We start from the raw sequence: 221,847 nt of genomic DNA, 5'->3' as shown, positions 1-221,847 counted from the left end.
AAAAATTGCACTTTTGAATCCGCACTCAACAAAAAGGTGCCATTGCCCATTAGTGCCCATATAAAAACATTATCTCGCTTGAAAAATCGGAGGAAGCCACATATTTTCTTGAAGAATCGGAGGAGCTCATATTTGGATTTGCCGCCTAATCCCCTAGAATTAGGGTAGAAATTTTTGGGCTATGTAATTTTTTTTACTAGGTAATATGGCTGTCTAAATTTTTTTTAAAAAAATGTTAATAATGAAAAAGGAATAATGTGACATGGCATCCTATTAGGAGAGAGATAATTTTTTTTTTGTGTAAGTATATTTTGAGGAAAAGAAGTAAAGTTGGGTGATATTGTGGTCCTAAAACAAACATAAGTGATATTCCAAGGTAATTTTCCAAACATGGGTGATTATCCAGAGAAATTACTCTAGATATTTGTGTATACAAGTATGGCCAAGCAGGGGCGAGGAGTAAAACTTACACGCATCCCCAAAAGCTAGCTCAAAGGGAGGAGGATTGCCTAAGCCTTATAAGGAGTCCACCCATCTCATTAACCACCGATGTGAGACTTTTGTCATTCTTTAACACCCCACCTCACGCCCAGTGCTTAGCATCTGGTGCGTGGGCAATTTTTGATTTTGGGGCCTCCAACATCGGGTGAGACGGGCCCTGCTCTGATACCATGTTAAATTAGGTCTTAGACCTAACTCACACCCCAAAAACTAGCTCAAATCAATGGAGTTTCTCTTCTTTTTCAAAGCTTTTACAGTTTATTTCAAGTGTATACATCAATTAAATACATGCATGTCATGTGCTTAAATTTATAGTTCATTTTACTTAACTTCAATTAATTAACATGTGCTTTACTTTAAATCACATAATAATAAAAATTGTATTAGTTTGATGTATACACCCGATACAGATAAGTTTCCTAAATACAAAATAAGAAGTTGACTTAGTAATTTATGAATTTAAATTTCGTCTTAAAGTTTATGTTTTAAATTTTATCAAATCTTTTTCATAAAATTTTTGAATGCACCCTTTCTTGGTAAATTTTTTATGAATCTCAATTACGATTCATTAGTCAAACTTGGATAAAAAAATAAGTCTATTTCAAAAGAGATAACCAATTAATTAATCTCTTTTATATCATTTCGCTGATTATAGCTTCTTGATTTCGATAGTTAAAGTATTTAGCGCAGACTCAAAATAAAAGAAAGAACAAAAAAAATTCAATCTAAGTTATAAATTAGGGAAAAAAGTCGGAAATATATTCGAACTTTGATTGAAATTGTTGTTACGATAATGAACTTTGAAAAGGATCTTTTACCCTCTACATTATTTAATAGTGTATTTTAAAGGTATATATATGCCTATGTGGACATCATAAATATTGCATTATTATAAATAGTAATGTGTCCACGTGTGTATATATTTACCTTTGAAATACACTATTAAATAGTGCAGGGTAAAATATCCTTCATAAAATTTGGTATCGTAACAACAATTTCGTTTAAAGTTAAAATATTTTTCAGACTTTTTTCCCTGTAAATTAATTTAGATTAGTCCTATTTTTACTTCTTTATTGACTTTTTTTTTCTTTTCATAAAGAGATAAGATCAGTTGAATCAGCAACAGTTAATTAAGACGATCTGAGATCCAAAGCGAAAACCAAAATTAAAAATAAGACAAAAAAGGTGGGACCCATTTTGTTAGGCAACTGAAACGTGTCACGTAGCCTAACGTGCCATGTAAGTAATTTCACGGTGACTACCCTCTGCATTTTCTATATGCCTACTACTCTGTCATCCCCCACCTCGCCTCACTCTGCTTTTTCAACTGAAAAAAACTCTGTTTTTTTTTTCTTGCAGAAATTGAAGAGCAAAAACCGAAGGATCTGATATTTATTTTCTGGATTTTTGTATAGTTAATGGGGTGGTATGAGATCAGCTGACTGTAGAATTTTTATTTGTGAAAAAGTATGAGGATTATGAAAAACCCTAACATTTCTAGCTCGATTAAGGATGGAGATGTGAAGATGGAGGAGGAAGGAAGTGTAAAGAGGAGGGAAAGTGAAAAGCCACCAGAGGATGACTGTTGTCCTATTTGCTTTGGGAATTTCTCCATTCCTTGTAAAACAAACTGTGGTCACTGGTTTTGTGGTACATTTCTAACATCCTTTACTTACTAATACTACTATTACTACTACTGTTTGTTTTTCTTTTCAGAAAATCATTTTATCCATTTTTCCGTCTTTAGTTGAGTAAGGTGGAATGATATAGTAAAGTATATAAGTTATATGTAGATTATGATTTCCTTGTTCCTGGTTTTCCCTTGCTCCGCAGCTAGTTGCATATTGCAGCTGTGGTACTACAGATCAACACTGCGGCGATGCAAGTGTCCAATATGCTGCTGCCTCATAAGCAAATTGGTACCGGAGGCATCGTTACTTGTTCAACAGGAAGAGGATGTTGTCGAGCTACTTAAAAAGATTAGGCGGTACAATCACCTCTACATTAGTGGTGCTTATGGGATTTTTCTTGTAAGGCTGCTATCTTAGAAACTTCATTTCTGCAATGTGATTCTCAGTTGTGCATTTCTTATGTATACCTCTTACATCTTGAGCCTAACTCAACCCTAAAAGCTTGCTTAAGAGGTGAGATTGTCCAAGCCATATTAAAGAGACCACCCATCCCTTAAAGGGCTGGTGTGGGACTCTTCATGCCCATCTCACGCCCAGTAATTTTCATAAAACTCTATTATCATCTCCAGCCAAAGATTTATTGTTTTATAATAGTATCCTAACTAGCTAGTTCCCCTACTGTTTGTGAATGTCGCTTCATTCTTTTATAATATCAACCTCTCTTTGTTTCTTTCCCCTGTTGTATGAATTAATTGCATAATATGGTAGGAACTTGTGTAACATTACCCTAGTTAAGTGGATTTAATTAGATACAAGGAGGTCCTTAGAAATTCTGCTTGAAGTTGGTGCAGATTTAACTATTGTGAGTCGGCAGGAAGAGGTAATAAGCAGTCTGGAAGTGATACGAATAAAAGATTGTCACAGAGTCAACCTTTTAGTCTGATGCCCTTCTTTCTGATGTGGTAGAGTGGCATTTAGCAAAAGGGAGAGATCTGTGATGCGGATAACTCCTATAAACACTTTCTGGTCCCAACTCAAAAAGATATGTAGTACAAGTATGTTGAGTACAAGTGACGCATATCACAAGTATATCTTACCTCTGATGCAAGTTGTTTACTAGCATTGGTGAATAATGTAATCTTTGACTATAAGTTAATATTTGGGTGCTGCGGCCTTGCATTTTGTTCCTCATGAAAGATTGTCGCTGACCTTTCTTCTCAGCCAATTCTTCTATGTGATTTTATGCTTAATTAAATAACGGTAAAACACTATCTAATTTGTTTCGTGAGTGCACTGAGAAGATAATACTACCTGAGCAAAGATTTGAGGTCTTGGAGGAGCTAGCCCTTAAAAGTGAAGTTCTCTGAATGAAAGGACACTTGTGGAGGATTCTTTGATTTGGAAAGTCTCTCTGTGTTACCTTATCTTCTCATATTAATTCATAAGAGAAAAAAAGAATGAATAATATATATTAGAAACCTAGTTCTTATGGAAGTATAATTAGAAGAGCAAGTGTCATTAGTGTTTTTAAAAATAAAAATTGTGTGGGGTGGGTGGGGAGGATACTTGCTTACAGCTTATTTGTTGTCTTTTGAGTTTTGAGCCCTTTATTGCTACCACTGTGCCTATACAACCTAATGGAATTAAGGAAGTTTCACTCTTTATAGAAAGAACTCATTGGTGAAGTGAAGCAGATTGATTGATCTTATTGATTCATTTTAAAACTTCAGAATATATGTTCCTGATATGTCTGATTTATATTTTCTCTTTCTCTCTCCCGCAGAAGGTACTAGCACTGCCACTTTTAACTCGGAGAGTTCTCCGAGCACTGATGGACACTCTGATAGATCCTGATCAAGTTCGGTTAAACTATTACTTGATGCGCATTCTTGCAGTAAGTTTTTTAAAGAGTTAATTGGGAATCTTCCAATAACTTCTGGATTCTTGTTTCAACATTATGTGGGAAAGGATGCATAGTTATGTAAGTGCTGGAGGATCTAGAAAAGTGGCACATTTGAGTTGCCATGTGATCTCGTTGCTTTTTCTTATGATTATGATTTCTCAACAACCTTGCGTTATGAGAGAAAATGATCAATATTCTTTGGAAGTACTCTGTGCTGGGTGAAGCATGGATTCTCATGAAGTACCCTAGGACAATTTTGGTTAAATTCCTCTGTGAAGTTGTTAGTGACATGGAAAATCCGTGGAATATCGCGTACACTGGTAATCTAAGTACTGTACTATGCAAAACCAAAAGACCACTTATCTTATTGAGCATTCCTTTTTGTTTTATGATGTAATTATGCTATAAATCGTCTTTATTGTAAAGTTTGTTTTTCTGATTGTTTATGCTTTAGCTTCTTTCTTCACAATTGGTGCTCTTAAAGTAAATTCTTTATGTTTACTGCAGTTGTTCCTGAGTTGGATCTACTGTAGCTGCGAATTTCAGTTCATTCCTACTGGTATTCTACTTGTCATACTTTATTGAAGAACTAAATTTGTATGGCATGGCATGTATGTTAAGTTTTATGATTATTGCAGCCATTAGACACTGGAGAATTTCATCCTTTTGTAGGGGGCGCTGATTTTAGAATCATTTATACCATTAATATATGGTCATGACAATGCAACTTAATAGAGTAGTCTTTACTGATGAAACAAGAAAGTATATCTCGTAGAATGAGTTGTTTGTTTGGTTTATAGAGAACTGTTCTAATTCACTTCTAGGACTTCCCAGGTTTTGATTCTTCATGCAGCCATGGACAGGATGTTGCTGAATTTTGAACGTAAGCTGATAAATTACTTGTTTGTAGGAGGACTGGGAATCTGGAGGTTGTTTGACATCTGTGCTATTGCCACGGTGGCCATTTTCTATTTGGTTGGCCTATACCATAGATGGGTGCTTCGTCGTCGTGTGAGACAGTTGGCTGTTCTACCAATACATCCTGATTGAAAGCCTATGCCAGCTTACTGGGAAGTCCTTGCTGTGAATATATCTCAATGTTTGTTGCTCAAAAAAAGAGATCCCCTTGCAGAATATTTGGTTGTATGGGAGGTTATTTTAAACCATTTTCTTCTACTCATTTTGTAGGTAGCTAAGAGATCGTAATTCCTCCTCCCACTGATAGGTCATATATATTAGTCTTGAACTCTAATTAACAAAGTGCTTAGTGTGCTTTTGGTACATATTTGAACTTGGTAGGTACTAGAGTATCCCACCAATTAGTAATCCAAGATTGTCAAAGCTCGTAGTCAAGTGAAATCTTCGAGATTTCAGAAGTTTACAACATGATATGTGATTACCTGCTTATTGAGATTGGCACATCCATGGTTAAAGCATCAAGTCTGGGCTATTCTTATAAAATATGCTTTGTTGGATTTATTATTACTCATTTCCTAGTTGCTTAAATTAGCTCAAAAAGGTTGCTTGATTCTCCCCAAAGAAAAAAAGGAAAATGTGCCCTTTCATTATTGAAATAATACGGTAACCCCTTGGGTAATTTTGTTCCCTAGGCAAACTCATAAGTAAATTTTTTGAAATATTCTAGCACAATAATGCGAAAATAATCAAAGAATTTGAAGCTCATATACGGGGTGATTCGACATTTTTAAAGTTGAAATTACAGATCATTTTTACTACTATTTCTCTTAATTGAGATTAACTAAATATCTTTAACCTTAAGACATAACAAATTTTGAAAAACAAATACTAAATTACTTGGCTAATTGATTTTTAACTAGATAACTTAATGAATTACAGTAGTCTTTTTCTTTTTTTTTACGACAAGGGAAACCTACCGCCGTTATCCTTTGAGTGTGCACATGATAAAACCCCCGGTCTTATGCAATAGCTTGCAAATCATATAAGAGAGGTTACCCGCACTAGGCAAGTCCGGTGCGACGAGCTCGACCCAAAAGGCAAATCACTTGCTTTCGCAAGCAAGGAATTTCGAACTTGAGATCTCCAACATGGAAGTCCCAAGTCCAAACCATTGGGTCACCCGAAGGTAAAATTATAGTAGTCTTTGAATTTTAAAATGGGTGGAGAAGACATATAGCTTTGTGATTTATTTGTAGTAAAATTAAAAAAATAATTTACTTTATTTCTGATTTCTCTCACATTTTAAAAAAAATAATAATCTTGAAAGTTTTTTTTAAGACATATTATAAGCTTTTAAGCTGACGCATATGATAAATTTAAAAAAGGAAAAACGTAGAGTATTTGCAATGAACCGTAAAAATGACGTTTCCCGTGAAAGATGTAAAAACAAGAAAAGGATAAGACCAGAAAGGTGATGCTGGAAAGTGTGCGACTAGGATCAAAATTTCCGGCAGGTCATCAATATTTCCGCATATATAAAAACAAACTTTCTAAATAAAAAATTCTTCCATTTCCATTATTTCTGCTATCATGAAGTTCTTCCTCAATAGTATTCCTTTACGAAATCGTCGTCAAAACCCTAACCCAATCCCACCTTCTCCAGCTATGCCTTCTGACTTAGCTTCCGATTCCGGTGATGGACGACAGGAGGAAGCCGCCTCTTCCTCCTCCGCCGCCGTGATGAATTCGGACGAGGAAGATGTGGGATATAAGTCGCCTGAGGAGGAGGTGAGTACGACGTCGTTTTCAGGAACGGAGATAGAGGATGAGCAGGAAGGTAATCGTGAACCGACAGCAGAGGATGAGGACCGTCGGGAGTTGGATGGTGCATCTTCGAAGAGCCTTGTGGTTGTTGAGGCAGAGAATGCGTTTTTGAGGACGGAGAAGCCTCCTACTGATGATTGTTGTCCAATTTGCTTTGGAAATTTTGTCGTTCCTTGCCGAGGTCCCTGTGGCCACTGGTACTGCGGTAAAACATTTAGCTTATCTTAATGTCTCTGGTTCATTTCCATGTTTATTGCGGTTATTATTGTTGTAATAGATCAAGGATAAGATTTGTTTTCCATGAAATTGATTATGTGCTGCTATTTTTGGAAGGAATTGGGGCTATATGGAGCAGATGGATGTTCTTTGCTCTTCTCTGAAATTTCGTTACTACTAGGAAGAGCTAGTGGATAGTGGTCTTATCACACTACATTTAGATTTTGCAACTCGCCTTGGAAATTGACGGTGGAGAATGTGGAAGCACCACATAAAATTATATATATATAGTTGGATTAATTTGTTAAAAAAAGAAGAAAATATAGTTGGAAAGCCAGTTTAATACCATAATTATGTAGGTTCATTAGTAGGCTTTAAACGATGTGCAGCTCATGTCCGAGTCATTTTACTCTATCGCTCTTACCTTTTTCATTAGTTTGGTTGAAATCTGAAATACGTTAGGGTTAAATCCACTATTTTATTTGGAATCCCTTTTTCTGTCAATACCTAGGTTTAGATAGGAGAAGAAAATGATAATGTCATGCAAGTGTAGTTGGAAATTATCCTTCCTATGGCAATTTATTGATTAGGACAATATTTGAATCTCCTTGAGAATTGTTGAGATCTGTTATCTCATAATTTTGCTAATCCTGGTTTCCTATCCTCTTGGAGAGTGAGGTGTCAAGCTTCTCCTGTACTCTTATATATTTGACGTTAATTGTTTGAATGTCCGTAGAGAAAAAGTAATTGCATTCTCAACAAAAGCCATGTCTTGTCTAGTCGACCATCACAGTTATTTGTCTTGAAGTTGTTTCTATCAAGCTTTGCCTCAATACTTTTTTCTTTCAACACATTCTTTACAATTTGGTTTCTACATGTGCAGGAGGTTGCATTTTGCAGTATTGGAACTACGGTGCTGCACTTCAGCCTTGTAACTGCCCCATGTGTTCGAGGAAGCTTACTGATTTGACACCTGAGGCATCATTGTATAGTCAGCAGGATGCAGAAGTAATTGAGGTTTTGAAAAAAGTTCGAAAGTATAATCGCCTTTTTATAGGTGGCACTTATGGCCTCATGCTGGTGCGTTAGACTCGTATGTTATTCTATCATATGTTAGATTGCGTAGATGGGATTATCCTTTATATTTTAAGCACAGATTGAACCATCTGTTTGGACCTTGTGTCTCCTATGTTTTTAGTTAGGATTTATTTGTGCATCTTTGGTTCTTTCAAGCTCAAAGCAGAATATCTTCTTGTTTAATCCATTAATTTCGAGCTCAAGATCATGTGCTTTGAAAGAAAAGGTCATTAATATTCTTGAGATAACGTCTTGAATATGTAAGCTTCATGAATTCAGCAAGAAATTATACAAATTGTGAAATCAGACAATGTTTGTCGTATGAGTTGAATTGATCTGATTTGTGGTGACTGCTTACGGGTAGTCCTCTTGCCTTCCTACCTATGGTTTGTTAAACAAAGCTAGTTGAACCTAACAAGTATAATACACATATCGTGTGTCTTATATTTTGCGGGTTTGTTGCTTAAGCTATCCTCTTGCCTATCTATGGTTTGTAAAAATAATAAGTTAGTTGCACCTAATTTTTACATCAACCTAATAAATACATGCAATACATAACGTGTGTCTTTATTTAAATTGTTCTCTCTTGAATAATAGCAGAGAAATATTTTCAGTGGTTTCTAATCCTTCACTTTGTGAGACATAATTACTGGCTTACCATTAAGTAATAGCAGAGCACCACATTTTCTTTATTTTTGCCCTTCTCTTTCTATTTTCTGCAGAAGGTGCTTGGACTGCCCTTTTACGTGAAGAGAGTGTTTAATGAAATGATGAATCCTGACAGGCCTGGTGCTCATTTGAACAAATTGCGTATTTTTGCTGTAAGTTCGTCTTGACAGCTTAATGCAATGACTGCTACATTGCTACTTTAATCAGCTATCTGTAGTATTTGGTTTTATGGCTCTACAGCCTCAATATTCTCCCTCAATTAGTTCCAAAGCGAACAACAAATTCTCATTATTTATCAGTTTTCTGGCCTTAAATTGTTGTTAAGGTTTCTTTCTGATTTGCTATCTTTATCTACCTTGTCATTCTATTCTTTATTATTTTTAGTAACATCATTTCTTGAACTTATCCGCTGAAGCAGATAATTTCTTGCAGATGTTCCTGGGACTCCTTTACACATTCAGCCCCTTTGATTTTCTCAGAATAGGTACACACATCTGCTAGTTGAACTTGATGGGTGTAGATTTTGAAGAATAATAATTGGGCAATTTTGTTGTAAGATTGGTCTGTTAATACAAGTATATAAACTATGAATCTCTATGTTGCATTACAGGGACTGAAAGGTAAACAGAAACTGAGAAAATCCATTTTTTGGCTGTCTTCACTATTAGACCTCTATTTATTGCTGTGAGAGCTCTTCTTTTCTCACCCTTCCTGCATGCTGGAGTGCTATTGGGTAGTTTTGGTGGTGAAGAACTCAAGATGCATTTCTCTTTGCATTGACCTTTTTTTTATTGCCATCTCACTGCAGGCCGTCAAAATGTCATTGATGTGTTTGATTATTCTGCCATTGCACTATCCTCAGTGTTATATTTGGTTGGGCTGTATCTTCGACGAAGGCGTTTCCACCATGTTAGGGAAATGGCTGAGGCTGATTTTGCTGGTCATTGACAGCTGCCGGCTGGTGAAGCAGATATTTGTCGTCAACTCACTGTGGAGCTTGAAGATTTTGGATTTATAAGGATCTTCCTCTGCTTTTGTGGTTGTGCGCTTTTGCAGAGTTTGAGATGGTCTTGCCTTATGATGCAGTTCGCTTACATTTACCTGCCAGTCTGTATAGAATGTAGTGTTATGATGTATATACTCATTTAGTTGATCGCTTTTCCACTTCCGTCATATATTCTTGAATCTGAATGGAATATAGTCTCATTAGAAAACTACCGGCTTGTTGTACTAATGATGAGTCTATTACCTTACCTTGAACAAGACCTATTCTACAGGCTCTTGCTATTATGTTGTGTCCTTAAGTTTAAGGAGTTTGTCTTCTTGCCAACTTCTGTTTTCTTTATATTACTGCCGCTATCTTTTCAAGCTCTAGCTATATGCAAATTACCCCTTCGCCATTGTGGAGGGAGGGATCTGGTATCACTAGGGTTTATTTACTTCTTTGTGTGATCCATAGCTTGTAATGAGACGTTAAAGCTACTGAACATGATAGCAACTTTTTTACATTAACTGATCCTCATATTCTAATATACATTAACTAACATATGCCTACTGAAATAGCTTTAGAAAAAATCACGAAGAAAATCAAATGAGGAGAAAGGTGAAATACGATACACCGCCAGATGGAACAGAGGGTTGCACTAATATGTCCGAGTCAAACTTCATGCACACCTCGACATTACAACATCTGATGTTTTTGTATTAGTTGAAAAGGCAACACATAATAAGCAGAGTGAATGGATCATTCCAAATGTTATCTTCGGAGCATCTGTGAGAACACAGGAAGCTATGGAAGAATAACACCAATTTAATAACAGTTGGTGTTTCTGGATTAGGCTCCTGTTGTAGTAGTGCATCACAGATTCACAGTACAGATTTTTTCATCCAATCTGCATTCAAATTATTTCTCAAACTTAAAATGTATATACATACAAGCAAGCATAAGTTGACCCTTATTTCAGCAAATATCTACATTTTCTAGGTTTCCAGTCACATTACTACAGTAACAATAACCTTCAATCTAGGGTGACTGAGATTCACAGCTAGATAATACAGAATAATAACTACATGCCCTGATATATACAAAAGAATGTTAAATACCTTCACATATTATCTACTAACTGTGCATACCAAGGACCATGAACATTCACTGTCACATGTGCTGCCATAACCAATACAGAGGTGGCATCCGCAATCTCATCAATTAGAACAGTTGCTCCCACCTGCCGTAGAGCAGCTTCAGCCAATTCTCTTCCTTGTCTTCCAGTTCCCCCAAGTACAACTCCCCTTCCAGCCAAATATATTGCCCGGGCTACATGCACAAAAATAGCATCCCCAGCTTGCAGGCTCTTGGATAACATCCTTGCTATGATCTCCTTGATCTGCTGAAGCTTCATCTCATCAGTACCATTGTCGCCATGCTCCAAAGGTTTGACAAGTGTCGAGATGATCTCTTGAATACCAGCTTCATTGTTGGAGTCAAGGAGCTCAGAAAGAGCTTTGGCACTTCCTCGAACAATTTTATCCATATCTGCTGCACTTAATACCATTTGCATACTCTGAAGAACCTGTCTTTGGACTAGAATGCTGCAGAATCATAATCAAGTCAATAAGTAGATCATCAAAGGGCAAGTAAGATATCAAAATAAGAGCATTTCTCATGTCAGAACCTCTGTACTTTCCTTCCCAGAGAGGGAGAGGGGAATGATATAGAGTAACAGTTACCTGGTAGCTATTACGATGATCTTTTGGATTTTTGCCTGAGTAGCCCTTAGTCTAAAAAAGTTCAGCTGCAGAGTTTCAGGCAATCCTTCTTGCGTCAGACCAGATACTGCATTTACCAACTTTAACAATCCCAGCCTCACCAATAAATCAACCTTGTCACCCGTGCATTCTTGGCATTCATCTACAGCTTCTGAAAAGAAGAGACAGAGTCTAATAAGGTAAAAGATGCAGGAATTCTAGGCAGCTGAATGCTCCAAATTGATCTGATGCAGTTTGGAATTTAAAGAGGTAAAGCAAGGGGCTGACTCTGAGGTAACCAACCTGTAGAGGTCAAAGGTGAAGCATGGTTCTTATTCATTTTAACTGAAAAGCTTCCTCCAGTTCTAAGGGTGGCGGAAGGAAGGAAACGATCTTGTCCACTTGTCAGGCTGGATAGAGCCTCCTTGTGTTCATTAAATTCCTGGTCCATGGAATCTTTGACAGATAAAAGCCACTGCCATGTCAAGGGTAAGGTGGTCATAGCCATAGAAGGAAGACCATAACGCTTGGTGAAAGCTTTCCTCAAATAATCTAAAGCTCCAGGTCCCTTGAGAATTGGTTCCAAGATTCTAATCCTTGCCTTGCTTATTTCTTGTTTCAGCAGCTGCACAAAAAAAAGAGGGAATGTCAGACACCTTATACTGGGTTAAGAAAAATACTGAGATAGCAGAATTGGAAGCACAAAAATCCTCAAAGATATAGCTGACGGAAAATTTCTAGTCTATAGACTTGTTTGTTAAGCAATGTGGTACAACAATTATGTTTCAAGATCAATTCAAACACCAGAACACCCTGTATCAGAATAGAATATACTTGCATCCAAGACACTTTCTTTGGAATGTGAAATAGGTCCTATTCTAGACCTACATAAATGCTATAATTCTATCGTCTTACAGATGATTTGTGCTCCCCTGATTCTGCAGCATGCATAGAAAGAGATGGGAGGAAGAGGAGAGAAAGAGATACCAAGAAAATAAAACGTCTGTATATATCTATAGTACTACCAATATCAATCCCTGGTCCTCTAACGGTACTTTGAAACAATACTCTCTTGCTGAACTATCCACAAAGTTAGTCTATAGTCTATAGATGTGATGTTTAAACCAAGGAAAGAATGAAAGATGTTCAGAAATTTATTTACCTGCATCTCTTCCAGTACAAAACGCAAACCCCTAACTAGTGCCAGGATAAATGAATTCTCTGACCCATCCATACATATATCAGCTAGTTCTCCAAATAACTTTTGACAATTTGCTTTTAGCTCATCCTCCTTAGCTGGAGAGGATAGTTTCTGCAAAGTGACCAATGTGAAATCCATGATCTTGTGAAGATAATCCATGTCGAGTTTGCCTGAGATCAACAACTAAAAAAGGAAGGCAAATTGTTAGATGGATAAAGAACTTACTAGTATCATAAGGTAAAAAGAAGCAGACACATGACCTTAATGATCAGGGAGGTACCTGAGAGAGAATGTCTATATCTATAGCTTCACTAATCTCTTGTCTCCAGCTCTGAGGAGCCAAACTACAAAGTTCATCTCTTGCTTCTCTCATTAGATCAACAACTCGATTGTATCTATTTTCATCCTTTTTCATGGATTCCATGACACTATCCCAGAAAGCCTTCTCCATCGTTTCTCTAACTTTGTCCTGTAAGGTCATCAGGGCAGAACAAATCAATAAAAGTTTCTGCTGTCCCTTCCAAACCAAATGTGCTATGGTTTAGTAAATCAAGATGTAAGAATGCACCTACCTTAATACTATTATCGTATTTATCAGCAACTTTTGAAGACTCAGCAAATTCAAGACGCTGACCATGAAGTGACTCGTTCACAATTAATTCATTCTCCATTACCAATCCCTCATCAGTATGGGATGACTGCAAGCTGTTATTGGCAGAAGAACCGACTTTTGAAGGTAGTTCATCCCTAAATAAGGAGCGCACCACATGGTTTGGCTTCTGATCACTCACCTCAAGCAAATTCCCTCCTTTATTTGAACCCCCAAGAGAAGAAGAGGCACCTGCGAGAGCAATTGGGCTTGGAGATACTGACTGCATAATTGGAGAGCCCACAGGACTTCCATTTTCTTTAGCTTCAAAGTATTTGTTTCGTGCGTCAGAAATTGCATTATCCATCCGTTCAATACCAGCACCTCCACTAATATTAAGCACTTTTTCTCTTAGAAGTCTCTGATCTTCAATCACCTACATGACAGGAATGATGTCTCAAAAATTATGCTCGCTAAGAATGAATCTTTTTGATAGAAGCAACATTTTCTGAACCAAGAAAGCTAATATAAGGAATCTAAAGATACTGAAGGAATGACAACTTCTTCAAGCAAGAAAAAATAAAATCTAGGGGTTAAAAACCTGTTTCTGGATAGCCTTCAGATCATGAGTAAGAGCACCACCATCTCCTTCAGCAGTGATCCGGCATTTTTGAATCATGGAGAGTTCAAGCTGGCAAGCAGCTCTAACCAAATCCTCCTCTAAAGACTGGGCATCTTTAACCTTCCACACCACAAAGCTATTCAAGTAAGAGCACCATGCTGAATCAAACTCTGTGAGCTGCGACTTGAAGGTCCTGCGCCTTGCCAATCCGCAATCAGTATCCCCATCGGAAGTCTGGATGGAGCCATTCAATATTATCCTTGCCAGCAGTTCAAACTCTCTGACAAATTTTTCAGCAGATTTGGCCAGGGCAATCTCACGCTCCCCTTTACCACTGAACACTGCATCAGGGTGACCTAGAATCATATATGCACACAGCACGATTCGAACTGGATACCTCAACAACTTGACTGGAGTTTTGGCTGCTGGTAAGTTGGATACTGTTTTTTTTGCCCCACCACTGCGCAGAGATCTCCTTGGTGTAGCCTTCTTTTTGGGTGTAGCTACTCGGTTGAGAAGATGATCAATATCGCCCCAACCAATGGTACTTGTGGCACTGTCAACATCACGCAACAATTTGAAGCGAAGCTCAAGCCGATCGAGCAAGCCTTTCGCTCTCTGTAGTGTATTAGGTGATTCAATCTTCATTGCTAGCTGCTCAAATGGCATTACCTTAACTGCATTCTCGTTAATACTCAGCATAGTATAAGCTTTTGCAAGATGGAAGGTCGTCTTTCCCCGTGTAAGGAACTGCTTCCAACACCTGGAAAAGGATACTTACAAGATATCATCACCTCCGTACATCTTATCGACAGTATTTCATGCAACTACGAAAATGAGCTCAGTTATATCAAGACAATTTGCATAACGAAAGAGAGTTTGCTCCCTTACCTTGCTAATTTCCTTGAAAGCAGGTCAGCCTGGTCATGTATCTCGTCATAACTGTCACAAAAGGAATTATGTGCTTTACCTCTCTGCATCAAGTATTCTTCTCTTTGTCTCTTTGCCTGTTCATTGTCAGGTGGCAAAGTGACAGAAAGTGTCACATTATACAGAGGACATAATCATTAAAATTTATTTAACTTGAATCAAGTAAATATGTTGTTACCCTTTGCAGCTTGTCTTCTATTTTAATTTGCATTTCCCTTCTTTTGACCTCTTCCTGGTGAGAAATGGACTTCACAACATTCCGAACTTGCATGACTCTAGCACATGCCCTCCTCTTTTCAGCTTCTAGCAATCCCATCCTCTTCTTCTCAGCAGCTGCACGCTTTTGACAAATTGCGGCACGCACTCGCTCTTTATACTTGCTCTCACGAGCCATTCGGCGGAGTAATGATTGAGATGTCCTCTCCCTCAGTGTGGCCCTCCTTAGGCGATTAGCTTTTAGGAGAAGCATTCTGTTTACCTCAGCCTGCTGTACACGCAACTCAACCTTTGTACCCAGTTCAGCTCGTTCCTGTCTGAAGCGCATTTCTGCTCCAGTTTTAGCTGCCTGCCTCAACTCATCTAATTTTGCCAGACGCAACTTAGCCTGTGCTAGAATGCTCATCCTGCAAATAAAGAGAAATTAGAAGTCAAAATTAATGGAATGGCTTGCAAAGTCACACAGAATAAATTTTACTCATTGTATTGTGAAAGATTAATATTTAACAGCATGACATGAACAATCATACAGTTCACGAAGTCCATCCGTTCTTTAACTCTACTAGTCATAAAAATCAGGCAAACAATAGAGATTATGCGCATACATCAGATCAAAGTAACATTTTTCCCCTGGTTTTGCTTTTCATCTCTTTTTTTCTTTTCTTCAGGCAAGTGTACTTGAGTATGGGATGCGTTTGTGTTCCATTTGAAAGGATCTTCAATGTAGACCATATTGGTTAAATGCACTAGCAGAAGTGTATGAATTCCAGAAACAAGATTCTTTAGGTCAAGTAGTTTGCTTTAAAAGAAGAAGACTATTAGTACACATGGAGATATAAACAAGCTCAAGCAGATATTCTTTAACGATCAACAGAAAAGACAAAGCTTAAGTAGTGAACATCCACAGTGATTCAACCAAAAAAAAAAAATCTCAAAGCCGGTCGGAGAGGAGGGGATCATGAATGAAATACAGTGAACAATAAAAGAACAGGAAAATGATACTTTGAACGACTAGCAAACAAAGAGAACATAATTCTGTTACATGTCAGCCCCACAATTGCTATAATAACAAACTGAAAAAGGTTTATAGAGAAAGGCAAAAGACTACCAAACGTGATAATTTAGAGTGGTCTACATAATTATGATGAATCACATGGCTGACAATTCTATAGTTTTCAATGAGAACCCCTGAGCACTGTCAAAAGTGCCCCCTCTGTAAAACAAGGTAATATTAAAAAAATGTGTAGATGCACAAATACGTACAAGTAAGATTTCAGCAGAAAGTTTTACTCAGAACAAATATCACAATAAGTATAGATTCAGGGACAAAACTATACAAGAAAAAATATTTACCTTTTCTCCTCAGCAGCCTGAAGTTTAGCCTCAAGACGCTGTCCAAGATCTTCTCCATGAGTTGGAGACTGTGAGGGGCTTCTGGGCTTTGGTCTTGCTTTACTTGATAGATACTCATAGAATTTCTGCTCGATACCAAATTGCAAGCTTTAATTGAATGATTATCCAAATATATATCAAGAAATAGCATGACAGAAAAATCATTATGCAACTTTTTCATCTTTATGCTTCCTGCTAATGAAAAACCTTCTAGGACCCCAACAAATAAAGAAATTAACCAGGAATTAGCATATGAATTAACTAAAAAAAGTAGTTAAATATGTAAAGGCAAATAGGGAACATATATTAGTAAAATATAAAGGTAGCAGTGGAACTATGGATCATCAATATTGTATTTTGAAGAAAACATCTGAACGTAACTTTTTATTCACAACAGATACAGGATTGAGTTTTTAGTCGATTGCTTGATTGAATATATTTTATAAGAAGGGATGAACAAAAACCAGAAAATGGTCTTTTTCTTCGTCACCTAACAACAAACTGTAACACAAAGGAAAGAATCGCACACCTCTACCAAACACAACAAACAACCGTACGAACGAGAGGAAATTTTACAACAAAGGGAAAGCTATTTCACTACATAAAAAAATATATACTTGATCAAAACCAGGACTTTGAACAAAACTGATCCTACAAGTAATAAGAATATCTGAAAGCTAATCATCATGCACTTTACTAATAATTCCAAAAACAACAACGACATGTTCAAATTGGAAAATAAATCACTATAACAGTTAACTAAAAACATGGAAGTAGAAGCAAAAAGAGAATCAATTTTAATTCCGTGTAATTCCTTAAAATAGAAAGATAAAAAAATAATTATCGACTGTCTACAGCTTATCGGAAAAAGTTATAGACCTGTCGACGAAGATCGGCGCCACGAAGCTTAGCCTCAATTTCTTCAGCAGTAGGAGAAGAAGTTTTAGGCTCCGATAACTTTTGAAGAAGCCTAGGTGGAACCCTCGGCGGCGACCATATCGTTTCTCCGTCATCACTCGCCGGAATTTCAATCGCTATTCCACCTATCTTCCCTCTTTCCGGCGACTCCACTTCCATCTCTATTTCCCAAATAAAAATAAACAAATCAAATCTCCAAATAACCAAACGATCAAATCACTTCTCGAAACTTGAACTTTGATCTATGAATATTACAATAATTATTACAACGATGAATATTTAAACCTTTTTTTTAAAGAGAAATTGAAATTTGAATTTCTGGAAAAGTCCCGATGATTTTGTGAAGGAGAGAGAGAGAGAGAGTTTTTTTATTTTTTGTAAAATGTAATTTGGGAGCTTTTTGTTGATTTGCTTTTTCTATTTATAAAAAAGAAAAGCAAAATATAATGGAATCGCTTTTGTGTGTCAAATGTGTAAGTGCGTGTTAATTGTTAAATGAAGGAAAGGCGTGTTGGAATATTAGAGGATTTCTTATCCTGAAAGACTGACACGTCATTATTTTGTCCCACAACGGTACTCCGTCCTGAAGGTATGGGTCTTTCTTGGTATTTTACAGTTTTAACCCTCCTCGTTCATTTTTTAACGTTTTGCTCACGTCACTGCTTATGTTTCTACTTTACCGTATTTTCTTTTCTTTTTTTTTTCCATTTTTCATAGTAAGATTAATTCGAAGTCATTTGGGCATCATTCAAGAATGTAGCTTTTTATAAAGGATTTTTTTATATTAAAGATTCATAGTCAAGATTAGTTAAAAGAGTAGGGGTCATTTAGTGTGATAGATAAAGAAGATTTAATTCTGAGATAATTTTTGAGTGACCTTTAATATCATTATTCATGCAATATATTTATCCATTTATTACGTGAATACGCATTCAATCAACACATAAGTTCTACTTTACTGTTTCATTTTATTGAATTCTTATATTAATAATATTTTATTTAGTTTTAGTAAATAAAGATAAATTTATTGTTTGTTCTTAATATTAATTAATTAAATTTAAATAATTACATATATATTAGTATTTTAATTTAAATTTGCAAATATAGCTAATAATATGATTTTAGTAAAATAATTGCTTAATTAATAGTTTTTTTTACGGGAAGTGTTGGACAAAGTAAAATTAAACGGGGGAGAGTATGATCATATCGTATTTTAATCTGTTTTAAAAGGATATTAACGTCTTTATATATTCAGTATTTTTTTTAGATATTTTGATTTAATTATTCTTGACGACTTATTGGATACTTAATGCTAGTAAAATACTTTATTTATGGGTGATTAAGATGACCCAGCGAAAGTCTCATTAATATTTTGTTTTTAAAGTGAAGGCATAGTAATGGTATCTTTTATATAATAAAATAATAATAATAATAATAATAATAATAATACTTGGCTTATTATGATAGACTATTTTTTTAATTTTGAAATTCTATAGTCAGAGATAATTTATTTGCTGGATTTCCTGATTAATAGATAAATAATAATAAAATATGTCATCTATTTTTCTTTAATCATACGGATCAAAAAATCTTAAATATTTTCTAATTGAGATTGATATATATAATTAAATGAGATGACATTTTTTATATGTTTAATCTAATTACTTACTTAAAAGACAATTGAGAATACATACAAAAAAGATTAAAATTTAAACATATCTACTAAGAACACTTTATCATATATTCAGTTATTCAGTAAAGAAAATTATAATTTAAATATTTAAATAATTTTTTGATTACTTTAAAAAATTATATTAGAATAATTAGAAATATAATTTATCGATGTCATGACAAATGCATGTCTTACCAATAAAAATTGTGATAAAATGAAACTCCTTCAATCAAATGAATTCAAATCTCCAGACTACGGAGTCACCTTTTATGATTCTCCCATATGAATAACTAGACATCGGAGCCCGTGCTAGCACGGGCCCAATATGTATCATTTTTTGTTTCAATTTATGTGATAAAGACAAAATTAAAGAGTTAATCAAATTTTAATATTAATTTAAAATAGTTTAAATTTTAAATTATTGTTAACTATGGTAAAAAAAATTTTATGTCTTTTAACATTCTAAATTGCTAATTATTGTTGTATGATTTATAATATCTTTTACGCAATTTTGAAATAATAAAGGTTATTTCTTCTTTCTCAATTTATGTGGTACTAATAAAAATTCGAGATTCAATCAAATTTTTTTGTCTTTAAAATATTCTATTGTTAATTACTGTAAATTATTGTACTTTCTAAGTAATTTTCAAATAATATATATTATTTCATTTGCCCAATTTATGTGTCAGCGATAAAATTCGAAGAGTTAATCAGATCTTTGACATATTTTTATATCTTTTGAATATTTAAGTAAATAATTATTGTAATTTATAATATTTTATACAATTATTTAAAAAAAATTGAACAACAAACAAAACGAATTCATCATAGAAAAATTACCAAAGCATCCTTGAATACATCAATAATGAGTCCCACTTATTGTTTTAAAAAATATGCATATTGGGAGGATAATTTTGTCCAAAGTGGAAATAAAATAAGTATAAAGCATTAAAGTCTTTTAAAAATTTAAATTGCTAATTCATATTGTATGATTTGTAATACTTTTACGCCATTTTCAAATAATAGAGGTCATTTCTTTTTTTTTTTTTCAATTTATGTAGTACTAAAAATTTTTTGAGATTCAATCAATTTTTTTTGTCTTTGAAATATTTCTAGTTGTTAATTACTTTAATTTATAATACTTTCTAAGAAATTTTCAAATAATATATATTATTTCATTTGTCCCAATTTATGTGTCACCGGTAAAATTTGAAGAGTCAATCAGATCTTTTATATATTTGTATATCTTTTAAATATTTAAGTAATTAATTATCGTGATTCATAATATTTTATACAATTATTTAGTATAGTAAGATAAATTTAAAAGAAACAAACAAAATGAATTCATCATAGGAAATTACCAAAGCATCCTTCAATACATCAATAATGGGTCCGACTTTTTGTTTTTAAGAAATTGCACATTCGAAGGATATTTTTGTCCAAAGTGGAAATATTGTGTAAAAAATGCGTATTTATTGTGATTTTGAATGTTTTGTGGGGTAATAGGACGCACACAAAGTTAAGGTATCTTTTTGAAAATTTGGGACAACTTCAAGTATCACTTAATGTTTTTTCTGAAAATTTAATTTACTTTCATAAACTACGTGTCAGATCAATATCAGATTAACAAATTTAAAAGGAATGAGTAATAAATAGCTCATACAATGACATATTTATTATTTAAAAGAAGTACTCTTTTTGGTTGAAAGTTAACAAGATAATTACAATGTAACTAAATACTATAAAAATCTTTGTATTGTGGCTTATTATATATATAGATATAGATATATAGATAAGTGTGATTTGGTAAACGTCCTTTTCTTTAAATACTTTATTTATTTGCTTGTTTTAGTCTTTTCTTGTTCGAGATGAATTTGACCCATGTGATGAGTTTCTCCACTTTTTCCGCCTTTAGTTTTTACCTTCTAATTTTTGTTTGTTTCTTTCTTTTTTATTGTAAAATGTAATTTTATAATCATACTCCTTGCCTCAACATTTTTACAAAGTCAATGACCACATGTGAGAGGCTAGCTATATATATTGTAATTTTTATAGTTAAGGTGATATAATAATCTCACGTCCATTTTTACTTCATCACAATTTCTTTTTAAAATTTAAATAATAAGAACTTTAATTTGCTCAGTATTTTAAATATATATATTTATTTATTGTTAATGTATGAAAAATTATACGAGATAGGTTGGGAGTAGCTTTCGTACGGATAATAAAAGAAGTGAAATTGAGATAATTTGAACATGTGAAGAGGACATTCTTAGATACTTCACTGTAAAGGTGTGCGAGGTTAAATATAGTAAATATTGAATACAATGGGAGTTAGAGGTATAACAGAAATTCATCTTGTTAAGGACATCACATTAAAATATAGGAGATTGTGACAATTACAAATCAAAGTAAAAGGTTATATAGTAGCTCAGTTGATCTTTTTCTCGCTTTTAACTACTAAGCATATATAATATGATTATATATATACATTACACATTGATTATATATTTATATTTTACATCAATTAATTATTTTTTTATCTAAATAGTCGGATGAATGAGTATTTAGATTTGCTCTTATTCTTATATACAAAATAACTTTAATTTTGGATGAGGACCTTAGTCCTTATACATACTTTATATAAACTTTTATGTTATCTTTCTAACTTAGTGGTACGCTAGTGCTTGAACAACTTGTGTTTAATGTTTATTGTGTTAGTAAAGAAAGTCCCACTCCCAAAATAAATAAACGAACAAATAAAAGAAAAAGTTATTTAAGTACTACATTAAAGTATGGTGAGGACAGAAGGGTAATTTAGCCATCTCTAGTTTTCGGTTTTACTCTACGCCTCTTGGAAGCAACTTGAAAAATGTGACACTTCGCCGTAACGGGAAATGAAAACTTTCTCCTTTAGACTAACGGAAAACCCACGTCATCCAATCATCCCCACTCTCGCGAGTACAATTAAACTTGCTACACTCGCTTTTCCTTTTCTTTTGACAAAAACTCGCTCACCTTAACCACCGTGATCCCAAACCACATGGGGAACAAATTCAATACCTCACAACTTATTTGTTTTTCTGCATATTTTAGGATTAAATTTGTAATTATTCAATTTAAAGATAAATAAGGATCTTATCAGAAAAAAAATTAAATTAATCTCAATAATATCATTATTTTGTAAAGATAGAAACAATTCCTAAAAAATGAAAGAACCGGGACTAAACGATTACCCGGCGAGTTGGGCTGTTTTGAGCACGTGTACCAAAGCGACTTAAAGAGGAATTTGAACCATACTATAAAGTACTACTACTACTATAGGTTATTGTCAATTGGTGGGGCCTACAAAAGCAAATTGTTGGAAAAGCTAACGGTGGCCAAAGGAAAATGGGGACCATTATTAGTGGGGTCTACGTTAAGTGTCGATATCCTAGCGCGCTTTCTTCAATGTACGTGGCCATCTTTGCGTGTTATAAATACTATCCAATATCCATACAAATACACGCAATTAGAATATAGCATTTCTGTTTTGTTACATATCACATTCTCATTTATTATATAAAAAAAAATATTTTAAAAAATCTTTTATTATTGAACATTTGATTAATAATCAAGCAACCAATTAAACTTTATCTTAAATAAAATAATATTATTTTGAGTGATTTTATATATAGAGTCTGTGATAGTGTGAATTTAAATCTTATTCTTAGCTAGGTCTAGGCTGTGCCCAACTAGTAAGCTTGAATTACATCGTGTTTAATCACTTCTTTCACCTACCTCTGCATTTTGTAATTATCTATAGTCAACTTTCATACCGCCTCACTAGTGTATTTGTGCATCTCTTCACATGTTTGGACAATTTAACTCTTGTTTAACACACAATTTATCCTCCATCCAGGTCACTCCTATTTTTATCCCTTATATTCTATTTTCTAATTTTATCTCTCCTAGTATACTTATACATTCGCATCATCATATTCATTTCCATAATTTTTATCTCTTAAATGTAAAAGTTCTTGACTAATCAATATTTCTTCCATATACAACATTTTTGTTTAAATTTTAATCATCACTCTATAAAATTTGCTTTTAAATTTTAGTAGCACCTTTCAAGTACCCACAATGCTTTGTAATCAAGAAATCATTTAATGGTATAGTTGTTACAATTCGTGAAACAAAATTTAACGATGAATTAGGAAAGAAATACTGTTCTTTATTCAGTTTATATGTTTGCACGTATTGACTATTGACACCAATGTGCGTATATGCATGTGTCACCTGTCCATGGTTAATACTTCTTTCGGTTGTGATGATTTATTTTTTCCAGAATGAAACAACAAGAGCTTTAACAAATATTTTGTAATATATTTTTTAATTATATTGATATACAATAAATTATAATTTATAATGTTTTTCATATTATTTTTAATTTAAAATATTAAATTAATATAATATAATTTAACTTTCAAATTAATTAAATTAATTTTTGAAAAGACATGACAATTAAAAAGAAATAAATGACTAATGATTTACCAAAATTTAAGGCCAAATTAAAGCGGTGGGTATCTAGACAAAGTCAATTTTCACATGTGAGCAGTTAAACATGTTTTGAGTAAAATAAGATTTAAAGTTCAATTGCCCATTAACTCGCCATTAAAGTTGAGAAAAGTTGCTGAAAGTTGTGTGTTCCAACCAAAAATGACAAAACATAACATTTTAAATGGATATTTTTATTGTATATACTATACATTGACATGAGAATTTGCAACTTATAATTTCAAATATTTTCATAAGTTAATCTAGTTATTAGCTTCAAAAATTAGTTAAATTGACTTCAAAGTGAAAGTAAAATGGAGTAACATTAAAGTGAATTCAACATATATATTGTTCTTTCTAATGTAACATGTGTACAACATATAAAATTAGAAATATATATATATATATACTAAAGTACATTAATTTGTTTTAAATCTTGAATCCATCCTTATTTCTTAAAATAATCTTGAATCCATCCTTATTTAATCCATCCTTATTTCTTAAAATAATCTTGAATCCATCCTTATTTCTTAAAATAAAAAGAACTTAAGAGATCGAAAATTAATCAAATGAAGCATTTAATATGAACATTTTTTTTATGATCATCAATATCTAGGACCTAGCTTTTCCTTTCTAACATTTCTAAGTTGTACGTTTAAAAACAAATCACCGACAACCAATTGAAACTTCATTGCATGTGGAAGGTATAATTATTATTTTTAAAATCATGTTTCAAGTCTGATTGGTAATGACCACAATAATAATTACTTGAAGATTCAAATTGACGAATAAATTTACCCAAATTTCAATTTTTTTTAAAACTTTGAAATATCCTTGAAAATACATTCTTGAAGATTTTCTTAGAGTTTTCTAAAGATCTAAAATTGAGTTTAATAGGAAAAATTTGGCTTGTTCACTTCCATACGATATATGTATATGCTTAATTAATTTTGAATTGAGAGTAAAAAATATAATACTCTTTGACTTGAGTTAACAATTTTTTATTATGTTTCTCATATGCAATTTACTAATAAGTTTAAAAATAAAATAAAGACAACTTGGAAGTAATATATAAGTAATGCTCTTGCGAGAGAGATTCTTTGAGCATAACAATAGCAACAATATACAAGTGTATTATTTCTGATAGACTCTAAACCTTAAGTTTTCACAATAAGATTTAAATTAAAAATAAAATAAAAGTGAAACAATTTGAAAGCATGCCTAAAATGGGCACTTTGTCCAACTTCTTTATTAGGGTCACAATTCGGCCCATGAAACAAGGCCCAAACGAATCTGTCGTTGATAATCGTCTACATTCCAATTTCTTGGGAGTCTTTATTGAACACAAAGTAAAACCCGCAAGGTGAAGGATTTTGTTAAACTGACAGCCTGGTCACCGGCATCATAGGGCCAAATTTCGTCCAGGTACATCCCCTCGAATTTTTCCCCGTCTTCGTCAAAAAAACCCCACGAATTTCTATCACCCCTCTGTTTACCTTCTCTCTTTGTTTATACAAATATCATTCACAAAGCAACAAAAATCTTTGAACTATTTGGGTTTTCATCTGGACGATGCGATTCTACCGGAACTGCTATTCCGACTGTTGCCGCCGCCGCTGCTGCTTCTGCTCTTGTTACTGTTGTTGCTGTCCTTAATTTTCCGACGGGTTAGGGTTATATCTTTGTTTTCATTTGTGAATTGTTAGACTTTTGATTTGTTTGTTGCAAATTGTGATGGATTTGAGTCAATCTCAATCGAGTAATCTGTCGTTAGGGTTTATTACTCATGTGTCACCGGTGATGACCGCACCAAATCGGTCTCATATCGTCGATGATTCGATTGCTTTTCAGATCGATTCTAGGGTTAAGGACCAATCGTATCCGGTTACGCCGGTTCCACTTCAACTGATGGATAAACAAACGAAGGAGAATGGGAAGGAGGAGGGAGAGAGTGCGGATGAGGAGAGGGATGTCGAGGAGTTTCGAATTTTAGGGCATTCCATGTGTATTAAGCGGAAGAGAGATACTGATGCGACTTCGTCTTCTTCCTCTTCGAAGAGTTTTAGGGCTACGAGTTCTAATGAGAATTTGCTAGGGCTTGAATCGCGAAGAAATGCGGTTAGGGCTTGGGGTAATCAGGGTTTACAGGCAGCTGACCCGGATATATTTGAGATTATGGAGAAGGAGAAGCAGAGGCAGTACAAAGGGATTGAACTGATTGCTTCTGAAAATTTTGTATGCAAGGCTGTGATGGAGGCGTTAGGGAGCCATTTAACAAACAAGTATTCTGAAGGAGCACCGGGTGCAAGGTATTATGGTGGTAATCAGTTTATAGATGAAATTGAGACATTATGTTGTAAGCGTGCATTAACTGCTTTTGGACTTGACCCGGAGAATTGGGGTGTGAATGTGCAACCATATTCATGTACTTCAGCAAACTTTGCAGTTTATACAGGCTTATTACTACCTGGTGATCGTATAATGGGATTGGATACACCATCTGGTGGAAACACAAGTCACGGGTATTATCTTCCTAATGGGAGGAGAGTTTCAGGGGCTTCAATTTTCTTTGAGTCTCTGTCTTACAAGGTTGACCCCCAAACTGGGTATGTAGATTTTGATAAGCTCGAGGAAAGGGCTCTTGATTTCCGTCCCAAGATACTTATATGTGGGGGGAGTTCGTATCCCCGGGAATGGGATTATGCAAAGTTTAGACAGATTGCTGACAAATGTGGTGCGGTTTTGTTGTGTGATATGGCACAAATTAGTGGTCTCATTGCTGCAAAGGTAATCTTTCAAGCTTTCTGATCATTTTTTATGCTCATTCATTTCATTCATGCATCAGTTTAAATTTCTTCTTAATGACTGAAGTGCTTACTGCTGATGTTTTGTTTGAAAGCAAGAAGGATCAACCCAATAACATTTGCTTCTGTCCAGTTCCTTCCACGTATAGAAGCCTTTGGATTTTAGCTATTTAATTAGGCCAACTAACTAGAGTTTACTGATTCTTATATACCCCTTCAAAAAAAAAAACAGCGAGCTTACTGAAGCAAGTTTCCCTTATGGTACCTTTATTGGCATCACTTGCTTAAAGTGTAAGTTATCTGATTGAATTGTTTTTGCCCTTTTTAATTCATGATTAGTTTGTGGATTATTGTTCTAGCTATAGTGTCATTTTTTCATATGCTGTATGAGTTAATAGGCAATTTGACTGCAAAACGATCATGTGCCACTCAATTTTGAGGTCTTAAGATAATGCTTGCTTGTCGATTTCAGTATGTTACTATATGCCATTGAATTTATGTTTTTTTTTGTGTGGTGTGTGCGCGCGCGCATGTGTAAATATACCCTTGGGGGTATTGGTGTTGTCTCCAATTAAAGTAACTGAGCTATAATTATCCTTGTTACAGCTGTGAATTTTTGAATCCGTTACCACTCCGTCTGAAGGGATTTAGTGTGATAAAGGGTCAACTGATTTTTATTTTTGAGTTTGCTCCTGAGTTCACTTTGTTAGAATATTATATATATATATATATATTTGACTTTCTGGAGAAATAAAAGCTTTTACAGTTTGGTATAGTTTTTAATGGAAAGATAGGATGTCTAAGGGGGGAGTATTGCGGGAATCTGTAAGACATGTCACCCTTAGTCAATCTTGCTTCATGAGTAAATGTTTTGGTGTCATCTCATGCCTTAAGCCTCTGCCTGCTATTTGCTGTATGAATTATTTCCTCTCTAATCCTATCAGAGTTAATTTGTAATTTGTCCTTTTATTGCATTTGTAATCCACAAACTTGCTAATCTGTGGCATGGTTTTTGCTGCAGGAATGCGCGAGTCCGTTTGATTATTGTGATATAGTTACTTCAACAACTCACAAAAGTCTTCGAGGTCCCAGGGGAGGTATTATCTTTTATAGGAAAGGTTCAAAGCCAAGAAAGAGAGGTCTGCTCTTGAATCAAGGTGATGGCAGTGATAAGTATGATTTTGAGGAAAAGATAAACTTTGCTGTTTTTCCTGCACTGCAAGGAGGGCCACACAACAACCATATTGCTGCCCTCGCCATAGCATTGAAGCAAGTGGCTACTCCTGATTACAAGGCTTATATGCAACAAGTTAAGAGAAATGCTCAGGCGTTGGCAGCGGCTTTATTGAGAAGAAACTGCAGACTGGTTACTGGAGGGACTGACAATCACATGATATTGTGGGATCTAAGAAATCTTGGGTTAACAGGTAGAAATCTTTTCTGTTATACCTCTTGCCACAGTCTCTTTTGTTCATTGAGTTATGTCATTTGTCTCTGGTGAACATTTTTTTTTTTAAATAATGTAACTATTTTTATCTTTGGTGGAATACATTGATGAAATCTGCTTATTTCTTGTGGCTTATACCATAATTTTCCTCTCCCTGTCTATTTGGATATTTCTTTTAGGAATGAATTGGAAAATTAAGGGGCAGTGGAGTAGGATACTATCAATCAACTAAGCCTCCAGCATTAAATAGTTAGGTCAGCTATATGCTTGCTTTGTGATAGTTCCATTACAGTCGACTAAGATACTGCTGAAAACAAAAATAAGAAACCAGTCTAGTCTTTGTAAGGCAATTGACATTTCTGGTCATAGGCACTGGGTCATTATTCATCTCTTCTCCTGCTTCATTAAAAAAATCATCCATCTCTTCTTTTCATCCTAGTGAGGTAAATGAATTGCATTCTCTTCTTCGTTCATGTTTTATTCCTATCATTTACTGTCAATTCCTCTAGCGCCGGTTTCACACTTGACTTCTTTATCAGTTTTGCTACTGAATTGTACATTTCTTCTTCGATGAAGTTAGTAAATTCTATGACCTTGGGATCAACATTTATCCAAGTTTGGCCGTATATCTCATTAGGTTTGGTCTCAAGATTTCTTTAAAAGTCTGATGATTGTCAAGAGGCAATTAATCCGCCCAAATCTTACTTGTGGTGAGATGTCTTGGCTGCTTGTCATATATTGATTCCGTCCCGCTCAATTGAATGTCTTGTTTAAGTTTTGAGTTGATTACTAAAAGAACAGTCAAATTGTTGAGAAATGGAGATAGTGTGGGAGGCACCAGTTTTGTTTTTGTGCATTTCTTACTACTTGAGTGTTGTCCTATCTCTAGCATTATGAACAGAACATGGAGACATGTATTTTAAATTTGAGAGTTAGTTGATTGCAGTTAACATGGCAATAACATGAGATAAGGATCATGGACACCAATGTGCTAAAGATAAATAGTAGTAATTTTAGCTTATAATTGTTATTAAAAAATATTTGTAATCTTTGCAAATATTCTTTTGACATGAAAAGCATCTACAATTGTTAAATGGCATGTGAGGTGGGTTTTCCCAGAGAGTTAAGTCCCGGCATAGTTGCCGACACAGTCTGAAAGTAGAGTGTTTCTATGTATAAGAAAAAGCATTTACTATTGTTCAATGCCTGTGATGTAGGTATCAAGGAGAGTAAACTCCTAGCATAACCCAGCACAACTCAATATTATCAAAGACGAAAAGGTTTATAAGGTTTCCTTGTGTTTACCAGCAATGTGAAATTAAAAAAAACAACTTTTGTGAAGGCAGCGTGTAATATGAAAAGAAAAACTATGCCAATCACGTTAAAAATAATGTTGGATTTCTGACTTGTAAGCTATTTTCAAATTCATATTGGTGATTACTTGTGTTGTCAAATTTCTAATTTGTTGTTCCCAATTATTAATGTCCATCCATAAAATTTCTTGACAATCAATCTATCACTGTCATCTACAGTTATTTGTTTGAAGCGGGCCATAAATGTGGCGATGTGCCTAGAATCAGGCCTTTAACAACACTTGCTCAGCTAGGGTATTATAGGCATTGATTAATTTACTTGTACACTTCAAAAATAAACTGATCATCCCGTGCCAATTCTATTGCTTGTGATTCTGGGACAGGATGTTCCTATTTCAATATGATTAGAATTGCAGTTGCTGACTTGCTTTGCGGGTTTTGAATGTATTGGTGATGATCTTTGTACTTCTATGTTGCAGGTAAGAATTTTGAGAAGGTCTGCGAGTTGTGTCACATCACTCTCAACAAAGTAATGGTCTTTGATGATAATGGAAGTATTACTCCTGGAGGTGTGAGGATCGGTAAGTTTGGATATGGAGGCACATATATCAAATTTTAGGAGTTGAAAAGCTGTTTGCGTAATCAATTTTTCTTGTTCTGACTGCAGGGACCCCTGCTATGACATCACGAGGCTGTATAGAGAGTGATTTTGATACGATGGCAGATTTCCTCCTCAAGGCAGCACAGATTACAAATTCGATACAGAGAGAACATGGAAAGCTCGCTAAGGGTTTTCTGAAAGGCGTTGAGAACAATAAAGATGTTATCGAGTTACGAACACGTGTTGAAAATTTTGCATCCCTCTTTGCAATGCCTGGGTTTGAAGTATAGTCTAGCTGGAAATCTTGTTCTGGTGGAGGAATTCTTTCTTTATTTGTTGACCAACCTTTGTTGTGGATGGGGAGAACAGCGGTGCACCCAACTTGTGGTTAGTGATTGAGTAGGCTTATATGATGTGTTCACGTTTCCCTTGAGCTTAGCAAGCCTGGATTAACTTATGATATGCCACGATGGAGTGTTTTGCATCCTTACTATTGCCATGGTAAATTGAAGTAATGGTCTGTGTCAGTTTTTTTGTCAAGGGTTTTGGTAAATTAAATAGTGTTATGTCACACCAGGGGGACCTGATTCATTCTCCTATAGCTATTTTAAATACACTCATTTTGGGTCTCATTATTCTTGGCTGTATCTATATTATTATATCTTTAATATTCAACTTGTATATACTCTATAGTTCTCTCATTGAGGTTGAATGTACGTAAATCTGAGTAAAAAAGAAACGAAGGAAAATGAAAGGGAAGGTTTGAAATAATGGCTTAAATTTAAAGTCTAGTGTTGAGTGTTAATATCTTTAATTTATGTTGTTCCCCTTCCACTTTAAGTGTCTTGCTAGAGCTACTGTTGGAGTGCCTTAGATTAGCAGCAGTTTCAGTCTCTATTATAATCAGGTTCAGTACTTGTGGATTTATTGAAGAAAGAGCTGATAAGAGTAGAATATTTAGTAGGTGTTCAGGTCATTTGCCGCCTCTGAGAAGATTGCATTCTACTCAAGGTAACCTAATGCTAGGAATGGAGTTGGCACAGTTAAGATGCCAAAATATTAGAGTACATTTCGACCAGGTGTAGCAACTTTGTTTAAAGTGTGTCCAATAAGGTTATAGCAAGTGCATAAAGAAAGTTGTTTGGGGGTTGGAGATATTGGGAAAAGAAGTGAAAAGTTGTGAAACCAGAATCATGATTTGGATAGTTGAAAGGAACAAGTCTGAGTTGCAAGTTGTAAAGAAGAAAAAGAGGATAATAATTAGAGAAGAAAATTACATTTTTCACAGCCACAGGGAACAGATGACATGTCAGAGGTAGGATACAAGAAAATGAGTATAGACTCTGTTGACAGCAGCCACAGAGAGGTAGCTGCTTGTTTTCTACTAATCATCATTTATTCGACTATACTAATACTAGTAGTAACATAATAACAACAACAACAACAACAACCATCAATTACTATTACACATGCTACAATGTACTCTTCTCATTGTTTGCTTCCTTGAAAAAATAGACATCCTTTTCTGGGAATCAGACAAAAGCTTCCACAGTTAAAAGAAAGAAAAAGAGATGAATGCTAGCAGCCAGGAATCTCATGATCCTTCTCTTCCTCTGTCTCCGCCCACTTCTCCATTACTTTTTTCACAACTTGAATCATTAGTAATTTACTAATACAACTCATCAATGATTCTCAATAAAATTTCTACTATGTGAAATTCAATTATCACTCTTCGGTCAAGGAATTTTAAATATAGGGTTGTAACCAAAATTAAACTAAACGGACACCTCTTATGACCAAAATTAGCAAACTATTTTTCAGTACCTTTTGCGAGCTGTTTGTGCTATTTTCCTGTTTGAATTTGTACCAGTCATGTTAGCTGTCTCGTTTTTAAAAAGAAAATCGTTGAATTGCCTTATCAGAAAAGCTAAAAAGTACCTTTTTTTTTCTTTTCTTCCCAACATCAACTTTTAGGCTGTTAATAAATCAAAGATTTTTTTAACTTTTAAGATCCTTAATTAATCAAGGTTCTAAAACATCAAGTTTTAATGAGAATTAGACAAAACTTAATTGCATGAAAAAGGGGATTGTTGGCTGTGATTATAACCGACAAAGAAAGTTAAAAAGATGTATCTAATGTGTGTTATTAACATTATTAAGAAGCTGTCATTTTCTACAAAATAGTTGTGTCATGTGGGAAGGAAGCATCATTCCTTTTTATTTACTTTATATTTAGGTGGTATCACATTCTTTTCCAATTGACAGAAGAAGCATCTTCTAATTTCAGTAAACCTAAACCTAGCTAACCTGTCTATTATAAAAATTCAATTTTTTGTTTGTTTGTTAAGACAACACCTACTAAAACATAGTAGTATAATAAATTGTTCTTTCAACTCCTATGTTTCCTCAACACATCAAAATGTTGCCTTTGAACAAGTAATTTATTATGTTAGTTGGGATAATCATTTATGTATCTTCATCTTTGTATGGTTGGGGAATAAATAGCCTTTAAGGAGTCGAATTGTAATCATAATCATCATTGTAAATCAATGATGCCGGAGAGAGTGAGGGGAGGTGGGGGGTGGGGGTGGGGGTGGGGGTCTTTCATTTTCTTTTTTTTGGTAATTTATAAAGAGAGAGGACATTTTGGATGTAATGGTAAAATAATTGACATATTTATAGATACATGTCGATGGAGCTTATTAGAGATTCAACTAAACCTAATATTCTTGACACATGGCATAGTTACATACGTGAACTTGTTAAATATGCTCAATACTAAGAACACAACAAGTTTAAATTCTGAATTCGTCTTTGATCATAGAATGCCCCAACTCAAGTGAGGTCTAACCATAGTAACAAAATTCCTAGTTAAAGTGTAAGGACATGTAACAGGTCATAGGTGATATAACATTTATGTGTGGGGTATGAATTGGGAGTTAAATAAATACACAATATTCTAGATGTGATTAAAGTGTAAGTAGTATACATATATATGATAATTGTGATTCTTATCAATCTTCTTATGTTATTCCCACTGAAGTGACTGCTGGCATTTGTCAGTAAAACAAGAACAGACAATTCTTATCTTTGATGCAGTTATATTGATGATAAAAGAGAAGAATCTACATTTTGAGTGGATATTTCTTTTTATTTTTCATTGAAGCTATCTTTATCCAACATATTCTTCTTGTTTATAATGTCTACTTTTATTCAAAGGAAGAATCACATTCTGGTTTATTTTTTTTTTCCCTTGAGGATAATAATATTCATGCATTACTTGACAGAGAAAACTTCCTCCTAAAGTTTTTCAAGACTAAACTTTAGCTGCAAAATAGGGAAAATGACATTTTAAAGATGTAAAAAAAACTACCCCACTAAGTTATTGTTACATTTCTAGCATCTCCTAATTAAGGCACATATGTGTCTTTAAATTACCTATGAGTGCACAAGTCCAAAAGTTTCTTTCTTCCTTCAACTATTTCATCAAAGAAGTCATCAAGTTGGCCAATGATGCTTTCTGCCCCACATTTCAACATTCCAAAGCAATCTTTCAAATTTTCAATCTTATCATGGATATCAACTTGTGACAATACTACTCCACATTCTTTAGCTCTTTCTAGTTCAATTTTCAGCTCAGCCATGGCAACTCTTGCTCTCCGATACTCGAAAAGTAGGATCCCTGGGAGTTGTCCTTCAGCCTGATTCACCTCTGCTGCAACTCTTTGATACAATCTTGAAGTTGAAACCATAAAAGATGAACCAAAAACCATGTTCCCTTCATGACTACCATTTTGGTAAAAACTTGTTTGTGGCCAACAATATACAAGTCCACTTAGTAAAATAACCAAAAGCAATGAACTAACATTCTTCATTGCATAAAGCACTCCTCTGAACCCACTAAATCCATTGAATTTTGATCCTATCAGAACATTTTCGTCGAAATTCAATGATAAATCTTGCATTCTTGTTTCCATTAAGCTCTTGTTCTCTTCTTCAAGCCCTACTATTTCCCTCTGACATCGATTTATCGCTCGAATAACCTGCAATCAAGAAGAAATTAGAACTATTAAAGATGACAACTTTACGCGAAAAAATGATCGATATAAAACACACAACCTGGCGGGAAAGCAGGGGATTTAAAATGTGGTGATCATCAAGAGAAGAAGCAAAATTAGCACCAGCAGTGTAATAATTCTCCATGCTTGTGATTGCTGATTTAAGAACATGGCAAGCTTCCCAAAGCCTTGAACTTTCATCCATATACTCATCAAGCCATTTTTCTCCAACAGGCAAATGTAACTTTTGGACTAGTAATGTTAATTGGGAATGAAAAGACCTTAAAGATGACAAAACATGTTGAAGAAAATGAAAAGACATGAAGTTTTGAGATAGGAATAAGTGATCAAGATTGTCAAGTCCTCTAGTTAAGAAGTTGTAGAATCCATTAACAGAAGTTGTAGATGAAGAATGACTCATCATGAAGTTTTTTTTTTTTTTTTTCTCAAGAGAAGAAAAGGTGATGAATATATTTTTGAAGTGAGATAAGAGGAGTCTGTCTATATAGTGAAAAGGATTTGGTTGTTGGGTGCAATTATGTGTGTTTCCTACAGAGTGGAGGAGATGATTGGAGAATCTGCCATATTCATTATTTAAAGGAAGCAGAGAAATGCTGCAAAGGAGAAAAAGGCAAAGGAAAAATAAAAAAAGGGAGAATTTCTCAGTCCAAATGAAAAAAAAAAAAAAGTAAACATGATAAGTTCATGAGTTGGCCTAAGGCATTACACTTTCCTATTCATAAAGATTTAGTCTGCAGGACTTTTCAAGAATCAAGAATCAAAAAGGGGGTCTGCACATAAAAATGATAATTAGAGAGAAATCTTTAATTTTTCATTTTTCACTTTTTATTCTTAAATATGATTATTCATCACAAATTGACAAGTTTTGTGCTGGTTGTCACTCTATCACAACCCTCCTCCTTTATTTAGACTAAGAACTAGTAATCAGAGACGAAGCTAGAAGTTCAGATACAAATTAGGCTGAATTTAGTATAATTTGCTCAAACAATGTATTAGTTTTTAAGAAATTCATTATATATGTTCAATTATTACATTTAGAATCTAGTTATTACCACTTGAAGTCGTTGATATGAAGTCCATAACTCATAAAATTGAATTTACAGTTCCGCCTCTCATAACAATCAAAATAAGCTTATATAGGGGTAGTTAATATTTCTCAATGTGTTGATTACATAATATGAGCTTGAATGAAGAAATAAGATTTATATTGTCGATTTTATTGAGATTAAGATATAATTATTATTTGTTGTTGTATTATTAAATATATTATAGTAGCTCTTTATTCTATGAGGCCCTAGATTTCGTTTCCTTGGGCTGTAAAAGTTTGACTACTTTGACTGGGATACTTCTTATTCTTATGTCTTCTCATCCTTCAATTTTGATTTGGTTCAATCTTGGAATTGAGTGCTTCTTTTTCTCTTTCACCTTTTTCTCCATTTAATTTAATTGATAATTATTCTTTTGATAATTTATTTAGCTGTATGATGAGGAAGTTTAAGGAGATATTAATGATGAGGTCTTGGAGTTGAGATTATTATATTACAGATACTGGCCCCCTCATTTTTCACTTTTACAAGTTAAAATTATACTTTTTTGGGAAAGATTTTATGAAAAGCAATATATTGCTTCTAAGTTCAATATACACGAACTTGCCGCTAATATTAACTTGGGGTCCCCTCAATACTAAAAAAAACAAAACCCCCACCAGTATCATAACAAATTAAAAAGAAAAAAAGGATCGATATTTCTTTCACATGATGTCAGAATCAATATTCAATAAAATGTCAGTATAATTAGATTCAAACTTGTGAACTAATACTTGAGCCTCATTTGCTACTACAACTTCGCTTAGATCACATAGATTCAATAATATATCTTATTTACACGTTATAATTCGATGAAGGTGATTTAATTGAACCCCTTTGGACTATATAGCTCCCCACATCAAATGGTTTTCAAGGGAGTATTATTATTATTATTATTGCTTTTGGCAGAGCCCAAAACTTTCTTGTGCATCAATGATGTATAGTAGATGTGTATCATCAAAAGCAGGGATCCTGTTTTTGATATGGGGGGAATGAATATTCAAGAATGCATGCTTAGCTTGTTCCTACATTGAAATTTGGCAAATTTATAGGACTTGTACAATTTGTATTGGAATTGCAAAATGGAATTCCAGTTTCCAAATCCACTAAAAAATGTGGAGGCAACCATACACCTAGAAATTAATCTTTTTAACCTAAAAATTTGTCAACCTTCGACGTGCGATTTACCATAATGGCTTTAGTCGCGAGCGATTTTGAACTTTTGATTTTGCGGCTAAAAATTAATATAACTAGGCTTTTGAAAAATTTAATCAAGATCCATTTAATTTAAAAGGTAGCTATAAGGTTGTTATTTTTTTGGGGGGGTCCTAGAGAGGATGTTCCAGCAAACTTCGTACAATTCTTTAAAGGGTTAGAGATCGTTTCAGTTTTTAGTATGATAGGATATTTCATGGGAAGGATTGGACACCACATGAGTTTTGTAATGCTGAAAATTGGTGAACCTCAAAATCAATCAAATCCAATTGCAACTAAAGTGTAATGGTGAATGCACCCAGTGTTGGTCAATGAAGCCGACTGAAAATTACCTGGTCTCAACTTCAAATATTATTGGGCACAAAGCTAAAAACATTAAGCTTTGGTGGAAAAAGTTATCCGATATAGGTTTTGGTGCACGCAAATTGGTCTAGACACTATGATTACAAAACAAAAGAAGAGAGGGGAGGGTACACGTTAATTTGCTGGATTTATATAAGTAGGGTAATCTGTGAATAAATATTTTGACATTCACAGTTATATTTTCAAAACCATTTCCTATTTTCATTTGAATGATATAAAATTCATAATCAGTAGTTTGCTTACACTGATAAATGTGCATATTAAGATACGTGTCATCCTTCATTAATTTTGTATAAATATCAAGTGTGAATAAATTTTTCGTGATAAAAAGAAGTGAGGGGTATGATTTATGGTCAATTGTTTGTTTAAACCTGAACGAAGCCACCACCACAACCAATAACACTTTAATTTGGAGGGGACCAAAAGAGTTTTGAAAAAATATCTGTTAAAGTGGTGTCAATCAAAAATTCCAATTTGTAATCAATCAAATAGAAAGTAACTCTCTTCACCAATATAATATTATTTTTAGTAGAAAAAAAGAAAAGAATACATCTAATTATTTGACATAGGAACAACTGGAATAGTTAGCTTATTGTAATATGTCAATCAAGTTGAAATAGAAATAGTATAAAGTAGTGAAGTAGTAAAAGTTTATATTAGTTCCAAATACTACATTGAGAAAATTTCCATTTCTAAGAAAAGAAAGTCAATACCATTAGGATGAAACCAAATCTTAAGAGCCTACAAACTAGTAGTACTAATTTAAGGGGAAAGCTACCAAATATACCGTTCAATTAACTAGTTTACTAACATGACCGACATATTTACAATATATACATTATCAATGTATAGTATATATTTACACACAATTTATATACTTTGTATATATTTTTAAATTAGATAATCAAATGATTCAGGCCGTAACTATCCCTTACTTAACTTAGGTTAATGACTTTGAGGCACAAATGTCCGTTCCATTAAACAGGAACTTTGTTCCAACCTGTCTGATGACAGTTTTCTTTTGAAGAGGAACTATTGGAATCTTAAAATAGGTCCAACCATTGAATTTATTTGACATATGAATTTATCTAAACTTAATGATAAAGGTTCCTATTTTAACCATAGGTCCATAATTAATAACAGACAATTCGATGCACAAAATACTGCACAAAAACGACCACATTCCCAGTGAAATAAGAAGTGTATCAAGAGACAAACATCAACTACTAATTATTTTATGGTGAATTCATAACCTATAAGTCATAGGCACGGAGACAACTTTACTATTTCTCCCCGGGCCCCTTTATCCTAGCCATAACTAAATACAAAAATTGAAATCCTTCCTTTTTGCAATTTTGTGTTTTAGTATTAGACTAAATATAACTAGAAGTAAATATGACTAATAAATACTTTATTCATCTTACAACTAGACGTGTGGTCAATGGTTCAAAGCCTTCCAACCACACATTAGTGATCAGTGATGCGTTTTATTTTGGGTTCAATTCACAACTAGAAACAAAGGTTTTTCCTATCGTTAATGAAAAATTTTACATTATAAAATATAATTTTTTTCACTCATTTTCTATCGACCAAGCTCACTAGAAAAGCATATAGTTGGAAACATATTCTTACTAAAATATTTTGAAACTTCCTAATTTTCCAATGAGAAAACATCACTATTTTTTCTTTTCTCATTGATTCAATCAAAATATCGATAGGAATAGCCACTAAACACTTTCCAATAAGAAATTTCAATGGGAAAATCGTGATTTTTTAAATAAAAATGACTCAGATGAGGATACACGACTGTTTAGTTAACAGAAAATTGGTCTGAAAAGTTGTTTTCAAAATTATAAGTAGTACTCCTTCTAGGAATCTTGAAATTGTCCCCATAACGTCTTGTATTGTACTAGCTAGTACTCATATCTTCCGCATTGTATTATTATGGTATTTAATTCAACTTGTATATTAGTATTGAAGTAAAAAGAAAACTGACTGATCATCATTTCTTGCTATAACAATAAGTCCTTTGTTCTATTGTACTTTTTGCATTGGTAATGAGTCTATTCTCTCAACCTGTTTCTGATGCTTCTTGTCCTACTAAAAAACATATCCAGAGGATATAAATATACCCCTTAAGTACATATATGTCTACATCAGTTATTATGGATTCATGCGAATCCAATAGCTTTTGCCTAGATTCAGTATATGCATATGATCTGTTTACACTCCATTCTTTTCAAAAACTTCAATATGAGATTACAATGAATACATTATAATTATTATTATTATAAAAATTCATAAATTTCAAAACTCGAATAGATACATTTAACCTGTACAAGTTTTAGGTATGTAGTCTATTTGCTCTAGTTTGAAGTGTCAGCTATCAAGAAATCAACAAAATTGTAGTATTTTGTTTGTCAGTAGATAACATGGCCCATTAATTGGCTTTCTTGACTACTTCTCATAATAATGAGATGAATTCAGTTGATATATATGATCAGAGATTCTGACAGATACAATGAAAAATGGAAGTTTATAGCTGGCTGGTTCTCAAGTACTGCAATCATTGTCTTTTTTTATTTTTTATTTTCAATTTTTGTAAACATAAAATCAATCTTGATGGAGATAAGCAGCTACAATTGCATCCATCGTTCAAAATTTTTTTTGGAAAGAAATGACAGAGGCCAGAGCAACACTGCTGAAACCAATCAAATCAAGAAAACGTACAAAGGATATATAATTGGATAATGGACCAATCAAATAAATATGGTACGTACTATATATTCCATTCCGTCGCAATTTATTTGTCCTATTTTGACTTTGACTTGATACGAGTTAAAGAGTTCTTTTAAAAAAGGAGGATATATTCATTTTGAAATGAATTGAAAAATGAAAAATAAAACAAACAAATTGAAATCGAGAAAATACAATAGTAGGTCAACTAAATTGTTTGATGTAATTATTATGATGAATAACATGATTTCGAAGAGGTGAGCTTTTTATTCCATCCTCGTGTTCCATTCTTATCCATATACTATAACTATAGTACGTAGTTCATAAGAATCCTATTTACTTCAACGTGGTGTTATTTTTATTTTACAGGAGGATTTTTAATTAGCTTCTTCTAATTTTCTTAGATAAAAGAAAAGATTGACAATTTGTACAATAGAGGAATTTGGTGAACAATCTTGAGTGAATATATATATATATATATATATATATATATCATATGTAAATTTTGGAACTATTTAAAGGAGATTTGAGTTGGTTATGGTTAACAAAATTGATCTGCAATATATATTTTACTGTATTAACAATGTATATACATCTCTGATACATAATTATACATTATATATACACAATTATATAATATCAATACATTTGATATATCATATTCATATATTTCATATACATATGATCATTTTATTGAAAATAATTTTTATTGCTTATACATATTAGTAAGTAACCTTTATTTATAGGTACATAAATATTGTATAATAATATATAATGCAAAAATAGTCTTTAACTGGTTGGGCTTACCAGACCCAGTATGATCTGAAAATTTATGGCCCAACCAATTGACATTTAATGGATATCCACCAAGGCGAAAAGAAAAGATCTCCAAGTTTTGTGTAATTCAATAATTTTTTTTTTATGATAATGAAAATCCGCGGCGGCTAACTTTTGGGTAATTCAATATTTTTTTTTATGTTAATGAAATTCGCGGCCGCTATGCATAGGATAAAATTCCAGCTTCTATGCAAATTTTAAAAGGGAAAAATGGAGATCTCTATACATTTGACTTTGATTTATTAAGTGAGTACAAAGTTTAAAAAATAGAAAAAGATATTTAAGATTAAATTAAATAAATATAATATTTTTTGGGAACAAATCTAATTTATTTACATTTATTTTTTGTAGCCACGTTATGTAGAAATCTCTTTCATTGATAACGGAGTGTACCAGATGCGTGATAATTTTATTTTATTTTTAAAAAATGGGGCTGTTGATAGGTGAGACTATTAAAATCCAACATATACAGCAATAGTCAAACAATTAAATTTAACATTGAAAATGGGTGGTCAGTTCGTTGTGCTGAGCTTAGCTGTATTCTTCATCAGTTTCTCACAAGCAACATCAATAAAACCCTTAATTTTCATCGAAACCAATCATAGCGCCACTGCTGCTAGGAGTTGCTCATACACATTGACAATCAAAACAAGCTGTTCTTCACCTAAATACACCAGAGACAGAGTCAGTATTGCTTTTGGAGATGCTTATGGATTTGAGGTCTATGCGCCCAGGATAGATAATCCATCCTCAAGGACATTCGAGACCTGTTCTACGGATACTTTCCAGATCCGTGGCCCCTGTATTTATGAGATCTGCTACCTTTACTTGAAGAGAGTTGGATCCGACGGCTGGAAACCGGAGACCGTCAAGGTGTACGGTTCAGATCGTCCTGCTATTACCTTTAAATATAATAAGCTTCTTCCTAATGGAGTCTGGTATGGATTTAATCACTGCCGTAAGATCATGTAGCTGATCTGCCGTAGAATTCCACTATCCATGAAATTGATGTATTTAAAAGAAGATTTAATCTCTGTTTTGTTTGCTTCCAGAGATTAATTTATCGCCAAATAAAGGTATTTTTTTATTTCTTGCTGTTACAATTTTAGCCTTTAGCTTTTCTTTGCAGATGAACTTCATCAGATGTGTTGTATCCATAAATGGGGATTTTGATTCTCCCTATTATAATATCCTTCCCCGCATCTATGTAATAAATAAAAAAGAATATGTGTGTTTATGTTTTTTTTTTTTGTAGTAAGTAGGAATAACCAAATTTGATAACAATTTCCAACTGACCCTAATTTTAAGTTAGATCCGCATTTTCCTTTTTTCATCATCATAGTAATAATTGTCATCTTGGTCGTCGTTCGGTTGAGTTTGATTTTCAACACGACACATGACCTTCAAAGTATAGTAAGAATAAAAATGAGTTGTTTTTCTAACTAAAAAAATAGGCTCCGCATATAAAGCCTTCTTTTACTTGATATTTCATTTATATTTGTCAATAGTCCTGCTGTTACGCTTGAATTCAAAGAAATAAATTAAAAATTTATAGAGAGGAAGAGTTAAAAGGTTTAAAATCTGAGAGATACACCCGGGCTTCCTAATCGGACTTTTATGACCTAAATGAATTGGAAGATGTTCTATCACATAGTAAAAAAATTCCACGTGGAAGAATTATGAGACTCCAAATTGTTAGTGATTATACAATGTATAATTAATCAATTAAAAAAAAAATGTAGCTGTCTATATATTTGGACCCTTGATTAATTAATTACGTGTGTGGGCAATTCACTGACACATGTCTAGTGATTGGTGTTAAAAGAGCAATCATACATTGGGTGTGCATTGGTGGTTCAATTTTATTTGTTATACGTCTGATTTATTAATTTTATGTTTATAAATATGCTAAACTAATAAGTAATTAAATCAATATGATATTTTTTTTTGATCAGTTTACGATTTATCGATTTTAGTTCTTGACCTTCGATTTTTTATTTAACTAGTAAGAAAATGCTTATAAAATAAATATGACTTCTTGATTTGACGTGACAAAAAAATAATGTAACTTTATCGAACGCTCATAATATAGAAACAATAATAACTAACATGAAAAGGGTTATACAAGTGCAATACAAAGAGAAATTAAAAGGAATAGAGTTCTTACTTTAGATTTTAACGCTTGATATAATATGAAGTTGTGAACTCAAAGTAATTGTGAAGTGTGAATGGAAACTTAGAGGGAAAAGTAGTAACCAGTAAGGTACTGAAATTAATATTTAATATTTATGTATAAATTAATATAGTCTTAATGAGTTATCGATTTATCCAATAATCTAATACTAAAAATCAAAATCGAATCAATAATCCAATACTTTTTTTTAAAGAAAATCATTAAAGCCCCATTAACCCAATAATAGTAAATCAATAACATTTTTTCATTGAATTTATCGATCAATTTGATTTATGCACAACCCTAATTAATTAGGTAACATCCCTTGATTGGCATAAATTTATAAAAATAAAGAATTTTATTTGAATTCACGTGTAACTATAAATTATTTTATTATGATAAAAGAGAAATTTTAAAATTTAAATTATTTTCAATTAGAAAGTATAGTATTTGGTGGGCTAGAATTTCATACTACACTGTTCATCACTTTTTACTTGTCAAATTTTGATTCGACACACTTAGTAAGAAAATAATTATTAATATAAGGAAAAATTATATGAAATAACAAATTATTAATTCAAATTAGTTTATTTTAATTGTAATTTGCAGCAAACATCCCCTTTTTTTGTCAAATAATTCAATATGCAATTAGCCATTTTCGATATACAATTAGCCATTTTATACATTTCGGTATAAAATGTATAAAATGCGTTCGTGTTTGTATAAAGCGAGAAAAAAGTGTATATATAAATACATATATTTTCATCATATACACTTATAATAATACAAATACAGATCTTACTATACAAATTACAATGTATAAATGAATTTATACAAAATTGAACAATATTTGTATAAAATTGGATGTTTGTAGTGAATTATACAAATCAAAAGCTTCATAGCAAACATAAAATTTGCTATAGAGCGCAATTATGCAAACTATAGCTATAACATACAAATATGAATTTTATGTTTGCTATATGTGAAAGTTGTTCGGGAGTACTAAATTACATGGTTAAGCAAATATATAGTACTCCCTCCGTTCCATTTTATGTGGCAACATTTCCTTTTTGGTCAGTCCCAAAAAGAATGTCACATTTCCATATATGGCAAATATTTAAACATACAATTCCTCTTTTACCCTTATTGGTCCCACTTAATTTTAAAAATAATACTCTTTTTTTTTTTTTATAAAAGGTCATCTATTAATTAATTGAACCTGCAATTTCTCTTTCCTATAAAAACAATGTTGCAGCTTTTTGTTGTTTATGACTAGATACCATTCTTTACTCCATTTTTTTTCCTAAGCTTTTTGTACTCTTTCCAATTTGTAAATTTTTTTTGTCCACTCGTTCTTTCTAATGTTTCACCAAGAAAAAAAGATTTGCATTTTTACATTACATTGCTTTCTTATTTTATCACTAAAATTTTGGGGCTTTCACTTAGTAAGGTAATGATTTTAATGCAAAGTATTCTAACATGAATTTGATGATTATCTTAAATTACAATCTATTTAAGGAAAATCAAAAACTTCAAATTCAAACTAGATAGTGAACAATTCAATAATAATCATTTCGTAACATTGCTCTCAACTTACAATTTTAATTCAATATCAATGAAATTTGTTTTTAAGATTAAATTAGCAAAAAGGCACCCAAAAAAAGGTGACAATGCTACAAATAATTCATGCTACTTTGGATCCATCGTAATTTTTGTTATACTTTCATAACTAATATCCATAAGTACAAAAATTACATATGGTCACCATGATTGTAAACAATAGTAATGCTCCTAATATACTTGACAAAATATCATTTCAACTTTCACATATTAAAGGAGTGCAAAAATTACATGGATCACCTTGGATGTACACAATACTAGTACTTTCTCTACTTATAAAACATCATTTCAGTTTTCATTTGTTAAAATTTTCTATGTTCTTGCAAAATTATCAAAAGTGGATTTCAAAAAAGAAAATTTTGCCATACTAGTAATCCCTATCATTGTTGAAGTAGAGTTGAAACATGATTGACAATACCAATATCACAACAAAGTTGAAGTGGAAGATTGTCTTCTCTTTCTAATCTGTTTTTGTTCAAATGAGGCACTTTGTAGTTGTTGCCTCCATTATCTTTCATCACCTCAATCATACAAGATTGTAAAGTAAGAAATACATGGTTGAGTTGTTCAACCTTCATTTCATCAAAAGATCTTTCCACCGCTTCCACTAATTCATCAACATTTGAAGGAGCCTTTTGATATTGAAGAGATTGGATTGCTCTAAAAAATCCAAGGTCCAACGCATTTAAATCAGGGCTGTTAGGTGGTTGAAAACATAGTTTAATGTCGAATCCATCTTTTTGGGCAGCTTCAACAAATTCCAAATCATTGACACCAATATGTGGTCTTGCATTATCTTGTTGTATACAGATAGGAATGTTTGAATCCGAAGCTGGCCATTTTGATCTAATGGCAGGAAGAACTTTCTCAATCAAACAAGCCCTAGTGATATCTTTAGTTACTGATAGAATAGGTTTTGTTTCAAGAGTTCCTGCTGTTCGATTTTTGCTATTCCGCTTAGCTGGTTCCTTAACTACAAATGGAAAAATACCTATTTTTCCAGAAAATAGCTCAATTCCATTTTCATCAAATCGAGGACGAGCAACAACAGCCATAAACATAACTTTTGGAATAAAGTTTTTACTTTTGCAAGAGCGATATGGATCAGGCTCATGTTCTTCAGGAAGTAGGTAGTACCTTTCACTCTTTTTAGATAAAAAAAACCATTTCTCGTCAATGTGAACATAATTAAACATATTCACAAATTTCGGATTTGTCTGAATTGTGCTCTGATCAAGCATTGAAAAGCAAAATTCAAGTCGTACCTTCTTATTTTGTTCGGTTAGTTGAGGCTTAATGGAATTGGTATGTGTCCGAATAGTGCCATCTTTTATCCGCCGAAAGACAGTTGATTTTGCCATGTTCATCGCAAAAGCCAGAGATCGAATATTTGTTCGACGACAAAGTGGAATTTCTTTAACTTGATTAATGTCAACTTCCACCCGTTTTCTTCCAACTCTGCCTACAAGTTTCGAAGACACATCCAACGGTGTACCATTATCAACAGATGATTTACATTGCTTCCAAATGCGTGAAATAGTTCTTCTTGATTTGTTGAACAAAATACTAGCTTGTTTTAAAGATCCATATTTGAGTTTTCCTTCCTTGCTTTCTTTCAAAAGCCAATCTGCAATGGCTTGACGTTCTTCAAATTTTAATCGCTTGTTTTTAGTGGTTGGATCTTCCGGAAATACAACTATACTCATTTCTGGAGTATAAGCAAGAAACGAAAAAAAAGGAGATGAAAGAAAACAATACAATAGTCCTGCAAGAGAATTTTTTCAAAGGTAACAGAGGGAAAAAATGACATGAAAATATAAAAAACATCTCTCTTAATAGCATTTGCTGAAAAAATTCAAACAAAATTATGATTTCGCGCCATAAATTTAATGTGATTTTGGCGCCACAAATCTAAAAATAATTGGAATCAAGAAGAGGATTTTTTTTAAAAAAGAAAAACATGATTTGCANTGATTTCGCGCCATAAATTTAATGTGATTTTGGCGCCACAAATCTAAAAATAATTGGAATCAAGAAGAGGATTTTTTTTTAAAAAGAACAACATGATTTGCAAAAATGGGACGATCTTCTTCATAAGAGAAAGAGAAAAGAGAAAAGAGAAAATGAGTAATTTTTGGGAACATAAATCTGAAAAAGTCACTGTACTTTTATCTTTTTTGACTTTAGCCTTCACCAATATATAGGAGAGAGAAAATGAATGTACTTTTAAAAAAAAATTGGACTGCGTATATTTTGTTTTTAAATTTTAATATTATTATTTTTTAAAGGGTAATTTGGTAAACATTTAAAGTCTTTATCTATTTCTTAAACTCCGTGCCCGGTCAAATGTTGCCACATAAAATGGAACGGAGGGAGTAGTTATTAGTCATCATAACTATAATTTTAGTTAGTTACCATTCACAATCAACATTCAACTATAATTACGTGGGTTGGAGTTTCGAATTTGTATGATTCATACATGTGTATAATTTGAAACTTGTATAACTTTTGTATAATATAATTTTGTATAACTGTTTAAAGTTCTGATGTTTGTATAAATTTGTTATTTTGAGTTTATACAAAAACAACTCAATTATTCAAATATACCCGCGAATTATACAAACTCACCCACGAATTATACAAACAAGACAAGTAAAACTATGGCTACAACACGTAAATATACAAACTATAGCTATAAAACATAATTAAATTTACTATAATTGCTATTTACGAAATTTCCAAATTACGTATAGAGTTCAAATCCAGTGGAGTAGTAGTTTATAGAATGTAGGACTAAATTCATGTAGCTGATCTGCCGTAGAATTCCACTATCGATGAAATTTGTATTTTAATTGATGTATTTAAAAGATTTAATCTCTGTTTTGTTTGCTTCCAGAGATTAATATATCGCCAAATAAAGGTATTTTTGATTTCTCAGGTACCTTGCTGTTACAATTTTAGCCTTTAGCTTTTCTTTGCAGATGAACTTCATCAGATGTGTTGTATCCATAAATGGGATTTTGATTCTCCCTATTATAATTTCCTTCACCGCATCGACAACGTATTGTTTTTTTATGTAGCAAGTAGGAATAACCAAATTTGATAACAATTTCCAGCTGACCCTGATTTTATGTTAGATCCGCATTTTCCTTTTTTCATAGTAATGATTCTCATCTTGGTCGTCGTTCGGTTGAGTTTGTTTTTCGACACGACACATGACCTTCAAAGTAGTAACTAGTAAGAGTAAAAATGAGTTGTTTCTAACTAAAATAGGCCCCAAGGCCTAGCTCGAGTGGCAAAAAGATGAACGATTTGTGGCTTAGGTTGCAGGTTCAAGCCCCACACCATACAAAGCAAAATTCGATATTTAAGTGGAGAAGGATAGAGTAACCGGATCCATTATCCATCAAGTTCAGAAGGCTGTGATTGATCCAATAGTCCTGGTGTTACTCATGAATTCAAAGAAATAAATTACTCATAGAGAAGAAGAGCTAAAGGTTTAGAATCTGAGAAATACACCCGCCTATATTGATTTGGGCCTCCGAATAGGACTTGGCAGATGTTCTATCACATTAAAAAAAATTCCAGGTCGGAGAACTAATGAGGCTCCAAATTGTTAGTGATTATTCAATGTATAATTAATCAATTTAAAAAGAAAAAGAAAATGGAGCTGTCTATATATTTGGACCTTTGATTAATTAACTACGTGTGTGGGGAATTAACTGACACATATCTAGTGATTCGTGTTGAAAGAGTAATCATATGTTGGGTGTGGAAAAATTTTATGGTGGTTGAGGGACAAGTATGAGGTGGCATACAAAAGTTGTGTGGGGCCCCTTTTATAATTTGATAAATGGATTTCTGGTCCCATTTTCAAAAAAAAGGACCAAAGTTCCTTCTCTCTCTTACTTTTTAACTTTTTTCCATTATTTAACTTTTCAATTTCTTGTTTTTTTTACCATTATTTCAAATTTTACTATTTTTCCTTACCTTTAAATAATTTAAAAGTATGAAATTTAGCCTAATTCATCATACTCCTGACATTTAGTATTATTTTTCTATCCTATATTAATTATCTAAATTACTAAAAATAATTATTAAAATTGTTTATCAATTAACAAAATTAAACTATAATTTTTTTCATTACTCTAAAAATTAATTATTTTTGAAATTATAAACAAAATTTGTAAAATTGTAAAAAAAAAAAATATAAAGAGTAAATTAATAAATATCATTTTTATTAATAATTTCTTAAAGAAAGTGTAAAAAAGTAAAATAACTAATACGAAAACAAAAGGAGTATAAACTTAATTTTTTTCTTCTCAATTATTTCATAATTTTCTAATTTCATAAACACTTAAATGTATCAAATATTCTCCAACAAGAAAATATAATAGAAAGACCATCAGTAATCTTGACAAATAATTACATAAGTTTTTGTTACTATTTTCATGTAATCCAAATTCGAAAATCATCCATAAACTCCTACATACATACATACATACTTTAAAAATATTCTTTTATTATTATATTAACATGATAAGAATTGCAACTTGTAGTGTTTGTTAAAAAATATAACCTTCTCACTAAGTTGCAATTCAGCCAAAAAATATTATTAGTTGCAATTCTTATCATGTAATATAATAAAAAATATATTTTTTAGTTTGAATTTTGAGAGAAAAAATAATAAATTAATAGAGAGAGTAAATTGAAAAAAATCAATTAATTATATTTTGATTTTGTTGATTTACAAATAATTTTAAATAACTAATTATTTTTGTTCTTTAAATAATACAATTGATTTTGTACGAGGTTAAGAACACAAGTCTTAATTTAGATTTTTTAAAATACATAATTATTTTACTTTAAATCTAAATTAATATTAATATATTTATTTATATTTGATTTTTAACAAATGAATATTATGAATTAAATTAAAAATAATGATAATAAAATTACTAATTTTAGGACATTACTATTGTTTATTGAAGAATTGGAGAAATAATGCGAAAAAGAGATAATGAAATATTAATTTTAGGATATTATTATTTTTATTGTGTAATAAAATATATTTAATTTTTTACAAAATTACAAAGTACTCTACATAGAGGGGGTAAATAAAAGGTGGAGTGGAGGAGTGAGAAGAGAAATGAAAAAGTTATTTTGGGTAAATTACAATTTTGTTTATAATTTCAAAAATAATTAATTCAAATCATATTTTCTATATATCATTTATAAAATATATTATTTTAAATTTTTTTTTTATGAAATTAAGACATGGGATTTTAAAATACTAATTTCTTGTGGTTCCACTTTCTTCAATTCCTTAAAACTTTTCCAAAAAAATAAATTTAAATTTTTCGACACACCAACTTGGTTTTTTTTCAAATAAATGATGGCGTAAAAGATGATATTGTTTCTCAATTAACTAGAGGTTTTGAGTATGAAAAATTCTTGGTAAACAGTATATCACTTCGAACAAAGCTCTACATAATGCAAATCTTAAATTGTCGCGTTTTAATTCATATACCAAATTTCAAATAATAAAAAAAAAAACATCATACAAAAATAAAAAAAAATTATGTTAAGAGTTAACAAGTAGTAGAAAAAAATGCAAGAAAGTGTTTTGAAGAAAGAAAGAAAAAGTATAAAAAGAAAGAAGGTTAAAAATAGATGAGAAAAGGAAATGAAAGAAAGTGACATGTGGTCCCATAGCATACACTTGGCAGCCAAACAATCCCTCACACAACTGACAATACTTGCGCCTCGCGCAGGATAAAATTTTTCGTTGGGTGTGTATCAATTGGTTTGATTTTATGTGTTATCAGTTTGATTTATAATTTTTATGTTTATAAATATGTTAAATTAATAACTAAGTCAATAAGATATTTTTTATCTGTTTACAATTTATTGGTTTTGGTCCTTAATGATTTGCTTTTTTATTTAATCGATAAGAAAATATTTATAAAATAAATATGACTTCTTCAATGATTTGACGTGACAAGAAAATAATGTAACTTTACTGAACGCTCATAAAATAGAACAATAATAACTAGCATGAAAAGAGTTATACAAGTGCAACACAAAGAAATTAAGAGAAATATAGTTCTTACTTTAGATTTTAATGCTTTGTATAATATGAAGCTATGAACTCAAACTAATTATGAAGTGTGGATGGATACTTAAGAGGAAAAAGTAGTAACCAGTAAGGTACTGAAATTAATATTTATGTAAGACTAAAATAGTAAATTACTATAGTCTTAATGAGTTATCGGTTTACCCAATAACATAATACTAAAAATCAAAATTGATCGATAACCTAATAGTTTTTTGAATAAATCATTAAAAACCCATTAATCCAATAATAATAAATCAATAACATTTTTTATTGAGTTTATCGGTCAATTTGATTTATGCACAACCCTAATTAAGCACTAACATCCCTTGATTGGCATAAACTTTTAAAAACAAAAAGTTTTATTTGAATTCATGTATGACTATAAATTATTTTATTAAGTTAAAAGAGAAATTTTAAAATTCAAATTATTTCAATATTAAAATATAATATTTGGTGGGCTAGAATTTCATACTATATTCTTCGTCACATATTACTTATAAAATTTTGATTGGACAAACTTATTAAGAAAATAATAATTAATATAATAAGTTTATAATTTTATTTTTATTAATTGACAGAGTACCAAATATATTTATTCACTATATTTTTTCAAATACATTAATTCAATGTAAATAAATTGAGGGTAAATAGAAAAATTTTTATTCTTTCTTGATTTATCAAAATGACAAATAAAATGAGAATTTAAATTAAATTTTTTTTGATAAGTAAATAAGAGCGGAGAGAGTACTATTGTACATGATTAAGCAAATATATATTAGTTACTAGTCATCATAGCTATAATTTTAGTTAATTACCATTCGCAATCAATATTAAACATTGGTTGGAGTTTAAAATTTGTATAATTCACACGTTTGTATAATATAATTTGTTAACTTTTGTATAATATAATTTTGTATAACTGTTTAAAGTTTAAATGTTTATGTTTGTATAAATTTATTATTTTCAGTAAATACAAAAATAACTCAATTATTCAAACATACTCGCGAATTATACAAACTCACCCACGAATTATACAAACAAAACAACTTAAACTATAGCTACAACATAAATATACAAATTATAGCTATGAAACATAATTATATTTACAAAATTTTCAAATTACGTATAGAGTTCAAATCCAATATAGTAGTTTATAGAATGTAGGACCATTTTTTTTTTTTAAAAAGTTTATTTACTATTTTTAGTAGCCACGTTGCATAGAAATTTCTTTCGTTAATACGATACGCAATATGCGTAAAAAACAAAATGAAAAAAAGAAAAATGAGGTGGTGAGTACTGAGTGGTGGGTGAGGCTATTAAAGTTCATCAACAACATATTCAGCAATAATCAAACGATTATCAAAATTAGATGGTGATAATAAAAATGAGTGTTCACCTCTTTGCGCTCTTGGTCCTCAGCTTGGTTGCTTTCTTCTTCTGTCTCTCTGAAGCAACATCAATTACTTCAGCTTCAACAAAACCCCTAATTTTCATCGAAACCAATCAGAGCACCGCTACTGCTAGAAGCTGCTCATACACATTGACAATCAAAACAAGCTGTTCTTCACCTAAATACACCAGAGACAGAGTCAGTATTGCTTTTGGAGATTCTTATGGTTTTGAGGTCCACGCGCCGAAGTTAGATGATCCATCGTCGAAGATATTTGAAAGTTGTTCTACTGATACTTTCCAGATCCGTGGCCTCTGTATTTATGAGATCTGCTACCTAAACTTGAAGAGGGTTGGATCGGACGGCTGGAAACCGGAGAGCGTCAAAGTGTACGGTCCAGATCGTCCTGCTATTACCTTTAAGTATGATAAGTTTCTTCCTAACGGAGTCTGGTTTGGATTTAATCACTGTAAGAAACGCTCTCTCTAGGAGTCCGTTATGTATGAAATTTGCGTTTTGCAGATTTAATCCATGTATTTAAATGTGTTGTTTGGAGAATAAAATGTCATTATATGCAATGAACATTTGGTACGATAGCGTTAATGGAAGACAATGGTGAATGAAGAGGATAAAGTGTCGGATAATATTTTAAAAACAACTTCGGCATAATGCATTGAGTTGTGAATTAGTTCAATACAATTAAATGTGAATCAATAAATTTATGTCATATATTCAATTACAAAATTAATTATTTTGCATCAGATTCTTCAAAAGAAGAGATAATTTTAAGAAATCATAAACAAAATGATTAATTTGACTAATTTACTCTTTATATGAAATGATAAGAAAATTCCACCAAAACTTAAAGGTAAGTTCTACAGAGTGGTAGTTAGACCGGCCTTGTTGTATGGAGCGGAGTGTTGGCCAGTCAAGAACGCACATGTCCAAAAAATGCATGTTGCGGAGATGAGGATGTTGAGATGGACGTGTGGGCACACTAGGAGCGACAAGATTAGGAATGAGGTTATTCGGGAGAAGGTGGGAGTGGCCTCTGTGGTGGACAAGCTGAGGGAAGCGAGACTGAGATGGTTTGGACATGTGAAGAGACGGAGCGCAGACGCCCCAGTGAGGAGGTGCGAGGAAATGGTGGTAGAGGGTACGCGGAGGGGTAGAGGTAGGCCCAAGAAGTATTGGGAAGAGGTGATTAGACAAGACTTGGCTAGGCTTCACATTACCGAGGACATGACTCTAGATAAGAAGGAGTGGAGGTCGCGTATTAAGGTGGAAGGTTAGTAGGGTTAGCGTGTTGCCGTCCCTCGCGAGGGTATGGGCTGTTAGCGTTTGGAGTAGTCCTAGCTGTTTTGTTGTTTACTGCGTTTCACTTCTCTCATTACTTTCTTGATGTTATTGTATCATTTGTTGAGTATACACTATCTTTTGGATTGGTTGTTATGTTTTATATATAGCTCTCCTGTCACTTAGATTTGATGTTCTTGAGCTGAGGGTCTCTCGAAAACAGCCTCTCTACCTCCACGAGGTAGTGGTAAGGTTTGCGTACACCCTACCCTCCCCAGACCCCACCTAGTGGGATTCCACTGGGTATGTTGTTGTTGTACTCTTTATATGAATATTAAAATAATTTATGATATGATAAGACATATAAAAGTTATACGTACTTCAAAGTAGGTGAGATCAAGGTTACAAAAGAGTAATTAAGTATTTAATTAACTCTTTGGAAAGATAAATTCTAGGAACTTTAATTTTGTTTAAGTTTTCAAAGAGGAATTATGGAAACATTAAACATGATTTAGTACTCCTTCTGTCCCTAATTACTTGTCCACTTTTGAATTGACACACCTATTAAGAAAATAATTAATGACATAGTGAATTTACCATTTTACCCCTATTAATTATGAAGTGGATGAAAAGTTTTACATTTTTCAAAATAATTAGTGTCATTTAATTGAGGGTATAATAGGTAAAAAGAATTATAAAAGGAAAAGTGGACAAGTAATTAGGGACATATGGAGTATTAATTATAGGGGTAAAATGAGAAAAATTTAATTAATTTTATCCTGATTTAGTAAGTGATCAAGTTATTTGGGACAAGTATTTTTTACAAAGGTGATCAATAAATTTGGGACAAAGGAAATATTTATTAATTTAAAAAGTATTTTTGAGATCCGATGAAGATTAATTTTAATTACATCATTTAGGAATGAAGCCTTAAAGAATTTAATTGAACATTCTTGTAAAGATGACCTTTCATGAATTTGAGGTCATGATTAATAATTTCGATTACCGCAATAAAATGAGTGCCAATAACTTGTTAGGTTATGATCATGTTCAGACTTCTAGAGACTAGAATAAATTGGATACCATCAAAAAAACATGTTGATGATGAAGTTGAAGACGATACAATATGACGAAAGGGAGTTGCTTAGATGGTAAGCACCCCTCACTTCCAACCCGAAGGTTGTGAGTTCGAGTCACCAAGGGAGCAAAAGGGGTGGGAGCTCCTAGGGAGGGTAAAAAAAAAAAGAAAAAGAAAGAAAAAAGACGATACAATACCTTTGGAACCAATTATGAATAAGGAAATACTTATCGTGCCTGAAAAGTGAGGCAAAGATGCCAGATCCGGACACTGTTGAACCGAAAGAGATTGCTCAGGATGAGTGTTTGTGCAACAAAGCCGAGGAGGGTGTAGTCAAGGTGAGCTTAAGGAATGATATAAAAAAAAGAGAGGGAAAATATTCATATATAAGAAATATGAAGTAGAAGAACCTAAAACTTTTCACAATTTTTTTGGTGTAGTTCGAAAAGGGACACCGAAACTTTTGGACGCAATAAGATAAGTTATATAATACGTAAATAAATGGGGCCATATATATTTATATATGAGTCTTGTGAAAATATATTATTTTATCGAAATCAACATTTTTTCCACGAACCCAAGTTAGGACCGGAGAAAAATATTATCTTAGAGAGTTTATTAATTTACCGAATGTCAATTTAAAGAGGTTCTACGTTAAAAATATGTTTGACCCTTTTACATTTTCAAAAATTAAGAAAGCATAATTTCTTCTTTTTCCAAATTACCTTGCTACAATAAATTGTATGGGGTATCCTCTAGAAAGAACATTGATACAACTCCAGAAGATTTTCAGAATCTGATAATTGACATTTGAATGGAATGAATTAATACAAAGTTTTCCTTATCATCCTTTAACTTTTATTATGTGGATTGTGGGGTTAAATCATGTCAAGTGTGGGACTCAAATCTACTAAAGTAACACCAATAATATCAACCTTTTGATCCCGTCAGTAGATTTTCCACTGCAATAAGATCAGGCAAAAGTTTGAGTATACATCACAGCAATAAGTGTTCTATATGCAACACAAATAGGAAAGGACTGTATGTCCACTATACATTTTTCTTCTGAGTTCTTTAGTGATATATGCATCTGAACAGAAACTTTTAAGCGTCACTAATAGGTATTGCTACAAGCAGTTTGGACCTTCAACTATAAACAGCTTGTCATTATCTCTTATCACTTCAATTGAGTCAATTTCTGATCCTTCTTGATCCGTAACCGATGCATTTGTTGCATCAAATCCAAATTTCTGACCTGTACAACACGTAAATACATTAACACAACTACATCTCAGTTCCAAACATTAATAATGTTACCAATTCTTTTCATGTTTTAGCAGACATATGATGTTGTTAGATTTGAAAGATTATGAGCTATGTAGAAGTAAATTTACCTGCAATGATCTTGAGCACTGCAAGTGAATTTGGAAGCTTAATTAATTTACCAGGTTCACTGCAATGAGTTCTTCTCCTGATAACAGGATGGCCTCTGTATATGCTAACTCTAAAAGAAGACTGATCCCTAGTACTTTCCGTGTTGTGCTGCTTCTCTTGTTCGCGCCATTTTTGAGCAACTTCATCCATTGTGTCGGAGACCATAACTCTGTGTCCTACTTCGCGCTTTTGTAGCATGTCACTTAGGTTCATCGAAGAAAGCTTGTACTTTAACTTATCGTTTATCTCAGCTCCATTCATTAGAAGTAGCTTTACCATGTCTTCAAGATTTTCTTCCAATGCAACATGAATAGCAGTTGATCCATCGCGGTCCTTTGAGTCAACTTGTAATCCATGTTTTAGGAGTTCTTTCATCACTGTTAAGTCATTTTTTCTAGCTGCTGTGCATAAGAGGTCACCAGCTATGTAGGGATCTGAGACAGAAGCCCAATGGTACAACACATGAAATGTTGAATGGTGTTTTGCTGCTATAGCTTCCCACAACGCGGTGTGACCATTTACATCTGCTTTTTATGGTACAAATCGACACATTGATTAGCCAATTATCCCTGTCAAACATTCTAGCTTGCTGAAGTTTACAATAATATATATATCGAGGATGACTACCTCGGAGGTTTATGTTACATCCATGTCTAAGAAGCACCATGACACACTCTTCGTGCCCTTTCGATGCTGCAATGTGCTGATGCATCAGAAAGAGAAACATAATCATGTCATAAACTGTTTGAAAGAGAAAACAATGTTATTGGCATCACAAACATGTAAATAAAAACAAAGTCTTTCTTTTTCGAGTATAAATGTAGGCCACGAGGGGGACGTACCAGTGGGGTTCTTCCTTGGGCGTCTCCGATATCAGGATCTAATTTAGCCTTGAGAAGTTCTTCAAGGAAAGTAGCATTACCTGTACTAGCAACAGTTAGCAAGTTAACATACATGTTCGGATCACCATAATCTCCCCCCACTCCATGAAGTAAATCTCCAAGCCTTAAGCCTTTGAGCTTCTTGTGATGCTGCAATTACCATAACATTGGCAGAATATCAAGATTCAGCTCTAAATTGTCCAGAGGGAAAGGAATATCACAGGGTATTTTGCACTAACCTGAAGGAAGTTCTTGATCATAATGATATTATCTTCTTGTCTGGTTTTCATTGCTTCAATCAAATTACTAGTTCTTATCTTCAAGAGCTGTGAAAGTGTTTTGGTTCGATACGTGTAGCTCTGAGGCCTACAACAAAATGCTCCTACTTCTCCTATCATATCTCCAGATTTGAAAGTCCAAACAGTTGGCTCATTCTCCATTTCAGATTCAATCATTTCCACCTCCCCTGACACTATTATGTACAACTCGTCTGGCGATTCGTTCTGCATTATTACATCCTCTCTTGGAGGTATGTACTCAGCTTTCATATCTGCAACCTGCAGATTAATCAATTAGACACACAATTATACATGTATATAAAACCTTATTCAAACAATAGTGATATCTTACCAAAAGTAACAGAATTTCCCTTGTGACACCTTTGAAAAGATAAACTTTCTCCACTGTTGGTAAAAACAAATGGTGCCTGATGCTTTTGCAGATTGTCTTGGGAAGTTGTTCAATCAATTCCTGCTGGTTTAGACTCTCAGCCCTGAATCTTAAACACATATAAGCCAATATTTGGTCCTTTAATCTTGGAGGCAAGTGATTTCGACAAACGAAATTCGATGCTGCTTCAATGCTATTTCTCTGCAATATAACATAACAAAACACTTATTTAATGATCAAACATTTGTACACACTTGCAATGCAAAGAAAAGTAACAAAGCTTACGAATTCCATGGTGCGACGAGTTCCTTCAACAACTAAATTGGTCATATTACCAATTATATAAGCAGTGAGGCCAAGATTGAAGAGCATGTAGAAAATAATGAAGACCATTTCCAAAGTGTTGACAGCATGAAGGTCACCATAACCAACAGTAGTCATGGTGGTAATGGACCAATACAAAGCTGCAATGTACCTAATCACAAGACTTGTCTCCTTGTAATTTGGATTCATATTTCCTAACCATGTATCTCCTTGGTGTGGATATCTATCAGCTAGCAAATAGTATAGGCATCCAGCACAGTGCACTGTTAATAGTGTTACCTGTTACATACAATTAGAATTAGTCTTTCTTTACGAGTACAAATTTTTACATTATCAGGTCATCTAAAAGGACAAATGAAAGGTAACCATCAGTAAAAATGAGGTTAGTAACCTCATTTTTTTCAAGTTACCTGTTACAACAAGTTAGTTTTTTAATTACTTACAAATAGAAGTCTGGCACATCTGACCCAAAAGTAGCTGAATCTCATATCCTTTTCAAGTCTGCCAATAATAAAAAAGGAGTATAATTAATTTAATATTGATATGTCATTTGCCATCTAAATAAGAAAGAATTAGTAGTAAAAATGAGAAGCAGTGTACCTGGTAAAAAATTGTTTGACCCGGCGAAGACGCCAAAATCTGAGCATTCCTAAAACAGAGTAAGAAACACCAACTTGGTGTTTTCCAGTGAGCAACAATGCTAAAAGATCGAATGGTATGGTTGATGCCACATCCATTATAAACCATGTTGATAAGTATCTGTCAAAAATAATTCAATGTCTATTATATTATATTAAAAAATAATAATTTTATATATACAAAATATAATTTTCGATCCGGATATTAGCTATCCACTCACTTATAGAAAGACGAGACATAAGAAAGAAACTTATGTAATGACATGATCTTATTGTAACACGTTAGGTTGCTTACCTATTGTAAAAAAAACTTTTGCCTTTGGGAATTGATTGGCACAAGTCATATGGTTCATATTATTTTTTAGTGCCTGGAGATAGAATTCATTTGTTTATTTTTTGGTGCACCTTTCCACTTGTATAGCCAAAAGATTATTCCAGATTCTCATAGTGGAAACAAAAAGGGTGTTGTGAATTGTTTATTGGTAATTCTTTCTATAATTAATTATGTTGTGTGGGGAGAGGATCTAATGAAATTATAATATATAAAGTCAATTTGTCAGAGAATAAAAGGATTTATAGATTTTGATATATTCTGATGATCATTGCAGAACCAAATATTGGCAAATGAAGGCAGAGAAACAGAGGAGATTGTAGAAATAGCAGTATCCTAATTATCAAACGAATTAATAGTTCAGTATATTAATTTGCTCTGAATTTATATTTATTCGCTGTGATATAGAGTGATTAGATATAATAAGATATAAAGCGAATTGATAATTAGTAACTAGGTTAAACTTTTGAGGTTAAAATAAAGAACCAATTTTTTTCCCTAGTGGTTGAATTAACTTTAATTATTATTTTTCCTTGTCGGTGATAAGTAGTAACTAGGTTAAACTTTTGAGAAAAATGCATGAATGATTAAAAAGTTCTATGCATTATTGGTGTAAAAGTTATTTACACAAATCAAATACGCTTATAAGGTAATTAATTATATAAAAAAATTAAGCATCGAATTTAGCCTCTTCATGCAGGCCAGAGCTAGGCGGGGTTCTTGAATTCGGATGAACCCAGTAGCTTTTCCGTAGACTCTAGTACTAGAAAATTTAAGTAATAACTTGTGAACCCCTAACAAAACTAATTGACAGATCAATGATAAGGAAGACGAAGAAAATTTAGAACCCCCAAACTCTTAATACTGGCTCCGCCTCTGATCACATGTTCTATTATAATACTATAGAACAATTTGAATTTTGTGGATGTATATATGTTACGTACCTTATAGCAATTTTTCTCCTGTCACGTACAAGGAGTTGAGTTGTAGCATCAATATAGGCAACAAAGAAAGTTAAGAAGATATCAGCAGCAAAGAAGATATCAACAACGTTGTCTGTTATGTATAGAGTTGTGTTTGGATTTGAGTGCATGAATGCTATCTCAAATGGACATACCCATGCAGAATATGCCACCATTATTACCATTAAACTCTCCCAACACCTACAAATACACATATATATATTTACACAATATTCAGTCTACATGTAAAAATAAATAAATATAGGAATAACATAATCAGTGTAATTTCATAAAATGGAGTCTGAAAAGAATTAAGCACGTACACAATTTTACATCTATCTTGATAAGATAGAATGACTGTTTTTAGTAGATCCCCTCGACTCGAATAAAGAAATGCCCCCACGTCTATATGACATATATTACCCTATAGGACCATGGTTAATTATGCCTGACGTGATCTTTAAAATTGAATCATTTCTAGGCTCTAGCACCTAAAGTATTTATCGATTTTGATTTAAGAAATTAATTTTACCAAGTGGTATATATAGCTCTAGAAATTTCTATTTTTAGGAATGACAATCCATAAACAAAAGCTTCGAGTAGTTGGGACATACCATTTCTGATTCAGAAATTGCAAATAAGTGAAATTACACAAAATCTACAACTTTTCTTTTTCCTTTTTTTTTTTTCTTTCTTCTTAATTAGTTATATGAAACATATTGATATATATACTATATATGGCTAGAAATTATTTTTATCTACTTCATCAGTAGTGACTGTCAGTATATAGAAGTTAATTAAACTCTTTATTAATCCTACGAACCTGTATCTTGAATCCATAGGAGTGATGATAAATCCTTTCTCGTGAGTTTGATTTGTGTTGGAACCATTGGAACCAAGAGGAGGGAGAATGAGCTTGGACAAGTTCCGGAAACTAAGATCATCTATGGAAGTAGCTGAATTGCTACTCTCATGGCTATTATCATCTTGTACAACATGTTGCTCTTTCTTGCTATCTTCAACAATCATGTTTTTTGTGAAGTTATTGTATGAATGGTGGCTCATTTCCATATTAATGTTAACAAAGAGATATGTACCTATCCATATGAGCAAAAAAGCTAAAATGATAGTACAATTGTGGGGGGTTAATGATAAAGTTAGATGAATAATTGCAAGAGAGGAAGAGTACTATTTTGGTTGTAAATGGTGTACGTAGGAGAGCATACATAGAAGCTCATTAAATTGTGGTGTGTGTTATGAAATAATGGAATGTGGACCATATGTGGTCCAATAATATTTATGTCAAAAGTGACCTTTGAAAGATGCTTGTGTAAAATTGCACTACCTGCTAGCTAGTGACTAGTATGTTCTTAATTTGCTAGCTAGGAGGATTTAAAAGTTTCGAGGATTAAGATAGAAGGTTAGTAGGATTGAGAAGTATGATAAAAAGTTATTTTAATTACTAGCTATTTTTATTATTTTATTCTTTGATTATATTAATAGTATAATTTATTTATTTTTTTTGCCTCAGTTATTGTATCATTTTGTTATTGTTACTACTCTCTTCTACAATATTTTCAGCCTGATTTTTATCGCTACCATTTTTTCTTTTTATACTAAATTTTGATATATTTTACTTGAGTCAAAGATCTATTAGAAACAATCTCTTTATTTTACTGACTATATGTTTGTTGCTAGGCAGTGTGTTATTGATTGATTTTTATTTATGATAAGATCTTGAATAATAAATCAAGATGGTTGGAGAGATGTGATATTATGTCCTATATGTAAATTAGTGTATAGTGGAGGGCCCTCTTCAACAAACCTTTTTATTTCGAGAAATAGACCCAAATTTACTATAGTACTATTTAATAATAATTTTAGGCCAAACACATACACAGCCCCTCAAACTTGGTCCAATTTTTCATTTTGGCACTCCAACTTAGCCTTGTTCCATTTTAACCCTTGAACTCCATTTTTTCTGTTCCATTTTAACACGAAATACTATTTTTATGATTTCTTTATTTTATATATATTCTTCAAATGCAACTTCTTATTTTAAATCGACACGTGTCAGTTAATTTTAGTTAAAAAAATTAAAAATTAACAAAATATAATTCATTTTAAAAAATAATAATTTCTTTTTAAGAGTGTTATGTATTTTTGTGTGAAAAATAACCGACGAAATTGTGTTGGTAACATTTTTTAGTTGTGTTATTAGCAATGAACAAGAGTCTTTTTTTACTCGTATTGAAGATGAGTTTTTTTATTCGTATTGATTTATATTAAAAATTAAAAGTGAGTATTTGCGTTAAATTTAGATAGCCTAGATGATAAGAAAAAATAAATAAGTAGTGTTATTTAATTTAATTGAATGTTTAAGAAAGAAAATCAAAGAACTTTCGTCAATTTATTTTTATGCAAAAATATAGAGAAATCTCAAAAGATAATATTATTATTTGAAAATTTTTATATTCGTTTGCGAATGTTTAATTTTTTTATGAAAATTAACAGGCACACGTCTATTTTTTAAATTTTTTTGTTAATTTTTAATTTTTTTAACTAAAATTAATTGACACGTGTCGATTTAAAATAAGAAGTTGCATTTGAAGAATATATATAAAATAAAAAATCATAAAAATAGTATTTTGTGTTAAAATGGAACAGAAAAAATGGAGTTCAAGGGTTAAAATGGAACAAGTCTAAGTTGGAGTGCCAAAATGAAAAATGGGGCCAAATTTGAGGGGCTGTGTATGTGTTTGGCCATAATTTTATGAGCAAGATGCATTTCATGTTGACATGTAATGACTTTTTCATTGAACAAGACAAATATTAATGTATGTATGTTTAGATGAGATGAATTGATGGCTATATAGTGCTTACACTCACTGCTAGCTCCATGATTCTTCAAGGTCGCACTTACCAAGACAATACGTACCTTTTGAGTTTAGATTTTATATACCAAGGATATAAAAAATATTAGCACGAATTATTGAATACAATCAAACTCGTATATGGGCTTCAAGTTGTATAATTTTTTATATTATTGATTTTAATAACACATAATTACTTGACTGTAAGATTAGCATATTTGTATTTATGTATTTTTATATTAAAATTTTGATTTAGAATCGCGATCTTATAAGAATGTGCTAACCTCAAAAATCCGTCCTCAGTTCAGATTGCAAGCTGCAACTAGCTAGCTAGTCCTTTTCGTTGGATGCATGCTTTATAAAAAACTAACTTACCCCAAATAGTAATCTTAATATGTTAATTAAGTTATTTAATTAAATACATCCATGTTCAAGACTTTATGTTGTATAATTTATTCATAGGAAAAAAAGACTATTTTATTTTTCCTTTTTATTCTTTCTTTTGGGGTTGGGGAGGAGGGGCGGCCCATAGGGTAGGCATTTTACTAATTAAATGGCAGAAAAAAAATTAGGTATAATTTATAGTTTGGCTTTATGTTTACTTATGAATTAGACACGTTAGGTGCAATTAGTCTTCCAACTTGGATATGTTGTTATCAATAATATTGTATGATGTCTTTTCATTGTTTTTATATGTTTGTCTTGCATGTTTTAGACAAAAACAAACAAGGAATTTGCAGATTTTTAACTTCATTATTGTTCTTCTATGTCCATATAATTATCAAGTGGACAATTATTAATTTAAGAGTCCCTCACAAAACACATGATGTTTGAATTTGACTTCAATTGACCTAATTTGTAATCACCGGACACCTGTAACATTCTATTTCAAGACCTATTATGATTGAATTTTTTTGGTTATAAAGAGGACGGACAGTTCTAGAATTTAAAGTTTATGAATTTCTACGATGATTTCAATTTAAGATACGATAATTATAATCAAGTTTACAGTTAAATATTTATAGACATTCAATAATTTCTTCTTAACACATACTTAATTAGTGTATGAACAAAAATTAAGGTATATGTAGATTTGCCTTTTCTAGCAATATATGATAAAGTGAAGAACCTCGTAGCCAAAAAATGGAATAAACAGACAAATTTGTCAACCATCATAAGCCTAGAGGAGAAGAATGCCTAACAAATGAAAAATAAAGAAAATTATTAAACCAATGTTATACTCCCTCCGTCCCTTTTTAGTTGTCCACTTTAGAAATGACACACAGATTAAGGCAATAATGATTAGCACAGTGAAGTTACAATTTTACCCTTATGACAACTTTTCACTTCAAAATTACAATTACTTATTTGAATTCAAGTGAAATAAATTGGAGGGAAACAACATACACTTTTACAATTTTCAAGAAGTGTAAATAAGGGTATAATAGAAAAAAACTTGTTGTTCTTTCTTGATTTGTCAAAATGGACAACTAAATAGGGACAACTAAAAAAGGAAATATGGACAAGTAAATAGGGACGGAGGGAGTATATAATACTTTCTTGTCGCATCAAACTTGTCTAGTTCAGTTCACATTTTTTATATGATTTACGAGCTATTGCACATAAACAGATTTATCCAACAATCAAATTCCATGTATCAAAGGAAAATTATTGCAATAATCTCACAATCCATATATAAAAGGGACCATTACCCTTAGTATGAGTTTTTTGACTAATCCCCAAAGAAACTGGTGAATTGATGTGGTGTATTTTCATGCATAGTCTTAATCCCACAACCCCTCTTTACCCCACCCCCTCTGTCCCCTACCTTGATTTTGACATTATGAGTTAGCTTAATCCAAAAGGGTCATGTGAGCATTTCCCTAACCAATAGGTTACAACTATAATCGCGCATGTCACGCGTTTGAATTTCACTAATTCTTTTACCAAACACATTTTAATTATATTCTCAATACTGGGGTTAATTACATAAGAGAGAGAAAAAAAAATCTTAAAAGGCCATGGCCATGGATGAAAGACTTATATAATATGAACACATAATTAATTTCATAAAACTATTCAAGAATATTCATCACAGGGTTGCTATTTAATTTTTGTACCTTGCGAAAATAAGTATATGAAGAATGTCCCATATCAGAAAAAACAGTGAGACGTAACTGGGAAACTGATATGCACTCACAAGGCCTTTTAATTTATGAAGAAACGCAAACAAATTAAATTGTAATATTTAGGGGACCTTTTTTTTTTTTTCTTCATTCTTCTTTAGGAATGTGAAAGAATAAAAGTGCCGTATGAGATATAGAGAGTCTAGAGATTAGAAGAATTTTTTTTAGTGATGTACAATTTTACCAAAAATAAATAAAAAGTAGTCAAAGGGCTTTTTGATGTTGATGAAGGAAACTTGTAATAGCAAGAGGATGTATCACAAGAAAATAATTGAGTGTGTTTTGTCCGACGAGTCATTTTCATAATGTTTTCTGGTGTTGGTTGGTGAGTTAAAAAATATTTACATTATAGATTATAATGATAATATTAGCAAATGGGCTTGATAACAATTAGTTGTTTCATCTCATGTACTGTTTTTTTGTATCTTTTGAACAAATTGCAGTCAGCGGATAAAGTTATTATCCTAAAAGCATTTGTACATAACTTAAACAAACACTAGGAGGTGGGGGTGAAGATGAGGTATGTAGAGTGGAGACGACACAATTAGTGTGGATTCATTAAGGAAGTCATTTTCTTTTTTCTTTGGAGCTTGTTTTCCTAAAGAAAATATTTTCTGGAATATTAAACCAACCAAACATGGAAAAATTGAAAAATATGTTTTCGGGAATGACAAACACCCCCCCTACAGTCTCATTGTAACAACCTGATACATTCACAAGAAGCTTCTCAACAAAGGCCAAATATTAAAGTTTGTTCAAATACAGGCCACTGACATAGGTTGGGGAGGGATGGAGTAATTTAACTGCTTAAACCTTTCAAGTTATTGGAATGTAGGTGAGACCTCAATGTTACATATCAAAATTGAAGAATGTTCTAACTTTCAACAATAAAAGTTCTTGAAAGTTGTTTCCTGACTGCCCAATCTGTGGAGAGTTTCACATAATAAATCATATATATTACCAAGAATCTTCTGCAACTATCTATCCATATGACATGTCAAGTCTGCCTCTCCACTAAGGGCGGGGCAAATTGCAAAATTGGTTCGTAAACGGGCATTTAAAGCCTTAGCTAATTAATTTTTCTCAGTCTCGCTGCCTCAATCGAATATCTCAACAAACACTGCTCTTAGCCTTTTTACCATGGCAGCTGAGATGCACCAAAAAGTGAATCTATCCGATAAGAAGGGGTGTCTAAGCACCAGGAATACTTGCCTTGCATCAAATTCACAGTTCTGACTTGGATTCCTCATCTTCTAATGGAGTATCGCTAATGGTTTTTTGTGTTTCAGCAGGAGGTGCTGCCTGGTCTTGGGGATCAAAGTCTTCACCCAAGATCTTTGCAGTAACGCGTCTAGCTTCATAGTCAAGTTCTGGCCACTCTGCCACTATCCTCTTGGCGCCCTTCAAGATAAACAAGAAAAAAGTGGAGCTAATGATACAAAGGACAAACTGCAAGTAGAAGATGTTGGCTTATGGAATGAAATCATTAACACGGTGAGGCAGCTCAGTTATTACCTGGAGCTTGGGTTCTTTTGTCATGGGATTATTGCAGAGGTCTATTGTTTTTGCCTTGGGCTTTGTTGCATTACCACACCATGACTCACACCAAAGCCATTCTTGTGGGAGTGAAAAGATGGGTACAGTATGCTGAGCATAGTTTGGAAGATCCTGAGATACAAGGATTCTTGTCAGTATAAAAGTAAAGAGCAATATAATCATCATATTATGGAAACCTTAAAGCTTGGTGGCAATGTCTCAACCACTTATATTGAAATGTAGATGCAGAGAAATTTTATCAGGAAATTATATTGATTCTAAACTATGGAACTTTTTTCCTGAAATGCTTGGGAAGATTCCTAACTTTACCATAACATATGCATGGTGTAACTTGTCATTGACATAATTTATGCCAGGTCTACTTGGTTGTCGTAATACCAATTAATACATCCTGAATATAGCCACTGTAATCACTATGCAACAGCAAGAATTACTAGTTTTAAGTTGCTGGACGAAAAAATTCAAATGGAAAAAAGGCATCTTAGGATAATAATGTTTAACTATCTCCATTTATAAATAATAATTTCTATATTTTCTTAAGTTTTCTAATCTAAAATGAAGAAATTCAAAATGGAAAGATATCTGATTATAAAAGAATTATCTACTTCCAGTGCGTACACTAGCAGAAAGCACCAAGTAGAATGCAAAGACATTGTGTACCCTCAGAACCAACACATTATCGCTTGCTTCAAGTCAAAACAAAAAAAAGGAGATACTTATGATGAGCCAGTGTTGTAGAATGTTATGATGATTGCACATGAAAGCATTCACTTGCCTGATCCAGATTCGAAAGACTGTTTGGATCCTTGCTCAGGGTCTCATAAAACACTCGTAAATTATCTCCCGCGGCAGTCTCCCGGAATTTTAGCAGATCGACAACATATAGAGCACTGCAGATAGCATTCACCATGGCAGGCTTGTTCACTTTACAAATAACTACAATTATTATATATGTGATTAAACATATCAGAGGTAATGATACCTAATATGATATGGTCTTCCTCGTAAATGCTCCTTCCAGAAGCCCTATTCAATAAATACAAAGAACATTAGTGAACAGCTTAGTCAGTAAATGCAAAAGTTTGAACAGCTGATGAGTAGTTCCGTTCTCAGATAAAAGGACAATGAGTGAGCAGAAAGAGAAGTGGTAAAATAATAGAAAGAAATGCCGATACTTGTTTCCAAAAACGATAGCCATCCATCTCCCTGTTGTTATCACAGAAAGGTGTATATGCAAGGGGCCGTCCTTTCAAATCCATGTCATAAAGTTCTCCCATGTCAGTTCTTACAATTTGGTCTGCATCTACGAAGATAACCTGCACGATAACACATTACAGAAGTTCAATCGACTATAAGCTCACAACCAACAAAATACAAGATCTAGTAGGGATAATGTATTGAATTCAAAAAACAAATGGGGGGAAGGGAGGGGGGGAAGGGAGGGGGGGAATGAATACCTTCTCCAGCGCCAGGGGGAAAATGACATCAAGAAACAGAATTTTATATGCCCAAATGATTCTTTGCTTCTCCTTTTGTTTGTGCAACCATGTAGGCCATTTGTAGGTAATTAATTCATATTCAAAACCATATTCTCGAGCCATATGCGGGATTACATCCTAAAAGAACAAAGTATCTCATTAGTTCAACGTGTAAAATTTAAAGATTGAAACAAGCTGCTAAAAAGAATTAAGGTGAAGAATGCAAGTTAAGTTAGCAAACCTTGAACTGAGGAGACAGATAGTTTTTTATGAACCAGAACTTCACTGGCCGTTGAGTATTCTTCAGAACACTTAGTATCATAATTTTTAGGAAGCGTTCATATCTGCAATGTACATCTTAAAGCTATTAGATGCTGAAACTACAATAGAAGCAGAAAATTAGGGAGATCATATTAAAGTCTGACCTAAACTTCTTGGATAAGTAAAATATAAGTCTGACCAAAACTATACAACTGTCCATAAATTATCAGGAAAGTAGGTATGCCATATAACATTAGAAGTGAAAAATATATGAGAATAAACTAACATGGCAAAAAGATTTAGTTTCTTTCTTGGGTTCTTTTTCTTGTTAGAAATGAAAAAAGTAAAGCATTCAAAGAGACCACCTAAGGAGCATCAAAATGCAGGGTAAAAGAAAAAGATGAATCCAAATCAGAAAACTCACAAGTGTCCAGAAGCAACAGAGAATATGTTAATCGTCTTCCCATGACGACCACCGGTTACCTGCTCCTTTGATAAGGAAAAGAAATCATTTAACCAACACCATCACTTTCTCTACATAACTTCATGTGTATGATTACTATATTTGATGAGTGGAACTTGAGGAATTACCACTGGAGTGTTTTTACTCTTCTTTGATTGGTCACTGCCACCAATAAATCCAGAAGCCCATTTAAGTATATTAGAATTCCAACTGTTCTGGTTACCCTGCGAACAAGAAAATTAGAATTCCTACAGCTTATTAATTATTTCAGAATTACTGATCCATAATAAGTTCTTTTCTGTAAAGGGAAATGTTTTACAAAATAATAAAGGGAAATCATCACCTTTTTCTTCTCTTGTGAATGGCTATCATCATCAGCCGAAACCAACAGTTTCTCATGTTCCTTGCCTTTTTTCTTAACCACTTCCATGTGAACAAGTTTACCACGCAAATCATCTATAATAATCCGTTTTGACAAAGTTGTCTCCTGACCACCATCACCATCGTCTTTCAAAGCATAAAGCTCTGAGCTTCGACCAGGAGCAAGCTGCAGGTACCAAACTCCAGGAAATGCTTTCATTTGCCAATAACCCAAATTGGCCATGACAAGTGTGTCAACCAAGTGAGGTGTACTTTTAGTGCCTAGGATTAGCTGAAGGCCTCTAGGAGGCTCATGATCCTTCTCAGAGCAATGACCTGATCAAATAGTTTAGAAACTAGAACAATTAACTCATTTGCAGTGGAACTATGGCATTGTTCTTCTTTAGCCAATATCTGGGGTTACAATTAGGGAATTAGCTCATCTGCAGTCCATCCCATTATTCTTCTTTCGCCAATATCTCAGGTTACAAAAGTGATTACATCAAATAGAGGAGAACGAAGTACCTGTTAGGACTAGTGCTTCAAGTTCATACACTGCTTGTAGTGTCCTAGTCTCTCCTAGATTTTCAAGCAACATATTATCTAGGTCATGGCTGCAAGTTTAGGCAGATATCATCACTAAGTAGCCTGTGAAATATGCCATTAGTATAAGTTCCATAATCTTTTCAAATACTTACACAGCAACTACAGGCTCAACAAGCCATGGCTCAGGAACATCTAGATTCATAGTCAGCGTCTTAGAAGGTGGCATATTAGCAAAAAACGCTTTGGGACCATAAATGGTGTAATCTGTACTACTAAAGTCATCCTGTAAAATTAGCATAAATGAGACAGGGAGAACAATATGTCTGAAGGACTAATTCATCAAAAAAATTATGACTGAAGGACTTGCAAAGACAAGTTGTTCTGACATACCAGTGTTGGTATAACATATCTGTAGTAGTTCTTCAATGGAAGATCAACCAGTGAGCTCTGCAAGAAAAATGAAAATGAAAACTTCCTAAGCCTGAGGTTTATCGACAAAGCCATTACGTTGAGATCTTTATGATACAACAGAGGCAACATATCTCAAGACATGCAAACATCGTAGATGTTTCATTTGATTAATATAGAGGCAACATCTTAGGACATGGAAGTATTTTGGAGACAAAATGCAAATTATTCAAGATAAAACCAAACTTTTGATTGCTCATTTAGCCCGGCTAAATGAGCAACTCTCAGCATCCATTTCTGACTGTCAAGAGCAAGATAACCAGAGTACTAATATTTCATATTTGGAGGATCCTAATTACAAAAAGGAACATTTTTTTTTTTTGAAAGACCATCTTCTAATTCAGCCAACAACGACAACAACATACCCAGTGCAATCCCACAAGTGAGGTCGGGGGAGGGTAGGACGTACATAGACCTTGCCCTGAACTTTCAATTCAGCCATCTCTCACAATTCAAACTTTAACTGCTTATGAGTTTCAGTAGCTTCAAAACTGGGTTTCTTCTTCTCAAACACTAGCAAGGAGCAACTACCCGACTTCCTTCCCTTTCTAACCTCTGCATGGACATTCACCAAATACGTGGATGATATATGGAACAGTTTAGACTCTCTGTCTTTCGCTCCCTTCATTGATGAATAAATGAGAGATTTACATCAGCTAGCATGCACCTCAACTAATAATGAAAAGTAAATTCTTGCTGAAATGTTCCCTTTAACCATCATTATGTTGTCGAGCTTAAAGCATATCATTTGTTCTAATCTAGCACCCTACAAGTGATTATAAAACATTGCACTGATGTTGGCTAATTTTCCTTCTTCTCTGATGCCATGCATCTTTCAAGTGACCAAGTCCAAGGACTAACCTGTCTTCAGACCCTAAAATCCCATTAGTCCTACTATGAAATATCGATTCTATCAATCATCCCATTTCAGAATCAAGTCCCCCCCCCGAATAAGTAAGGTCCCGTGATTGCCCAAACCAGCTCCTAGCCCAGGACTCCCCCTAAGTGATAAACTGTAGAACACAGTACAGAGGCAGTTCCACTGCCAGTAGAAATCATGGGAAAGTGCAGAGTTCTAAATAAAGTAGTGACCATTTTCAATGGTTGTCATATACTACTCAAGGAAATCAACTCACCATGGGGTTGAGTACAAGCCTCATGCTTGGCCGAATGGACTTTGACACAAGCCGAAGAAGAGAAGACAACTTTTGACCAGATGAGCTCAAGGGGTCAATGACAGCATCAATATGAATGCTGGAATTTTCATTTTCCAAAACAACAGCACTGCAAGAAAACACATTAAGAACATTGATTTAATAAAACGGAAATCTCAAAACCAAAAAGAATTCATATAAACCAAAATTGTGCAACTTCTAATAGAGTGTTCTTCGTGTTTTCAGGGAAAAGGAGTCAACATGAAGTCCATGACTTATTTACATGAGAATATTTTTGTTTGACACACATAGATGCATGTTCACACCATGACTGAACTTCGAGCACATTTCACAGTTTTATGTACTCTCTAAGTTCAGATATTTTAAAATCCTTAAGAAAGCTCAACCTTAGGCAAGAGTAAACAACGAGAACCCAGCTGCGTCCTTCTCAGACCCCAAAGACGAGAGAAAAGTAAAGAAACTAGAATCTGGTCTTGATGCCACAAGTTAGAACAAGGAAGAAAGATAATATAGCCGCACGACAGTGAGGTGCTGCATCTTGGGTTAGTGAGAAGATAGAACTATTTATAACATGCCTACTTGAACAGAGAGGTATTTTCCCAAAGCAGCAACATATTTAAAGGTAGGAAAGATGACTGGTGACATAAAGGAATAATCTTACTACCCAGCAGCATCTCTTTCTTAAATATAGCACTCACGCGTGTATGAAGAATATATCCTAGTTTTACAAAATTAAGCTGAGGAATATCTTTCTGCCCAGTGTTTCCATTTCTTCCAGTCCCTACTTAAAATCTTTAACCAACCTTCTTGCTTCCTGTGATTTTAAATTGCAAGAAACATGCAGGGTGGACCACCACAATGAAAAGATGCTACCAAAGTCATATGTCATTGTAATTCAATGCTTTAAAGGGGAAGTTGGGACTCATCGCAGCACTTGCAATGGTGAGGAGACTCTAAAAGCAAATATCTCAAATGCCTTTGGCAGTTCCTCCCATGTGCTTTAGAACATTTCATTTCTTATACTAGTTCTTAAGCATTTGAAAATAACTTGAATAAAATGTTTGTTTGCATAAAACATTACACATTTTTGTTCAACAATTTATATTTTAGCAACTAGTGTATTTTATATCCATATGTTATAGATAGATTATTTTTAACTTTAAAAATTATTATCTTTAATTTTTCCATAAAAGAGTAATGTGAAAAGAGAACAAGCGGCAAAGGAAATGCTTATTGAATATAGAATTAATTACAGACAAGAAGTCTCTTTATATAAGAAATTGGAGTAACCTGTAACAAGAAAAACTTCACTAAGATGAGATTCCTGATTATTTTGATAAGAAAAAATGGCCAAAAATATCCCTGAACTATTTGAAATAAGTCAACTTTACCATATGTTGAAAGTAAAATCCACATCATCAATAAAAATTGTATTCACAAAATGGTGAATTTGACATGTGTTACCTGTATTTCGCAGACAGAAGTTCAAAGCGAGCACCTTCGGAATTTCGATCCCTCATAGCAATTGAAGATGAGACAGACATGATAATGTCACTGATGAATTTACTACATTATCACAAAAAAATTAGCACAATGAAGAAAATAGTAAGGAGAACTTAACATTGAAGAAATAAAAAAAAGCACCAATTAGCTTCTTAAGTAAAGATGACCCTTGGAAATTGCTAGTGTTAGAATAGGAATAGGTTTATACAATCCTATTATAATAGGAATAGGTTTATACAATTCTATTAGAATAGGAATAGGAAGAGAAATAGAAATAGGAATACTAAATAGCATCCTACTTGGTAAAAGATTGTATTCTAGGGTCTATAAATAGGGTCTCAATGTAATAATGTAGACACAACAACAATTCAATAATATTCTTTTCCTATATTTCTCACATGGTATCAGAGCTTGTACGATCTTGGTAAACAATCAAAGAGCTTCCACTGCCGGCAGGCGGCTATTATCCATATATGCCGCCCGTCCGGCCAATGACTATGTTAGCAAAAGTTGGGTCACCGTGTATCTTTCCTGGTGACTATTTTCTCATATCTAACACCGTGTCATCACTCCGGTGACTACTTTCTTATATCTAATTTGTGTAGCACCGTGCCATCATTCCGGTGACCACTTTTTCATATTTAATTTGTGTAGCACCGTGTCATCATTCCGGTGACTACTTTTTCATATTTAATTTGTGTAGCACTGTGCCATCATTCCGGTGACTACTTTTTCATATTTAATTTGTGTAGCACCGTGCGATCTTTCCGGTGACTACTTTTTCATATCTGGTTTGCGTAGCATCGTGCCATTTTTCTGGTGACTACTTTTCATATTTAATTTGTGTAGCACCTTGCCATCCTTCCGGTGACTACCTTTTTTTGCATATCTTATTTGCATAGCACCGTGCATCTCTCCGGACTACTTTTCATAATTAATTTGTGTAGTACCGTGGATTTTACCGAACTACTTTCTCGTATCTAAGTTGCATAGCATCATTTCTCTTTAGGGTTGTGCCATCATTCCAACCATACATGTATAATTTTTCTTTTTCAGTAGGGTTGTGCCATCATTCCGATCCTATCCATATTATTTCTCTTTTTCAATGGGGTCATTCCATCTTCGAACTATCCTAAATAATTTCTATTTTCTAGTTGGGTCGTGACATCATTCTGACCCTACCCATATAATTTTATTTCTTAGATTGTGACCACTTTCAGCCATCAAATCTAATACTCCGGCGTATGAGCATGTTCCGACCAATTTTTTGGTGACTTTGTTGTTTAATATCGACTCATCTATTGATTCCAACATGATCCATACACTTTATACTAGATTTTGAGCACTTTGTTGCTCAGGGGGAGTTTAGTAGCCTTGTATGTCGATTATATGAGTCACTCTATGGTCTGAAACAATCTTTGCAAGTTTGGTTTGGATAATTCAACACTGTAAGTTTATCACTCTGTGTTTTATAAGCATTATGCATCAAATTCAGTATTTCATGAGAAGACCAAGCACATTGAGATTGATTGTCAATTTTGTGAAGCCGAGTGATCAACTTGCAGATATCTCACCAAGCCCCTCATCGGAACTCGTGTTAATTACATTTGTAACAAGCTAGGTTACATGAATTGTATGCACTAGCTTGAGGGGGAGTGTTAGAATAAGAATAGGTTTATACAATCCTATTAGAATAAGAATAGATTTATACAATCCTATTAGAATAGGAATAGGTTTATACAATTCTATTAGAATAGGAATAGGAATAGGAATAAAAATAGAAATAGGAATACTAAATAGTATCCTACTTGGTATAGGATTGTATTCTAGGTCTATAAATAGGGTCTCAATGTAATAATGTAGACACAACAACAATTCAATAATATTCTTTTCCTATATTTCTCACAATTAGAATACTAACTAGGTCCATAAACCAAAGATCTATATTTATTTTATGCTGGAAGTTGGTCAAAACTTAAATAAAATTAATTATATTTTTTATGACAAGGGAACCCACAACCGCTACCTTTAGGTACGGACAACGTAAACCCTGCTCCTTCGCAATAGCTTGCAAACCACACATGAGAGGTGAACTACACTAGGCAAGTCTGATGTAGCGAGCTCGGACTAGAAGGTCAACCCTTGCTGTTGTAGGCAAGGGAATTCGAACTTGAGACCTCCATGATGGAAGTCCCACGTCAAACCTCTATAGAAATTACAATATCCCACCTTGTATAAAATTGACTAAAGAACGCCCAGTTTCCAGAAAGCAGCCATAGGAATGTGTCATCTAACAGTGGCATAAAGCTTTAAAAGACACCATTTCTGTGTTCAACTGTCGTTGATTGTGAGGCCATCATCTGAATTCTGGGGAACCCAGCTTTAAGAAGATGTTTGCAAAACTTTAAGACACTACTCATATCTGGTAGCTCCATTATGATTCCATATAGTATAGATATGCAAACATTAGAAGCATATTAAGGATGGAAACAGGGGTATCAAACTTGAAGAAACAACTTCCAAATTTTCCATATAAGCAGTTGTTCACAATTGGCAGTAGAGCAGAAAGCATAAAGGGAACACATAGAAGAACACAAATGCACAAACCTTGTTAGCGTATCAGGGTCAATGTTCTCCCATTGTACTTCTTCAATTATTTCCACTATATGCTTTATTCTTTGCTTAAATTCCAGAGACTCCAAAAGTTGCAAATCATGGCTCAAGAATGTTGTGTTGTCAGCCAGGCTAATCACCTATCAAAGTGGTCAAAGACCATTGAGTTGACACAGAACAATATAACGTTCATCAAAAACTGATAAAAAGAATGTCTCCTCAAAGCACACCAACACTCCAAAGATCATGACGATGGAATCTGAAAAATCAAAATAGTCTTGGAGGACAAAAATTCCATAAGACTCCGCATTTCAAACTAATGCAGTGGACACAAATCAAACTTACTCTCCCATTTGTAATAACTGCATTGGCACCATACTCCAAGCCAACTTCTCCAAACAAAAACTTCCCCACCTGTAAATGTATTAAAAATGAAGGATAAGGAGAGGCTATTCAGCAAGCATGCATCTAATCAATACCTTAGCCGCAGAGCACAAACGAAAATTATTACTCCCTCAGTCCCAATTTATATGACTCACTTCCTTTGTAGTTAGTCCCAAAAAGAATGACACATTTATATATTTAGTAACAATATAATTTTAAAATATGTATTTTACCCTTAATGAAATGATTTATAGCTATACAAACATCTCTGACTTATTTTGGAACACAAACTTCAAAAGTATTTCTTTCTTTCTTAAACTTCGAATCAAGTCAAACTACAACAGAGGGAGTACTTCATATTGGTATGATTGGTGTCTCTCTGAATGCTTTGACCATACAGTTCACAAATTGAAAAGGTAGTGTTGTTCTCTCATCTGAGAAACTGGGGTCTAATGATAAATGTTTGCTTAACAGGTAAAATACTTTAGCACTCTGGTTGATAGAAGGAGTTAGTTATTGAGATAGCTAACCCATAGAGTAGGTCGAGAGCATTCTACTGTGTTGTCCACACAATTATTAGGAAATGTTCCAAAGAATTTCAAGTGAGCACAGCTAAGATTAAAAAAAAAAAAAGCAGATCCAAATGGCATCCTAAGCATTTTGCAACTTCTAACCCATGGAATTAGTTCCCATATATCGGTCAGTTCCCATGTACTGGATGCTAGACGAAATATAAAATTCAAGGCCATGGATGAGTTGATCTTGATTTAACACAGCCTTCGTGAGTTGTTGAACAGACTAACTAAAGCCAGGAATAGTCGGGTACCTTCTTCAAGTGCATTTTCAACTTCTCATCAGAAAGTCCAGAGAGAGCAGACTTGAGTCCTTTTGAGGACAATCCATTTGAATTAGCCAGTTCAAAGACCTTATCCATAAATGCCTCACTGTTTTCAGTGCCCGCAGAAGATGCATGCATATATTCATGTTGGTAAAGCAAACAAATTTGGTCCAGGAACTGCAGAGCGCCTTTCTTGTGACTGCATGTCATCATTCAAAGCAAAATGAAGAAAGAAAAAAGTACAGTTTAATGAAGCCATTAGGAAAAAAAAGTACCCAAAGAAAAGAACCAAAAGAGTAAGTACAGACTTATATGATGAAGCTGTGATTTGGAAAACTTTCATGAAAAGAATGCTTGGTGAATGAGGATCCTGAATGGAGTTAAACAGCACTCCCAAGCGTCCAGTTGTGGTGCCCGCCATCTGCAGAAAATCCAAATACTTAATTCCCATAACCAAGAATATTAAGAAATAACAAATGATGAAGAATGCTGTGTGTGTGTAAATACACACCACACACACACACACACACACATATATATAGAGAGAGAGAGATGGAGAACTACCAGATAATGTATTCCTTCACGAAGCAATCTCATCCCTTTCTCTGATGCCATATTGACAGCAAGAAGATGAGTCACGGGCTTCAAATCATCTATTGCTGGAAAAGAAATTAAGACAACACAAATGAAAGAGATACTCAAACATGTTTCACATTAAACAATAGTGTTAGGCCGAGTATAGCTTACTTTCTGTAGAATGTAAGTAGCTGATTTCATTAAAAAATGAGTTGTCTGCTAGAATTAAAGCAGAGAGAGATACAAATCTCGGTTTGACTTTCCCTTCAGCTATAATCTATGTCAACGAAGAGACAACAATGTTCCCAGTTATTTCAGGCACTAAGCACAAAAGACAATGCAACATATTTTGGGAAAACAAAGAATTGTACCTGTGGGTTATAGCGCTGCACACCATTCTCTGATAGAAACTTATCCAGGATGTCTGTATGAGAGTTTATGTGCCCAAAATAAACGTGTTCTTGTATTTTAGGAAGCTCATCATTCATTGCATTCATAAGAGCATCCTGCCAGTAGAAGTTCCAGGTATATAAAATAATGTTACAGGACAGTCTCATCCACCTAGAAATAAACTTCAATAAACAGATAACCAACTGATATGGAGATTGAATTTTTTTTTTTTTTTTGATAACCGAGAAATCCGTCTGTGACCCGCCCTTTGGACCAATCACAGCCTTCTAAACTCGGTGGATAATGGGCCTGCCCCTCTACCCTTCTCCACTTAAATACCGGGCTTCGCTTTGCATGGTGTGGGGCTTGAACCTGCGACCTAAGCCACAAATCCTCCACCTTTTGCCACTTGATATGGAGATTGAATATTTCGGCTTGATATAGCTTATACAGCTTTTAGATCAATTAGTAACAGATAAAATTAGAAACAAATTTACATGAGTCACCAATTAGTATCTCATATATATCAGGTCTCCACGGAAAAACTCTATTTCCCTAAACCTTTCTCAAAAGCAAACTCCATATTATTGGAAATGTTGAGAATATAATTAACTAATGAAAAGTGTGCACTCTCTAACAGCTTAAGCTTTTAGATGAGATGGTCACACACTTCAACATGGTATTAGAGCAGGCCGAGGTCCTGGGATCGAATCTCACCGCCACCCAAATTAAAAAGAATTTTCATGTGCTTGGCCCATGAAAAAAATCAATCCCCCACGAGAGAGGGCGTGTTGAGAATATAATTAACTAATAAAAAGTGTGCTCACTCTTACAACTTAAGCTTTTAGATGAGATGGTCATACACTTCAACAGGAAACATATCTATCTTTGAGCAACTAAAGCACATGGAGAAAAGGCTAGTTCATGAGACCATGACATCCAAATAACAAATCTAATTTCCTAAAGAAATTACCCAACATAATCATTATCCTTTTACTAAATGCCATACTTGTCTAGGAGATTTTTCTTTTACCTTTCTCAGTGAATCAAACTTCAGAAAATGGTAAAAGTGGCAATTATTGAGACCATTTATGTAACTGGAAAATTAGTTGCACAACTATAAGTAGAGACCCAAACTTAAAGTTAAAAATGTCAGACACAGCCAAGTTTTCAATAATTTGAATCTGTGATCATAAATAGGGTTATACCTCAGTGGGCTCATGGACAAGCCCATTGAACAAGAGGCAACATTGTCTCTTAGCCAAACCTAGCTTAAACACAAACAGAGAGCTTTCCTCAGAGAGTTCTTTGAAAGTATGCTCCTTCTCCAGTTTCAGCAAGGTATCTTGAGGAGGAGTTTTAGCCTGAGGTCTACAAAAAGACACAAGCAGTAAATGTTTTGGAACACAAATTAAGAAAGGAACAATCTATCAATTCAAAAAATTAGCAATGAGAAGCCATTGTAATGCATGTAGCTCTCAACAAAACAAGCAGAAAAATGAACTGGACACTTGGAAAATGGTAGACTTACAGCAGTGTTTCCACAAATGCACCTTCAACATGGTGTACTTCAGGAGGATCTTCAGCAGCTGACTCTATTCGCAATTTGTTTACCTACATTTCTAGGTGAAACTGTTACTTAACTGTGTATATTTATATTACACCAAAAACACTACTGGAGCAACAGGAAAAACTCAAAGTAGAAGTAGTAAAAAATTTTCTAAATTTGAAAACCATACACCTCTTGACATGAATCACCACCATTTTTCCAGAAGAACAGAGCATCAAAAGGAAAAACTAAAGGAGCTAGCCCATAACTCCCCTTCATCAGACATGCTCCAGACATAAATGTTCTAAAATTTACACTAGCAAAGGCATTTTCCTATGAGGAGCAATGCTCTATAGATGTTGTGGGGGAAGCTCCATATTATCTATGAGAAGTATGTAAAAAGTAGAGAAGCCACCCGAAAATATGGATGTCTACAACAAAGAAAACCCAATCATCTACACTAGCAAAGGCATTGAGGTGAGGAAAGAAGAAGAATATGACTGAGTAGAATAAAAATACCTATGAGGCATGGCAAGTGGTGGAACTAGCTATACAACATTGCAGGTCATGAAAAAAGTTGCACACTAAAATCAGGTTTCCTTTGTTCTTGGATAAGTAAATACAAGTTTTTGTTCACAAAACCCAAAAGATTACTTCTGGAAACACAAAGAGACCGGTAACATGCAGAATTGCATATTAAAAGATAGTAATAGGCAATTACAGCTAAGACAAAATGGCTCCCCTCAAAGGCAAACAAGTGTTTTGCTTTGGGGTTTTTTATCAGACACTCCTTTATGCATCAACTTGTTAACCTTCAGGAGAAGCTATTCACGTACTAACATGGTAAGTACACATATGAAATCCCCTGCAAGCTAACATATTCATTAATAGGCAGTATACAGAATAGAAAGTATTGAAATCATACATTGCTCAGGAACTGGAAAGCCGTTGCAATTCCGCGGTTTTCCTTGATGTAGATGAAAAGACGAATAATCTGCAAAAAAAACAATACAGTTTTTCATCAGTTCATATGCATCAAGAACAAAATTAAAAATTCAAGGGAAATAAAACTGTAAATGAAACAAAAGAAAAACAGTGAAAAGAGTTCCTTTTTTTCAATATGTAATGAAAATTTTTGAGATCTTAGTACACCAGCTACATGTAAAAAGAGTTCTTATGACAAATCATGTTCTAAAAGAAAGTAATAATATCATCAAAAGCTCACATTTTGTAGCAAGTTGCCTCTATGACAAAAATCATGCATAAGGGTGCTAAGTTTACCAATATCAACGTCTTGATGCATGCGTTGTTATTTACCAATCAAAAAAAGAAAAACAACTAGATGCATGCATGTATACTCCAAGCTGTTAGAGACTTAGAGTAAGGTCCAATTAAATACTTATATAAGTTGCAAGCTATTTGAGCTTTTAATTACATGATACAAATCAGCATAGCTAGTAGTAGAATATTATTACTCCCTCCATTTCAAAATAAGTGAATTGTTGGAGTATTATACACCCTTCAAGAAAAGAATATTAAGACATTTTATTAGACATTATTTTCCATTTATAACCTTTTTAATTATTGCCAAATTACTCTTTAGAATGACTAAACATTATTTATAATTACCTCCAACACTTCAAACCAATTATAGATTCTTGTACTCATCACATAGGAAATCCAAATGAAGGGTAAAAATGAAAAAACATTCTAAAATTATTTTTGAACAATTAAGTTAATTTGAAATATAAAAAATGCTTCAACAATTCACTTATTTGAAATGGAGGGAGTAGTTCATATACCAAGTACCATATATAAGTATGTTGCAGAAAAAAATTTATGCAACAGCCAGTAATGTATGAAGATGGAAAAATTAGAGCGACCCTATTACTATTACATGGCTAGATACAATACTTATTAATTAATCAGGAAAACATTTCCAGTGAACTTCTGCGCCATATGTAGGGCAAATAAGGCATAGAAATCTATGCAAATGTACCCTGACTATACACCTGTTGATCTGAAACACCTTTCTTCATAACTAATCCACTCAACTTATGAACATTGAGCCACTTGGCTTATACCAAGAATGAAAAGCAACGAGTTAAAGGTCCAAATAATCTTATTCAACCAATACTTGTTATTATAACGAGATTTGAGTAATTACCAAACTGGAGAGTTCTTCCTGATTTGGACTATCCTTCTCCTTATAAGAAAGGGGAAGTTGACCACCACTTGATTCGATCTCCTCAATTAATTCGGCAGAGTATAATATCACTCCAAATCTAATTGGAATATGATTCTCAAACATTGAAACAATTGCGTCAATTGTCTGCAAATTGTAGGGAACTTGTTAAACCATATTCTTTTACCACTATCAATTGAATGACAACAAAACATAACCAACTATAAAACAAATGAGCACAAAAAAAAATTTTAGGTTCCCAAAATGATAAGCTTTACCTCAAGCCCACAAATGGAGGAAGGGTCCAAAACATAAACTGCATGGAAGATATTCTTCCGGATGTAACGCATTTGTCCAGGGTAGACTGGCATCAGGATCTAAAGCAAAAAGATGCAAAAAGTTAGAAAATAAAAGTTAATGAAGTGAGGACAAAGAGCCCAATCCAAGGATCAAAAAAACGAGGTACCTCGTTTAAATTACTCCGCCAACGTTTATACATCTCATCCACCTCCAAGTTATTGAGATAATGAACATGATCTGAGCGAAAATCAACACGGAATGTACTAGACTCAGAAGGGGGCAGTGCTGAAAGGAGCTTCCTCACAGTGCTGACAGGAATCTGAAATTCTCAAGCAACAATTACTGCATGAGCTTTTGCTTAACAAAACAGCCATGAAGAAATAAAACACCAAAGATGTTTGGGATATAAAAAATAATAAAGGTAGGACATAAGCATTGATGAAATGCACAACCTATAGGCAAAGGACAAGCGAAACTATAAGGTATGCAAAATTAAGCACCAAGAAACTTCATCTCACATGTTAAGTCCCATGTTTGAATGATCTATTTGCTACAACTTGCAATCATATACTTTTATGCACAACTGCTTAGGAAGTTCCAGTAATGTTCTACGTTCTTAGCATACTCTCCACGAGAAAAGAAGCTGAGGCAACTTCATATAATGGCCATCCTAGGTCGCTAGCTTTTGTAATTGAAATAATGAGCTAAACTTCACCCATAGTTAAGGTTCAAGCACTATAGACTTCTCTTCTAAATGACGGAATATACTCTATTAAACATATAAAGCATTTTAGTTTCCTTAGCAAGATGTTTCTGCAGCATATTCTGGGAATTCACCCCACCCCCGGTAAATCAGGTAATTACTCACTGGTTGCATCAGAAAAGAATCTCAGATAACCAAAAAAGATGTCAAAACCCAGGGCATCGGTATCAGGCATGCCCTTGAGAAGGTTCTAGAGCTTCGCACCTTCATTTTAGAGTATTGATCAGCTAATGATAACTCCTGATGGACCATGTCAACCAGCCTGGAAAACAAATTTCAGAAGTTCTTCAACTCAACCAAGAAGAAAAGGGGTGAGCTCCGCTTCTCACAGTGAAGCGCCTTGGTGATCATAAAGAAAAGTTTGACAAGTAAAATCAGATGCAAACTATAAAGTGAATCAGCAACGAAAAACATTTTTTGTCAAGTCAAAAAAGTTATCAATCTTAACCATATAACCAAACACTCAGAGAACCTTTGTTGAAGCACATACAATTACTAACAAAGGATGGTTCAACTGAATCCTCTCCCATCTCCTGAATTCTAAGTGTAGGCGTCTGGACATGAATTAGGTGATATTTGAGGGGGGGGGGTTTAGTATATGAAGTTGAGTTGAAAAAGGTATTTGAAAGTTGAAGTTGTGTTTGGGCATGCATTTCAAACTTGAAAAACTTTTATTTTCATATTGGAGAAAAATTGACACCAAAACAGGTTTTTGAAAGGAAAAAAATATTATGTCCAAACGGACCAAAATTTTGAACACATTCACATTTCTATTTTACTTCTCCTTATATCGAATAATATAATATAACAACAGATTCTATAGGAAATGAATTGCAGATGAAAAATAAATGGAGGGAGGCGGAAGAGAGGAAGATGGCCTAGAGGCAAGTGAAGGCATTACAGATAAAGGTCAATATCTTCAAAATTGACCAAGGCACCATTCAGGGCCATTAATGACTTTCCAGGTGGAATCATTCGCTGATTTGTAACAATTTCCTCTTTGATAGATTCATTGAGCTGCGTAAAATTAAAAAGCATATCAAACAATCAGATCCAAATATATGTTACATTAGTTATAAAAAAATTCACCACTAGAACACTACACATTCTAACTGAAAAACAGTTTACCTTCATCCGAGATAAAGAAGAGACAACACTAGGAAAATTTTGATTAATTTCTTGCATTGACTGCAAAGGATCAGCAGCATGAACTATCCTCTGTGCAGTTTGATGCCCTAAATCTGTTTATTTATATTTGGCATCACAAAGGGAGTAACATAAGATTAGCTTGATCAAAAAGAAGCTTTCATTTCTAATATTGATAAGTTCTAGGCTCATAATAGTAAAGGTTATCATCACCTTTTAACTCCCAGACATCAAGTGTATCAGAAACTGTTGATGATAGAAGATAATCCCTGAAAGCCATTATTTCAGATGTTAACTCCTGTTTACGCTCCTGCAGATACGGGAAGACAGAATCGGTTCTTCAATGACTAAAGCCTTGGCAGGGTGGATTGCACACAACTATTACAACCACCCAAAAGAATTTTTACTGGACTCTAAAAGCTAATCACACAAGGCATGAACCATAGTGTAGAATTTAAAAAAAAGAGTCTTATTTGCATCACAGCTATAGTGTTTGCATTTAGTCTGCCCTTCATTAATAACATTGTGCTTTCATGGGAGGAAGAGTGAAGTGTTAGATTTTTTTTGATAAAGTAAAAATTTCATTGAAAGAAGGGTAAAACATGCTAGAATACCAAAAAGTAGAAAACCTTAAAAAAATATACATGGTTTTCTACGAAAAACAACCAAACTTCTCTATGGGGCAAATTGTAGGATAAAGTACACGGTAGAGTCGACATGCAGTTTTTTTCTTGACAAAGTTGGTGGCTTAAGCTAATTTCAGCCATATTGAGAAGATCTCAGCAGTAAACGAACAGATCTCTATCCTCCATTGTTGTTCAAATAAGAATTCAAAAGGTGGTGGAAGATATAGAATGGTAAGGGAAGGGGGAGAAGAGAGAATGACGGAGAATTACTGTGTACTCTGACTTCTCATTCTGCATAGCTTCACCAAGTCAAGTCTAAGAGGGGGCATAAAAATACAATAAGACCACAAAGAGAGAAACTTTTGAGGAACTGAGTCAAACAGCCAGCACTTTACCAAACTTACCTTCACCAAAGGTGATCCGTCCACTCAAGCACACCACCGTGTTATTCTTTTACTTAAAGGGAGATATAAGCTCTGTGTCATTGTTATTATTGTTTGTCCTTCAGTGTATTATTATTTAAGTGGTCAAGTAAATAACATTAGGATGCATATTTTTCTTAAGATTTTAAGAGTTTCAAACTAGATGAACACTATATTCTCCACTAAATCATCTTAGTGGAAAAGGTGATAAATACTGGTACTCTTTCCTTTTATTTCACCTGTCAGCAAACACAGTTCATCCTTTCTTATCTACCCAGAACTTCTTTATGTAATCAATAAAGTTCGTCGACATTAATTTTTATTGGCAACATTGTTATTTCTTTTCTGAACAGTAGGTCCACAAAGCCATCTACAAGTACATGTACTGTGTAGCTTTAATCATATTCCTGTATGTGTTCCAAGGCAATAATTCCAATAGAAACTCAAGTTACCAGTTTCAAAAAAATAAAATCCAATAGAAACTCTGTTTAACTTCATTTATCCGTTTGAGATACGAAAAGTTAATAACACAAACCAGAATCCTAGAGAATATAAATCCCCTGACTTCTTGGCTAAGATCTTCAGTGTGAGGATCTTCAAGAGTGACCCCTGCAGCAATAGATAAAAGAAGCATGTACACTTAGTTTTATTTTATCAGGTACTAAAAGAAGCAAACGACATGGGAAAGAAAAATACTTGAGATACAATGTGAATAAAGCAGTAACTTTAAATGTGAGATCAGCACCACTATAACGTTAACTCCTAATTTTTCCAACGAGTTAAGTGGGGTGGTTCTAATAAAAAGGTTTTGCCTCACAGATACGAGTATATTTCATATCCTAAAATTCAGTATTTTGGAAAAATATTTTCACACAATCTGGAAACTAAAAGACAACCTGCTTTCTAACATACGTATAGTCACTATCTAAGAAAACTGGGAACAAATATACAAAAAAAATTGAGTCTCAGAGATTCATTGCAAGAACGAAGAATAAGACAAGTTCAGCCTTGATATCATAAAAATAAAGGAAATTTCTTTCTGTTGATTTTCTTTTGGGAAAATCATGAGATCTAAGGATCCAGTCACTTTATCCTTGATCCAAGCAATGTCAGCTCAACCATGGCAATTGGTAATGAAAAAGTGAAAAAGATCCAGAAACAAACTAGTGTCAGTCTTCCCATTTTAGAAAAACCAATGTTAACCTATAGGAAGTAGTAAAACGTCCTAAACTGGCAAAATTACATTCAACAATATGTTGGAGATTATCGCATCAATACCGCTGCTTGCATCAAGTAGCATGGTTCAGATGAATGCACAATAGAACTTACCTTTCTTTACAGTGCTGTCATCCATAGCCTTGTATTCCATATTTTTCAGAGCTAGTTCCACACCATAACCACCCAAGTTCAAGGAGTCTCTGGTACCAAGAGCTCCACAGGGGGTACTTTTTGATTCACATCCAGAAGGTAACACAGGTCTAACGACATAATAGATTTTCCCCTGTGATAGTTATTGGATAGTCAGCACTAGAACAAATTATAACTCTATTTTTGGTTTTAGTAATAGGAGAAAGAGTACAACAACAGAGATAGGGGCTATTTTCCCTGGTTGATTAAGAATCAAAACAAAGAGAAAGTAGAGAAAAGTACGACACCTTTTGGACATTTTCTTCAATGCCTCAAAAAATGGACAGAGATGACAAAATGAATATTTTTTCTTTCTCTCTCTAGTTGTAAGGAGATAACACTGAAACCCCCACCTGAACCCTTCAACCCCATCTTTGTAGCAAGCATTTTGTTAAGCAAAACTTACTGGAAACAAATTCAAATGTATCAATTGATTAAAATGAAAATAAAAGAAAAGTCATCATGAAGAACACCGAAAAAGCGTTGCAATGCTTCATTCATTGGCTGATTCCAAAAAAGTACGGGACTATAGACAGATGTACCCAGTGACCAATCAGGAATTGTTTTCACATTGTCTCAACTCCGGTCTTTCACAAAAGAACAAAGCATATAAAAGTAGACTGTCACTTTATTCAACAAAAGATTGTGTTCCTCCAACTTGAGGAGAAGTGTTAAGAATCTTTATATATGGCAGGAGTCCATACAATATGTACACTCCAGATGCACAGATTACAAAAGAAAGAAAATATCAGCTCCCAGAAAGGCAAAAAATAAGCTGTCGAAACAGCTAACAACAAAGATCTATTGAGATGATAAATTACAGGAAAGAATCAACACTAAGTACAGGAGAGAGATTAACCCAACCAAAAAGACTAATCAAACATCTTGCTTTAAGGGTAGGGATGAGAGTTGGAGTGCCATCAAAACATCTTTGCTCCTCTCTTTAAAATTTCTTACAAACACTAAAAATCTCCAATGGCTAGAGGGGATACAAGCAACTCATTCTTAAAATCCTATTTTTTGCTTCTTACGAGAAGCATATTGATGACCAAGAGCACCCACTAAGGCTCTACCTTACTTCCTCAACATCCCTTGATGTATTTAATTAATGCGAATGGAAACTATGTGAGATTACCTCTGATAAAGAAAAAAACACATCTTTTGTCATCTAATAAGTTTCTACACTATTTCAGGGTCTTTTCTCACTTAATTATATTGGAGGCTTAATTTTTTTGCTTCTCAAGGTGCAAACGGATGTATCATAGAAAATATGTTTCTTTTCTTTTAGATGAGAGCAGCGAAAAAAGAGATGTTAAATATTGAAGAGGATCCAAATATGAATAGCCATACTGATTTCATTCTGAAGGGCCAAGAGAAAAAATTAATAAGCACAACGGATGAGATAGCAAATAGAGGCAAGGTAGCTGACCTCTCTGGCAGCACTGGCCAAGGTATGATGAAATTGTTCGAAGCAATGGGTCCCCAGAGCACCATATAAGATAGCCACCGGATTTCCTACATTTGAATCTGGATGGACATGATCAAACTCAAAAATCTCGGGGTGCAATGTATCAAGAGATCTGCATACAAAAATATTTAGCCAATATCAAAGATCAGCAGAGCTCACATACATCCGGACATAATCAAGGACACCACCTTATATATGCTCCTTGAAGAGTAAAGAAAGTCAGCGACAGACTTACACTTCTTTGGGGTTCTGCAGCCACACTAGCAACTCAGCAACATCAAAAAATAGTCTCCCACCAGTGTCTACCCAACAACAGTTTCCTTCAGGACTTCTTGGGTTCTCACCAACAAGCAAAGGGTTAACCTTTTTGTTCTTTGCATTGTCACTTTGCTGAAATACTCCTTCATCAGGAGAGCTTGAGATGTCATCATCAGTAAGTGGAAAAGAAGAAAGAGATTCCTCTGCCAATTGACGATAAAGCACTATCCGAGGAGATGCTGATCGAAGAGTGAGAGAAAACTCAAACATGGCTATCAAAGATTCACTTAATAGAGACCTCCCATACTTTATTATTCTCTTCAAGCAATCTTTGGCAGTACGGCAGTCAGAATTTTCATCTGCAGAGTGAAGCCATAACTCGATAAAATCCCAAAAATGGTCCTTAGATTCCTTTGATAGCAACTCCCTGTCCATCATGAGCAGAACATCACAAAATGTAAAAGGAGAAGGCACGGTTTGCTCCTATTACAAGGAAACACGTGAGAAGACTAGTTGAGTACGTTTTGGCAAGAGAAGGAAACCTCAATGTGGTATATAACTACATATCTTCCCTATATTGTCCAATTCTGTTGGATGTCTCCAAATGGATATCCTTAATGTGTACATACATTTCTTTCATGAGCCTGAGAAAGCACTTGTTCAAGCAGGATAGAAGTAACCAAGATATTATACTTCACTGCATCCCTTATTCTTATAGTAAATTCCTCCTTTATTAATTACTCGAACATAACCCTGATTTTCTAGACATGTTTCTTTTACAATAAAATATTTCAATTGCTGCAAGCATCCAGTTTTTTTAACTTACCTACAGTGCGTAGCTTTTTTTCTGCAATTTATCCCCCAATCTGTTTCCTCCTTTTCTTTAAACATGTGATATCCTAAGATTAGAGTTTACAGTACTTTCCATGCAACAATGTCCTTAAACACTATCATAACTCAGGTCTCCAATGGCCGGACACTGTAAGAACTAAAGAACTCTACTTATCCAAGCTCCAAACTAGTGTGCTCAACCGAAAAGGAAATAACTTGTATATCAACATCCTTGATCCTACACTATCAACTCTACTTGGATTTCTATGCACATCACTCTAATACTTACTAAATATAAAAATATGTTACCCAGGTCCCTTCAGCTCAGTTAACAATACAGTGAGTGCTTCACAGTCTACATTAGGGTCCTTAGTTTCTTCACAAATCTTAAGTATTCTTTTAATAAAACGCACAAGAGCATTATTCTACATGATTTACTAAGAAATTTTGAAGAACTAGGTGAGTAGTTAGGATATCGAAAATCAAATAGAATTTCAATACATGGAATAGTTAAAGGATATATCAACATGAAGAACATGCTCATGAAAAGAGAAAAAAGACGAGACCTTGCAAAACTTGCATATATACAACGGCCCATTTGTCTGGTGAGAGGAGGGAACTGATCCTACATATAGACCATACTTAGCGGCCATATAAAATTCAAGTAAAACAATTTAAATATTATATTCATAAATCATTAGGTTATACAGTGGTGGTTGGTAGTGGTATTAGGCAATGGTGGCAGGTGTCATTGTTGTGTGATAGGAGCGGTGGTGGTGATGTTTGAAAATGATGGAGTTGGTGATGGTTGTGATGGTGGAGATGATTGGTCGTACCGGCCGATGGATTGGTGATGCTTGGCAATAGGTGGTAGTGGACTACTGGTTGGTTGTGATGGTGGATGTACTTGGTGGTAGTGACTAGCGGTGGTAGTGAAGGTAGTTGGCATGATGATTGTTGGGGTGGTAGTGACGAGGATGTTGATTTCCGTGGTTCTTCTCACATGTAGTTATTGAATGTATTGAGATGCATATTGGCTAACAGTTGTACTTCTCACCATTGCACTCTCTAGGTACTACTAGTCTTCAAATAAAATTTTCATTACAATTTCTCCCAGAAAAAAGATAAGTTTTTAAATCGCCAAGAGAAGCTGGCAGTTTCAAGGAAGTTTACTAGATGACTGTATGACTTGGTTTTTACTCTCTTACTATTATCCTTTCCCTAAACCATTTACTCAAGTATGAGGTTTCTGCTTTATGCCTTCTACAATTAGACATCACTCAACGGCATATGGGTAAAATGAAATTCCAGTATGAGATATGTTGGCATATATCATGTCTGAAATATGGGCTAGTATGCAAAGACAAGATCCATGATCATCACAGAACTTCCAAGGTAACAACTTAGAAAATAGTAGTTGCACAGATAAAAACAGAATTTCCAGAGAGAATAGCATTGTTCAGAGGATCTAAGAAGGCTCGTAGAAATAATAGGTTGGTTCAGCATTTTTTCATGTAACTAGTTTCTTGTTACAGTTGAAGGCTAGACATAGAACCCTTCCTAGAAGGTGGCTATGGATTTAGGTGCTCTATCGATGTAATGGCCCTTTTGTTCGTTAATGCTATTTACAGTTTACCAAAAAAAAAAAAACTAGAAAATCAGATATACCAATAGTCTGTAACGGAATTCAAAAGATTGTACAATTCTATGGAAGTGAAAGCCATTCTTGGAGAGATAACATAACAGCGGTGTTACCCTTCTTGATTTTCATGGGGATGCCAAGTTGAATATACTAATTTGTCTCTCCTTTATTCTCCAAAAGTGTTTCTATATACTAGTACAACTAAAACTTCATAACATCATGGAGATGCTGAACTCTCATAGAAACAGCAAAGTTTTCTTGACTGGAGGAAGAAGGATTACCAACAAGAAGACAAGGAGTAACAATAAAAGCACTTAAGTTACACAAAATACTGTCTTCCACTGAAAGTTTTAGGAATCCTAAACTCTAGAAAAAAACTATGTAATCTTTATTTACCAAGAATACGCAAGATTTGGAATCATACAGAGTGTACATTCGATAAGTTGGTCATTGACACTTGTCGCAAAAAGAAAAGTGCAAAAAGGCAACCAAAAGCAATACATACAACTTCTACTGCACTTCAATCCCAAAAAAAAGAAGTCAATCAAGAACATACCCGGCTTCCAAGAGTATAGGGGTACCAGACCATTTAGCCCTGAGAGCAACCTGAACATTCTTGGGTTTACTATTTGCCCCAGAAACTGAATACCCAGAAAGGCAAATAGAGAAAGCTACAGCGATCACAACCCAAAACCCAAATCTGAAACGAGTCCCCATTCTTGAATCTTGATGAATACAATGATGTTTCCGATTCATAAGAACTTTTAAGCCATTCAAGAAAATCCTACAATCAAGATTGAAACATTCCTAGTTAGAATTCTTGAACTGCAGATCAAGACTTTGTCCTAAATTAGTAGAGTGATAGGGCTCAGTGACCTGTGATCGGAAAGGGGAGACCCATTTATATAAGGCTTGACTTCTCGGTGTTGTTCGAATGGATCAAGGGTAGTTTAGGCAATGCCTAAATTCTACGCTGATTTTCTGATATGGCAAGTGTTCATTGGTCGGGCGCGATAATACATTTGTACTTTTATAGGCCAGAACAAATAGGATCATTTACTGAATTTACGAAAATAACCTTGTGGACATAATAATTTTTTCATCTTTATTTAAAACTAGTAAAATTACCCGCGCTTCACGTGGGAATTTATTATCATGGAATTTATAAAATAATATTTAAAACCAATCAGTCATTCAAACTAAAACACTATATTATCTTACATACAAGATTATGTGGCAACAAACATTAATAATGTAAAAGGAAAATGAAAATTATTGCATCTTATCATTTATGCTTAATAACATAAGCAGAAATTAATGATTGTAAAATTACATACCAGGATCTATAACATAAGCAATAGTGTCAATAAGCACTCAATAGGAGCAAAGTACATAAATATTTAATTGTGAAAAAGAAGAAGAGGAGGTTCAAATTTTTTGTTGTTTTAAATGAGAGAAAATCTCTCTATTTATAGACAGCAAATGGTAGTGTGAAAAAATGTTTATTGTGTCTTATCGGAAATGTTACAACTATTTGGTAAAGTTGCAACCCTTTGGAAAGGTCACAACCTTTCATAAAAGTCACAACTCTTCATAAAAGTCGCAACTCTTCATTAAAGTCACAACTTTTCATAAAAGAGTCGCAACTTTTCATAAAAGTCACAACTTTTTGTAAATTTCACAACTTCTCATGAAAAGGGAAGGCTAATTTTGTAAATAAATAAATTAAAAGGGAATTCTGGTTTGGGGTGGCGCCACGTAGGCGGGCCTAAGGTTCTCTTTTATATATATATATAAAAAGTCTGAAAAATACTTCAACTTTGGCCGAAATTGTTGTTACGATACCAAACTTTATGGAGGACCTTTTACCCCTGCACTATTTAATAGCGTATTTTAAAGGTATATATGTGTCCACATGGACACGTTACTACTTATAATTATGCAATATTTATGATGTCCACATGGACACATATATACCTTTAAAATATATTATTAAACAGTACAGGTAAAGGTCATTTCCAAAGTTCAGTATCGTAACAACAATTTTGCCCAAAGTTTGGATATATTTCCGATCTTTATCCCTTTAAAATTTTATTCTCATTTAATAAACTTGGGCAAAAAATAATATTGTGGTAACTTTCATAAGAGATCATAATTTTTTTTATGGAAAAGGGTAAAAAATACCCCTCAACTTTTGTTATTGGTTGACTATTCCCTTACCGTTAAAGTGAAGTTAGTTTTTCCCCTACCGTTACTAATTTCACCATATATACCCCTCATTTGACGGAAAGCCCCAAATCAACTTAAAAGACACTATAATACATTGTGTATCAGCCCTAGCCGTGCATCCCCTTTTTATTAGTTAGTGAGATTTTGTTCTATTATTTATCATATTGCAATTGAGCAGAGTCGAGGATCTATCAAAAATAATATTTGTACCTCTCAAAAGTAAGAATAAGATTTATGTTTATCATATCATTTCTAAACTTTACTCAAGATTATACTGAATATACTATTCATGTTATTTTATCAATCATATTATAGAAGAAGTAGAGAAAGAAGAGTTCAAACACTCTTTGCTACATATCCTTTCCTTTTCTTTTGAGTAGGTAGCTCCGGTAGATCTTTTTGGTCCAATGAAGCAAGATCAACAACTCTAGCACCTACAATACAAAAATAAGAAGGGACTAAAGGATGAAAACTTGATGTTTTTAATTATTTTTTAAAAATCTAAGGTAGCATTGTCTACGGAGAGCCTACCTCAAAACCAAGTCCACACTTTAAAACTGAATTGAAAACTGTCTCATATTAATCGTTCACTCTCTCCTTCACACACTTCTTGAGAAACTATAAATAAGAAGAGCACTTTTACTATTTCTTAAGAACATTTTTGGAACTTTTTAAACTTGTTCAGACTTTCAAAAAGAAAAAACCGATTGTGAGAGTAATATGGGATAAATTTGAATAATTCTATTGGTTTTGTAAATTAACAAATACATTCCTTCTTTTTGGTACAGAAAAACAATTAACTAATTTTTTGCATACTTTTTCCTATAACAGTTGCATGAAATATCATTATGGAATTAATAATACACATTACTTGTTGAGACCATCTGGAAGAAGAGCATTGGTGTTCAAGGCATGTCAACAAGAACAACTTATATGAGAACACATCACTTGTAGTTCTCTTGTGTGATCTTACTTGTTTCACAATAAGTCATCAGAGAATGGGGACACAGCAGAAAGTGCTAATTATTAAACTGAAACACACAGTTGAATGTTGATCTTTTAGTTTGGATATGGAATCAATGCTTCTACAATGTTTCACTAGCAGCCTTTTCCTCAAATCAAGAATAAATAGTTGCAAACAGAGTTCAGAGGGGCACAATATTGACCAATGAAACTCAATTCATGACTACTGGTTTTGAGTTACTTATAGTTGCATTGTTTTAACAATTTCTCATGACTAAACAAGCACGACGTCAACTTTTCCCCAAAAATGAAAACAATAGAAGAAAGAAGTACTTGTAAAATGTTGAATTCTACACATTACTTGCATTTGAACTATTAAGTCATGTACAAAACCCCAGCAGTTAGTCAGAGGAACACATGATATTAGCATAGTATAGTTGGTTGTGTATCCATAATTTAACTCATCCTTTACCGGGCATTAAACACTGTGTCTCCTTGGCAAGAAAACAGTATGGTAGGGAAATATTGTCTCGAGAACTTTGAAACATAAATAATATAGATATATGAATTTACAAACTGCAACATACATCACAGGCAACCATGGCCTTGAATGAAGCAAGCTAGATATATTACAGAGGAGTATCAGCTATTACTAATTTTTACAAGATCTGATTAACCTATTGAGAAACGAAAGCAAAAGAAACTCCGCAGTTTGCCTAAACAAAAGATTGTCAAAAGTTCTAGGCTGTTGGAAAGAATGAAAGAAAGAAGAAACTCTTACATCTGCCAAAGAAACTCTATGTCTTCCAAGGAATTGACAATCTAGTTGAACTCCATGTCCTCTTGGTTTGTTTAGCTGGACGGCAAGTAGATGGTGTTTTTGTTTTATTTCTACACTTAGGATTTCTAAGTATGTCCCTATTGACAGGAAACTGGAAACAACAGAACTCTCAGAGCTAATATTATTTGATCAAAAAAAATCCCAAGGCACTCGGTTCCCAGGTTCAACTCTAGCAGAAATTTCATTAGCTTTCTCCTAATCTCAATAAGTAAGAAAAGGATGTAATATGAGAAAACCTCATATTGTCACCTGAGCATGTCTCCAGCAGGCAGTCGCAAGCAACTCAAGGCTGGTGATATGCTGAATGTGTTACCACTAGCATTATAAAATGAAGGTTGTCCAAGAGGTGCTGGTCTGTCTGGAATTTCAGGAACCTCAATATCTCCTTCTAACATTTTCAGTGCATCCAATATAGTTGGCCTCAAGGCCACCATGACGTGAGCACATAATATTCCAACAAGGAGAAATCTCACCATTATAGCCCTTGGATTTGCACTTACTGAATCCTCAGTCTTTACTAAGATGGTATCCAAAACTTCATTTATCTTTCCAGCTTTTACCTTCGACCAAGCCCAATCGGTGATCAGAAAAGCACGAGGTGATCCTGAAGAGAAATCAAGGACCTTCCTTCCACACATTATTTCCAAAACAACCACCCCAAAGCTATAAACATCGCTCTTCTCAGTCAATTGCCCATAGAGAGCATATTCAGGAGCTAAGTAGCCATGTGTTCCTGCCACTCTGGTGGTAAGATGAGACTGTCCTTCTCTACTTTGCTTAACCAACCCAAAGTCAGCAACTCTTGCTCTCATATCTTCATCTAATAGGATATTAGTAGCTTTAATGTCCCTGTGATAAATTGCTGGCTTTACCCCATAATGCAGATAAGCTAGTCCTTTTGCCACATCCAAAATTATGTTTTTTCTCTGAGGCCAAGTCAACGGTTGCTTCAGTATTCCACCTTGATTTACAGCAAATAAATGATCCTCAAGATTCCCATTGGGCATGTAATCATAGACAAGGAATCTTTCACTCTCCCCACTTTCAATCCGATCTTCATCAGTCACACAACATCCCCTAAGTGATACAAGATTACGATGCTTCAAGTTACTAATAATGTCAACCTCATTGCAAAACTCGTCATTTCCTTGAAAATCAGATTCTATAATCTTTTTGACAGCAACATTAGTCCCATCTGCTAAAGTTCCTTTATAAACTACTCCAAATCCACCTCTCCCTATAAAATTCTTTTGGGAAAAACTATCTGTTGCCCTTTCAAGCTCCTGAAACTTGAACCAAACAGAAGTATTAGGCCTCATTCTTCGCCTAGACACCGTACTTTCCATTTCCACATCATCATTTTTCCTCCACCTTTTGTTCCACCAGATATACAATCCCAACACTAAAGACATGCATAATACTGCCATACCAGCTCCAGCCAACCCAAATATTAGCGCTAAATGTCGTTTGCTTGATGAACTATCCTTTTTCAAATCAATACTAAAAATACATGACATGGCACCAGTACTCTCAGGACCAAACTCATTGACAATACCAGCAGCATACAAAATAGTGAAGTAAAAACAATCAGTGGAATGAGATGCATTACCATCAATTGCAATCAACTGTTGCTGAACTCTAAAGCCAGCAGCTACACAACCATCACAGGCAGTTAAATCCTCAAGATCAGACCTACAACCAGAATTCAAAACAGTTGAATTCCCCAGCTTTCTATCCCAATCTTGGATGGTCTGAATTGAGGCACAAATGTATGGTGTATTGACAAACTGAATAGGGTCAAAACAGAAAGAGGTAAGATTTGAAGGCAAGGACAAAGAATTAAGCTTGGATTGGAATTCCTGGATGCAAGAAGCAGAAGTTTCCAAATTGGGTAGCTGGAAAAGAGAAGTTTCTTTAAGGTGTTGTGCCATAGCAACACCAAAGAGGGACAAAAGGTTCTGGCAGCACTGGCCTTTGCTTGATGTGGGAATAGCAGAACCATTGGAAAGCTGAGGAGTTGAATTTAGAACTTTGCAGTTAGAACTAGACCATGGGGCTCTCAGAACATACCCAAAATCTAAAGGACAAGTTGCAGAAAAGTTAGTGCTCTTTTGAGCTGATGAAATTGAAACTACCCAAGAAAATAGACAGAACAACAAACACACAATCCACAAATCACCCTTCATCCCTAACTTCTTTAGAAAGATAAGAGAAAAAAATGAGATTTTTTAATTCAAGAAACCATTTTTAATGGGGTTTTCTCTATGGTTCACCAAATTATGTGCCCAAAAAGTGTTTTTGATGATTGATGATCTATCTGTGGAGTCTTGTAGTTGAAGGGTTTGTGCCACTGGCAGAGTCAAAGTATAGGTTCATTATCTGTGTCTGAATCTTATGTAAGTTTTGTAAGGCGGCTGACTTTTATAAATTAACTGACCAAGAAGAATCAAATAGGAACGTGCATCAAGAAAAGATGGCAATTTGGGATAATAAAGAAATATTTAGGTGATTTCCTAAAGACATCAAAGTTTTGTACTTTATCCGTCTCATTTTATGTGACTGTTTTAATTTGACATAATATTTTAAATAAAAATAAACTTTTGAAATTTATGATCTTAAGCAATACTTAAGTATTTATATGACTGACAATCATTTAATTATGATAAAATTAAATTATTTCTAATTATATTATAATAATTTTTTTAAAACGAACTAAAACATTGATCACATGAAAATGGGACAGAGGAGTAAGAGATTTTCTAGTTATTTGCTAGAGCCTAGATGTCATAATTAAAATGAAAGGAAACAAGATCTTCTCCTATATTGTTGCAAAAAAATATCTTTTGTTACATTCACCTACTAATTTGGTTTTTGCATAGTAATCATTTTATGTGGTGTGTCTCAAAAACATATATATTACATTTCTACAATTGAAAATGATTTGACATCAAAACTCCCTAATTATCCTTAATAAAATAATTAATTGTCACACAAATAATGGTCATAGAGTTTTAGTTTACAAACTTTTAAAGTTTTTATTCATAAATTTTATTTCAAATCACATAATAACAACATATTCAATATAATTTATTTCAAATCAAATAATAACAACATATCCAATAAAATCTCACGGAATAACGAAACCTTACCACAATTTTTCCTTTTAAGACAAAAATGAATGTAATTTTTGGTTATGAAAATGCAAGGAAACGCACTGATTTTGTTTTATTCTCTCTACGTTTTCACTGCAACTGATCAGTCAGTCTTGACGTCTTGACTTTTATGCATTTGTCTTCCTTACCTCATCAAGACATCAACAGATTATTGAGAAAAAAGGCCCAAAATAATTAGAGTACTACGTAGGAGTACTAATTAAATTATATAATTAGGTAGTGGTCAATTTTTATGATACACATCAAAATGATAACCTCATAAAAAGTTCAAAACTTCAAAATTATACGATATGCTAAGAAATTTTAAGATTGAAAAAAAATCGACTAAAATCTCTTTTAAATATTATAATTTATTGTATTCTTTTACGTAATTTTTAAATAAATAAATTTTATTTCAAAAAATTTAATATTTGTATGTTTGAATTCACAATTAGAGTTTAGAAGGTCAAATCTTGAAATTGGATATGTCAAATAAATTGAGACTAAGAAAGTAACAAATTTGTTAAAACACATAAATTAAACTATATTAATATACCATCAATACATCGCTGTATATAACTACAAAAATAAATATTTTTTCAAGCCATTGTAAACCATGGCGAAATGGATCAATGAGATGAAATTGATTAAATTTAAAAATCTTCTTTGATTAAGTGCTGCCTACGAGTTTAATAGTTAGTTGTTATTATAACTTGTAACATTATATTAAGGAAGAATAAAAGTCATCAAAAGTTTTTAAGTTCACTTTCTAAATAGCTAGCTACTAGTGAAAACAATATCATATCCTTTATTCTGAAAGAATATACCTCACTCACTTCAGCCTTTTCTAAACTGAATTTCTATTAAGATAATCTCCTTGATAAAGATTTACCCTCCAATGCTATTTTTAAACAATAAAAAACTGCAAATAACCGCTCTCTCCCAATTTATGTGACACTGCTTTATCAACAAGTCGAGAAGTGGGAATGACAAAATCCCTGAGAGGGCTTAGCAGAATCACGTAACATCATATGATACTCTGAACCAAATGAAGGACAATGCCCAATAATTAATCAAATATCAACATGCAGATACTTATGGCAAGATTCTTCTATTACATCTGAAGATTTTTTCCACTCACCTGATTTCTATGGTAAAGCACTTAGCTTCCTGATTTCCTTTCTTCAGGACAACTGCGGACGGATGGGCCAGCAGTTGGCTATAATGACAAAGCAAAAATGTTAATGGCTCAAAAGATTTGGTAAGCAACTTTAAGGGGTCTTCAAGGACACTATCGTCTAGCTTTTGATAGAGCCATTAACGGGACAAAACACTCAAACCATAGAGCACATGTTACACCAAAGGTAAATTATGACATCACATATGCTACATTTGTTGATACAGAGTGCTGTCTATATTCAGCTCTAGGATGGAGGGATTTGACGAGCGAGAAAAGGCACTTCCACCACTGTACCCTCAACATCATCACCAATAATTACACTGTCTCCCTCAGAAGCAGCTTTCCTCTTAATATAGCCAAGTCCAAGGGATTGAGATGCTCGTTTACCAGTTGTGAAACTTGTCACCTTGCCAACCTGCCGAAGTTCATAGCACCATCATTCTGGCAATTCTTTCCAAATGGTCATTACTAGGATCATAAAGAAAAAATAATGGTGATCTGATTTCAGTAATGCACTTGACTAGATCTGTATGTCATGTATTGGCCGCAATTCATCACAATTATAGTAATCTTGGACGATTCCTCACAAGGCATTAATTTTGTTTGATGCATTTCATTTACAAGACAGAACAATGTCTAGGGCTAATGTGCCAAGGTACAATTTGTTACACTATAGCTATCACAATAGGGACTGAAACAATCAATTGGAAAATCAGAAAATCTCAAACCTTTTTCCCATTGACTGAGATAGTGCTACCAGGTTCCACAGGCGATGAGACACGTATTCCCCATAGTCTCTGCTTGATGCCATCGTAAGTTACAAGTCTAGAAATGGTTTCTTGACCCTTATAGCACCCTGGAATTTATTTTATCATATTTGATAAACCATAAACAGAAGGAAACATAACTATAGAAATAGGAGCTCCTGAACCTTTATTCAGAGAAACAGCATTCCACAGATTAGCCTCCAGAACATTAAACTCGTCTGTGAGCTCTTTACCAGGAGCTGGTCTTCCTGCATGAATTAAGACACAAATCTTTCTGCATCAATATTGGAAATCAAATCAGACAGGATGTTGATTGCTCGAAACTTGAGGACACAAACCTAAAGCATAACAGGTGGTCAGAACACACTGGAATCATGATCTCAACAGAAGATTTTACCTGGAATATTAACAATGAAAAGAGAAAAACCAAATCGTCTTTAATTACCTTGAAGAATCCTTAAAGTTTCCCATGCATTAGAACCCATTGGGATAGCACCATGACCTATAACAGCTTTCCAGACCGATTCAGCAGCAGCTGGAGACATCAGTAGTGAATAACCTTCTTCAGAGATGATATTTCCCACTCCCACAGTTATTGGCATTCCATTTACCTTCACATGTTAATTAATTTCATAAGAAAAAGTAAAATGTTAATCCTCCTATTTCTTGGAAAACTCAGGCACGACGATATGCTCAAGATACTGCAATTAATCTAACATATAGGACATGAGAGCAACTACACCAGCAGAAGCTAAACAGTAGAAAAGGTAACAAGTAAGCATTTCAGTGGTAAGAAAGGACATTAACTGCGGATATTGCAGACAAATGGCAGAGAAACTGTAAAATATTCTTTATTGAGAAGTTGAATTTGACAATACAAGAACAGACACAAATGCAGCACAAGGTTGACTAAAGAGGTTGCAATTGGAAATAACAACTAATTATGAATAGATAGATATTAATGTTTCTGAATAATGCAAGTGAGAATTTGGTGAATTGATGCATGAACTAAAAATGACAGAGGGCCCAACGAAATCTGAACATTTCAATGTGTTCAAACCATTGAAATGTCTCCTTTGAAAAAGAGAAAAGAACATTGGAAATCATTGTTCAAGTTTGGATTATTTGACACAATCTAATCACCATTTTATATTAAATCTTTTTATTATCAAACTACTTGTTTGGTTATGTTACAAAAGAATCAATAGTCAGAGCTATTACCAATCTTAAGTAATTCTTTTAATTGAATGCTCACTCCGATCCCTTTTTTGTGACTTATATTTAAATGGAATTTAAGAGAACAATGCTTCAATGACATATTATACTTTTGAAGGATTTATTATACCCAAAAGTTTAGTCATATAAGTTGGTGTACTGGTGGGAAGATGTGAAAAGGGCATGAAGAAGTCGCATTAAATACAAAACAATAGGAAGTAATATCATGATATGTTAATCCGATTTTTTATAATTGTTGGCCTTTGCAATTTGAGGAAAGAAGTTATATCTTGCACAGACTAAGATAGTAAGTAGATCAAACAATATGGGTTAGAAGGAGTATCAAATAATCTAAACCAAACAGGTGTTCATATTATTTTTTGATATATATAAGTATAACTTTAAATTGGGTGATTCAGTAAGAGATGAAGTTTGGTGAAAACTGAAACCTAAATAAAGAGAGAAAGTTAACATTGTCCAGAAGATGAATCAGAGAGGGAAGTATCCAATTACATTGTAATGCTTATGCGATCCATATGGTTGTCCAACTATGTCAGCAAGACTCAGAGCCTCCATTATCTGTGTGTAAGCCATTACATACAAAAGTTAGTTGTAGCTTTTAAGAGAAGTAAAAAGATAACAAATATTATCACCTTGTTTGATGATTCACTAGACACAGTTCTTACTTTGTTACTTGTAGGCCCTACTAGTACGAACAAGGACGTTTGCTCGGTAATATCTTGAATTTCAACTTTGTCTGCAAAGAATATGTACCTATGAATAGAAGTATGACATATTGTTAAATCAGCAGGTAAGTAATGTAAAACAACTGATTAGACCCCAAAAAACTATTCAAGCATAGGTAAGCAAGAGCGGCAGCAATCCAGAGCAAAAGCATGGCAGTTCCAGACATACTTCTTAAGCATATGAGTTATTATTTCCCTGGTCACTGGAGAGACCACCAATGTGATTGCCGTTTTCTGTGAAATATAATATCCACTTCAATAATAGTCTTATCATATGAAAGCTTAGGCACAAGAAACCAATTCTCAGTAAGGGTACTGTGAAGGATTACCATAACCCAGGCATGGGCAATATCGATGGTTCTAGCAGTTGGTGTCACAAAAACAGTGTCACATCCCTACAATTCCCAGGCATGAAATATAAAAGCAGAACATTAGTGGAGTTTGCTATTTTCATCAACCTAGAGTTGTGGAAACCGAGTCAATACCTGCCCCTCATGAAGAATTTCAAAGTTAGCAGTACTTTGGTTGTGAAGAAACTGAACCCTGTCTTCTCCACTAACTGTGTGAAATGAAAAGACAGAGATTGCTGAAATAACAACTATGAATAAGTAGCCGCCAAAACAATTCAAAGAAGCAGAAAAACTTATATCCAGTTAGTCCATAATACGTCACTAGCACTAGAGCAAGTGGTAAAAAGTAATTTTCACATCCATTATCCACATGACTCGCACTAGGAAATAAGCATACAACCACATTCCACAGAGTTGTTTAAGTAGGAAGAAATAACTATTTTATTAGAAGAATAATATGGATAATGGACTTACTTTAAGATACATTAAAAACTAACCTAACCTCTATTCCTCCACGTCAATAGATTATTCACAGATTAAACTTAGAGTTGTCTTAAAAAATAAAAACAGAATCATTTTCAGAATGAAAATGTGTGGATGGATTTACCTCTTATCCTGCCATAGTGTGAAAGATCCACAACCTAGATCAAATTGAATGATACCATCAGATCACACTTTGCAAGACTAAGCTGAACAGTATACAAGTTCCCTTACAAGGCCAGGCTCAATTCCAGATATCGCAGTAAATTATACAACATGTGATAGGAAAGTTGGACCATTAACACATCTTTTAATCAACAGATGAAATTTATATGACAGGGAAATTTTTAACAGGAAAAAAATAACTAAAATTACCAAGAAAACCTGAATCAAGCTAGATACACACCGCGACACCATTCTCAACAGCATCTAATGCCTCCTCGTCATTATCGAATGTTCCTATTACCCCATCTTCTGATACCTTTGCCCCAGCAATTGTCATAGTATCCTGCAGGAAGAAAAAGTTAAACAAGCCAACTCTAAGGAGACCAAGAATGAAAGCATGTAGAAACATCAGGTCAGTGACTCTCATCCTTCACTTGTTCATCAGGAAACATTTAGCAGACGTAACAACATGTCCTTCGTATATCCTCATTGTTCAGAAAAAAAGTCTTTTAAAGTCTAACTGCCTACTGAAGTGAGACATTCCAAGCAGGGGTGGATGGAGTGGAGGGGCATCCATAACCAACAAGCTTGTCTACCCCACCCCATTACATGGAGTATTTTTTTTTATTCTTCTTTCAGAAAGGAAAAAAAAAAATTCAAGCTTTAGGATTGATAATCCAACTAGTTCAATTAATTTTACCCAAGATGGTACATTGAACAGGAAAATTATAAGAAATCAGTCTTCTTCACACATGCTATAGCCAACTGACTTTCAAGATTAAGAATTATAAGAATTTGGAATTTATCAAATCCCAAAATCAAGAATCAAGAATTACCAACTAAGAATTTGGAATTTATCAAAGCCCACAATCAAGAATTACAAGTTGGATTACATGAGAATTTGGTATTTATCAAAGCCCAGAATGACGTTAACTTTCAAGAATCAAGAATTAGAAACTCAGAATACTAAGAAACAAGTTTAAGAATTTGGTACTTACGAGGAGGTCGTGGTCGATGGGAGGAGGAGAAAGATCGAATGGCAGCGCAGCAGAAGAAAAAGAAGAAGAAAGGCGTCGATTAATCTTCGCCGGCGACGCATCGTAGGGCCGGTAAGCTAGTGGAGTAACAACGGATGAAGAAGAAGATGAAGAAAAAAGAAGAGAAGGAAATAACAAGTTTGCAGAGTAGAGAGACGCCATCTCTCTTGGAATTTCACACCACCCACTTTCTTTTTATAGGTCCCTCCCATATTAGATAAATACTTATACTATCTCATAAAATAAAAAGTGTTCGTCTAATTAATAATACTCTTTTGTATTATATAGTTGATCATTATATTGAATATAGTTATTTTATATTAGTTGATCACTTTATTAAATCAAAAAAATATTAATTATTATTTTCTATATTACTCTTATAAATAATTCTTTTTTAAAATGTTCACATTTGTTTGTATACCCAAAAAAATTTTTTAAGGGGTAAATTAGAAAAATCATCTTCTTATTTATGATTCTTTAAGCATCATGCAAAATGAAATATGACAAAATGTTACTTTAAAAAGAAACACATTAAAATTTCAATAATAATATATTTTTTATTTTTGATACCACATTTACATACTCGATAAAATTTCACAAATAAAGTTTCATTATATAACATAATTTTGAACAATAATGCAGAGGTCGAAACGATAGAATTTCCACTACAAAGACAAAGAAAACTAGTAAATTAATTTCGTTAAACAATTAAGAAAATGAACAACATTATTTCGAGCTTTCTTTTCCTAAGCCATTCTCCTTTTTCTTGGTTAATTTTAAATTTTTTACTAGCTTACCTTCTCTTGTATTTTGGTTATTGTATGATAAAAAATTGCTTTCAACTTGATTTTAGTAGGTTATCGGTAACTTCGAACTTTTAATTTGAACTTGTTCAACAAGATCTAATGTATCAACAAATCCAGATTATTTTTTATCAAATATTTATATAATTTTATGACATTATATTTATACTATTAATTTTTTTGTCAAAAATGCAATTCCTTTCATGATGTTCATAGAAATTTTGAACTTTTATTTTTTATGATTAATTTAATTAAAATATACTAATTTAAAAAATATAAATTAATTATTTTTTATAATATTAATTAAGAACATATGTTTATCAATTACTAATATACATTTTAAAAGGCAACATATATCTTAAATATTAAATTTAATGTTATTTATAAAGGTCCTTATTTGTCTAATATAAAATTTTAATATCAAACAATTAATTTTTATTTTCTTAATTTTCAATATAACATTATGATAACACTTGTGCAACCAAACAACACACTTGTAAATACACTATGGCAAACATGTCATCTTAGTAAACCGATTATGTAATTATTAGATTGATAATTACTACCCTAATAATCACATCAATTCTAATTACTTAGACTTTCCCAATAGACTCTAAGAAACAAGTTGTATTAATTCAAGAATTAAAAAATAAATAAAAAATGAATGACAATATGACACAAAAAATTGAAAGGCTCCGATTTTTGTGTTTTACTTTTATTTCCTTGACAATTTTTTTTGCTTTTTAAAACTAAAGGTAGAAAAAGAAAAAAAAATAGTGTGTTTTACTGAAAAAATAAATAAAGGTTGGTGTAATTAAAATCTATTAATCCATGAGTATATACTCACAAAGGTTGGTGTATTTAAAATCTATGAATCAATGAGTATAGAATCTTTTGTAGAATAAAACTTGCATATTTTCTGTAGATCTACTTTCTCAGTGGATTGAACTAGGAAATTATTTGTATACGGGGTTTAATATACAAGACATGTTATATATTTATTAGCTTTCACACATAAATATAAAATTTGAGAATTCAACTAGAAAAATTCGACTCAATTATATATACAATTCATTATTATCCCCTTAATATGACTCATCTCTAATTTTTTTCATACCTATTATATTTAATATAATATTCTTAAAAAAACATAAAGCATTTAAGTAATATTATTATTGTAAAGATTAATTTGAATTAATAAGATGTTAGTAATGTATTTGTGATACAATATCTTAGATGTTGTTGTAAAAAACTTTATATATTAATATAAAACTTTAAGTAGAATAATCCAAAGTTCTAAAATATATCTATTAAGAAAATTATATATATACTTCTTTTTTCAATTTTAATATTTTCTAAGCGAGGATAAAATCATAAAATTCAACCTTTTCTATTTGTGATTCTCTAGATATGTGTAAGTAGTGTTAAAAAAAAAAAATCAAATAAAGTATATTTTAGCTAACAACTTAATTTTTATGCGAGATAACTCCAATTTATGTTATAGCATACAGAGGTTTAAATGTAAGTAGTGTTAAAAAATAGTTAATTAGATGAAGTGTATTTTAGCTAACAACTTAATTTTATATGAGATGACTATAATTTATGTTATAGCATATAGAGAGGTTTACTTTAAAAAAGAAATACATCATAATTTCAATATCAGTAAAAAAATATTTGTTATATAATGTGTAATAATAAACTCGATAAAATCTCATACGTAAAATTTGATTATATCATATAATTATGAACAATAACTCGAAGGCCAAAACTATAGATTTCCGCTACAAGATGCAAATACGTAGAAAACTAGTAAATTAATTTTGAAAAATAATTCAGTAAATGGACAACATTAACTTTCGAGTTTTTCTTTTCATAAGCCATTCTCTTTTCTTTTATGGTTTTTAAATATTTTCCTAGGTTCCCTTCTCCTGATTTTTTGACTATTGTAAAAAAAAGTGTTTAGATTGACTTAAAAGTTGGTCAAACTTGCTTTTAAGTAAGTTTTTTTTACTTTGTGTTTGACAAATATTAAAAATAACTTAAAATAAATCAAAATTGATTTAAAATAAGTTAGAAAGTGTTTGCCAAGCAAAAATGACTTAAAATAAGTCAAAAACCAAAAGTAAATCCCCCCTAATTTTTATTTTTTAACTTAAAAATCATTTCAATTTGACTTTATTTTTTACTTAAATGCTACTCCATCTATCCCTAATTACTTGTTCATTTTTTCTTTTATAATTGTCCCTAATTACTTGTCCATTTTGACAAATCAAGAAAAGACAATTTTTTTTTTATCTAATATACCCTCAATTAATCACTTTGAAAAAGGTAAAATTTCTTGAAAATCTTAATTTTTTAATTCATCCATTTCATAATTAATAGTGGTAAAATAATAAACTCACTATATCAATTATTATTTTCTTAATTGGTGTGTCAATTCAAAAGTATACAAATAATTAGGTACAGGGGAAGTACTTTTTTAAATGGATCCATATGGGTTGCTTTCAACTGATTTCTTGTCAGAGGCTGATTCAGACTTTCACTAAGAGATCCCAAAAGATAAAAATATAAAATTTGAGAATATATATATAGTTTAAGAAGTACCTTATATATTACTCTATATAATTTTTTAGTGAATGAGTTCGGATAAACCCTCAATACCCTCTAGATTCGCCTTTGCTTGTCAGTAGATCAAACCCATCAACAAACTTGGGCCTAATTAGCACATTCGGTCCAAAAGATTTAAAAACTTGACCTATAACTTGAACACATCCACTATAACAAAATTTTGTACTAAACAATAGCAAGTCATAAATTATACAGCAACCCCACCTTAAACATCAAAGAATTGTGGATATACACACTGAAGTTTTTCACCTATGTATAATAAACCTCACACAACATAACTTCCACCAGCCTTTTCTTTTCCTAGTTTCTTTCTTTGACACTTGGTAACAAATAAATAAAACAATCCAAAAATGGCTAACAAACCCCACCCCTTCTCCTCCATCACATCACCCTGAAAGTAGAAAGAAAAGACAACTCTTCTGTAGAATATGTCAAAATGGAAGATATTGCATCTCCATGGAAAACTTTGACACCTGACCAAAAAATAAAACGAAGCAAACCTGCAAAATAACAAAAATTTGAGTAAATTACCTTTGATAGACGAAGAAAACAGAACTAAACATCCATTTATGATTTGTTCAAACTCTGGAACATTATTAGAGAAAAAAGAATGGAACTACGGATATCTCAGGCTTGTCTTTGCACATAGATAATTGATTAAAATAATGACATATGACTTGCCAATCGATGACATGTATGTTGCATCTTTAGTTGGAAGGAAGAATGATAACAATGGTCTAGCTAAGATTATACCTGGACGCGATCAGCCTAATTAGCTGCTCTTCCACCATGGATGCATGTCCGATGAATAAGATAATATTAAATATTACAAGAACACAATATATAAAACTTGCTCTTCTCAAAGGCTCTTTACATGTCAGCTCTGAGGTGCAATAGTTGCGAGAGCATTAGCATGTGCAGGTGAAAGATTACTCAGAAGAGGCTGCATTTGATGACCATAAATCGAAATTAGGTGAGAAAATGCTCTTCCAACATGAGCCTTGACTTCAGGGGTTTCAACAGGTGACATGGCAACCTGGGCAAAAACATTTACCAACTCCGGAACCAAAGATAAGATCTGTATATTCACAAAACAAACAAGTAAAGACGCGTTAAATATTACATTCCACAGAAGATGAAGACATAAAGGAAACAAGAATGATAACTAACGCGACAGATAAGATACAACAGCATACCAATGTAATCCCACAAGTGGGGTCTGGGGAGGGTGTTGTGTATGCAGCCTTACCCCTACCTTGTGAAGGTAGAGAGACTGTTTCCGATAGACTTTGTGACAGATAAGATGAGACATGAAAATACCTGAGAGTTAGATGACAAAACAAGATTGCATATGCAACTGTAGACAGCCATGGACTCTTCATGATCTTCTTTTAGAGGAAGAACTTTCAAGAAAACAGGTAGCACCTAAAGAAAGTACAACATATAACGACCATGGCAAATAGAGGGAAACCTTCAAAGTCAAAAACAATAGAAACGTCAAATTCTCCACCTGATTCAGTGGGATTGTCTCTGGATGAACCATTATCATCCTTGCCACCGCACCAGCAGCATTGTCTCTCACTGCATTATCTGGCTCAGCTTCGCCAAATAATGGGTAAAGGCCACGTAAGGCATCTCCATAATATCTAGAATAAAGTGAATAAATCAGATTTAGATGTGCCAACAAAGAAGGTAAATGGTAAATAATCAGTGGCTACAACCCCACAAACTCAGAACACATATTAGGTACAGAAGTAGATGGTAAACAAGGTATGCAACCGAAAGCATACTTCAAAGCAGCATCACCACCATTTTTGCACAACTCGCCAACACAAAATGCTGCATTCCTTCGGTTTGTAGCATCCGCTGAAGCTAATTCTTTAAGTACCAGGGACATCACAGTCTGAAGCAGGATTAATATTCCCCAATTCAGTTGCAGAACTATCAAAAAATGTGTGTGTATTGGAGAGGAGAAGAAAAGAACCAATTAACTAGCTTTCAAAATTTTACATCAATATAGCCACCAATAGGAGCACCCATGTGTTGAGCAACTTCTGCAAGGGTTGCAACGACCATGGTCCGATCTTGAGATGGGCGCGATGCTTTCTGCAGTTGCAGAGGTTATGGCATGAAACACTGCAACTAAAGCTAATCTCTACGGCAAAGAACAGAAATGAACTTGACAAAAGAATTGTACGGACGGGGAGGGGGGTCCCAAACTTACTGCAAATTTCATCAAAGGTTCAAACAGCTTTGAAAAGATTGGAGCAAAATGAGAACCCATGGCCTTTGCGAATGCAGGGAGGAGATCAGAAACAGCATCCATTAGCACTTCGTCATGTTCAGTGTCGTCATCATCAACTTCACTATCTGATTCTACGAGCTGACACGCAGATTGCTCTCGTAACAGAACTACAGTTGCCTCAACAAGCTGAGTGATATCTATAAAGATGGGAAAAACAAGTTAATCCTAAATTTAATTTTATTGACTGGAGGACCTGAAGGAATCAAAGTGTGCACACTTACAGGGCTCAACAGCCATGTAACCAAAATCCTTCACGATGTCAGCAACAGCCATACAAGCTTGCGCAACAACTTCTTTGTCATCATCTTCAATCATTGTCTTTATATAAATTTTCATCACAGTATCTGCAAAGCAAAACATTTAAACACCGAAATGATATATTTGTAACAGATTACATGACTGACACAAAGAAGATAAATCATACCAAGAACTTCTTTTGTCTTTGTCATTCCCTCCTGCGAAAGAGGGAAAAAAAGAAATGAAGCAGTCATTAACATCAGAGATATTATCATACATCACACTCATTTCATTGAAAGCTTAAATGAGCATGCTAATTAAATTGGAAAATGTGTGAACTTCAGCCTAAGGCAGCACAATTGCTTCAATGGCACAACTTATACTAAATGAGTTTTAAATGCTCGTTTCTATCCCAGACTTGCGGTGCATTACTACAAGCTTTAACAGTATCACTGCATATTTAAAAGCACAAAAAGTAGTCATTTAATACCTCAACTTCTACATTTATTTTGAGGGTGGGGAGCAGTTCTTGAAGTAAAGGTCTTGCAAGACAGTGCTGTCAAGGAAATGGGACACTCTAACAATACAAACTAACCACATATAGATTCCTAGGATCTTTGTTAAGCCTTGTGGGTTTTCTCTATTAAATTTATTGTAATCTAGATAACCCCCTCAGTTTTAACGCAGAAATAGCAAGGAGAAAGCTAAGCAAACTCAAACTAACTCAAAGAAGAGCCCGTCGGAAAAAAACACAGAAAAATGTGTTGCGTATCAGGCTTATGGCACGTAACCTATAGCACTACTTAAGAATAACATATGATTCACACAAATCTTCAGCAGATTGACACAACAAATATGAAAATTCATAAATTATCACAGCAGATGCATCACTAGAACTTTACAGCTGTAAAACATCCATTGGAAAAGGCCGATCGACAAAAAGCATCAACTGCATGCAAAATTATAAATGATAAACTAAATACAACAATGATGGACGGAGATAGATCATTACTCACATTATGACCTTGCAATGCTGCTTGTGTAGCTATCAAAATATCTGCAATCAAAGAGATCCAGAAAAGAGCACTTATGGACTAGCTTTAGCTTGCAATAGTAAATTTGAAAATAAAATAGCATCATCTTATAAATTACCACAGTATTTAAAAGTTAAAACAAGTATCAGATATTTATATCATAAACCCTGTATACTTAATCACATAGAGATATTCAAAATAAAGTTTGTAATAACAAATGAAATAGCTATAGACAGACTGACATGCTATACCACATACAAACATATATACCCCAGGTCAAGCATTCATACAGAAAAATGCTAACATTAAGATAAAAAATCAACAGAGAAAGCAGCCCCTTGCTACTCACATTTGAGAGAAATAATGGCTTGCATTCGAACGTCCTCATGGAAATAGCTAGAATGCCTCACTAAAATCTTAAATGACTCTTCCAAGTAACTTGAAATACATTAAGGAATCCAGAACACCATTAGCATCAATGTCATACAAGATAAGCTTTATGTATGTATTGAGAAAAGGATACGGTGCATAAGAACCCTTTGTATGTAAAGCAAATAAGCCAAGGGCTTGAGTTGCAGCTGCTTTTTCATCTAATACACCAGTTCTTATACTGATATTACGAACCCTAGGTTCATCATGTGCTTCATCATCTGATGACACACCGCCAAATCCATGAACATTTTCATCTTCATCGGAATCATCAATATCAACAGCAGAACCATCATCTAGGTTGCAGGAGTTGAATGCCAGAGGAACGACATGTGGAAGGTACTGTTTCCAAAAAAAAAAAAAGGAGGTTATAGAAGTAAAAACAGCATGTAATGTATAAAAATCCAATCATCAGTGATACCTGAGCAAATCCTTCATCTAAAATTTCCGCTATATTGCTAAAGAAACCATGAGTGTATTCCCGAAGCTCGCTAAACTCCAAACCAAAACCCTGATAGCATTAAAACCTATCAAGAATTGTTTGTAAATTTGAAAGCAATCCTAAATGTGAGAGCTTATAAAGTTTCTCACTGAAATTGCAGCTTCAATGAATGGCGGCAAAACTGGTTCCATTCTTGTCTTGCCAACAGACATTGCAACTATCCCAACCAATTCAGTAGCCCTAGCTCGTGAAAGGAGGTCTTCATCATTTGTAAGCACCATGAAAACTTTCATCAACTCTAGAACTCTTTCAGCATAGGGCACAAATGCTTGTTCAGCAGCAGATGCAACTGAACCAATAGCAGACTGCAATAAAAGGAGAAAATACGTTGTCACAAGGTGACACAACTTCAGACTAAGCCTGTTTGGATGGGCTTTTAAGCTGGTCAAACTGGCTTAAAAGCCAGTTTTTGACTTATTAGAGTGTTTGGCAATTATCAAAGTGACTTATTTTAAGTCAAAAATGACTTATTTTAAGCCAAAAGCTAAAAGCTAGGGGAGGGGAGCTTTTTTTTTTTTTAGCTTAAAAGCCCTTTTATGTTGACCAAGTATATTACCTTTTTGCCCTTAATTCTTTTATACAATTTCCAAATTGTCCATATTGAATTATTATTATTATTATTATTATTATTACTATTACTATTACTATTACTATTATTATTATTATTATTTTATTATTATTATTATTATTATTTTATTATTTTATTATTATTACTATTACTATTATTATTATTATTATTATTTATTTATTTATTTATTATTATTATTATTATTTCTGAAATATGAATTTATATTCCTCTTATAAGGTGGTAAAGAAATATGTGAATGATAGAAAAATATTATTACTTATGGATGTAAAACATAAATTAATTTTGTTTTAATTTTTTTTTAAGTATAAAAACCTTAAATTAATCAACTTTTTATCATTAACAGCTTAAAGGGTATTTCAGACATTTTGATAAAAAAAAGTGTTTACCAGCACTTATTTGCCAAACACATCAACAATTTTTTTTTCAACTGCAGCACTTTTATCCAAACACATAACTACTTATTTTAAAAATAAGTTCCAGCACTTTAAAAAGTTACTTTTTAAAAGTTACTTTTTTTAAGTCAATCCAAACGGGCTCTAAAACTATTTTTAAGCATCTGAAAAGAAACTTACCATGCAAGTTTCCTGCAAATTACGAGGGCTACTTTGGAGAGCACCAAGTAATTTTCCCATCAAAGGATCCAGGAAAGGAAGAATTTCTTCTCCCATGTTCTCACAAAATGCGGCCAATGCATAGTAAGACTTCTCCTGCATAAGAACAGATACCATTTTTGAAGCAATAGGAACCAGTGGAAGGACTTAACTATTACTTAGCATGTTCGCACCTTAACTTCATCAGATACATCCTCTACAGCATTTAAAATGCATGGGAGGACACTTTCATAGTGAGAAACTATCTCGGGTTGCAGATACTCAGCAAATTGGCCCAAGGCAAATGAAGCAGCTCCTCTCACCATTTGTTCAGGATCTCTCAGAGACCCCAAGACAATGTGTAGAATAGGTTCCAGTTTGTTCTTCATAAGTTCCAAACAACCCTCAGATATGACACCTAAAGAAGTAACCGAAGCTTCCCGAAACTTCCCATTTGGACTTTGACTGCTTAAAGAAGCAAACTCAAGAACAGGTGGGAACACATGTTTAGACAAATTCAGAGCCATGGTATCAATTACTTCTGCAGCAGCTCGGTCTGGAGCAAGATCATCATCTTCATTCCTGTCTGTAGACTCAGCAAGCAATGGACACATAACTTGCAAAATTGGTGTTACTAGCTTGTACTTTTTAAGAGAATTCGCCTTGTACTTTGCTAGCCACGAGATTATTTGAATAGCCTGAAAAATGAACCAACAATTCAAAGTAAAACACTTGAGAACCAGTAACAGACGTCGAACAGGCAAAAACATTGTGCAAACATCACATCATCCGAGTACCAACAGTTTCACTAAGCTGTAACCATATCATGTTCCCACCTGATGCCGTGTGTTCGACTCCAAATTTGGACTTGAGCAAACTTCAAGAGAAAACTGAACTATAGCTTTAACTGAATCCCCAAGTAGAGGTGCCGGAGATTCTATTAGCTCATCAAATATTTCAAAAGCAAGCACAGCAACATCTTCATCGCCTGAAGCAAGACACTGCCTTGACACATTCAAAATGCTAGGGATAAACTCTCGAAATTTGATCTGCAGGTAGGAAACAGGAGCAGACACATTCTCAGGATAAAATGGCAGTTAAGATATTTAAAAACTTACAAACATTGTTAATTATTCTCAAGGCTCAAAGAGATTTCATGTGATCCTAACAATTTCACCCAATGTCCCGTCTCTACACCACATTTGCTCTAAACAATATTTACGCATTTTTTTAAAAAAAAAACGTTACAATAATTTGAAACATGGAGAAGCTGCATGAGCCATAAGATAGCATAATGAACAAACCATACTCACCACTTCTGCCTCATCATGAGTGAACTCTAGAAAAGATCCAACTGCCCTGTTAACATGATTTAATTCCACTTGCGGTTAGGAATTATAATATGTAGTTTCTGGATCAAGAAATTCAGCAATTCTAAAGATTTCCAAACAAACATTACTTAAGAGCGGCAACTCTGACACGATTACTTGTTTCGTCTTGAAGGCACTTGAGCAGCAATGATTGCAAATCAGCAAAATATGGTTGAAAAGAATTCCCAATAGTTTCAGTCAAGGAACTGAAAAGAATTAAAGCCACCTTGCATCATCAAAACAATGGAACAACCCATCAGTCCACTAAAATACATAATCCTACAGATAATTGCAGAAGGTGGGACAGAGGGTAAAATCATTATTATCCCAATCCAAAGGAAGGGGAAGATTGATGACAACAACATTTTCTTTACATGGATTAATGATTAACTGATGCTCACGCAAAAGAGGTTACATGAACAGTTAAAATGGCTGACGCAGACAATTAGTATTAATTAAGAAACCTTGATCATGGCAGATTGAATTCAAAACATACAAACTTATGCTGAATCGATTCTTTCAGCCTGTTTATAGATGTAGTGACAAAACTGACAATAGTTCTCTACCATTTCATAAAAAAAAATGACAGTGACAGTTTCATTTTGATGGCCTATACTCACTTCCCAATTGGGCACTCCACAGCCCCATGTCGTCAATCCCTTTTTTTCATTAGTTCTATCGAATGTTCCTCATTAGGGAAGGTAAAAGGAAACTGCCAAATACTTTGAATTTTCAGTATGAAGTGGCATACTCTGTCTGAGGGGAAAATTAAGTACTATTTTCGAGAGGGTAGGGATGCTTACACTTATACTTGGCATTTGCAAATGGTTAAATGAAATTGTAACATAAGGGTATCACTATACTTCTATAATAGCCTTGGAATGATAAAATCTAGCAATTGCAAGGAATTTAATTGGCATACAGCAATCAACATTTTTGCGTAGCATGTAAGAAACTAATCCTTTATGCCAACCCAGAAGCTACATTGTAGTAATTGAAAGAAAGGGACCATATCAAGTGTTCATCTAACTAAAACATGTGATGACAATCAAGCATAGGATACCTCTCTGTGATCTTCTTGTGCACTTTGACTGCACTGAAACAAATATGGCAACAAATCTGACCACTCTCCAGCTGGAACCGCATATTTTGCAACGATACTAATCACATTTGCACTAGCTCGCCTCACCGGAGGGCTGAAAAATGATCATCACATTAGATCAGTATAATTTGCAGGCAAAATATCATCTTTTCAAACTTCCATTGGAGGCCTAGTAACAGCTTCTAAGTAAGGCAATTCAATGCATCTCCGGAAAAAAAATAAATGTAAAGGTTGTGTGATCTAAATTTTTTTCTCACACATGTGTATCATTGAGTAAATTACCACGGAAAGTACAACTCCGTTATAATTGGCTTGCTTGAAAATCAGTGATTCTTCTATCCATTATTATAAGAATAATCAGTTAACAACATTGACTTCATCAGTCAAAATACTCTTTCACAACAAAAAGTCTCTTAGTCCTGCAAAATCTTATTCTATAGTCTGATCAGAAAGTCATTCTCAGACACGAAAAAACTCAATTACTCAAAAAGAATAGGAGAATTGTACGAACTCTCGGTTCATTCTAGTCCAGCAGACTTTATAAAGTAAGTAATTTTTTTGAAAAAAGATGCGGATACAAAAGCGCATTGAAACCTCCATAGAGCGCCTAGAAAATTAGTTGAGGCAAATATACTCACAATACTGATCATCAATAAATAGCAAAATGTATCGTGCAATTACTGCACTGAATACGGGAAAAAAACTAGTGCAGTTGAAACTAAAAAGTGAGAGAAATGAATCAAAGGACCTGTGTTCCATAGTGATGCTCTCAATTAACGACTGTTTCACAAGCTGACGGTGTTGAGGAGATAGCTTAGCCCAGTGACCAGTGATCTTCTTACGGAGAAGTACCGCCGCAAGCTGCCTAACATTAGGCGTTTTGGCAGTACGGAGATGATGAATCAGTGATGGAACCACCTGAGGATCCTTTGCAAGACGCTTTATTTGATCCTCAGCTTGTCTTCTAGCATCATTGTCAGGCATCAGAAATTGAATCAATAATAGCTCCAGTGACTGCGCCATGGCTCTCTCTTCGATCCCTTCGAGCTTTTCTATAAGGGTGAAAGCGGCTGCGGAGTGCGGAGGAGAGAAACCCTGCGGCGGGAGTTGAGGGTTTTGGTTTATATATATTTTGAAGAAAAAACTCAAGGGAATATTGTGACTTTCTATTATTGTGGGGCTGAGTGCTGACGGGGCTTTGCTTGTTTACATTGCCGGGAACTTCGTCGGCATGCGTCAACTTGATTTGGCACCAAATTAAATGTTTTTTTTTTTTCAAAATTGGATTTTTAATGATTTTTTAAAGAAATATTTACCTTTAGTTGGCAAGTAAAGATTTGTTAGAAATAATTATATGACTATTTTAATTTAAAATTTCATACTACGTACAAATAAACATTAAGGCATCAATTTTAATCTCTAGCATTTAATGGGGTATCTGAACATGTATATGTATCCATCATTTAATTTCAGATATATAATTTTTAACAACACCATGATATTAATGATACGACATACTCTACAGTCATGATTTGCTCTTAAATTTATGTGTTTCAGCTACATTTCATAGTTAGATACACATAATTAAATGTATATGCTTATTATGTATTTGAGATACATGTTTTTGGATATAACGTATGAAATTCAGATACACATAATTAGATGTATATGCTTCTTCTTTTTGTATATTGCATATTTAGATACACGTAATTAGATGTATATGCTTACTATGTATTCAAGATACATGTTTTTGGATATACACATATGCAATTGATACTTGATACATGAAATTAATACTAGATACATATAAATGATACATGAAATTAATATTATATATATATAAATAGATACCTAAAATTAATACTAGATACGTATAACAAATTAAATACATGAAATTAATGTTAGATACTTCTATAATACATATGAATGTATTTGCATGACACTTATGCATCTAAATGTTTAGTTTATTGGAGACATCATATATTGATAATAGATACATCACATTAATGAATTTATTATTTTAAGAGTAATAATTTGAAATTAATCAAATTTACATTACCAAGATATACATGTTTTTATCTTATATTAATAATATTAATGAATTTACTATTTCAAAGAATAATAAAATGAAATTAATTATCTATGTATTTTGAAAATCCTCAATTACTCCTCTAATTAAGGAAATTAGTTACAACCTATTAATTTAAATAAATAAATTTTGTATCTCAATTTTATAATTCGACAAATAAATGTATCTCATGAATTCAGACTCGTGTATCCAAAGCATGAAATATGGTAGAGGAAACAATATTTGAAACTATTGGGAATCTTAATAATTGAGAACTAAACTAGTGGGATTTATGTGGTTTGCCCAAAAAAGGAAAAACTACCTATTAATTTGAATTATTAATGTCCCACTGATTAAGGAGATGTAATTTTAAGATAATTATTTACTACCATTTTTTAAAAAAGTGGTACTCTATGTAATATTTTTAAAGTAGAGATAAAATATGTATATATGATAGTATAGTATGTCTATATAGGTAGTTTTTCCTCTTTTTTTTTCACAAGATGGTCCTCTTGTCGAACCACAATAAAAAATGTACTCACTAAGAAAGTATGAAACAGTTGTCTTACAACTTCCCCGTCAATTGTTGTTTCAAAGCAATCACCTACTTTTGTCACGACATTGTCCCAAGTCATTTGTTGCTCATAAATTCGATTGAACGATAATTTCACATATGCTTTTTTATTTCTTTCAATTGATCCTTCTCACCTTTGTTATAACGACTTGTTAGTGTAATATATCGCAGATAAATTTAAGTTGAAAATAAAATGACAAAATGAATAAACAAATCTATAGGTTGAGACACAGATATTTCGTTCTCTTTAAGGGGATTCAAGCCACTGCTGCATAATCTACATCGATCCAACAATTTCACTCTTGACTTGTCCCCTCCAGGATACAATAGTCCAACAACGTCATACAACTCAAGCAACTCCGAATGTATTTAGTTGAAGAGTCCAATACTCCACAAAAATAACGCAATATTCCTTCAACATATTAATACTCTCTTTTATATATGGTAGACGACTTAAAAAATATTTTCTTTGTCTGATCTCTCTCCTTCACTACACACTATAATATTATTTCACATTTCTCATCTCTCGTGAGATACTTCATAAAGGAATAAACACCACTATTTATAGGTGAAAAAGTCTTGTATATAATCAAATAGGTAGAATGATGTGTAGATAATTGTGATAGATGCCATATAAGTTATGAGATATTAATGATCATATGAATTACAAGAAACTAATGACCGTGAAAGTTACAAAAACTTATGGTCATATAAATTACAAGAACTAATACTCGTCTTTTACCATAATTTATACCCACTAACATATACCCTTACTATTTTATTTTAATAAATAATAAAATGCATATACACCAACACGACTCAACCCCAAAACATTTTCTGGTACTACTAAAGTAAATCCAACTCATTGGTGTTTCCTCATTGCCACACACCTCGTATGCCAATTATATTAAGGAAGGTGCAAAATTATAAATACAACAAGTAATATGAATCAGAAATATTTTTTATTTACCAAAATAGAGGAGAATATTTTCAGGAAATAAATAAATAAAATTCCGATTTTTAAAAATAAACAGCTCTAACCGGAAGATCTCAAAACTCACATGGGTAATGGGTTAAGCGGAAAAATTACGCTTCTGAAAGTATAAAAGCGACTTAGCGGAGAAGTTTCCTTCCGTTGAAAAAAGTTTATCTGAAGAAGAGAGGTTGAGCATCATCATCGCAATTAGGGCACAATTAACGCCAAGAAAATGAGGAAGAGAAGTGTGTGGGCATGGGGAGTTGCAATCGTCTGCTTCATAGTGCTCATGATTGTTACTCCAGCAATTCCTCAGTCTCAAGAATATCATAATTTTGCCGATCAACGCAAGTTTCTAGGTATAAGCATCATTAAATATTTTAGTAATTTGAAGTATATGCAATTTCTTTCTTTAAAATTGGATCTTCTGTTTTCAGTTTGCGATATTGTTATGAGTTCTAGGTTATGATTCATGAATTGGCTGTTGTTGCTTTTTTTTTTTAGTTTTCTTGGTTCACTAGTTGCTTCGGAGTCTTCTCCAACTTTTATCAGTGTCAAAATATGGTTAAATGTATGTGTTGTTTTAATTTTAGTTCTGAATGATGAATGCCAGTAACATATTTATCTTTTCAATTGGTTTTGTATCTCTTCCGTTGTGATCCAATCTCATGTCGAAATAATGATAATTATGATGATTTTCTTGTTCGGAGTTGGGACTTCTGAGATTGGGGCTTGTGACAACATGATTAAATCAGATTCATGGAAAACAAGAACAAGAAAATGAAAAAGTTTCTAGTAGATACTCAGGAGGACAAAGCAAGCAGCAGAATGCTTGTGTTCTCTCTGTTATATGCTGAATTTTCCTCTGATTTTTCACTGAAGCATATGATTGCAAAACTTATGTTTATCGATCAAAATTTGTGTATAAATTCTGGAATTGTGGACCTAACTGAATAGGAGAGTCCGAATTCCCACTGGTATCATACAATTATGTTAGGTACTATATAAATAGGCTCGAGAAAACCCCTGTATAGCTTCTTTGATTTCTTGATAAAGAGCAATATGAGCAATAGTGGTTTGAATGTATATAAAAGAATTTGTTTTAGACTTCTCACTATTCGATAGTGTCCATAGTTCTCACAAAAAGTACCTAAAGGTTAATAGTGAACTTAGATGGGACTATCTAAAATTGATTTGTTTCTGCAGATAAGCCCCAATTATATAGGTATTAACTGATTGACAAATGTGAACTATCCTTTGGTATAATCTCCTCCCTTGTCCCTACACTTAATTTTCCTTCTTTTTTTTTTTGTCCACTATGTAACTATGCGACACAAATTGAACTCTAGGTTATCAATAACCAAAAACAGCTAGGTCCTTGATTATGTTATTGGATTTATCTTACAAGTGTCCACTCGGATTTGGTAATTTTTTGAGCTAAAATAGCAAATATTTTGTCTCTTTGCTCTTCAATGCAGTGAAATTTAACAAGTTCGAATTCCATTATGACAGAAATTCACCTTAATTAAGATTGCACAATATGTAATATCAGATTTACCTTTAATCGTGTACTTAATATTGGTAGTCCTGTTTTCATGTCAGCAGTTCATTTTGCTTGGCTAGCTGGTGGGTATATATGCATTTAGAATTTGCTGCTGAATTTTTCATGCCTTTGTTTTCTTATGTAGGGATTCCCAATGCACTGAATGTGGTCTCAAATTTCCCTTTTCTTGTGATCGGTCTGATAGGTCTTGTACTTTGCCATCATGGTAACTATTTCAAGCTGAGGTAAATTGTTGAGATATATCTGGTTTGAAGATGGTTAAAGCTTTGACTTTGTGATTCTGTATTCTAGTATATATGTCCAGTACTTAAAGCTTATTCCATTTGACATGTGCATCGAAAGCTTGCAAGGAGAGCTTTGGGGTTGGACGTGCTTCTATATTGGTGTGGCAGCTGTTGCTTTTGGGTCTGCTTACTATCATCTCAAGCCAAATGATGCTCGTCTTGTGTGGGACAGATTGCCAGTAGGTTATCTAAGTACTAAATGCTAGGAGCAAACTGTTATTTATTGAAGTTTTTTCTGTGTGCCTATTTTTGACACCTCGTCTCTTACTGTTGTAGATGACTGTTGCATTTACGTCTATCATTGGTATCTTTATTATTGAAAGAATAGATGAGAGAAAGGGAACTGTGTCTCTCATTCCATTGATTCTTGCTGGTGTAGTAAGTATTATGTATTGGAGGTAAGCTTCTTATTTCAACAATGGCTAATAAATTCCTCCCACCCCAAAAAAGTCACTTTTTAAAGAAAAAAGAAACAGTTGAAGAACTGCAGAGTATATCCTTGGATATATAATATTCCCTGAGGGTACTCTCCTTCCATGTTCCTTCTTTTCGTTCTTTCTTTAGATAATTTAGACAATTACATTATTCAAAAATGCAACACCAAGTGGGTATATTACAAAATTACATAATAGTAAACTACCGAGTATGTTAGGCGTTCTGAAGTTCATCAGACTGTCAAATCCATATATACTTTGCATTTAAACCAAATACCAAAATTTGTAAGCCTCTATATTTTACACTTTGTTTAGCTTCAGATCTTCCTTCAAAACACTAGTATTTCCTTTCCAGATGATCCATAGAGTGCATAAGGGTACCGACGTACTATCATCCATGTTGATTTCAATGGTTTCTTTATATTCTGTCCATACTTACCGGAGTGCCTAACATCCTTAGTCATCACCCACCATGACACCAAAATGGTTCAGAAACAAACACCAAAACTGCCACTTGAAAGAACAATGTGAATATGCTTAAAGTTCTCATCGCTGGTTTTGCATAAGTTATATCTACTGCACATATTGAAGTCCCCTTTTCTTTCTCAAAAATATTTAAGTCCCCTTTTCAATAGGTGTATTAGGGTAGTATAAGACAGTGCATCATATGTGATTATCCAAGAAAACAAGCTACTTTCTGAGGTTTCCCTTTCCAGATTTGTTTCCAAGTTCCCTTGTTACTGTGTTGGTCAGGACATTATAGCATTCCTTTACTGAGAATTTACCTGGTTTTTTTTCCACTTTCCATATGGGAGAATCTACTCCTCTGTTCAACTCCTTCTCCTGTGTCAGCTTTCCTAAAAAACTGAACTAATCTCTGCAATCATGTTATCCTTACAGATTGTAAGATTATAGAGCTAAGGAAGGTGTCTTCACTAGGAACCAGCTATCCTCCTTGAGTTTCAGCTTGGTAGAACACTGGAGCTAGGCTTAGGAAGATTATTGAATTGAGTTCTGGTTTTTATTTATCCAAGAGTATAATATATTGGATGTGATTTTGCTTTTTCTTGCATTTTCATTTTCTAAGTGTGCTAGAGGGGAGTGGATGGTGTAGATCTGTAGTAAATAACTGGAGCTTTTTACTTGATATCATTTTTTTTTTCCAGCTAAAACTGTTGTGTGATTGTACATTTTCGTTCTGAAGGTTCTTTGATGATCTCCGTCCCTATGCGGCAGTGCAATTTGTACCGTGCTTAGCCATCCCACTCATGGCTATTTTGCTACCTCCGATGTACACACATTCCACTTATTGGCTGTGGGCTGCAGGTTTGAATTTATTCTGTCCTCTTGGTTCTGTGACCTCATTCCTACAGCATGGAAAATGACATTTCTCTGCATAATGCAGGATTTTATCTTTTAGCGAAGATTGAAGAAGCAGCTGATAAGCCAATCTACAACTGGACTTATCATATTGTAAGTGGCCACACAGTCAAACACTTATGTGCTGCAATGGTGCCTGTCTTCTTGACATTAATGCTTGCGAAAAGGGACATTGAAACAAATCGGTACAGTTGCATGCATCTTTCTTTCTCTCTCTGAATCTCTATTTTCAGCTTCATGATTCCGTTTCACTCTCCTACAGGATCAGTTTATTTCAAAGTTGGAGAATATCTTGGAGTAAAACAAAAGAAAATGGAGCAGCAGTGGATAGTCTCACTTGTACTTATTCGGGTGTGGCAGTTGAGGAATCCCATTGAGGAGAGGGAACTTGTTGTCATTTCATTGACACAAAAACTCTTTTAGCTTATAAACAGGGGGGGGGAAAAGGCTAAATCAAGTGTCGGAAAACAACTACTCTGGTACCTTGTCCGTACATCAGAAAGAACAATGTATAAAAATCACGTGTTAATATATAAAAGAAATTTAGTGCTATGTTGATTATGTGTGGAGGGGTGAACCTTGTTTGTACTGTATCAGTGGTGCTTGTATATTGCTAATCCAACTTTACATTACTTGAACTGAACATGCAATTGTCAGATTGCTGCAAAGCCATCAAATCGCGAGGGAGGCAAAAGAACACATGTGAATTATTATCAGAAAATCACATAAACTATTTAACTTTTACTTGGGAGTAGGAGAAGAAGGCGAAATTTCTGAGCCTGCACAGCGTGGAGTAAATGCTCCCACAACTCAATTAATACAATGATAGACCACCTTGTGGCCAATGCAAGTATTGACGAAATACGGAACTGGATAGACTATTAATTTCAATTTCTTATGAAGTAAGGAGTAGTAACTGAAACTCTGCTTATCCTCTCAAAGAAATCATGCAAGTAGGTGTGTTTTTTTATTTATTTATTATGATTGAAATTGATACTTCTAAGAACCTTATCGGGCTGGAATTGTGTTGTCTTTGGCTACTTCGATTAAAAAAATAAAAGGTTCCAGGAATATTGCGCAACTTTGGGTCTTTGAATGCATATGCCACTGTTGAGAATATATATATAGTTATATACTTGTCACATAATTATGATTAATTAATGTATATTTTTTCTTAATTTTAGAATGCTTTTGTTACGTTTAAGAATGTTGATTATTGTTGCAGATCAACAACGGGGTGGTGGCGCAGTTGGCTAGCGCGTAGGTCTCATAGCTTCTGAGTAATCCTGAGGTCGAGAGTTCGAGCCTCTCTCACCCCAACTAAACCTTTTTTTTCATTTCCCGTTTATTCAATGACAAACAGGGTCTTCTTACCAGGAAAACAGTCATGTACAATTGATGAATATGTCAAGGGAACAACCTCTATTATAAATGATAGTCCAAAGTAAGAGCCTTAAACATAATCCAATTCCAATGACCTATATTCTCATACATTCCACTCTTCAATCATTTTCACTTTGACGAGTTGTTGAATTTAATGTACAATACTCTATCTTGGTCAACAAATTGACTCTGGAACATTCATCTTCTCTATGTTTCGAGGTAACCAAGAGCATTACTATACCCCAAGGCCATACCAGGTCTACTGGTTTATTGTTATGTTGAGCTTCCATGTAACAGTGAATGACATCCTCAAAACAAGTTCCCAATTTTGGTGTCTCAACAACAATTGTTCCCAGTCATGTTGTGAGATTTTAACTGGCTTCTCCAAAAGTTGATTATTACAAAGTTTTTAACAACATCCCTCCAAGAAAGATACTTCACCCTCAACATTTAGGAAACTTCCATCATTTTGAGGCTTGTCATTCACCCATTGGCAACATTTAGGAAACTTCCATCATTTTGAGGCTTGTCATTCACCCATTGGGTGATAGTTCAATGAGGAAATAGCTTCAATACAAATGAACATTCAATGCCACTGGAGCTTAATAATTTCCTCCAAAGTGTGGACAGTGAACACGGCTGATATTACAGTTGGTAGTCTCCGAGATGGTTATGCATAACGACTACAAGAATTCTCATCTGAGTTTTGTAACTGATCTTGACATGAACAGATAAATTAGAGGTATTACCATCTTCATTTTTAGTCACCAGTAGTCTCTGCAGGAACAAGAACCATCTTTGAAATGATGAAACCGGTTCACATCCCTTACAATGATCTCTCTTTCATATATCTTAGAGATAAGTTTTATAGCAGTATGACAGTCCCCACAGATTCTAAGGTTCTTTGTCACTCGGAGAACTGTACCCGGGCTTGTATTAAGAATGCCAAAGGCAATTGCCAACCTCTCACTATGACTACTTAGGTTTTGCTCTTTCTCCTCTTCACTCACATCATGCAAAGCGAAAGTAGTATCTGGCATGTAACCAGCTGCTTTTATCTTGGCGGGCAGTGCCTCCAGAAACATGTATATTTGCTCTGCCTGTGGATGAGATGTATCTCCTCCAAGGAACAAATGGGCCTCCCCGTCAAATTCAATCCAACTACATCCAGGACTCTTCATAATACGTTGTGATTTCAGTTGGATCCTTAAGTGATTCACCTCCTCCCACATTCCAGCTTCTGCATACATATTAGAGAGCACAACATAATTCCCACTGTTGTCTGGTTCCAAGATAAATAACTTTTTAGCTGCTAATTCTGCAATTTCTAAGTTGCGATGGCTTCGACCAGCTGCTAATAAGGAACCCCAAATGCTTGGTCCTGCTGCCATTGGCATTTGAGAAATGAGGTTATATGCTTCCACTAATCGTCCAGCACGACCAAGAAGATCAACCACACAAGCATAATGGTCATGTCCCTTCTCCACAAAGTAAACCGAACTCATACAATCGAAATATCTCAGTCCAACATCCACAAGACCTGAGTGGCTACAACCTGATAACAAACCTGTAAATGTGATTTTATCAGGCTGTATACCATCTCGTAACATATCCTCAAACGTTGAAACAGCTTCCCGCCCACAACCATGGGATGCGTAAGCAGTAATCATTGTATTCCAAGCAACCAATTTCTTCTCCCTTGGGTCTATCTGATCGAAACACGAACGAGCATCAACTAAGCTTCCACATTTAGCATACATGGCTATAAGAGCTGTCTGCACCGAAGGATTCTTCTCCAATCCCGTCTCTCTAGCGAAACTATGTATCTTCCTCCCACGATCTAGTGCAGCCGAGTGCGCGCAAGCAGGTAAAACACTCATAACCGTCACCCAATTAGGCCTCACCTCCGAGTCACGATCCAACATTTTATCGAACAATTGCAACGACTCATCAGCTAAACCATTCTGAGCATATCCAGAAATCATAGCTGTCCACGACACTATATTCCTAATTGGCATTTCCTCAAACAATTCCTCAGCATCTTTGAATAACCCATCCTTCATGTACCCAGCAATCAATACATTCCAAGTCGACACATCTCTCACCGGCATTTCATCAAACAGTTTACGAGCGTCAATCAAATCACCACACTTCACATACATATCAATCAAAGAAGTGCCTACATACATATCAAACACAAATCCAGACCTGAAAATCAAGCTATGAACGCACTTCCCGCACCAAACATCACACAAATCAGCACACGACTTGAAAACAAAGGGAAAGGTAAAATTGTCACCACGGAAGCCTAATGAATGCATTTGGAAGAAAATCTCTATTGTTCTTTTGGTAATCCCATAAAGGGTGAGTGCTCGAATCATGGCATTGTACAGAAGCGAAGAGTGTTCAGTGGCATTATCGAAAATACGTGAGGCAGCGTCGATTTCACCGGAGCTGGCATACATGGCTACCATTTTGGCAGCGACTAATCCATTGGGGAAAACCCCTCGAACGGCCATGTGAGCATGAACTTGTTGGCCAAGTTTAACAAAATTCTTGCCAATCAAGAATTGGAAAATGGGTGCGTATGTAGATGGCGGGAATGAGTTTTGGTACAATGGTTGCAAAATGATTTTCAACATCATTATCATTGAACAAAGGAAAATTCCAAGAATATGGAAGTGTTCATTTCCAATTCATATGATCATTTGATTATTCTCCTTCAAATATACTTTCCGCACGCCATATTTTGTTATAAAATATTTGGAATACCGAATTCTTTTGAGAACGGTCTCTCTACTTTCAAACTCCACTGTGGAATTTCACTAGTATTACTTAGAATTCTATTTTACAGTTCACTTAGATATTCTTATTTATAACTTTCTATTTTACGGTTTACTTAGATATTCTGATTTACTGTTTTAAACACGGTGTGATAATAAATTTATACCAATAAGTATTTCTAACCCAACAAAACATACTTTTGAAAGCTCATCCACTTGCCAAAAATGAATGGTGGATGTAGGACATACAGTCAATATACAAATAATAGCGTTGCATATATTACATATGTCGTGTGTATATCACTGTAAGTTCAGTGATATATAAGACACACAATCACTACAGTAAATATACACCATATATACATTCCAGACGTATACATTCATTTCATAACCAATAACATCCATATTTGACACATAAACAACATACATTATTGTACATATCCGACATAGAATTAATAAGCTTATCATAAAAATGTAAAATGTGCCTCAAAGATCGATCAGCGTACACACTAATTTAATAAGATTTATTTTCCTTTTATATTATATATAAGAAGTCATCCATGCATTCAGGAAAAGCTAGAGCAAAGTTTCCACACACACAGAGACATTTCATCATCGGTCTTATTTTCAAGCTTAGAATTACATATTTCTATAGTATTATACACTTGTTAAACTCATATGTCTAACAAGTAGTAATTACTTAAGCAGTTGAAGGTGGAGCAATCACTCATGAACCGTTAGCAATCTTGGACTTAAAAGATTCAGTCAAATCTGGAGTCATGTTTAGAGAAGCCTCTAAAATTGATGGAGATGCTGCTTCCCAAATTATGTTTAAACTACTTTGGTCTTTTATGAGTTTTTCAGATTCAGTTTTGTTCATGTGAAAACATTTAGCAATTAATTCATTAGAGAATCCGTTTATTATATATACCAGCAGCTTCAGTTAAAAAGAAATAACAGTATTCTCCAGGTGTGTATTCATCCGATGATTCTCCCAAGAAAATTATAGTGAGTTTAGAATCACCAGCATTGTACCACCATGACACTGTTCCCACGGTAATTGGTATAGTATCCCCTTTTTGAATTTTTACAACTTCTTCTTTTGAATCTTTTGGTGAGATCAATCCAGCAATGCATTCACCTGTTATAAAATAATATACTTATATATATATATGGTGTTATAGCTAGAACTATTCCATTTGTTTGACAATTTTTTTAATTTTTAACTTTTCACCTAACATGCATGTTCTAGATTTGCATAAATATGTTAATTATGAAAAAGTTTGGGCTTGTTTAATATACGATTTATATCTTTTGTATGATTTGCGAGTTATTACATAATTAATGACTAGGTTTCTACTTTCTACAAAGGTTCACGCTAGAATGCTCATGACAAGGTGGTGGATTGCCTTGGTTCCAAAAGATTATTTTTTTTTTGTTGGTTTTCATGTTTTTCAATTTTTTAGTTTCAAATATTGCGTGTCATTATCATTAAATTGTTACCCTGAAACACATTCGGTGTGATATAACAATAATAAACACCCGTGCTAAGGACCATCCTAAAAAAATATTAGAATTATTTATATACATAAAATTGTATGCTTTTTTAGACTACTATTTAGTTTTATTCACGTTAATTTAGTGGGTAAGATTTTGCCTCAAACATATACTAAATAATTTGATCCGTTTGAGCCAATGTGGTCAACTTAAATGCATATAATTTTGTTCCCCTCCAATTTTATAGTCAAATCTCTTTATAACCATCAATTGTTAAAATAACATTTTAGTATAACAATCTGAGTATTTTTTTTTATGGAACTAATTTTTTATATTATCTTTTATTTTCTTTATAATAACATTTTACTCATAACCTCAACATTATTTTTACTTATAGCAGTACGATCTTTATCAAATTATCCTCCATAACAAATTTATTCAAAAATTATATAATCATGTGTAAAATAAAATATTAAAATGTTTATGATAGTAAATTTTAAATATTAATATCTAAAAAGGGAAAAATATAGTATTTAAATATTGCCCAATATATATATGGTAATAACTTCACAAGAAATGATTACTGATACTTACTTTTTTTATATTCATACTCTTTTAATTTTTGCATTTTTTATTTATAATATATAGTGTTGACACCCAATTTTGGACCTCCATAGTATAGATTAATCACCGAGCTCTTAAATTCCAAATGATTTAAAATAATTAGTTTTTATAACTTTTAAAATATTTCTCAAGTTACTTCTAATTAATTTTGTCATCTTTATCATTTTTAAGTAAAATATATGTTTTATATAATTTTGTATATAATTAGTATATTTTGTAAACATTTCGAAAATCATCTCAAAAGATTTTAACTTTAGTAAGTATTTTATTAAATTAGTTTAGTTTAAGTTATGGTTATAATTTTAAATCATTAGTTTATAATTAAGTTAATTATTTTATTTCGTTAAAATTAAGAAGCTCGTTAATTAATTAATATTAATTCATCTTATTTTATTAGCCGAATTCACCAAATAAAATCGATTTGGCTAATGTACTAATTCTAATTAGCTATAATTTTGTAATTCAATTGGCCATTTCCTAATTGCAATTTAGTCCATTGATGCCTCTAATTTCCAGTTAACTACTCCAAATCCCAGCCCATTTCTTCCAATCAGCCCAGCCCACTAACAATACCAAAAAAAAACCCATCGGTAATAAGGCATTTCTTTCAATAGCAATACATCAAGCAGCGTGCAACAGCAGCTTCCAAACATCCACAATACAATACATCATCCCATACGTATATACACAGTATCCCACCGCCCAACTTCGTCTTCCTCGCTGCAAATCAGAGATTCCAACAACACCCCGACCCCACTGCCCATGCTCGTTTTCTTCTTCCAGACGAAACCCAGAAGGCTAGTAAACGTCAACATCGACAGTCGCTCAGACCGGAAATCCCGCAGCAAATCGCGTCCTCCACTTCCCCTCTCCCCTCTTTTCCGTTGAAAATTGGTACAATGGAAGATTTTTTCTGATCTCTTCGAGATTTTGATTTTTCAAATTGGATTCGGATCCATCTTTTCAACCCGATTTCCCCTCTAAATCGACCCCAAATTCCCCTATATATAAACCCCCACTGCCTTCATCAGAAAGGGGGTTAGGAGAAAATATTGAGACTTAGCAGGTATTTGAGAGAAAGAAATACACTTGAACCAAAAGTTTTTGAAAGTTACAGAGAGACCGAAATTGAGATTTCGATCAGTCTTTATTCTCGTTGTTTTGTTTTGATTCATTCGCGGTTCTTCGAGTCGTGCTTTGGTGGTGAAAACTCATTACTTTCCGGCTCGTTTGGTTCCCGGAACGCTGCTCCGAAAAAGGTAAACCCAATTCTCTTTATTTCCTCACACTGTCCTGTTTTTATTAGGCTTTATATATGCCCGGACTTTCGTATTTTTGAAGTCTTGCAATGCTTCTATTTATGTTGTACTGTGGCCAGTTGACGAGGTGTTTTGCATAATGAAATTATTCACATACAGTGGATTGCAAAGATTCATGATTGGTTTTTTTTTAATCCTTATTTTAGCTCTAGTTAGTTACTGTAGTTATTAGTTCTCTCTTGTATGCTAATCATGCTGATTTTTTTTTATATATTTGTTTGCACAGATTCATTAGTATTTATGCTTTCAATATCATGGATTGGAGATTTTGGGTTAGTTTTGGGTTTAATATAAGTTAGTGATTTTGTTTTATTTGAGTTTCGAGTACTTCTTGTGTATTAATCTTTGCGTTGAAAGATTATGTTGTCTTATGGTGATGTCCGTATTTGTTTTAGCTTATGATAGAGTCAAGTGTTCCTTCACCTCTCCATTTAGATCACGCGAGTTGTTTTTTTTCTTGTTTCATATTTGAATCACTTGTTTTGTTGCCACCGGTAGTGATAAGTTAACAATAGCTAAAAATCTATGTTTAATTTTATCCTAGTTTGGACATTGGTTGAGCATGTTACTTCTGGGTTTGCATTTTCGTTGGTTTGTCCCTCGTAATTTGAAGCTCGCCAATTTTTGATATATTATATCGTATGTATTATAATTTTCAGCATGCTTCCATCTTCCTGTCTCCGTCTTGTCTTCATTTTTGAATGTCATTCCATTATTAATTTGATTTCTGGGAATTTGGAAGTTGAAGGATTTTTTTTTAAATTTTATTTATTTATTTTATTATTATTTTGTTATAATGCTAATCATCCGTAATGCTCATGGCATAGTAGGTTAATTAGTTAATTTATTTATATTATTAGCAGTCATTTTTAATGTACTTATACGGAACAGTAGCTTGGATGTGCATTACTTTGCTTATTAGCCTGATTTGAGGCCACTAGTTTTTTTTTTCTCATGAATTTGTCCCCCTTCATTTAGATCTTCAGTATTTAGTTTGATCGACCTCATTTTGCTATAATATTCTAAGAGTCAACGTGATACTTAGATATGTTATTTTATTTTATTTTATTATTATTATTATTTTTTCTTTTTGTTATTTCGAGGTTCTAACTCCTCATTATTATTTTTGGTTGCATGTGAAATCTATCCGAGTTAACTACGAACTCCTATCTTTTTCTTGCATTTCGGGAGAGCCGTGAAGGCTCAAAATTCTTTCTTTTATCGAGTCATTCAACCTTGAGAAATTGAAGAACAGGTCTTTGGAGTTGACGTACAGGTCCCGGAACGCAGAAAAAAGGGTTGTATACATCAATATACACCGATATACAGCTGATGTATACCAAAAAGGGGATTGAGTAAAATCCCCAGAATTTACAGCAAAATTGGCCCAATTTCCTAATATCTTTTACTCTTTTAATTGATTTGCTTATGCTTGACTAATTTTATTTAATTCTAACTATAATTCATTTTAATTAGCCTAATTAGATCCCCCAAAGATGAGTTATTTCTTAGTGTTGGTTTGTTTTAAATATTCTTTTGTGTTGTGGTCATTTATTTTACTAATCAAATACCAATCAATTTTTATATCGTTAATCAAGTTAAATCGTTGTTCTTAAAAAGATTTGTTATTTAACACTTTTCATCCAAATCACGTTCTAACTCATTTTAAATGTTTTGATGTTTAAGTGTTTTTTCTCAAATAAACTCGGAAAATGTAAGTCATTTTTCATCAATTAAAATAAAATAAAATAAAATAAAATAATAATAATAATAATAATAATAATAATACTTAGTCATTTGCTCAAAAGGTTAGTCAAAATTTTTATTCTTTAATTAATTTAAAATGATTTTCATTCTTTAATATATTAAATTGGTTTAAATTATTATTTTAAAATGAATTAAATAAATTCTAATTAATCTGGTTTTATTAATTTTCTAATCACTTGCAATTTAATTCAAATGTATCATTTTTGGGATCCCTTTTCTCTAAATAATAAAATAATATAAAATGCATAATTTATTTAATTATTTTTCCAAAATTAATCAAATATTGTAAGTTATTATTTTATGTTAAATCGTTATTTTCCTAATAATAGTCAAATATATTTTAGTCAAGTCGCAGGTCAACCGCATGTTAGCGGGCACTTCGAATGCTTAAACCCTTCTCGAAGTGTAAATTGAACCCCGAACCCCCTCTGGTATTTTCAAATGATTTTTCTGTTTAAATCTTTGAAAATTATAAGTTTTCTTAATTTCTTTTAAAAATTAAGTGGCGACTCTTTTTAAGTATTTCTCAAATTGTTTTATACTTAGAACATTTCAAAATAGTGATTTTGCTAAGGTTAGTAAAATTACGACACAACATATAGTTACGTGTAACAATCATCTATTTATGAATGTGTGGATAGCAATAAATTGTTTGGAAGAGTAGAAAAAACTAAATGAAGCAAAAATGAACAAACTTTTAAAGTGATGGGCAGGAAGTAAGGAAAGAATGGGAGAAAAGTAGAAGCTAAAAATGACATTATTAGGGTAGTATTATAATTTTTTGAGATTGTGTGTTTTAGGCCTAGCTACTAGCCTCATAATTATATGTTTTTACTATAACCATTGATAACCTTAATGACAATTCTTGATCTGCTACTACCCACCTTATTAATGAGGATTGAATTCGCCACATTATAATTCCCTCTTATTTTGTTGGGATGGCAACCAGTATGGTCCGATTTTATTTTAGCACGTTGCGCCCATGCACCTGCTCTTTTCCGTCCCATCTTACTCTATCCTGCTTTTAAGTGTTCATTTAAAAAAAAAAAAAACTTTTCCTATTTTTTAGGACACATTTTGTTGATGTATAAGGCTCGGCCTAATACATGAATAATTTGATTATTCATATATATTAATTTTATTATTTGTTTGATTTGTGAATAGAATAAAAGTTATTCATCTATTAATTTTATACAATATTTGTGTTTAATGCTTGGTAAGTATATGATTAAAAAAGAAGATGATTTTGAAGCGTGAAGCATCACTTTTCTTAAAGAGATAATGTATATATATATATATTCAGAAAATACAAGCAATTTCCTTCAGGATATAACGAAGATCTTGTATATTTCCTTTTATTTTTCTAAGAAGTGGTAGATGCCTAAATTTTAACAGAAACTTAATGTAACTTTTGCTAGTCTAAGCAGCTAGCCGTCTTATGCTGGTCAATTGCAAGTGACAAATGCAGTCTTATTTCCCTTCATATATACACTATAGTATGGTTTACAGGCAGGCATAATTAATAAGATAGGTAAACATGAACTCACAATTGGACATACAAATTACAAGTACCAAATTCATTTTCTTTTTATTTTATTCTTAATTAAACACACACATATATATATATATATATATTGATGAAACACAACAGCATATAAGCTCGCATTAAGGAAAAGCTAAAACGTCAAAAGCCCCCATATAATCTTTTACACACATATTGATCATCGATCTTATTTCAAGCATATTAGAATACTATTATAATTATGTAACAAGTAATTACTTAAACATTTGAAGGTGGGGCAATGACGGCACCCTTAGCAATCTTGGACTCGAAAGACTTGATCAAATCCGGAGTCATATTCAGAGAGGCCTCTAAAATTGATGGAGATGCTGCTTCCCAAACTGATTTTTTCCCACCTGATAATTTTCCATATACTTCCCTGCAAATATATCGTAAAACATTAATTAGGTGAGCTGTTTAACGTCCTTATCTTAATTAATTAGTTATATTACTTACTTGGACGAAGTTTTCATGGAGACGAACTCAATTCCTCCTTCATCAGCTTCCACAACAAACGGAAAGAATTTTGGTACAAAAAACAAGTCACCTTCCTCTACTTTAGTGTCCAACACAACCTTACCAAACAGTCCCACAATTACAACACGTCCACTCCCTTTCGTAATATAACTCAAATAAATAGACGAATCAGGTGTAAAAATCGGACCAAGTACAGCACCACATTCCAAAACTACGCGATTCGCGCTTAATCCAATCTCTCCAAGCAACGGTATATTCTTAAGACTTACCGAAGATAAATTTCCACCATTTTTAACCTCAACACAAGGTTTTGCACCATCCAAGTTGTAAACAAACTTGCGTTTCGCGCTGCTGGACGCATTTGGAATTTGTATACCTTCATTTACCTTAATTATAATATTTAAACCACTTTGATCTTTCACAAGTTTTTCAGATTCAGTTTGGGTCATGTGAAATGTTTTAGCAATTAATTCATTAGAAAATCCATTTAGTATACCAGCGGCACTAGTTAAAAAGAAATAACAGAATTCTCCAGGTGTATAGTCCTCAGATGATTCTCCCAAGAAAATTATTTTGAGTTTAGTGTCACCAGCATTGCACCACCATGACACTGTTCCCACAGTAATTGGTAGGGCATCCCCTTTTTGTATTTTTATAACTTCTTCTTTCGAATCTTCTGGTGATATCAGTCCAGCAATGCATTCACCTGTGAGAATGAAATATAAGTAATTAATATTACTCTGTCTTACGTTTTCTTAGCCATTTTAATTAAAATGAACTTTCTACCTGACATGTTCTAGATTTGCGTAAATCTATATTATGAAAAAAAAAATATATATATATATATATATGTATGTCCTACGTACCTTCACAAACATAACCAATTTTAGAGGAATCAGCATAGTGAGGTAAAGCAAAGCCACGAGGCTGAAGAACTAACAATCCACCAGCAATTTTTTTCTGGCTAAGAACAGGGAATTGGGTACTGGACCAAGTGTAGTATCCACCAACTCCTTCAACTTCCACTATAGTTTTATCGGCTTTTTTCGATGACAATATCAAATCCATCGATATTTTTTTTAGTTATTCTAAAAAAACACAAACTCAAACTATATTGTAGGTAAATATGATGTTCTATGCTCATATATTCTTCAGCTGTCTCGTTCTATTTATAGAGGCCGCAGGTATTAGGAGTAGTAAGTAATCAATTATTGATCTTCAACTTCTAACAATTTTTTTGTATTTTGTAATAAATTAAAGAAAAATAACTTTGTCATATCACTTTCAACTATTAAGTGGTCATATAAATAATTTTGTCATATCACTTTCAACTATTAAGTGGTCATATAAACTAAATAAGACCAAATACATATATTTCTTAAATTATATTTTGACACTTTGATTTATTATTATTCCACTTTTTATATATGTCGAATTAAATTATATCATAATTATTATTCCACTTTTTATATATGTCGAATTAAATTATATCATATAAATTCAGCCAAATATCAATCAAATTATATACGGAAAAGGGCCAAAAATACTCCTAAACTATAGAAAAAGGTTTTAAAATACCCTTCATTCATCTTTTGGTCTAAAAATACCCTTACATTCACCTTTTTGGCTCACTTATACCCTTGAAACTAACAATTCTCTCTTTATTTTTTATTTTTAAAATATATTTATTATGTGTCATTCTCCTATTGGATAATATAAAGAGCCCACCTCAATTAGATTATTTCTCATTATTTATCCAAACCAAAGCAATATACATCTTCAAGATCCCAATTTTTTTTATATAAAAAAAAATATTGTAGTTTTTTATTTTTTATTTATTTTTGAATCCAACTCCTATCCATTTCCTCAAATTTTTACTTAGATTGAAGACTCATGACATAAGAAAAAATTAACGGCTAATATTTAATTAATTAAATCAAGATTCTAAACACGATATAGATGATTAATATTTTATAAATAAATTTATTATGTCATAATCATAACAATATATTATCTTATCCATAAATACATTAAACACATTTTTCTCTATTTTCCTACTTAAATTTTCCCTATGGCTACGACCGCCCATCTGCTTTTTTTTTTTTTTTTAATGAGTTAATTTTTAAGTAAAATTGTTTGTGGAATTTCTTCTTTGAAAAGTATTTATCACAGATTAGCATAAAAAATTAAGTTTACAATTTTTTTTTTTAAAAAAAGGAATATAGATAGTGTGGCACTATTAATATTCTTATAATTTATTAATTATTTTTTAAAAAAACTTTTTCAAAATTATTTTTAGAGCAAATACAAAAATTACTAGATTTTTTAAAAATAAAATAAAATTAGGGGCTTGAAGAGGTATATATTTTTTTATTTGAATAGATTATGGGAAAAAAAAAACTAATCGAGATGAGTTTTTTATTTTATCTAATAAGAAAATGACAAATAATAATTTTTCAAAAAATAAAACAAAATAAACTTTGATGTTAGTCTTAAAGGTATAAGTTAGTCAAAATTTTGAATGAAAGGATGTAAGTGAGCCAAAAAGGTGAGTGAAGGGGTATAGGTGTGCCAAAAAGGTGAATGAAGGGTATTTTTAAACCAAAAGATGGATGAAGGGTATTTTTAAACCAAAAGATGGATGAAGGGTATTTTTAGACCTTTTAATATAGTTCAAAGGTAGTTTTGGCCCTTTTCCGAATTATATATGTTTACATGATAGTGAGAGGGTTATGAGCAACTGTCCTTTGAAAGTGGGAGGTGGAAGTTGAAGTGAAATTTAAGATGTAATTAAAATTATAATAAGTCAAAAAGTAAGAGAGAGAAATAAAGAAAAAACTTAAAATGAAAAAAAAAAAAATTAATTAAATTAACACGTGTCATGTAATGATTGGTGTGTGAACACTTGCTTCTTAAAATCTGGAGCTGATTGAAAAATGATGTAATAATATATGTTCAAAATTGTTTAATGAAATAATAAGACGAATGCAAAATTAAAGTATCTTTTTGAAAATTCAAAATAACTTCGATAATGAGTTAATGACTTTATATCTTTTCTCTAATATAATTGAGAGTTCTTTTACAGCTATACATACATAGTGGGATGTCAATTGGCCCCATTTTAATTTAGCATGTTCTGTCCAGCTACTATTTTCCGTCCTTAGTCCCTATATAACTTCATTGTTCATGTATTAATTTTATAGTATATATTTTCTCCGTTTATTTTTAATTATCATGTTACATTTTTCAAAAGTCAATTTAACTAATTTTAGTTAAATTAAATTAAATTAATTCGATATTTTAAACAAAAAATTTAGATATTCAAAATCCATACGAAAAGTACTATAAGTTATAATTTTTTTACATATCAATACGATGAAAAAATGCATCATAAAATATTAGTCAAAGTTCTTATAGTTTGACTCTAGAAAAGAAAACCATGACAAATAAAAATGGATGAAGGGAGTATTTAGTTAGTAATTTTAAATGTTGTATGAAAGATATATATTTATTAGTTTTATATAATGTTTGATTGTGTTTTAGTTATTCTTTATAATTAATATTCAAATAACTTACGAAGAAATTTATGTATCATGTTATATTGGGTAGAATGTGAAATAAGTTGGGTATTAGTTATACATGAATTTTAAAATAATAAAAGTATATATTTATCCTTATCAATTTACTTTCAAAATCTTTTATGTGTACTTTTATAAAAAAAAATATACTATTCATTTATCTTCTTCTTTTTTCTTAAAGATGAGTTGGAAGTCTTTCCATCGGCAACTAATCAGTGATGGATACTAATCAAGTCACTGATTAGTTTTAATTATACTCCTTACGTCCACTTTGAACTGTCAATGTTTCCTTTTTAGAGTCAAACTATATGAATTTGACAAACATTTTACGATATATTCTTTTATCATATTGAGATGAAAAAATTGCAATTTATAATACTTTTCTTATAGTTTTTGAATATCTTAATTTTTTATTCAAAATATCGAATTAATTAACTTTGAAAATTAGTCAAATTGACTTTCAAAAAATACAATATGATAATTAAAAATGGACAGAGAGTACGGGTGTTAGTTACATATTTTTGGATGTTAGTGTACACTAACAATAATTGATCGAGTCAATCTAATTTGTTTACTTATTTATTCGTAAATAATGTATATTAATTTACAACAAATTAAATATTCAATAAATTTTAAATAAATAATATTTACACAATTGATACATACATAATTCATACTTACATAATTAATATCTATATCTACATATATAACTAATACATGCATAACTTTAATTAGTAACCAAGCGACCCCTTGGAATTCATTATTGCTACCATGACTGGCCAAATTGATTAAATTTGGGTCTGCTAGGACAATCACAGCGAGAGTGATAATATATTTAGTTAAATTTCATAAATAAAATCTAAAAAAGATATAGCAAAAAATGAACGGATGGAGGGGGATGCGGTGTTGGATTTAAAGCCTAATCCGAAATCACACATAATTAAAAGTATTTATTTTGATATGCCTGTCCTTTTCCCTAGGCCACTAGTTTTGAAACGTAGGAATATATTGATTTATAAAAAACGTCGACGGACAAAATCTAAGTCACATACTTTTAAAAAAAAAAATACTATATCACTTTTGTCATTATTACATAACTCAAGAACCTCTAATGAATGAATTATTGAGGAAATAATAAATCATTGGTTCTTTAATCAACATTAAAAGGAAAATAAAGAAAAAAATAAGAATATATATATATATATAAGAAAAAAACACATTTAAGTTGCATAGATTATACAAATGTGATATATGTTTTAGGGAAAAATTCAAAAATTTGTCAACAAATTCAAAAAAGAAATTACGCTTGAAATGAAAACAATTATAACTTTTGAACTTGCATAATGAATTTCTTCAATTGATAAATGATAAGTGAGAAACTTCATATCTATGTAAAAATAGATAATATGTAAGCTTATATATAGTACTTTTAAGTTATAGAATTTTATATAGATTATCAAAACATGAATTCTTGAAACTGAGTACAATAATTATTTTATGCACAATGAATATACCTACTAATTACTAGTATATGTGTATATGTTCAATATAACTGGAGATAATAACTTTGCAGAAACATAAACATTAGTGTTTAAAACATGTACTCAAAAACAACAATTAATATCATAAGCATAAATTAATGACTGTAAAAAAATACCAGGAAATGTAAAAATAGAATGAAGTAGAAAGGAAAAAATCAAGTCCACCGAATGCACATTGTCCCCTTAAGAAAATTATTCCCCTCTAATGCCCTAGGTTTAAGGAATTAGATCCTCTCAGGAAGGAACGATTTTATTCACCAACGTATTGATACAAAAACAATGGTGTCAGTAAGCCACTCAACAGGAGCAAAGTACATGAATATTTAATTGTGCAGAAGAAGAAGTAGTTTAGAATTTTTGTTGCTTTAAAATGAGAGGAAATCTCTATATTTATAGACAACAAAGGGTAGTGTGAACAAATGCTTATTGTACCTTATCGGAAAGGTCACAACTCTTTGAAAAAGTCACAACCCTTTGAAAATGTCACAACCTTTCATAAACGTCACAATCTTTTATAAAAGTCACAACTTTTCATGGAAGGGGAAGAGTAGTTTTGAAAAGAAATAAATTAAAAGGAAATATATATATATATGATTTCTTAGTAGTAAAAGTAGGTAGATAAATTTTAACAAAGATTGGCAGGGCATATTTGTGGGGCAGTTCTAAGGGCTTATCATAAAAATGTAAATTATGCCTCAAAAGAAACTAATTTAACAATATGTAAACATGAACCAACAATTGGACGTACAAATTAGAAGTAGCGAGTTCATTTTTCTTTTATTCTTAAGAAGGCATTCATATAAATACACACTGACATGACACACACAACAGCTTATATAAGCTTGCATTCAAGAAAAGCTAAAACAAAAACTCCCATATGATCTTCGAATAAAGTAGAATAGTTTAAATATATCGACTTCACCGTCGATGTTATTTTCAAGCATAGAATTATTACATATTATAATATGTAATTAGTTAAATAGTTGAAGGTGGGGCAATCACGGCACCCTTAGCAATCTTAGACTTGAATGACTTGATCAAATCTGGAGTCATATTAAGAGAAGCCTCTAAAATCGATGGAGATGCTGCTTCCCAAATTGATTTTTTCCCACTTGATAATTCTCCATATGTTTGCCTGCAAATACATATATAGTACAATAATATCATGTCAATTATTTGCATGTGTTAGTTGTCACTCACCTTAGCCCCAAGATGTAACGTAAATATTACATATATTATCTTAGGTAAATGATATGAATACTTACTTTGACGATGTTTTCAGGGAAAAGAATTCGATTCCTCCTTCATCAGCTTCCACAACAAATGGAAAGAATTTTGGTACAAAAAAAAGTTCACCTTCTTCCACTTTAGTATCCAACACAACCTTACCAAACAGTCCCACAATTACAACACGTCCACTCCCTTTCGTTATATAACTCAAATGAATGGACCAATCTGCAGTAAAAATCGGACCAAGTACAGCACCACCTTCCAAAACTACGCGATTCGCGCTTAATCCAACCTCTCCAAGCAACGCTATATTCTTACCACTTACCGAAGATAAATGTCCACCATTTTTAACCTCAACACAAGGTTTTGCACCATCCAAGTTGTAAACCAACTTGCGTTTCGCGCTGTTGGATGAGTTTGGCATTTGTATACTTTCATTTATCTTAATCAAAAGATTTAAACTACTTTGATCTTTCATAAGTTTTTCAGATTCAGTTTTGTTCATGTGAAAACATTTAGCAATTAATTCATTAGAGAATCCGTTAAGCATACCAGCTGCACTAGTTAAAAAGAAATAACAATATTCTCCAGGTGTATAATCCTCAGACGATTCTCCCAAGAAAATTATAGTGAGTTTAGTGTCACCAGCATTGTACCACCATGATACTGTTCCCACAGTAACTGGTAGGGTATCCCCTTTTTGTATTTTAACTACTTCTTCTTTTGAATCTTCTGGTGAGATCAGTCCAGCAGTGCATTCACCTGTGAAAATGAAATATATGTGTTATGAAATTATTTCGTCTTTAGTCTGTTTCAAAAAGAATACATCTTTTCTTGTTTCATAATTTCTTATTTTTATTCTAGATCCGCAACCAACATTACTAAAATGTATATATGTATGTCATACCTTCACAAACATAAGCGATTTTAGAGGAATCAGCATAGTGAGGTAAAGCAAAGCCACGATGCTGAAGAACTAATAAACCAGCAGCAATTTTTTTCTGGCTAAGAACAGCAAATTGGCTACTTGACCAAGTGTAGTATCCACCAACTCCTTCAACTTCCACTATTGTTTTATCGGCTTTTTTCGATGATAATATTAAATCCATCGATATTTTTTTCTTTCTCAAAACGCAAACTCAAACTATAGACTAACACAGAAGGTAAATTGTTGTACACATTCTAAAGTGTCTCTCTTTCATTTTATAGAGACCACACACCACCACTTTGATGTATAATAAAAAATTGTTGCTTAAAATAATGGGTATATTCTTTTTCCTTTTTTTTTTTTTTTGGTTTCAAATATCGTGTGTCATTATCATTGAATATTTTAATTGTTATATTTATGTGATATAACAATAATAACCCGACTTTAATGTTTAAAATTATAGAAAAATGAAAGTATGTCATTTTCAATAATCGACTAATCATATGGTATGTCATTTTCAATAATCGACGAATCATATGGAGTAATTAAAAAATCAACTCATTCTCATCATGATACAAGTAAATGGAATATCTTTACTCAATCAACACGTCTTTGTATACATTCATATAATAATATATTGTGCTGAAAATTATTTATTCATATACAATTCCATTGTATTCAAGTTATGCGTGTACTCAATTAATCACAGATACGTACAACATGCTGTACATATACGCAATAATAATATTTTTTAAATTTTAACTTGTTTGACTGATTTAATTTTACACAAAGTATAAGAAAAAAAATAAAAAAATCTTGTAATTTTAAAATAAAAATATGTAAAATTTAAATATTAAAATGTTCTTTTAAATATTTCTAACAATCGGACAAAATGTTATCTTGCTATGACAGCTAATATTGATCTTTTGTCAGATATACGATCAGATCTTTGATATATTAATTTAATATAAGTCGTGGCATTACATTGGTCCAAAAATAAGGAGGGTGGGGGATGGTTGGGGAGGGGGGGCGGGGGTCCTGTATCATATCATAAGACTTTCTACCTAGGTTGGTGCAAAGTACGTGCCATGACTTTTTATTAAATATCCTATATATTAAGAAATAAATAAATATAACATTAATTTATTAAGTTATTTAAATCTAGATAAATATTTTTTGAAAATTAAACATTATTTTCTCCGTTTACTTTTATTTGTCATGTTATACAGTTTGAAAGTCAATTTGACTAATTTTCAAAGTTAAATTAGATTACAATAATTTTTGATATTTAAAAAAAAATAATCAAAAACTATACGAAAAGTACTACAAGTTATAAATTTTTTTGCATATCAATATGATAAAAAAATAAATAGTAAATTGTTAGTCAAACTTCTTATAGTTTGATTATATAAAAGGAAATCATTACAATTAAAACAAATATAGTTAGAAAAATAAACCTCCATATTATAAGTACTTATTTGAGATATTTTCTAAAGTCCCACTTATTATTTGAAACGGATAAAGTAATATTATTATTTTTATTATTTTTTTGAAACCCTAGAATAACCCGCAACGTAAATCACAGGAAATGTAAATCGCACTAGACAAGTCCTATGCGGCAGACTCAACTCAGAATGCATTGAGGGGGTGTCAATCATGGGATCATCCATGTGGATAACTCCCTCCAAACCAACTGAGTCATCCCGAATAACTAATATTATTATATTGTAACCATATTTATTAAGTTTTTTTTTTTTTGAACCATTTAGTATTCACTATTGTCTATTCCGATTGATTAAAATGTGGGTCTGCCAGGCAAACAACAGCAAGAACGATAAGAAAATATTACTCCTAATTTATTGTGTTTGAATATATTTAGGCAAACAATTAAGAGAAATCTGCGGGAAGAATATCTTGTAATTATCGAATGCAATATATACTATATGAATGAGGAAGGAATATTTTATTAATCATATCTCAACTGAAAACAAACGCAAGTTTCTTGTGAAGTACTACTATCAATAATGTATTCAGTAAAATTTTAAAAAGATATTGTATGCATATGATCTTATTCTATTTTAAAAATAGAAGAGTCATTTTACAATTATAATATAGTATGAAGTACAAAAACTTTAATAATTTGAGTACTAATTACATCTTATTTCAAAAGTTTCTTAAATTATAATATAATCTCATATCAGAACTTGCAGATATATTGTTCCTTCGTGTTGGGTTATGAAGGTGATTAGGGCGTCATGGAAAGTTTACAATTGCAAATAATATTATTGATAAATTAGATGACAAAAACTTATAATTAAAATCAAAATATTATTATATGGAATTTGCCCAATTGACCTACATATTAAAAACTAATAAAAAACATTAAAATTACAGAGAGAAAATCTCCCCGTAAACAAAATCCTCTAAACGACTACATTATGGATTCTATTATGTTATGCTATGAGAATATGGATCTTCAATTTATAGATCTCCAAATTTTTCCTATAAGGAAAGAATAAACAAAATATGAAAGAATATTATATTTTTCCTTTCCGGAAAAGTAAAAACATTTATGGTAATGTTTTGTCTTTTCTTTTAGGAAAATATAAACTTCAAATAAGGTAAGAAAATAAGAGCAAAATCATAACAAATCTCCCCTTTTGGTTGGATTTTCTTGACAAAACTTGATCCGTCTTCTTCACAATATGCATGATATCTTCGTTCTTCACATAGTATTCATCACTGTTGTGTGTCATAGTTAAAAATAAATTTTAACATATATGGGTTAAAAATGGTTTTAAAATATTTTATTTTTATTTTCAAAGATGCAGCAACAGAAATGTTGGAAATATAGTTTAAATCACTTATCCACATGTAGTTGGATAAAAATCTTCTTTATCATCAAATTGGTTGCAAATTGATTTGAAACCACCTTGAACCTGTCTTCAACCTCGATGAACCTGGGTTATTGAACCATTGGATCATTGAACCATGTGCTCTGATACCACTTGTTGGGTTATGAAAGTGATTAAGGCGTCATGGGAAGCTTACAATTGCAAATAATATTATTGATAAATTAGATGACAAAAACTTATACTAAAAATCAAAATATTATTATATGGAATTTGCCCAATTGACCTACATATTAAAAACTAATAAAAAACATTAAAATTGTAGAGAGAAAATCTCCCCATAAACAAAACCCTCTAAACGATTACATTGTGGATTCTATTGTATTATGCTATCAGAATATGAATCTTCAATTTATACATCTCCAAATTTTTCCTCTAAGGAAAGAATAAACAAAATATGGAAGAATATTACATTTTCCTTTCCGAAAAAGTAAAAACATTTATGGTAATGTTTTGTCTTTTCTTATAGGAAAATATAAACTTCAAATAAAGTAAGAAAATCAGGACAAAACCCTAACACTTTGTTCGATACATAAGTTATGTATCAAATATATAAATTATATATCAAATAGATGATTATAAATTAGATTCATACTGATTTAGATTCGAAAGTGAACGGATTGTAAATAGATATACTTATCTTTGAACGAAGTGTTATTTGGATGAGGGCCGAGCTAGAGTCTATTATCTTAGAAATTGTCACGAGTAGCCTATGAAGTACAACAAAGGAAATTTGCAAGTATCTTGCTTGTTATATTTGTTGAAAAAAAAATTCTTTGTATTCTCTTCAAATTTGTACTTCATAGACACATGAATTTGTTTCGGCACGGTTTAATATATGTTATTTTTTCTATTTTATATGATATGTGAAATTCTGAGAATCAATCGAATTTTTCTTTGATCAAAATATCTTAAAAGTATGTTAAGTTATTAATTATTGTAATTTATAATTTTTTTCGTAAATAGTAAATATACAAATTATAGAAAATTTCTTTATTATCTTTCTCTCAATTTGTGTGGTAAAGATGACATTTAAAAACGAGTCAATATCTCATATGGTCACTCAACGTTGAATTTTAACTCAAATGTCACTCAACTATCCACTATTTTCTCAAAAAGTCATTTAACTATCCATTTTTTTCTTAGAAAGTCACCCAACGTTAAATTTTAATTCAAAAGTCATTCAATTATCTATTTTTTTTCTCAAAAAATCACTAAACCCATTTAATCACAATGAATTCCCCCCCACAGCTCTTCCTCTATTTTGATTTAGGGGATCTTCTAAAAATAACTGAATCTCCAATAAAGGGGCTTCAACTCGTTTCCCAGGCCTTGTTCAGAAATGTTAGCTGAATATAATGCTGATAAATGGAAATGAGATTTTCAGTTTTTTCAATTCAAAGGCCATTAAATAGCTGCCAATTTTACAAAGATTGAGTTATTGACCCAGTTGACATTTACAAATAGAGTTCAAAGTCAGAATCCTTTAATTTCCTACCTAATATAAAGCTTGAACTGTTCAAATTAAAACCTAACAAAAAGATGAAGAGAAGGCAGCAATGGCGAACAAAAGAAAAAAATGCAGAGGAGACAGAGTGTTAGAAGAGAGGGTATAATGTAGAAGAATGGGTAAAATAAAATGAGCCAATATTATATTTTTAATGGGTCGAATCAAGTGGGGCGGGTCATTAAATGATTCAAATGGATATTTTTTTATTTTTTTAAAAAATTGGTTTTTAAATTAAAAAAAATTATCAGTAAATCTTAATCAAAATATTAATTAGTATATAGGTTGAGTAACTTTTTGAGAAAAGAATGGATAATTGAATACTTTTTTAGAAAAAAATGGATAGTTGAATGACTTTTGAGTTAAAATTTAAAATTGAGTGACTTTCTGAGAAAATAGGGAATAGTTGAGTGATTTTGAGTTAAAATTCAAAGTTGAATGATTTTCTGAGTGAATAATGCATAATTGAGTGACCATCTGAGATATTAATTCATTTAAAAACTTGTTTGTTGAAATACTTTAGATTGTTGATTATTGTGATATATATTATTTTATATGTAGTTTTTGAATATATAAACTATCAAAATTTCTTATTTTTTTAATAATTTAATATTTATCTTAATTTTTTTTTACGGAAAAGGGCCAAAAATACCCCTGAACTATTCGAAAAGGTTTAAAAATACCCCTCATTCACCTATTGGGTTAAAAATACCCTTTCATCCACCTTTTTGGTCCACAATTACCCTTAAAACTAACAACCTTTTATTTTTTAATTATTGTTATTATTAATTATTATGTGGCATCTTTCTATTGGATAAATTTAAATTCCAACCCACCAAAATATTTTCTACCCATTTGACCCATATCCGACCCAAACCCAATTAAAAACTTTACCAAAAATAATAGATTTGATCATCTCTTCTCTTCCCCCTAAACCTAATAACCTATTTTCTTTTTTTCTCTTTTCTCATTCAACAATTTCAGGATAAAATTAATGATTGAATCAATTAGTATTTAAATTTGAAATTAACATATTGGTATTTGAATTTGGTCATATCAATAGAACTAAAAAGCTCTTCTTGATTGTGTTTGAATTTGGTCTTTCTTGTTTCTTCCTTTTGGTTCACACCCATGTGAAAAGATTCAATTTTTTAAGGGGAAGTTGCACTAGATGTCTCTTCTTAATCGTGCTTTTATGGTGACATTGAGGTAATCTGACTTGGGTTTTGTTTCTTTCTTCCTTTTGGTTCACACCCTTTTCAAAAGATTCAATTTTTCATGGTGGAGTTGCACTAAAAGAGCTGTTCTTGATTGTGTTTTCATGATGGCATTGAGGTAACCTGAATTGGGTCTTCTTATTTCTTCCTTTTGGTTCACACCCTTTTCAAACGATGCAACTTTTCATAGTGGAGTTACACTAAAAAGCTCAATTTGACTGTATTTTAATGGTGGCATTGACCAAATTCAAACACAATCAAGAAGAGGTTTTTAGTTCTAATTGGTATTAAATTCGCTAGTTCTTGGTTGATCACTGATATGAATATATGAATTATTTTAGTTATCATTGATTGAGGTTGTATATGATGATGAGAAAGAAAATAGGTTATTAGGTTTGAAGGGGAGAGAAGATGATCAAAGCTTTTAATTTTGATTATTTTTTTAATTTGGTTTGGGTCAAAGAATTTGGATATGGGTCAAATGGGTAGGAAAAATTTTGGTGGGTTGTAATTTAAATTTATCCAATAGAAAGATGCCACATAATAATTAATAATAATAATAATTAAAAAATAAAAGATTGTTTGTTTTAAGGGTAATTGTGGACCAAAAAGATGGATGGAGGGGTATTTTTAATCCAATAGATGAATGAGGGGTATTTTTAAACCTTTTCGAATAGTCTAGGGATATTTTTGGCCCTTTTCCGTTCTTTTTAAAATATCAAACGTAATAATAAAGATCAGAGCAATTTATATTTTATCACAAAATTATAATTAGTCATGTTACCTAGTTATACATGTTTCCTAATTAGTGTTTCTCTGTCTATTTATTAGTTTACCCCATCAATTTATTTGTCTTATTTTTTAATCTGTTTTAAAAAAATATATTTTCTTTTTTAATAACTTTTTATTTTTACTTTTTCAGCTTGATATATTTAAGAGCATAAAAATAAAAAGAAAAATTGATATATTAAGCTTTACAATGCGATACGTTATTATCAAGGCATAATACATATATTAGCCCCTAAACTTGACTTCAAATTTTAAGTTTGACCTCCAACTTTCACAGTGCACAAATAGACACTTTAACTATCCAGACTTTTAATAAATAAACCCGCGAGTCCTACCTGGCAAAATGCGTGATATGCACGAATTCTGCGCGAGTTGGGAGTTATTTTCGAGGCCCACAACGGTAAAAAAATGCTGAAATGACAATCCTACCCTTAATGAATCCCTTTTATATATATTTCTTTATATTTCCAAATCAAAATCTCATTTCTCTTTTCCTCCTCTTTCAAACCAAGTTTTTTCCTCTCTTTAAAACGATTTGTGCTCATATTTAGTGCAAATGGATTCTAATTTTTTTTGTCATTGTGGAAAAAGAGCTATAATGAAGATTTCTTGGTCTGCAAACAATCCAGGTCGTTGGTTTCTTGGATGTGAAGATGGTCGGGTATGGTTTCATTTAAAACATCTTTTTTGGTTTAAATTTTAGTTCTCAAGATTCAATTTTGATAGTGAATTTGTTCTTCTTAAACAGGTTGGATGCAAATTTTTTAGGTGGTGTGAACTTGATTATACTGAACACGCTAGAATTGCTATTTCGGGATTACAAAAGAGGATAAAAAAACATGATGAAGAAAAGGAAAAGATTAGGAGGAAATATCGAGTTTTGTTGATCATTGTGATACTATCTTGGATTTATAGAGAGTTCTTTATGTAGTAAATGTTATGTAGATTGGTTGAAAAAGTTATGCCAGAATCGTTTTGTTCGTAAAGTAGTTTTCTTTATGGGTTAGTGGCTACCACTATCTATTGTAAGCAATCAAAATAATGGATGTGAAATGCACTATTTTAGAGTTGGCAGCAGTTTGTCTCTCAACATTAGTTTTAATATTCATCACTTTTACAACTTACAAGGACATTACTTAGCATGATTCATACACTTTCATACTAGCATGATTCACACACTTTCATACATAGTAAACACCTAACATCAAGGCAGCCTAACATCAATCATAACAAACACCAAAAGACTTCACAAAACATAACTTAATATCCATTAAACTGGGACAACTAAATACCCTCCAAAGATTTGTCTATGCAAACATACATCAAAATAACCCAAAATACATCAAAATGATTAGTAATTGGAGTATGCCTTTACAAACATTTATCAAAATAAACAAAAACAAAGACCTCCTAGATCAACATTTATACACATCATTAACACTTTAAACTCTTATGGAACCCACTTGCCCTTGGATTTGCTTTGCACCTTTTTCTTTGACAATTGTTGAAGTTGATTTCTAGTCATTGCATCTTTTCCTTTCCATTTCAAACCAGGTGGCTTGAATCCAAGATCAACATTTGTTTGTGATGCATCTTTAAATGCTATCCCTGTTCCACTTGAGATAACCCTTTCACTTGATCTTCCTTGCTACATAATTCATAGGGCATTATTTAGTATACCTTAATAAAGATGTAAGAAAATAAATTAAAGAAGGCAATATACATACGTTAATCACTTGTCTTCCAGTTTGTATGTCTGTGTAAACACCAAATCCCACATCTCTTGTTCTTTTTCTTCCAACTGAAGGAGCTGGTGGCATTCCAACTGAAGACGGTGGTGGCATTCCAACTGAAGAAGATGTTGCACTTGCAATTGGCTCCTTTTTTTTCCTTCCTTTAACCTTTGAAGTATCTGCACATAAAGAAGAGGCATTTCTAGTGCTAGGCTGCCTCAATGGTGGTTGTGAAGGCTGCCTCACTGGTGGTTGTTGAAAAGGCCTTGCAGGCTGTTGTGTGGGCTGTTGAGAGGGCTATAAAGACTCAAAATTAGAAGTATAAAACTAATTAAAACTTACAAGAAATACAGAAATTCTTACCACTGATTTACAAGTTCTTTTGTTATGCCCAACTTGATGGCATTTGGAACATGACATCTTCACTCCATTCTTTGATGCTTTCCCCCACTTCTTTTTTCTCGGTTCATCTTTATCTTTTCTTCTACATCTACCTGGTCTTCCAGGCATCGGCTTCACTTCAGGAGGCTCAACTGGTGGGTTATTGGTGTCAGGCCACATTATCATATTGGAGATGGGTTGTAAGAAGTACTTATAAGCTCTTAGGAATGTATCTTTTTTGTACCAATGTTCCACATAATCTTCTGGTTCTTGCCCAATGTGATATAAGGCACAAACTGCATGTTGGCAAGGTATGCCCCTCAACTGCCACAACCTACAACTACATGTCTTTCTAGTCATGTCAATTATGTGTCTATACTCTCCTTCTTGAATTTCAAATCCAATGTCATGATTCCAATTCACCCTTAGTGTCCTACCAATCTCTTTGTTTTCTTCTAAAATCAATCTTGCCATAGGTGAAATGTCACCGATCCAAGTATCTACAAACTTAATCATATCTCCATGCCTATCCATCATTTTATGTCTAATATCTTCAAGCATACTAATCACAGATTTATGTCTAGGACCAACAATCCATGAATTAAATGTTTCACACATATTATTTTCCACCACATCACACTTTGATCTTTCACTAAATAAAGCTCTACACCAATATTCTTTGTTATATCCAAGCAATGCCTCACATATTCTATCACCCAATTTTCCCAAATATTCAAATTCATCTCTCAATTTAACCTCAAAGCTAGCTTTGGCACACCTCCAAAATGCTTTTCTCCTTTCCTCACCTCTCCATCTTTTTTGCCAATTTGCCCAAATATGTCTTGCACACATTCTTCTTTCAGCATTAGGAAGTAAGACTTCAACTGCTACCTCAAGACCCTAAGAAATATTAAATCAATAACTTTAAGGCACACTTCACTTACTTCACACACTAAGTGAATAGCTGCATGTTTTGCAACCTTTTAGACAGAATATTTTGCAACTTTTTATTACAAAGTGATTCAACAAACTACCCACAAACAAATAGCACAAGATCAAGATGCAAAAAATAGAATGAATCAGCTCATCATACTTAATTATCCCTTTACAGTGACATAAAGTCATTCTACATGATAAAATTGTGAGTTTGCAACATCATTCCCATACAGACCAATTGCACTAAAAACAGAATGTCAATCCTGCGCAAATGACTGATTGCAAAAACAGTTGACAAAATTAATCATGTCTTCATGATGTTAAATCTTTTGCAGTAACACAAAACAGTAACACAGGGCAGTAATACAGGACAGTAAAACAGGGCAGTAACACAAAACAGTAACACAGGGCAGTAATGCAGGACAGTAACACAGGGCAGTAACACAAGACAGTAAGCTGCAATAAATAAACAAAGGCAGAATAAATACCTTTTGCATGTCAGACATGACTGTTATGCCACTTCCATCACCAAGTTGCAAGTCTTCAATGAGATAGTTTAAGAACCAACTCCAAGAGTGTTTAGTTTCTTGATCAACCACTGCCCAAGCTATTGGATACATTTGATTGTTTCCATTTTTTCCAACAGCCACTAATAATACTCCTCTACAAGCACCCTTCAAAAAACATCCATCCAATCCTATAATCTTCCTACAACCTTCCAGCCATCCATTTTTCAATGCAGCAAAGCAAACATAGAAATATTTGAACAAGTGTAAGCCATTGACTGTTTCATTATCAGTTCTAACCCAACAAGAACTCCCAGGATTTGTACTCTTAATCATGTCAGCATAGTCTAACAACCTTGAAAACTCAAGCTTCCAATCACCCAAGAACTTGGCAATAACATTCATTTTTGCCCTGAAACATATTGATCTTCCCACTTTTAAGCCCCATTCTTTTTTTAGTGTCTCTTGAAGCTTATGAACTCTCATGTCAGGTTGAGATATTATTCTATCCCTCATCTTCATTTCCACATATTTGGCTGTGCACAACCTGTTCTTATTCTTTGAAATACATCTATGAGCAGGATAGTATTTCTTCACAAAAAAATTTCCAGAATCTTTATCCAAGCTTGCAAAGATTTCCCATTTACACTTCCCTTCACATTTTACCCTAACTCTATGAGATTCATTGGGCTTAAGCCTTAACTGAACCTTATGTTGAACAGCATAATCAGCAACAGCCTTTCTAAATTGAGTTGCACTCTCAAATATCATACCCAACTCAAAGAAAGAAACGGATGAAGAAGAATCATACCTCAATTTGTTGCTTTTTCTTCTTGAAGGTAAATCAACACCTGGTTGTGCTAGAACATCTAGCTCCTCATCACTATCTTTACTTGGTTCATCTGATGAATCAATAAACACTTCATCACCTCCCAATTTCCCATTAAATTTGGCTGCCTTATTGGTGAAGATATTCTCAAATCCCTTATCTATGCCAACTTCTCCAAGCTCAACACCTTGATCCTTTGAGAGTTTTTTAGTTCTCTTTTTTTGCTTTGCAGCTTCATTTTGTTTGTCTTCCCTAAGTTTTTCTCTAAAAGCTCTCAATTCTTCATCAACTTCACTATCATCCTGATCTGGAACATCATCTAAGTTATCCTCTTCAAAGTTAAGAGAATCATCATTTTCTTCATTTAATGGTTGTTCAACTTCACCTTCCCCATTTATACCATGTTCAGTGTGTGAAACCCTAGAGCAATTTCCCAATTCTTGATTATTATTTTCAACAGAAAATGGTCCCAAAGAAGGTGTAGCAGTGGACCCCCCCTTTTTAACAGTCACATGCTTCAAAAACAACTTAAAAAATGACCCACTCCACAAATCTTTAACAAAGTTATATAGTTGGTTGTCACTTTCTATCTTGACAAAATTATGGGTAATAGGGTCTTCAGTAAAAAAAGCATCAACTTCATCATATCCAATGTCTTTTGCATACGATTTCAGTTCGGTCAAAGAGAAGTGGTCCTTATCTATGCTAAATACGATGTTTCCCAATTTCGACACATATTGACCTTTATAAATGCGACCTCCATGGTGAAAAATAGCTATAATATGACCCATATGTATACAGCTGTAAGAAAATAACTATTTTACATTAATGGTGATAAAAAGATTCAACTTTGTATCAAAGATAAACTTTCAAAAGGGCAAATTTAGGCATACCTGAACAGATGAACATCAACTTCCCTAAAAATCTTGAACGATTTTCCCCCTTTGATTCCCAAATTTTGATTCACTTGCTGACCTAGGGTTTTCACTTTCACTTTGAGATGATTTTGAATTGTGTACGTGAAATGAACAGACGGAATGTTTTAACCCTTCTTTATTAATTGAAATTAATTAATTTATTTTTTAGTTCTAAAATTGACATGTAAAATGTTTAATTAGTTGGCAGTCATTGATTGGCTCACTTAAACACGTGGAAGCGTTTGCAATTCACGCACTTTGGTCCAAAAATCGCGGGTTTATTTATTAAAAGTCTGGATAGTTAAAGTGTCTATTTGTGCACTGTGAAAGTTGGAGGTCAAACTTAAAATTTGAAGCCAAGTTTAGGGGCTAATATATGTATTATGCCTATTATCAAATTTGAAGAGTCCAATATGCTTTTGTAACGACAATTAATCCCTCAATTCAATGTCAATACCAAGAAGCACTAATATTGATGAAGACACGTGTGCTTGAAGGCGCTTTTACTATGTGATAATATTTATAAAAAAAAAACTTATAATTTAAAATTCTTTAAATTAAATATATTTTAATTTCATACTCCCTTTATCTGATTTGATTTTAAAATTTTCCTTTTATTCTTAATAAAACAAATCTGAACCACCTAAATATTTAAACATGGGTTTAGATCATAAATTTTAGATGTCTTTCTTTATTTCTAAAATATTACTACCTCTTCTCTAATTACTTGTTCTTTTTTTTTTCTTAGTTATCCTTAATTACTTGTCCATTTTGACAAATTAAGAAAGAACATTTTTTTACCTATTATACCCTCAATTAATTACTTTGAAAAAGATAGAATTTATTGAAAATCTTAAATTTTTAATTCATCCACTTTATAGTTAATAGGAATAAAATGATAAACTATGTCAATAATTGTTTTCTTAATATGTGTGTCAATTCAAAAGTGAACAAGTAATTAGGGACAGAGGGAGTATTTCCTCTGTCTCAATTTATATGATTTACTTTCCTTTTTAGTCGGTCGAAAACAAAATGACACATTTCTATAGCAAGTAACAATTTAACTTTAAAATATTTATTTTATCCTTAATGAAATGATTTATAACCACTTAAATTTCTATCCTTCCTTTAAAATCACAAATTTAAAAAATCTTTCTTTTTCTCTTAAATTCCGTATCAAGTTTAATTACGTCACATAAAATGCCACTAAACAAGTCCAAAATGAAACAAATGAAGTATGATAATTTTATGTAGCTCGTCTAAACAGGCGTTAGTATATTTGATTTCCTTTTAATTAGAAGCCACATTTGTGGTCTTCTTTGACTGTTGTGACTCTATCTTTTTGCTTTCTGAGTGCCTACCACATGGAAACAGAGTGTGTTTTTATCCTTTTTAATCTATAAAAACTATTATTATTATTTTCAAATCAAACGATATTAGATAAATTAAATCGAAGAATACTTTTTGTGGGCCTCTAATCATTCTTCTTGATAAGTTCAAAATTAAATTGACGTTAAAATGCAAAAGGAAATGTTGGCCAAATATATTACAACAATAAATTTTAGTACTACTAGTTCAACAAGATACTCTATATAAAAAAAATAGTATTTTGGGGTTTCCATAACCAAAAATTGTTAAATTCAATGCCTATTAATTAAAGGATCTCAACTTTTCTCCGTTATACTATATAGACTAGGGCCAAGTGCTAGTTAAGGGGCAGGCTCAGTTTAGTTAGTATGATTTATGAATATGGTCCCAACCACTTATTTATTAAAATTTGTAACTTATGATTTACATTTATAAGTCAATTCAGATAGACTCATTATAGGCATGCTAATACACTAATTAGGTATGTAGGTGCAATGTAACAATTATAAAATTTTCTTAAAAAGCGTGGTTTATGCTGATTTAATTTATAACAATTTCAATTGGAAAAAGGTCATGTATTGCACAATATATTTTGATTGTTTCAAAGATAATAACACATACACATATTGATGCTATAAATTGTGGTAGATTTTATCGAGTTCTTTTTGCAAATAACAAAGAAGACGGAAAATATTTCCATTATTATTTTGGATAATATTTTTTGTTGGATAATTTGTTATTGTTACTATATGTTGGGGGGAATTGTGGGATTCTCCCACATCAATGGCTGACAGTCACATATACCAAATATCACTGCAAGTCCAGTGATACATAAGACATACAGTCACATACACCAAATAGTATACACCATATATACATTCTACATAGACCATGCATACGGTAGATATACATTCATTTCACAACCAATACATCTAAAATCCCTTAAATTACAGCTATGTTTTGAAAAATCTTTCTAAGTTGGGTAAATTAGGTATAAATGTTGCTAATGTTTTGATATGACATGTGTGATCTAGCGGTAGAATTGTTCAATGTCATAGTAATACTTGAGTTTGATTTTCATTTGCTATATTTTTAATTTATATATATATATATATATATTTATTTATTTATTTATTTATTAAAAAAATGGATAAATTCTAAGTAGTTCATCAATATTTTTTTAAAAATACTCCCTCCGTTCTTATGACCAATAAACGCAAATTATTCACTTAGTTTTTCTATTATTGTGATTTATGCATTGATTTTATGAAATGCCAAATACTCTTATTATGATCAATTATTTATAGTAACGATGACATATAAAAATGAACGGAGGGAGTATATATCAAATTTTTATTTTGCCTAGCTTGCTCTATTGAGAAAAGTCTGCTTTCCTAGGGAGTAGGGACTGGAAAATAAGATGTAAACTTGAGCAGACAATTTAACAAATTCTATGCTCATACTCGTTTCTGTTTATAGAGATTGAAATGTCAAAAAGGAAAATTTACCTAATTAGATAAACATATCTATATATTAACTAATTTTTTCTATAGTTTGAAATGATTATATATTGTCTTGCTAATTAATAATTTATATCAAATTTCAAGTTTGATGTACCTAGATATATTTATTTTTGTTACCAAATACATTTAAAAAGAGGTGAGCAAGATATTTATAGGAGGGAGGCGAGCGAGATTCTAGATACATGCGAATCACACTAGATACATCTCAGATACAGAGAGAGGGGAGCGAGTCAAATACATGTAAATTCAATTAAATACAATGTACCTAGAATAAATTGCACTTAATTTTAACTCATGTATTGAAAGTCCGAAATCTAGTAAGATTTATAATAAAATAATATAGTCACACAAATGGTTAAGAAATATTTTAGAGGATAAAAAAAAAAATCAATTTTTCTTGGTCAAATTTCATGTTAAATAAAGGAAAACTTATTGTATAAAGAAAATATTTACCATTTATAGTAATAACATTTTTTTCACTTGATCAATTTTAATACATTTATAATATAGTTTTAATACATATTAAGAGAACAATTTATAAAACACATATAATACAAGTTTTATTGATGTATAATACATTTATCACACATTTTAATACAATGTGTCAATTTTTTACCAAACAATCATAATATATTTTAAAGGAGTTATAATACTTATATATTGCATACATAATTTACTTTTAATACATAGCACATTTATCATAGTGTTGCTATAAATGATACTCCATAAGCGTCAATCCAAAGTAATTTTTCCTTAAATAAAATAGTATTAGTACGTAAATTGTGGTTATTCACCGTCATTTCATTATCAAATTCTCTTTACAGCTATACATATTGGGCTGGCAGCAGTACGGTTTAATTGGGCTGATCCAGATTCATTAAAATGTGGGTCTGCTTGAACTATATAAAGGAAGAAAAGAAGAAAATATTACTCCTCATATGGATACTGTGGTTAATATTCATATTATTAATCATTCAAAATTTAGAACAAACAAATAAAAATAAATAAAAGTGAGTACAAAATATAAGCAGAGCTTGAAAAATATATTTAGAGCTCTACCTTGTAAATGATCTTAAGCAGGCATGTTAACGATCTCCTAATATGCTATCACACATTTTATTTATTTACTATAGTATAACGCTTCACTTTTTATTGGACTGTCGTATAGTGTAAAAACTCGTAAAAGCACGTGAAATATTAGAACAGTTGATATTTTTGTCCAAATAAAAGGAATTATTTGTGAACATGATTTTTGAAGACTAGGCCCAAGTGCTAGTTAAGGGGCAGGCCCAGTTTGGTTAGTATGTCTTTATTACATTAAAGATTCTCTAAGTTCAAAAAGGTCCAACTTAGCTAACTTAACAGTCAAAACTCAAAACTTACATAAATTTCACTAGTTTATAAGTTACTTATTGGGAAAATTAGCAATTAAGTCATAATACCTAATATAATTAGTCAAAATAACAACACTTTAAAATATTTATTTAAAATGGCAGAATGACAATATTTTTATAAAATAATATGTATTCAGATTTTAGTATTTTAAATTAATTTTATTTATGGAAATAGTCCTACATTGGACCAAATTATATACCAATAACCGTTTAAAGTGGAAAAAAAAAATTAAACCTATACCATTAACCTTTTTTCATCACCATTCACGTTTCTTCCCCAACTTTCATGTTTCTTCCCCACTTTCATGTTTCAAGTTTATCTTTCTTCAATGTGCTAAATTGTTGTTCATCAAGAAATTTTCTTTATTGTTAAACAAAATCTCTTTTTTAATTCAAGCAGATTTCTCGGTTGGCAAGGTAATTTCCATTATCCATTTCGATTAGTTATTTTGATTTCTTTTGATTTATTTTCAATATCACCGTTTATGGTTTATATTTCACATTGTACATAATACGGATATCCGTCAATTTTTTCGATTTTTATGCAAGTTTGTTTACATATTCATCTAATATTTATGTATTTCAATTAGTTAGTTAGATTTCTTTTGATTTGTTTTCAATATCACCGTTTATGATTTATATTTCGCATTGTACATATTACGGATTTTCCATTAATTCTTTCGATTGTTATGCAAGTTTGTTTACATATTCATGTAAAATTTATGTATTTTAGATTTTTAGTCGATTAAACAAATTTTTTCGATTTTCTTCTGATTTCGTTTAATATTTCAGATTTATTAGAATCTACAAATTCATTCATATGTTTATTTTGTTTGATTTTTAATACATTTATATTTGCTTTTAGGGTTTTAGATTAGGGAAAGCATCTGTCTGTCTACAATGTCTGAATCAACAGTTTATTTGTGTATTCATTCTATCTATATATCAACAAGTTTTACATTTTTTATTTTTACATTATATTTCAATCTCAATTAGTATACCAACATGTTTGTATTTCCTTCTTAATTCGTATTCATCCTAACTGTATGCTAACAATTTTGTATTTTATTGGTATTCATTCTGTAGTTCAATCTCAATTTATATGTGAACAAATTTGTATTTCTCTTTTGTTTTGTATTCAACCTAATTGTATACCAACAAGTTTTGTATTTTATGTGCCTACTTTACCTTTCAAAGTCACTTTGTATTTCAAATGAAGAGAGTATTTAATTTCTTTTGTATTCACAACTTTACATTCAATCTCACTTTGTATTTTCATCTCACTTTTGTATTCATATATTGTTGTATTCAACATATAGTTCATGATCCATTAGTTTGTATTTTACCTTTCAAAGTCATTTTGTATTTCAAATGAAGAGAGTATTTCTTTTGTATTCACAACTTTATATTCAATCTCACTTTGTATTTATAACTTTGTATTTTCATCTCACTTTTGTATTCATATATTGTTGTATTCAACATATAGTTCATGATCGATTAGTTACATTAACTTAATGAGATACAAATTATTTATGCATTCAAACAGAAAAAACAGCTACTAAACTAAAATAAAATAAAATTCATTCGTTATACATCATAATTTGGATACAAAACATATGAAAAAAGCTATAAATCCCAATGCATACAAAGATTTCACTGATTCAATCAGGAAAAAAAACAACATTCTTGTACTCGACATATACGAATATCTCATCCAAACAAATAAAAAAATCAAAAAAAATACCTGATTAATTTTCGATTGTTCACTGGATGCGACAACTTTATAGTTGTCAATTTTGAAAAATTCTGTTTCAAAAATATGTCATATTCAACTTGAAGAAGCTTTGAAAGTTATCAGATGAATGATTTGGAAGACAAACTAAATTATTTTAATTTTTTTTTTATGTTCTTAAGAAGAAAGCAAAAAAACGCTCGACGGAAAGATGGCTATTTATGCTCTTTTCCAAACGTAACTGATTAGTATTTAAAATCTTTTTTTTTACCTTTTTTGAATTTTTTTGTTCCATGGTTTTCTCTGTTTTGTTATTAATTATTTGTTTTCTTTCAAATTAATCAAAATAAAATAAATACATAACTAATCCCTTAACAAACTAAAATAATGACATTTTTAATAAATAATGAAATTGTTGCTAAGGAGTCCCACTAAAAACTAAAATATTGTTGTTTTAAAAAATTTCCCATACACTTTAGTTAACAATATTACATATTTTATCAGATTTTTGTGCGTTCAGAAATGTCTAAATACATGTATCATATGGTCAAAATTATGTGTAATTTGTTTTACATACAATGTATCCAAGTGGATTCGCAGATATTTGGGATACACAACAAATCTCGCTTATCACTCTCCTATATATCTGGTATCCCAAATACATACAAATACATGTATCTGGTGTCTATCTATTATGATTCACATGTAACTGGTATACATAAAACATCTCACTCACCTCCCACCCTATTTTAGTATATATGAAAGCAAAGATACATATCTTCTACAATATATGGTAGAAAACTCTTAATTAGTAATAAAATACTTAATATTTTGAAAATATAAATAATAATAATAATATATATGGTAGTGGAGTATGTCTAATTATATAGTTTCGCCTTATTTTAGTAGTTATATTTCTATACAAAATAATTCGAGTATATTACAGTATATTAAAGAAGAAAGAACATATACATGACTTAAATGAAGACAATATAATGAAAGCTATAGAAAAATCATATACATGACTTAAATGATAGTTACAAATCTTAAAATTGTGTTGCTCTTTTTTCGATTCAAAGTTTTACAGTTTAATGAAAGAAATCAGGTAAGGGAGAAGGGAGGATGATATAGAATGAGGGTGATGAACGTGGGATGAGATGTTAATTGAGGGATACATAACGTGTTTAGATATTCAATTGCCCTAATCAAGGCTAGTTTTTAAAGAATAAGGTATCTCAAAATATCTAACTTAAAACATGCTACAAAATTCTTAATTAATAAAAAATATGTAATTATTAAAAGTATAAGTAAGATTAATACATGGTATAACTGTATATCTAATGAAGTAATTTTTTCAATTTCTTTGATGGGCTTCTTAATCAAACAAACCCTCATATTTCACCATAGTCTAAAAAAATAATCATTGTTATAAGTTATAACCCAAATATTAATCAGGTTGCTAAAAATAATTAGTAATACTCTTTCACTTTTGGATTGTTTGGCCAAAGCTTTTAAATTAACTTATTTTACTTCTTTTTTTTTTTATAAAAAAAAGTGCTTTCTAACAATAGTAAAAATACTCATGGAGAAAAACTCTTGGTGCCTTTGATTAATTAATTTGAAAATTATCTTTGAGCAATAATTAATTTTGGCTAAATTTTCAAAAATGTATTTTTAAATATTGCCTCATAGATGCTTTAAAAAATATATTTTTTTAGGAAAAAACAATTTTTTCCACCGTTTAATTTTTTTTTTTCTAAAAACTTTGCCAAATACGTCTACTTTGGAAAAGAAGAAGAAGAAGAAGAAAGATACATTTTTTAGGAAATATGCCTTATAAAACGTACTATAGACAAGTGTTTGTGCTAGTATGGGCTCAATATCTGTTTTTTTTGGAAAAATTAACTAAATACACATTTTACATCTTATTTACCATTATCTTTGAAATTTCATCCTATTGAAAAGAATTTCAAAAATTCCCTCTCAGATACATCACTCTCCCCTCGCTAATGCATCAACTATCCCCTCCTGGATACATCCCTCTCCTTTCTGATACATCCCTCCCTTCACAGTTACATCCCTCACCAATGTATCAGGAAGTCTAGTGATGTATCCGGATGTCCTATCCCCTCTATCATACATCCCTTCCCTCTCGAATATCCCTCACCTATGTATCTGGAAGTCCAGTGATGTATTCGAAATCCACAAATTTTAAAGGATTTTTGTAATTTAGAAAAGAGTAGGAAAATAATGTAATTAGCTCTTAACACTAGGGGTGTGCATCGGTCGCTTTGGTTCGGTTTAACCAATAAAAAAAATACTTATAAAACAAATATATGACTTCTCTAATAAATTTGACGTGACAACACAATAATGTAACTTTACAAATGCTCATAAAATAGAAACAATAATAACAAGCATGAAAAGAACTATACAAGTGTAACCCAAAGAAAAATAAGAGGAATAAGGTTCTTACTTTAGATTTTGATGTTTTTATATAATGTGAAGTTATGAACTCAAAGTCACTATGAAGTGTGAATTGAAAGTTAAAGGACAAAGACATAACTAGTAAGGTATTGATATTAATATATAATATTTATGTACAAGTAAAAGTAGTAAACTAGTAATCTTAATGCATGGGTTATCGGTTTACACGATAACCCAATATTAAAAACCAATACCGAACCGGTAACCCAATAATTTTTCTTATAAAACCATTAAAAAACCGTTAACCCAATAACATCAAACTAATAACACTTTTTTCGGTTTGGTTCGATTTTTGCACACCCCTACTCAACACTATGAGATTTATGTAAGTTATACTTTTTTTTTGTCTCTTTATGTGACATGGATAAAGTTTAGAGAGTATTAAATTTTAATATGATTTTTTAAATATTTTACGTTGTTAATTATTGTAATCTATAGTACATTTTACGTAATTTTTAAATAATATATGTTAATTCTCTTGTTCCAATATATGTAGCATAGATAGAATTTCAAGAATTATTGAGATTTACAATACCTATTATGTAGTTTTCTAATTAAATAATACATGTTTCCTCTTTTGTCCCATTTTATTGACACATATAGATTAATTTTATGAATCAACCCATTTTTTTAATAAGCAATCAAATTTTTTATATGTTTTTTTTTAAAAAATTTATGTCGTCAATTATCATGATTTATAATATTTTTTACACAATTTTAAATATATAAAAAAAATTAAGAAATAAGACAAACAAATTAAAACGGAAGAAAAAAACAAGCAAATATATGTAAGTGTGGAAACACACAGGTGATGCAGGCATGTTGACGTGTAGTTATCCACACTTATCTATTAGTAGTAGATATTCATATTGTTTCTTTTAATTACACCTATACTTCTGTAATTATACGTATCTTACCACTAATTAAGAGTTTATATCATATATTGTGGAAAATACACCTGTATACATGTATTTTTTTTGCTAACTTACATAAATTTCACTAATTTATGAGCTAATTCCCTAGATATCCGTTAGTTTGCAATATTACGAATCTTACTAGATTTTGGTGCGTCCCTAATTAATACTTAGAGAAATCTAAATCCATTTATTTCTCTTTCAAGCATTGCTCCTTCTTCGTGTTCGTCGACTTTGAGGAGAATTTTATCAAATACATAGAAAGCTACATGAAAAAAATTTAATCACACATAATGAACAAATCTAATACATCTAATCATTAGTGTATATCAGGTAAATAAAAAAAACTATATGATATACATAAAAATGATTCAAATACACAGAATAAACCGATCAAATACACAAAAATACACCTTCTGAAGGAACAAGTACAGAGTTTGTTGATGCTCAATTTTTTTTTGAATTTTTCTAGATGTTATATAACATAAATTCTAAAATTGCTATATGCATGATTTCTTACTTCCTTATTTAGATACGTTTAATTATATTTATTTAGTTAACATGTATCGTTAGATACATATATTCAAAATGTGAATTATGATATAATTTTGAGTAAATTTCAGATTTAGCAAGCATAAAAATCATATTTGTATGCTATAACTATAGTTTGCATAATTGCGCTCTATAACAAACTTTAATTTATGTTTGCTATGGAGCATCAAATTTGTATAAATCGCTGGCATGCCTCTCGTTTGTATAAAAGCGCAGCGATTGTATACGTATATCGGTTAGATAATTGTATATATGTAACTACTATGTATATGTATCAATGAGTGTGTTTGTATATCTGCATAAAATTTGAATTTGTATACAATTGAATCGAAATAAAATATTTGTATATCAAATCTCTCTTCTCTCTCGCTTTATACAACACAAATTATATATTGTAATTTATATAATTTGTGTTTGTATAAAGAGAGAAAGGAAAAAGAGAACTGGTAGGGGAAGATACGAAAATATATGTATTTGTATTTGTATATACAGTTTTCTCTCGCTTTATATAAACACAAACGCAATTTATACATTTGTGTTTGTATAAAGTGAGAGAGGTGAGCGACATCTGGGAGAGTGACAAGCGAGATCCGCTGGGGAGAGAGACGAATGACAAGTGTTTGCTATAGATTACAATTAAATGAAACTGTGATTGCTAATTTATACAATTTCCCTATAATTAATTATATTGCATAATTATGAGAAAAGGGAAATACTCAACTTCTAAACTAGTAAGATTTGTGTTATTTATGTGAAACAAAATTATATCAACAAATAAAAACATTCTTTATTTAGAAGTAGATAATGTTTACAGTTGGGCTGTACATTAGTTAACGTAAGAAGCCCAGAAAGTTAACAAGTACAGTTAAGGTTTTTCAGGTTTTCCTGTCCAAAAGAGACAAAGACTAAGATTTATTTTCCCATAATTCACAGATTCCTTAATTGTTTTTCTAATTGATCGGAGAAATTAAAATTAGGTTAATTGATGGCCGGAGATTATAGCCGATGGTCGCCGGAGCCGCGGGATTTCAAAGCTATGTTGAAGAAATTATCACATGAACAAATTCTTCAAGTTTTGTCTGAAGGGCTATGTTCTTACTGTGAAGAAGTTATAGAGTCTCGTGTAAACAATCTCAACCTTATTCAAAGTAAGCCAATTTCAATTATTCTGTTTTTTCCGATTGATTATCAATGTTTGCGTATTTAATTTCACGGGAATTTAAAAATTAAAAGAAGTAAACTTACGAAGAAGCTAAAGGGGATCGAATTCACTGTAGGTGTGTTAAATAGAAATTGAATTTGTGAGTTGAAATTAGTATATATAAGGATTTTTTTAGATAGAGAAATTCGAGAAAGATACCATAAGTAAACTCACTCTTCAGAGTTCCTGAATAGGGATTGAATTTATGAATTTTAAAATGTAGATACAGATTTTTCAGATAGAGATATTGGAGAAAGATACCCACTTTTGAGTTCCTAGGGATTGAATTTCTGAATATTTCGATTTTAAAGTATAGATACGGACTTTTTGAGAAAGAGAGATTCGAGAAAGATACAGTAAATATATATATATATATATATATACCAACTTTCGAGTTCTTGAATAGGAAATAAATTTATGAATAATCCTATTTAAAAGTATAGAGAAAGATTTTTCAGATAGAGAAATCCAAGAAATAAGCTCTCTCGAGTACTATAAATAAGCTCATTCTCTAGTTCCCGAATAGAAATTAAATTTCTGAAAAATTCATTTTTTTATTACATCGAGCTAGGGCTGGAGGGAATTAGAAGAAGGGTAATCAAACTCTTGCCAACCAACTGAACCACTAAGATATCGTTTGAATAATTTGATTTAAACCATAGATTATGATTTTAAAGATAGAGAATCTATGGATGGCTACTATTCTTCAGTTATTTTTGTTGGTAAAATAGGACTGTCATTGTGATTTATCTTTTGGTACTTAGGAGTACTATTATTCAAATAACTCATAATATTGTTTTTAACTTTGTAGGAAGGGTAGATGAAATGGCATTATCAAATGTTAATGTTGCAGATAGTTCTGCAGAATTCTTGCGGGGGAATTCATCTGATGATGTAATTTCACCAAAGAGAAAGCTGAATGCTGATGCTGATGCTGATGCTGATGCTGATGCTTATACTCCCTCTCCACAAGTTGGCGACTCAACTAACTCAGGAAGGTCAAAACGATTTGTTAGTGCCTCGTCTACACTGGCGATCAACAAACAACCAGTCTCTGACCTTTCAAATTTTGAGATTAAACTAAATGATGGACCTAGTAGATCAGTTGTAGGCGATGGTTTAGTGGAGGATCAGAAAGAGTTTATTAGGTTTAGCCAAGTTGGCAGGCGAAAGGATTTTGTTCATTATGAGAACGTTAATGAAAAGCAAATAAATGTGCTTAAAGGGCTTGAGCTTCACACTAACGTTTTCAATCCCAATGAGCAAAAGGAGGTAGTCGAACTTGTTTACTCTCTTCAGAGAATGGGACAAAAGCGACAACTTAGAGGTAATTTTCATTCAGTCTAAAATCTGTTAATCAGTATGGCTATTTATTTATTTGTGTCTCCAGCTAGAGTAATAGCTATGAAACACGAAGAATGTTTGGAGAGCTACTGCATTATTGCTTTCAGTGTTTTAATTTCTTTCTTTTTTCTGGTTGACATTTTGCAGCACGAACATATTCTGAACCAAGAAAGTGGATGCGAGGAAAGGGCCGTGTCACCATACAATTTGGTTGTTGTTATAATTATGCTGTGGTAAGAGTTCTCTAATTGATGGCTAATCCTTTTCAGTTTTATCTTGACATTTTATCCACTGACCCTTCTTAACAGGACAAAAATGGTAATCCGCCGGGCATTGTTAGAGATGAAGAAGTGGATCCACTGCCTCCTTTATTCAAGAAAATGATTAAGAGAATGGTTAGATGGCATGTTTTGCCAACGTCGTGTGTGCCTGATAGTTGCATCGTAAATATTTATGACGAGGGTGATTGCATTCCTCCTCATATTGACCATCACGACTTTGTTCGACCTTTCTGCACAGTATCTTTCTTGGCAGAATGTAAGATACTCTTTGGCACAACCTTAAAGATTATTAATCCTGGAGAGTTCTCTGGTCCTTTCTCCTTACCTCTTCCTCTCGGGTACACCACCAACACATTCTTTTTTCTTTCTTAAATTTTACTAATACTGTATACAATTTGATCTCTAACATACGAAATACATATATATTTTCCCCTTTTTATCTTATGCAGGTCAGTGCTCATTTTCAATGGTAATGGAGCTGATGTTGCTAAACATTGTGTGCCTAGTGTTCCAGCTAAAAGGTTGTTTTCCTATTTTCTTTCTGACAAAAATATTCATTCATATATAGTAGTTCTAAACATATATTCAGCCACTTCTCAAACATGTTTTCTGATAACATTTATACAATAATCTCACTGATATCACCTTGCAGAATTTCCATTACTTTCCGTAAGATGGATGTCAGCAAATTACCATATCGGTATACTCCTGATCCAGAGCTTGTAGGAATCCAGCGTCTTGTTCCTCCTCCATCATCAGACAGCTCAAGAAATCGTCACCATGCTAAAAATGACAAGTTTCCGAAAAGTGAAGAAAATAAGGTGTTTTCCAATGAAGATGAGTTCCCTCCTCTAGGAAAGTCGACTTCTTCTAGCCGTAGAAGTCGCAGATAATTTGTGTAACTTATGGTTAAATTAAGTTGTGCGATTGATTTTTGGGTATTTTGACCAAGATCAATCGAGACAAATAAATACAATAATTTTCAAACGGCGTAATACATAAATGTGTCTTTTAACTTGACTTCGTTTCACATTTATGTTCTTCAACTTTGGTTGTGCACAAATAGACACTTAAACTTGTGCACATTTAAAGTTGGAGAGCATAAATGTGAGCTGAGGCCAAGTTTAAGGCCATATCTATGTATCATGCCTTTTCGAAATCAACATAAAAGCTTAGGCTGAAATTGTAATTTAAGCATATGTATTTTTTATGAGTAATACATAGTATTTGATTTAAAAGCTCCTCAATCAACGGATGCTTTAAAGATGTTTACAGACCTATGTATCATTGATTGGCTTACTAGCTTTAAAGATATTTCTAACATGTTTGATCAAGTTTTTAGGAGATTTTTTTTAAAAAATAATAATAATTAGGGAAGTGCTTATTTTATAAAGGTGAAGTGTTTGGCCAAATTTATTAAAGAAAATAAGTGTTTCAGCTTTTGGGAGAAACTATTTTTCAAAGGTAGCACTAGTTTTTCTTCAAAAACTAAAAATACTTTTGAGACAATATATTGAGGGAGTACTTTTTAAAAATTAGGTTATACATTAATTGCTCTTCAAAAGTACTTTTTAATTTGATTAGTCAAATATGGAGTAATTTGTTTTTCATCAATTTTTTTTAATTTTAAAAAAACACTTTTCAAAATAAGTTAATTTTAGAGGCTTAAACTTAGTAGTGGCTTGCATACTGTATGAGGTTTTTCCTTTTCTTTTTTCTACTTAATTTATTAAATGTTCAATATTCCTTGAATAAGTTTCAGACTGTTTATAATCGAAGGGTGACTTTATGCCTATTGTGAATAATTGACAATTATTCACATCAATTATGTCGGCATGCTCTTGGATCTTCTGAGGGGCGAAAACAGAAAATACTTTTAAATTTTCTTATGTTTTGTTATTTAGAATTTTTGAAAAATATTTTCTTCAGGTTTTTTAAAAATGAGAAAAACAATTATCTAGTGGCAATAAAGAAAACGAGTTTCAGAAATGAATTTCACATTGATTGTGTTTCCCTCACCCTTCAACGCACCTCATCAACCTTGACCCGTATCCTCACCTCCCCACACGCATAGCTAAATTCACCTCTCATAAATCATAATATTTATTTAGATTATACATAAATCAAACATTTTAAGGTAGTATTTTTTTGCTTTAGATTATTGTACCCAAGAAATTAATTATTTCGTCTCATGATTCAAAAATCGCTTATGATAGTACATTTAATTAATTATTGGGGGAACATGTTAATCACCTCATGATTAACCGATTGAATTTGCAAAAAGAATCTCATAATATCTTTTTTCTTTTTTGTGCCAAATGGAATAAATTGTCAACTAAACAGATGGTAAAAGACAAGAGTTTACACTATGCATGATAATTGTCTCATCATCTTTCCTGCTTTACCATTTAGAATCTAATTCCAAAGGTTGATTGTTAGATCTAATAGTTAATACTACGTAGTATGTAATTGTCAATATGGGAATCACAATTCACAAAAAGTCAATCAAAAATGCGTGTAGTTGATTGATATATATTCCACTACTATTAGAGATAAGATAAGATCACTCTTTAATCAGAGATCTTGAGAGAATAAAAAAAATATTTTTATATTGCATGTATATGTATAATGTGAATACATATTACTCGATCAACAAATGTTGAATACTGATTGAGAATCCCAAAACTTACTTTCTAACTAGGCCCCCTCCCCAACCAATTACTACCAAAAGGAACAAAAAAAGCACAGTACTTTTTTCCGTTTCCATTTCATATATATATTTGAAGAGTACGTACTTAATAATCTCAAGATAGAGAACCTTATGAGATTGTTCATCTCATGCATGCATTGTCCCCAAAAATATTTACGTCAATCGTTTTCATCTTAATTAAATTAAACACATCAGATCGGGATAAGATACTCCTTACATGACTTTAGTAAATCCGTTTTTGTTTGAGCTAATTTTAAATCATGTAGTAATTAAGTTAGGATCAATGTTCATTTAGCATGGTATTAATGGTTTTAGACCAATAACTTTTAGATATCTTAGATCTATTTACGAACGAAAACAAATTACACCACCTAAATATTTGTTGAAAGAGAGGCACCTAACAAACTTATACACTTCCATAACCAAAATTAAAAGAGGGAAGAATGATAAACTAACCTTTTAACGTGTAAAAGAATTGTCACTATGTATGTATGTCTCGGTTGATATTGACACACTTGACACTTCCAATAACCCAAAAAGAGAAATAAGGCCAAATAAATTAATGAAAGAGCACCTCATGATCATATTAATTAGATTTCAACTTGTTTTATCATGGGAAAATTATATATAATAGCAAACTATTAATTCAAATTAAATGGTATAACCATAGTTTGATTTAATTGTACCCCATAACAAACTGTTGCTATTTCTCCTCTCTCCTGGTGAATCTCGCTGGGCAGTCTCCCTCGCCTCTCTCGCTTTTATACAAACACAAATGTATAAAATGCATTTGTGTTTGTATAAAGCGAGGGAAAGTTGTATATATACATATATTTTCGTTCCCCTCTCTCCCCTCTTCCAGATCTCACTCGCCACTCTTCCAGATCTCACTCGCCTCTCTCACTTTATAGTTTATACAAACACAAATGTATACATTGCATTTGTGTTTGTATAAAGCGAGAGAAAATTGTATATACAAATACAAATGCATATATTTTCGTCCTATACACTTATGATTATACAAATAAGATCTTCACCTGCCCAGTTTTCTGTTGTCTTTCTCTCTTTCTCGCTTTATACAAATACAGATTATACAATTGATCTTTTGTATATGTATACCGAAACAGATTATACAATGTATAGCGAAATATACATATTTATGTTTGCTATGGAGTGCAATTATGCAAACAGCTATAGCATACAAATATGATTTTTATGTTTGCTATATGTGAAAGTTGCTCTTTTATTATTTGCTTGGACTCATCCAGTGGCAAGGGTGCGGGGTGGTGGCATCGCATGGGGGGTAATAACCGACTAACACACGTGTGAAGATGAAGGATGTTGGAGGCAGAGAAAATCCGATTTAGACATTTTCAAAAAATTATTTTCTTTTAATTTCACTAAAAAGGTCATTTTACTCATATTAAAGACTTTTTTTAAAAAATAAAACAATCAAAATATGAAAAAAAATTAAGAAATATTTTCCTCGGAACACACATATTCATAAAATTAATTATGCAATCAAGGAATAGAAAGATTAAAGCTTTAATACACCATCCAATATTCCAATTACAAACCTGACCAAAAAAAGGAAAGAAAAGAAGCACCATAATACGAATTTCAAAGAAGCTATATTCCAATATCTTTTTAGTGAAGTGAAAGATAATATTCGGTACAATGAATTATTTTACTATATATGTTATCATAGCTTGTGCATCAATAAATTAAATCCCTTTTCCTCCTCCGTCCAAAAAGAAAGAAAGAGTCGATTGGGAGTTCAAGGATATCAATATATCTAAATTTTTAATGTAAATTTAAGCATCAAATTCTTAATATTTATTGTACAATTCAATGCATGAAAAGCTACTATATATTACAGTATTTTAGAGTATAAAATACATATAAATAATTTAAAATATAAGAAAAAAGGTTCATTTAACACTTAAAATAACACTAGTAACATTTTGACAAAAAAAAAAGAGTTCGAAAAAGAATGGTGTTATTAAATTAAAATTCGTGTGAACCTCAACATAGAGCAACCAGAGATTCCATAATACTAACTTCCAAGTCATGTGAGCTGCTCGTTCAAAAAGAAACAGGGATCATATTATATTCCCGTTTAATAATTATAACGAAAATAATAACATATCCGATGAAATCCAATAAATGGAATCAAAGGAAGATAGAGTATACATAGACCTTACTCTTTCCTCGTAGAGCTAACTAGAGAGACTATTTTTGGTATGAATGAAAAACGACAGTGAAGGAATTATAACAACTAATATGGAAACAATAACAACAACAAAATAGTTAAATAATCAAAACTCAATAAACAACAAATCGATGATGAGGATAGAAATCAGAACAAGCTAATTAAGACAACTACATGTATAAGACCAATACTTCACCACCAAGCCTATATGACTATATCCATTGAAAAGCAAGACAACACTCTACTACATACTAAGCTTCTATCTTAATAAGCGATCTCCACACCCTTCTATATAAGTTTATATCGTCGTAAGATAAAACTACACCATGTCATGTCTAATGACCTCTCCTCGTTAAATAATTAAGTAAAAATCATAAATTTAGGTATTTGATACTTAGCTTTACGTGGCAAGCAGTTTAACGATGGCCTACAAAACCGCCCAATTCACATGTAAGTCAGTATGTATAAATACCTTTCCATCAGGTCAGAGTCCGTCAACTCATCAAAATCCAAAAATATATATAGAAACATAAATTTCTTCATCCTCATTTGCAGAAAATGTTTAAATCTCTCTCTAGTTAAGCACTATCGATTTGAACTTCTTTTTGTTTGAAATTAAATTTTGGTAGCTCAGGATTTCTTGGGATCACGATCGATCGTTCAATGTTAATTTGGAGGTGAGTTCATATATATATATAGATATAGATATTACCGCATTTCTACTATATATCCACGGTTAGATTTGGTGATCTCGAACTAAATATTTAACATTAATGAAATTAATTACGTTTGATCAATAAGAAGTCAAGTTAGAAAAAATAGAGAAACACTGACTAACCCCCCCAACTTGTACAAAAAGGAAAATCAAATATTATTGTTTTGTCTTCATTTCATGTTTGAAAAGTACTTGGATTCATCTTAATGTCGTTGAGTTAAAACATAGGAGATTGTAGATTCACATGCATTGTCCACCAAAATTTTATGTCACTCTATTTTGTCTGAAAGTAACAAAGGTACCATTTCAAAATAATAATAAAAGCTTTTGCAGCATATTGAATTATTGATATGGATTTTTTTTTGCAAATTCCAGCTAGCTGTACACCTTTAGTTTTGATTGAAGATGTGCTGACCAATAGATTTTTGTCTTAACAAAACCTAAAATATTTGTTGAAAGAGAGAGGCACCTAACAAAATTATATTCTTTTATATATAACGAAACCCAACCAAAGCAAAAGAGATAAAAATGAAAAATATAAAACTGTTACCTATTAAACATGTTGCTAATAAATTACCCTTTTAAAACGTGTAAAGAACTGTCACTATACCTTGTTTGATAATGACGCACTTTCATTAACCAAAAGAGGAAAAAACACACACAAAAGAATGCCTTATGATATTAAATTTCATGTTTGTTTTTATTTGCTTTGATATTATTTGACACATATAATATCGATGGTCTTATTCGGTAGAGGACTCAGAAATTCAAATAAAAATTGTTATGCAATTGTTTTTTTTTACACCAACCTGACAAAATAAATAAATAAATAAATAAATAAAGATGATAAAAAAGAAGAAGCACCATAGTACGAATTTCAACGAGTCAATATTCCAAATGAAGATCATGATATCTTTTCAATGAAAGATAATATTCGTTAAAATGAATTATTTTAGTATGGTATCATAGTTTGTGCATGAATAAATTAATTCCCACCCCCAACCCCCACTAAAAAAAACGATCGCACAGATTATAAATTCTAGAATCAAAATCTTAAAAATACAATTAATACATTAATTTTAAAAACTATATAATACAGTCTTTTAGAATTAAAATTATTAAAAATAACAGAAAAAATCATTCAACACTTTTAATAATACTAGTAATATAAAAAGTATTGGAGAAATCAGGTAATTAAAATTTTCCACGTGAATTAGTGTCAGGGGCGGCTCTATGCTTTAGAAAATAAGGCCTTTGCCTTAGGCCCCCAAATTTCGGGGCCCCAAATTATTGTCAAGAATAAATTATGTGTTTAAACTTTTATAGAAAAATTAATTATTTATGATAAAAAAGTATAATTTTTTTTTTAAATAAATTATTTTATCCACTTTAACATCTTTTGTACTTTGTTAAAAATAAAAATTAATAGTGAAAAGTGTTGAACAAAGTGAATTACAAATTCTTTTTTATTTCTTTTTAAATTTTAGTTTCAAGCATTACTATAATCATATTAAAATGAGGTATATCAAGTCATCAACTTCTTGAGTCAAATTCTATGGTTCTAACTCTTATTTTTATTTAATATTTATCAACTTATTACTTATAGCATTATGATAACAATACATATAAATTGTCTCACTTAAAGCATGTTTTTGAATGTTGAGTTGATAAAATCATACCTAAAACTAGTAACTGAAAAAACAATATTAAGTACTAGTAATTTTCATCTAAATAGTGTAATTTTTTTTGAATAAATACATATATAAAGTATATTTATATTTTAGGCCGCGAATTGAAATTTTGCTTTAGATTTCCAATTACGTTGAACCACCCCTGATTAGTGTAAACCTCAACATAGAGCAAACAAAGATTCCATATTTCCAAGTCATCTGCGCTGTTCGTTCAGATGGAATCAAATTCTTTTTTAAATAATATTTTAAAAGTTTTCCTATTTTTTCATAACACAACAGATTTTTAAAGAAACTTTAATTAGAAATATATTTATTAGACTAATCTTATTAATGATACTTTAGAAAATAATTGCTTAATTATTATTATTAACATAAACAAATTAAATGAAATATTTTTGGTTTCCTACCCACATTTGAGTATATATACTTTACGTGAGAAGCAGTTAAACGTTCAAAATCGCCTACAACACAACCCCATGCTACTTGTCATATTCCACCACTAGGATTGAAATACGTGGAGGCATCGCTTGCACGGACGACACGCAACCCATTTCACACCTCAGTATAAGTATCATTTGGGTTATCTCTATTTCAGGCTACTGTCCTTCAACTAAAAATCCAAAAAGAAGTACAAACAGAAATCTCTTCAGGTTATTTGCAGAAAAGCTTCATACAAATAAATAGCTTTTGTTTTCTTGTAGGTAACGTCATAGTAGTAAGAGAAAGTTGGTGAACTTTTGGCAGTTGTTTTCAAGGAAGAAGCTGAACTGTCAATTCGAAATCGTTTTTCCAGTTTACCTATCGATTTGAACGTTTTTTTGGTTCAAATTTTGGTACCTGAGGAATTTTTGGTATACGGCGACCCTTTGGTGTTACCGGTGCAGTTTGGAGGTGAGCAATTTTGTGTAGTTCTACTATTATTAACCGTGTTTGATTTAAATAATGAGTTATTTTGCGATCTCAGATGATGTAAAATTGATGTGTTATGTTGTTGAGTAAATTATATAGTTTCTTCATTTGAGTCTATTGTTGATTACTTCGTTGGATTAATTGACTGTTTGTGTGCATCTCGGATGCTCATTGAACAGAGATATTATTGTTGAGGATTTAAGTTGATGTCAATTGTTAAGATAATTGTAAGTTTGCAGGGAAGTTTAACTGATTAAACTCCTATAGAGAGAAGATTAGGAGCAAAAATATGGGTATAATGCTGTTAAAATTCTTCTGTTCGGTTCTAATTTCTACAGAATGAGTTGTGTACAAGTTGATTGAATAGTAGTAGTCTGTTGTTAGGTTATTCTCAAGTGCTGCCTGGTGTTTAAGGCAATTTTAATCCTGGTAAGACAATCTGCCTATTCGAATACTTTATTGCCGTGTAGATATTATTTTGTAGTTTATCCTCTAAATGATATTTTGTGGTTCTTGAAGTGTCTGGACAATGATCAACAATATGGTCTTCATGGAATGCTTGGTACCATAGTACGGATTTCAAAAAAAAGATCTACTATATAACAAGTGCTATTAACTAGATCTATAAAGTGGTTAGGGGTATACGTGCACTTATGCTACTTGTAATGGATGCCTCTTATGCTATTGTTCTTGTCATTGCATGACAATGTGCTTAAAGAGGTATAAGAATCATTGAAGTTGCTCACCAGATTATTTCACTTACAGAGAAGCACCTTAGATGGGTTCGTCGACTTTTACTAAGGAACTTTGAACAAGTCACAGTGATTACTACTGGCCATGGAGGATAGTGGAAGGTACTGACACATTGGAGCCCTTAAGCCGTCCATTTATAAGCAAGTACTACTGGTTCTTTTAGCATGAACTTTTATGTGGGTCTCCCACATATCTTTTTATTGAGTACTTAATTTCTTAATTCTATATGCAGCATCACTGAAATGGTCCTCTCCAATGGGGATGCTTATGTGGGTAGTTTCAAAGGGGTGTTTCCTCATGGAAAAGGTAAATACACTTGGTCAGATGGATCTGTTTATGATGGTTGTTGGGAAGAAGGAAAAATGTCTGGAGAAGGACGGTTTGTTTGGCCTTCTGGAGCTTCATATGAGGGTGATTTCTCTGGAGGTTACCTCCATGGTTTTGGAATATTTAGTGGATCTGATGGCTCAATATACAGAGGTGTTTGGAGGATGAATACCCAACATGGAATAGGAAGAAAGCAGTATCAGAATTCTGATATTTATGATGGTTGTTGGAAAGAGGGAGTACGTGAAGGCAGAGGCCGATATGCATGGAGTAATGGCAACATGTATATTGGGAACTGGAAAGATGGGAAAATGTGTGGTAGAGGTGTTATGAAATGGTTCGATGGAGATCTTTTTGATGGATGTTGGTTGAATGGTTTAAGACATGGGTCAGGCTGTTACCGATTTGCCGATGGAAGTTACTACTTTGGGGTGTGGACTAAAGGACTAAAAGATGGACATGGAATGTTTTATCCTGCTGGAAGTAAGCATCGCTTTCTGAAGAAGTGCAGTGATAGGTATGATGAGAAGAGGAAAAGGCGGCTCTCACACATTTCATCCTCTAATTCAGAGTCTGTGAAACCTAAAGTGAAGCGTAGTTTTTCAGAGAGAATCTCCTATAGTTTACTTAGAAGTTCAGGAAGCATATCGCAGAGGACTACATCACTGAGGGAAGACATTGCCCTCGGTGATTCCAGTAGAGACATGATGACCTGTGATTCATCAAGTGTATTATCTCAAAGCTCTCTTGATGACAGAACTGAATTTCTGGAAACGGGGTCTGTAGCTTATGAAAGGGAATACACACAAGGAGTCCTAATCAAAGAAAGGATTGTAAATATTAGTAGACTATCTCGCAAAAGTAAACAACGGTGTAAATTTCACGCGAAAGAAGTAAAGAGGAAGTCATGTGTGGACTTTCTTGAAGGCCGTAAGAGCTACTATCTGATGCTTAATTTGCAACTTGGTATCAGGTAAGCATACGTCATGGTCCTATTTTATTGATAATGAGTTGTAAAACCCACTTGGTACCATAGAACTATTTGTTTATTTGGTATTTGAAATTACAGATATTCTGTTGGTAAGATCACTCCTGTGCCTATCCGTGAAGTGAGGCAATCGGACTTTGGAAATCAGGCAAGAATCAAAATGTACTTTCCCAGGAAGGGCTCTCAATTTACACCTTCACATCATTCCCTTGATTTTTATTGGAAGGATTATTGCCCTATGGTTTTCAGGTACTTGCAAATTTATTTTATATTTGCTACTTGGTAGTTTCCGTTTATATACTCTCCTACTATGGGAACTTTCTGTGTGGGAGCAAACTACAGTTTTGGAGTAGACATGTAAAATGTAGATTACATGTAGATTTTGACAGACTTCTATGACTGTAAAATGTCATGTTCAGATATTTGAGAGAGTTGTTCAAGCTGGATGCTGCAGACTATATGATGTCCATCTGTGGTGATGATGGTCTGAGAGAACTTTCATCTCCTGGAAAGAGTGGCAGCCTTTTCTATCTTTCTCGTGATGATAGATTTGTGATCAAGACTTTAAAGAAGTCTGAGCTCAAGGTTTGCGCATACTAAATTATTTTAGTTTTTTTCCTTCGCTTGCTGTTCCAACATTTACATATCTTCTTACATACTCAAAATTCAGCAAGGTATTACCCTTACATTTTGAAATCAGATGCAACTCTTAATGTCAAACCAAAATCATGATTCTGATTTTAAATTACATGCGTGTCTGTTTCTTCTATTTCTTCATCTATCTCCGTATACCTCCTTCATCCTAATTCCTGAAAAACTCTCTACGTTGACTTGGAAGAGAGAGAGAGAGAGAGAGCCAGCCTGCTCATTTTCTGGAGGTGCCTATAGAACTATGTTTAGATCTTGGGAGAGGAAGGCTAGGGGGAATGAAGAAGGAACTTATCTGGTTCTTGTCCTAGTAGTATGATTATCTACTAGTTGTGCAGTACCTCTGGAAAGGATAAAGGTGATCCTTCCATATTATCGGTCTTGGGAAAATTTAAAAAGCTCTTCTGGAAGGCAACCAAACCTTCCACTTCTATTTTAGCACCTCAAACAAACATAGCATAAGTGTGGATTTTTCTCTCCTTTTCTCTTATTGATAAGCAACAAAGCTTATGGTGGAATAAAAATAAATGTGGATGCTCTGACCCTAAACTCAGTTTCTGCAAGTCAGTTTGACTTAGTTACTGGGATAAGTAACCTTATTTTTAAAAAAGGTTACTCGGAAGTAAAAGTTGTTTTATCTCATATATGTTTTTTCATTTAAAATCCATATGGGAAAAAATGAAAGAAGTAACAAATAAAAGAATTATTGATGTTCTTCTTGCAAATTCCATATTCTATGGTGTGATAGGTCATATGGGTGGTGAAATAAAAACATTCTGAACAGTGTTGTTTTCTCACCAAAAAGTACTGCTGTTTCTGGTTAATGTTGTGTTCTTTATTGTCACCAACGTGCATAAGATGTACTTATAATTAATTTGATAAAATGAGCTGAGTAATCATGAATATGGTGCCATTTGTCTTTCTGGGAACAATTATAAACTGTGAGTGAACTGAAAGGTTGTTAAAATGGATTATCTTAACATCATGTAGGCTCTGCTCAAGATGCTTCCTGATTACTATAAACATGTAAAGGAACATGACAACACACTCATAACAAAAGTTTTTGGGGTGCACAGGATATCATTGAAACGCGGAAAAAAGGTTAGTGATCAGGCGTAAGTCCTACTGTACTTTGCTGCTATGCACTTTCGTCATAGCATTCTGATAGAGTATTTACTTATTTCATTCTCAGGTGCGCTTTGTAGTCATGGGGAATATGTTTTGTACTGAATTGAGAATACATCGCCGGTATGATTTAAAAGGTTCTTCTCATGGGAGATTTACAAAGAAAGATCGCGTTGATGAGACGACTACATTAAAAGACCTCGATTTAACATATGAGTTTCATATGGACAAGTTATTACGTGAGGCACTTTTCAAGTAAGTCTTTGTTTGGTATTCCCCTTCAGTTTGGAGTTAAAAATTCTTATTCATTGGAGTCTCTTATATGTGATGGTTGACTGCTGAAGTTTTTAAAGATGGTTAGATGGGGCAATAATTTAGAACTACTGTAAATCAAAATTAGTATGTTGAGGATGGTGGACTTTTGATTATTTTTCGCAAATTGGATATCTGTAGTTAACTCCAGTTAACTCACAAAGCATAGTCCGTCTGAGTCCAGGTTAAGGAGGAAGATTATAATAGGTTCAGAGTCGACCTAAAAATAGGTCAAATTATGATGAATCTTTTATAGTGTTATTAATAACATTTTAGACCCGAATATCTAGCTTTATTTGGGATTGAGGCAGTAATTGATTAAATTACTATTTGATTGAATTTCTATAGGTAACCAAGAGATGTGGCGTTCTCAAAAGACCATTTCTATTATTAGTTCTGTAAAAGAAAAATAGAACATTTTTTTTGGTTCCCAACGTATGTAATTTATCTTCTCTTATCTCTTTTTCCCTCCCCTTTTATGGCTATCATGAATGCCATTAATAAATTTATTCAGGACTATACATTTCTTTTCCTGATTAATTCCTGTTTTGTTGGTTGGAGAAAGTTCAGTGCTTACAAGTTGTCCTTGGTTTAAATTTTTTTGTTGTTCCCTCAACTCATTTCATTTATTTTGATCAACCAACTAAAGCTCTCCTTTATTTTCTATTCGCAGACAATTATCTTTAGACTGCAGATTTTTGGAATCTCAGAACATTATAGACTATAGCCTTCTATTGGGATTACATTTTAGAGCTCCTGAGAATCTAATGTCTCTTTTAGAGCCACCTGATTCTCTGCACAGAGTCGAAACTGATCCTGATCACGTTGAAGGTAAAACCTGTCTTGCAAAGTTTATTTCTTTGTCTAATCTTCATTACGGTGTTATCTCAGCTGAACAGTATTGCTGATTTTCCAGTTTCTTTCTTTTTCTCTTTCTTAGTGATTAATTGCTATAATAAGGGAATAAGGTTAATTCATCATAAGATTATCACAACACTGTCATTTTGTAATCATCAAAATGGTTGTCTTTCTATGTTTCCTTTCGCCCATATCCTTTCTTATGGACAGTTCCCACCATCCAACTCAACGAGCATGTCCCAGGCTGCTGCAAATAGACTTCTGTTATGTTGTAAATGGACCCTCTCATTTAAAATAGTTGTACTTCTGGTGTTATTTAGGTTGCTTCACTTGTTGTATTCTAAATTATAAAAACACCATCTGTCATGCTACTTAAAACATCTGAAGGTCCTTACTATAGATGGATAACAACAACAACAATATAGCCGGTGTAATCCCATAAGTGGGGTCTGGGGAGGGTAGAGTGTACGTAGATCTTACCCCTACCTTGGGAGGTAATTATTATAGATGGACGTACTCCCTGTTTTTCCTTGAGGATCGACTTCATTAATTTTCTGTCTAGCATCAAAGTATAATTCTGGTTTTCCTATATAAGACAAATATTTAGATAAACACTACCAAGCACCATAAGAGATGGTTGTCAAAGAAGAAGTGCTCTTGATAGAAAGCTAGCATGTTTGTCAAAAAAAATAGAAAGCTAGCATGTTTTTCTTAGTTAGTGATTCTGATGTATGGATAGATGTGTCATTTGAAAATTAAAAATCTTCTCTTTATCGCTTTAATAGGTAGTTATGAATTCTCATAAAAAGTGAGTCTACTTGTACAATTTGAGGAAACCAGAGCCCAGAGGAAACAAGCACAACTAGTGTGAAAAAAACAGTCGGTTGGCTTTTCTTTTGTTTTAGAAACTTGAACTGGAAAGGTGCAGGTTCCATAGGGAATGACACAAGTAGTCCCTTCCCTCACTTGATGTAGCAGTAAAGATTGTCTATAGGAGAAATTATCTGAATTGACCTTGATCCTGATTTTTTCTGCATTTTGGCTTACTGACAACATGAAGCTGTCATACTACCTTAGCTTCTCAATTTGAAGCATACATGGTTATGAACTGTGCTTTTAGTGAATATGAATTGGCAAATAAATATGTTGGGCTGTTCTTTATTTATCCAAAAAAAAAAAGGGATATCCCGATTCATGAACCATACCGCATTCATGCAGGGTCCCGGGAAGGGCCGCACCTCAAGGGAAAATGAATTAGCAAATACATATGACTATTCTACTCTCATTTCATCTGAAAGTGTGCAAATTAGTAGGAAACGTTCCAAGCAAACATTCCAGAATATTCTGAATTTCATCTCCAGATTTTGGATATTTCTCTTTTCATCGGGAATCTAGCTTGCTCTTACAGTTCAGCTTCTGTACCTGGAACTTTTTTATAGGAACATTGATTGCTACTCCTTTGATAACTTTTCTCTCCCGTCCTATTTTACGTTGTTTATGATTTTCTACCATGATTGTTTCCACAGGGCAAATCTGCAAGTTAATTCACTAAAAGAAAGCATCTACATCATTGTTTATGATTTTCTTCCATGGTAATTTGATTAGTAAAGTCTCTTGAATGGTCTAGGTACTGAATTCCTGCTACTCTAATTAATATCATGTAATAGGAACTGTTACCGCATGATGCCATGCCATATCTGGGGTGCGTTTTAAGGTGCTCATGTCTTGACTTGAGGTTTCTTGGCATGATTTGGTTATTCTGTTGGGCCGTCCAGCCTTGCACAGGATTGTAGCAGATTTCTTGTCTGGTACTATTATTTTCGACCTGAAGATAGTTATTTTTGGAACTCCATCCCTCTTCTGTAATGTTTTTTCTTGGTTCCCAGTAAGTCCATGTTATGCAGCACCTTTCTTGTGCCTGTTCCTCTTTACTTTCTGGTCCTTAATCCAATGATAGTTATAAGCCTGTATGAGTTGTTACTACCTTATTTTCTGGGTCAGTTCCCATTTATCCTCTTTCTGTGCATGTCATTTCTCATTTCTGTACTCATTTATCTTGATAGGCTGGGGGATCGTGAAAATGGTGATTAACTTTCTTCTGAAATCTTTGTTCTTATGCTCAATGACATGTTTTTTCTAGTTAAACTGGTGCTTATTGATTTTTTATTCCAATGCATTAAGGTGGGATATCTCAGGGGGAGCTCTCAATTCCGCCAAGGGGTTTGCTTTTAGTAACTCATGAACCCAGTTCTGTCAATGATACACCAGGTCCTCATGTAAGAGGAAGTACACTGAGAGCCATGTCCGTTGGTGACCAGGAGGTTGATCTTCTTTTGCCTGGTACTGGAAGGTACTTTCATCTGCTTCTTATCCTTTGTTTAGGACTGACATGGATACTTTTCCGTCATTATGCATTAATCTCTAATCTTCTCAAAATTAGTGGAGTGTCACAGCCCATCACGATTTACAAGCAGTAGGATTTTGTGAGAGGCACTGTAATAGATAAGCGAATGAGAGGGGACCCAAACAGATTTAGGAAAATGAGGAACCATTATCATGTTATTTGCTGTCCAGCAGAATTCACCAAATGTCACAACAGCTTTCAGTTTTTTTTTCAGGTTAAGGGTACAATTAGGTGTAAACATGCCAGCCCAAGCAAACCAAAAAGTGATGCAGGATGAGGCCGCTTCAGTCCAAGTTGAACTCTTTGAGGTATATGATGTTGTTCTATATCTCGGAATAATCGATATACTGCAAGAGTACAACATGAAAAAGAAACTGGAGCACAGCTACAAATCGTTGCAATTTGATCCCATGTCAATCTCTGTAACTGAACCAAAGATTTATTCGAAACGGTTCCTCAGTTTCTTGGAAAAAGTGTTCCCCGTTGAACCATGAAAAGTCTTGCAAATATTTTCCCTCTCCGGTTCCGGTTGGATGGAAAAAAAACCTTTTCACGATTCATTGAAGAGCAATTTTATCACCACTCGAGTGTTACATTGTTAATGTACCATATAGTTTATTTGTACAGACAGAGTTGACTCAATACAACAGTTTTGTAGCCGAAAGGGTCGATCTCCAGTTTTTGCTTTAAGCTTCTTATTTCAAATCTTCTTTGCATTCCTCTTATACCTTATTTCTTTAAAATTATCTTCATTTTTTCTCTTCTTTTTTAACTAAAAGATCTTGAGACGTATATACACAAAAAGGTTCAAACTCTAACAAGATCGATCACAAGACATTATTCCAAGTATATTATTATTATTTGATTTTATGCCTGACGCCTACATGTGACAATATCTCCTCTGAAAAAATTGGCACTCTTTACATTTGGAAACTGTTAATTAATTTTAACATTTTTCATGTTGACATGCTCTTATAAACATGTCATGCCATACGGAAGATTACAAAATCTTCCACTGTGCTTTTATTAGCGCATGTGGTGGTGTTTTTTCTTAAACTTACTTTGTATTTAGTCTGACATCATCATACAACATGAAACAGGTAAAATTGGAAGTTCAATAAAAGAAGTGGTTGTAATCTGTATGTAGGGGTGTAATGAAAAACAAACACATTTTAGCATTATATTATTCAAAGGTCTAAGTTCGATGTATTTAGTGGTATATATTTTTCAATTAGTGTTCATACTTTTGTGGGAGGGTAGTAGATGATTAGACATGGAAGAAGTAAATTTCTTGAATCATGTCATTATTCATATGATACAACAAAACAACAACAATATATCCTCTATAATCTTACAATTGAAGCCTGGTGAAGTACTCGTGTAAAAATCATATACTAATACGAAAAATTCTTTTGGGTAAAATAACATATTTCACTGAAGGAATAATTTAGTCATATAAATAAATTAATGTTGGTTTCAGAGTTTGAGTATATATATGGTTGGACATTAGTAAAAGCATGTTATGTATACGTTGTTGTTCTCAAAAAACCTAAGCGGAATCTTTTTTGTGTTTTCAAAAACTCAAAAAGAGAGACTTCTCCTTAAAATATACATCATCATCTTCAATGCTTCCAAATCCAACAACCATATTTAGCCATTAAATTAAGACAGTTACTGATTTTATTCAGTTACATAAACACCCCACCCCCACCACAACACACACACACACAAATAAAAGAAATTAAAATTATTTTTTAAAAAATTAAAGAGAAAAAAAAAAAACTCTAATAATTTCATTCATTCAGACAGAGACACAGTAGTACTTGATCCTCGTAACATGGCAAAAGGCTATAATATTAAAAAAATAGTGATGTAATAAATAAGTTAAAGCATTAAAGCTGATCACGCATTTGGATCAACTTCTATCTATTTATTATCAACGCAACGCTCTCCATTTCTTCAGTCAATTCACAAACGCTCCTTTTCCCAACAATATTCAATACTCTCTCCTATCCGTTCCAAAATAAGTGTCAGTTTAGCAAAGGAAATACTACTCTAATCTCTATACGAGTACAAAAATCCAACTAAAGTTAGACTACAAATTTATTCAACTTATTATACATTTCATGTTGACGTATATTACATCCGTCCACTTTAATTGTCCTAGTCTCTTTTTTTTAGAGTCAAACTATAAAAACTTTGACTAACATTTTATGATGTATTTTTTCCTATATTGATATGAAAAAAATTGCAATTTATAGTACTTTTCGTATAGTTTTTTTATATTTAAATTTTTTGTTCAAAATATTGAATTAATGTAATCTAATTTAACTTTGAAATTAGTCAAATTGACTTTCGAAAAACACAACATGACAAATAAAAGTGAATGGACGGAATATTTTTTTTTCCGGTACCATGTTGGAGTCCGATTATTCCGGATTCACGTTGGTAGGGTCCCATTCAAGGTGTAGCACTTTCTATCAAGGATTTTTCTATACCCAAAACTCGAACTTGAGACCGATAAGAAAAAAACATCCTCATCCACTGCAACACGTTCTTTTTGGTGGATTAATGTTGACATATATATAGTTGTATACCTGATTTCAAGTTAAGTGCAAATTCACAAAGAATTGTTCTTTTATAATTAATAGAAGGTATAGTTTATGCTTTACTAAATAACCCTATTTATTAGATGTTTATTAATGTAGTTGGAAAAAATTACTATTATTTCTTGTTTTAAATTCTAAAATGATAGTAGTAATTATTTTAGGACATTCTTATTATTTTTATTAAGTGATACTTATTTTGAAATGGGTGAATATTGAATAATGTTTAATATAGAAAGTAACTTAATTGTATACTTTATAAGTATTAGACTTATTATGGTATAAAACCCTCTTTATAAACTGCTAGCACCTAGAATTTAAACTCACTATCAGATATCACCGATCTAATTATGTGGGAGATTTTTTAACCTTATAGGAGACTTGCTTTGGTAAAAAAAAAAATTAAAAAATCGCTCTGGTAGTTTATTAAACTTGAATTTATTACTACTAATGAATTTTATGATAAAAAATAACTTATAGTTACGGTATAAGTGATCTGGTTGTATAAAATTCTTTTTACGCACTAGCATTTAAACGTTAATAGATGTTGCCAGTTTGATCTGATTTGAACATATATACTTCCTTCGTTTCAATTATTTTGTCTAGCATATTGTGACTTTAAATAAAATTTAGAGTTAAAGAGTTATCAAAAAGGAAAAAAGAAATTCTTTTTGAATCAGATTAAAGGATTGAATGATACTTCGTCCCAATATGTATATAGAACAGTTGAAATTTTGAAAATCAGCCAAATTTTTCTTTGACTGAAATTAATTTAATTCTTTTAAATTTGTAGTTATTAATTAGTATGATCTATGATATTTTTTTTTTTACGTAGTTCTCAAATATATCAATTTTACTTCATAAAGCTTAAAACTTTTTATCCAAATCTACTGTTAAAGTTAAGAAATTTGAATCTCGAAATTCTATAGTGTCACATACACAGAGACAAAGAGTAGTATTTTAAATCAAGTAGTATCTATATATATATTTGTTTTGTTTTATTCAGCTATCTTCTACTTCTTGTTTATGGATGAGTTTGAGTTAAAATTGAGAATATATGTCAGAAAGGAAAAATAGATTGATTTAATAAATTACGTATGAGCTTTAAAAGTTTGCTAGTGAAACAAGTAGCAACAGAGTATAGGAGGCTACTCTAGCTAGGGATGTTTTGTTTTTGTTCAAACAAACTTTACATAAAAACCTAATCTGTTCAAACACAGAATTTGGAATTTCTCCATCTTTTTTTACTTTAAGTGAACCCATTCACTAATAATACCAACAAAACTCTATCAAACTACTCCTTACCAACATGTTAAATCAATGTTTATCTTTTTTTCCAAACTATATTATTTGACCGTCGAAGTAGTAATGAATTGAAAATGAGGAAACACTAAACTATACTAATAAATTAACTAGGCTTCAATCTCAAACAAGTTAAAGGTCAAAGTCGATTGTTATACAAAATAAAATTAAAACTAAATATTTTTAGTCTATATATATAAAACAAGATTTACATGACTCATGTGAGAACCAGTACATATATAAAACAAGAATAAACAAAATATATATATGTGAATACAGTTACAGAGTCACTAATTAGCATCACTGCTGATTACATAAAAAGATCTAATAATTAATTACTGAAAGAGTACATTTATCACCATAATTTTTAATTAGCCACCAAAATACATAATCTCTGTGTCTAACCCTCCCTGGAAAACAAACAGCACCTTCTCTAACATTAACATCAGTGACTTAATTTCATGGTGATGAAAATTAAATCTAGTACAAAAAAAATTAAAAAATTACAAGGGTATATATATGTATATAATTTTCATATTTTTTTTTCTTGGAAGAAAACCCTAGCTTGGTAGAGAAAAACCGACCAAACACACCTGCAAAAAAAAACAAAATCTAGACAACAAACCCCATTAACAACATTAATTTTTTTTAGGTGAACAACCATCACAAAAACCATAATTTAAAAAAAAGGTCTAGACAAAAAAATTACAAGTGTTGTTGTGTAGAAGTAGAATATTGTTTGAGAGGAATGAAGCCTGGTCCGACGCCTTTACTCCCTTTTTACATCTTGTTGTGTTTAATTTATTCGTTATCAACATCAATCTTGATGACAAATAAATAAACACATACAAGAGAGTAATTGTGTCGAGCCAGACAACATCCCCCTCAAACTCACCACACACATATATATATATACAAAAAACTTTTCTACTTCATCATCATTATACCTAACACTATAAACCCTAACCCTATTTTTTTTTCAGAGGCTTTGAGAAAGAAAAAAAAGAGAGAGAGAGATATGATGATTAGGTACTCAAAAACCCTACTGAGAAGGAACCCCAACTATGCTAATTTATAGGGGGGGGATCGATACAGCCTCATGACACCTCACTTTCCATTTTTTTAAAGTTTATTATATGTAGATTTTATTGCTATACGCTTGTTGGTAGTTCGTGTTTGTAACGCTCCTAATTAACACAAGGAAAGTAAATAACTACTCCTATTTCCATCTGTCTATTTTAATTATCGTGCTTATTAAAATAGTACTATAATAAAGAATAGTTGTTGATTTAGAAAATTTAGATATAATTGGTGAAAATTAATATTTAAATGTGAAAAAAAAATATGACAAGTAAAATTAATATCAAATTTAACTATAAATAGTTGTTTATTTTTATTCTTATTACTCAGTGTAATAAGGAAATAAATATATGTGGTATGTGGAAAGAAAAATATAACAAGTAAAATTGAGATGTATATAGGTGGGTGGTGGTTCTAATTAATTCATTTGCCACTCTATTTTGTAGAAAATATCACACCTTTTTTTGGCTCTATTTTTTGTATGCTTCTATATACCATTACCCCACCACATTTATTTATCATTATCTTTTGTCACATGATCAAAGAAAATAAGAAAATTATAGTTAGGTAGCTGCAATGTAATAAAGTTGGTAAATTCAAACTCGTAATAGTCAGAGGTAAAGTTTTTAAAATATCGGTGCACGGATTAATAAAAGAGAGTATTAAATGAAAATTGATCCTTATTCATATGAGTAAATAATTTAACATTCAGCCAATTAAGTGCATTATTATTAAAATATATATACATAAATACCTAGTTTAATATAGAGATCATCAATTCACCTTGTACCAAAATTTAGACCCAAATATACCCTTTCAAGACGAATATATAGCATATTTGCCATGGGTTCAATTAATCATGTACATAAAAAATATCTTTAGCGGCAATTAATTAACGATAATAACTCAATTGCTGTTAAATATGTATTTTTAGCGGCAATTAGCACTCTTTGTATATGTCCCTAAAGCCTTTAGCGATATTGAATCTAATGACACTTAATTAATGTTGATAATTATTTTAGCACTCTTTATTATTGTGCTTATTTGTTGCCACTAAAAGTTATTTTTGTTATAGTGAATATTTTTAAGAGAGTTAAATATTTCTTATGTAAATATATATATATATATATATATATATATATATATATATATACACTAATTTTCTCTTAAATAGAGACTTAGCTTGGTAAACCTCCTTCCGCCCCCCTATTTATGCCCTGAGCTCAATAGAACTCATTGTTTTCAATGACATAAAGACTCAGAGGCGTATTCAGGATTTCGAGATGATGAATGCATTATTACAAAAAAGTGAATCTACTCGGTTTGATACTTAGGTTCTTATTATTGAAAATAGTTAAAAGTTTAAAATTATAGGTCCAAAATTGAAATGATTAATTAATTAAAAAGTCAAAAGTTCTATCAATAACCACTAAGAGAGGTGTAATTCAATTTTAGAAAGAAAAAAAACAAGATAGATATAAATTCAATTCCAACCTCACTAAGAGGTGCACCCGATCATCGTCACATTATATAATACTTGGTGTCTGAGTTCACACATCTATGTTTAACAAAAAAATAAAAAATATAACACTATTATATATGATTTTGAAAGGGAAGCATGGATTCACGTGAACCCGATTACCCCTCCTTTGTATACGCCTCTACATAAAGTACGCAAGTCCATGTAAAAATTACTAAATTTGTAATAAATAGTAAACTTGTACCCGTTATCCCTAATTTGCAAAACTTAGGTTCAATAATAACAAAATTTAAAATCAAACCCATCAAATTTAAATAATGAATCCACCAATGTGATTATACATGAGAGAATGCTGGTTTCAGAATTACTATTCCTATAGACTTTGAAATTACTATATAATAAAATATATATAAATGATGGGTGCAAGTTTTCACCAATGTTTTGTTGTAAACAATAATTTATTTTCAGTAGCTTAATCTCCTGACTCCATATAACTGTTCTATGAATATGTGCATGAGTCATGACATTGTCATCTTCTGAAATGTAGGCAGGTTCTTCACAGATATTTTTTCCATCCCAATTTATATAAAATAGTTTGATCCGATTTCAAGCTTAAAAAGAAATAGTTTGTATTTTAAAATAAATCGAAGATAATTTATTATAAATCGTCTTATTAAGTGTAAAATAAAGGATTTCAAATTAAAATAAATTATTTCTAAAAAAACATGTCTTTTTTTAGGATTGATTTAAAGAGAAAAATGTATATCACATAAATTGAGACTCATAAAATGAATATATAAAGAGTATTAGCTCATATTCTTTTCCCAAAAATTTTGTAGACCGAATCATTTATTTCTCTTTTCCTTGAATTGATAACGGTAAATATATATATATATATATATAAACTCATATACATAATAACGCCAAATATTAATTGGTAGTTTCCATAATTAAGTTCTTAGTAAGTCAAAATTAAAGTAAGTCGTAGTGATATTTTAGACTGGAACAGATTTTGTTTCAACTCCCTAGATTCAATATAAATCCAGTCAAACCTCTCTAACAATATTACTTGTCTCGATCAATATATTTTGATTTGTAACATAAATAAAATCATGAAATATTGATTCCACACCCCACGAATAATATGATTATTGTTATAACTAATAAAATATTATCATAGAGAATGAATGTCATAAATAAATTTGATTCCACGTACCACTAATAATATGATTATTGTTATAACTAATAAAATATTACCATAGAGAACGAATGTCACAAATAAATTTGATTGTACCCCGTCATTTTTTTTAATAGGGTCAAGAACTCTCATTGACCCTAAAGCTTACAATGGAAGTTTTATCTGTAATACTCCCGTATACACAATAAATTAAAACTAGAACAAAACCCCTTCTTTTTTATTTACCCCTCGTTCGGAGCTCTAATTTTTTTTTCTCTCTTCGTGACTTGAACTCAAATAAATTGTTTTGTCACAATGCATCTTTCCCTTCTTCCTTTTAAATTATCTTTTTTTTGTTGAAATATTGTAAAATAAAAACAAAAAAGACAAAAAAAAAAAAAGCCATATATTTTTTTGGAGAATAGGGAAGGCTCAAAATACAATGATATTTCCTTTTCAACATGTAAAAGAAGCATAATACAATTCTTGAATTAGAAAGTGTCAATACGTAAGCAATTCCACAATAACAAGCAATCTCCATCCTCCAATACTTTTATAATTGAAGTAAAAAAAAAAGGTAAAATTTGTTTTTTTGACTTCCCAAAAAAAAAAAATGATTCGGGTTTTGTCAGCGGTACCGGAGGACCCGGGAACTCCAAAATCTAATTAGGATTGTATTAACTTACTTAAATCCCAGTCGCAACACGCGCCATTATGGGTGACCCGATTGACTTGACTTGACCCGAATCTGAATTAAATACAGGTTGTACCCACACCAACCACCTTTCGCTTAAAATTCAGAGACTAGTTAAAATTAGTGGGTCCCATTCTACGCGTGGGTCCCAATGCAAAGACGAGACAAGAAAGGTGGAGGGAAAATAGGGTAATAATGAGTTAATGATAAGAGGTGTCGCTCTCTTTTTGCCAGACCTTTTTTTTATTTGTTATGACAGCTCACTACCCCTCAAACTATACATTTAATACTAACATTTTCAAATATTATTACATTCCTAGTAATTTGAGAAAGGTAAGATGTATACATATTTTATCTTTATCGATAAAAAAGTTGTTTTCAATCGACACTCGGTTCAAAAGATCAAATAAAGTAATAAATTGTATTTTTTTAATCTTATTTTATGTGATATTCTTTCTTTTTAGTCTATTTAAAAAAAGAATATCAATTTACTATAATTAAAAGATAAAATTATATTTTATCTTAAAATGATTTACAATCACACGATACTCTAATAATTGTTTTAGACCATAAATTTAAAACTTTTTTTTTTTACTAAACACTGTATCAAATTAAATGATGTCACGTGAAATGTGACTAAGAAAGTAATACACATTGAAGCTAGCTCCATGTCTCTCCCATATAAAGTGCAACCATATCCCCCACATACTAATATTTGTCCTAATTGTTGACCTTTATAGTTTATACCTTTATAACTAGAATTATGTTTTCAGTAAGCTAAAGTTAGCGCCTCTCTCGGCTCCAAGTTCACTTTTCTATATACCAAAAAAAATTTAGAGAATTTTCAGCTACCGCTTAGTCTTTTATTTCAAAAAATTGTTGTAAAGATATGATACTTGGACCTAACTCAGCCTCAAAAGCTAACTCATGAGGGGAGATTTGTCCAAGTCCATATAAGGAGATCAATTTCCCATCCCTCTACCGATATGGAACTTCTAATATAAAGAAGCTTTGCGGAATTATTATAAAGTTATGTAGCTAAAATAATTTTTTGGGAAATAGAGAAAGAGATAAAACTCTATTATCTTAAAAATCCGATCAAATTGAATTTGTAGATATAGAACATTTGATTTACGTAACATGGAAAATCGCTTTGACCGGAGTGAATATTAGGGTTGGCCATTGGCGGGAGTATTCCCAACAACAGTACTATGCTTCAATCCTAAATAAACTGGGCTGGATTTATGAATTTTCATCGATCACATTGCTTTACAAAAAGATATTGGTATAAATTGATAACTCGAGCTGTTGTGCATGTGTGTCTTGGTTGTGCTGTCTCACTCCATTTCATAAAGGGAATTTCCATGAATAATTAAGCTATTTTTATGTTCTAATAATAACTCTATTTTGAGCTACTTACATTTCATTACAAAAATAAAATAATGTTTCTCTTTATTTATTGTAGTAAAATAATAAAAAAGTGAGAGATTAGATTGTAATTAATCTTCCTCATTTTAGACTATAATCTTCTCATTCTTTTTCTCTCTCACTCAAAGTCGTAAATTTCATTATAAAAAAAAAACTTTATAAAGAAGTTTCAAATACTTGAAGTTCAAAATCAAATTATGCAAAATTGTTACTCCATATGTTTAGATTGGGTGCAGTTCCAAACGATTGAAAATATCATTTGAAATTTAATTGAAACTTGAAGAGGAAGATGAACAATAAATTTATGTATTTTGATTTTTGTATGTCGGGTGTAAAGTTATTTATATGTTCAATATATTCAAGACACATAACAACGTAATTGTATATTTTTGTATGCCAATTATATGTTTTACCGGTTGTTGATTTTATCAGATGGTATATATTTTGTAGAAATGATGCTTATTTTTTTTAAAAAAAAAGGTTATTCCGCTAAAACAGATAATTTCACCCCCTAGCATTGTATCTCTATGTAAAAATCTCTATACATTTTAACTCGTCCAAATTCAGCTTATCAGCTTATCGAGTTGATTTGGGCCAAGTATATTCTCTCTTGAAGCATGCAGAGAAATGAAGTCAGCCTAAAACTCCAAGCCCAACTATTCTTTTGGGCAGGGTGGAACACTAGCCCATTTATCAACTCAATCCATTTCAGCCAGTGTACACCTAATCTCTACACGCACAAAACACCTCATAAATATCCACAACGAATCGTAAACTATACATTATATTCTTGCAGTATCACTGGATATGTTTTCCTCTCATTTCAGATTTTCTGTATCGTAACAACTGAACCATGTATCAAGTAAATAAGGAAAGAAAGAGAACAAACGCAGCCAATTGGTAACAACAACAATATCACAACTTGCTAGTAATGTTGGCCCTAAATTACATCAGTTGAAAACAGTGCATTGATTAGCCAACTACGACGAAGAAAATATACTCAGCAAGTACTTAAGATTACAGAAAAAATGGAGGAACATAAAGAAAGGGTATCCAACAAAACTTGGTTTTCCCAACTCTAATGAAAAACCAATTGCCTTTGGTGATCAACAAGATCATGACCGTTAAAATAATAATCACAAGGCAAAGTCATTTATCATTTCAAACCCAATGCAAACGACAACTTAGGCCTGGATTTGTTCTTGCCCAACACTTTCATTTGCTTTGCACGCTCTTCCTCCTCTTGTTGTTTTTTCCTTCGCAAAGCCTCTTCTTTCTGTCTTTGGAGCTCTTCCAGTTCTCTATAACGCTGTTCTTCCTTCATTTGCTGCTCCATAGCTTCCCTTCTCTGAGCTTCTTCCACTTTTCGCCTCTTCTCTTCAAGCATTCTTTCCAACTCTTCTTTTTCTTTTCGAGCTTGTTCCTACATGAATAATAAAAATAAAAAAATGAGTCCCTTTTCACTGTCAATATGAATTTAATATCAATGAAGAATGTGGCGGCCAAGCAGGACCAGTATAAGTTCAAGAAAACTAAAACCATGATTATGCCAAAACAATTGGGTCAAACCATATGGTCATCACCCTTCCCCAGCCCCTGCCCCCTCTTTGTAGGGTCCGGTGGTGTTTTACTCATTTCTTTTTTAATGGGATTATTAGCGGACTGCGTAACCTTATAGCAGGCTCATGATAGATGGAATGAAGAACCATCACAATAAAGTGCACTAATTTCTTTTATGACAGGATGAACATTGAACATCATCTCGGAAGCACAAACATTGCAACAGAAACTATTGACTCAAGAGAGCATGAAATTTATAATCCAGGGTACAAAAACATGCTAACTGCTTATATAAAAGAAAAAGACCAAGACATGGTAACCACATATATTTAAGCAAAAATAACTTGCCTCTTTTTGTTTCAACTCAATAAGAGCAGATTCCTTCTCTTTTTCAAGTTGAGCAGCAACTTCATTCACAAGTTTCTTTCTACCATCTTCTAATCGCCTTCTAATTTCAAGCTTGATCTCCTCCTTGTTCAAGCTTTCATCAACTTTTCTCTTAATTGCATCTTCAACTCTTTTTGCAGTTTCTTCTTCTATTAATTTCAGTTCTGCTTCCTCTTGACGCCTGAGAGAAAAGGAGTAAAAATTAGAGACGGGATAAACATTGACACAGAGAGCAAAGACTCCTTTTATGTTCCCCAGATTCATAAATAAAGGAAGAACTAACTTGCGAAGTATTGCCCTTTTTCCTCCTTAGTATATAACTAAAGGAACAACAGACTGACCTCCATGTTGACATATGCACTAAATATACATGTTAATGCTTTATAGCATACCTCTACCTGAATTCTGTCCAAACAAATGAGAATCAAAACTGGTGAACAGTAGATAAACGAAGCACCCAATTGATCATCAAAATTAATTAGTGGAATATAGCAGTAACTCCCTCAAAATAAGCCTGTGGAGAAGAATGTCAAATAACCTGTAGCAATTTTTAAAGCTAATCACCAAAATACTAGCAACTTTACAGCAAAAGTAGAACTTTAAACAGAAAAGTTTCTACTTCTTTAATAGATGACCAAAACTGCCAACATGTCAGCTAAAATAGTCTGGTGACAAAAAGAAGCCTGAGACCAATGCTTGAGTCACAAGATACTGTTCAAGATTCAGATTAGAGCATAACAGAACTAAAGAAACTTGTTCCAAGCCAACTTGAAATTGACAAGACGTTTGAGTACATTCATCTACACTAAATAATGGCCAATCTAAATCTTGTCAAATGTTCCTTATTAACGAGTACATTCATGATTATGCCTGTCCTATTAACTTTTGTGAGGCTGGGTATGAAAAATAACATGTTTCAGCAAATACATGTAACATCTGTCCTTGCAGTTGCCACATCTGTTGATGTAATGAAGGACAGATAAGACCATTGATGGGCAGCATGGCAGAATAACCAAACAAAGATCAAGGTTGCGTTTCTCTCTTTCTTTATCAGCCTTAAATAATTTAGCAATTGCTGAACCGATTAAAAGGCATAACTAATTACATGCAGCACTCTTGCTGTTGTTTGTTTTGCTACTTGGTGATCCAGCTGCATTCTTTGCATTATACTGTCTTATAACATGTACTATAGAAACTTGCAATCCACTTGCAACATAGACAGATTCAACTCCATCAACCCTATAGCCATTTACCTCTGATTAGAAATAATAAGGCAAGAAGAAGAGTGCAATAAAACCCAGATCCATTAGGCATAGCTAGGGAGCTCAGGCAAGCAGCACTAATTTTATATCTTCATTTTTTGGGGGTATTGTCCCTGAAATTCTTTTATTCCGGGAGGAACATTACTGCCTTCATGTCGAATTAGAAGGATAAGGAGGTTAAATAAAAATGTGAAGCATACAAGTGTAACAATAGCATGCTACATTAAACAGTAGATACACATATTACACAACAACAATTCAAATCGACCACATTCTACAAATATCTACCACTCAACACTCACAGACAAGGTTTATTTTAATTTTAGAGCTGAGCTTTCATGAACAATAAAAATCTTCTCATTTTCAGGCAATGGAGTAAAGCGCCAAAATTCCCACCATCCGATCCTACATCTACCTCATCATCAGGCTCTTCACAAAAATCTTTCAATTAAAGAACTGACATTCTGTTCTGTAATCTCCAAAGGTCAGTCCATTATAACTAATCAGAAAAAAACTCTCCAGTGGCCTCAGTGTAAACATTTCTAAGCAAATTTTCCATTTATCCACAATTGGTTTCAGGAAAACAGTACAGAAACTAGAGGTGTATGCTTAAAAGCTGAAAGAGTGTATAAAAGAAGTCTTAATTCTATAGGTGAATACTCAAAACAACAGCATAGCTTGCTCTAAGATGAGGAAGAGATGGAAAGGAAAAATACAAGACAGAAATAGCTACAGAAAACGAGAAGCTTTACAAATACAGCAGTACCTTTTCTTCTCCTCTTCATCAAGTTTATTTTTTTCACTGATACCCTTTTGCTCTTTCGATCCAATACTTGAACCAGGTGATTTACCAATAGGAGACAATGAGGTACTCCTACTTCTCTGTCTCCTATGGTTCCTTGGAGAGCGACTCTTATGACGTCTGGTGGCTGGAGAACGACTTTTGCGGCGCCTAGGGGACAATGAACGGCTTCGTTTTCTGTATAACAATGATTAACATTTAAGCAACAACATATATTGGCACCAGACAACATACAAATCCCCAGACATGCTAACCAGTCCTCCAAATCAATTAGATACTAAAGCATGTACAGTTACCTCATGAATTGCAAAGAATAAACTCGAGCTCCGTCTTTTATCATAGGAACAGCTAATATCACAATCGAGCAACCAATGGACACTCACCGGCACCCATGACCTGCTTGCTTCCCATGAAGGGAAGCAATTACTTCTTTTAATTTCTCACCGAAGAACATAGTTTGCACCGGGTATTACATTTAGGTTTCTATTATTAACTCTACTCATTAGGATCATGCATATCGTCAGAATTGCAATCTGACCGAGGACTAAAATTTGCAGCTGAACAGCGCAAGAACCAGCTTACAATAAAACATATTACACCGAGAACCACAAAGATTTTAACTATGGTGATCACAGGTATTGAAAACTCTTTTTTTTGATAAAGAGGTATTGAAAACTCTTAGTAGCAGCAACAAGTCAATTCGACAAGTACATAACTTGATTTTGTAGAAATCCACTAACTCATATAATAAAAGGCTAGTGGATTTTGATGAGCAAATACCAATCTGAACAATATGAAGTCAATAGTGGCAGCAGAAGCACGAAACACATCTGCATCCTCTATCTCCCCGCTTTGAGGAAGCTAGATATCCAGTGATGGAAATTGTCCAAATGAAATAAAAATTGAAGCATTTTGTCAAAAGAAAGGTTAAAGTTCTCTAACTTATTTATCATTTGGCGGAACTTAGTGCTATAGAAATGCACCAGTCACTAAAAATTCTTCTTAATGTTTTTAAAATACAAGCAAAAATGATCAATCATCAACCCCACCACATCTTAGACCAATGTTGTCACTACGAAATCCTAAAATCCTTTTTGATCAACGCAGCAAGTCCATCCAATAAATGGTAGATAAAAACCAACAGTTATCAAGAATCAAACGTACACATTGCCTGAACAAACTGTAAGTGAATCAGCAAACACATGTGAGCTTTATTAGAATAATAAAACAACAAATCCTTGTACATATAAAAAAACATACAAACCAAAGACATTAACATAAGGAGAAAATCCATATATGTCAAATCCATAAATCAATTTATGGCAATGGGTATCACCTGCTATAAGTATAAGGGGATCTGCTTCTATCTCTCCTGCTTCTTCGGCTATGTCTGCGCACCACAGGCGAGGGTGACCGTGAATATCTCCTCTTATATGCTGGTGACCTCGATCTAGACCTTGAAATATCCCTATCCCTACCTCTACCCATCTCTTCCTCAAATAGTTATATCTAAAAACCCACAAATTCACCTGCAATAATAAGAATCAGAACCCACCTAAAAAATTCAAAGACCATGTGTAACCTTAGACCAACAACAATACAAAGAGCAAGCTTCACAAACCACACCCCCACAACAATTCCAAAAACAAGTATTAACTTTAGACCAAAAAATATAATATTAACAAGAATCAAAACCCCATCTGCCCAAACCAAGTTCAAACACATATATACCCTTAGACCAAACAAAAAAAAACCAAAGTATCAAACTTTATCCACTAAAATAATAATCAAATTGAAGAAGATATATATACTGAAAATTACCTGTTATAACAAAGAAAGAATGGATCTTTCCCGGGGCATAACGAGAAAATAAACCCTAAAAAGTGGAAGGAAGTGAAGAAATAGAGATATATTTTGTGGGTCTCTTCTTTTCTTTTCTCTGTTTTTCAGGGCCGAATGATTGAAATACGCAAATGGGAGTTTTCTTGTACAAAGCAAATACACAGAAAGAGAGATTATGAATGGAGTCGCTTGCAAAGGAAGAGGAGCGATGACTATAGTATACCAAGGAAAAAAAGGTTTCACTGTTCGCGAAAAAAGTAAATAGAAAAAGAAAAAATATTGAACTGCCTATGAATTGAATTACTAGGGGAAAATAATGGCCAAAAGCTAGCTTGTGAGGGAAAAAAGATTGTCTAGACCAATTATCCTTTTTTGTTTTTCATTAGACATAGGACTCTTCAAGATTATATGAGGCCTAATATAGATACACAATATTGGAATGGACATGGTAAATAATTTTTGACTAATATAGAATAGAAAAATATTAATTAGAAGAAAATTATGATTATTTTACCCTTAGTTATGTTGCTCTCCTTTAAGAATTTACTCAGTTTATGTATTATTTTATATTGATCTTCGATACTACATAAAAGTGTAATTTAAAAAAATTTATCTAGAAATTACAATGGCAAAATGCTGAACTTATCAACTTGGGTCAAACTCTTGAATTGGTAGAGGAGATTATTATTACGAATCGATGGCTCAAATTGACCTTTTACAACTCATAACTCGAACTCAAGTCTCAAGGGTTAAAATGTATCAACACCCTGAAAATTGTTTAATTGAGTATACACAAGTTGATCCAAGCACCACCATTACAAGAACAATGTATTACCATCCTACCCCTTTTTACACCCACACCATACACAAAGCTCTCGTGGCTGGTGTCTTCAGAGTTTTGGGAAACTCATCCACAAGTAGGGGGGTTTGAAGAGGGTGGGATGCATGTAGCCTTACCCCTACCTTGTCAACGTAGAGACGAAAACTACTATATCAATTCGGGAAAAAAAATTGAAGGTTAATTTAACATGGTAGCAAAGATGTTTACAAATACAAAACATCCAGAGGAAATTCTTCGAACAGGCACAATCTTAGAAAAACAATAAAATTATACACTGGCAAAGATAACACATCAAGTATGGATAAGATCCCTAAGATCCTCAAAGTACAGATGTCTTGAATCACACTCTGTGACATCCAAAGTTTCAATTGTACATGACCAAACATCTATGCCAGTTCACAGAAATGCATCCTTCTCAAGCAGCTTTAGGACATCCTGCTGGTTGTTGAGTTTGGCAACATCAATTGGCGTCTTTCCGTCCAAGTTTTGAAGAGTTCTGCACAAACAAAAGAAACGCTTTTACTTCGACTTGCATGTGTTAAGCATATAGTGTGTTTCATCAAATCTAGTATATTGGACAAGAAAATAAAGCATAATGAGACATGTGAGGCAAAACCAATATCACAGCAGGATTGTACAAAAGTAAAACATACACAGCAGCTCCGTTCTCCAGCAGAAGTGCTACACACTCCTTCCTACCATATCCAGCAGCATAGTGAAGAGCAGTATTCTTGTTCTTGTCCAATGCATCAACCTTTGCCCCAGCTTCAACAAGGAGCTGAGCACACTTCACCTGAAATAAATAAAATAAACAACCACTTAATCTCTGAAGAAATTTAATGAAACATTGGCTTACTTCAATGGTAATATACTCTCAAATAACATGTTATCAACCTTAAACCTCCTATCTCGACAATATGGAAATTTCCTTATATGAGGATGTTGAAATTTTTTCATTTTTTTTTTCTGATTGATGACTGCTGGTAAAATGATATGGTTATTGTGCCCCTCAACCCAACCCGGAAAAGTAAATAATTTTTTTTTAAAATAAAGTAAAAGTACACCCGATAGAAGTATTTAATGCTTTCCTCACTCTGAATCTGAAGCAAAAAGAGTGCTTCCAAAACAGTTAATAAAAAAAGGTAAGTTTGAGGATCAGATTTCATCAGGGTATATGGACATATTCAGAACAATAAAAATGGTCAGAATTAAACAAAACGTAAAATAGAAAAGAGCTCCAAAGTACACAAATTCTAAAGGAGAAGTAATTAGTGCTTTTCGAAAGAACTAATTCCCCTGAAAGGAAGCTTCGAAACGTTGATAGATCCATAAGAAAGCCAAAAAGGATCACCTGGAAAGCTAGAAATATTTAAGTAGCAAACTGAAGCATATGTGTACATGAATATACTGAAGGTCCAATATGAAGATCATATCCATCAACTTCTTACCTCGCCATATCCACAAGCAAAATGCAATGCTGTCCTTCCTTCCGAGTCTTCTTCATCTTTGTCAGCACCAGCAGCTAGTGCAGCCTTCAAGCCCTAAACTCCAATTAAAGCAATTATGCATTTAGATGGACAATACTGTAAGTCTGTAATGTGATCATAGGTATAATTCAATTTTAAGGAAAAGGAAAATATAGGCATATTGACACAAAATTGCTTTCTGATATAAGAAAAAATGAACAGGATTGTTCATAATAAAAGCAAAGAGAAAAATAAGAAAATGTGTAATTCACCAGAGTGTACTTATAATGTTCACATCAAAGGGATCATAAGTGTATTTAAGAAACACATATTGCATGCACGGAGTTGTCAGAAGAGTAACTTCAGACTAGAAGCGGAAGAAATTCTGAACAAGTAAAAGGTATCTGAACAAAATTTCAAAATAGAACTACCACATCCCTACGTTTAAGCCCCGACAGCAAAAGGAAGTTGAATTTAAAAAGCACCTCTGCATCACCAACACTAGCACACTGATGAACAACAGATTCATCTTCATTTGCCTCTTCTGTTTCATCTGGCCCAGGTATTTCAGAAGAGGTAGCACCACCCTCTCCTCCAGCAGCAAAACCCATTGCTTCACCAATCTTCTTCAGAACATCTTGATCGTTCCAATACCTGAAAAAAGGAAAGAAAAGAAAACCAACCATTACAGTTGTATTACACCTAACAGAAAAGGCAACATACCCCACAAAAAAGGCTACAGATATCAGGAAAAGTGTTGCAGAAACACCTCAAGCCAGAAGCTTAGCAAATTAACTATTACATGTTCATTTTATCACCTACTGTTACAGACGAAAAGGAACCTGCAAAATTAGTATTTGTAGCAATGTGTTCATTTAGAAGTCAAAATGTGACGAGGAAATTTTTTTGACTATATTCTGCAAAGGTTGGAATGTTGATTAGATTTATTTAAATTAGCAAGTGAAGTCCCATGCTTAATAAAGTATAGGATATCACTCAAGTTCTGGTTGACCAGAAGTGAGAAAAGAATAGTTAACGCAACCTAAATAAGAACAAATAGGAGATATGACCTCATCATTGCAGCTGGTCCTCCGCTCTCTATCTCTTCCAAGATTGGTTTGAGTGATGGGTCTTCTTTAATGCGCGCCATCCGTTCTTCAAGTTGCTCCTTCTGAGCAGGGTTTGACAAACTCTCAAGCATGCCAGACATGGATGGATCCTGAAGTAAAACAAGTAAGGAAATCATGTACCAATCACTCAAAGAAGAAACATTTCTCATTAAGAAATCCAGTGGCTTGTACAACATGAGGCAAAAAGATACCTGCATCAATGCATTACCAAGCCGCTCAGCCATGGTCATAAACTGAGGATTTTGCATAACCTGTTGCATTGTAGAGTAGTATTGTTGGCTATCAAAGTTGGGGACACTTTCTTCCACTGCCGCACCTTGAAAGGTCTTCTGAAGCTGCTCTGCCATCTGATTAAATGCAGGGTCTTTTGCAATCTGCTCCGCTAGTTCTTTGATACTTGGGTCCTACATCAGCCACAACATAAAAGAGATGTGCAGAATAAACCAAAAGACACCATAAATAATTCAAAGTTTGTCAATCAACAAAAATAAAATGACAAGAAAAGCAGCAAAATTAAAAGTATAATTGATTGCAAGTTGATGGTAATAGAGCTTTTTTCTATTTTACATTACTAAGATATAATTTTAATAGGTTATCACCAAGTGTTGGAGCTTTGTTTTTGCATCAAAGTAGTTTGTAAGCCATTTGTACTATTAAAACTCAAATAGCATGTATTCAACCAAAATGAGATTAAATATGTAATTATATTTACTATTTAAAATATTTGAACATAACAGAACTTTTATTCTGCATAGAAACGTGTATGTACATTGAGTAGTCCAGACATGGCTGAGAAATCAAAGGGATTTTGGACCCCAGCTCCAGCTGCAGCAGTAGAGGCTGTTCTCCCCTCTCCTAATGGTGCTTCCATGGTGGAAGACTCAGAAGATTTTTTACTCTCAGCTGCCCCAGACTTCTCATCTGAAAAAAAAAATTGATCTTTCTTCAAACTGTGTTCCACATAGCAATTACTTTTTCTAGCAGAAAGAACTCATTACAAGACAACTTTCTAGAGCACTCATGATGCTATAAAGTGTCATCTTTGATAGGAGGTGCAACAAGTTGTAAAGCTCAAAATACCAGCAATGTGATATTTCCAAGTCATGAGAAAATATAAATAAATAAAACCTAGACAAAACGATGTTCCAAAACAATGATAGACAGCAGGCAACCAACATTCAGAAAACTACAAGTATTCTGTCTGGCATCCTGATCCTGACCCATAGATATACGAAAGTGCACACATGCATATTATAGTCCACCTCAATCAGTTTGGACTGAGGCGTTGCTGATTACACGCACGAATCATATCTGGTCATACTCACATTTTTTGATAAGTCATATGTATAAATTAACTGATACAAAACATTATATGCACCAGTTAAGAGAGTAGTATTATTGGAGGTTGAGACATGCCTTCCAACCAAGTTTGTAGCAATGCCAACTCTGTTTGTCTATGTGCCTTTTAATCAATATCAGTAGCACACTTTTTGCTTGATTCTACAGCATCAAAATAGACCTAACTTGATTGCTTCTTCATTCAGCATATTCTAATACTAGTGCTTTTATCAAGACAAAATTACTTTCGATTAAATAACTAAAATAGCTAATGTCAATGTAATCATCCCACTTCCATCCACACACTACATCCCATTTCACCACAGGTCAACAATTATCCTCATGGAACCTCATCCTTCAAGAATACCTTTTTGGAATTAAGTTCATACATATAACTAAAAAAATCCACATGCTACTATGAAAATTAAACATTCAATATTACATCAATCAATCAGAAGAACGTTGAATTATACCTTTGGATGCAGTCGGCAAAACCTTCTCTCCCTGAAATAATGAAATTAAAGTTATATGAATCAAGAAAAAACATACAAATATCAAGAAACAAGATTCTTTTACCAAAACAAAAGCAATCCCGACAAAACCTCAAAAATCTCAAAACCCCAATTCAAAAAATCAAATCTTGAATCAAGAAAACAAATCAAGAACAGAAAACAAGATTTGATTTGAATCAAAACAAAATCAAGAATCTAAGAAATTGAAGTGTGATGATATATATACCTCAGACATGGCTACAAAGAGATAGAGAAGTAACCCAAAAAAGTGAGAGTCTTGAGTAAATGGGAGATTTGGGGTTAGACGAAATCAAAAGGGTTTTTGTGAGTGACACACACAGATAATGATAAAATTGACAGATGGACTTGTACAATTATCAAGAAAAATACCTTACAGTATTTTCTATATATATTTTTTGTTTTTGTGATATAATCAGTGGGCCACATCAATCTTGAAATGAATGGCACCGATATGCTTTCTTTAGATTCTCCATTCCTTGGGCTTTGGACAGCGACAATCCATTCCTATATTGGGCCTTCCATATTAGGCCCTAACTTGACAAAAATTGGGTATGTATACTCTGATAATGTTTCAATGAAAGACGGTTCAATTATTATTTGATACTATTAAAATATATAAATACCATCAGAGTATATATAATCCCATGGCATCAGCAGTGGTTCAGTAAATAGAACAAGGGGGAGTCAAGTAAATAGTATGGCTTGTGGGTCCAATCAAGGTAAATATATATTGGATTTGATCTAATTTGAATTAATATTTTACCTAATAGGTCCAATTTGTATAGTCTTTCACTAACTTAAATAGCCGGTAATTCAACTCTTTAAATCACAAATGCCCAACGGATATATTTGTGTATAATTAGTACTATATTATTTATATATATCATTTGATAAAAAATAAATAATGAATTTGATCAATCATTTTTAAAAAAAAATATTTCAGAAAAATTTGCTGATTGTCCTTTGTTGCCTTATTGGGGCAATTATTCAATAGATGGTCCTTTTTTTTCTGGTAATTTATGAACCTACTAGACCATAATAAGTTATTGCCATTCAGAGAAAAATATATATAGTGAGAGAGGGGGGAATAACGATAATCGTATGCACTCAATCTTTGTTTATTGAACTTCATACTTTCAAATAAACTTAAGTTCCACTCTCAATACAACCAACTTTGTATATGCATATATTTATATGAAGTTCACTAATTAATTAATTTCCAATCCCTATAGAATTAAAACAATACAAATACACTCACTGATTAATTTATAACCAACCACACTATATAGCTCACAAGTTACAATATATGTAATTATACTTTTATTTGATGAGTCTCTTCATGATGTTTTCTTGGAATTATTCTTGGCATAGGTCTTGAAGTGAAAGTTGAGAAAGAGTGCTAAAAGTGAAACATTAAAACAGAAAGTGTAGAACCAAACATCAATTCCAGAGCACCCAAATTCACTTGTGAAGTGATAATACATCACTGCCCCAAAACACACAAAGCAAAACATGAACTGACCAATTTGTATATTAGTCACCAATTTCTTCCACCTTGGCTTTTTTCCAATAGCAAATAAGAAATAATAAGCATACATTAGTACATGAACCGAAGCATTAGTGATCACCCCAACATGCCACATGGATTGCCCAGTTGCAACACCAAAATAACAAAAGAGTGGCACCAATGCATGGTGGTATACGTGGAGGAACGAGAGTCGTCGAGATCTCGACCTACTTAGTAGTATCAAAAGGGTGTCTAAAAATTCAAGAATCTTGGAAATATAAAACACGTAGCTCCAAAAAACAATTGGTCCTCGAAGGAGGGTATTTTTGTAATTTAACCTATTATAACAGATGATCCAATTCCAGTCATGGACGTTGGCGGCCATCTCGTAGATAACTGAGATGCCACATCCAACGACCATGATAAGCGAGAGGATACAAAGGACGAGGCTGTGGGTGGCGGTGACACAACGGAGGGTGGCGGTGGAAACGATGGGAAGGAGTGATGGAAAACGGAGAGATAGTAGAATGAAAGACAAGTAAATTAAGATCGATAATATTGGAAATAACAAAGTGGCACCAAAAGTTTGTCCATGCTTAAACTCAAATTGACTAATAATTGGGTGGCCAACTAGCCAATAGTGGACTATATTGGTGTCAAGATCTTTCATTATTTTTTTTATGATATAATAATGAAGAGACCGATGTTGTAATTATATAATATGGAGAAGAAATATATATATACAGGTCTTTGGATAAGAGTATAACAAATAGCTAGAAATTTTGCGCCAACCATTTTACTATTGTTTAAAGTTGCCTAATTACATTGTATCTGCCACTATATAGACTCTCTGATGGATTTAAAATTAATTTAGACAACTATTTAGTAGGTGCTTACACTACTTATTACTGTATATAATTTAAATTATTATAACTCTAATTACATTGAATGATGTTGTACTTGTGTGGAAAGTTAGGAGAAACGATTTGGTTACGTGAATATAATTCTCTTTTAATACTGTAATATATTTGTTAGTTGGTTTTTGAGAGGATATCTACATGTAAATGTGAGATTTATAATTTTAAAATTAAGATCCGTATATCTGATATAAATAGATAAAAAAATTTAAGGCTTTAAATATAGCTTAAATTCCGATGGATATACCCATCTATCGATCTACTACATGCATGGGTGTGTTTGGTATATGTGTGTGTCAAATTGTTATATGTTATCCTTGTGTGTTTGACATGCATGTTCAGCTACTAATTAATGATATATTTTGGGCATCATAAGGGTGTGCTTGGTATGAAACGAAAATATTTTTTTGTAAAATAAGTGATATGCTTATTTTTTTTATTGGTGTAATTGATAAGTAAATAGAAAATATTAATTTACATATAATAATTTAGATAAACATTATGAAAATATATACATGTGGAATATATGGGGATGGGGTAAGGGTGGTGTTGTGGGCTGGGGAAAAACAATTGACATGAAATAAGACACTCATGAAATTTATTTTTATGAGATTTTTTCTTTCAATTTGGGCAATCGCCACTGTAATATGTTAGTATCATCAAGTTTCCTAGAGGATATTTACAGATAATTAGTTTTTTGTAGCATAAAATTTATAATTTAGAAAATAAAATACGTAATATTAATTAGGATAAAAATTCCTTATATGGTGCCTGGTGGGAGATGGATCGGAATTAATGACTTGCCAAACTTTTGGTAGAATCTGCTCAAACCACTCTTAGCTGTTGGAGGAACGAGAGTTGTCGAGATCTCGACCTACTTAGTAGGATCATAACGGCGTCTAAAAATTTAAGAATCTTGGAAATATAAAACACATAGCTCCAAAAAAAAAATTGACCCTCGAAAAAAGATATTTTTATAATTTAACTTATTATAACAGATGATTCAGTTCCACTAGTCATGGACATGGGGAGCATGACTGAGACGCCGCATCCAACGACCATGCATGATAATCAAGAGGATACATTAGATGAGGCTATGGGTAGCGGTGATACGATATATGGAGGGTGTACGGAAGCGGCAACGATGGGAAATGGAGGGATAATAAAATGAAAGACGAGTAGATTAAGATCGATAATATGGGAAATAACAAAGTGGCACCAAAAGTTTGTCCATGCTTAAACTCAAATTGACTCATGATATATAGTTGGGTGCCTAACTAGCCAATAGTGGACTATTTGGTCATCAGTAATGGGTTATACGGGTCGATTGACGGATATGAGTGTTTAGATTTAATTAATTGATCAAATTGGGTCCCTCGGTAGGATTGCGCCACGTGTTCCTATTTGGTCCTTCGTTAGAGCGGAGGGTAAATATGCTCTAGTTTTTGGACGATAGGGACACCAATGTCCAAAAAATATGACGGAGGGTATCTGTATACTATTTACGATAGTTCGAGGATATATTTATCTTTTTTCCCTTAAAACTATTATTTTCATCTCCAAAAGTTGTGGTAGAGTGATAATTTATAAGTACTTCTTTATGTTTAATCAAAGGTTTTGAATTCAAGTGGTGAGTATAAATTCGCTTTTGATAGGAAGCATTTTACCGTGGGATTGAAATTCGGACTTCAAAATGGGTATCAAACACCAAATAGAAAATAAAAAAGAATTCACTATAAATATTTTAACAAGACAACAATTGCTACTGCACAGATAGGCCACATTACTTTCTTGTTGAATATTGATATCTAACTGAAAATCCAGGTGATTTTGTATATGTGAAAATGCAATACTCAGTTTTCCAGTACTTGCAACCTGAGAATATCTAATGTACAAATATTTACATTATGAATTTAATTTCCTTCATTTTTAGTTCACACATTTTTTTTCATTTATCTCAGACGCATTCTCTCGATTGTGGTCTAATTCATTTTCTTGAGATTACTTTGAAATTATTTTGTGGATGAATTTTGATGAGACTTGAATTCGGGTGTGATTATAGTAGTGTAGCATGACCTAATGATGACAGGAGATTAGGGCCACTAGTATTTATTCGATTTCAATTTTTTGTACGTAAATAAAGTAATTTTTTGATGTAATTGGCCACCTCGAATAAGCATAATTATAAATCAGAGTACCCACAAAATTGTCCCTGTGTAGGATGAGGATTGATGGCTTTGACAAAAACGCAACATTTCTGGCCCACTCCACTACCTCCCTCATTATTAACATATATATTTAGGATTCATTTGATTATGGGATATGAAATTATGATTTAGAATTATAATATGAAATCGTTTGATCATACGATATGAAATTATGATCTAGAATCATAAAATGAAATTGTTTGATCATGCGATATGAAATTATGATCTGAAATCAAATCGCATATTCAAATGTTAATTTCATTTTGTGAGATAAAATTGCATGTCCAAACGCCTACTTACTCTTATCGTGTTGTTGTTTCCCGATTAATTTGAATTCGTATGAAGGAAAAAGTTACTACTCGTATAAAATTCAACTTAACCGTTGGTGTGCGTGCTTTCAAGGACCCTCATCTGACATTCCTTTACCAAATAGGTGTTCCTGTTTCAATCATTTTTCTGCATCCCCAAATTCTAGAAAGAAAAAAAAATGGAATCTCTTTTTGCTCAATTCGCCATTCTTTCGGAGCAAGCTCTTTGTGACAAGAACTTCGATCCGTACACTATAGAAGATGATCTGATGAAGCTCTTTGAAGTGGAGGCTTACAAGGCTTGGGCAGCCATGGAATTGGATCAAGAAAAAGAAGTTGAAGAGGCTGAGAATTTCATGAAAGAAGCAGAGGATCATCTTAACACTGCTATGGAAGAAGCCATGGATGAATTTCGCCGATTCGAAGAGGAAATGAATGAGATGGCTAAATCTGAGTATGATAGCCTTGTGAGTGTTGCCGAAAGAGCTAGAAATATGGGGAAAGCTATGGAGAAAGTGGCTACAATTGCTGCAAAAAAGTATATTGAAACTGCTGTTAACTCTGCTGGTGCTTCAATGAAATCTGCTTTTAAAGCAATTACTTCACACTCTAAAAAGGTTCATCCTTCTTAACAGATCTCTCCCTAATTATCAATTTGGACTACACTTGCTAAATTCTGTTGGATTATAAATGCATAATAAGTATTTAAAGTTGTTTTCTAATGAGCTGAGCTGAGGGTATTTCGAAAACAGCCTCTCTAGCTACATTCTACTTTCACCGGGTATGTTGTTGTTGTATTCTAATTAGCTATATATTCTTCTGATAAATAAAGTAGCATAAAATTATTCCTTCAATACTACTACATATAAATTATAATAATCCGAATAGTTTATTGAACTGATTAAAAAACAACATAATGGAATTTAAGCAGCAACACAAGTTTTTATTTGGAGGTAGGGAACTTCCTTTATTCAAATAATTCTGCTTTCTTAGAAAATGTACTTTACTAATCCGGGTATGTGAGTTTCCTTCAAGTATTTATCCCACTGAATGGTTGTTGGATCAAAATTGAATGTATCATCTGCATTACTTTCTCTTGTTGCCATTCGCAACATTTCAGCATTCGTATCATCAAAACTGGGATAAATCAAGCATGAATGTTGTTAAAGTATCAATTAGGAACAAATTTACTAGTATAGTATATCAAACGTTACATCAAGGTGTCTAAATCAATATTAACATAGAATTAAGAGGAAGGAAGGAAGGGGCATCAAATTATACACTCACATTCCTTTGAAGAACGCGTAAGGCTTGTAGAGTTCAGCTAGTCGAATGGTATGATTGATCCTTCTTTGTAAGTTTGTGTGATGGACTTGCAAATGTCGGCAAAGTATGAAGTTTACCCACTTTAATATCTGAAACATGTTAAAATGATAAACTTAGCTAGTGGTAGGCCATCAATGCTGAAGTGTATATCAACATTCATAAACACCTTTGTATTCTTTTTCTATTCATCGCTCCTGCCTATCGGGATCTTTCTCTCTTTTACTATGCAAAGCTAACCTTTAATGATGGCATGTAGTGGATTGCTATGTATTTGTGAAAGCTATCCATGCTATCCAGTAAGTGAAATTTCTTCACTTTGACTGGCTTTCCTCTTTTGTCAATCCATGGATTCTTCTTGAAGTAATCAACGCCAATTCGTATAAAATCATCAATTTTGATTTGATTCCTCCTAGACGAGCTAATATGGTAAACAGCTATACGGGAAGATGGATTTTGATGGGCTACCATAGCCGCAATGACTGAGTTTACGACCATATCAGCTGGAATCTAGGCAAAATTGCAAGATGGCATCAATGAATTAGTAAATACTTAGGAACTCAAAATGTAACTAGATGAACTGATTTATACCAGCTGACATAAGGTACCCTATATATACATATGACTGACTCACATACCACATCTGTTATGGTTTCTCTGCCACCCATTGCAAGTTTCTGTTTTCCTTTACCATAGCCAACAATGAACGTGTCCATGGTTCTGTGGGAAGGAAGAAACAGATTATATTGGTTTACTAATAAGAATTACTTTCTTTAATTTCCTTGTGTGCTCAAATGGTTTATAATTATTACCTCATTCCTTCAATCCATCCAGGGAATGGCTCCTTGTAGGTGCTCAATATAATCGTTGGCCGTAGAATTATGATTTGGAGATCCTCCTTGAGGTGTCCCAAAAGCATCTCTCCCATTGATTTTGTGAATGAGTATGTGTTTGGCCATCCATGTAGCCTTGCCCTGAAGAATCATTTATATATATATATACTTGTCTTGAATGAATAGGACATATCGGTTGATGAGATGGATCGATCTTATGAATAGCTTTACCTCTCAATACCTAGAACTCTCATAGCTAGCCTAACTTCTTTTTCAGTGGCATTTCTATCTTGAAGTTCCTTTAGTGCCTCCTCTACCAACTTCTGCTCCATGTCTATGTCTAAGTGAGAGCTTCCATTAAGCGTCTCACAGTAGTTCAATGGCTTCTCTAGTATCAATCCTTCCTTTTCCCCACAAACATAGGCTGAAAAGAATCAGTCCTTATGCTAAAGTTAATACGCCCAAAGAAGTCACATGATAATGAAATTTGGTTGAGAACACACATATATATAAATGATGGAGCTGACCTGTGCTTACATGGAGAAGCATCATAATTTTTATTTTTTTTTTAAATGGAGAAGCATCATAAGTTTTGCCCAATACATTGGTCCTTATTGCAGTATCATATCTGCAAAAATATGGAATAAATTTTTTCATTCTAATTTATGAAAAAGAATTTCATTCTTTATGTACCTTTCATCAAATCTAGTTGTTGCAGCTGAGTTTACAATTATGTCTATTTCTCTGCACATCTCATCTTTCAGCTCCGAATTTATCCCCAAACTATCACAATCTATATCCCCTGCAACTGGGAAAACTTTGTCTTCTATAAAGCCATGTAGGTTGGCGCCCAACTTCTCCCTCAGAACTCCGAACAGATCAGTTTTTATAACCTGCACTGATAACATCATATTGAGCAGTGAACTCTGATAATCTTGAATTCTCATGTGGTAATGCATGACTACGGTCATGTAGTCTAATGTGCTAGCTGCTATTATTTTTACTGCTGCTGCATACAATCATATAGGAGTAGTAGTTTGGTAGTATATATATACCTCGTTGTTAAAGCGTTGTTTAGCTGAATTTGAATCTGGAGCTCTTATTAGCAAGTACATCTTCTTCACATTTGGTTGGACTCTGAGTATCTTCTCAGTGAGAACTGCAAGAATTTTCAATAGGAGCAGTAGGAATACTAATATTATTCACAAAGCACTATTAGTTCAACCATAATTAAGGGGGAGGGAGAGATAGAGAAATTACTCTTTGCAAGGTAGCCCGTTGCACCAGTGATGAAAATGGTCTTTCCCTCGAGAAACTGCTCAATGCAGCACGATTCCATTGATGGAGAATGTGAGCTAGAGATGAAGGAAATTAATAATGTAAATATATATACATTAGATATTATCGTGTTGCAAGTACTGGAAAAGTATGTATTGCAGGGAAATTATACTGGAAAACTGAGTATTACATTTGCACATATACAAAATCACCTGGATTTTCAGTTACATACCAAATATTCAACAAGAAAGTAATGTAGGTTATCTGTGCAGTAGCAATTGTAGTCCTGTCCAACTATTTATAGTGAATTACCAAAGTCTTATCTTGAGATAGGCAGTACTAGTTTTTTTCCCGATTTCTCGTTGGTGTCCGGTACTCAATTTGGGGCCGACTAATCCGGATTTGCGCCATACACAAGGCTCAAACCCGAGATCTTTGATTAAAAATGGAGTAACACTTATCACTCCACCACAATATTAGGGATGACAGTTCTAGTTTTAGTTAGGTGCAGTTCAACAGTGGAGCTAGCTAGTGCCTTATGGCCTAAATCTAAATCTTAACAAACATATGAAATATATCTAGTAAAATTTCATCTTATTCTTCAGTCTTCTTGAGAAGCAAAATTTATTACTCCATTTTGTTTTAGTTATAATCAATCTTCTCTGTACTAAATTCCTTCCGATTGATCATATATACTCAATCAAATTAAATTTTCTTAATTGAGACATTGTTGATCCTCTCAAGTAAGATCTTATCATTTTCTTAATCTTGAAAAGATTCGTTAAGTTGAGGTTACTGTTACAAAATCTGTTAATATTATCTTATAAGCAATATAAGTATATGTTCAGAGAATAGTCAAGTCTTGTTATCTGATTGAGTATATTAATTAAAGTATTAGTACTATATATGTATGTCTTACTTATAAGTAGTAACAATTTAACACTTCCAATTCCTTTAAAGAAGTCTAGAAGCTAATGACAGAGATTGTAACTCCTGAATCCTGATTCCTGATTCCATGTTCGAAACCTCTTGTCAGCGAAAGCAAGGAGTTTGTCTTCTGGGTCGAGCTCGTCACACCGGGCTTGCCTAGTGCGGGTTACCTCTCTTGTGTGATTTGCGAACTATTGCATAGGAACGAGAATTTTATCTTGTATGCACCCAAAGGATAGCAGACTAGCAGCGATAAATTTTCCTTGTCATTAAAAAATTAAAAACTGATTCATTTTTATTTGTCAACAAGACTTTGCACTCCTTTACAGAATAATGAATAAAGTGCATTTTTATTGTTAATGCAAAACAATTAGTTTAGGCAGATTCTACCAAAAGTTTGGCAAGTCATTTAGTATTTCTTTGTTACTTGTTCATTATTTTAAAAATAATATTTTTTACTTTACTTGTCATTTTTCATATAAGCAACTGGAAAATTGAGTATTGCATTTGCACATAAACAAATGTAGGCTATCTGTGCAGATAGTAATTGTTGTCCTGCCCAATAATTTATAGTGAAGTACCAAAGTCATATCTTGAGATAGGCAGTACTAGTTTTTTTTATTTCTCATCGGGTGTCCAGTACGGGCTGTGGGGATCGATTAATCTGCATTTGCGATGAAAAGTGGGGTAAAATGGTCACTATTAAAGGTGACTCCATACTAGAGCTCAAACCCCGAGACTTTTAATTAAAGATGGAGGAGTATTTATAACTCCACCTACCTTAGGGGTGGCAGTACTAGTTTAAGTTTGGGACTGATAGATGGTCCCTACCAAGCAACTCAATAATGGAGGTGCTTGCTTACTTTCACGCTTCCTTCAATGAGCGTTTAAGGCTAGGGGCATTCCTAGCATAGCTAGTGGCCTAAATCTAAATCTTAAAAAAAACACGTTAAACTTATTTAGTAAAATTTTGCTTTTTATCTTTATTGAATTTTATTCTTCAATGTAATTTTTTAGTTATTTTGGTTATTGTCAATCTCTTCTATAATTCTACTAAATTCTTTTTCAATTGATCATATAGCCAACTAATTTAATTTTTCTTGAGACATTGTTGATCCTCTCAGGTAAGCTGCTACGAAATCTGTTGATATTATCATATAAGCAATATAAGTATTTAGAGAAGAGTCTAAAGTCTTGTTATCTGATTGAATATATTAATTAAAGTATTACTATATATATATATATATATATATATATATCTTGTAACAATTGTTTCTCCCTCGTTCATTTATAATTTGTTAACAATTGACTTTGCATGCATTGAAGAATAATAAATAATATACATATGTATTATTAATGCAAAATAATTACAATTGGATCTCATATGACAAACAGTTTAAATGCATTAGAAAGTCAGATCTAGAGCCCAATGGATAAGAGTAGTTTAGGCAGATTCTACCAAAACTTTGGCAAGTCATTAATTCCATCTCCCATTATTCCAATATCATGCTGATTAGTAGTAATTAATCAATTACTAATTATAGTACATAGAGGGTAATAAAAGAATCATTGACAAATCCAAGTTTTGAAAGTTGTCTATGTAATCTAGTTTGCCTTAAACATGTAAATTCGTTTTTTACATGTCCTTTTTCTCATATAATTTGGCACTTAAAGAGGTACATTTTGAAAGATTTAAAACACAAATTGTTTAATTTATTTAATATGAGAAAAAAGTACTACACTAATTAGTAATTACCCAAACGATTTGGATATATCTTTCCATCATTAATATTTAGACTCACTTTTTTCCTTGCTCTTTCTCACAATATAGATTTATTAGTATATACTTCCTCCGTTCATTTTTATTTGTCCACTAATTTAAAAATAGATTTTCACTTTTACTTGTCATTTGTAACATATTGAGAAAAAATAATTATTTTTTTCATGTTTAATCATTATCATTAATAATTTATTTTTCAAGACCTAATACTATTAAATATCAATTAATATGAATATTATGATAAAAATATTTATTTCAATCATCATTTTTTAAAAAAGTTTGCAAAATCCAAAACTATTTCTATTCATGCACTGTAGCTCGACGAGGGAGATAATCACAGTCCAACTAATTCTATCTACCTAGGGATGGCAATTGGGTGGTGCCCGGCCCGCATAGACCAGTCCCACATGAATTTGCATGCACAATTTTTTTAATATTTTATTTTTTCTAGTTAAGTTTAATACTAAAAATGAAATTTATAAAAATAAAGTTATTTTTTCATTAAGTTGTATTAATCTAATAGATAATGACTTGAAAAAATTATTTTTTAGAGGTTCATTGGAAAACATGCAAGTAATTGATTATTTTTTATTGAACAATTTTCATTTATTATTTTGCATATGTTAGTAGCTTTAAAGAAATTATCTTAATAAATAATGTTCTATCACTCTTATAACATGTAAAAAGTTAAAATTAAGTTTGAACCCACGTAAAATCACATATATCCGCAGGCCGCAAAACGCTCTGTTCCGCATTAGTTTTAAAAAAAATCCATTTCAATCTGCCCAGCATCCCTCCCGCCCTGCATAACCTTAAACTCACCCCACCCCATTGTCATCCCTATAACTACCTCTTTCCTTCAATAAATACAATACTCCTGATCTAAAAAATGCATGCTCACTCTGAAGGAATTGTTTGTAAATTGTGGGAAGATAGAATTAAAAAATGAATATATGGTAACCGGTAATTGTATGTTATTGGTAGTTTTTATTGAGATATCGTATTATGATTTTTGAATAATATATTATCTAGTTTATTATAACAATAATAAAATTATATTATGAGTATTTTTTGATAATTTTTAGAATTTATCATCGTATAAATCATGTTTTATTATTAAAATATATTTTGAAAAGCTATGATCAAACACATTGAAACTTTGTACCCAAATCATAATATTTGAAAATTTACAATGAAAGGCTAACTAACTTCTTCACGGTTATGTAATTGGCGGCACATGTGGTAGGAAATATATATAGGTTGGTTTTCATAATTTTTGGGAGACGTGTAGGCTAATAACTAGGTTCATTGTATGTAGGAATTATGTTAATCTATGGATTCCTCAAATAAAACAGCTAGATTAATCGTGTGCTATTATATCCAGCGATTCATTGAATATGAACTATAAAAGAAGTATAACATAAAGTCCCTTCTCCTAATTTCCCACTGTAGAGCTAGCATAGCACCGTACCAATATCCAATGCATGCAATTAATTAATGGGAGTTGGACTTAAATCAGTAAACACCTACTTTAAATTAAGGATAATTAACTTTAAACCATTGAAGTATAATTAGTAATGGTAGAATATAATTAGACAATTTTAATTTAAATGAGCAACAGTAACAAGGTTTGGCGCCAATTATTCTCTATGGGCAAAACATAAAGTGGTAAGCCTCTTATTATATTATATAAAAATCTTGTTTAAAATGAACACCTACCTACGGGTTCTCTCTTCTCCATATATAATTTTTTTCACTTTCGTGTGAGCTCTTTTTGTATCCATAGAACTGGTAAAAATATATATGAATAACTTTGATAAACAAACGAGGGGTGGGTATAAATGACGAAATTGAAAGCCCTTCTCCTTGACCGCTTTTGCAAGATTCCATATTTGAAGATCCCAAAGTAAATTGTGAAGTAAAAGGGAATGATGGGTTGTTATCTGTTACAAAATTATAGTCCATGGCTAAATCTGAGTATGATAGCATTGTGGGTGTTGCCGAAATATGGAGAAAGTGGCTTCAATTGCTGCATTACTCCATTGAAACTGCTGTTAACTCTGCTGCTTCAGCTTCAATTTAAAGTCATTTCTTCTCACTCTAAAAAGGTTCATCCTTCCTTATGTACACATCTCTCCCTAATTATTAATTTGGACTAATAAATTGTGTTCGATTATAAATGCATTGCAAATAGTTTAATTTATTGAACGGATTAATGGAATTTAAGTAGATAACTTCACATTATTCTACTTTCTTAGAAAATGTACTTTACTAATCCGGGTATGTGAGTTTCCTTCAAGTATTTATCCCACTGAATGGTTGTCGGATCAAAATTGAATGTATCATCTCCGTTACTTTCTCTTGTAGCCATTCGCAACATTTCACCATTTGTATCATCGAAACTGGGATAAATCAAGCATGAATGGGTGTAAAGAGTATCAATTTGGAAAAACTTTGATTAATTAGTTTCCACTAGTATAGTATATATATCAAACATAACATCAAATAATAAACTTACATTCCTTTGAAGAACATGTAAGGTTTGTAGAGTTCAGCTAGTTCAATGGCTTGATTGATCCTTCTTTGTAAGTTTGTGTGCTGGACTTGCAAATGTCGGCAAAGTATCAAGTTTCCCCACTTTAATATCTGAAACATGTTAAAATGATCCTTCATAAACACTTTTGTATTCTTTTTCTATTCATCGCTCCTTCCTATTCCCTCTTTTACTATGCAAACCTAACCTTGTTTGCATGTAGTGGATTGCTATATATTTGTGAAGGCTATCCAGTAAGTGAAATTTCTTCACTTTGACTGCCTTTCCTCTTTCGTCAATCCATGGATTCTTCTTGAAGTAATCAACGCCAATTCGTATAAAATCACCAAGTTTGATTTGATTCCTCCTAATATGGTAAACAGCTACACGGGAAGATGGATTTCGATGGGCTACCATTGCCGCAATGACTGAGTTTACGACCATATCAGCTGGAATCTAGGCAAAATTGCAAGATGGCATTAAGGAATTAGTAAATACTTAGGAACTCAAAATGTAACTAGAACTGATTTATACCAGCTGACATAAGGTACCCTAAATATACATATGACTGACTCACATACCACATCTGTTATGGTTTCTCTGCCACCCATTGCAAGTTTCTGTTTTCCTTTACCATAGCCAACAATGAACGTGTCCGCGGTTCTGTGGAAAGAAAGAAACAGATTATATTGATTTACTAGTAAGAATTACTCTTCTTTAATTTCCTTGTGTGCTCAAATGGTTTATAATTATTACCTCATTCCTTCAATCCATCCAGGGAATGGCTCCTTGTAGGTGCTCAATATAATTGTTGGCCGTAGAATTATGAGTTGGAGATCCTCCTTGAGGTGTCCCAAAAGCATCTCTCCCATTGATTTTGTGAATGTGTATGTGTTTGGCCATCCATGTTGCCTTGCCCTGAAGAATCATTTATATATATATATACTTGTCTTGAATGAATAGGACATATTGATTGATGAGATAGATCGATCTTATGAATAGCTTTACCTCTCAATACCTAGAACTCTCATAGCTAGCCTAACTTCTTTTTCAGTGGCATTTCTATCTTGAAGTTCCTTTAGTGCCTCCTCTACCAACTTCTGCTCCATGTCTATGTCTAAGTGAGAGCTTCCATTAAGCGTCTCACAGTAGTTCAATGGCTTCTCTAGTATCAATCCTTCCTTTTCCCCACAAACATAGGCTGAAAAGAATCAGTCCTTATGCTAAAGTTAATACGCCCAAAGAAGTCACATGATAATGAAATTTGGTTGAGAACACACATATATATAAATGATGGAGCTGACCTGTGCTTACATGGAAAAGCATCATAAGTTTTGAACATTGCTTGGAAAAATTGAGAACATGCATGGCACCCAATACATTGGTCCTTATTGCAGTATCATATCTGCAAAAATATGGAATAAATTTTTTCATTCTAATTTATGAAAAAGAATTTCATTCTTTATGTACCTTTCATCAAATCTAGTTGTTGCAGCTGAGTTTACAATTATGTCTATTTCTCTGCACATCTCATCTTTCAGCTCCGAATTTATCCCCAAACTATCGCAATCTATATCCCCTGCAACTGGGAAAACTTTGTCTTCTATAAAGCCATGTAGGTTGGCGCCCAACTTCTCCCTCAGGACTCCGAACAGATCAGTTTTTATAACCTGCACTTATAACATCATATTGAGCAGTGAACTCTGATAATCTTGAATTCTCATGTGGTAATGCATGACTACGGTCATGTAGTCTAATGTGCTAGCTGCTATTATTTCTACTGCTGCTGCATACAATCATATAGGAGTAGTGTTTGGTAGTATATATATACCTCGTTGTTAAAGCGTTGTTTAGCTGAATTTGAATTTGGAGCTCTTATTAGCAAGTACATCTTCTTCACATTTGGTTGGACTCTGAGTATCTTCTCAGTGAGAACTGCAGGAATTTTCAATAGGAGCAGTAGCAATACTAATACTATTCACAAAGCTGAGTATTACATTTGCACATATACAAAATCACCTGGATTTTCAGTTACATACCAAACATTCAACAAGAAAGTAATGTAGGCTATCTGTGCAGTATCAATTGTAGTCCTGTCCAACTATTTATAGTGAATTACCGAAGTCTTATCTTAAGATAGGCAGTACTAGTTTTTTTCCCTGTTTCTCTTTGGTGTCTGGTACTGGGCCGACTAATCCGGTTTCGCGCCATACACAAGGCTCAAACCCGAGATCTTTGATTAAAAATAGAGTAATACTTATCACTCCACCACAATCTTAGGAATGACATTACTAGTTCTAATCTTAGGGATGACAGTACTAGTTTTAGTTAGGTGCAGTTCAGTATTGGAGCTAACTAGTGCCTAATGGCCTAAATCTAATCTTAATAAAAATTTCACCTTATTCTTCAGTCTTCTTGAGATGCAAAATTAATTACTCCATTTTTTTTAGTTATAATCAATCTCTTCTGTACTAAATTCCTTCCAATTGATCATATATAGCCAATCAATTTAAATTTTCTTAAATGAGACATTGTTGATCCTCTTAGGTAAGATTTTATCATTTTCTTAATCTTGTAAAGATTTTTTATGTTGAGGTTACTGTTACAAAAACTGTTAATATTATGGTATAAGTAAATATAACTATATATTTAGGGAAGAGTCAAAATCTTGTTATCTAATTGAGTATACTAATTAAAGCATTAGTACTAAATATATATGTCTTACTTATAAGTATAATAATAATTTAACACTTTTGGAGTTGTTTGGTTTGAATAATTTATGATGAGATTATTTATGATTGAATAAGTTATGATAAGATTATTTTTTATTAAGTGTTTGATTTGTTGTATTCAAAATAATAAATTTTAAGAACAATTTATTTGTTTACAAAAATGTCCTTCATGAATGTAAAAAGTGACGTATAAAAAAGATTTAAAGAGATATTTTTGTTATTTACTTATTTTATCCTGGATTACATACCACCCAAGGGGAGGGATAACTTATTCGTACAAATTATTAATCCCGGGATAAGTTATCTCAAACTTTTCAACCAAACAACAAATTAAGTGACACTATAATTTAACTTCATGACTTTTTGGTATTATCCTTCACACCAAATAACCCTTAATTTCTTTGAAGAATCTAAAAGTCAATGAGAGAGATTGTTACTCCTGAATCCTGATCCATGTTCGAAACCCCTTGTCAGCGAAAGTAAGGATCTTGCCTTCTGGGTCAAGCTCGTCATACTGGGGTTGCATTGTGCGGATTACCCCTCTTGTGTGATTTGCGAGCTATTGCATAAGAGTGAGGATAGCAGTGAATTTTCCCCGCCATAAAAATAAAATAAAAAAATAGAAAAACTGATTCATTTTTATTTGTCCACACAAGACTTTGCACGCCTTTTCAGAATAACGAATAAAGTGCATTTTTATTATTAATGCAAAATAATTAGTTTAGGCAGATTCTACCAAAAGTTTGGCAAGCTACTATTTGCCAAATTTCTCTGTAACATGTTCATTATTTAAAAAATAATTTTTTATTGTACTTCGTCATTTTCCATATATATAAGAAAAGATGTTTATTATTTTTCATATTGTACGTTTAATATTAATTATTTATTTCTTAAATAATTTTTAAAAAAGTTAATACTAAATATCTATTAATCGGAATAATATGATAAAATAGTCATATTGATTTATTTATTTTAATAAATATACAAAATTTAAATATAACAAATAAAAGTAAAAAGGGGAACTACATATTGTGAGGGTAATGTTATTGACAAATCCTTAAGTTTAGAAAGTTGTCTATGTAGTCTAGTTCGCCTTAATATGTAAAAGTCAACTTTTATATGTCATAAAAAAAAATTCTCATGTATAATGGCAATTAAGAACCACATTTGAAAGATTTAAAACACATTTAAAAAAATAATAATCTCTAATAGTAGAAGAAAAAAAATTACTAGTACTACTCCTTTATTTTTCTTCTTATTCAGCATTCAAAGTCCAACATGGAGTATCGATTAAATCCGAATCGCGCACTATAAATTTGGGTGACATTCCCAACAATATTTTCTCCATACCAATTAACATTAGATATTATCATGTTGCAAGTACAGGAAAACTAGGTATTGCAGGGAAATTATACTAGAAAATTGAGTATTGCATTTGCACATAAACAAAATCACCACATTCCGTCCAATAATTTATCGTGAATTACCAAAGTCTTATCTTGAGATAGGCAGTACTAGTATTTTTGGTTTCTCATGTGGTATCCGGACTTTGGAGGTCGATTAATCCGAATTCGCGATGAAAAGTGGGCAATTAAAATGGGTAGTGGCTCCATACCAGAGCTCAAACCTGAGATATTTGCGAGGCTTGAACACACAATTTTAAGAAACTTTTGCAACCCATTAACCACTGAACTAATCTTTTCACTTGTGTCAAAGAGTGTCAATATATATATAATTTGACCCCGTAACTTTCCGGTAAAGGAATATCGCTCGACACCCCTTGACCAAGGGTGGGTCTACCTCTGGATGGTGGAGTATTTATAATTCTACAGTCCACACCAACCTTAGGGGTGGCAGTATTAGGTTAAGTTTGGGACCGATAATGGATGGTCCCACCAAGCAGCTGCTTGGCGCTTGCTTACTTTCACGCTTCCTTCGATGAGCTACTTAAAACTTTAAGGCAAGGGGCACTCCTAGCATAGCTAGTGGCCTAAATCTTAATAAAACACCTCGAACTTATCTAGTAAAATTTCACTTCTATCTTTTTATTGAACTTTATTCTTCTGTAATATTTTAGTTATTTTGGTTAGGTGGAATGGTTTGATGAACCCTCCTACTTGTATGGGTTTGTATTCTGAACACTTCTACTTAATTATTTGTCAATTGAACCCTTAAACTCAATTAAAATGAGACTTTTAAACCCTTCCACTTATGTGTGTAGCTCACTCTCCTTTACATAAATAACATGTCATATCAATGTCACATATAATAATGCCATGTCATAATTATCCTAATAAATATTTTTTATTATATTAACCAAAATTAAATAAAAGGCCAAAAAAATAAGTTTCTATTAAAAAATATATTAAAAATTGATATTTCTCTATGATTTTCTGCACTTCCCCCAACCCTCAACCACAATCAACAGGAATTGATTTCATTTTTAGGGTTTGCTATGGTTCTTCTTCCTCAGCTAGCAATGTTCTTCGTTGAACATCTTTGTCTCTAACAAATAAGCTAATGAGTGACAAGAGGAAGGTTGGTGCTCTATTCGTGAGGCTTGTTTCGGCTGTTGAAATTGAATTTTTCTATGTGAAGAATAAGACTAAAACGCTTATAACAAATCAAACAAAGCTTGAATGTTGAAAGTTTGTTCATCGTGTGAATCGTCATGTTCGCTTCCAGGAATAAAAAGATGAAGTGACCAAGTTTGTGCCAAATCTTCCAATTGTTAGCTTCTACTTTTGCAGCAACTATTAGTGAAATTAGAGAATAGGACCTTTGGCTCACTTGTGAGCAATCACTAAAGTTTGTTGTTAAGTTTTGTTTATGCAATTTTCTGGAAAAAAAAAAACTGGAGTCATTGACGACGGAGGTTCAATGGAAGAAATAGGGAGGAGATGTAGCGGAATAAACGGGAGGGTTGGGCACTTTTGTATTTTTCTTTTTTCTTTTTATTATTTTTCAAGTAAATTCATGTTTCCATTCTCTTTCACAAGTGTGATACCACGCTCTATAATTGACTCAGCAAAACAAATGTCACGTAAGCTCGGTCAACGATCAGAGGGTTTAAAAGCTTTATTTTAATTTAGTTTAAGGGCTCAATTGACAAATGATTAAGTAGAAGTGTTCAGAATACAAACTCATACAAGTATAAGGTTCATCAGATCATTTCGTCTTTTGGTTATAGTCAATATGTTCTATAATTCTACTAAATTCTTTTCCACTTGATTATATAGCCAATTAATTTAATTTTTCTAGACATTGTTGATCCTCTCGATAAACTGTTACAAAATCTGTTAATATTATCATATTATAAAATATAAGCCATATAAGTATTTAGAGAACGGTCTAAAGTCTTGTTATCTGATTAAATATATTAATTAATTAAAGTATTACTACTATATATGTATCTTGTAACAATTGTTTCTCCCTCGTTCATTTATAATTTTAACGTTTGACTTTGCATGCCTTAAAAGAATAACAAATAATGTACATATTTATTATTAATGAAAAATTGTTACAATAGGATCTCATATTTATGGAAAATTATGACAAACAGTTTAAATGCATTAGAAGGTCAGATCTAGAGCCCAATGGATAACAGTAGTTTAGGCAAATTCTACCAAAAGTTTGGCAAGTCATTAGTTCCATCTTCCATTATTCCAAAATCATGATGATCAGTATTACTTTCTTCGTCCAATAATAATTATTCACTATACTAAAATAATTATTCAATAATACTTATTCAATTTAGAAAATTAAGAGATAATTTACTTTTTGTATCTATTTTATCCTTGCTATTAAATACTATTATCATTTAACACATTTCTCAAAGCATTAAATTTAATAAAGTCAAAGGATAAAATAGTAATATTAACCCTATTATTTATTATTTATTATTTATTAAGAGATGTGTCAAGTCAATAGTGGACAACTATTGTTGGACGGAGGGAATAGTAATTAATTTAGAATAATTAATTACTAGTTATAGTACGTAGAGGGTAATATAAGAAACATCGACAAATCCAAGTTTAGAAAGTTGTCTATGTAATCTAGTTTTGCATTAATCATGTAAAATTCATTTTTTACATGTCCTTTTTCTCATATGATTTGGCACTTAAGAAGTACATTTTGAAAGGTTTAAAGCACAAATGGTTTAATTTATCAAATATTAGAAGAAAAAATGTTATTACTAATTACCCAAATGATTTGGATATATCTTTCCATCATAAATATTAAGTAGTCCATATACTTTCTCCATTCACTTTTATTTGTCCACTAATTTAAAATTTTATTTTCACTTTTACTTGTCATTTTTAACATATCAAGGAAAAATAATTATTTTTTTCATTAATAACTTATTTTTCAAGACATAATACTGCTAAATATCAATTAATATCATGCATGTGGGCTGTGGCTCGATGAGGGAGATTAATCATAGTCCGACTAATTCTATCTACCTCTTTCCTTCAGTAAATACACTCCC

The 221,847-nt window shown here is 32.6% G+C and overlaps 24 protein-coding genes, 2 long non-coding RNA genes and 1 other non-coding gene across 39 annotated transcripts; 12 read left to right on the top strand and 15 right to left on the bottom strand.

Annotated features, from left to right (window-relative positions):
- Positions 1 to 1,790: 1,790 nt before the first annotated feature.
- LOC125853301 (uncharacterized) lies at positions 1,791 to 5,316 on the top strand. 2 transcript variants are annotated; one of them, XM_049532970.1, is made up of 5 exons: positions 1,791 to 2,151; positions 2,335 to 2,531; positions 3,919 to 4,026; positions 4,543 to 4,594; positions 4,946 to 5,316. In XM_049532970.1, the coding sequence occupies exons 1-5, from the start codon at positions 1,971 to 1,973 to the stop codon at positions 5,083 to 5,085; spliced, it is 678 nt and encodes a 225-aa protein (XP_049388927.1). In that variant the 5' UTR covers positions 1,791 to 1,970; the 3' UTR covers positions 5,086 to 5,316. The 2 variants fall into 2 exon arrangements, with proteins under 2 accessions (XP_049388927.1, XP_049388928.1); XM_049532971.1 differs by having other exon boundaries at positions 1,792 to 2,151; positions 3,916 to 4,026.
- A 1,110-nt stretch (positions 5,317 to 6,426) lies between these two features.
- LOC125853721 (uncharacterized) lies at positions 6,427 to 10,064 on the top strand. Of its 3 annotated transcripts, none has more exons than XM_049533457.1 (5): positions 6,432 to 6,982; positions 7,877 to 8,073; positions 8,793 to 8,891; positions 9,158 to 9,223; positions 9,548 to 9,718. In XM_049533457.1, the coding sequence occupies exons 1-4, from the start codon at positions 6,544 to 6,546 to the stop codon at positions 9,221 to 9,223; spliced, it is 801 nt and encodes a 266-aa protein (XP_049389414.1). In that variant the 5' UTR covers positions 6,432 to 6,543; the 3' UTR covers positions 9,548 to 9,718. The 3 variants fall into 3 exon arrangements, with proteins under 3 accessions (XP_049389412.1, XP_049389414.1, XP_049389413.1); XM_049533456.1 differs by having other exon boundaries at positions 6,440 to 6,982; positions 9,172 to 9,223; positions 9,548 to 10,064; XM_049533455.1 differs by lacking the exon at positions 9,158 to 9,223 and having other exon boundaries at positions 6,427 to 6,982; positions 9,548 to 10,064.
- Positions 10,065 to 10,222: 158 nt separating this feature from the next.
- LOC125853720 (uncharacterized) lies at positions 10,223 to 17,738 on the bottom strand. The gene is made up of 11 exons (XM_049533454.1): positions 17,314 to 17,738; positions 16,396 to 16,520; positions 15,005 to 15,449; positions 14,788 to 14,903; positions 13,876 to 14,659; positions 13,258 to 13,710; positions 12,966 to 13,154; positions 12,647 to 12,868; positions 11,788 to 12,109; positions 11,467 to 11,656; positions 10,223 to 11,328 (listed from the first exon to the last, which is right to left on the bottom strand). Exons 1-11 carry the CDS (start codon positions 17,509 to 17,511, stop codon positions 10,845 to 10,847), a joined length of 3,528 nt encoding a protein of 1,175 aa, XP_049389411.1. The 5' UTR covers positions 17,512 to 17,738; the 3' UTR covers positions 10,223 to 10,844.
- Positions 17,739 to 24,967: 7,229 nt separating this feature from the next.
- Positions 24,968 to 30,401, top strand: LOC125866154 (serine hydroxymethyltransferase 7-like). Its single transcript, XM_049546462.1, has 4 exons — positions 24,968 to 26,350; positions 27,389 to 27,794; positions 29,607 to 29,708; positions 29,795 to 30,401. The coding sequence occupies exons 1-4, from the start codon at positions 25,298 to 25,300 to the stop codon at positions 30,016 to 30,018; spliced, it is 1,785 nt and encodes a 594-aa protein (XP_049402419.1). The 5' UTR covers positions 24,968 to 25,297; the 3' UTR covers positions 30,019 to 30,401.
- Positions 30,402 to 32,919: 2,518 nt separating this feature from the next.
- LOC125853715 (uncharacterized) lies at positions 32,920 to 34,458 on the bottom strand. Its single transcript, XM_049533447.1, has 2 exons — positions 33,848 to 34,458; positions 32,920 to 33,771 (listed from the first exon to the last, which is right to left on the bottom strand). Exons 1-2 carry the CDS (start codon positions 34,208 to 34,210, stop codon positions 33,163 to 33,165), a joined length of 972 nt encoding a protein of 323 aa, XP_049389404.1. The 5' UTR covers positions 34,211 to 34,458; the 3' UTR covers positions 32,920 to 33,162.
- Positions 34,459 to 40,473: 6,015 nt separating this feature from the next.
- Positions 40,474 to 41,258, top strand: LOC125852592 (embryo-specific protein ATS3A-like). Its single transcript, XM_049532329.1, has one exon. The coding sequence runs from the start codon at positions 40,548 to 40,550 to the stop codon at positions 41,013 to 41,015; it is 468 nt and encodes a 155-aa protein (XP_049388286.1). The 5' UTR covers positions 40,474 to 40,547; the 3' UTR covers positions 41,016 to 41,258.
- A 2,958-nt stretch (positions 41,259 to 44,216) lies between these two features.
- LOC125853559 (uncharacterized) lies at positions 44,217 to 45,542 on the bottom strand. The gene has a single exon (XM_049533277.1). The coding sequence runs from the start codon at positions 45,540 to 45,542 to the stop codon at positions 44,217 to 44,219; it is 1,326 nt and encodes a 441-aa protein (XP_049389234.1).
- A 5,623-nt stretch (positions 45,543 to 51,165) lies between these two features.
- On the top strand, positions 51,166 to 51,935 carry LOC125853714 (embryo-specific protein ATS3A-like). The gene has a single exon (XM_049533446.1). The coding sequence runs from the start codon at positions 51,324 to 51,326 to the stop codon at positions 51,831 to 51,833; it is 510 nt and encodes a 169-aa protein (XP_049389403.1). The 5' UTR covers positions 51,166 to 51,323; the 3' UTR covers positions 51,834 to 51,935.
- A 2,756-nt stretch (positions 51,936 to 54,691) lies between these two features.
- Positions 54,692 to 60,047, bottom strand: LOC125866495 (potassium channel AKT2/3-like). Of its 3 annotated transcripts, none has more exons than XM_049546815.1 (11): positions 59,781 to 60,047; positions 58,940 to 59,158; positions 57,627 to 57,785; positions 57,470 to 57,527; positions 56,988 to 57,305; positions 56,664 to 56,903; positions 56,273 to 56,590; positions 55,995 to 56,183; positions 55,780 to 55,855; positions 55,113 to 55,679; positions 54,692 to 54,973 (listed from the first exon to the last, which is right to left on the bottom strand). In XM_049546815.1, the coding sequence occupies exons 1-11, from the start codon at positions 60,026 to 60,028 to the stop codon at positions 54,846 to 54,848; spliced, it is 2,520 nt and encodes an 839-aa protein (XP_049402772.1). In that variant the 5' UTR covers positions 60,029 to 60,047; the 3' UTR covers positions 54,692 to 54,845. The 3 variants fall into 3 exon arrangements, with proteins under 3 accessions (XP_049402772.1, XP_049402773.1, XP_049402774.1); XM_049546816.1 differs by having other exon boundaries at positions 55,113 to 55,676; positions 59,781 to 60,046; XM_049546817.1 differs by lacking the exons at positions 54,692 to 54,973; positions 55,113 to 55,679 and having other exon boundaries at positions 55,780 to 55,893.
- A 4,767-nt stretch (positions 60,048 to 64,814) lies between these two features.
- Positions 64,815 to 90,095, bottom strand: LOC125877169 (UDP-glucose:glycoprotein glucosyltransferase). 3 transcript variants are annotated; one of them, XM_049558510.1, is made up of 37 exons: positions 89,782 to 90,094; positions 86,730 to 87,179; positions 86,456 to 86,606; positions 84,949 to 85,120; positions 84,155 to 84,228; positions 82,785 to 82,881; positions 82,554 to 82,666; positions 82,327 to 82,442; positions 81,630 to 81,687; positions 80,829 to 80,981; positions 80,641 to 80,739; positions 80,345 to 80,509; positions 79,103 to 79,171; positions 78,160 to 78,242; positions 77,837 to 77,999; positions 76,610 to 76,744; positions 76,410 to 76,515; positions 76,227 to 76,321; positions 75,971 to 76,083; positions 75,651 to 75,861; positions 74,786 to 74,854; positions 74,435 to 74,580; positions 71,789 to 71,890; positions 70,286 to 70,433; positions 69,072 to 69,128; positions 68,834 to 68,964; positions 68,661 to 68,749; positions 68,119 to 68,471; positions 67,904 to 67,999; positions 67,737 to 67,801; positions 67,293 to 67,395; positions 67,031 to 67,189; positions 66,749 to 66,889; positions 66,556 to 66,599; positions 66,349 to 66,463; positions 65,532 to 65,684; positions 64,815 to 65,417 (listed from the first exon to the last, which is right to left on the bottom strand). In XM_049558510.1, exons 1-37 carry the CDS (start codon positions 89,979 to 89,981, stop codon positions 65,241 to 65,243), a joined length of 4,971 nt encoding a protein of 1,656 aa, XP_049414467.1. In that variant the 5' UTR covers positions 89,982 to 90,094; the 3' UTR covers positions 64,815 to 65,240. The 3 variants fall into 3 exon arrangements, 2 of the variants coding, with proteins under 2 accessions (XP_049414467.1, XP_049414471.1); XM_049558514.1 differs by having other exon boundaries at positions 67,737 to 67,795; XR_007447584.1 differs by lacking the exons at positions 64,815 to 65,417; positions 65,532 to 65,684 and having other exon boundaries at positions 66,348 to 66,463; positions 66,556 to 66,643; positions 66,688 to 66,889; positions 89,782 to 90,095.
- A 2,837-nt stretch (positions 90,096 to 92,932) lies between these two features.
- Positions 92,933 to 95,647, bottom strand: LOC125877207 (probable receptor-like protein kinase At1g11050). The gene has a single exon (XM_049558551.1). It carries the CDS (start codon positions 95,442 to 95,444, stop codon positions 93,504 to 93,506), a length of 1,941 nt encoding a protein of 646 aa, XP_049414508.1. The 5' UTR covers positions 95,445 to 95,647; the 3' UTR covers positions 92,933 to 93,503.
- Positions 95,648 to 97,816: 2,169 nt separating this feature from the next.
- Positions 97,817 to 106,572, bottom strand: LOC125853551 (putative transferase At1g60990, chloroplastic). Its single transcript, XM_049533266.1, has 14 exons — positions 106,535 to 106,572; positions 106,145 to 106,254; positions 102,312 to 102,541; positions 101,555 to 101,656; positions 101,276 to 101,309; positions 100,804 to 100,877; positions 100,648 to 100,713; positions 100,488 to 100,552; positions 100,259 to 100,346; positions 100,086 to 100,151; positions 98,803 to 98,968; positions 98,522 to 98,605; positions 98,319 to 98,446; positions 97,817 to 98,005 (listed from the first exon to the last, which is right to left on the bottom strand). The coding sequence occupies exons 1-14, from the start codon at positions 106,570 to 106,572 to the stop codon at positions 97,835 to 97,837; spliced, it is 1,422 nt and encodes a 473-aa protein (XP_049389223.1). The 3' UTR covers positions 97,817 to 97,834.
- On the bottom strand, positions 105,910 to 115,055 carry LOC125877189 (uncharacterized). The gene is made up of 21 exons (XM_049558529.1): positions 114,688 to 115,055; positions 113,901 to 114,033; positions 112,927 to 113,063; positions 112,781 to 112,826; positions 112,304 to 112,516; positions 111,662 to 112,165; positions 111,450 to 111,584; positions 110,378 to 110,593; positions 110,208 to 110,297; positions 109,881 to 110,128; positions 109,707 to 109,795; positions 109,340 to 109,380; positions 108,511 to 108,541; positions 108,308 to 108,430; positions 108,006 to 108,223; positions 107,792 to 107,887; positions 107,572 to 107,684; positions 107,292 to 107,427; positions 107,102 to 107,206; positions 106,535 to 106,859; positions 105,910 to 106,281 (listed from the first exon to the last, which is right to left on the bottom strand). Exons 1-20 carry the CDS (start codon positions 114,960 to 114,962, stop codon positions 106,659 to 106,661), a joined length of 3,150 nt encoding a protein of 1,049 aa, XP_049414486.1. The 5' UTR covers positions 114,963 to 115,055; the 3' UTR covers positions 105,910 to 106,281; positions 106,535 to 106,658.
- A 2,576-nt stretch (positions 115,056 to 117,631) lies between these two features.
- Positions 117,632 to 121,774, top strand: LOC125877257 (uncharacterized). Its single transcript, XM_049558607.1, has 7 exons — positions 117,632 to 117,916; positions 119,246 to 119,345; positions 119,464 to 119,584; positions 119,682 to 119,803; positions 121,044 to 121,165; positions 121,245 to 121,404; positions 121,482 to 121,774. The coding sequence occupies exons 1-7, from the start codon at positions 117,790 to 117,792 to the stop codon at positions 121,594 to 121,596; spliced, it is 867 nt and encodes a 288-aa protein (XP_049414564.1). The 5' UTR covers positions 117,632 to 117,789; the 3' UTR covers positions 121,597 to 121,774.
- Positions 121,775 to 122,453: 679 nt separating this feature from the next.
- Positions 122,454 to 122,538, top strand: TRNAM-CAU (transfer RNA methionine (anticodon CAU)). The gene is given in 2 exon segments: positions 122,454 to 122,491; positions 122,503 to 122,538. It is a non-coding gene; the product is annotated as a tRNA-Met (tRNA).
- Positions 122,539 to 123,102: 564 nt separating this feature from the next.
- Positions 123,103 to 125,320, bottom strand: LOC125877217 (pentatricopeptide repeat-containing protein At3g62890-like). Its single transcript, XM_049558563.1, has one exon. It carries the CDS (start codon positions 125,251 to 125,253, stop codon positions 123,367 to 123,369), a length of 1,887 nt encoding a protein of 628 aa, XP_049414520.1. The 5' UTR covers positions 125,254 to 125,320; the 3' UTR covers positions 123,103 to 123,366.
- Positions 125,321 to 132,111: 6,791 nt separating this feature from the next.
- On the bottom strand, positions 132,112 to 140,155 carry LOC125877238 (cocosin 1-like). Of its 4 annotated transcripts, none has more exons than XM_049558595.1 (3): positions 139,887 to 140,147; positions 132,610 to 133,336; positions 132,112 to 132,532 (listed from the first exon to the last, which is right to left on the bottom strand). In XM_049558595.1, the coding sequence occupies exons 1-3, from the start codon at positions 140,086 to 140,088 to the stop codon at positions 132,373 to 132,375; spliced, it is 1,089 nt and encodes a 362-aa protein (XP_049414552.1). In that variant the 5' UTR covers positions 140,089 to 140,147; the 3' UTR covers positions 132,112 to 132,372. The 4 variants fall into 4 exon arrangements, with proteins under 4 accessions (XP_049414552.1, XP_049414541.1, XP_049414556.1 ...); XM_049558584.1 differs by lacking the exon at positions 139,887 to 140,147 and adding an exon at positions 133,497 to 133,768; XM_049558599.1 differs by lacking the exon at positions 132,112 to 132,532 and adding an exon at positions 139,272 to 139,741 and having other exon boundaries at positions 132,606 to 132,866; positions 139,887 to 140,155.
- LOC125877265 (uncharacterized) lies at positions 132,615 to 139,178 on the top strand. The gene is made up of 2 exons (XR_007447594.1): positions 132,615 to 132,695; positions 139,101 to 139,178. It is a non-coding gene; the product is annotated as an uncharacterized LOC125877265 (long non-coding RNA).
- Positions 140,156 to 147,647: 7,492 nt separating the features above from the next.
- Positions 147,648 to 151,508, bottom strand: LOC125853550 (uncharacterized). The gene is made up of 4 exons (XM_049533265.1): positions 149,871 to 151,508; positions 148,429 to 149,346; positions 148,060 to 148,362; positions 147,648 to 147,980 (listed from the first exon to the last, which is right to left on the bottom strand). Exons 1-4 carry the CDS (start codon positions 151,506 to 151,508, stop codon positions 147,783 to 147,785), a joined length of 3,057 nt encoding a protein of 1,018 aa, XP_049389222.1. The 3' UTR covers positions 147,648 to 147,782.
- Positions 151,509 to 162,429: 10,921 nt separating this feature from the next.
- Positions 162,430 to 165,748, top strand: LOC125877224 (RNA demethylase ALKBH9B-like). Of its 2 annotated transcripts, none has more exons than XM_049558578.1 (6): positions 162,430 to 162,752; positions 163,671 to 164,132; positions 164,297 to 164,382; positions 164,458 to 164,768; positions 164,880 to 164,951; positions 165,083 to 165,747. In XM_049558578.1, exons 1-6 carry the CDS (start codon positions 162,590 to 162,592, stop codon positions 165,321 to 165,323), a joined length of 1,335 nt encoding a protein of 444 aa, XP_049414535.1. In that variant the 5' UTR covers positions 162,430 to 162,589; the 3' UTR covers positions 165,324 to 165,747. The 2 variants fall into 2 exon arrangements, with proteins under 2 accessions (XP_049414535.1, XP_049414531.1); XM_049558574.1 differs by having other exon boundaries at positions 162,484 to 162,752; positions 163,617 to 164,132; positions 165,083 to 165,748.
- A 6,608-nt stretch (positions 165,749 to 172,356) lies between these two features.
- On the top strand, positions 172,357 to 180,583 carry LOC125877200 (phosphatidylinositol 4-phosphate 5-kinase 7-like). The gene is made up of 10 exons (XM_049558538.1): positions 172,357 to 172,649; positions 173,433 to 173,521; positions 173,653 to 174,720; positions 174,817 to 174,984; positions 175,155 to 175,320; positions 176,374 to 176,484; positions 176,576 to 176,763; positions 177,494 to 177,651; positions 179,860 to 180,028; positions 180,297 to 180,583. The coding sequence occupies exons 2-10, from the start codon at positions 173,505 to 173,507 to the stop codon at positions 180,574 to 180,576; spliced, it is 2,325 nt and encodes a 774-aa protein (XP_049414495.1). The 5' UTR covers positions 172,357 to 172,649; positions 173,433 to 173,504; the 3' UTR covers positions 180,577 to 180,583.
- Positions 180,584 to 190,746: 10,163 nt separating this feature from the next.
- Positions 190,747 to 195,938, bottom strand: LOC125862178 (uncharacterized protein At1g10890). Its single transcript, XM_049542192.1, has 5 exons — positions 195,682 to 195,938; positions 195,197 to 195,389; positions 193,825 to 194,037; positions 191,722 to 191,977; positions 190,747 to 191,272 (listed from the first exon to the last, which is right to left on the bottom strand). Exons 2-5 carry the CDS (start codon positions 195,346 to 195,348, stop codon positions 191,006 to 191,008), a joined length of 888 nt encoding a protein of 295 aa, XP_049398149.1. The 5' UTR covers positions 195,349 to 195,389; positions 195,682 to 195,938; the 3' UTR covers positions 190,747 to 191,005.
- On the top strand, positions 194,034 to 195,080 carry LOC125862189 (uncharacterized). Its single transcript, XR_007446024.1, has 2 exons — positions 194,034 to 194,495; positions 194,526 to 195,080. It is a non-coding gene; the product is annotated as an uncharacterized LOC125862189 (long non-coding RNA).
- Positions 195,939 to 196,705: 767 nt separating the features above from the next.
- Positions 196,706 to 206,123, bottom strand: LOC125859996 (ankyrin repeat domain-containing protein 2B-like). 2 transcript variants are annotated; one of them, XM_049539874.1, is made up of 10 exons: positions 206,116 to 206,123; positions 201,216 to 201,246; positions 200,951 to 200,981; positions 199,909 to 200,060; positions 199,331 to 199,543; positions 199,080 to 199,228; positions 198,495 to 198,663; positions 197,992 to 198,084; positions 197,197 to 197,336; positions 196,706 to 197,039 (listed from the first exon to the last, which is right to left on the bottom strand). In XM_049539874.1, exons 2-10 carry the CDS (start codon positions 201,222 to 201,224, stop codon positions 196,940 to 196,942), a joined length of 1,056 nt encoding a protein of 351 aa, XP_049395831.1. In that variant the 5' UTR covers positions 201,225 to 201,246; positions 206,116 to 206,123; the 3' UTR covers positions 196,706 to 196,939. The 2 variants fall into 2 exon arrangements, with proteins under 2 accessions (XP_049395831.1, XP_049395822.1); XM_049539865.1 differs by lacking the exon at positions 206,116 to 206,123 and having other exon boundaries at positions 201,216 to 201,363.
- Positions 206,097 to 206,698, top strand: LOC125860006 (uncharacterized). The gene has a single exon (XM_049539888.1). It carries the CDS (start codon positions 206,129 to 206,131, stop codon positions 206,579 to 206,581), a length of 453 nt encoding a protein of 150 aa, XP_049395845.1. The 5' UTR covers positions 206,097 to 206,128; the 3' UTR covers positions 206,582 to 206,698.
- Positions 206,699 to 206,853: 155 nt separating this feature from the next.
- Positions 206,854 to 209,659, bottom strand: LOC125860011 (fatty acyl-CoA reductase 3-like). Its single transcript, XM_049539902.1, has 11 exons — positions 209,616 to 209,659; positions 209,366 to 209,460; positions 209,161 to 209,264; positions 208,799 to 208,998; positions 208,633 to 208,733; positions 208,337 to 208,529; positions 208,085 to 208,246; positions 207,911 to 207,992; positions 207,513 to 207,782; positions 207,237 to 207,364; positions 206,854 to 207,086 (listed from the first exon to the last, which is right to left on the bottom strand). Exons 2-11 carry the CDS (start codon positions 209,442 to 209,444, stop codon positions 206,939 to 206,941), a joined length of 1,467 nt encoding a protein of 488 aa, XP_049395859.1. The 5' UTR covers positions 209,445 to 209,460; positions 209,616 to 209,659; the 3' UTR covers positions 206,854 to 206,938.
- Positions 209,660 to 214,791: 5,132 nt separating this feature from the next.
- On the bottom strand, positions 214,792 to 217,884 carry LOC125853548 (fatty acyl-CoA reductase 3-like). Its single transcript, XM_049533263.1, has 9 exons — positions 217,796 to 217,884; positions 216,646 to 216,719; positions 216,458 to 216,561; positions 216,097 to 216,296; positions 215,931 to 216,031; positions 215,635 to 215,827; positions 215,383 to 215,544; positions 215,208 to 215,289; positions 214,792 to 215,082 (listed from the first exon to the last, which is right to left on the bottom strand). The coding sequence occupies exons 1-9, from the start codon at positions 217,882 to 217,884 to the stop codon at positions 214,792 to 214,794; spliced, it is 1,296 nt and encodes a 431-aa protein (XP_049389220.1).
- Between the last annotated feature and the right edge of the window lie 3,963 nt (positions 217,885 to 221,847).

This window comes from Solanum stenotomum, chromosome 1, assembly GCF_019186545.1.
Source record: "Solanum stenotomum isolate F172 chromosome 1, ASM1918654v1, whole genome shotgun sequence".
NCBI lineage: Eukaryota > Viridiplantae > Streptophyta > Magnoliopsida > Solanales > Solanaceae > Solanum > Solanum stenotomum.
This window is presented reverse-complemented; position numbering and strand designations above follow the sequence as displayed.

What these genes read in the sequence shown, in the direction of transcription:
- LOC125853548 (XM_049533263.1), bottom strand. Translation starts at nt 217,884, where the DNA reads ATGCAACCCCAGTATGACGAGCTTGACCCAGAAGGCAAGATCCTTACT. An exon ending in AACAACGCTTTAACAACGAG is followed by an intron (nt 216,297 to 216,457) that starts GTATATATATAC and finishes TTATAAGTGCAG; the next exon opens with GTTATAAAAACTGATCTGTT. An exon ending in ACAACTAGATTTGATGAAAG is followed by an intron (nt 216,032 to 216,096) that starts GTACATAAAGAA and finishes ATATTTTTGCAG; the next exon opens with ATATGATACTGCAATAAGGA.
- LOC125859996 (XM_049539874.1), bottom strand. An exon ending in CTAGTGTTGGTGATGCAGAG is followed by an intron (nt 198,085 to 198,494) that starts GTGCTTTTTAAA and finishes ATTGGAGTTTAG; the next exon opens with GGCTTGAAGGCTGCACTAGC. An exon ending in CTGGAGAACGGAGCTGCTGT is followed by an intron (nt 197,040 to 197,196) that starts GTATGTTTTACT and finishes TTGTTTGTGCAG; the next exon opens with AACTCTTCAAAACTTGGACG.
- LOC125852592 (XM_049532329.1), top strand. Translation starts at nt 40,548, where the DNA reads ATGGGTGGTCAGTTCGTTGTGCTGAGCTTAGCTGTATTCTTCATCAGT.
- LOC125877200 (XM_049558538.1), top strand. An exon ending in TATTGCCCTATGGTTTTCAG is followed by an intron (nt 174,985 to 175,154) that starts GTACTTGCAAAT and finishes TGTCATGTTCAG; the next exon opens with ATATTTGAGAGAGTTGTTCA. An exon ending in TGATCCTGATCACGTTGAAG is followed by an intron (nt 177,652 to 179,859) that starts GTAAAACCTGTC and finishes CAATGCATTAAG; the next exon opens with GTGGGATATCTCAGGGGGAG.
- LOC125877169 (XM_049558510.1), bottom strand. Translation starts at nt 89,981, where the DNA reads ATGAATCGGAAACATCATTGTATTCATCAAGATTCAAGAATGGGGACT. An exon ending in AGGAAGAACTCTCCAGTTTG is followed by an intron (nt 79,172 to 80,344) that starts GTAATTACTCAA and finishes TTTTTTTTGCAG; the next exon opens with ATTATTCGTCTTTTCATCTA. An exon ending in ATCTGTCTCCTCAGTTCAAG is followed by an intron (nt 67,190 to 67,292) that starts GTTTGCTAACTT and finishes TTGTTCTTTTAG; the next exon opens with GATGTAATCCCGCATATGGC.
- LOC125877257 (XM_049558607.1), top strand. Translation starts at nt 117,790, where the DNA reads ATGAGGAAGAGAAGTGTGTGGGCATGGGGAGTTGCAATCGTCTGCTTC. An exon ending in TTGTGTGGGACAGATTGCCA is followed by an intron (nt 119,585 to 119,681) that starts GTAGGTTATCTA and finishes TTACTGTTGTAG; the next exon opens with ATGACTGTTGCATTTACGTC. An exon ending in AGGGACATTGAAACAAATCG is followed by an intron (nt 121,405 to 121,481) that starts GTACAGTTGCAT and finishes ACTCTCCTACAG; the next exon opens with GATCAGTTTATTTCAAAGTT.
- LOC125877217 (XM_049558563.1), bottom strand. Translation starts at nt 125,253, where the DNA reads ATGATAATGATGTTGAAAATCATTTTGCAACCATTGTACCAAAACTCA.
- LOC125860006 (XM_049539888.1), top strand. Translation starts at nt 206,129, where the DNA reads ATGGAATCTCTTTTTGCTCAATTCGCCATTCTTTCGGAGCAAGCTCTT.
- LOC125853715 (XM_049533447.1), bottom strand. Translation starts at nt 34,210, where the DNA reads ATGATGAGTCATTCTTCATCTACAACTTCTGTTAATGGATTCTACAAC. An exon ending in ATCCCCTGCTTTCCCGCCAG is followed by an intron (nt 33,772 to 33,847) that starts GTTGTGTGTTTT and finishes TCTTGATTGCAG; the next exon opens with GTTATTCGAGCGATAAATCG.
- LOC125877207 (XM_049558551.1), bottom strand. Translation starts at nt 95,444, where the DNA reads ATGAAGGGTGATTTGTGGATTGTGTGTTTGTTGTTCTGTCTATTTTCT.
- LOC125866495 (XM_049546815.1), bottom strand. Translation starts at nt 60,028, where the DNA reads ATGGAAATGAGCCACCATTCATACAATAACTTCACAAAAAACATGATT. An exon ending in GTCAAACAATTTTTTACCAG is followed by an intron (nt 57,528 to 57,626) that starts GTACACTGCTTC and finishes TATTATTGGCAG; the next exon opens with ACTTGAAAAGGATATGAGAT. An exon ending in GGGAAATTCTGTTACTTTTG is followed by an intron (nt 56,591 to 56,663) that starts GTAAGATATCAC and finishes ATTAATCTGCAG; the next exon opens with GTTGCAGATATGAAAGCTGA.
- LOC125866154 (XM_049546462.1), top strand. Translation starts at nt 25,298, where the DNA reads ATGGATTTGAGTCAATCTCAATCGAGTAATCTGTCGTTAGGGTTTATT. An exon ending in AAGAAATCTTGGGTTAACAG is followed by an intron (nt 27,795 to 29,606) that starts GTAGAAATCTTT and finishes TCTATGTTGCAG; the next exon opens with GTAAGAATTTTGAGAAGGTC. An exon ending in TCCTGGAGGTGTGAGGATCG is followed by an intron (nt 29,709 to 29,794) that starts GTAAGTTTGGAT and finishes TTCTGACTGCAG; the next exon opens with GGACCCCTGCTATGACATCA.
- LOC125853720 (XM_049533454.1), bottom strand. Translation starts at nt 17,511, where the DNA reads ATGGAAGTGGAGTCGCCGGAAAGAGGGAAGATAGGTGGAATAGCGATT. An exon ending in CAGGCTGCTGAGGAGAAAAG is followed by an intron (nt 15,450 to 16,395) that starts GTAAATATTTTT and finishes CTTTATTTGCAG; the next exon opens with GATGAGCATTCTAGCACAGG. An exon ending in ATCATCGTAATAGCTACCAG is followed by an intron (nt 11,329 to 11,466) that starts GTAACTGTTACT and finishes ATGATTCTGCAG; the next exon opens with CATTCTAGTCCAAAGACAGG.
- LOC125853301 (XM_049532971.1), top strand. Translation starts at nt 1,971, where the DNA reads ATGAGGATTATGAAAAACCCTAACATTTCTAGCTCGATTAAGGATGGA. An exon ending in GTGCTTATGGGATTTTTCTT is followed by an intron (nt 2,532 to 3,915) that starts GTAAGGCTGCTA and finishes TCTCTCCCGCAG; the next exon opens with AAGGTACTAGCACTGCCACT. An exon ending in ACTTGATGCGCATTCTTGCA is followed by an intron (nt 4,027 to 4,542) that starts GTAAGTTTTTTA and finishes TGTTTACTGCAG; the next exon opens with TTGTTCCTGAGTTGGATCTA.
- LOC125853559 (XM_049533277.1), bottom strand. Translation starts at nt 45,542, where the DNA reads ATGAGTATAGTTGTATTTCCGGAAGATCCAACCACTAAAAACAAGCGA.
- LOC125877224 (XM_049558574.1), top strand. Translation starts at nt 162,590, where the DNA reads ATGGCCGGAGATTATAGCCGATGGTCGCCGGAGCCGCGGGATTTCAAA. An exon ending in ACAAAAGCGACAACTTAGAG is followed by an intron (nt 164,133 to 164,296) that starts GTAATTTTCATT and finishes GACATTTTGCAG; the next exon opens with CACGAACATATTCTGAACCA. An exon ending in CCTAGTGTTCCAGCTAAAAG is followed by an intron (nt 164,952 to 165,082) that starts GTTGTTTTCCTA and finishes ATCACCTTGCAG; the next exon opens with AATTTCCATTACTTTCCGTA.
- LOC125877238 (XM_049558588.1), bottom strand. Translation starts at nt 140,088, where the DNA reads ATGGATTTAATATTATCATCGAAAAAAGCCGATAAAACAATAGTGGAA. An exon ending in AATCGCTTATGTTTGTGAAG is followed by an intron (nt 139,742 to 139,886) that starts GTATGACATACA and finishes TCATTTTCACAG; the next exon opens with GTGAATGCACTGCTGGACTG. An exon ending in TCCCTGAAAACATCGTCAAA is followed by an intron (nt 138,885 to 139,014) that starts GTAAGTATTCAT and finishes ATGTATTTGCAG; the next exon opens with GCAAACATATGGAGAATTAT.
- LOC125853550 (XM_049533265.1), bottom strand. Translation starts at nt 151,508, where the DNA reads ATGGGTCATATTATAGCTATTTTTCACCATGGAGGTCGCATTTATAAA. An exon ending in TCATGTCTGACATGCAAAAG is followed by an intron (nt 149,347 to 149,870) that starts GTATTTATTCTG and finishes AATATTTCTTAG; the next exon opens with GGTCTTGAGGTAGCAGTTGA. An exon ending in AAAGAACTTGTAAATCAGTG is followed by an intron (nt 148,363 to 148,428) that starts GTAAGAATTTCT and finishes GAGTCTTTATAG; the next exon opens with CCCTCTCAACAGCCCACACA.
- LOC125853714 (XM_049533446.1), top strand. Translation starts at nt 51,324, where the DNA reads ATGGTGATAATAAAAATGAGTGTTCACCTCTTTGCGCTCTTGGTCCTC.
- LOC125853551 (XM_049533266.1), bottom strand. Translation starts at nt 106,572, where the DNA reads ATGGTGGAAGAGCAGCTAATTAGGCTGATCGCGTCCAG. An exon ending in CCATCGACCACGACCTCCTC is followed by an intron (nt 101,657 to 102,311) that starts GTAAGTACCAAA and finishes TTCTTCCTGCAG; the next exon opens with GATACTATGACAATTGCTGG. An exon ending in TCTCAGTCAATGGGAAAAAG is followed by an intron (nt 98,006 to 98,318) that starts GTTTGAGATTTT and finishes GAACTTCGGCAG; the next exon opens with GTTGGCAAGGTGACAAGTTT.
- LOC125853721 (XM_049533455.1), top strand. Translation starts at nt 6,544, where the DNA reads ATGAAGTTCTTCCTCAATAGTATTCCTTTACGAAATCGTCGTCAAAAC. An exon ending in GCACTTATGGCCTCATGCTG is followed by an intron (nt 8,074 to 8,792) that starts GTGCGTTAGACT and finishes TATTTTCTGCAG; the next exon opens with AAGGTGCTTGGACTGCCCTT. An exon ending in ACAAATTGCGTATTTTTGCT is followed by an intron (nt 8,892 to 9,547) that starts GTAAGTTCGTCT and finishes ATCTCACTGCAG; the next exon opens with GCCGTCAAAATGTCATTGAT.
- LOC125862178 (XM_049542192.1), bottom strand. Translation starts at nt 195,348, where the DNA reads ATGGGTAGAGGTAGGGATAGGGATATTTCAAGGTCTAGATCGAGGTCA. An exon ending in TCCCCTTATACTTATAGCAG is followed by an intron (nt 194,038 to 195,196) that starts GTGATACCCATT and finishes ATTGTTATACAG; the next exon opens with AAAACGAAGCCGTTCATTGT. An exon ending in GATGAAGAGGAGAAGAAAAG is followed by an intron (nt 191,978 to 193,824) that starts GTACTGCTGTAT and finishes CTTTTCTCTCAG; the next exon opens with GCGTCAAGAGGAAGCAGAAC.
- LOC125860011 (XM_049539902.1), bottom strand. Translation starts at nt 209,444, where the DNA reads ATGGAATCGTGCTGCATTGAGCAGTTTCTCGAGGGAAAGACCATTTTC. An exon ending in GCTTCTCCATGTAAGCACAG is followed by an intron (nt 208,530 to 208,632) that starts GTCAGCTCCATC and finishes GATTCTTTTCAG; the next exon opens with CCTATGTTTGTGGGGAAAAG. An exon ending in GAGAAACCATAACAGATGTG is followed by an intron (nt 207,783 to 207,910) that starts GTATGTGAGTCA and finishes AATTTTGCCTAG; the next exon opens with ATTCCAGCTGATATGGTCGT.
- LOC125877189 (XM_049558529.1), bottom strand. Translation starts at nt 114,962, where the DNA reads ATGGCGCAGTCACTGGAGCTATTATTGATTCAATTTCTGATGCCTGAC. An exon ending in AGTCGAACACACGGCATCAG is followed by an intron (nt 112,166 to 112,303) that starts GTGGGAACATGA and finishes TTCATTTTTCAG; the next exon opens with GCTATTCAAATAATCTCGTG. An exon ending in AGACAATCCCACTGAATCAG is followed by an intron (nt 107,207 to 107,291) that starts GTGGAGAATTTG and finishes TACTTTCTTTAG; the next exon opens with GTGCTACCTGTTTTCTTGAA.